The 278,665-nt window shown below is 44.2% G+C and overlaps 2 protein-coding genes across 7 annotated transcripts; both read right to left on the bottom strand.

The window, feature by feature from the left end:
• Window positions 1-34,774: 34,774 nt before the first annotated feature.
• On the bottom strand, window positions 34,775-72,151 carry LOC140211822 (fatty acid-binding protein, intestinal-like). Its single transcript, XM_072281986.1, has 5 exons — window positions 72,040-72,151; window positions 56,891-56,996; window positions 38,496-38,668; window positions 37,166-37,276; window positions 34,775-35,652 (listed from the first exon to the last, which is right to left on the bottom strand). Exons 2-5 carry the CDS (start codon window positions 56,955-56,957, stop codon window positions 35,602-35,604), a joined length of 402 nt encoding a protein of 133 aa, XP_072138087.1. The 5' UTR covers window positions 56,958-56,996; window positions 72,040-72,151; the 3' UTR covers window positions 34,775-35,601.
• A 22,500-nt stretch (window positions 72,152-94,651) lies between these two features.
• pik3ap1 (phosphoinositide-3-kinase adaptor protein 1) lies at window positions 94,652-243,511 on the bottom strand. 6 transcript variants are annotated; one of them, XM_072282396.1, is made up of 18 exons: window positions 243,277-243,511; window positions 240,752-240,885; window positions 234,834-235,241; window positions 175,668-175,831; window positions 171,720-171,864; window positions 170,234-170,376; window positions 158,665-158,797; window positions 156,612-156,808; window positions 151,356-151,560; window positions 148,870-148,971; window positions 148,176-148,340; window positions 129,280-129,360; window positions 128,120-128,331; window positions 124,046-124,118; window positions 108,876-109,031; window positions 106,789-106,859; window positions 105,627-105,727; window positions 94,652-98,692 (listed from the first exon to the last, which is right to left on the bottom strand). In XM_072282396.1, exons 2-18 carry the CDS (start codon window positions 240,783-240,785, stop codon window positions 98,629-98,631), a joined length of 2,454 nt encoding a protein of 817 aa, XP_072138497.1. In that variant the 5' UTR covers window positions 240,786-240,885; window positions 243,277-243,511; the 3' UTR covers window positions 94,652-98,628. The 6 variants fall into 6 exon arrangements, with proteins under 6 accessions (XP_072138497.1, XP_072138495.1, XP_072138496.1 ...); XM_072282394.1 differs by having other exon boundaries at window positions 124,016-124,118; XM_072282395.1 differs by lacking the exon at window positions 240,752-240,885 and having other exon boundaries at window positions 124,016-124,118.
• Window positions 243,512-278,665: the final 35,154 nt, after the last annotated feature.

Raw genomic sequence — 278,665 nt, forward strand, 5'->3', positions numbered from 1 at the left:
CAGCCTATTGGCTCAGGGTGTCTGACCCTCCAAGGGAGGGGTTGTAAAGTTTGATGGCCACAGGCAGGAATGACTTCTTATGACGCTCTGTGCTGTATCTCGGTGGAATGAGTCTCTGGCTGAATGTACTCCTGTGCCCACTGACTCTCACAGCTACCTGGACTATACCTCTTCCCACCCTGTCACTTGGAAAAATGCCATCCCCTTCCCTCAGTTCCTCTGTCTCCGCCGCATCTGTTTTCAGGATGAGGCTTTTCATTGCAGAACTACTGAGATGTCCTACTTCTTCAAAAAAAAGGGGCTTCCCTTCCTCCACAATCAATGCTGCCCTCACCAGCATCTCTTCCATTTCACACATGTCTGCCCGCACTCCATCCTCCCGCTGACACACCAAGGATAGGGTTCCTCTTGTTCTCACATACCACTCCACTAGCCTCCGCACCCAGCATATAATTATCCGTAACTTCCACCATCTCTAACAGGATCCTTCCACCAAGCACACCTTTCCCTCCCCCCACTTTCCTCAGGGATCGCTTCCTTGTCCACTCGACCCTTCCCACTGATCTCCCTCCTGGTTCTTATCTTTGCAAGTGGAACAAGCGCCATACCTGCCCCTACACTCCTCCCTCACTACCATTCAGGGCCCCAAACAGTCCTTTCAGCTGAGGCGACACTTGCACTGGGTTATATACCTGCAAAGTAATCAACTTTTATTATTATTACTTAATCTGTTACTTTCTTTAATGAATACAAAAAAAATCTCTGTAACATTTAGTTTTTGGGAAATGAATGCCTGAAAATCTAAAATTTGCTCTTTTCTATGACATAAAGACAAAAAAAATCTAAATCAAAATTTGCATAAAAATCTAGGGTGCCTAAGACTTTTACACAGTACTGTAGAGGACTTAGAAAACAGGTTTGATTGATGATAGTATGGGAGATAATGTCTCACAAATTTGACTGTCTTGGAGGAGTAATCCAGAAGGTCAGTGAGAGCAGGATAGTTGATGGATTCAGTCAGGCTTTCAACAAGGTTCTGCATAGTAGGCTGCTTTGGAAAATTCGATCACGTAGGATCCAGGGTGTGTAGCTGATTGGATGCACAGTTGGCTTGATTGTCGGAAGTATGGTGATGGTAGTAGATTGTATATTGGACTGGAAGCCCATGACATACCACCAGGTTCAAGGACACCTGCTGTGAAAGGAATATTGAATGGTTCCCTAATACAATAAAGATGGATTCTTGACCTCACATTTTACCTCATTATGATCTTGCATTCAATTGTTTACCTGTACAGCACATTTCTCTATAGCTGTTTCACTTCATTATTCACTTTATTCCATTATTATTTTACCTTGTCCTACCTCAATGTACTGTATAATGAATCAATCTGTATGAACAGTATGCAAGACAAACTTTCCGTCTAGATACATGTGTCAATATTAAACCATCTCCAATTCCATAATTAATGGTGTTCCCTAGGACTTGATGCTCAGTCCATTGCTATTTGTCATTATATCTATGTGAATACAGTATATACGGTTAGTAAGTTTGCAGGTAACATTACAATATGTGGTGCCAATGGCAGTGAAGATATAGCAATATAGCAAATATTAGTGGGAAGCCAGAGGTTTGGGAGGCCCTTAAAAGCCATGAGAAGACAAGTAAGCAGGAGAGAAAAGATGAAATACGAAGGTTAGCTAGGCAATAATATAAATTAGGATACCAAAAGTTTTGAGATGTATTAAGAGTAGAGCAGAGCTAAGAGTGGATATTGGACTGCTAGAAAATGGCACCGGAGAGGTAGCAATATGGGACAAAGTTGGCAGAAGAACTGTATGAGTACATCACCATACACTATGAAAAACACCAGCAGCATGACAGATATTTGACAGTGTCATGGGGCAGAAGCAAGTGCAGTCATTACTACTAAGGAGAAAGTGCTTGGAGAGCTGAAAGGTCTGAAGGTATGTGGATAAATCATCTAGACCAGATGCATTACATCTTAGGGTACTGAAAGATGTAGCTGAAGAAATTGTAGAAGAATTAATAGTGGTCTTCCAAGAATCATTAAATTCTGGAATAGTTACAGAGGAATGAAAAATCACAAATGTCTCTATACTCTTTAAGAAGGGAGAGAGGCAAAATACAAGAAAATATAGGCCAGTTAGCCTGACTTCAGTGGTTGGCAAGACATCAGGGCCTGTTGTCAGGGATGAAGTTTTGAAGACTTGGAGGTGCATGATAAAATATGTAGAAGTCAGTATGATTTCATTGAGGAAATTACAAGAAGAATCGACTAAGGAGAGTCAGTGGATGTTGTTTCCTTGAATTTTCAGAAGGCCCTTGACAAGATGCCACACGAGACTGCTGAACAAGATAAGGGTTTATGGTATTTCAGAAAGGAAACTAGCATGGACAGAAGATTGGCATGTGTCCGACAGAGTGATCAGCAGCACTGGTGCTCCACAGGGGACTGTCTTGTCCCCTTTTCCCTTCACCACTTACACCTCGGACTTCAACTATGGCACAGAGTCTTGTCATCTTCAGAAGTTTTCGGATGACTCTGCCATAGTTGGATGCATCAGCAAGGGAGATGAGGCTGAGTACAGGGCAACGGTAGGAAACTTCGTCACATGGTGTGAGCAGAATTATTTGCAGCTTAATGTGAAAAAGACTAAGGAGCTGGTGGTAGACCTGAGGAGAGCTAAGGTACCGGTGACCCCTGTTTCCATCCAGGGGGTCAGTGTGGACATGGTGGAGGATTACAGATACCTGGGGATACAAATTGACAATAAACTGGACTGGTCAAAGAACACTGAGGCTGTATACAAGAAGAGTCAGAGCCATCTCTATTTCCTGAGGAGACTGAGGTCCTTTAACATCTGCCAGACGATGCTGAGGATGTTCTACGAGTCTGTGGTGGCCAGTGCTATCATGTTTGCTGTTGTGTGCTGGGGCAGCAGGCTGAGGGTAGCAGACACCAACAGAATCAACAAACTCATTCGTAAGGCCAGTGATGTTGTGGGGATGGAACTGGACTCTCCGACGGTGGTGTCTGAAAAGAGGATGCTGTCCAAGTTGCATGCCATCTTGGACAATGTCTCCCATACACTACATAATGTACTGGTTGGGCACAGGAGTACATTCAGCCGGGGACTCATTCCACCGAGATGCAACACAGAGCAACATAGGAAGTCATTCCTGCCTGTGGCCATCAAACTTTACAACTCCTCCCTTGGAGGGTCAGATACCCTGAGCCAATAGGCTGGTCCTGGACTTACTTCCTGGCATAATTTACATATTACTATTTAACTACTTATGGTGTTATTACTATTTATTATTTATGGTGCAACTGTAACGAAAATCAATTTCCGGCAGGATCAATAAAGTATGACTATGACTATGATAGAAGGCAAAGAGTGGGAATAAAGGGGGCCTTTGTTTGGTGGCTGCCAGTGACTTAATGGTGTTAAGTCTGTTACTTTTTGTGTTATATTTGGATGATAGAACTGATGGCTTTGTTACCAACTTTGCAGATGATACAAAGATAGGTGGAGGAACAGGTTTTGTTGAGGAAGCAGGAAGACTTCAGAAGTACTTAGACAGATTAGGAGAATGGGCAAAGAAGTGAAATATGGAATACAGTTTAGGGAAATGTATGGTGACACTGGTCTCAACACCACTATTGTAGGCCGAATCAAAGGTGGTAACGAATCAGCATACGGGAGGGAGATTGAAAATCTGATTGAGTGGTGCCACAGCAATATCAGCAAGACCAAAGAGCTGATTATTGACTTCAAAAGGAGGAAACTAAAGGTTCATGAGCCAGTCCCATTGGGGGATCAGAGGTGGTGAGGATCAGCAAATTTAAATTCCTCAGTGTTATCATTTCAGAGGATCTGTCCTAGGCCTAGTATGTAATTCGGTTAAGAAGAAAGCATGACAGCACCTCTACTTCCTCTGAAGTTTATGAAGATTTAGCATGACATCTAAAACTTTTACAAACTTCTACAGACGTGTAGTGGAAAGTATATTGACTGGTTGCATCACTGCCTGATATGGACATACCAATTCCTTTGAATGGAAAATCCTGCAAAAAGTAGTGGAGATGGCCCAGTTCATCATGGGTAAATCCCTCCCCACCCCCACCGCTGAGCACAACTACATGGAGTATTGTTGCAGGCAGCATCCATCATCAGGGACCCACCACCCAGCTCATGCTCTGTTCTCACTGCTGCCATCAGAAAGAAGTTATAGGAGCCTCAGGAACACCACCGAGTTCAGGAACAGGTATTACCCCTTCAACCATCAGGGTCTTGAACCGGTTGGGTGGGGGGGGGGGAATACTGTAACTTCACTCAACTTCACTTGCCCCATCACTGAACTGTTTCCACAACCTATGGACTCATTTTCAAAGACTTCATCTCATATTTTCAATAGTTATTGCTTATTTATTTATTATTATTATTATTTATTTTTCTCTTTCTTTTTGTATTTGCAGTTTATTGTATTTTGCTTACTGATTGTTGTCCTGATGGAGTGGCTATTGGATTTATTGAGTAAACACACAAGGATATGAAAGTCAGAGAGTTTCATATATGGAGACATATATGTAGTTCAATAATAAATTTACTTTGAACTTTGCACTCTGAATATTTTCTAAATGGGAAGCAGATTCCGAAATCGGAGGTGAAAGGGGCTAGGGAGTCCTAGTGCAGGATTCCCTATAGGTTTCTTGAAGTCTGAGTCAGTAGTAAGGAAGTCAAATGCAATGTTAGTCTTCATTTCAAGAAGGCTTTATAAGGCATTGGTCAGGCTGCAACTGAATTACTGTGAGTAGTTCTGGCTTCCATATTTAAGAAAGGATGTGCTGGCGCTGGAGAGGGCGCAAGACCCTAATCTCATAAACAACCTTCCACTCCCACTTTCTGCTTCTTTCCATGAAAAAATATATTCAATTGGCTAGCTCAATTTTACATTTGGTGTCAAGTTTCTGGTTGTCAATATCTCAGAGGACCTATCCCGGGCCCACCACAGTGATTCAACCACATCAAAGGAACACCAGTGACTAGACTTCATTAAGCATTTGAGGAGATTAAATATGTCACCAAATACTCTGGCAAATTTCTATAGAGGTATTTTGAATAGCATTGTGACAGGCTGCGTCATGGTCTGGTATGGAGGAACCAGTGCACAGGATTGTAGGAAGCTCCAGAGGGCTGGTGGGCACCAGCCTCCTCACCATTGAGGACATCTTCCATAGGTGATGTCTTGAGAAGGTGGGATCCATCATTAAGGACCATCGCCATCCAGGACTTGCCCCCATCTCATGATGACCATCAGAGAAGAGGTACAGGAGCCTGAAGACCCACATTCAACATTTTAGGAACAACTTCCTCCCCTCTGCCATTAGATTTCTGAACAGTCCATAAACTCTACACTACCTTTCTGGCACTATTTAATTATATTGTAATTTATAGTAATTTGTTATGCTTGCACTGTGCTGCAGCCACAAAACAACAAATTACATGACTTATATCAGTAACAGTAAGCCTAATTATGATCCTAGGCTCACCCAGGACCCCATGTGAACCAATCTTTTGTAACAGTTTACCATGCTGCACCATTTCAAAGGTCTTGCTGAAGTCCAAGTCAGCAATCTCTGCTATACTGCTTTTGCCTGTTCTCTCAATCATCTCTTCAAAAACTCAAGCAGCTTCCTAGGATGCAATTTCCCATGCTTCAAGCGATACTGATGATCCCTAATTAGTCCTTCCCTTTCCCAACAAAGAAGCAATATCTAAGGGTAGGTCTTTCTAATGCAGCCGTCGTGAGAGCAGTGTTTGGTTTGGCCAAAATGTCAACCATACAGTCATAGAGTCACACAGCATGGAATCAGGTCCTTTGACCCAATGACACCATAAAACATGGAATGGTACAGCACTGAAACCTTCCTCTTCAGCCCACGATGTTGCGCTGAACTAATTAAACTAATCACACCTAATTCCTTCTGCCGGTACATGGACCATGTCCCTTCATTCTCTGCACGTTTATATGCTAATCTAAATTGTTTCTATCTTATCTGTCTCCACCACCATCTCAGGCAGCAAACTCCAGGCACCCACCACCAAAAATCTACCCCACACATCTCCTTTGAATTTCACCCTTCTCACTTTAAATGCACACCCTCTGGTATTAGATATTTTGACCCTGTGATACAGATACCGGCTGCCATTTCTATCTAAATCGCTCATAATTTTATATGCTCTTATAAGGTCTCCCCTCACCCTTCACCCTCAGGAAATCTTTGTGCATATCCTTGAATCTTTTCCTCTGACCACTTGATAATCTTTGCCCATGACAGAGATGGAAAGAATGCCTATTTCGGGAACTGCATGTCAGACTTGCAAACAATGTGGCCTGCTCAACATAACTTGACTGAATGTAACTATAGTTTTAGTACTGGTGCTTTTAGTCAATGGACGCTCCTCTAAGCTTCTGAGACCTCGACAACCTACATTTCAATGCAGTGGGATTCAAATCATCGATGCCATTTCTGCAATATCCTCCAAATACAGAGGGGACAAACAACCAACATCAGATTCCTCTCTCAGACAAGCATCCCAGTAGTAAACGTATAGTTACAGTCAGTTATGTTGGGCAAGCCACATTGTGTGAACGTCTGACATACAGGACCTAAAATAGGCACTCTTTCCAAATCTGTCATAGGCAAGGATTAGCAGGTAGTAAGAGGAAAAGATTCAAGTATGTGCACAAAGATTCCAACATTTGCAAAAACAGAAAATTCTGGAAGTATTCAGTAGGTCAGGTCACTGTGCGAAGCAAAATAGTCAAAGTTTCAGGTTGGAGATCATTCATCAGAACTGGGATGGAAACAAAAGTTTGTAAAGTTGCAGGGGGGTGGGGGTATGGGTGTCTGCGGGGAAAAAGACGGTGACCATGGGGATAAGATGTAAACAAGGTTATCTGGTCAGTGAGTAAATGGGAACAGCGATGATATAGACTTGAGAATGTGGGAGTTGTGAAATGTAGAACAAGGGGACATACCTGGCAGGTCGGGCTGGACATCTCATCAACTGCCAGAGAGTGAAAAAAGAAGAGGAGAAGAAGTAAGCTAAATCAATAGCACAGAGGGATGACTGCTACACATTGAGCAATCAAGTTACCTGAAGTTGTAGAATTCAGTATTGAGTCCAGAAATTGACTTGTGCCCAGATAGAAAATGAGGTGCTGTTCCTCAAATTTGCATTGGGCCTTATTGTAAGAGGCTATTGTGGGAATGGGATGGAGAATTATTTAGCAGGCAATGGGAAGATCAGTGTTTTCCCCGTGAACTGAATGCAGATGCTCCACAAAGTGATCACTTGTGGTTCTTCAGTGTGGAGGAGACCACAATGCAACTTCCAAATGGAGCACACTAGATTGGAAGAAATGCACATGATATGCTGCTTTTCAATCTTTCCAGGTTCAAATTGGCCACTGATTGATGATGCCTGACATCCCCAGTCTTATGAGAGGGTTAGATTCAGACTATGCCAACATTGAAAATATGAAAATGCTGGAGGAACTCAGCAGGCCAGACAGCATCTATGGAAAAAGTAAACTGTCAACTTTTCGGGCTGAGACCCTTCATCACGGTGGGGGGGTAAAAGGATGAGAAGTTAGCGCAAGATGTTGGAGGGGGGAGGGGAGGAAGAAATATAAGGTGATAAGGGATAGGTGAAACTGGAAGAGGGGGAGGGGTGAAGTAAAGAGCTGGGAAGCTGATACATGAAAGAGATAAAGGACTAGAGAAGGGGGAATCTGATAGGGGAGGGTAGAAGACCATGGATGAAAGGGAAGGGGGAGGAGCACCAGAGGGAGGTGATGAGCAGGTAAGGAGGTGAGGTGAGAGAGGCAAACAGGAATAGGAATGGTGAAGAGGGGGCAAGAATCAAAAGTTTGAGAAATCGAACTACCAGCTTGGAGGCTAGCCAGACAGAATATAAAATACTGCTCCTCCAACCCGAGTAAGGCCTCATTGCAGCAGTACTCTTTTCCATAGATGCTGCCTGGCCTGCTGAGCTGCTCCAGCATTTTGTGTGTGCTGCTTGGATTTCCTGCATTTTCAGGTTTGCGTCAATTTTCAGAATAGCAACCACAACTTTCTAAACAGAAGAGAAATTTGGTGTAAGAGGGCTGGAGCAGAAACAAACCATTTTCTGGTCCTGTGGAGGTTCACCTGTTGAATGTTTCATGAATAGAATTGAATATCATCATTAAAATGGATATATAACTTCTAAAGTCAGGTGAACTGAAGTGTGGTTATTCTCTTTTGTTCAAGAGCCTGATGGTTGAGGGATAGTAACTGTTGTTGAACCTGGTGGAGTGAGTCCTGAGGCTCTTGTACCTTCTACCTGATGACAGCAGTGAGAAGTGAGCATGGCCTGGGTGGTGGGGGTCCCTGATGATGGATGATGCTTTCCTAAGACAGTGTTTCATGTAGATGTGCTCAATGGTTGGGAGAGTTTTATTCATGATGTGTTGGGTCAAATCCACTACTTTGGTAGGATTTTCCATTCAGGGGCATTGGTGTTTCCATACTAGGCCGTGATGCAGCCAGTCAATATACTCTCCACTATACATCTACAGAAGTTTCTCAAGGGTTTTAAGTGTCATGCCAAATATCCACATAATTGAGGCATAGTGTGACTTCTGAGGGAATGTTGGTGTTGCAATAAGCTCAGTGACAGGGAAGAACATGCCTGAGAAGAGATGCAGTTCTATAATAAAAGCACAGAGTGGATGTTAACCTCCATAAGTAAACAGTGGAACACATCATGCCATAGTAATTACTAATAACGAGTTATTCAGTAATTGAAAGCCAGCCCTGTATTCAGCCTGAGTAAACACTCCAAAAGGAACAGGATATCACAGCAGGATGCTGGAGTCAGCATGGGTTGAGGACAGAGGTTGGAGAGTGAGATCTAATAGAATAATCTCAAAGCAAGGCACGCAGTCAGGAATAAGGCTGAATCATGGAAATCTGGGAGGGCAAGCAGGAAGACATCAGATTTCACTCATTGAACCCATGGGCTCCAGATCCTGGAAAACCTGGGTGGTGGGTGCATGGAAATGTCCCTGGATCCAAATTCCCCTATCAGCCACATATCACACAGTTGTGAAAATGTATCACCGTGCCTTCAGTTACTAGGTCCAAATCCTGGAACTCCTTCCTCTCAGCACAGCGAGGGAAGATTCATTAGACTGCAGCCATACAAGAGAGCAGCTTCTCGAAGATAATTAGAAATAGTCGGTAAAACTTGGGACTGCCACGGACAGCTGCATTTGTGGCAAGTGGTCATGGGCCCTCTGTGATGGAGTTACCCCCAAACACTGGAGGTGGGGGAATAGGAGAGTGTTGTGGGGAGTGGTCCCACATATGAGATGGTGGTACAAGAAGTATGAGAGAGAGGGGTTTCAGATATCAAGGACGATGCTGTGGTTCCAGATGCCAGGGCGAGGTGGTTACTATTAGCACTTGATGGTCCTAGCACCTGAACGCATCTCTCAGCCCACGACACTCCACCCAAGTGGAAGGAAATCTACAGTTGGTGAAAATGGTCTCGGAGCACCTCGGGAATGTTTCCACCATAGTGAGTGATAACCCAAGCCTCTCCCACCCTGGATTTCTCACCCCTAGCTTGGGGGATGTGACCCAGGCTCACACAGTGGAAGGTGGTCCCAGGTCAACCTTCAAGTGGAGGTCCGAGAATCAGTCTGTAGCTTCTGACCACCTTGAGACGGATTGTCTCAGACACACAACATAACCGTGGGTGGGTGGGTGGGGGGGGGCGGGTTTCGTAGATCTAGTCAGTGAGGGAGATCCCAAACCCCTCCAGCCAGGGCCCTAAGTTTTTGTATCTTCTGCTTGATGGGGGGGAAGGGTGGAGAGGGAATGATCATGGCAGGAGGGGTCCTTGATTATGTTGGCTGCTTTCCCGAGGCAGTGAGAAGTGTAGACAGAGTAAGTAGAGGGAAGGCTGGTTTGTGTGATGGGGTGGGAAGAGTTCACATCCCTCTGCAATTTCTTATGGACTTAGACAAAACAATTACCGTATCAAACTGTGATGCATCTAAATAGGAAGCTTTTGGTGATGTGTGTGTAAAAATTGAGCCAGGCAGCATCTATGGAAAAGAGTACAGTCGACGCTTCAGGCCAAGACCCTTCGTCAAGACTGGGGAAGAAAAGATGAGGAGTCAGAGTTAGAAGGTGGGGAGGAAGAAACACAAGGTGAAACTGGGGGGGAGGGGTGAAGTAAAGAGCTGGAAAGTTGATTGGTGAAAGAGATACAGGGTTGGAGAATCGGGAATCTGATAGGAGAGGACCAAAGGCCAAGGAAAAAAGAAAATGGGGAGGAGCACCAGAGGGAGGTGATGGGCAGGTGAGGAGTTAAGGTGAGAGAGGGAAAAAGGGATGGAGAATGGTGAAGGGGAGGGTGGTGATTACTGAAAGTTTGAGAATCGATGTTCATGCCATCAGGTTGGAGGCTACCCAGACGGAATATAAGGTGGTGTTCCTCCAACTTGAGTGTGGCCTCATCATGGCAGTAGAGAAGATCATGGACTGACATGTCAGAATGGGAATGGGAAGTGGAATTAGAATGGGTGGCCACTGGGAGATCCCGCTTTTTCTGGAGGACGGAGCATAGGAGAGGAAAGGAATGGAGGGTTATGGGCTGAGTGCAGGTGGGTGAGACTAAGTGAGAGTAAGAGTTCGGCACGGACTAGAAGGGCCGAGATGGCCTGTTTCCATGCTGTAATTGTAGTATGGTTATATGGTTATAGGTGCTCAGTGAAGTGGTTTCCCAATCTATGTCATTTCTCACTGATATACAGGGGGCCACAACAGGAGCACTGGATACAGTAGGTGACCCTAACAGACTCACAAGAACTGTTTGGGGCCCTGAATGGTAGTGAGGGAGGAGGTGTGGGGGTCAGTTAGCATTTGTTCCACTTGCAAGGCTAAGTGTCGGGAGGGAGATCAGTGGGGAAGGATGAATGGACAAGAGATTCACACAGAGAGCAGTCCCTGCAGAAAGCAGAAAGTGAGGGGGGCCGTGGGTGGAGAGGGAAAGACGTGTTTGGTGGTGGGCTCCTGTTGGAGATGGTGGAAGTTATGGAGAATTTTGTACTGGACATAGAGCCTGGTGGGGTGGTAGGTGAGGACAAGAAGAACCCTATCCCTAGTGGGGTGGCGGGAGGGTAGGGAGAGGGCAGACGTGCGCAAAATGGAAGAGATGCTGTTGAAGGCAGCATTGATGGTGGAGGAAGGGAAGCCCTTTTCTTTGAAGAAGGAGAAGTTAGGAGAAGGAGAAGAAGGCTTAGTTCTGGAGTGAAAAGCCTCATCCTGAGCTGTGGTGGAGAGGGAAAAATTGAGGGAAGGGGATGGCATTTTTATAAATAATAGGGGGGGTAATAGGTTGTTTGAAGGAGGTGGGAATAGCTGAAGGAGAAATTATTGAGAGTGCGGGCAAGTTTCGCCAGTCAGAGGAAAGTGGTGGCGGAGGGGAACTGGTTGTGTTTGGAGTCCAGAAAGAAACAGAGGGCTTTGAGGCCTTCCTCGTGGGGGAAGGAGGTGTATAGGGACTAGACATCCATAGTAAAAATAAGATGATCGGGGCCAGAGAATTTGAAATCATTGAAAAGACCAAGAGTGTGTAAGGTGTCATGGATGTAGGTAGGAAGGGACTGAACTAAGAGGATAAAGCTGAGTTGAGGTATGCAGATAAAAGTTCAGTGGGGCAGGAACAGTGGGGCCCCGATCATCTTATTTTCACTATGGCCCCGATCATCTTACTTTCACTATCTTGTCCCTGCCCTAAATAATTTGAGGAACAAATCCTCACTCTCAATAATTTCTCCTTTGGCTCCTTCCCCACTCCTTCAAACAAAAGGTGTAGCCATGGGTTCCAGCTATGCCTGCCTTCTTATCGGCTATGTGGAACAGTCTATATTACAAGCCTACACCCAACTTTTCCTTCACTACATTGACAATTGCTTCCTGCACTCATGCAGAACTTGACGACTTCATCATCTTTGCCTACAACTTCCACCCTGCCCTCAAATTTACCTGGTCCATTTCCAACACTTCCCTCCCCTGTCTTAATCTCTCTGTCTCTTTCTCTGGAGACATCTTATCTACTGATGTGTATTATAAACCCACTGACTCTCACAGTTACCAGGACTATACCTCTTGCCACGCTGTTGCTTGTAAAAACGCCATCCCCTTCTTTCAATTCCTCCAAACTCGCTGCATCTGTTCTCAGGATGAGACTTTTCATTCCAGAGCTAAGGAGATGTCCTCGTTCTTAAAAGAAAGGAGCTTCCCTTCCTCCACCATCAACGTTGCCCTCAACTGCATCTCTTCCATTTTTGCGCACGTCTGCTCTTACCCTATCCTCCCGCCACCTCACCAGGGATAGGATTCCTCTTGTCCTCACCTACCACCCCACTGGCCTCTGCATCCAACACGTAATTCTCCATAACTTCCATCATCTCCCGCGGGATCCCACCACCAAGCATATCTTTCCTTCTCCCTCTCAAATCTTTGCTTTCCACTGGAATTGCTCCCTATATGACTCCCTTGTCCATTCATCCCTCCCCACTGATCTCCCTCCTGGCATTTGTCCTTGCAAGTGGAACAAGTGCTACTCCTGCCTCTTCTACACCAACCCCCTCACTACCATTCAGAGCCCCAAACAGTCCTTCCAGGTGAGGCGACGCTTCACCCGTGAGTCTGTTGGGGTCATCTACTGTATCCGGTGCCTCCTGTATATCGATGAGACCCATTGTGGATTGGGAGATGGCTTCACTGAGCACCTATGCCCTGTCTGCCAGAAAAAGCAGGATCTCCCAGTGGCTACCCATGTTAATTCTACTTTCCATTCCCATTCTGGCATGTCAGTCCATGCCTCCTCTACTGTTGTGATGAAGCCATGCTCAGGTTGGAGGAGTAACACTTCTATTCTGTCTGGGTAGCTTCCAATCTGATAGCACGAACATTGATATCTTGAACTTACAGTAATGCCACCCCCCTTTCACCATTCCCCATTCCCATTTTTCCTCTCTCACCTTATCTCTTTACCCGCCCATCACCTCCCTCTGGTGCTCCTCCCCCTTTTTTTTCTTCCATGGCCTCTGGTCCTCTCCTCACAGATGCCACCCTTCTCCAGCCCTGTACCTCTTTCACCTATCAACTTTCCAGTTGTTTACTTTAGCCCTTCCACCTCTACCCCCCCCACCCTGGTTTCACCTATCACATTGTGTTTCTTACTCCCCTCCCCCCACCTTCTTGTTCTGACTCCTCATCCTTTGTGTGTAGGTTTTTCATTGATTTTATAGTACTTCTTTGTTCTACTGTGAATGCCTGCTAGAAAATAAACCTGACAGTGGTTTTGGGTGGCATATACATAATTCGACTGAAAATTTATTTTGAAATTTCAACTTCGATACTCACACCTGGAACAGTCAAATGCTGTCTGTCTATTTATCTAGGGAGTTTTCCTCCATAATCCTGACTGCAGTTTACATTCCACGGGTGGCCAACTCTAATCAGGCACTAGAGATACTGCATGGTGCCATCTCGAATCAAGAAGCAGTGCGTCCCGATGCATTTCAAATCATTGTTGTGAACTTCAACCAGGCTTCAACTGCCCATTACCATCAACATATAACCTGCAGCAACTGAGGTCCTAACACACTTGACCACTGTTATATTAAGATAGGAAATGCCTACAGTTCCATGTCCAGACCACATTTTGGTAAATCTGATCACTTGGCTGTCTCCTACCTGCACACAGGGAGAAGCTAAAGAGCAAAGATTAGGACAACAAAGAGATGGTGGCAGGAGGCAGAGGAGCAGCTACGGTATTGGTTTGAGTAGGTGGACTGGGCCACGCTCAAGGACTCATCTGTGGATCTGAATCATTACACCATGGTTGTTGCAGAATTTATTAAAATAGTTGTGGACAAGTGTGTACCCACAAAATTATTCAGTCTTCCCCAACACAAAATAATCTGCAGATGCTGGTGTCAAAGCAACACTCACAACACGCTGGAGGAATTCAGCAGGTCGGGCAGCATCTGTGGAAACAACCAGTCGACGTTACAGGCCGGAACCCTTCGTGAGGTCCTGATGAAGGGTTCTGGCCCGTAAGGTCGACTGGTTGTTTCCACGGATGCTGTCCGATCTGCTGAGTTCCCCCAGCATGTTGTGAGTGTTGCTTCAGTCTTCCCCAATCAGAAGCCCTGGAAGAACCATGAGATCCGCAGTCTGCTGAGAGACAGATCGGGCATTCAAGTCTGGTGTCCAAGCAAGTTACAGAGATCCAGGTACGTCCTCCAGAAAACCATCTCACAAGTGAAGTGGCAATTCCCAATGAAAGTTGTTTCAATGAAAGATGGTTGACAGTTGTGGCAGGTCTTACATGCTATGACCTCTTATAAAGTTAAATCAAGTGACATAGGCGGCAGCAGGGCTTCACTTCCAGATGAGCTCAATGCCTTCAACGTTTGCTTCGACTGTCAAAACATGGAGGATCTCCCGCAGCCCCTGATGATCCTGTGATTTCGGCAAGAGCCTTCAGGAGGGTGAACCCACAAAAAATATCCGGTCCAGACAAGGTACCTGGCCAAGTACTAAAGATCTGTGTTAAATAACTGGCTACAGTATTCATTGATATCTTTAATATCTTGCTTCAGCACTATGAGGTACCCACCTGCTTCAAGCAAGCTTCAGTTATACTGGTGCTTAAGTAGAATGCAGTAACCCGTCTCAATGACTATTATCCAGTAGCACGTACTTCCAAAGTGATGAAGAGTTTTGAGAGGTTGGTGATGAAATTTGTCAACTTCTGCCTGAGAAGCAACTTAGATCCATTCCGATTTGCCTACTGGAGCAACAGTAGGCGCTATCTCATTGGCTCTTCATTCAACCCTGGAACATATGCACAGAAAAAAATGCGTACGTCGGAATGGTCTACAACCCAGAATTCAATAGCATCATCCCCTCAAAATTAATCGATAAGCTCAAGACCTTGGCCTTAATAGCTCCTTAAGCAATTAGATTCTCGATTTCCTCACTTCCCCAGTCAGCTTGGATTGGCAAGAACATCTCCTCTGTGATCTCCATCAGCACAGGTGCACCACAAGGCTGTGTGCTTAGCCCCCTGCTTTACTCGCTTTACACTTAGACTGTATGGCTAAGCACAGCTCCCATGTCATATTAATATTTGCAGACGATACCACTATCGATGGTTGAATCAAAGGTGGTGATGAATCAGCATATAGGAGAGAGATTGAAAGTCTGGCTGAGTTTTGCCATAAAAACAACCTCTTATTCAATGTCAGCAAGACAAAGGAACTGATTATTGACTTTAGGAAAAGGAAACCAGAGGTTCATGAGCCAGTCCTCACTGGAGGATAAGAGTTGGCAAGGACCAGCAACATAAAATTCCTCGCTGTTATTATTTTGGAGGACCTGTCCAGAACTCAGCACATAAGGGCAACTACAAAGAAAGCATGACAGTGCCTGTACTTCCTCTGGCACTTGCAAAGATTTGGCATGACATCTAAAACTTCGACAAACTTCATTAGATATGTAGTGGAGAGTATATTGACTGGCTGCATTACACCCTGTTCCGGAAACACCAATGCCCTTGGACAGAAAACCCTTCAAAAAGTAGCGGATACGGCCCAGTCTATCGCAGGTAAACACCTCCCCACCATTGAGCATACCTACATGGTGTTGCTGCAGAAAAGCAGCAACCATCATCAGGGACCCCCACCACCCAAGACATGCCCTCTTCTTGCTGCTGCCACCAGGAAGAAAATACAGGAGCCTCAGGACTCACACCACCCCGTTCAGGAACAGTCATTACCCCTCAGCCGTCCGGCTCCTGAACCAGAGGGGATAACTTCACTCGCCCCATCTTCACTCAACTTTACTTTCACCATCATTGAAATATTCCCACAACCTATGGACTCATTGTCAAGGACTCTTCATCTCATGTTCTTGATGTTTATTGCTTATTTCTTTATTATTATTTCTTTCTTTTTGTATTTGCAGTTTGTCATCTTTTTCCACACTCGTTGAATGCCCAAGTTGGTGTGGTTTTTCTTTGATTCTATTATTGTTATTATTCTATTATGGATTTATTGAGTATTCCCACAAGAAAATGAATCTCAGAATTGTATGTGGTGACATATATGTACTTCGATAATAAATTTACTTTGAATTTTGAACTTGAAGATCTCCGCCATCTCCACCTCAGCACCATTGATACAGACAGGGAGGTATACTTTGCCCTGCTTTGTGAAGTCAATGTCCATCTCTTTTGTTTTGATGACATTGAGAGAAAGGTTGCTGCTAGACACAACGCTACTGAACTCTCTTTTTACTCTGTCTCATTGTTGTTTGAGATATGGCCCACTATTGTGGTGCCTTCTGTGAACATATAAATGGAGTTAGAGCAGAATTTTGCCATGGTGTTGTGAATCCATAGGGAGTACAGTAAGCTTGGTGAACTCAATGTTGCTTCTTTGTAGGGTACGAGCGTTGAGGATAATTTTAGAAGAGGTGTTGTTGCCCAGCTTTATTGGTTTTAGTCAGGAAGTCAAGGGTTCAGTTGCAGAGCCCTAGGTCTAGGTGTTTGGAGATGTGCTTGTTTGGAATTATGGTTTTGATAACAGAGTTGTAGTCAATAAAGACGTTTCGGGTGTCCAGATGTTTCATAGATGAACTTAGGGCACTTATAGTCGTAGTCATACTTTATTGATCCCGGGGGAAATTGGTTTTCGTTACAGTTGCACCATAAATAATAAATAGTAATAGTAATATTACTATTAGTAAATAGTAAATAGTAAGTCATGGAAATAATAACTAGTAATAGAATAGTAATAGAAAAATAGTACTAAATAGTTAAATAGTAATTTGTAAATTACGCCAGTAAATTATGAAATAAGTCCAGGACCAGCCTATTGGCTCAGGGTGTCTGACCCTCCAAGGGAGGCGTTGTAAAGTTTGACGGCCACAGGCAGGAATGACTTCCTATGACGCTCTGTGCTGCATCTCGGTGGAATGAGTCTCTGGCTGAATGTACTCCTGTGCCCACCCAGTACATTATGTAGTGGATGGGAGACATTGTCCAAGATGGCATGCAACTTAGACAGCATCCTCTTTTCAGACACCATCGTGAGAGAGTCCAGTTCCATCCCCACAACATCACTGGCCTTACGAATGAGTTTGTTGATTCTGTTGATGTCTGCTACCCTCAGCCTGCTGCCCCAGCACACAACAGCAAACATGATAGCACTGGTCACCACAGACTCGTAGAACATCCTCAGCATCATCCAGCAGATGTTAAAGGACCTCAGTCTCCTCAGGAAATAGAGACGGCTCTGACCCTTCTTGTAGACAGCCTCAGTGTTCTTAGACCAGTCCAGTTTATTGTCAATTCGTATCTCCAGGTATTTGTAATCCTCCACCATGTCCACACTGACCCCCTGGATGGAAACAGGGGTCACTGGTACCTTAGCTCTCCTCAGGTCTACCACCAGCTCCTTAATCTTTTTCACATTAAGCTGCAAATAATTCTGCTCACACCATGTGACGAAGTTTCCTACCGTAGCCCTGTACTCAGCCTCATTTCCCTTGCTGATGCATCCAACTATGGCAGAGTCATCCGAAAACTTCTGAAGATGACAAGACTCTGTGCAGTAGTTGAAGTCCGAGGTGTAAATGGTGCACTTACCTTGCACTTGCACATCTTGCACTTATCTGAATTGGACTTGACTTGCCAAACCTCAGCTTACCTATCTATTTGATCCCCCTGTAATCTGTCATAACCTTCTTCAGTCTGTCCCCCTAATTATTAAATCACCTCTTGTGCCGCTGACCCACTTAGGGTGTGACGTTCCTCACTCTGGAGCAATAAACAACCTGCTTGGTGAACTCAGTGGGTTGAGCAGAATCTGTGGGAGAAAAAGGATTGTCAATGGTTTGGGTCGAAACCCTGATCAGGGAAAGTGGTTATCTCTTCATTGTTTTAATTCAGAAAAAGCAGGGACTTTAGATTGTTGGATACCTAGGGACTGGTCCATGGGGAATGTAGGATTTATACAAGCAGGATGGATTACACCTGGGTAAGACTGGAACCAGTGTTCTCATGGGGACACTTACAGGTGCTGCTGGGTTGATTTGTATCGGAATGGCAGAGGTAGTGGAACCTGAGAGGGGAGTCAGAAGAGGAAGAACCAAGATTAAGACAAAAGATGCGGGGGTTATGAACCTATGGAATACATGTCCAAGCGGGCATGCACAAATTTGTTGTTGGTAAATGGCACGCACCTTAATTTAATGAACACCACCATTGTCGACTAAAAGGACGAGATAAATGAAGGGTGGTCACACTAAGAATTAGCGTGTTTGTGTTGGTGTTATTACGTGAGGCCATAAGACATAGAAGCAGAATTAGGTCATTCATCCAATTGAGTCTGCTTCACCATGCCATCACAGCTGATTTATTATCTCTCTCAACCCTATTCTCCTGGCTTCTCCCTATAGCCTTTGACATCCTTTGTAATCAAGAACCTATCAACCTCTGCTTTAAATACTGTATATCCAATGACTTGGCCTCCACAGCCGCCTGTGGAAATGAATTCCACAGATTCACCACCTTCTGCCTAATAAAAACATTCCTCCTTATCTCTGTTGTAAATGGACAATCCTCTATTCTGAGGCCGTGCCCTCTGGTCCTAGATTCCCACACTATAGGAAACATACTCTCCACATCCACCCTATCTAGACATTTCAATATTCGATAAGTTTCAAGGAGATCCTCCCTTCTCCTATGAACTCCAGTATGTAAAGGCCTAGAGCCATCAACCATAAACCACTCTTCATATGTTAATGCTTTCAATCCCAGAATCATTCTTGTAAACCTCCTCTGAACCCTCTCCAATGCCAGTACATATTTCCTCAGATAAGGTACCCAAAACTGTTCACAATATTTCAAATGTGGTCTGACCAATGCCTTAAAAGCCTCAGGATTACATTCTGGTGTTTATATTCTATTCATCTCAAAATTAATGAGAACATTGCATTTGCCTTCCTTACCATCAACTCAATCTACAAATTAACCTTTAGGGAATTCTGCACAAGGACTCCCAAGTCACTTTGAATCTCTGATTTCTGCATTTCTCCCCATTTAGAAAATAGCCTACATCTCTATTCCTTTGACCAAAGTGCATGGCCATATACTTTATATCAGCCTTTCTCTTTTTTCTTTTTTCTTTTTTCTTTATATCTTTTTGCCTTGGAGGAACCCTTAAAAGAATTTTCAGGACTCAGGGAATCCTGCATAAAAATTATTAAATATACAGCTCACGGTATGTTATCCTGATCAGTAAGATTTAGATATAATAATCCAAAAATAATTGTCAATGGTCTTTTGAGTAGAGAATAAATTTTTAGCCAACCTTTTGTGAAAAAACAGGTAGTTAATCTTAACTCACCTTTCTTGAAATTATTCTCTTTCTTTCCCTTTCATAAATTTTAAAAACTCATAAGGCAAACATAATAAATTTCTGTTAAATGGCTTAAGCCAAAATGGGATTTAATTTTCCTAAAGGTAGGCTTGGTAGATTTAAGTTAAATAAATTAATGTTATTTACAACATGAAATTTTATTGACAATGTTGAATAGTAAATTTACTATAAACCATAAGCCATAGCAATATTGATAAAACTATAGCCTATATCACAAATGACCTGACTTGGTTCAACCAAGCAGACTCCACTGCCAAGAAGGCCCACCAGTGCCTTTACTTCCTGAGAAAACTAAAGAAATTTGGCCTGTCCCCTAAAACCCTCACTAATTTTTATAGATGCACTGTAGAAAGCATTCTTCTAGGGTGCATCACAACCTGGTATGGAAGTTGTCCTGTCCAAGACCGGAAGAAGCTGCAGAAGATCGGGAACACGGTGCAGCACATCACACAAACCAATCTTCCGTCCTTGGACTCACTTTACACCGCACGCTGTCGGAGCAGTGCTACCGGGATAATCAAGGACACGACCCACCCAGCCAATACACTTTTCATCCCTCTTCCCTCCGGGAGAAGGCTTAGGAGCTTGAAGACTCGTATGGCCAGATTTGGGAACAACTTCTTTCCAACCGTGATAAGACTGCTGAATGGATCCTGACCCGGATCTGGGCCATACCCTCCAAATATCCGGAGCTGCATCTCGGTTTTTTTGTACTACCTGACTTTCCATTTTTCTAATTTTTCTATTTATGATTTATAATTTAAATTTTTAATATTTACTATCAATTTGTAATCCAGGGAGTAGGAAGCGCAGAATCAAATATCGCTGTGATGATTGTACGTTCTAGTATCAATTGTTTGGCGACAATAAAGTTTAAGTATAAGTATTTTATACAAGGCTTTGAAAAAACATTTTCTTACTAAGTGACATGATCAGGCTCAGGTGTAGGCCTAGCATGTGAAACCTGTGCTTGTTTTTTGCTGCACAAGTACCCATTTATGGGTCGAACTTGAGATAAGCACACATGGATTTCACCTTCAACTGAAATGAGATGATTTCTATCCTTGCTCTTGATGCTTGTTAAATAAGAAAAACCTTGCTCACACATGTAAGAAGTCGAAAACTGAAGCAAAATATTCATTGCTTTCCGACGAATGGCAAGATACTCTTTCACGGAAATCCAGAACTTGTCCGGGAGCAGGTCAGTAAATCTCATTTTGAGTGCTCAGTCAGACTGCAGCTCACAAAATTCTTCCTTTTCTGTCAAAGTCAAGATCTCAGGCTGAGCAGAAGGTTCAGAGAAAGGGTCCCTCATCCAGTCATACACTTGTGTTGAAAAGGAGGAAAAATATTGTTCGATTTTGTTCTGCAGTTCCTCCAGTTTTCAATAAGACTCAAGATTTTCTGATCCTTCTTCACTCTCAAACCCAAGCAGCAGTGGAAACATTTCAAGATTTCCTTTTCAACATGATTTTCCCAAAGATCCAGTTTCCTTTTAAATCCAAGAATTTTGTCACTTGAAGTCAAAACATTTTCTCTAGGGTCTTGCAGAGACTTGTTCAACTGGTTCATATAATGAAAAATGTCTGCTAAGTAGGTTAGTTTCTGCAGCCATTCTTCATCTCAAAGCACCCACCAAAACTAGCCTACTATCTTCTTGAAAGTACTCCTGCAATTCACCTTTCAGCTCAAACACCCTGTTGAGAACTCTTCCTCTGCTAAGCCACCGGATTTCTGATTGTAGCAGGCGATTGGTGTGCAGTTTGTCCAGGTTTTCACAGTTCTTTTTAAATATTCTCGAGTGAACTGGTCTTTGTTTAATAAAGTTAACCATTTTTGTAGCATCATCCAGAACTTTTCTTATTTCTTCTCCAAGAGTTTTTGACACCAGCACTTCTTTCTGTGAAGAACGCAGTGTGTTGTGTCAGGATTTTTTTTACAAGAGAATGAAACATCTTACGGAGCCACCCACTGATAGGGCACCACCAGTACAGATGCCAACACGGTCCCTCCAAGACAGACCTTTTGTTTCCAGATATGAAGACAAAACATTAAATATATCTTGGCCTTTGTTTGTTTCGGGCAGCTCTTTGCAATAGAAAAAAGTTTTCTTGAATTTCATCATTATTTACAAATCTTACAAATGCTACAGACATTTATTGGTGAAAGCTGTTTACTCTAACCTGGATAGAGAAGCTGTTGTTTTCCAGTTTATCACACAAAACCTCTTCAGCATCCTGTGACATGTCATCAATACGTTGACTTATTGGACTGCTTGAGAATGGTTGCCTTCTCATCTGAACAAAAACCATGCAAGAGCCCATTCTTGAGCTACTATATGCGAATGACTGTGCTCTTCTCACACACACACAGAGTGCACTATAGGCCACAGTCACAGTTCGCCAAGGCTGCAAGGACTTTTGAGTTTTTTAGATTAGATTATGAGTCCTCCTTTATTATCATTTGGAAATGCATGCATTAAAAAATGATACAATGTTCCTCTAGAATGATATCACAAGAAAGCACAGGACAAACCAAGATTAAAACTGACAAAACCACATAATTATAGCATATAGTTACAACAGTGCAAAGCAATACCATAATTTGATAAAGAGCAGACCATGGGCACAGTAAAAAAAAGTCTCAAAGTCCTGATAGACTCATCATCTCACACTGGCGGCAGAAGGGAGGAACTCTCCCTGCCATGAACCTCCAAGCACCGCCAACTCACTGATGCAGCACCATTGGAAGCACCCGACCGCAGCGGTTTCTGAGTCTGTCCGAAAACTTCAAGCCTCCGACCAGCCCCTCCGACACAGCCTCTCCGAGCACCATCTTCTGCCGAGCACTTCAACCCTGCCTCAGCCGCTGAGCAACAAACAAGGCCGAGGATTTGGGGCCTTCTCCTCCAGAGATTCTGGACACACAGTAGCAGCAGCAGCGAAGCAGGCATTTCAGAAGTTTCACCAGATGTTCCTCTGCACTCTCACGTCCGTCTCCATCAAATCAGGGTTGTGCACGGCACCCTACTTGACAGATAACAGACATCACCACCGGAGTGGCCGCTGCGAGCTGCATTGTGCCACCATCTTCTCCTCCCTCTAACGGTCAATCTGACAAAAACAATGATTCTCCATCACAAGCCCTCTCATGACGTATACAACCCTCCTTGGATCACCAGTGACGACTACCCTCTCACCACGGTTGAGCAGTTCACCTACATGGTCAGCGTCATCTCCAAGGACACTACGGTCGTAAGAGACATTGACAATCAACTCACCAGAGCTAGCAGTGTCTTCAGGTGCCTACAGGAATTACCAGCTGCGTGTGTCCACAAAAATCCAGGTATACAGGCCTGCCATTGTCACAACACTGCCATACGTCTCTGTAGCCTGGGTCTTGTATCACAAGAAAATCCAGTTGCTCAAGTGCTTCCATCAGCACTGCCTCCGCTCCATCATGGGTATCAGCTGGTAGGATCATGTCTCCACCAACGAGGTCCTGGAGAAGGCTCAACTTCCAAGCATTGAAGCCACTTTGCTGCTCAGGCAGATCTGCTAGCCAGGCTACCTGTCTCGCATGATCAACTCCAGGTTACCGAAAGCAGTACTCTAAGGAGAACTCTCTCAGCGCAAGAGAGATTGTGGTGCCACGCACAAGAGGTACAAAGGCCAACTGAATCAGCAGCTCTCTCAGGCAAATATCAAGGTCAATGAGTGGCAGCAGCTGGCTTGTGACAGAGACTGCTGGAGAATGCTGGTCCTCAGCACAGCCAAGAATTTTGAGGGTCCAGAAGAGCGACTGCTGAAGCGAACAGGAGATGCAGGAAGGATCCTACTGCTGAAGTGCCTGCACCCCAGCTGTTCTGTGTCCCTTCTGCTCCAGAGTCTGCACATCCAGAATTGGCCTCTACAGTCATCAACGACTGTGCCCATTCTCCTAATCTGTATCTGTCCTTCCACTGACACCTTGCTTTCTCAGAGCTACCTGTTCCTCCTCCTATCTTTGTATCATCTGCAAACTGGGCCACAAACCCATCAATTTCATCATCCAAATCATTGACACATAACATGAAAAGATGCGGTCCCAACACTGGCCCCTGTGGACCATCACTAGTCCCCAGCAGCCAAGCAGAAAAGGCCCCCTTTATTCCCACTCTTTGCCTCTGGAAAATCCAAGTTAGAAATATTCACAGAGTTCAGGTCATTGAAGAAACTACAAAATACATAAAGTTTGAAGACGGTGTCGGTTTAGATAAATTGAATTTGGAAATACTGCAGTAGATTGATTTGGGTAATTCTGAAATGCAATTGATTGACTTACAAAGCATCTCTGTTTAGAGGCAAAACTTTTGACAAAAGAACTGAACTAGAATGTATTGAATGCAATTGTTTAGTTCTGGAACAAAACATAAAATTCCAAGCAGTGAGGTTCTGAAACTATCTTAACTGTCTGAAAATTCTTGCAATGGTAATAATCAGTATTTTCATCGACATTTTCATGTGAGTCATTGTTTTCAATGATGAACTTGGTGAAGTCTAATTATAAGAGTAGCACTGATGAAACTAGTGCTTTGTGCATAGCACTCAAAATAACCAAATACAAGCTGGATATAAAATACTTGTCATAATTACTGCAGCAATAAAAGTCTCAGAGTAAAGTGTGTTTATTGTCTTCTACTCGATCTTCTATGAATATGAAACAAAGCTTATAATTTCACATTCACATTTCCTAGGTGTGTACATTATCTGTCCTGATCCAACCAGGCAAAGAATCTCACCAAAGTAAATTTATTATTAAAGTACTTATATGTTGCTATTTACAACCCTGAGATTCATTTTCCCGCAGGCATAGTAAATCAAAAATGATAGCATCACTGGAAGACCAAACCCAAAAGGGTGGACCAACGACCAATATGTAAAATACAACAAACTGTGCAAATACAAAAGAAAAAAGAAATAATAAATAAATAATCAATGAACATTGAGAACATGAGATGATGGGCCCTTGAAAGTGAGTCCATAGATTGTGGGAACAGTTCAGAGACGGGGTAAGTGAAGTTGAGTGAAATTACAGCGTTCCCTCGGTTCAAAAGCCTGATGGTTAAGGGGGTAATAACTATTCCTGGACCTGGTGGTGAGAGTCATGAATCCCCTATACCTTCTTCCTGATGGCATCAGCAAGAAGAGGGCATGACCTGGGTGGTGGGTGTCCCTGACGAAGGATGCTGCTTTGCTGCAGCAGCGCTCCATGTAGATGTGCTCAATGTCGGGGTGGGTGGGGGGGAACTTCACCAGCAATGGACTGGGCCATATCCACTACTTTTTGTAGGACATTCCATTCAAGGGCACTGGTGTTTCCATACCAGCTGTGATGCAACCACCACACGTCTGTAGAAGATTGTCAAAGTTTCAGATGTCATTGCGAATCTTTGCACACTTCTAAATAAGTAGAGGCACTGCTGTGCTTTCTTTGTGATTGCACTTATATGCTGGACTCAGGACAGATCCTCGAAAATGATAATCCCTGCTAGGGTGTAATCTGAATTTTCAGTGTACAGTATAGCAAAATATTAACTTCAGCAACCATGCCTTAGTCCTGAATGTGGACTGTAGATTAAATTTTAAAGTCAGTTCTGGATGATAGGTTCCTAGAGCTGTGAACAACAGTTAATTGCAAAACCAGACAATGCTGATTAAAACTAATTTTGGGAGTGTGGGTGAGTAGGAGGATGTGTGAAAGTTGTATGTAATTCACAGGAAGCATTGTAGATACATTGTAAATATAAAATTGTCCTTTGATCTTTAGCATATAAAATGCCATATAATATTGGATCAAACAGGCCTCTTCCTCCAAAAGGGTCTCAATATGATGCCTGCTGCTCGTTTTTGTAGAATAAACCACTCCTGTATTTACTAGCTTCAGTCTCTCTCTCTCTCTCTCTCTCTCTCTCTCTCTCTCTCTCTCTCTCCGGTGACTTTATTCACATTACAACACAATGAGGAACTTAAAGTTGCTGACTCTCTTCACTTCTGATTCCATGATGAGGACTGGCTTATGGACTTCTGGTTTTCTCCTCCTGAAGTCAATAATCTGCTCCTTTGTCTTGCTGACGTTGAGTCAGAGATTGTTGTTATGACACCGCTCAGCCAGATTTTCAGTCTCCCTCCTGTATGCTGATTCTTCACCACCTTTGATTTGGTCAAAGACAGTGATGTCATCAGCGATTTTAAAGATGGTATTAGAGCTGTGCTTATCCATAAGTGTAAAGGGAGTAGTGTAGGGGGTTAAGCACACATCCTTGTGGTGCATCTGTGCTGATGGAGATTGTAGAAGAGATGTTGTTGCCAATCTGAACTGACTGAGGTCTGCAAGTGAGGAAATTGAGAATCCAATTGTACAAGGAGGTATTGAGACTAAAGTCTTGAAGCTTAATGATTAGTTTTGAGGGGATGATAACATTGAATGCTGAGCTGTAGTTGATAAGGTGCATCCTGATGTGTGCATCTTTGCTATCCAGATGTTCCAGGGTCGAGTGAAAAGCCAATGAAATAACATTTGCTGTGCTGATAGGCAAATTGGAGTGGATCCAAGTTGCTCCTCAGGCAGGAGTTGATTTGGTTCATCACCAACCTCTCAAAGCACTTCATCAGAGCAGATATAAATGTTACTGGACGATAGTCACTTAGTCAGGTTCTCACACCTCTATGCCTCTAATTCCTCAGGAGGTTAAAGAAATTGGCACGTCCATGTCAATTCTTACCAATTTTTATTAATATAGCATTCTGTCTGTTTGCATAACAACTTGGTATGATCTGCATGCCCCAAGAACCAGTCTCCCTCGAAGGCCTTTTTCTATACTTCTTGCTGCCTCAGTAAAACAGCCAGAGTAATCAAAAACCCCAGCCACTCACCCCGGACATTCTCTCTTCTCTCCTCTCCTTTGGGCAGAAGATGCAAGAGCCTGAAAACACGTACCATCAAACTCAAGGGCAGCTTCTACCTTGCAGTTATCACACGCTTGAATGGACTTCCTGTATGATAAAATAGCCCCTTGATTTCATAATCTATCTCATTAGAATCTTGCAATTTATTGTTTACCAATACAGTACTTTTTCATTAGCTTTTACACTTCATTTTGCATTGCCATTGTTTTGCTCAATGTAGTGTGTGATGATTTATCTATATAAGCAGTATGCAAGACAAGCTTTTTACTATATCTTGGTACATAAGACAATAATAAAGCAATACCAATAAACTAACACTAATTTCAATACAACATGCTCAGTGATTCAGTATTATTGATACAATAGTTTTGCTAAAGTTTTGAACAACTTTCTGATGTCATGCATTGTAAGTTACAAAAGTAATAACAGAGGGCAAATGTAGAGAACTGAGGCCCAGTAATGACAGTGTGAGGTTCACTCTCCAGGTGGAAACAGCAAGATGGCCCAACAACTCCTTTCTAATTTTTCAGTCCAGAGGAAGTGTTTAGACCTGAAGTATCGACTGCATCTTTCCCTCCATATGTCTGACCTGCTGAGTTCTTCCAGCAGATTGTTTGTTGCTCTGGATTCCAGCATCTGCAGTCTCCTGTGTCCTCAACATCATGGAGCCAATCTGAGGGGCCTTTCTCACCAGGCATATGAGAGTTCAGGGGACAGAACAGAAGGTCAGACACCAGGCACATGAAGGGACCTGTTTAATTGGAGGCAAAAGTTCCTTTGGCAATGCCTCCGAGAGAAACCCAGTCCTTAACGTGGAGTCATACAAATGCTGGAGGAACTCAGCAAATCAGGCTGCATTTATGAAAGAAAGAAAGAAAGAAGGAAAGAAAGAGAGAGGAACACAAAGGGCTCCCAGTGTTGGAATCTGATATCTAAAGGTTGTAAGAATGGGGACTATTAATGAAGAGGTGAAGGTGAAGAATGAGATGGGTGAGGTGGGTGGGGCAAAGGAAGGACTCTTGGTGAACTAGTCTGCATGCAGTGGGTTGATGGAACCCAGAGGGAGAGGAGGAGAATGATAGGTGAAGGGTGGCTGAGGGTTCTGAAGGAAAAGGGAAAAATAGGACCAAATGGGGTTCAGAAAGAGGGGAAGGGGGAGGAATGAAAGGGGAATAAAGGGTTTAAATAAAATTGGAAGCAGTTGTAAATACCAGGTGGAATATGAGTTGTCGTTCCTCTGGTCCAGGCACCGTGGTAGCGTTGCAGTTAGCGTAACGTCATTACAGCACCCAAGTGTAAGGTAGGGATTCAGTTCCCACTGCTCTCTGGGAGGAGTTTGTAATTCCTCCCCGTGACCAGGAGGGTTTCCTCCGGGTGCTCCAGTTTCCTCCCACAGTGTTAAGATGTATGGTTTGGGTTAGTAGGTTATGGGTATCCTGGGTTGGCTTAGGAAGCATGGTGACACTTGTGGTCTGTCCTACACAATCATCGATGATTTGATTGGACGCATACAACACATTTTGCTGTACATGTACATGTGACAAATAAAGCTAATCTTAACTTAATCTTAGTTGGCATTGATCTTCCTCGCGGCAGTGGAGATGGCCAGGATGAATAGGTCAGTGTGTGAAAGGGAAGGGGAGATGGAATGATCTGTAAATGGGAGCTCTGGATGGCAGCTACATACAGTGTGTAGGTGACCTGCAAAATGGTCTCCCAGTCTGTGCTTGGTCTCACTGACATAGAGGAAGCCACATCTGGAGCATTGAATACAACAGACGGAGATTTATTGTTTTGTTATTGAAGGCTGTGCAGTCGATTCCAGCTCTTTGCTATTTTGGATGCTGGTCTAGACGGCACTTCCTTGGAGGTTCACTGTGCACGTGTGGCCCAATAATAGCAGGAGCCAAATGCTAAGGCAGGCTTTCACACTGAGCAAGAGCCCTACTTTTAGTGATTTTAAAGGGACCCTTCCTAGCCAGTTCTTGGAACTGGCTGCAGTTAAGGTGCCCTTGAAGCTAATGACTTGCTCCTCTTTGCTGGTCTTCATAGGGCCACATGTCATATTTGGCATATTTATGATTTTGACACCTCTTGTCCACAATCCACCAGAACCTCCCCACTATCCTTTCCTGACACTGAGCCTACCTCCAACGGCTTCTCATGACCCAGATCTCCAGATGATGTCTGAAACCTTCATCCCCATCATCCTCAACACGGGTGCCTCCCAGGGCTGTGTGCTGAGCCCAGTGCTGTACACTCTGCTCACACTGCATGGCCAAACACCCGCGCAATCACATTGTCAAGTTCACCGATGACGCAACGGTAAAGGGGCTGTTCGCCGACAACACTGACTCGGCCTACAGAGAGGAGGTCAAAGAGCCACAAAAATAACCTCTTCTTCAATGTCAACAGGACAAAGCAGATGGTTCTGGACTTCAGGAAAACCTGCACCACTCACAGCCCTTTTCATGCCAGAGGCACAGCAGTGGAAACTGCGAGCAGTTTCAGGTTCCTGGGAGTGCACGTCGTGCACAACCTCTTTTGGTCCCAGAACATCCTCCAAAGTCAAAAAGCTCACCAATGCCTTTAATTTCCAAGGAGGCTGAAGAGAACTAGCCTATGCTCATCAATACTCTTGAGCTTCCACAGCTGCACTGTTGAGAAAGCTTCCTTACGTACTGTGTGGTATGGGAACTGCACTGTGGCAGACAGGAGGGCTCTACATTGGGTAGTTAAAACTGCCCAACCCCTCACCAGGACCAGCCTACCCAGCATCAACAGCATATAAGGCAATAAGGCCATAAGACACAGGAGAAGAATTAGGTGATTCGGTACATCATCTCTGCCCTGCCATTTCATCATGGCTGATTTATTAACCCTCTCAACCCTTTTCTTCTGCCTTCTCCCCATAACATTTGATGCCCTGACTAATCAAGAACCTATCAACTTCTAACTTAAATATACTCCATGACTTGGTCTCCGCAGCTGTTTGTGGCAAAGAATTCCACAGATTCACCACCCTCTGGCCAAAGAAATTCCTCCTTATCTCTGTTCTAAAGGGACATCCCTCTATTCTGAGGCAGTGCCCTCTGGTCCTCGATTTCCACACTATAAAATCAGAATCAGAATCAGATTTATTATCATTGGCAGGTGACATGAAATTTGTTAACTTAGCAGCAGCAGCAGTTCAATGCAATACATAATATAGAAGAGAAAAAAAATAAAACAAAAATAATAATAATAAATTAAATAAATAAATAACAGTATATGTATATTGAATAGATTAAAAAACATGCAAAAAACATAAATACAGTATATTAAAAAAAAGTGAGGTAGTGTACAAGGATTCAATGTCCATTTAGGAATCGGGTGGCAGAGAGGAAGAAGCTGTTCCTGAATCACTGAGTGTGTGCCTTCAGGCTTCTGTACCTCCTACCTGATGGTAACAGGGAGGTCCTTAATAATGGACGCTGCCTTTCTGAGACACTGCTCCCTGAAGATGTCCTGGGTACTTCATAGGTTAGTACCCAAGATGGAGCTCACTAGATTTACAACCTTCTACAGCTTCTTTTGGTCCTGTGCAGTAGCCCCCCCTCCACCCACACCAGACAGTGATGCAGCCTGTCAGAATGCTCTCCATGGTACAGCTATAGAAGTTTTTGGGTGTATTTGTTCTCATGCCAAATCTCTTCAAACTCCTAATGAAGTAGAGCCACTGTCTTGCCTTCTTTATAACTACATCGATGTTGGAACTAGGTTAGATCATTAGAGATCTTGACACCCAGGAACTTGAAATTGCTCACTCTCTCCACTTCTGATCCCCCTATGAGAACTGGTATGTGTTCCTTCGTCTTACCCTTCCTGACGTCCACAATCTGCTCTTTCATCTTACTGACGTTGAGTGCCAGGTGGTTGTCGCGGCATCACTCCACTAGTTGGCATATCTCACTCCTGTCACCACCTGAGATTCTACCAACAATGGTTGTATTGTCAGCAAATTTATCGATGGTATTTGTATGCCTAGCCACACAGTCATGTGTATATAGAGAGTTGAGCAGTGGGCTAAGCACACACCCCTGAGGTGCGCCAGTGTTGATCGTCAGCGAGGAGGATATGTTATCACCAATCCGCACAGACTATGGTTGCAGAGGGAGGTACAGAGGCCCAGGTTCTGCAACTTCTCAATCATGATTATGGGAATGATAGTATTAAATGCTGAGCAATAGACGATGGACAGTATCCTGACATAGGTGTTTATGTTGTCCAGGTGGCCTGAAGCAGTGCGGCGAGCCATTGAGATTTCATCTGCCATTGACCTATTGTGACGATAGGCAAATTGCAATGGGTCCAGGTCCTTGCATCCTCTCCACATCTAGTCTACCTAGACCTTTCAATATTCGATAAGTTTCAATGAGATGCTCCCTCATGCTTCTAAATCCCAGTAAGTACAGTTCAGAGCCATCAAACATTCCTCATACATTAACAACAGGAATTCTGCAGATGCTGGAAATTCAAGCAACACACATCAAAGTTGCTGGTGAACGCAGCAGGCCAGGCAGCATCTGTAGGAAGAGGTGCAGTCGACGTTTCAGGCCAAGACCCTTCGTCAGGACTAACTGAAGGAAGAGTAAGTCATACGTTAACACTTTCTTTCCCAGGATCATACTCATGAACCTCCTCTGGACCCTCTCCAATGCCAGCACATTCTTTCGTAGATAAGGGGCCCAAAACTGCTCATAATACTCCGTGTGGTCTGACCAATGCCTCATAAAGCCTTAGCATTACATCTTTGCTTTTATATTCTAACATTGCATTTGCCTTCCTTACCAGTAACTCAACCTGCAAATTAACCTTTAGGAAATCCTGCATGAGGACTCCCAAGTCCCTTTGCACCTCAGATTTCTGAATTTTCTCCCCGTTTATAAAATAGTCTACACCTTTATTCTTACTATCAAAGTGCATGACCATACACTTCTCTGCACTATATTCCATCTGTCACTTCTTTGCCCAATCACCTAATCAGTACAACTTCTTCTGCAGACCCCTTACTTCCTCAACACTACCTGTTCCTCCACCTATCTTTGTATTGACTGCAAACTTGGCCATAAATCTCATTATCCTATCAGTTAGATAGAATGTGAAAAGAAGAGCTCCCAATATCAACTCCTGCAGAACACCACTAGTCACTGACAGCCAACCAGGTAAGTCCCCTTTCTTCCCACTCTTTACCTCCTCCCAGTCAGCCACTTTTTTTATCCATTCTTGTATCTTTCCTGTAACACCATTAGCTCTTGATTTCTATGGTTGTCATAGCCGGGGGTGGTAGTGGGGATAAGCTCCCACTACCTATAAAGTGCTCCAAATGGTGTGCGTCTCTAACAGTGTCTGACAACCAAGTCTAACTCTTGGCCGTCACGTATGGCTTAGCTACTAGGCCCAGTGGAACCGTTTCTTCTGACAAGTTAGGTGGCATAGGTGGACCACTGGTGCCTCAAAATCGATAGCTTAGGGAAGGTGGGACTCATCAGTCTTGGATGGCAAACCACCTAGGAGAAGGAAAACTCTGATTTTAAACATCCACTAACTTGCGGCCATACCCACCATAGGAAAGGCTTTGGGAGTAAACCCTGAGGAAGAAATCCGGAGCCGGGGTCCCTAAGGCAGTTTGATGTTGTTTACCACTTCACTCTGGCAACCTCTGTGACGACACCAGTGCCAAGCTGTATCGGCGCTTGCCCTTCCCTTGGACTATATCAGGGACGTGGAGAGGGGGATCCCACTGGATGGGCAACAGCCGGTTCTTCAAATCTTCCCAACCAGGCTTGCAGCCTGAAGAGGACACAGTCCACCAGAGGCGCAAACCCATGATCCCTGGGATCGATGGCTACTACTATCAGCTTTTATCTTTAGCAGCCTCACATGTGGCACTTTGTCAAAGGCCTTCTGAAAATCCAAGTAAACAGCATTAACTGACTTTCCTTTCTCTATCTTGCCTGCTATTGCCTCCAAAGAATTCCAACTGATATATACAGAAAGATGCTAGAAAAGGGCCAGCAATACCATGAATGATCCCATCCACACTGCCCCCCCCCACTACTGTTTGTCCCACCTATAAGGGAAGAGGCTATACAGCATCATGCCAGGATAGACTTATATTAGTAGAATAACGAAAAGTGAGTCAACATGATTTAAGAGAGAAAATGGAAAATGCTGTGAAGTTGGGGGTGGTGATGTATGGGAATTTCTTTGATGTCCAGAAGACCAGCCCGTACTCAGAAAGGAAGAGAGGGAAGGATAGTAGGAAAGGAGGTGGAGGTCCTGAAGAGAGAATTTAAGGAACTAGGTAGAAAGCTGAAAAGCAAGACCTCCAGGGTAGTAATCTTTGGATTGCTGCTTGTGCCGCACACCAGTGAGGTAAGAATAGGATGATTTGGCATATGAGTGTGTGGCTGAGAAATCGGTGCAGGAGGCAGTGTTACGGATTTCTGGATCATTGGGATCTCTTCTGGGGCAGGTATGACCTATACAAGAGGGATGGATTACTCCTGAAGGCAAGGGGAGCCATGTTTGCTGAACTGTTGGGGAGGGTTTAAATAAATTTGGCGGGGGGATGAAAGCTGAGTGATAGTGCATGGTTCCAGAAGAATGGAAAATTGCAAATGTCACTCCACTCTTCAAGAAGGGAGGGAGGCAGAAGAAAGGAAATTATAGACCAGTTAGCCTGACCTCAGTGGTTGGGAAGATACTGGAATCGATTGTTAAGGATGAGTTTTTGGAGTAATTGGAGGCACATGATAAAATAGGCCAAAGTCAGCATGATTTCCTTAAGGGAATATCTTGCCTGACAAATCTGTTGGAAATCTTTGAAGAAATAACAAGCAGGATGGACAAAGGAGAACCGATGGATGTTGTGTACTTGGATTTTCAAAAGGCATTTGACAAGGTGCCACATGAGGCTGCTTAAGGCCCATGGTATTATATGAAAAACACTAGCATGGATAGAACATTGGCTGATTGGCAGGGGCAAAGATTGGGGTAAAAAGGGAGCCTTTTCCGATTGGCTGCTGGTGACTGGTAGTGTTCAGCAGGGGTCGGTGTTGGGACCACTTCTACTTACATGTATGTCAATGACTTGGGTGACAGAATTAATGGCTTTGTGGTCAAGTTTGTGTACAATACGAAGATAGGTGGAGGGGCGGGAAGTGTTGAGAAATCAGGGAGGCTGCAGAAGGACTTCTACAGTTGAGGAGAATGGGCAAAGAAGCGGCAATTGGAGTACTGTCGGGAAGTGTATGGTTAAGCATTTTGATAGAAGGGATAAAAGTATCAACTATTTTCTGAACGGAGAGAAAATTCAAAATCCTGAGTTGAAAAGTGACTTGGGAGCCCTTGTGCAGGATTCCCTAAGGGTTAATTTGCAGTTTGAGTCAGTGGTGAGGAAGACAAATACAATGTTAGCATTCATCTTGAGAGGACTAGAATATGTAAGGATGTAACGCTGAAGCTTTATAAGGCATTGGTCAGACAGTACTTGGACTCCTGTGAGCACCCGATCTAAGAAAGGATGTGCTGGCATTGGAGAGGGTTGAAAGGAGGTTAATGAAAATGATTCTGTAATTGAAAGGCTTATCGTATGAGGAGATTTGATGGCTCTGGACCTGTAGTCACTGTAATTTAGAAGAATGAGGGAGCACTAGATAGAGTGGATATGGAGAGGTTGTTTCCACTAGTGGGGGATTCTAGGGAGTACAACCTCAGTATAGAGAGACTTCATGTTCAAGTAGAAAGGAGATGAGGAGGAAGCCAGAGGGTTGTGACTCTGTGGAATTCATTGCCATAGATACTGTGTAATGGAATGTATTTAAGGGAAATAGATCAGTCATGATGAAATGGCAGAGCAGACTCGATAAGCTAAGTGGCCTAAATCCTCCAATATCTTATGGTCCTATGGAGATGATTCCTATATAGACGTGAAGAGAGTGTATGTTATCTAACATGAGCGAATGCAATATTGTCCAAGTGACTGTAATGTGCCCAGATACAAAGAGAGGTGTTGTTCCCTGAGCTTGCTTTGGATCTCATTTTAACAGGGCAGGGGCTGCAGAGAGGTCAGACGGGAGTAGGTTGGGCAATTCAACCTGCACACAGGTACTCCAAAATAAGCCATCTGATCAGAGTTCAAGTTCAGAGTAAATTTATTATCAAAGCACACACCTGTCACCATATACAAATCTGAGTTTCATTTTCTCACAGGCATACAGAGTAAATCCATGAAACACAATACAGTAGAATCTATGAAAGACCACACCCAGCCGTATGGACTAAATTCAAAGCAGCTCACAGAAAGTCGCCGATAATCACCAGTGTCATCTTAGACAAACAACAAATGTGCAAAAGAAAACAAACTGTGCAGATACCAAAGAAATAAAAGCAATAAATTCGGAGAACATGAGATGAAGAGTCCTTGAAATGGAGTCCGTCGGTTATGGGAACAGTTCCGTGACGGGAGTGAATGAAGTTATCCCCGCTGGTCCAAGTGCCTGAATTTAGTTTCTCTAGTGTAGCAGAGACCACTGTGTGGACCGTGGATTGGAAGAATTGCATGATTCATTGCCTCATCTAGAAACATTTTCTGAGTGACTGACTGGGTTTCTGTTTTTCATTGTACGATTATGGTACAGACATGAGGTCCGGCCTTCAACCTATAACCGAGCTGTCAGCAGTCCCTCCGTACTCAGCATGCACATCCCTGAAGCAGGTTTTAAGCTAAGGCAAAGCTGCAACAATGAACTGTAGCTGACCCTTCGAGGAATTAACAAAACAACATCAGCTTTGCTTTGTCATGCTTTTTATTGGATTAGGATCTGTGCTCTTTTCTGCATAATATTATCAATTCATTGTCATTTATTGCTCATAGAGTTATACTATAAAACTAACACAGTTAACATCAGCAAACACAGTCTGATATACCAGGCATAGCGCTCATGTGGTGCAATACACAGGGACTGTTTCACATCTGGAACTTGGCCACAGCATGATTTACTGTTTCTTGAAAATTCTTTTGGCTTCCTCTCCATCAATGTTAATGACCTACATATGAAGGAAAAGATATTTAATTAGGAGGGAGTTGACTTCCTTATTATGTATCCTTCTATCGCAGTCATTTCTTGCTTTCTACAACTAGAACACTCCACGCAACCCCTTCTCTCCGTTCTGAAGGCAGAGTTTCTATAAATCTGGATGCTGAGTCCTTTCCTTCCACTTTCTCTGGGAATCCCTGGTCATATCTTTCCTTTTGTCACTGTATAGCACCTGTTCTTTTACTTCATAACATTGGGAACAGTAGCAATGGGGATGGGTCTGTTATGGGATCTCACTGAGATACAGTACCAGTGAGGATGGGTCTATTTCTGTATAACACTGGGGTATGGTACCATTGGGATTGGTCTGTCTGTCTATATCACTGGACTACAACACCAGTGGGGATGGGTCTGTCCCTGTATAACACTGGGGTACAATACCAGTGGGGTTGGGTCTATTCCTGTATAACACTGGGGTACAGTACCAGTGCGGATGAGTCTGTCCCTGTATAACACTGGGGTACAGTACCAGTGCGGATGAGTCTGTCCCTGTATAACACTGGGGTACAGTACCAGTGCGGATGAGTCTGTCCCTGTATAACACTGGGGTACAGTACCAGTGCGGATGAGTCTGTCCCTGTATAACACTGGGGTACAATACCAGTGGGGATGGGTCTGTCTGTTTGTAACACAGGAGTACAGCCCATTGGGGATGGGTCTGTCCCTGTATAACACTGTGGTATAGTACCTTTGGGGATGGATCTGTCCATGTATAACTCAAAGGAAATCTGGAGGTAGATCTGAACCTATTATTTTCTCAGTGGATGGGCACTGCTTTTAGAACGTACTCATGTGACAAGGGCATTGCTGCTTACAGAAGATGAACATTTCAGGAACGGCAAACCAGGTATTAGAACAGAAGGGAAGAAATCAGAAGAGGAGTCATTCATCCTCAGCCTTCCTGCCATTGAACAAGTTCCTGTTGATCCTTGACCTCAGCACCATTGTCTTGAACTGTCCTCATACACTTGAATCCCTTTATCTAGAAATCCATTGATCTGTGTTATGAACGAACGGTGATTTAATTTGCACTGCCTTCTATGATGGAAACTCCAAAGATTCACATCCCTCTGAGTAAAGAAATCTCTCTTCATCTGAATCCCAGAAGACTTTCCCCTTGCTTTGACACTGTGACCTTTGGTTTCCCACTCTTTGATGAGGAAAAACCTCCTCTCTGGATGCCATTTGTTGACCCATTCTAAGGTTCAATGAGATCATCTCTCATTTTGCTAAAAGGTGCTGAATAACATGCAGTTGATCCTTTCTCTCTTTCAATTATTTTGTAGCATTTTGTAAGATATCCACAATTACAGAGAAATTTGTCCCATTGAGTCTGCTGTGATCTTCAGTTCCCTTGTGGGGCTCTGTTGGCTCCTCCATGACCTTGGCTACCACAGCCCAAACCACCAATGATGCCCACACTTCCTGTTTGCTCAGTAAATTTCAATCCATCACTGACCTACCTGCACCAGCTTATCACCGTCAACCTCTCTGCTGATGGAGAAGTCTTTCCCATCCGAAAGCTTCTTAAAATGCCCAGTTAAGCAATTTGGTTTGGACAAGACAAATGTTCCCTGCAACAGAAAGAGGGAATTATGGCTTGAGCTCTCTGCCCCGGGCTAATGGCAATGTCTACAGGCTCCTGAGGTTTATTGGCTGCTGGTGTTTTGTCTCTGTTGGTAACATGGCTCGAAAAGGACATCCATGAATCGTTGGTTCCACTGCCCAGGCCTTCCCTTTCAAACAGTGATACCACTGTGAATATACGGCACGGTACTGCTGTGCTGTGCAGAAGACATGATGCGGGCCAGGTTGGCTTGATAGGTTACTTCAGTCCTCATTACCAGAATTAATCTTGGGTGCAATTTTAAACCTACCTACCTGACCAGAATCAGCCAGCGACTGCCTAACACCAAGTGGCCATTTATTCCTCTGCAGCCCTTCTTGGCTTAATCTGCTTCAATGAGAAAGCCACGAAGTCATCTCCTCAAAGCCAGCGGGGCCCTTTTCAAAAGAAGCCCGCCTAGTCACGATGAGCAACTGGAAATTTACCACAGGGCAACCTTGTGTTTGCCACCAGGCTGAACCTCATGAAAGAGGGCCAGGAGCACGGGGGAAGCAGGTCATTCCAACAGTCATCTCAACCCCTCTGACCTGTGGATGTCATTGGGTAGGAGGGGGATATAATCCCCTGCTTTCAGTGCCAGTCCACATTTATTTATTTATTTATTTCTTGAGTCAGAGCACGGAATACGCCCTTCAAGCCACCGTGCATAGCAATCCCCCCAATTTACTCATATCCTAATCATGGGACAATTTACAAGGACCAGTTAACCTATCAAACGAGATGTCTTTGGACCGTGGGAGGAAACCGGAGCATCTGGAGGAAACCCTTAGGGAGAACACCCAGGGGGAGAACTCTTACAGGCGGCGGTGGGAATGAACCTGGGTTGCTGATACTGTAAAGCGTTGTGCTAACCACCACACTACCGTGCCACCCACATGCTCCGCATGTTATCCGCCTCATTTCAGCTCCTTGCTTAAAATTTGTGGGGTGCCACACTGTAATTTAAATCGGACCATAGGGTTAAATCTCATAGCAAGGAGAGAGCTATGAAATGGCGAACCAGCCATCCTGGTTATAGTTTTCCCATGCTTCACAAGAAGAGTGGAATATTGGCTGAGAAGTGAGCAGGCTCTGACACACACTGATCCCCAGTGGGCGTCAGTTCTATTGGAGAAGGAAAATCATGGGCGGGGGGGGGCGGGGTCATCAACTCCTTCTGGAATTACCTTCACTTTACTACCATCAGCAAGAGTATTTTCAAATTCTTCATCTAAACACCACTCTGTAGTCTTAGTACCAAGGCAGCTTTTCTCAATGATTGTGAACTTCTTTCCTTCTTGATTGATCTTCATTTCCATCTTGTCATCCAGCACCATCTTCCTCTGCTTCTCAGGCACACCTAAACAATGAAAGCACAAAACCACAACACCAGTCTGAGTGTGTGGACAGAGTAGAAAACACAGAGTAACCTGTGACTGGATCTGCTGAGTCAAGAGCACCCGCCAGAGGGCTTATAAAATCTTGATCTTTTACATCCAGAGGTCTAAAATGGGGTCAGTTTACACTGAGTCAAAACCTAATTGGACAACACCAAAGGTCTTAAGTGTGAAGAATTGTTCGACCAGAATTATATCTAGACTCCAGTTTAAGTCTGTCTTCAGTAAACAGTGAATAGAAATATTCTTAAATATTCACACACATCCTGTGGCTCGAATCATTGGCTGTCCTGTTGATCTCTAAGGGGACCTTTTCTCTCCCTAGCTACCCTTTTATTCTTAATATAGCTGTAGAATCTCTTGAGATTTTTCTTAACTTTATCTGCCAGATCCACCTCTTATCCTCTCTTTGTCCCTGTTATTTTCCCCTTAGGTATATTCTTAATCTTTTTAAAGTCATCAAGGGATCTAAACATCCCCAGCCTCCTAAATCCAAGGTATGGTTTCTCCTCTTCCTTGATCAGAGCCTCAATATCTCTTGTCAGCCAGGGTTTTCTAAGCTTGCCACTAACTCTTCACTCTAACAGGAACATGCTGCCCCTGGATTCCTGATATCTCATTCCCTCTTGCAATTCATTTGTTTCCCTTCAAGCAGGCTCTCCTAATTGAGATCTGCAAGATCCTGCCTAATTCTTTCAAAATTAGCTCTGCCCCAGTTTAGGACCCTAAGCTGTAGACCTGTCCTATCATTTACCATCACTATTAAAACTTATAGAATTATGTTCATTAGAGCTAAATTTCTTCTTGATTGCCACTTCACTTACTTGGTCTACCTTGCTCTCCAAAGGGAGGTCCAGTGTTTCATCCTTTCTAATAGCTCCTGCCATATATTGACACATTTCACAAATTCCATCCCACCTACTCCCTTACTTTACTGTCACCAAACAATTGATACTAGAGTGTACAATCATCACAGCAATATTTGATTCTGCGCTTCGCGCTCCCTGGAGTACAATTCGAGAGTAAATAGTAAAAATTTAAATTATAAATCATAAATAGAAAATAGAAAAGGGAAATCAAGGTAGTGCAAAAAACTGAGAGGCAGGTCCAGATATTTGGAGGGTACGGCCCAGATCCAGGTCCGAATCCGTTCAGCAGTCTTATCACAGTTGGAAAGAAGCTGTTCCCAAATCTGGCCGTATGAGTCTTCAAGCTCCTGAGCCTTCTCCCGGAGGGAAAAGGGATGAAAAGTGTGTTGGCTGGGTGGATCATGTCCTTGATTAAGCTGTCCCTTAGCACTCTGTATGGTCCAAACAACGCCAGGGAATTTAAAATCTCCCGCTAGTACAACTCTGTTAGTCTTTCAACTAAGAGAAATTTCTCTACAAATGGCTTCTCAGATACCTACTGACTATTGGGGGTCTATAATACAGCTACACTAGAATGGCACAGAACATAAAACTATACAGTACAGAAACAGGTCCATCAGCCCACAATGTTGTGTTGAACCAATTAAATTAATAATCAATTTCCTCCATGATCTAATTGCAAAGTTTTGGTACTTTTTTTTTCTTGCTGGCAGTTTGATGTTTATCTTTAGAAGCTTTTTGTATGATGCATGGCTCCGGGGTTGAACACCTAATGGGTTTTTTTTCCCCCACTTTTTCTTGCTTAGTAGGGTTTTTTTTTAATATCACCAAAATTTTTCCAATCTTCAAAATAATGTTTTTTTCTTGAGACATTGTAAGTGTTGCTTACTTCGATGCACTCATGTTAATTTTGGATAATAATAATAAAAAGATTTGATAAGATAGAAAGAAAGAAATTAGAAACATAGAAACATAAAAAATAGGGGCAGGAGTAGGCCATTCGGCCCTTCGAGCCTGCACCACCATTCAGTACGATCATGGCTGATCATCCAACTCAGAACCCTGTTCCAGCCTTCCCTCCATACTCACTGGTCCCTTTAGCCACAAGGGCCTTATCTAACTCCCTCTTAAATATAGCCAATGAACTGGCCTCAACTGTTTCCTGTGGCAGAGAATCCCACAGATTCACCACTCTCTGTATGAAGTAGTTTTTTCCTCATCTCGGTCCTAAAAGGCTTCCCCTTTATCCTCAAACTGTGACCCCTCGTTCTGGACTTCCCCAACATCGGGAACAATCTTCCTGCATCTAGCCTGTCCAATCCCTTTAGAATTTTATACGTTTCAATCAGATCCCCCCTCTATCTTCTAAATTCCAGAGAGTATAAGTCTAGTTGATCCAGTCTTTCATCATATGAAAGTCCTGCCATCCCAGGAATCAATCTGGTGAACCTTCTTTGTATCCCCTCTAGGGCAAGAATGTCTTTCCTCAGATTAGGGGACCAAAACTACACACAATACTCTAGGTGTGGTCTCACCAAGGCCTTGTACAACTGCAGTAGTACCTCCCTGCTCCTGTACTCGAATCCTCTTGCTATGAACGCCAGCATACCATTCGCCTTTTTCACCGCCTGCTGTACCTGCATGCCCACTTTCAATGACTGGTGTACAATCACACCCAGGTCTCGTAGCACCTCCTCTTTTTCTTAATCGGCCACTATTCAGATAATAATCTTTTTTCCTGTTCTTGCCACCGAAGTGGATAACCTCACATTTACCCACATTAAATTGCATCTGCCATGAATTTGCCCACTCACCTAACCTATCCAAGTCACCCTGCATCCTCTTAGCATCCTCCTCACAGCTAACACTGCCGCCCAGCTTCGTGTCATCCGCAAACTTGGAGATGCTGCATTTAATTCCCTCATCCGAGTCATTAATATATATTGTAAACAACTGGGGTCCCAACACTGAGCCTTGCTGTACCCCACTAGTCACTGCCTGCCATTCTGAAAAGGTCCCATTTATTCCCACTCTTTGCTTCCTGTCTGCCAAACAATTCTCCATCCACATCAATACCATACCCCCAATACCGTGTGCTTTAAGTTTGCACACTAATCTCCTGCGTGGGACCTTGTCAAAAGCCTTTTGAAAATCCAAATATACCACATCCACTGGTTCTCCCCTATCCACTCTACTAGTTACATCCTCAAAAAATTCTATGAGGTTTGTCAGACATGATTTTCCTTTCACAAATACATGCTGACTTTGTCCGATGATTTCACCACTTTCCAAATGCGCTGTTATCATATCTTTGATAACTGACTCTAGCATTTTCCCCACCACCGATGTTAGGCTAACTGGTCTATAATTCCCCGGTTTCTCTCTCCCTCCTTTTTTAAAAAGCGGGGTTACATTAGCCACGCTCTAATCCTCAGCAACTAATCCAGAATCTAAAGAGCTTTGAAAAATTATCACTAATGCGTCCACTGTTTCTTGGGCTACTTCCTTAAGCACTCTGGGATGCAGACCATCTGGCCCTGGGGATTTATCTGCCTTTAATCCCTTCAATTTACCTAACACCACTTCTCTACTAACATGTATTTCCCTCAGTTCCTCCATCTCACTAGACCCTCAGTCCCCTACTATTTCCAGAAGATTATTTATGTCCTCCTTAGTGAAGACAGAACCAAAGTAGTTACTCAATTGGTCTGCCATGTCCTTGTTCCCCATGATCAATTCACCTGTTTCTGACTGTAAAGGACCTACGTTTGTCTTAATCAATCTTTTTCTTTTCACATGTCTATAAAAGCTTTTATAGTCTGTTTTTACGTTCCCTGCCAGCTTTCTCTCATAATCTTTTTTTCCTTTCCTAATTAAGCCCTTTGTCCTCCTCTGCTGGACTCCGAATTTCTCCCAGTCCTCAGGTGTGCTGCTTTTTCTGGCTAATTTGTATGTTTCTTCTTTGGAATTGATACTATCCCTAATTTCTCTTGTCAGCCACGGGTGCACTATTTTCCCTGGTTTATTCTTTTGCCAAACTGGGATGAACAATTGTTGTAGTTCATCCATGTGATCTTTAAATACTTGCCATTGCATATCCACCGTCAACCCTTTAAGTATCATTTGCCAGTCTATCTTAACTAATTCACATCTCATACCTTCAAAATTACCCTTCTTTAAGTTCAGAACCCTTGCTTCTGAATTAACTATATCACTCTCCATCTTAATGAAGAATTCCACCGTATTATGGTCACTCTTACCCAAGGGGCCTCGCATGACAAGATTGCTAACTAACCCTTCCTCATTGCTCAATACCCAGTCCAGAATGGCCTGCTCTCTAGTTGGTTCCTCGACATGTTGGTTCAGAAAACCATCCCGCATACATTCCAAGAAATCCTCTTCCTCAGCACCCTTACCAATTTGGTTCACCCAATCTATATGTAGATTGAAGTCACCCATTATAACTGCTGTTCCTTTATTGCACGTATTTCTTAATTTCCTGTTTAATGCCATCCCCAACCTCACTACTACTGTTAGGTGGCCTGTACACAACTCCCACCAGCGTTTTCTGCCCCTTAGTGTTATGCAGCTCTACCCATATCGATTCCACATCCTCCCAGCTAATGTCCTTCCTTTCTATTACATTAATCTCCACTCTAACCAGCAATGCTACCCCACCTCCTCTTCTTTCATGTCTATCCCTCCTGAATATTGAATATCCTTGAATGTTGAGCTCCCATCCTTGGTCACACTGGAGCCATGTCTCTGTGATCCCAACTATATCACATTCATTAGTAACTATCTGCACATTCAATTCATCCACCTTGTTATGAATGCTCCTTGCATTCAGGCTTGCTTTTCCAACACTCTTAACCTTTATACAATTATGTTGAAAAGTGGCCCTTTTTGATTTTTGCCCTGGATTTGCCAGCCTGCCACTTTTACTATTCACCTTACTGCTTTTTGCTTCTACCCTCATTTTACACCCCTCTGTCTCTCTGCACTTGTTCCCATCCTCCTGCCACATTAGTTTAAATCCTCCTGAACAACAGTAGCAAACGCTCCCCCTAGGACATTGGTTCGAGTCCAGCCCAGGTGCAGACCGTCCTGTTTATAACAGTCCCACGTCCTCCAGAACTGGTTCCAATGCCCCAGAAATTTGAATCCCTCCCCCTTGCACCATTTTTTAAGCCACGAATTCATCTGATATATCCTCCTATTTCTACTCTGACTAGCACGTGGCACTGGTAGTAATCCAGAGATTATTACCTTTGTGGTCCTACTTCTTAGCTTATCTCCTAACTCCCTAAATTCACCTTGTAGGACCTCATCCCGTTTTTTTACCTATATTATTGGTACCTATGCGCACCACGACCACTGGCTGTTCACCCTCCCACTCCAGAATGTCTTGTAGCCGCTCAGAGGCATCCTTGACCCTTGCACCAGGGAGGCAACATGCCCTCCTGGAGTCTCGTTTGCGGCCGCAGAAACGCCTATCTATTCCCCTTACAATCGAATCCCCTATCACTGTAGCTCTCCCACTCCTTTTCCTTCCCTCTTGTGCCGCAGAGCCACCCATGGTGCCATGAACTCAACTGCTGCTGCCTTCTCCTGCTGAGACATCTCCCCCAACAGTTTCCAAAACAGTAAATTAGTAATCCAATGGCCAGCTAAACGAATCCCCTCTGCCTATGCAATGTTCATATCCTTCCATTTTACTCACATTCATGTGCCTAAAAATGCCTCTTAAAAATCTCTAATGTGCAGTATCTGCCTCTACCACCACCCCAGGCAGTGCATTCCAGGCACCTACCACTCTCTTCGTAAGATATTTGCCTCTCACATCTCCTCTGAAATTACCTTTTTCGCCTTAAATTCATGCCCTCTGGAATTAGACATTTCAACCCTGGGAAAAAGATACCGTCTGGGGAAAAGCTATGCCTCCCATAATCTTATAAATTTCGATCAGATCTCCTCTCGGCCTCTATCGATCCAGAGAAAATGACCCAAGTTTGTCCAACCTCTTGTTATAGCACGTGCCCTCTAATCCAGGCAGTGTCCTGGTACAACTCTTCTGCACCCTCTCCAGAGCTTTGACAACCTTCCTTTACTGGGCAACCAAAACTGCCTGGTTTTGAAACAGAACTTCTTGACTTAAAACTTCCAGTTCAAGATGGCACTACTGAAGTTGGGCGATGGCTTACTGGTGGTTCAAAAGGGAAGAAATACAACTAAAGACTTTATTAATAACACTTTTTCTGTGGTAAATTGTGTTAAACTATCACCACAGACAAGAAAGAGCTGAGCAAAAGCGAGGCTGACTTGCAGGTCGAGCCGTGTGGGTGCGATGCAAAGAAGGAGCGTGGCACATTCGACAAGAAGTGAGGTCGAGCCACGTTCGAGACGGAGACAGAGTTGGAGTGAGCAAGTCAGAGAGGAGTCAGTGCAGAGGGGTTTCAGAGCCCATCCGCCCCAACTGGGAGTGAGGTTGGATTGAGTCGATTTGGAAAGGTCGAGTGCAGCTGAGGTCACGAGATGGGTTGTGCAGTCTAGGCCCAGAGCGTATCGCTGCAGTGGGGCCTGGATCATGTTGTGCTAGTCAGGACTTGTTTGAATGTCTTTTGGAAGAAAGTCCAATTGTAGAGATCTCTGTGGGGGGAGTAAAATTGCAGTGTTTTTTGGATGCAGGGTCTAATATTTCTACTGTCACCAGAAGTGTTTTAAAGGGAGCACTTATAGTCAGGATGGGGTGGGGCTTTGGCCAACCATGCATGGCTTTCTTTGAGTGGAGCCAATGGTTTAGATATCCCCTACTGCACCTTAGTTATTTTAAGTTTGATATTGCTGCAGTGGCATTGGGCCATACCATACCTAAGAGAGGGATGTTGTTTGGAAAAAACCCTACTAGCCATGCAGCAAGCAAGCTGTGCCCGGTTTCATAGGGATGAATGTTATTAAGAAGTGTTGTGAGATCTTGAATCCCAGTGACATTCCAGCTTTACAGGTTTGCTCCACGAGCAGATTGTCTCAGTGGATAGTACGATTTTTCCACTACCATTGCCACTTTTTCTGTTCCTGCTGAATCACTTTGCTTTGTCCCAGTCTCCGCACTTTACCATCAATCCCTTCGTCAGTCGTCTGTGTTAGTTGAACCCTTAGGGGTGAATGATGGCACTTTGCCTGGGGGTCCAGTGGTTTCCTGTGCATGTATAGGGGTAAGGAATGGGCATCCAGCTCTTCCAGTAATTAACAAACAAGAAATTCTGCAGATGCTGGAAATCCAAGCAACACACACAAAATGCTGGAGGAACTCAGCAGGTCAAGCAGCAGCTATGGAAAAGAGTAAACAGTCAACGTTTCGGGCTGAGACCCTTCGTCAGGACTCATGAAGTTCTGAGACCTGATGAAAGGTCTTGGCTCACGACATTCAACTGTACTCTTTTCCTTAGATGCTGTCTGGCCTGCTGAGTTTCTCCAGCATTTTATGTGTGTTGCTTCCAGTGATTAATGTGAGTTTCTCCGATGGTAAGCTGCAACCTCAAAAACGTCTTGCGTCACTTTCTACAGCCAAAATAGGCACAGGGGAGGCGGATTATGTCTGATTCGAGCATATATGTCCACTGGAAGAATAAGTGGCCTTTAGGGAAAAGCAGGTATTAGATTAGATTAGATTCAACTTTATTGTCATTGTACCGAGTACAGATACAAAGCCAATGAAATGCATTTAGCATCTGACCATAAATGCAAAGAATAGTGTTATTTACAAAATAACTGTGAAAAAAGTGCTACAGCACACAAATATAAAAGTACTGAGACAGTACAATACGGATGCAATAGTGCTTAGCGCTGTGATGAGAGGTTCAGCAGGGTCACAGCCTCAGGGAGGAAGCTCTTCCTGTGCCTGCTGGTGCGGGAGCGGAGGCTCCTGTAGCGCCTACCGGATGGGAGGAGAGTAAAAAGTCCATGGTTAGGGTGAGATGCATCCTTGATAATGCTTTTCGCCTTGCCCAGGCAGCATTTATGGTAGATGTTCTCAATAGTGGGCAATTGAGTGCCGAAAATCTGCTGGGCAGTTTTCACCACATGCTGGAGTGCTTTGCGGTCCGATATGGACAATTGCCATACTACACTGAGATGCAGTTGTTGAGTATGCTCTCAATGGTACAGCAGTAAAAGTCTGTCAGTATCCTGGGACAGAGGTGAGCTTTCTGCATGCTCCGCAGGAAATAAAGGTGCTGTTGCGCCTTTTTGAACAGGATGGAGGAGTTCAGGGACCAGGTGAGATCCTCAGAAATGTGGACACCAAGGAATTTGAAGCTTGATACACGTTCTACTACAGTTCCGTTGTGCAGGGGATCAGGCAGTTGCTGTGCAAATTTGCTCATACTTTTGCTAAGTCCAAAGATGATCTGGAGTGCATGAACATCATTCAACATAAAATCCCTGTAGTTGATGATGATCCTATTTGTCAGAGGTATAGGGGGAATCCCCCTAGCCAGTATGAAGAGGTTAAAAACTGTACTAAGAAACTTCTAGAGCAGGGTGATCAGAGACAGTAGTAACCTCTACTCTTCCTCTTTGGTGATAGTTAGGAAGAAGTTCAGCTCAATGCTGATGTGTGTTGACTACAGGAGTTTGAACACCATAATCAGGAACAATACCTGCCTTCTCCCCCCATATTGAAGAATTGCTAGACTCATTAAGTGGTGCAAGATGGTTTTCTACCCTTGAGCAAGAGAAAATCTGCAGATGCTGGAAATCTGAGCAACATACACAAAATGCTGGAGGAACTCAGCAGGCCAGGCTATGGAAAAAAAGTACCATTGATATTTCGGGCTGAAACCCTTCGGCAGGACTGGCCAGTGGCTAAAATCAGGTGGAAGTTGTGGAGAAGGATAGATCTAAAACTGAATTTTGTGCTCCATTTGGACTGTATGAATTCTGTTGAATGGCCTTCAGTCTGTGTAATGCTCCAAGGACGTTTCAAAGGTTAACGGAGCGCATCCTGGGTGACCAGCGTTTCTAGTCCCTGTTGCTTTGTCTTGATGACGTGGTTGTTTTCTCATCCACCTTTGAAGAGCACCTTTGTCTTGAACTGGTTTTGTCACACTCTGAGCAGCACAGCCTTAAAGTTAAGATCAGTAAGTTTTCTTTCTTCACGTCTGAAGCATCGTACCTGGGCCATGTCACCTCTTTCAAGGGGGTATCAGCTGATCCTGGAAAGGATCAGGCCATGGCTGAGTGGAGAAGGCCCGAGAACTCTTCATAGTAGCAGTCTTTCCCAGGTTTTGCCAGCTTTTACAGGAGGTTCATAAGGAGCTTTGCATTTATTGCTGCCCCTCTTCCTGCTCTTTCTGCTTTGACCTCTGCAGAGAAGAACAGACACCACTTGACAGCCCACCTGTTTTGTCAGCAGTGGAATCCAGAATGTGAGACTGCTTTCCTGACTCTGAAAGAGAAGTTTGCCACAGCTCCAGTTTTGGCATATGCAGATTTCTGAAATCCATTCATTCTGGAATTTGATGCAAGCTACCAAGATCTTGGGGCAGTGCTTTCCCAGGAGGCTGATAGGCAGAGGAAGCAGGTCGCCTGTGTCAGCGGGGGCGTTGGGCATCGGAAAAGGAACATGGGAAATTCTAATGTCATGACACTTGAGCTGTTAGGTCTTGAGTGGGCAGTCACTGATAAGTCCAGGGAGTAATTGCTCGGCAATAAGTTTCTGGCCTGACAGATGACAACCCAATGTACCGTCTACTGACCTTAAGAATCAGAATCAGCTTTATTGTCATCAGTATGTGTCGTGAAATTTGTTAACTTAGCAGCAATGCAATACATAGTATAGAAGAAGAAGAAAATAAATAAGCAAATCAATTACAGTTTTTCTATACTGAATAGAATAAAATTGTGCAAAAACAGAAATAATATATATTAAAAAAGTAAGGTATTGTTCATGAATTCAATGTCCATTTAGGAACAGATGGCAGAGGGGAAGAAGCTGTTCCTGAATCGCTGAGTGTGTGCCTTCAGGCTTCTGTACCTCATACCTGACGGTAACAGTGAGAAAAGGGCATGCCCTGGATGCTGGAGGTCCTTAATAATGGATGCTGCCTTTCTGAGGTACCGCTCCTTGAAGATGCCCTGGGTACTTTGTAGGCTAGTATCCAACCAAGATGGAGCCGATTAAATTTGCAACCCTCTGCAGCTTCTTTTGGTCCTGTGCAATAGCTCCCACATAGCAGACAGTGATGCAGCCTGTCAGAATGCTCTCCATGGTACATCTATAGAAGTTTTTGAATGTATTTGTTGACATACCAAATCTCTTCAAACTCCTAATGAAGTATTGTCACTGTCTTGCCTTCTTTATAACTGTATCAATATGTTGGGACCAGGTTAGATCCTCAGAGATCTTGACACCCAGGAACTTGAAACTGCTCACTCTCTCCACTTCTGATCCCTCTATGAGGATCGGTGTGTGTTCCTTCATCTTACCCTTCCTAAAGTCCACAATCAGCTCTTTCGTCTTACTGATGTTGAGTGCAAGGTTGTTACTGCGACACCACTCCACTAGTTGGCATATCCCGCTCCTGTATGACCTCTCGTCTCCATCTGAGATTCTACCAACAATGGTTGTATCATCAACAAATTTATAGATGGTATTTGAGCTATGCCTAGCCACACTGTCAAGGTTATAGAGAGAGTAGAGCAGTGGGCTTAGCACACAACCCTGAAGTGCGCCAGTGTTGATCGTCAGCGAGGAGGATATGTTATCACCAATCTGCACAGATTGTGATTTCCTGGTTAGGAAGTCAAGGATCCAATTGCAGAGGGAGGTACAGAGGCCCAGGTTCTGTAACTTCTCAATCAGGATCGTGGGAATGATGGTATTAAATGCTGAGATACAGTCATTGAACAGCATCCTGACATAGCTGTTTGTCTTATCCAGGTGGTCAAAGGTCACGTAGAGAGCCATTGAGATTGCATCTGCCGTTGACCTATTGTGGTGATAGGCAAATTGCAGTGGGTGCAGGTCCTTGCTGAGGCAGGAGTTCAGTCTAGTCATGACCAACCTCTCAAAGCATTTCATCACTCTAGATGTGAGTACTACTAGGAAATAGTCATTAAGGCAGCCCACATTATTTTTCTTAGGCACTGGTATAATTGTTGCCTTTTTGAAGCAAGTGGGAACTTTCTCCCATAGCAGTAAGAGGTTGAAAATGTCCTTGAATACTCCCACCAGTTGGTTGGCAAAGGTTTTCAGAGCCTTACCAGGTATTCCGTCTTGTGAGCGTCACTCTCTTTAGAGACAGCCTAACATCAGCCTCTGAGACAGAGATCTCAGGGTCATCAGGTAAAGCAGGGATCTTCACAGCTGTAGTTGTGTTCTCCCTTTCAAAGCGGGCATAGAAGGCGTTGAGTTCATCTGGTAGTGAAGCATCGCTGCCATTCATGCTATTGGGTTTCGCTTTGTAGGAAGTAATGTCTTGCAAACCCTGCCAGAGTTGTCGTACATCCGATGTTGCCTCCAACCTCATTCGAAATTGTCTCTTCACCCTTGAAATAGCCCTTCATAAATCATAACTGGTTTTCTGGTACAGACCTGGGTCGCCAGACTTGAATGCCACAGATCTAGCCTTCAGCAGATGGCGTACCTCTTAGTTCATCTACAGCTTTTGGTTTGGGAATGTACAGCAAGTCTTTGCAGGCACACACTCATCCACACGGGTTTTAATGAAGTTGATAACAACTGCAGCATACTCATCTGGATTCGAAAATGAATCCTTGAATACAGTCCAGTCCACTGATTCAAAGCAGTCCTGTAGGTGGTCCTGTGCTTCCTTTGTCCATACCTTCTTGGTCCTCATTATTGGTGCAGCAGACTTCAGTCTCTGCCTAAATTCAGGGAGTAGAAGTACAGCCAGGTGATTAGACTTACCGAAGTGAGGGTGTGGAATAGCATGGTAGGTATTCCTGATGGTGGTGTAACAGTGGTCCAGTGTGTTGTTTCCTCTTCCAGGGTGCCTCATGGTGATTTGTGTAGCAGCAGAACTCTCAATGGATACGATTCAATATTCTTGTTTCAGCTTGATACATCTAAAAAGCACAACTGCTTCCAAGGTCAGTACAGTCAACAAAAATTCCTTAATGCATTTAAGCAAACTATCGCTGCTTAAAACTGAAGGAAACTACGCTGATTGTGGATGGACTCCTCGCTGGATTCCATGCAGGAAACATGTGCGTTTAGGAAACATGTAGGTCAGGGATACAAGTGTGTTTAAGGAAATGGGGTTTTAAACTCCCAATACCAACCATCTTGCTGGCAAATGTGCAGTGTCTGGTGAATACAATCAATTACCTCAGAGCTAGGGTGCTGAATCAGGGGGACATTTGTTTCACGGAATCCTGGTTAACCCCTTCTGTACTGGATGCAGCGATTCTGATGGACGGTTTTACTATACATTGTCAGGATAAATCTATAGAGTCTCTCAAAAGCAGAGGTGGAGGAGTATGCCTCATGATCAACTTTCCTTGGTGCACAAATATATCAGTGCTATTCCAATTCTGCTCACCAGACCTGGAATATCTAGCAGTTAAGTGGCATCCTTTTTACCTACCGTGGGAGATTTCTGGGATCATTTTGGTAGTGGTATATATTCCACCTCAGGCCAATGTCAATCAGGCTTTAGATGATCTGAGCATTGGGATCAACATGTACAAAACAGCACACCCTAATACCTTCACCACTGTCTTGGGGGATTTTAACCAAGCCAGTCTGAAAAAAATCACTAAGAAATTACCATCAACAGATCACTTGCAATACCAGCGCTGGGTTGCAGAACTTGCCCGATTTGACTTTCAGATCACTTACCGCCCTGGCCATCAGAATGCAGTCACAGATGCCCTGTCAAGGCAGCACTCGAGACCTACCCTTGTGAAGGTTTGGCCACGGACCACCCTTCTGGGGATTACTACACCCCCTTGGCCCATAGTTTCATAGCAGTCAATGAAGAGCAAGTGATGACCAAGTGGTTTAGGCTTTGAGGCCACCAGTAACTTCCCTACCTACTGCAGAGAGTCCCTGGCTACTCTTCAACAGCTGATCCAGTTATCTCCTCCTTCCAAAAGTACTGCGCCAGGGGGAGCAACCATGCAGACAGGAGCAGCTGATGGAGGAGCCACAAACACTGGAACTGCTGCGGCAGTGGTGAACTGTGTGGGGGTTTTGTAGACCTGAAGAGAGGGCAGCCAGAAGCAACTCATCCACCTAACCTCCCTGTGGGAGCAAATGATCCAAATTCGGTGGGCGCAGACCTCCGGTGAAAAATGATATTGTATCCGTTAAATAGGGGCCATGGACAATTCTGATTTGATGGAGACGGATGTGAAAGCACAGAGGAACATCTGGAAAAATTTCTGAATCGCTCGTTCGCTGCTGTTGTTACTGCGTGATTAGGAATCTTTCTGAGGGTAGGCCTCAAAATCCCCGGCTTTGCCTGCTGTTGGCGACTGAGATTCAAGTCGAATTGTTCGGATAGAGATGGCGCTCAGTACTCGGTGTCGGAGAGCTGATCAGAGCTCGAAGTTTTCGGATGACTCAGAGTCGGACTGTGGTCTGGTATGGCAGGGAGAGTTTTTCCTCTTTCTCCCGTCTGCGTGAGATGTGGGACATTGGAGAGAGTTTGAACTTTTTACTGTGCTCATGGACTTCTTCATCAAGTTATGGTATTGTTGCACTGTTGTAACTATATGCTATAATCATGTGGTTTTTGTTAGTTTTTTTCAGTCTTGGTCTGTCCTGTGTTTTGTGATATCACACTGGAGGAAATATTGTATCATTTCTTAATGCATGCATTACTAAATGACAATAAAAGAGGACTGCGTGACTTCATAATCTAAAATGCATGGGGCCATGGACACCAGGGGGTGGAAAAAATGTTCAAGTTAGTGAGTGGGCGATGTTATTGGCCAGGCATGTATCATGATGTTGAGTTCTGCAAGTCCTGTGAGAGATGCATCATGTCCAAGGCCCCACAGCCCAAAATAGTAACATCAATGGGCAACTTGATTGTATCCAGGCCATTGGAAGTGGTAGCAATGGACTTCACAGTGCTTGAGCCATCGTCAGATGGGCGGGAGAATGTGCTGGTTTTGACAGATATATTCTCCAAGTTTACTGTCACAGTGCCAACACGCGATCAAGGCGCCAACTTGGATACACTCAGACCAAGGGAGGTGTTTTGACGCTGAGGTGATCCAGTTCCTGCGTAAACTCTATGGCATCTGGAAGAGCAGAACAACTCCAGATCACCCCTGGGCCAATGGGCAATGTGAATAGTTTAACCAGACACTTCACAACCGCCTTTGCATCCTTTCCCCTCAGAAGGAGAAGAAATAGGTGGAGTAGGTGCCCGAGGTTGTCTTTGCCTATGGCACTATGGAGCATCAAAGCACTGGGTGTTCTCCATATTTTCTCCTCTGGCCGGAGCCCTAGACATCGCAGTGGGGGCTGAGGATGAATTTGGGAGAGTGGATCCAGCAGCATCAGGACTGATTAAACGTGGTCTATGGCCAGGCTGCGTTACAGATGGAAAAGGCATTAGAGTCCTGGTCTCTGCACTCCGGGAACCTCACAATGGATGCAGAGTTGCGCCCAGGACAATTAGTGTTTGTACGATATACTGGCCACCACAAGATTCAGGATCTCTGGCTTTCCATTCCCCACACGGCCGAGCTCTCATAAACCAGGGAATACAGTAGTACCAGTGGATTCCTCACGGCCCCCAGAAATCTCCACTGCTCTGAATTTGACCATGTGGCCCTGGAGTTCAGGGCGAAGGGCACGCAGAGAATCTGGCACCTGAGCGGGTAGCCACTGAGCCCAAGGGTGATGAAGAGGAGGCAGACTCTGCAAGTGTGGTGAGTCTTAGGACTTCCACTGGGCCAAAAGAGCAAACCACCCTTCTTGTACAGGTCACCCCTTCCCCAGAAGAGGTTCCAATGATCCAAGAATCTGTGACACTGCCCATCTTCCATTTAAGTTCAACCCAAATGGTATTTCTGGATGATCCTCAAAAGGTGTAATCTCTTAGCACTGCTATTATATGCTCCCTTATTGATAAGGCAATAACCCCTCCTCACCTACCTATACTCTCACACCTCTAGCATTTGTATCCTGGAACATCGTGCTGACAGTTCTGCCTTTCTGTTTCTGGTTTTAAAATTCCAGTTCCCTGAGTTCATCCATTTTACTTGTTAATCCTTAGGCATTGGAAAAAAAAAATGCAATTTAACTGGATATTCCTTCCACTCCCTTTAGTGCGCCTGGGCTATCCTGATTATTAAATTTGCTCTCACTGGCTGCTGATTTATCTCATGACTTGCTCCTGCTGAGAGTTCCATCCTCCGCCAACCTAGTTTAAACCCTCCCGTTTAGCCCTAGCAAACTTCAAGCATATTACCCTAGCAAGCATATTGGCCTCTCTCTGATTCAAGTGCAACCTATCCCGCTTGTACAGGTCACCTCCACCCCAGAAGAGATCCCAATGGTTCAAGATCCTGAATTCCTGGCCCCTGCACCAGCTCCTCAGCCACTCATTAATCTGGTCCAGCCTTCTACTTCGCACCTCACTAGCATCTGTTTCTGGGAATAATCTGGAGATCTCTATTTGTGAGGTCCTGCCTGTCACTGAACTCCCCAAACTCACTCTGCAGGGCCCCATCCCTGTTGTAGCTATGCCATTGGTAGAAACATGCACAATGACCTCGAGCTGTTCATCCTCTTCCTCAAGATTGTTTTGCACCTACACAGAGACACCCTTGACCGTGGTACTAAGTAGGTAACACACTATCCTGGTATTTCTTCTGCAGCCACAGAGTCACCTGTACAATCGAGCTCTCTAATCCCTATTGCCCTGCTTGACTCCACCATTTTCCTTTGACCACCAGAGCTGGTTGCAGTGCCAGAGACCTGACTCCTGACGCTAGCTCCTGTGAGGTATTTTCCCCCTCACCACCCCCACCACCACAACAGCATCCAGTTTTAGAAATTGAAACCAGTACTTGCACCAATTGTTCTCCCACTCTTTTGATCGACAGCATTGAGTCCAATAGACTTCTAAGCCTTTAGATGTTCATTTCTGCAGCACTTTGTATAGGCAATATCTACTATCAAAGATCCTCACCTTCTGGCAACCTCCATTTTAGTGCAAAGTGATCAAAATGGTCACAGTGTGCTAATCTGTATTGATTAAAGGTTGTAGCAGATGGTTCATGAATGGTTGAAAGGAAGCAGCTGGGATTCAGGCTTTTGTGCCTCCTGCCCAGTGGTAGCTACAGGAAGATGGCATGGCCTGGAAGGGGAGAATCTTTAATGATAGATATTGTTTCTTGTAAAAAATTATGTATACTTCATTCTTAATTTTTTTCCCTCTGAATGCTATTAATATGATTCTCGGTGCCTGCGATGCTGCAAGTGAGTTTTTCACTGCAACTGTGCATACATGTACTTATGCACAAAACTTTGACTTTGATTCTGAAGTTATCAATGAATAAGTGGCTCTCTGTCCTTGGGTCCATGGCTCCCAGTTTAATCATGTACACCTTTTTTCTTCTGAATGCAGGCAGATGAAAATATTTCAAACAACAGGAATTCTGCAGATGCTGGAAGTTCAAGCAACACACATCAAAGTTGCTGGTGAATGCAGCAGGCCAGGCAGAATCTCTAGGAAGAGGTACAGTTGACGTTTCAGGGCCGAGACCCTTCGTCAGGACTAACTGAAGGAAGAGTTAGTAAGAGATTTGGACTTTCTGTCTCTCTCCTTTTTCTCCCTCTGTCCCTCTGACAATACCCCTTGCCCATCCTCTGGGTCCCCCCCCCCTTTTCCTTCTCCCTGGGCCTCCTGTCCCATGATCCTCTCATATCCCCTTTGCCAATCACCTGTCCAGCTCTTGGCTCCATCCCTCCTCCTCCTGTCTTCTCCTATCATTTTGGATCTCCCCCTCCCCCTCCCACTTTCAAATCTCTTACTCACTCTTCCTTCAGTTAGTCCTGACGAAGGGTCTCGGCTTGAAACGTCGACTGTACCTCTTCCTAGAGATGCTGCCTGGCCTGCTGCGTTCACCAGCAACTTTGATGTGTGCTGTTAGATGAAAATATTTGTTCATATTGACTGTTTCGTTCATTTCCATTATAATTTTTCCTGCCATAGTATCTGGTGGATCCTCATTTGCTCTTAATACCACATGTTTATCTTCCTTTATAGAATTCAATTTAATCTGCTTTTGCTTTATTTTTTTGCTAATTTACTGTCCTATCTGATCTCATTGTTTAACAATGTGTTGATCACCCTTCACTGACTTTTAACAGTCCTCATGCTCCTAAAATTTAATATCATTTGTTTTTACTTTAGCCTAATCTCTACATTGATATCTTTAGTTGATGATGGTCAAACAACTTTTTCTTAGGTTTTATTCCCAATCAGTATGTTTATTCATTGAGAATTATGAATTATTTTAATGTTTATCATTGATGATTTGCCTTCATATCCTTGAAAATAATTAAAATATTATATCCTTTAAAATATTATATTCTCTGTTACAATATGAACATTCCTCCTAATAGTTCACTTTATGAATAATTAACAATCTCTCAGTGACAGATACCAATTTCAAATTTACTTACTACATAATTGATTTTGGTCATGGTATTCTGGAAAATTAATTCTCCAAAATACTTCTGTCAATTCAATTGGCCAACTATATGTGAAGATTAATGGCGATATCTGTGGAGATGTCATCATATCTCAAACTGATCTATTTTATGATTTGTGCTTTGTCAAAAATTATAATTAATGTTAAAACAGTTGAAACTGCTCCAAGTAGTAGTATTGCTTAATGCCAATGATGTTGATTTTACATTCCTAGTTTCTGAGTTGAGCTTCTTTGGTTTCCTTTCTTTGTTCAACCATATACTATCAGTGAGTCCTCCATTCTTCAATTTGTCCACCTTTTCTGAGGAACTAACAGCTGAATCTCATAGAGGATCCACTTTACAACCTTGGGAACAGTCCCACATCTCCATAATGAGGACCAAGCACATTTATATCTGCTTAGATCGATAGCTCATCCATCTTGTTACACCTTTTATTAATCACTCAGACACGTAATTTTATATTTTAACTATCTGTTCAAATGTTAAGTTCCTCATTGACATGCTTGGCAATCTTTGGGGAAATGGTGACTTTGTCAGTGCCAGTAAAAATACATCCCACTGGTACACTAATTACTCTGTTTTTTGGAGGTCTGGGAGCATTGACTTACCCAATGCAATGAGAAATGCTTCAAAGTTATCATTTTCGCAGACTTTCCAATATCCACTGAAAGCCATGGCTCAGTGTTTCTTGAAACTATGTCCTCTGTTGCTAACCTGTTAAAAGAAGCCAGAGTTAAGATACTTTGTGAAGCTCAAGTCCAACTTGCTGAGATGGAATCACTTCAGTTCCCAAGATCACCCAAAGGAAAAAGCCTACTCATCTTCCCTTGATCTTTTGACAGTATTTATTCATTTTATTTTATTTTATTTATTTGTGGTCCAAGGTTCTATCCTTTTGCTTGTGACTGCTACAACATGTTCATTGAACCCAAGTACGCAAACACTACCTGTCTCTGGTGCTGCAAAGGATGAGCCTGACTCTGTGGCCACACAATGTCCCAGTCAGGTGGACCTTGTCACGTGACAAGTCCTTAGTGGAATTTTTTTTCAGGAACCACCATGGATCACATATCCACGAGGCTGTTGTCGGCGTGGAACATCCTGCAAGCCTTGTGGAAGGAGGACAGAATAGTGGGATGGTTCCCTGAGCGAGTTGTCAGAACCATTTGGCAGAATGCCCCGACAAACAGGAAGACTTCGCAAGGCTGACAGTCACAGAGGACCCTCCCTGTTAGATCCATGCTACACGCTCAGAGTCTCATCCGCAGTGCTCACAGTATTTAGAATGGCCGTGATGAGGATGAGATTGTCAGGCCTGCACAGACAGACAGGTCTCAGCTCCCACCCAGCTAACAGGAGTCACCTGCCGCTCATTTCCAACTTCTTCTGACTTTTAATGGTGATTGGCATTGGCATTCCAACTTAAATGTGCATTACCACCACCAACTGGACTGGAGTGTGGTGTACAGAATTGGAAAGTAAAACCCTTACTAGTTCTTTATCAAACGAAAGCTAAATAACCCCAAAGATGGTAAGTATTGAAAGACAATACTGTCAATTAAATTAAAACCACTTCCATAACTTAACATTTTCAAATGAAAACTATCAATCCCCAAAGATAATAGTGAAGCCTGCATTTGATTTATCTCAACCTTACATGCCTCACATTGTAAAAGAATGTGTTCAGCTCTTTCATAATGATAATAAAACCTACACAACCCAGAGTGGAGCTTTCCAACAAGATACATGGAAGTAATAAGCATAGTATACCCAATTCTAGGTTGGGTCAATATAATTCCTTCCCTTCTCGTTGTGCACCCTTCTCTCATCAACCCAACAGTTTTATGTACTGTATTCTGTAAAGGTGAATCCCCTTATGCCTATTATCCAACAAGTCTTGCCATAATCCCCTAATTCAGAACCCCACCAACCCCTTAGCTTCTGATTTGCTAAGTGGATGGTCTACATCCACAGATGAACTTTTAACAGCTTTTTTGCTAACAATCAACCCACTCATTCCCCTCAACACCTCTATGTGCAGGGTCCCATAAGAAGAAATTAAAACAATAGTTTGAATATGAAATAAAGTTTGAAGAGCTTCCAACAGTTAATCTGTCCTACTGCTAGAATGACCTGCTTTAAGTCTAGTCAAAACTGAAAATGAATCTAAACAAATTACAACTTTGCAAGGACAAATTTACTCCACCCACTGTAAGCCTAAAATGATGGCAATGAATTTTGCTGTATATACTGATAACTGGTTAGCAAGACATTTCTTTATTGTTACCTGTAATTCAGGCAAAAGAAAAATAGCCACACCAACATTCCCAGTTAAATTATCTTTAGATCCATCAGTAAAAATGGATAATTTTTATAATAATTTCTCATAATAATCTTCCTTAACATATTGATGAACCAACAGATGCTCAGTCATATCAGATCTTTAGATTTCATTAAATAATATAAACTAAATTCAACTAAAGTTGCTGGAAAAAACCAAGGTGGGGATTACCGAAAAAGCTGCAGTGGGGCATACAATGGGTATATTGCATAATCCAGTTAACCCATATTCTGTGCATGATAGGAACCCAGCCACCCAAAACTAAAAACACTCTTCTTGTGATGTTCCCAACAGTCCTCCAACACACCTTTAACAGTGTGATTTTCTTTTGCCCCCTCAACTGAAGTGAGTACGTTAACGTCAACTTCAAACTCCGCAACTGTAAGGGTAATTATCCCATTCCCACCAATAAAGCCAAAACAGGGGACGATCTTACAGCACCATGACACAATCTTAAAGCCTGTGCTTGTACCACATTCAAACATTTTAAAGTTGAAGATGAAGCTGATTCATAAGCCACACAGCCATAATCAAGCACAAATCTAATTAAACAAATATAAACAGTCAACGAAGATTTTCATGTAGTACCCTAAGAATACCCACTTGGACACCCGAGAATACTTAATGCTCCTTTATATTCATCAATTCTTTTACTGATATGGTGCTTCAATGTCAGCTTAGCATTTATCCATATGCCTAGGAATCTTACCACTTCTTCAAGAGTTTGACCATATGATTTCAAATCAAGTGCAAGTCTATTGATCCTCTTTGCAAGATGCATAACTCGTGTTTTAGCTACTGAAAGCTTAAATCTCCATCTACTTGCCCACTGTTTGACCTTATTAATCACTAATTGAATCCTATGTAAAGTTAAATTGAAATTTCTACCTCTAATCCATAAAGCTCCATCATCTGCATATGGTGATTTACCCACCCCAGTGTCTATCTCAGAGAAAATATCATTAATCACAATATTAAACAATAAAGGACCACAAATATTGTCTTGCAGGGTCTCATTTTCTATCTCATAGAAGCCCGAATATACTTTACCCACCTTTACCTGCACAGACTGTCCAAATAAAAAACTCAGAAAAAAATTATGCAATCTTCCCCCACTCCTAATTTCCATAATTTAATCAAAAGATATTCCTTCCATAAGTTACTGCTTTTACAACTTATATACCTGTGCTTTCCTAATACCATCTTCCAAACATAAAACTGAATCCAATGTCATTCAATCTTTCTGAAATCCACTCTGATGAAATGCTATATCATCTCTCTTTTCCAAAATATAACTCAAACGCTCTGTTACCATGCACTCCATAAGTTTACACAGATGAGACAGTAATGATATTAGTCTGTAACTAGAAGGATCTGATGGGGGTTTCCCAGGTTTTAGAATAGGCAATACTACTGCCATTTTCCACAGGAAGGAAGATGGCCTAACCTCCAAATATGATTCAAAAATTCCAATATTATCACAAGAGAGTTGTCAGTCATATGCTTATACATACCATAACATATATCACCTTTTCCTGGAGATATCTGACTTATTAATAACCTTTTCAAATTCACACAAAGAAAATGCTATATTTTTCAAATACTATCATTGCTACAGATGGCTGACAACACATTTGGGTATTCATTTAAAACTTTATCGCTAGATTGTTTAACTTCTTCGCTTAAATTATCTTGATTATGAATTGCAGGCAATGACTGAGCCAGTAATTCAACTGTCTCTATTTCAGTAACAAACATATTACCTTTTTGAATCAATACTGGAATGCTACTATCCCTACGAATCCCATTTCCTTAATCATTCCTCAATCATTTCCATGTTTAATATCCCTTCCATTGCCATCCCAATGTGACCTCCAGTAAACCTTTTATCTCACTCTTCACTACTTTCCTCTCCACGGCCTGTGCACTTTTATACTTAATATTGTCACTTGGAGAGTGATACTTCTGAACTTAACTTTCCTTATTTCTCTCCCTAACTGTCTCTGCGTACTCCTCAGTGCAGCATTGTACAGCCTTTCTCTTGCTAATGCCCTTTTTAATAGGAATTACTTCCAGTGAAGTTTCATGAATAATGTGACATAACCTTTCACTACAAAAATCCACATCAACAATGGCCTACTCCTGCACCTATTTTCTATGTTTCTGTAACTTCAACATTCAGCCCTGTTCATCACATAAAACCTTAAACTTCTCCCAATTTGCTTTACCAAAATTCCACCTCCAAAAGTGACCTCCTGTCCCCTATATATATCCAAATACAAGGTTATAAATACAGGAAAATGATCACTCCCCAAGGTTTCATCTCCCATAACATCCCACACACACTCTGGCAGAATGTTTGAAACTAAAGTTAAATCTATAGCAGTTTCAGAACAACTATGAACATTAAATATCATTCCCCTCCCATCATTATGACACACAAGATGGGAAATACCTAAAAATTCTTCTACAATCAAACCATTACCATACTTCCATGAACAACCACACAGTGAGCTATGTGTGTTAAAATCCCTACACCATACAACCTTTAGTGAGCTAGAGCCACATGTACTTTCTAACAAATCAATCAATAGTTTTCCAAGTGGGTAGTAAAAATTAACCATTTTAGTACCCCTACCTGTTGACTCAAATATTTCTACTGTGAGTGCCTCATACACTTCATTCACACCCACAACTCTATATTCTATCCCTTTCCTTATAAAACCACCCCCTCTACCAACTAACCTATCATACCTAATTACAATATAATCCTGTAAAGAAAAACTTAAATGTGGTAACAACCAGGTTTCCTGACTACATATAACAATGGGAGGATTTGATGAGTCAGAAATAAACTTCTTAAAGCCTTGACCATTAGAAATCAGGCTTCTCGCATTCCACTGCAATATTCTTAATCCCATTATGTACTTTCACAAGTAGGCTGAAATACAGATACACCACCCATCAGAGCTTCATCTACAGCTTCCCACATAACGCTGATTATACGAAGATACTTCTCAGCAGTTTTCACAATAATTTTAATCTTCTTAGTATGACTAGATGAATGAGCAGTACAATTCACCACATCCACTAGAACAACACAAACATTATTTTATCAACTAGTAAAGTATCTGCACACCCGAAGGCTGCCTTCATCATCTCCGATGACTTTAATAGAGCATCGCTGACTAAAGTCTCTCTGAAGTTTTGCCAATACTTCCAGGTGAGCACATGGGGAGATAGCATACTTGACCACTGATACTCTCTCTTCCACAAACGCTCCTTCATCCCATTTGGAAAATCAGGTCACTCCTCCATTTTTTTGGTGCACAAGTAGAGGCAGAAGCTGAAACAAGAGGAGGTCATAATTAAAACGGTCCACTGTTGGTCTGACCAATCGGCCTCCATGCTGCAGGACTGTTTTGATGACATCGATTGGAATGTCTTCCATGATGAGATGTCTCTGAGTTCACGGATGAGGTCATGAGTTTCATCCAGAAGCGCATCAAGGATGTTGTCCCCCAGAAATCGGTCAGGGTCTATCCAAACTAGAAACACTGGATCAACATTTCCGTGCCAGCAGCACTTACCACGCAAGACAGAGCTTACATTGCCGGTAACCAACATGAACTCAAGAAATGCAGCTACAATCTGCGCAAAGTCATCTAGGCAGCTAAGCAACAATACAGAGACAAGATTCAGACTCAACTTTCCGCCAACAACATATGCAGCTTATGGCAAGCGCCATTGCAGACTTCAAAGCTCAATGCAGTGGAGTTTCCAACTCGATGACTCTGTCCCAGATGAGCTAAATTCTTTTTTTTTACATTTAATTCAATGTCACCAATACTGAGCCCCTGAGGAAACCTGCAGATGATGTGACCAGCAGCCTAGTCATCTCTGAGGCCGACGTACGTAGGTGTTTCCAACGGGTGGACAGTCGCAAGGCTGCAGGACTGGACAGCATCCCAGGGTGAGTACTCAGGATGTGTGCGGCAAAACTGGCAGGTGTGGTTATAAAAACACAAACACGAGGAATTCTGTGGTTATAGACATTTTTAACCTCTCCCTCTCCCAGTGAAGAGTGCCCTCCTGTTTCAAAAAAATCCGCCATTGTTCCTGTACCTAAAAAGACCAAGGTAAAATGTCTGAACGACTGGCGTCCTGCCTCACTCACCTCAATAAGAAGCAAATGCTTTGAGAGGCTGGTCAAGGACTACATCTGCAGCACGCTACCACCCACACTGGACCCCCTACAATTCGCCTACCAACACTACCGATCGACAGATGACGTGATAGCTACAGCTCTACACACCATCCTTACACATCTGGAAAATGCTGCTCTTGGACTACAGTTCAGCATTCAACACCATAATTCCCTCCAGGCTCAACAAGAAGCTCAGAGACCTTGGCCTTCACCCTGTCTTGTGTAGCTCAATCCTGGACTTCCTGTCAGATTGCCGTCAGGTGGTAAGAATGAGCTTCCTCACCTCTGCCCCTCTGACCCTCAACACAGGTGCCCCTCAGGGCTGTATACCAAGCCCCCTCCTTCACTCTGTGTATACCCATGACTGTGTCGCCACTGTGAGAGGGTGAACAGCTTTAAGTTCCTCAGCATAAACATCACCCGAGGATCTCATGTGGTCTGTACATACCAGCTGTGTGGTGAAAAAGGCACAACAGCGCCTCTTAACTGGCTGCATCACTGCTTGGCATGGGAACTGTACTCCCCTCAATCGCAGGACTCTGCAGAGACTGGTGTGTAAAAAGGGCCCAAAATATCATTGGAGACCCGACTCATCTATAGATGTGAACTTCCTACTATCCAGGACATTTACAAAGACAGGTGTGTAAAAAGGGCCCAAAATATCATTGGAGACCCGAGTCACCCCAAACACAAACTGTTCCAGCTGCTACCGACGGGAAGTGGTACCGCAGCATAAAAGCCAGGACCACAGGCTCCAAGACAGCTTCTTCCACCAGGCCATCAGACTGATTAATTTATGCTGATGCAACTGTATTTCTATGTTATATTGACTGTCTTGTTGTACATACTATTTATTATAAATTACTATAATTGCACATTTGAATGGAGCAGTAATGTAAAGATTTTTACTCTTCATGTACATGAAGGACATAAGTAATAAAGTCAATTCAATTCAATTCTTTAGTAAGAGAATTGCAATGCCGATATATATTCATTCACTTCAGTCTGTTCTCTGACTGGTAATACTTTATCAACATTCAGTTTAACTTTTTGCAAGGCATCTGCGTAAGACACATCTAACTGTACTTTAACCTGTTTAACTTCAGCTGCCTTCTTAAGCACTTCACATCCTCTATAGGCTGCACTATGTTCTCCTCCACAATTACAAAATTCAGATTTTATGCCTTCTCCACAATCTTTATACTCATGTTCCCCACCACACTTACTACACTTTAGTTTCCCATGACATACTGCCGCAACATGCCCAAATCTCTGACAGTTATAACATCTAAGTGGAGGCGGAATATAAGCTCATATGTTATAAATAACATACCCTAAACTAACTTTATCAGGGAGCTTTGCTACATCAAAATGTATCAATATTGATAAACTATCCGTTCCCCATTTCTAGCAACTTGCGATCTATTTACTTCCCCAACCTTGCCTCCCAATAAATGAGATTTAACCTCCTCTATTGAAACCTCCACCAGAACACCCATTATAACATCGTTAATACCTTTATTTTCATTTGGCAATGTAGATAACATCCTTTTGCTGAGCAAAGTCTTCAAACATTATGCCTTTTCACACTGTTCCTTATCCTTACAAATGATAAACACACTACCTCCTCTCAAAGTATGAGCACGATCTCTATCCCCTATAGTAGATTTCAACTCTCAAGTAAATTTAATGGGATTGATTGAAGAAAGCTGTTCTGGGTCAAATTTAAACAAAGTCTTCCTTCTTTTTTTTCAAAAATCCTGCCCTTTCTCTCCATTACTTGATATCGCTCCAATATTATGCTTCTTTTTTCCAATTTCCAGATCTACATTCAACTTCATTTCAACCTCCTCCTGCCAACCCACACTCTCCTGAATCCTTCATTTCTGGTTCCTTTTCCAGATCCTCCCCCTTACCTGAACCTACACTATTTCCCAACGCCCCCACACCATTCACAGTCTAGCATCACCAAGTGCCACTCCTCCAACTTCACTCCAAGCCGAGCCGAGCCCACTCATTTCCAACTCATCACCTGCAGCCTATCTAAACCCAACTCTCATCCACAGTCCCTGTTCAGACATCAAATCATCCAGTCTCAACTAGTTGTTTCTAGCTGTCAGCTACCTTGTTTTATTGCTTGAGTATCTGTTCTTTCTTGTTTCGTGGCCCCTCATGGCTTGTTACTTTGCAGCTTATTATTAAAGTTATTGCTCACTGCCGAACTGTCCCTGCTGCTCTTCATTTAGGTCAAGCCTCCTCTATATTTCCTGAAATGATGAGTGAACTCTCAATTAACTTAGCAGTGTATATTCACCTAAAGGAAGTTGTCCATTGACATGATCACACGATACAGAAGCAGCAGGGAACCATTGATCATCTGCTTGCCTCTCTCTTCCAACTCTCCATCTCGATACAGCAACCCTGCAGCCGTCACCCTCCTCCCTCTGAGCCTCGGATTCCGCTGACGAGCACTTCGATGGATCCCTAACCTGTTGTCATAACTTCCTGTCCAGTGTGTCTTGCACTGTGTGTTCAGCCATCTCTGTGTTCTACGGACCGAGCCAAATTTGCCTTCAGTATCTCTCTCTCTTGACTGGGCGAGTTCTGACCTGGGCCACCGCTAACTGGGAGAATAAAAGCTCCACTTGCAATAAATATGAGGAATTCATTGCTGAGATGTGTCGGGTTTTCAACCAACTGGGAAGTGGAGGGGGCGGAGCGGGGTGGGGAGCAGCAGATCGGATACTTTGCCTGGATCACAGCTTGCACTGCATTAACCCATGGAATTCAGGGCCCTCACCTCAGAGTGCGGTTGGAATGCGGAAGTACTGCTGGCCCATTACCATCATGGCCTCTCAGAGTGCTGGAAGGATGAGCTCTGGCCCTCTGAATTGACAAGCATCTTATGGAACAGCCCTCCTACTCATCAGCTTGTACCCTAATCCTGTTCCTAAGATTATTTCAGGCAGCAGGACCCTCATTATCAATAACTCCAGAATCCAGCAGTTAGGGAGAGCTCTCTTACCCACCCAAGAGTGTGAGCATCAGTGGAGAAACAAACTTGCGTGCTTGCTATAGAGCCGCCGATCACGCATGCATCAAATGCCACTACGGTCAGTAGAACAGTACCACCAGGTAGAGCCTAGGGGCCTCTATCTGGTAAGCTCCTCCCACCTTTCATTCCAGTGCCATTATGAATAATTGGTGATGAGGTTTGGACTTTCCAACAGTCTCGTCATTCTCCAAGCCTTCAGTAATGAGATCCTCTGAGGCATGCTAGACAGGTATATGTTCGTCTACCTTGACAACATCCTTATCTTCTCCAAGGACACCTAAGGCCATGCCTGTCATTTCTGATCAGTCTTTCAGTGTCTTCGTGAAAACTAGCTGCATTGCAAGTTAGAGAAAATCCAGTTCCACACTCCAGTCTTTTCCTTCCTCAGTTACGTCTTTTCACCTCAAGGCATAACCATGAACCTAGAGAAGATGCATGTTGTCATTGAATGGCCCTGACTTGTGGTCTCTCAAACAACTAAAGCACTGCTTGAGTTTCTCTAACTTCTACTGCCGTTCCACCTGGTTGGCTGTCGTGGATCATGCTTTTGAAGAGCTTAAAAGGTGCTTCACCACTGTTCACATTCTCCACCATCCAAACCCTCTTAAATTTTTGTGGTAGAGGTGTACACATACGATGTTGGCGTTGGGACTATCTTCTCCCAGCGAGGATCAGACAGGAAGACACATCCTTTCGCCGCCTTCTGGCGCAAGTTCAAGTCTACACAGTGCCGTTATGGAGTAGGAGATAGGAAGCTACTCACCATTGAATGGGCCTTGGAGGAATGGAGATATTGGCTAATGGGAAATACTGAGCGTTTCCTGATCTGGAATGACCACCAGAACCTCATATCCATTCAACAGACCCACCAACTCAACCCATGTCAGGCTTGATGGGGCCTCTTGTTTCAGCAATTCAACTTCACCATCTCTTATGATCCAGCTCCAAGAACACCAAGGCAGACACCCTGTCACAACAGTTTGATCCAGCTGAAATGGAGATTGACCCTCTGTCCAAAATTCCATCCTCCCAGATCCTCCATCTGATCATCTAGGACCTTGAGTACCAGAACCATCTGGCCTGCAGCACCCACTCCAGCCAACACATCTGACATCCACATGTACCTGCTGGAAGCCATGTGCTCCGGGGCACTCCAATAGGGCCATTCCTCACCCCTGTCTATTATAATTATGTGGTTCTATCAGTGTTAGTCTTTGGTCTGTCTTGTTTTCTGTGATATCACTACGGAGAAACATTGTATCATTTCTTAATGCATGTATGCATTTCTAAATGACAATAAAGGAGGACTGAGTGTTCTCATATTCTAATCCAGGCACACAACAGACCCTGGAATCTCTACAACATCAATTCTAGTGCCCCTCCATGATCATGGATGTGCAGTATGTCAGTTCATCACTCCCTGTTTTCAATGTGCCCAGTCCAATTCCTTGATCTTTCCCCTTACTGGTTTTTCACCTGGCAAACGCCCTCTCCCCCAGCTGCCTATCACCTCCCTCATGGTTCTGCCTCCTTCCACTACCAATTGTGTTTCCCCCACCCCTTTATCTTCACCTTTCCTGCCTATCCCCTCCCTTTTTCCCCTCCCCCATCCCTTTATCTTTCCCCTTACTGGTTTTTCACCTGGCACCTACCAGCCTTCTCCTTCCCACCCTCCCCCCACCTTCTTTATAGAGCCTTTGCCCCTTCCCCCTACAGTCCTGACGAAGGGTTCCGGCCTGAAACGTTGACTGATCGTTTGCACGGATGAGCCCGACCTGCTGAGTTCCTCCAGCGTGTTGTGAGTGTTGCTTTGACCCCAGCATCTGCAGAGTATTTTGTCTTTACAATTCCTTAGAGAAGCCGCTTCTCTAAGGCATACAAGGGCCGAGCTTACCATCAGCCTAAAGAAAACAAATGTCCTTACCCAGAATGTATTGGAGACACCAGTCATTAGCATTGACAATTACGATCTAGAAGTGGTCCACAAGTTCACATACTTGGGGTCGACCATAAGCGACACTCTCTCCCTTGATGCTGAATTTAATAGGTGTATCGACGAAGCAACATCGATCCTTGCTCGACTCCCCTCACGGGTCTGGGAGAATCTGAAACTCGCTACAAAGACCAACACTCTGTGTACAATGCATGCGTTATCAGCACTCTCCTGTATGGTAGCGAGACTGGGACCCTCTACTCCAAGCAGGAGAGGAAACTCAATAGTTTTCACCTGCGCAGCCTTCACCGCATCCTCGGCATCACCTGGACAGACAAAGTCCCAAACTCTGAGGTCTTCTCCTGAGCTGGACTTTCCACAATGTTCACGCATTTAAGACAACGCAGACTGCGCTGGCTGGGCCATGTCCGTCGTATGAAGGACGGTAGACTGCCAAAGGACATCCTCTGTGGAGAACTAGCAACAGGCAAGAGGAACGTTGGTAGACCCCAGCTTCGCTTCAAGGACCTCTGCAAGTGTGACATGAGAGCCTTAAAAATCAGCACAGAGTGCAGGGAGGATACAGCAGATGACCGCAACAAATGGCGAGGTACTCTTCAGCAACACCTAGAGCAAGATGAAAGGGTGATCCTGAGTCAGTTTGAGGAGCGGAGAGCTAAACGGAGAGCCCAGCGGACAGCGGACAACAATTCCACAATGCCCTACACATGCAGCGACTGTGGCAGAGCCTGCCGTTCCAGGATCAGCCTCAATAGCCACAGTCGACGCTGCTCGACAAACCAGTGACTACCAGAGCCCTGGCATCAGAGAACTGTCTGATTAGAGACTCAGAAAGCAGGCAGTGGGTGCTGACTCCTCGCTTGCCTTTGCATTCACCTTGATGTTCCAAACCCCCCACTTCACCTTCACAAAAAAAAAGTGCGGAACACGGAAAAAATGGGTGAAAACACAGAATATAAAAGCATAGAACTGAAAGAGTCAACAGTCCATAGTCCAATACATCAATGCAGAACCTTGGGAACATCCTCCAACATGATTGAGAGGGGGAGAGGGGGAGGAAGGGGGGAGATATGGAGAGAGAGAGGGAGAGATATGGAGAGAGGGGGAGAGATATGGAGAGAGGGGGAGGGAGGGGGAGGGAGAGAGAGGGAGGAGACGGGGAAGAGAGAGGGAGGAGAAAGAGAGAGAGGGAGAGGAGAAAGAAGGAGGGGAGAGAGGGAGAAAGAGGGAGGGGAGAGAGGGAGAAAGAGGGAGGGGAGAGAAAGAGAGAGGGAGGGGGAGGGAGAGAGAGGGAGGAGACGGGGATGAGAGAGGGAGGAGGGAGAGAGAGGGAGAAAGTGGGAGGAGAGATAGAGGGACAGAGAGGGAGGAGAGAGAAAGAGACAGAGGGAGGAGAGACCGTGTCTGACTGTCTATCCAAGATCTGCCCGTGTACTGAGTCCTACAAGCTCTCGTCCCGCTTCATCAGTCCCTTCAAGATCAGCCATCACATCAATCCAGTGATTTAGTATCTCCAGTTGCCACCATCACTCAGGATCATGCCTAACTTTCTTGTGTCCTGCCTTAAGCCTGTTACCCGTGGACCACTCAACCCTCCGAAAGGCTGATTTATACTTCTGCGTCAAATGGACGCCATAACCTACGCAAGTGGCCTATGCGCATTGTGAGCATTTATACTTGTGCATTGGTGTGTCTGCGCTGCTCTGCAATTCGGGCATGTCGCGCATGCGCACACACCTGCCCGTGCAAGGCTTCATAGTCATGGTAGTCTTTCTCGGGGTAAAGTTTAAAGTGAGTGTCTTTTTTCGTAAAAGTGAAACGTGTCCGCCATAATTTCGGAGGTCTGTAAAGCTTTATGGAAAGCATTGCAGCAGAGTTCCTTCCCTGCCCTTCAGTCGTCCAATGGGAAGCTATTGCAGCGTAGGAGGAAATGCGATGCTACCAAACGGACCAATCACAATTGTTGCGGTCTGCGTTGCCGTGACGCGTAGTTACATTTTGGGAGAGGTGCGCATCAGGCTACGGCGTAGGGATCTGTGTAGGCTCTGCATAGGGTTCGCGGCTACACCGTACCTATGGCGTTGATTTGATGCAGAAGTATAAATCAGCCTTAAGCCAGCAGCTCCAGAACCTAGGATGGTGGAAGGAGGTCCAGTATATACAGTCCACCAGTTGATTGATTCACATCATTGTGGGTGCGGTGTATAGTACCTGGTCAACTGGGAAGGGCACGGCCCAGAGGAGAGGAACAGTTTTATCTTGGTTCCGTTGCTCATTGAGTAGTTCCAAGGGACCCATCCAGATCATCCTTGGCCATCAAGTGCCGGCTGTCAGGGATTGGGATTCCTGTCAGGTCTGCACAGGCAGGTGCCTCCCAGACTCCACTCCCAGGAGTCATGTGTCACTCATTTCCAACTCATCACCTGCAGCCTATTTAAACCCGACTCTCATCCACAGTCCCTGTTCAGTCATTGAACAAGCCAGCCTCCAGCAGTTGTTCCTGAGTAAATATTTCACTACACTCCTCAATGCCCTCCCGAAGTGCAACACCTGACACTTAGCTGCATTAAATTCCATCTGATATTTTTCAGCCCATTTTCCAACTGGTCCAGATCCCACTGCAAGCTTTGATAGTCTTCATTACTGTCCACTACACTCCCAATCTTGGTGTCATCTACAAATTTGATGATCCAGTTTACCACAATGTCATTCAGATCATTGATTTAGATGAGAAACAACAATAGGCCCAGCACCGTCGTTGTTTGTCATCTATACCCAAAACACCACGAGTCATAGGCCTCCAGTCAGAGAGGCAATCATCTACAACCACTCTCTGGCTTCTTCTGCGAAACCACTGTCTAATCCACCTTACTACCTCATCTTGAACGCCAATCTTTCCTGATCATATTCTCATACAGAACCCCGTCAAAAACCTTGCTAAAGTCCATGTGGACAAGATCCAGTGCCGTGTCTTCATTAACTTTCCTGGTAAATTCCTTGAAAAACTCTAAGGTTGCTTAGACTTGATTTAAAACACACAAAGCCACATTAACTAGCCCTAATCAGTTCCTATCTATTCAAATACATACATATCCAGTCCCTTACAATATGTTCAAATAACTTTCCCACTACTGATGTTGTGCTCACTGGCCGATAATTTCCTGGCTATTCTTATAACCTTTCTTAAACAACAGAACTACATTAGCTATCCTCCTATCCTACAGTACCCCACCAGTGGTTAAGGATGGTTTAAATATCTCTGCTAGGGCTCCCGCAATTTTAGTTTAGATTAGATTAGATTATGAGAACACTCAGTCCTCGTTTATTGTCATTTAGAAATGCATGCATGCATTAAGAAATGATACAATGTTCCTCCAGTATGATATCACAAGAAAAACAGGACAAACCAAGACTAAAACTGACAAAACCACATAATTATAACATATAGTTACAACAGTGCAAAGCAATACCATAATTTGATAAAGAGCAGACCATGGGCATGGTAAAAAAAAGTCTCAAAGTCCCGATCGACTTATCTAACCCACAACTAAAACTTAAAACTAACTTTCTTATATTGGACTTTGCCAAGTGCCTAATTATGTATAATCTAATGTCTCCTCAGGAAATAGAGCATGCAAAATGTGCTGACTCCCCTCGTCCACTTCTTTTAAACTCTCTCTCCCTCTATGCAAACCACTGACTCCTGGGGATTGTGGTGCAGAACTAGCTGAAGTCCCATTACAACGAGATGTCAATGAAGGAGCAGCCCAGGCTAATTGCCACACCGAAGCTTGGTGCAGCCAGTGAAGAAGGACCCCAGTCTGAGGTCCTCTGTCACTGGAGCTGAAGGGCTGAACCCAGGGTCAGGAGGCTCCATGAGTGATGATAGTGCTCCGGACATTGAATGCCCTCTCACTACCAGTGCACTGAACTATAACATAGTCGATGCACAGAATAAGCAGCATTCTAAAACAAAGAACTTACTTTTTTGCATTTATTCTTAAGAATGAAAGGCTCTGAGAATGCTGCCTGCCTGTTGCTGCATTGTGGTGTTCTACTTGGCTTATCAGTTCCGTCAGCCACCATTCTTCGTTCCTGGAATCACCTGCACCCTGCCTTCCCCCATTCTCCCCACCCTGCCATCTCCTCCCAGGTTCTATGCAGCCACAGCTCAAGACCACTGTAGAAAGGAGCACTCACCTTGGCTGCGGTCGTTCACCCTTCAGCGCCACGGGAACTGCGAGGTTTATGAGTTTCACATCTGGAGGTGTTGTCGCAATTCCTGATTCGCTCTCCCCACTTGTTCTCAGGCTGCCTGAAGACACAATGGCCAGTCCTGGCTTGCCCAGACCTTGAAGCAACAAGAGAAATATCAAAGGTGTTGGGTTGTGTTGTCGGGACTTGAATCAACCAATGAATCAGCCATTTCATTAACAACTGCTCAACACTCAAAAAAAAAGGAATGGAAAGCAGAACTCAACAGGTTTTATTAACCCACACTGTACCGGTGCATGGAGAGTGTTCACAAACCAGTTAGTACTGTTGTCAGTCAAATGAATTCTAGTATGACAGGGCACAGGAATGACAGTCTGTGTGGCTAAGTACAGCTCCAATGCTATATTTAAATTTGCTGATGACACCACTGTTCTTGGCCAAATCAAAGGTGGAGATGAATCGAGACACAGGAGGTGGCTTGAAAATCTGGTTGAATGGTGCCACAACAATAATCTCTCATTCAAGGTCAGTAAACCAAAGAACTGATTAATGACTACAGGAGAAAGAAACTGGAGGTCCATGAGCCAACTCTCATTAGGGAATTGGAGGTGAAGAGGGTCAGTAACTTTAAATTCCCTGGCGTTATCATATCAGAGATCTGCCCTGGACCCAGGACATGTGCCATCACAAAGAAGGCACAAAAGTACCTCAACTTTCTTAGAAGTCTGCGCAGATTCAGCATGTGGCAGATGGAGTTCAACCTGGAGAAGTGTGAGGTGGTACACTTTGGAAGGACAAACTCCAAGGCAGAGTACAAAGTAAATAGCAGGATACTTGATAGTGTGGAGGAGCAGAGGGATCTCGGGGTACATGTCCACAGATCCCTGAAAGTTGCCTCACAGGTGGATAGGGTAGTTAAGAAAGCTTATGGGGTGTTAGCTTTCATAAGTCGAGGGATAGAGTTTAAGAGTCGCGATGTAATGATGCAGCTCTATAAAACTCTGGTTAGGCCACACTTGGAGTACTGTGTCCAGTTCTGGTCACCTCACTATAGGAAGGATGTGGAAGCATTGGAAAGGGTACAGAGGAGATTTACCAGGATGCTGCCTGGTTTAGAGAGTATGCATTATGATCAGAGATTAAGGGAGCTGGGGCTTTACTCTTTGGAGAGAAGGAGGATGAGAGGAGACATGATAGAGGTGTACAAGATAATAAGAGGAATAGATAGAGTGGATAGCCAGCACCTCTTCCCCAGGGCACCATTGCTCAATACAAGGGGACATGGCTTTAAGGTAAGGGGTGGGAAGTTCAAGGGGGATATTAGAGGAAGGTTTTTTACTCAGAGAGTGGTTGGTGCGTGGAATGCACTGCCTGAGTCAGTGGTGGAGGCAGATACACTAGTGAAGTTTAAGAGACTACTAGATAGGTATATGGAGAAATTTAAGGTTGGGGCTTATATGGGAGGCAGGGTTTGAAGGTTGGCACAACATTGTGGACTGAAGGGCCAGTACTGTGCTGTACTGTTCTATGTTCTTTGTTATGTCATCTAAAACCTTGAAAAACTTCTATAGATGCACAGTGATGAGTATCCTGAGAGGTTGTATCACGGCTTGGTATGGAAACACCATTGCTCAAGGACAGAAAAGCTTACAAAAATGGTGGACTAGCCCAGATCATCACAGGCAAAGCCCTCCCCACCATTAAGCATATCTACAAGGAGCACTGCCACAAGAAAGGAGCATCCATCATCAAGGACCCCCACCAGCTAGGCCATGCTCTCCATTGGGAGGAGATACAGGAGCCTTTGGTTCCACACCACCAGCTTCAGGAACTGTTATTACCCTTCAACCATCAGGCACCTGAGCCAGCATGGAAAACTTCACTAACCTCAACAGTGGACTGATTTCACAACCTACGGACAAGCTTTCAAGGATTCTACAACTCATATTCTCAGTATAATTTATTTTTAAATTTATTTATTGTTTGCATGGTTTGTTTTCTTTCGGAAATTGGTAATTTGCCAGTCTTCGTGTGTAATTAGTAATTCGCCAGTCATTGGCTCTTTTGCATATCTTTGTTCTACTCCAAATGCCTGCAGGAAAATGAAAATGAATATGGTACCATATGGTGACATAGCATATGTTATTTGATAATAAATTTATTTTGAACTTTGAACTGAGTGGTGAACTCAGCCACTTCTGTCACAAATACAACTGTCACCATCACTGAAGACATCTACAAGAAGTGACATCCATCATTAAGGATGTCCCCATCATCCCAGCTATGCCCTCTCCATGATACTGGTATCAAGGAGCAGGCGCAGAAACCTGAAGACCCAACCTTAAAGTTGAACGACAGTTATTCCCCATTGCCATCAGGTTCTTGAACTGATCTGAAAAACCCAGTAACTTGGACTACTATATATATTTCCACAGAACCGCAGAAAACTACAGCACAGGGAACAGGCCATTCGGCTCTTCTAGTCCGTGCCGAAATTTTATTCCGCTAGTCCCATTGACCTGCTCCCAGTCCATAACCCTCCAGACCTCTCCCATCCATGTATCTATCCAATTTATTCTTAAAACTTAAGAGTGAGCCTGCATTTACCATGTCAGATGGCAGCTCGTTCCACACTCCCACCACTCTCTGAGTGAAGAAGTTCCCCCTAATGTTCCCCCTAAACCTTTCCACTTTCACCCTAAAGTCACGCCCTCTCGTATTTATCTCTCCTAATCTAAGTGGAAAGAGCCTACTCGCATTTACTCTGTCTATACCCCTCATAATTTTGTAAACCTCTAACAAATCCCCCCTCATTCTTCCACGCTCCAAGGGATAAAGTCCTAACCTGTTCAATCTTTCCCTGTAACTCAACTCCTGAAGACCCGGCAACATCCTAGTAAACCTTCTCTGCACTCTTTCAATCTTACTGATATCCTTCCTATAGTTAGGTGACCAGAACTGCACACAATACTCCAAATTTGGCCTCACCAATGTCCTATACAACCTCACCATAACATCCCAGCTCCTATACTCAATACTTTGATTCATGAATGCCAGGATGCCAAAAGCCTTCTTTACAACCCTGTCTACCTGTGACACCACTTTCAGGGAATTACATGTCTGAACTCCCAGATCCCTTTGTTCCTCCACACTCCTCAGTGCCCTACCATTTACTGTGTATGTCCTGCCTTAATTTGTCCTTCCAAAATGCAACACCTCACACTTTTCTGCATTAAATTCCATCTGCCATTTTCTGGCTCATTTTTCCAGTTGGTCCAGCTCCCATTGCAAGCTTTGAAAGCCTTCCTCGCTGTCCACAGTGCCTCCAATTTTAGTGTCATCAGTAAACTTGCTGATCTAATTTACCACATTATCATCTAGATCATTGATATAGACAACAAACAACAATGGTCCCAGCACAGATCCCTGAAGCACACCACCAGTGACAGGCCTCCAGTCTGAGAAGCAATCATCCACTACCACTCTCTGCCTTCTCCCACACAGCCAAATTCGAATCCAGTTTACAACCTCTCCATGGATACCTAGTGTCTGAACCTTCCGAACTAACCTCCCATGTGGGACCTTGTCAAAGACCTTACTAAAGTCCATGTAGACAACATCCACAGCCTCCTTCAACTACTTTCTTGGTAACCTCCTCGAAAAATCCTACAAGATTCGTTAAACATGATCTACCACTCACAAAGCCACGCTGACTATCCTTAATCAGCCCTTGGCTGTCCATATACTTGTACATCCAATCTCTCAGAACACCTTCAAATAATTTACCTACTTCTGATGTCAGGCTCACCGGCCTGTAATTAGCTGGTTTACTTTTGGAACCTTTTTTAAACAACAGAACAACATGAGCTACCCTCCAATCCTCCGGCACCACACCCGTGGCTAAGGACATTTTAAATATTTCTGCCAGGGCACCTGCAATTTCTACACTAGTCTCTCTCAAGATCTGAGGAAATATCATATCAGGCCCAGGGGATTTATCTGCCTTTTTTCATGGCAGCAAGCACTTCATCCTCTTTAATCTCTATATGTTCCATGACACTGCTGCTTGTTTCCCTTCCTTCCATATACGCTATGCCAATTTCCTGAGTAAATACTGATGCAAAAAAACTGTTTAAGATCTCCCCCATCTCGTGAGGCTCCACACATGGACAGCCACTCTGATCTTCTAGGGGACCAATTTTGTCCCTTATTATCCTTTTACTCTTAACATACTTGTAGAAACCCTTTGGGTTTACCTTCACATTATCTGCCAAAGCAACCTCATGTCTTGTTTTTGCCTTCCTGATTTCCTTTTTTAGTATTTTCTTACATTTTCTATACTCTTCAAGTACCTCCTTTTTTCTTTGTTGCCTATACCTGCTATACACCTCTCTCTTTTTCTTAACCAGATCACCAATATCCCTTGAAAACCTTGGTTTGCCTGTTAACTTTGCCTTTAATCCTGGCAGGAACATGCAGACTCTGCACTCTCAAAATTTCACCTTTAAAGGCCTTCCACTTACTGAACACATCCTTGCCAGAAAACAACTTATCCCAATCCACTCTTCCTAGGTCCTTTCTCGTTTCCATAAAATTGGCCATTCTCCAATTTAGAACCTCAACTCGAGGACTAGACCTATCCTTATCCATAATTAACTTGAAACTAATGACATTATGGTCACTGGACCCAAAATGTTCGCCTACACATACTTCTGTCACCTGACCTGTCTGATTCCCTAATAGGAGATCAAGTATTGCATCCTCTCTCATAGGTACCTCTATATATTGATTTAGAAAATTTTCCTGAACACATTTGACAAATCCAAGCCACCTAGCCCTTTCACAGCGTGGGAGTCCCAGTCAATATGTGGAAAGTTAAAATCCCCTACTATTACAACTTTCTGTTTCTTACATCGGTCTGCTATCTCTCTACAGATCCGCTCCTCCAATTCTCTCTGACTATTGGGCGGTCTATAATACAACCCTATTAATGTGATCACAACTTTCCCGTTCCTCAGCTCCGCCCACATGGCCTCTGTAGACGAGCCCTCTGGGCTGTCTTGTCTACGCACAGCTGTGATATTCTCCCTGACTAGTAATGCCACTCCTCCCCCTTTCATCCCTCCCACTCTATCACGTACAAAACAATGGAACCCCAGAACATTAAGCTGCCAGTTCTGCCCCTCCTGCAACCAAGTCTCACTAATAGCAATAATGTCGTAATCCCACGTGCCAATCCACGCCCTAAACTCATCTGCCTTACCTACAATACTCCTTGCATTGAAATAGATGCACCCGAGAACATTTCTATCATGTACAAACCTTTGATTTCTGTCTATACATGCAGTCCTCGCATAACCTTTATCCTCCTCCACCTCACTATCTGTTCTAACACTCTGGTTCCCCTCCCCCTGCAAATCTAGTTTAAACCCCCCTGAGCAGAACTAGCAAACCTACCCACAAGGATGTTTGTTCCCCTCCAGTTCAGGTGCAAACCATCCCATCGGAACAGGTCCCAACTTCCCTGGAACAAAGCCCAATTGTCCAGAAACATGAAGCCCTCCCTCCTGCACCATCTCCTTAGCCACGTATTTAACTGCATTATCTTCCTATTTCTAGCCTCACTAGCATGTGGCATGGGTAGCAATCCTGAGACTGCAACCCTGAAGGTCCTGTCCTTCAACTTTGCACCTAACTCCCTAAACTCTCTTTGCAGGACCTCCTCCTCCTCCTTCCTATCCACATCATTGGTCCCTACATGAACCACGACATCTGGCTGCTCACCCTCCCTCCTGAGAATACCGAGAACTCGATCCGAGATATCGTGGACCCTGGAACCAGGGAGGCAACAGACCATCCCACAGAACCTCTTATCTGTCCCCCTAATTATTGAATCCCCTATTACTACTGCTCTCCTCCTTCCCCTCCTTCCCTTCTGAGCTGAGGGTCCTGTCTCGGTGCCAGAGACGCAACCACTGCAACTTGTCCCCAGTAGGTCGTCCCCACCAACAGTATCCAAAATGGTATACATTGTTGATGGGAACGGCCACAGGGGTGCTCTGCTCTTTCTGTCTATTCCCTTTCCCTCTGCTGACAGTCACCCAGCTACCTGTCTCCTGACTTTTAGGGCTGACTATCTCCCTGTAACTCCTCTCTATTTCTGCCTCTGCCTCACGAATGATCCGAAGTTCATCCAGCTCCAGTTCCAGTTCCCTGACTCGGTTTGTCAGGAGCGGCAGCTGGATGCACCCTTCGCAGGTGTAGTCATCAGGGATGATTTTGCTGTCCCTGACTTCCAGCATACTGCAATGGAGCACTCGACTGCCCTAACTGCTGCCTCTATTTCCTACTCCTAAGGTAATTAAATTAATTAAAGGAACTTACCCAGCCTTACTTCACTGGGAGCAGGCTCGTCCTCAGCCTCAGCTTGCCGAAGCCTCTCGAGCCAAAGCCTCAAAGCTACCTTGAGCCACGCACATACTGGCCGCTCCTCTTCAGTTACCCCTCTTTTTATTTGTCCCTGCCAATTATCTCAAGTACTCACTCCCTCTAATCAAGTAATCAACACTTTGTTTAACCCTTCAGTTGCCCTCCACGCCCCTTTTAAAGCTTCCCAGCACTCAGCGCTCCGTCCAAATCTTGCAATAATGTTTATTTTGCATATGTATAGGTTATACGTATCTTATTTATGTTACCTTAAATCAAAGTTAACTTTATATTTGTTCTCTGCTTGTAACATCCTCTGCTGCTGCTGCAGAAAGGCTCATTTTCATGGCATTTGCCCTGTGTGTGCGTCTGTGACAATAAACTTGAACTTGAAGTGGGAAGCATGACACCCAGAAATGTTCAATTCATGTCGCAGTTTAGCAAAAACAGAGCAAAGACCGGAATTTCTAATGCAATCCCAGCACACAGGACCACCTGGACAACAGCTGTGCCTTGGACCACCCTGATAACGGTGCCAGAGAGGGTAGGAATAGGATGATTTGGCAGATAAATGTGTGGCTGAGGGACTGGCGCGGAGGGCAGAGGTTCAGATTTACAGATCATTGGGATCTCTTCTGGGGAAGGTACGACCTGTACAAAAGTGATAGGCTGCACCTGAACCTGAGGGGGACCAATATCCTTGTGGGCAGGTTTGCTAGAGGCTGCTTAAACTAACTTGTTGGGGGGATGGGAACTGGTATGATAGTGCTGAGGATGAGGTTTACAGAGGCAGTGTATTGTGAATCTACTAGCAAGGAGAGGCTGTTGATCGGGCAAAACTGCAGTCAACAGAAACAGTTAAAATATAAAAGGTGGACAAAAATCAAAAAGGGTGAACACAAGGCCGAAGGTATTATATTTGAATGCGTGCAGTACACGGAATAAAGTAGATGAACTTGTAGCATAGTTACAGATTGGCAGGTACGACATTGTTGGCATCTCTCTATCATGGCTGAAAGAAGATCATAGCTGAAAACAGCGTCCAAGGATACCCATTGTATTGAAAGGACAGGCAGGAAGGCAGAGGTGGTGTAGTGGCTCTGTTGGAAAAAAATGAAATCAAATCATTAGAAAGAGGTGCATAGGGTCGGAAGGTGTTGAATCATTGTGGATAGAGCTAAGGAACTACAAGGGTAAAAAGACCCTGATGGGAGTTGTATACAGATCCTCCAAACAGTGGTAAGGATGTGGTCTACAAATTAGAACAGGAGATAGAAAAAGCATGTCAAAAGGGCAATGTTAACAATAGTCATTGAGGAATTCAATATGCAGGCAGATTGGAAAAATCAGGTTGGTGCTGGATCCCAAGAAGGGGAATTTGTAGAATGTCTACGAGATTGGTAGGTCAAATAGGATGGCAGAATATAGTATTAATGGTAAGACCCTTGGCAGTGTGGAGGATCAGAGGGATCTTGGGGTCCGAGTTCATAGGACACTCAAAGCTGCTGTGCAGGTTGACTCTGTGGTTAAGAAGACATACGGTACATTGGCCTTCATCAATCGTGGAATTGAATTTAAGAGCTGAGAGGTAATGTTGCAGCTATAAAGGACCCTGGTCAGACCCCACTTGGAGTACTGTGCTCAATTCTGGTTGCCTCACTATAGGAAGGATGTGGAAAGGGTGCAGAGGAGACTTACAAGGATGTTGCCTGGATTGGGGAGCATGCCTTATGAGAATAGGTTGAGTGAACTCAGCCTTTTCTCCTTGGAGTGACAGAGGATGAGAGGTGACCTGATAGAGGTGTATTAGATGATGAGAGGCATTGATCGTGTGGACAGTCAGAGGCTTTTCTCCAGGGCTGAAATGGCTAGCATGAGAGGGCATAGTCTTAAGGTGCTTGGAAGTAGATAGAGAGGAGATGTCAGGGGTAAGTTTTTTTACGCAGAGACTAGTGAGTGCGTGGAATGGGCTGCCAGTGGCTGTGGTGGAAGTGGAAATGATAGGGTCTTTTAAGAAACTCCTAGATGGCTACATAGAGCTTAGAAAATAGAGGGCTATGAGTAAACCTAGGTAGTTCTAAGATAGGGACATGTTTGGCATAGCTTTGTGGGCCGAAGGTCCTGTATTGTGCTGTAGGTTTTCTATGTTTCTATGCCATTTTAGAGCAGCTCATGCTTGGAACTGATTAAAAAGCTTAAGGTAAAGGAACCTTTCGGGAGAAGTGATTATAATATAATAAAATTCACCCTGCAATTTTAGGAGAAGCTTAAGTCAGGTCTATCAGTATTACGTGGAGCAAAAGGAACTACAGAGGCATGAGAGAGGAGCTGGCCAAAATTGATTGGGAGGAAACACTAGCAAGGATGGCGGCAGAGCAGCAATTCTGAAATTTCTGGAAGCAATTCAGAAGGTGCAGGGTATATACATCTTAATGAGGAAGAAGTATTTTAAAACAAGATGACACAACCATGGTTAACAAGGGAAGTCAAAGCCAACATAAAAGCCAAAGAGAGGGCATATAACAGAACAAAAAATAATGGGAGGTTAGAGGATTGGGAAGGTTTTGAAAACCGACAGAAGGCAACTAAAGAGTCATTAAGAAGGAAAAGATGAGATATGAAACTAGCCAATAATATTAAAGAGGATGCCAAAATTTACTGCAGTGGATTCAATTGCAGAGGGAGGGACAGAGGCCCAGGTTCTGTAGCTTGTTGATCAGAACTGTGGGAATGATGGCCTTAAATGCTGAGCTATAGTCAGCGAACAGCATCCTGATATAGGTGTTTGTATTCTGCAGGTGAGCTAAGGCTGTGTGAAGAGCGGTTGAGATTGTATCTGCCATAGACCTATTATGACGATAGGCAAATTGCAGTGGGTCCAGGTTTTGCTGAGGCAGGAACTGATTCTAGCTACGAGTTCTACCAGGTGATAGTCATTAAGGCAGCTCACATTACTCTTCTTGGGTACTGGTATAATTGTTGCCCTTTGGAAGCAGGTGGGAACTTCTGACCGTAGCAGTGAGAGGTTGAAAATGTCCTTGGATACACCTGCCAGTTGGTTGGTGCAAGTTTTCAGAGCCTTACCAGGTAACCCATCAGGGCCTGCTGCCTTGCAAGGTTTCACCCTCCTGAAATAGAGATCACAGGGTCACCGGGTGCAGCAGGGATCTTCACAGCTGTAGTTATATTCTCCCTTTTAAAGCAGAAATAGAATGCATTGAGCTCACCTGGCAGTGAAGCATCACTGCTATTCATGCTATTGGGTTTTGCTTGTAAGAAGTAATGTCCTGCAAATCCTGCCATGGTTGTCGTGCATCCGCTATCGCCTCCAGCCTCACTTGGAATTGTTTCTTTGCTCTTGAAATTGCCCTCCACAAGTCATACCTAGTTTTCTTGCACAAACCTGGGTCACCAGACCTAAATGCCACAGATCTAGCCCTCAGCAGATGATGGACATCCTAGTTCATGAATGGCTTTTGGTTTGGGAATGTACAGCAAGTTTTCGTGGGCACACACTCATCCACAGAAGTTTTAATGAGGTCTGTAAGAACTGCGGCATACTCATCCAGATTTGAAGATGAATCCAGTCCACCTGTTCAAAGCAGTCCTGTAGGCGCTCCTGTGCTTCCCTTGTCCATACCTTCTTGGTCCTCACTGCTGATGCTGCAGTGCTCAGTCTCAGCATTACTCAGGGAGTAGAAATACAGCCAGGTGATCAGACTTTCCAAAGTGTGGGCATGGAATAGTATAGTAGGCATTCTTGATGGTGGTGTAACAGTGGCCCAGTGTACTGTTTCCTCCGGTACCACAGATTTCTGCAGATGTACGATAGAGAGCATTTTAACAGGTTGTAGCACTGCCTGGCATGGAGGGGCCACTGCACTGGATCCAAGAAAGCTGCAGGGGGTTGCAAACTCAGACAGTTCCATCATGGCCACTAGTCTACTCACCATGGAGGACATCTTCAAAAGGCAATGCCTCAGAAAGACGGCATCCATCACTAAGGACCCCACAACCCAGGACATGTCCTTTTCTCATTACTACCATCAGAGAGGAGGTACAGGAGCATGAAGAGATGCATTCAACATTTTAGCAACAGCTTCTTTCTTTTCACCATCAGATTTCTGAATGAACATGAACCCATGAACACTACCTCACTATTTTTGCTCTTTTCTTGCATGACATAATTATCTTTTTTCAATATTTCTTATTATAATTTACAGTATATTTTATGTATTGCACTGAGCTCCTGTTACAAAATAACAAATTTCATGACATACATCAGTGATAATAAATTCTGAAACACAAACTGCATCTCTGTGGAATCTTCCATCGGCTACAGGACATTAGATGTCCCCTAATTGTGATCAAAGTGTACACACCATTTTGATACAGCAAACATGAGTTAATAACATATCAGGAGTGCCCGATGGCTCTGGGCCTGTACTTGCTGCAGTTTAGAAGAGTGGGGGGGTGGGGTGGGGGGGAGGAAATCTCATTGAAACCTATTGAATATTGAAAGGCCAAGAGAGTGTGGATGTGAAGGTGGGGGAGTACAAAACCAGAGGAAACACCCTCAAAATAGAGGGACATTAGATTAGATTAGATTATGAGGACACTCAGTCCTTGTTTATTGTCATTTAGAAATGCATACATTAAAAGTGATACAATGTTCCTCCGGTATGATATCACAGAAACACAAGACAGACCAAGACTAAAACTGACAAAATGATAACATTATGATAACCACATAATGATAACATATAGTTACAGTAGTGCAAAGCAATACCGTAATTTGATAAAAGCAGACCATGGGCACAGTAAAAAAAAAGTCTCAAACTCCCGATAGCCCCAACATCTCACGCAGACGATAGAAGAAAGAAACTCTCCCTGCCATGAGCTTCCAGCACTGCAAACTTGCCGATGCAGCATCCTGGAAGCACCTGACCACAGTCCGATTCTGAGTCAGTCTGAAAACTTCGAGCCTCTGACCAGCCCTCCGACACCGAGCACCATCTCTGCTGAGCGCTTTGACCCCGGCCCCGGCCACCAAACAACAGGCAAAGCCGAGGATTCGGGGCCTTCCCCTCCGGAGATTTTGGATCACACAGTAGCAGCGGCAGCGAAGCAGGTGTTTCAGAAGTTTCACCAGATGTTCCTTCGTGCTCTCACGTCTGCCTCCATCAAATCAGAATTGTGCACAGCCTCCTACTTGACAGATTACAGATATTCATCACCGGAGAGGCTGCGCGCGCTGCGTCGCACCACCATCTTCTCCATTCAGAACAGAGATGAGGAGGAATTTCTTTAGCCAGAGGGTGGTGAATCTGTGGAATTCATTGCCACAAAAGTCTGTGGAGGCCAAGTCTTTAGATATATTTAAAGTGGAGATTGGTAGGTTCTTGATTGTTCAGAGCATCAAAGGTTACGGTGAGAAGGCAAGAGAGTGGAATTGAGAAGGATAATAAATCAGCCATGATAGAATGGCGGAGCAGACTTGATGGGCTGAATGGCCTAATTCAGGAAGATCCCACACAGATGATGGGAATGTTTTGAACAAAATAAAAAAAACTATTAGAATAAGTTGTTATCTCTCTGATGGACTCAAGAATAAAGTTCTTCCTATTTCTAAGTTGATTAGCTGGGTGGCTGAGGCATGCAGTAGGCTTGGGCTGACTGTCTGTTTTTCCAGGAGAGAAGTCTGGACAGGATTACAGACTGCCTGCAATGCCCCAGGGATCGGTTCAGTCCTACTTCCTGGCTCTCAGATCACTGCCTTATTATTTATTGTGGGCAAGGTGGGGGGGGCCCTTTCTGTACAGTCCTTTTCACTGTGTCATGGCCTCCCAGCTGCTGAGAGCCTGAGTCATCTCGTCACTGTAGAAATTGTGAGTCCAGGCAGCAACATCCTGAGCAAGCACTGGCTTAGATGCCTGACTCACGATGATTTGGTTTCCAAGTTCAGAAAAGGCTGGGGGATGTCAATCCCATTCAGAACACACACAAGGAAATAGATAGAGCCAATCAACTCTCCCACTTGCTACCATCTAACATCTCTGTGATTGTGAATAGGAAGTTCGGGGAGACTGTGCTTTGTTAACCTTTATGTCATGCAAAGTGGCACTGATCTACTGATCCTCAATAAGACAACATCGATGAAGCCCATGAGTGCAAGTTAACCAAGTATGCAGAATTAAGATCAGAGTGCAGAGACAGGGTGGAAGGTCTTATGCTATCCATTCGAAGTAGGCTGCTGTGGGTTTATTGCATTCACTCTCCAGAAGTGGCTGCGTGACCTTGGCTTCACTAGAAGAGAGATCAAGTCAACCAGCAGGGCTGTAGCTGAGGCAGCAGAGAAAGGATCAGCATGGGTGTGGACCAAGTATGTCCAGAGGGGCAAATAGTCAGACAGTGTATACATATCTTGCAAACCCTTCAGTAGTTGCATAGACAACTGAAGAGCAGACTATCTGTTGGATGGAAGTGACCAACAACTCTGATGGAGGCAGATGCCAGGTTTTTAAGCTCACCAGTGGGAGGTGGTGCTTTAGCTCTGCTGGCCCACCACCTCGAGGGAGTCTTGATCATAAACGGGCCGAAACTCCTGAAGACAGGTGGCAGATCAACTGATGATCCCACTGGTGATAGCACAGGACAGTTAACATCTTAGTCCACGTGTATTTTTAACTCTGTCTGCCTGTGAGGATGTTATGGAGCTCAAACACGAGGAATTCTACAGATGCTGGAAATTCAAGCAACACACATCAAAGTTGTTGGTGAACGCAGCAGGCCAGGCAGCATCTTTAGGAAGAGGTACAGTCGATGTTTCAGGCCGAGACCCTTCGTCAGGACTAACTGAAAGAAGAGCTAGTAAGAAATTTGAAAGTGGGAGGGGGAGGGGGAGAAATCAGGATCTCCCAGTGGCCACACACTTTAATTCCACGTCCCATTCCCATTCTGATATGTCTATCCACGGCCTCCTCTACTGTCAAGATGAAGCCACACTCAGGTTGGAGGAACAACACCTTATATTCTGTCTGGGTAGCCTCCAACCTGATGGCATGAACATTGACTTCTCTAACTTCCGCTAATGACCCACCTCCCCCTCGTACCCCATCCATTATTTATTTATATACACACATTCTTTCTCTCTCTCTCCTTTTTATCCCTCTGTCCCTCTCACTACACCCCTTGCCCATCCTCTGGTGTTTCCCCCCCTCCCCCTTTTCCTTCTCCCTGGGCCTCCTGTCCCATGATCCCCTCATATCCCTGTTGCCAATCAACTGTCCAGCTCTTGGCTCCATCCCTCCCCCTCCTGTCTTCTCCTATCATTTTGGATCTCCCCCTCCCCCTCCCATTTTCAAATCCCTTACTAGCTCTTCCTTCAGTTAGTCCTGACGAAGGGTCTCGGCCCGAAACGTTGACTGTACCTCTTCCTAGAGATGCTGCCTGGCCTGCTGCGTTCACCAGCAACTTCGATATGTGATGTTATGGAGCTGTTGTCTTCCTTAAGACTGTGGATTACGGAGCTTCCCCAGTGATCCTTTTGGTAGCAGAAACAAGAGCAGATGACTAATCCTGCTCTTCAGAGTGAACCCTGGATCAGAAGCTGATCTTGGAAGATGCCGAGGCAAAGAGTGCAGTTTGCTGGCTCGTCACCTCTCGACTTCCTCCCTCATTCCCGCCCATCCACCCTTGACTGCAGGAGGAGAAGTTGTTGCAAGTCTGTCTGGAGTTGGCACAATTCCCTCTGACCCTATCCTGCTTTCTGAACACCTCTGAGGATGAAGAATCTCTTGATACTCTTTGGTTGCTTCCCATCAGTTAGTCAGAGAATCAAAAGAGGGACTTCATGGTCAACATACCTATGCAATCTTTCTTTAGTTCCTTGATGTTCTCTGGAGTCAGTAACTTGACATTCAACTTCCATATCCCCCTGCCTGCCTTTTGGTCTACAGTAGGCGACATGAAGCTTGAAGGAGGTCATGGAAGAAAACTGGCATGACGTTGATGGGTCTGACCATGACTGCCTTCGGTATGAAGAGGAAGTCTATCTGGGACCATAATGAACTATCCGTTCCAGTCCAATTGTGTATGGCTGTGCTACACCTGCAGGGGTGCTGAAGATGTCACACACCTTTGCATCTCTGACCACTTCTATCAGGAGTGTGGAGCTGCTGTCCAGTGTCCTGTCAGCACTGGTAGGGATGTCACCAGCAGTGGTGAGGGGTGCTGGAATACAGCCAGCTTCTCACTCAGCAAGAGCAGAATCCCCAGACGGGATGCATAACTATTGTTCACCCCCTAATCATATAAACAATCCCCGGGACCACCAAATGACTAACTCCGATGTACCCACCACAACAAAGAGAGAATTGACCTGATGCAGGTATCCCTCACAGCTTGTTCCTCCCACCACAAGGTCAGTGACAAGCAGGCCCTGCAGTGGTTGAGTAGGTTGCCAAACTCTACCTTCAGTTACTCAGATAAGACCATAAGATATAGGAACAGAATTGGGTCATTAGGCCTATCGAGTCTGCTCCACCATTTCATCATGGCTGATCTATTTTCCTCTCAGTCCAATCTCCTGCCTTCTCCCTGTATTCCTTCATGTCCTGACTAATCAAGATTCTTTCAACCTCTGCCTTAAATATACCCAATGACTTGGCCTCCTTGTGACAACAGATCCACAGATTCTCCATTCTCTGGCTGAAGTTGTTCCTCCTCATCTCTGTTCTAAATGGCCACTCCTCTATTCTGAGGATGGGTTTTCTGGTCTTAGATTCCTATACCATGGGAAACATTCTCTCCACATCCACTCTATCGAGGCCTTTCAGTATTTGACAGGTTTCAATGAGATCCCCCCTCATTCTTCTGAATTCCAGTGAGTACAGGCCCAGAGCCATCAAACACTCCTCATAAGCTACTTTTCAATACCGGAATCATATTTGAGAACCTCCTTTGAATCCTCTCCCATGTCAGCACCTCCTTTCTTTGATAAGAGGCCCAAAAGAGGCCTCACCAGACCATTATAAAACATGACATCCTTGCTAACATTGCATTTGCCTTCCTCACCACTGATTCAACCTGAAAATTAACCTTTAAGGAATCCTGCACAATGATTCCCAAGTCTCTTTGCACCTCAGATTTTTGAACTTTCTCTCCATTTAAAAAAGTCTACGCTTTTATTTCTTCTACCAAAGTGTATGACCATACACTTCTCTACACTATATTCTATCTACCACTTCTTTTCCCATTCTCCTAATCTCTCTATGACCTTCTGTAGCCTCTCTGCTTCCTCAAAGCTACCTACCCCTCCACCTATCTTTAATTCATCTGCAAACTTGGTCACAAAGTCATCAATTCTGTCATTCAAATCATTGACAAATAACATAAATAGAATTGGTCCCAACACAGACACCTGTGGAAAAACAGCAATCAATCAGAAAAGGCTCCCTCTATTCCCAGTCTCTGCCTTCTGCCAACGAGCCACTGTGTTATCCATGTTAGATTCATTACTATAATACCATGGGTTTTTAACTTGTTAAGCAGCCTCATGTGTTGCACCTTGTCAAGGGTCTTCTGAAAATCCAAGTACACAACATCCACCGATTCTCTTTTGTCCATCCTGCTTGTTATTTCCTCAAAAAATTCCAACAGATTTGTCAGGCAAGATTTTCCCAATGAGACAGGAAAGTTATAGTAGGGTACAGGAACTGTGGTGTACAAAGGCTGTAGTAAATCTAGTCAAGAAGAAAAGAAAAGCTTACAAACGCTTCAGAGAGCTAGTTAGTGTTAGAGATCTAGAAGATTATAAGGCTAACAGGAAGGAGCTTAAGAAGGAAATTAGGAGAGCCAGAAGGGGCCATGAGAAGGCCTTGGTGGGCAGGATTAAGGAAGACCCCAAGGCATTCTACAAGTATGTGAAGAGCAAGAGGATAAGATGTGAAAGAATAGGACCTATCAAGTGTGACAGTGGGAAAGTGTGTATGGAACCAAAGGAAACAGCAGAGGTACTAAATGAGCACTTTGCTTCATTATTCATTATGGAAAAGGATCTTGGTGATTGTAGTGATGACTTACAGAGGACTGAAAAGCTTGAGCATGTAGATATTAAGAAAAAGGATGTGCTGGAGCTTTTGGAAAGCATCAAGTTGGATAAGTCGCCGGGACTGGATGAGATGTACCCCAGGCTACTGTGGGACGCAAGGGAGGAAATTGCTGAGCCTCTGGTGATGATCTTTGCATCATCAATGGCGATGGGAGAGGTTCCAGAGGATTGAAGGGTTGCGGATGTTGTTCCCTTATTCAAGAAAGGGAATAGAGATAGCCCAGGAAATTACAGACCAGTAAGTCTTACTTCAGTAGTTGGTAAGTTGATGGAGAAGATCCTAAGGGGCAGGATTTATGAACATTTGGAGAGGTATAATATGATTAGGAGTAGTCAGCATAGCTTTGTCAAGGGCAGGTCGTGCCTTATGAGCCTAATTGAATTTTTTGAGGATGTGACTAAACACATTGATGAAGGAAGAGCAGTAGATGTAGTGTATATGGATTTCAGCAAGGCATTTGATAAGGTACCCCATGCCAGGCTTACTGAGAAAGTAAGGAGGCATGGGATCCAAGGGGACATTGCTTTGTGGATCCAGAACTGGCTTGCACACAGAAGGCAAAGAGTGGTTTTAGATGGGTCACATTCTGCATGGAGGTCGGTGACCAGTGGTGTGCCTCAGGGATCTGTTCTGGGACCCCTTGCTCTTTGTGATTTTTATAAATGACCTGGATGAGGAAGTGGAGGGGTGGGTTAGTAAGTTTGTAGAGAACCCAAAGGTTGGCGGTGTTGTGGATAGTGTGGAGGGCTGTCAGAGGTTACAGCGGGACATTGATAGGATGCAAAACTGGGCTGAGAAGTGGCAGATGGAGTTCAACCCAGATAAGTGTGAAGTGGTTCATTTTGTTAGTTCAAATATGATGGCAGAATGTAGCATTAATGGTAAGACTCTTGGCAGTGTGGAGGATCAGAGGGATCTTGGGGTCCGAGTCCATAGGACACTCAAAGCTGCTGTGAAGGTTGACTCTGTGGTTAAGAAGGCATATGGAGCATTGGCCTTCATCAGCCGTGGGATTGAGTTTAAGAGCCAAGAGGTAGTGTTGCAACTATATAGGACCCTGGTTGGACCCCACTTGGAGTACTGTGCTCAGTTCTGGTCGCCTCACTACAGGAAGGATGTGGAAGCCATAGAAAGGGTGCAGAGGAGATTTACAAGGATGTTGCCTGGATTGGGGAGCATGCCTTATGAAAACAGGTTGAGTAAACTCAGCCTTTTCTTGGAGCGACGGAGGATTAGAGGTGACCTGACAGACGTGTATAAGATGATGAGAGGCATTAATTGTGTGGATAGTCGGAGGCTTTTTTCCAGGGCTGAAATGGCTGCCACAAGAGGGCACAGGTTGAGGGTGCTTGGGAGTAGATACAGAGGAGATGTCAGGGGTAAGTTATTTATGCAGAGAGTGGTGGGTGTGTGGAATGGGCTGCCGGCAACAGTGGTGGAGGCGGATATGATAGGGTCTTTTAAGAGACTGGATAGGTACATGGTGCTTAGAAAAATAGAGGGCTATGGGTAACCCTAGTAATTTCTAAGGTAGGGACATGTTTGGCACAACTTTGTGGGCTGAAGGGCCTGTATTGTGCTGCAGGTTTTCTATGTTTCCATGAAACCATGCTGACTCTGGCCTATTTTATCATGTGCCTCTAGGTACCCCTAGACCTCACCCTTAATAATTGTCTCCAACATCTTACCCAACACTGGGGTCAGACTAACTGGTCTATAGTTTCTTCTTGAAGAATAAAGTGACATTTGCAATTTGGCAGTGAAAAGACATTTTAGAGAGCTAGGTAGAGAGCTGAAGCAGGGACTTGGAGAAGAACTCACCATATTGAACCTTGGCCACGTTCATCTGGACTGTGTGATGACTAAATACGATCAGTGGAATTTGGAAGTTTATTGAGTCCAATTTGACACTGCATTGTAAATCTTCGAGTTGTTTGAACTAATTGTGATTAATCAAGTATACTTGTTCAGTAAAGTCACCATCCAGTGTGCTTGATCAGGCGTTGCATTAAAATTGGCAACACCAGAGGCGTGAAGTTTCTTCACAACTCTCCAAAACTGTGAAGTTGTGGTGTTGAAGGTTGGGTTAACATCAAGCAGAGCAGTGTTGCATGCTGAGCAAGTCTTATTATCTATCAGGAAACTCGTCTCCTCAGTAATCATACTGTGACCTCCTACATCTTCAACATGGCTTCACACGCAGTCATGGAAACAGGCCATTCAGCCACCATGTCCATACTGACCCATTCGTATTAATACCAAATTCTAGCACTTAGCTGCTAGCTTTGTATTCCTAGGTGGTTCTAGTTCTCATCTAGATATCTCTTAAATCTGTCAGTGACTGTTTTTTGCACTGCTCTCTCAGGCAGTGTGTTCCAGACACTCACCACTCTCTGGGTGAGAAAGGTCCCCCTCAAATTCCCTCTAAATTTCCTACCCTTATCCTAAATTCATATGAGACTTGAGCATGGGGCAAGGATTGAAAAGTGCCGAGGCACATGAGCAAATGAGAAGAAGGGACTGTACAGTGGAGCAACCATTTTGGAATGGCTGCTGTGAGAGTGGCCAGTGTTTGGGTGGGAAGTCCTGGTGGTTTGGCTTGTGAAGTTTCAGCAAGGAGGCTGCAGAGGTGCAGGTGAGGACTGGTCTGGATTCTTTAATTCTGTTTTTCCTAACCTATTCAATCATTTCTTATAAATCAGGTCCTCCAGTCCTGGTAACATCCTTGCAAGTTTTCTCTGTACTCATTCAACATTATTTACATCTTTCCTCTAGGTAGGTAAGTGACCAAAACTGCACGCAATACTCTGAAAGGAAGTTCAGCATGTCTGAATGCGGACTTCTCAGTGTCTATCCGACTGTCCACATTTTTGTTTTCTTCTAGAGGGTCACCATTTCACAGCATTCATTGACACAAACTTCTCATCCACATGTGGCCAAAGTATCAGACCCATGGTCTGCATGGCAGCAATGCCACCTGGCCTTCATATCAGAATTCCCAGCTTATATACAGCATACCAAGGGAAAAAAAATAATGCCATGGCTGATTTTCTCTCATGGCCAGCCATTAAGGCCACACACACATAGGGGATGACTATGCCAGCATAGCAGCTTACCAAGCTACTGACCCAGAGGTCCAGGCTTACTGAACAGCATCACGGGCCTGTGGTTAACTGCCATTAAGTTCAGGGAAGCTGGGGTTTCTCTCCTGTGTGATGTTTCAACTGGTTGCCCTCACCCCACAGTGGCCACAAACTGGAGATGGACTGTTTTTATTTCCATTCAGGGTTTCCTGCAACGGGCCGGAAGGCTTCACTGAAACTGGCTGAACTGAAGTTTGCTTGGCATGGCCTAAGGAAGGATGTGCATGATTGGACTACAGCCTGTGTTGAGTGCTAGTGGGTAAAAATTAGCTGTCATGTGCGGGCGCCATTGGCACCTTTTGAGATCCGAGCAATGTGTTGACCATGTCAATATGGACTTGGCTGGTCCTCTCCCTCCCTCCCACGGTTTCATGCATCTCCTTACGTGGTGGACCATAGCACCAGGTAGCCAGAGGTCATCCCTCTATCGTCGAGTGCTTGGGTTGCTCAGTTTGGCACCTATTTGATATTTCCTCCGACCTTAGTCCCGATCCACATCAAACCTATGAGCTTTGACGGCCCGGAACCTTGGTGTTAAGTTACATCACGCCATGCTGTATCACTCACAGTCCAATGGTCTATGCAAGTGGTTTCACTGCTTCTTAAAGGCCAATCTAAGGGCTTCCCTGATGGATGAGTGTTGGCATGATCGTCTCCCGTGGGTCCTGCTGGGGCTCAGAACAGCTCCAAAAGAGACCCATAGTCAACCACGGCTGAGATGGAACACGGGCAGCTGTTACAAGGGCCAGGTGATTTTATTCCTGACGCCTCACCCACCTGGTTGGCCGTTCCACCCTCCTCAGTAAATTCAATTCCCTTTCACCTATTCCTACCTCCCATTTTTGCGTACAGCGCTCTTGGGTTTCTGTTGACCTACATTCTGCCCTGTTTGGTTTTGTTTGCCATAAGGCTCACATCATCCCCTTAGGCGCCCTTACAATAGCCCGTCCTGCGCTTTGGAAGGAAGAGAAAAGGCATTTATCATACACAGAAGGGATAAGCCAGAATGTATTCCGGTAGATCGTCTTAAACTGTCCCGCCACGATTTGGAGCATGCCGCTACCCTGCCATCACTTCATGACCATGAGCGTGTCAACACACCTCTGGACAAGCCAGAGGTACCTGCTGTTCCTCCAGCCAAGGAACACAGGACCCGAGCCGGGTGGCTCGTCCGAGTTCTGGGCAGGCTCACAATGCCGGTCTTGGTGAATCCTGGGGGGTGGGGCCTGTGTAGGGTAATGTAACGGGTGGAAACACACATAATTCACAACCACCGACATTGAGTTGGGATTCACTTTAAGAGGCTGCTCTGACGTGACGACGCAATTACGTGAAGTTTTTTTTAAACTGCACTTTATGTTCTGTGTTTGGAGGTCAATAAAGGAGTTGTTACAGTTTCCCTTATAATTAAAGCTCCTCTGCTGATTTATTTACAAGGTGACCGATAGGACTGAAGAAGGAAAGGTGGTAGATACTATCTACAAGAACTTTAGCCAAGCCTTTGACAAAGTCTGACAAGGTAAGCTGGTCTGGAAAGTGGAATCATCTGAACTCCAGGGTGAATCAGGTGTATACAAAGTTAGCTTGGTGGTAGGAGACAGAGGGGGTTAGTGGAGGACTGTTTTTCAGTCTGGAGGCTTGTGACTAATGCTGTGTCACAGGGACTGGTAGTGGGTCCTCTGTTTTCGGTCATCCGTATAAATGATTCGGATAAGATTGCAGTTAGCACGGTTAGTAAGTTTGCAGATGACACCAAAATTAGTTATGCATTGGAGAATGAAGAAGGTTATATGAAACTAGAGCAAGATCTAAATCAAAGGGGAAGGTGGACTAAGGAAGAGTGGATGGAAATTAATTTGACATGTGCTGAGTGTTGCAGTTTAAAAGAAATTTAAACAGATACGTGGACAGGATATGTTTAGAGGGATGTGGACCGACTGCAGACATACGGGACTTGCTCTGGTAGACACTTTGGTCCACGCGGTCGAGATGCAACAAGGGGTCTATTTCCATGCTGAATGTCTACAAATCTAATAGTCCTGGCTAGTAAAGGCAGCTGACAGCAGCACCTATGAAGAGAACATCTTTTTTTTAACAAAAAGAACCACTGCTGGTATTAACTTCATTTAGCACAATGAGACGAGAGCCTGACCAGGCAAATACTGGCACAAGAGTCAAACATGACGGGGCAGATACCCAAAAGTGCAAAGGATTAGATATTAAGCAGAGTGTGAGGGGTGAGGGGACCGGAAGGACAAGGGCAAGGGAAGACAGCAGAGAGCTACTGGATGTATGGACACACAGACATCTTTAAGGTCTTTGGTTCTGAGGTCAGATAGCCATGTTGAAATACAGCTCTGCTGTAAGGAGCAGGTGCTCCTCTGTCCCAGGCACACAAGTTTCTGCAGTTGCTGGAAATCTTGAGCAACAAACACAAAATGCTAGAGGAACTCAACAGGTCAGGCAGTGTCTACGGAGGAAATAAGGACTGAAGGGTCTTGGCCTGAAATATTGACTGCGTAATTCCCTCCATAGGTGCTGCCTGACCCCTGCTAAGGTGTGTGTGTGTGTGTGTGTCTGTCTGTCTGTCTGAATGTCTGTCTCTGTCTGTGCGTGTCTGTCACACGTCTGTCCCAGTTGGATCCACGACGGAGCACACTGTGGACAGGTTCTCTTGAAATCTCAAAGCTCTTGCCCATCCAAAATGTGTATCCTGATTTATGTCAACTCCAGACCAGCAATCACCAGTCCTGGACTCTCAGTGTTTTCTTACAACAACGCCCAACAGAAGTGTGAAGAGATCCCTGTTACCATGGATCACATGGACTGTTCAGCTTTGGAAAGTGTGCAGAGACAGACAGTCTATAGTTGGCATGTTCTGAATGTGTGAAAAACTGCAAGTAAAGGTCACGTTGCTCTGTTCAGATAAATGATTTTAATTTCTAAGGCTGCAACATTGTGATTAAAATCTATATTTCTAGATAGATAAGATAATATTTGTGTATTTTAAGTTGTTTAACACTGGTGCACAAAATTTCAAAACATAAAAGTTGTACTTAATGATCTCAATCTTTCTGACCACACAAGAAGATAAAGTGCACAAAGTCTAACCATATTCTATGCAATTACTTTCATCAAATGCCCCACTATCAACAGCAGGGGTCACCAAAGGCCAGAAATCTAAAAGAACTTGGCACAAAAACAGCATGTCTACAGGAACAGGCCAGAGGCTGTGTATCCAAGTAACCCATCTCCTGACACCCAAAGTTTTCCCAGCTGCTGCAGGACAGGAGTATGAGAAAATACTTGGATGAGCAGAGCTCCAGCAAGCAACAGAGAGGCTGAAGTAATTCGGGGAAGGCTTAAATAGCACCCACTCTGCCACCCCACCCAGTGAGAAGACCTGTCTGTTCTTTTGACAAGAAGTAAATTCCCAGCTCGTGACCTCCTCCAGCCTTGGAAAATGAGATCAACAAACACGTGCAAGCCATGTTGCTCAGCCAGCTGCCCTATATATCTCAAATTTTATGTCCAAAAAGGATCCTTTTGGCCCACCGAGTCTATGCCAGCACTCATCTTTTTCCCATCAGTCTCACTACCCCACATTTCCCTACCGCTTCCTCTCTCCCACAGATTTATTTGATGAAGCAGATGGTCACACACCAGTTTAATCTTCAATAGTCCTTCACTGAATTTGGAAACACTCTCCATTTATCCATTCCCACTCTCCTCGTTTCCCTGTATCCCTTCAATTTGCTTTGCCACACACACAACCCCTTTAACCTATATTAAGGGGTAATTTACAGCAGTCCATTAATGTGGCAAATGTCTTTGGTACTTGTGAGGAAACTAGAATACCCAAGAGAGCCCCACACAGTCACAGGGAGAACGTGCGAGCCCCACACAGACAGCACCTGAAGTTAAGATCAGATTCGGGTCCTCGGAGCTGAGAGGCAGCAGCACTAACACTCTGCCCCCATGCCCCTTGCCAGACAAACGTCAGCTCACTGCTCTCAAAGATAAATGAGCAGACTTTACATTGCAAATGGTGACCACATCCTATGAGTTCATGAAAAAGACAGCAACGTGCATCAGGTTGAATCTCAATTTGATCATTGGAGCATACAATTTGTTCAGACATACGTAAACACAATCTCACATTAGGAAAATAATGGCATTATTTTCAAAAAATATAGAACCAGATCCCACCAAATCTCTTACAAAATGTCTCTGAATCCATCCACTGTTTGAAATATCTGTTGATGCTTCCTTTCCTCTCTTGCGAACGCATTTCATTCTTCACTGTTGTAGATGAACAATGGGGCTGGTGACATCAGCCGGACAAACTCACAAGACACAAATGGGGGGGGGGGGTCACTTTCCACTGTCCCATTCGGGATAATCCTGCAAAACTAGGCCACAAGCACTTTGTGGGGCAGGGGAGAGGGAGTTTACTTTCTAACTAACATCTTTCTCTAAAATAAGCACCAAATCAACAGATAAGACATCTAAGGAAGATTCAGGGAGGCAGCATCTGTCACTGGGACCTTCATCATCCGGAACATGCCCTCTTCTCATTACTACCACGAAGGAGGAAGGCCCACGGTGGACGTTTCAGGAAGAACTGCTTCCCTTCAGCCATTAGAACGATCTATGAACCCATGAATACTACCTCACTGTTAACTTTTTTTTTGCATCATTTGCTTATTTTTGTACCTTATTAATCATTGTCTCTGCACTGTACTGCTGCCACAAAATAACAAACTTCACATTATATGTCAATAATAATAAATCTGCTTCTGATTCTGCTGAAGACTCAAAACGGAGTATGTCATACAAATATTTTACAAAGATGATTGCATTCATAGTGAAAAAATTATTCAGATTATAGAAAAAAATTTCAGTTGTCAGGCATGTGTTAAGGCAGCAAATCAGACTATGAACTGAAAAATACAGTAGATCTTCCTCGCACTACAAAAAACTGAATTATCAATCCAGGACATTATGCATAGATTTCAAAGTGATGTATACCAGGGAGGTGCATTGTTACCAGTGGAACAGAAAGCACTGAAACCAGCCAGATTCACCTGGGGTGAGGCAGGAATTAACAGCTGGGTATAGAACAGGTGAGGGGCTTTTCAGAGAACAAAGAAGAGGATCAGAACAAGGACTACTCTTTCTTGCAGAAAGGAACGTTTACAACAAAGCAACAGACTGTCCTGCTGGCCTGTCTTAGTAATGATCAGTGTTTCATCAGCTACTTAGGAAAACATCAACATGCAGTCGCTATGCCTTTGAACCCGACTATGGGGGTATCAGTCCTCATTCCTGTAAGGTGGCAGCATACTTGGACACAGCGGCCTCCCTGCGGCCAATAGAGATGCCTTTGTCTTTTTAAAACTTTCTCTTTACAATTGCAAGACATTGCTGAACTTTAAGAACTTCGGGTACTGCAGATCCACCCCAACAGCAAGTTGCTCGATAGCAAGGGAGCTGGAGTGGCTGGGCTTGGTGCGGACTGTGTTGCTACAGAGAGGCGTCAGAGTCAGTGCATGAAGCTAGTGTGCAGTCTGACAGCGAGTGATTATCTTGAGCACTTTCCTTGTGATGGCTAGACCCTGTTGGACATTGGCACGGTAGTACACTAAGAGTCCAGTTTACTGATTTATTGGTGTGACTGACAGCTGGGAAGCTGTGTGACCTTGGTTGTAGCTCGGATTGGGCCTGATGCAGCTGGATCGTCAGTTGTAGCCGCCCTGGAGAGGAGATGCCGGATGTGGTGTGGTGCAGTGCCCATGCTGGATTGGAGCAGGCCACTCCCATCAGTGCTGCCATCCAGTGTTTGCTCGGTGGAAGACAAGGTGGATTACGTTCATCTGCAGTCTGCTGAGCACTTGTCCTTGCCAACAATCATCCGCGCACCATCAATCTGCAGGACATGTTGCTCAGGGACTTGGGCTATATTATGTTTTTTTTTTGTGCGACTGCATGTTTACTGTTATCTTATACTGTGCTATATGTGTCTTTTGCTGTGTATGACTGTTGGTACTGTGTTTTGCTGTTTCATTTGATGGTATTCATGGGTATTCATATATGGTCGATCGATAATTAAACGTGAACTTGCTACGCTAGTCTTCGGCTATCCTTTATCCAAAGACATTTCTGAGAGACATTTATATATTAAGGGTGAACTTGCCTAAATCTCTCAGACAGACGAGGGAGTTCCTGAATTGTCCTGCCATAGATTTGTATTTAGAATAAACTGGTTTGAGGAACCATCTAGACTTCTGTCATGAAACAGCAGTAGAGGAAAAATCTTGATTGTAGCGTACAAAATTATTCAGCTAAATATGATAAGTACATAGAAATAGGAACATGAGAAGGCCACTCGGCCCCTTGAGCCAGCTCCTCTATTTACTAATGTGTCTAATCAGACTTTGTTCTCAGCTCCAGCTTCCTGCCTGTTCCCCACAATCCTCAACTGTCCAATAGTTCACCATTTGTTATTTAAAATTTTATATGCTCATTGGATTTTTCTTGAATGCAGAATTGAAGTGTTCTAAATCTGTTCGACATTCCTACAAATGAGGCCTTTGCAACACACACAGGATCGAGTAGGAGATTGGTTGCTCATCTGAGATTCGGACAAGCTCGGTATCATTTGCATTTGACATAGCTGTTCTTAGCTTCACGTCCATGGTTTTGCCGAGCAATTTGGTAGTTCTGCACACCTAGGTAATAAAATGCTGACATTCTTCAGAGATGTCCTACGTGTTGTGTCAACAACGATGCAACAAATTGCAAAGGTGTAAATCTTGGAATGAACCACACTTCTTGTTCCAGGTGGTGAAGGTGGATGATTCATCAAGATCTTGGTTGTTCGTGAGATGTGACTATCGGCCTCTAGGTGGCACTGGAGGAGCAGGAGTCGACTTGACTGGTGGCTGGTTTGGACTCCTGCAAAACAAGTGGAGGGTTAGAGGATAGGAGGATTAGTGATGGAATCCCACAGCTGGAAGGTACCGACGACGGCCTAGTCCCATGTGGATGGAAAACGAGTACAAATTCAATCTATTTACCTCTCTACCCCCTTCACCTGCTGAATACCATGAAAACTTCAAAAGTCCTGGTATCTGGCTTAGTCAGACTCTAAAATAAGCAGCGTTGCAGGTAATGAATGTTATTAAAATGCACAGTGATTTCTTGATCAGCTGTGTAAGAGGGTTGAAGAATGTCAAATGGCGTTTAATTTGGATTTGGAAAGTCAAATCCAGATTGGGCTTTTCCACAGTGAATGACAGGGCTCTGGGAAGTGTTGTAGAACGGAGGGACCTTGGAGCTCAGGCACATGGTTCCCTGAATGTGGACTAACGGGTCGACGGAGTGGTGAGAAAGGCTTTTCACATAAAGGCCTGTAGTCAGGGCAATGAGAAACGTAGGGATGGGTAGATTATGTTAATACATTTGGGAGGCTGCACTTGGAGTATTGTGTTTAGCTTTGGTCACACCGTTATAGGAAAAATATGATTTTATGTGCCACAGTTCCTGAGGATACTTTGGATTGCGTTAGGGAGAGAGAGTTTAAAAGAAGTGAGTGGGAAGAGTTGGCACATTTTGTGCGCCACAGTTCTTGATGAGATATTGGATTGTGCATAATTAGCCACTTGGCAAGATCCAATAAAAATAAGTTAGGCTTTATTGGAGTGGCCATTATGTGAGTGGGCCAGTGCTTAAGTGGAGAATTGAGGCTTTGGCTCATCAAGGCTTCGGTGAGGGGAGGCTTAGGCTGTAGGCAGATTTTTTTTCCCGTTAGTTATTCTTTTTCCTTTCTTGCACATTGAGAGCAGTAAGAATGCCAGGCAGTTTGTGGAATGCTCCTGTTGCAGGATGTGGGACCTCCGGTGTCCCAGATGACTACACTTACAAGAAGTGCATCTAGCTACAGCTTCTAACAGGCTGAATTAAGGAGTTGGAGCTGGAACTGGAGGAGCTCCGGATCAGTCGGGAGGTTGTGGGATTGATAGACAAGACATACAGGGAGATAGTTACACTCAAGGTGCAGGATAAAGGTAACTGGGTGACCATCAGTGGGGGAAGGGGATAGGCAGCTACTGTAGGGTACACTTGTGGTTGTTCCCTCAGCAACAGGTATACCGCTTTGGATACTGTTGGTGAGGAATGATCTTGCAGAGGAAGGTCTCTGGCACTGAGTCTGGCTCGGTGGCTGAGAAGGAAAGGAGGGAGAAGTGGTGAACTGTAGGGATAGGAGATACCTTGGTTAGGGACAAAGAAAGGGGGTTCAGTGGACGAGAACGAGATTCCCAGACAGTATGTTGCGTCCTGTGTTCCAGGGTCAGGACTTCTCAGAGTGAGTCCACAGCATTCTCAAGTGGGAGGGTGAGCAGCCAGAGATTGTGGGTTGTGGCCCACATCAGAACCATGACATGGGTAGAAGGGGTTACGTGTTCCTGCAAAGTGAGCTCAGGGAATGAGGTGCCAAGTTAAAGGACAGGACCTCCAGGGCAATGCTTTCAGGATTGCTCCTCATGCCACATGCTAGTGAGGCCAGAAACAGGAAGGGGCAGGACTGGCAGCTCAATGTTCTGGGGTTCCGATGTTTCAGATGTGAGGAGCGGGAGGGATTGGTGGGGGGGTGGCATTACTTGTTAGGGAATATATCACGGCAGTGCTCAGACAGGACAGACTGCAGGGTTCATCGAGTGAAGAATAAGAAAGATATGACCTTGTTAATGATATTAAACTATAGACTACTCAGCAGGATTGATGAGAACATTTGTAGAGAGATCACAGACTGGTACAAGAAACATAAGGATGTGATGCTAGGTGATTTTAATTTTCCACATATTAACTGGGACTCCCACACTGTAAACTGGTTGGATGGGAAAGTGTTTGTCAAATGTGTTCAGGAAAGTTTCTTAAATCGCAACGTAGAATCAAGTGTGATATTAGATCTACTAGGGAATGAAACAGGGCAGGTGTCAGAAGGTGATAGAAATTTGTGTAGCGGAACACATTGCATCTAGTGATCATAATAGCATTAGTTTTAAGGTAATTATGGATAAGGACAGGACTGGTCCTCAAGATGAGATTCTTAATTGGACGAAGGCCAGTTTTGATGGTATCAGAAAGAATCTGGCAATGTGGATGTGGACAGGCTGTTTTCTGGCAAGGGTGTACTTGGTAAGCGAGAGGCTTTCAAAAGTGCAATTTTGAAAGCGCAGAGTCTGTATGTTCCTGTCAGAATAAAAGGCAAGGATAACAACTTCAGTGAACCTTGATTTTCAAGAGAGATTGAGGACCTGGTTAGGAAAAAGAAGGAGGTGCATAGCAAGTAGGAACAAATGAAAAATGGCAAATGGAATTTAATGCAGATAAGTGTGAGGTGTTGTACTTTGGGAGGACTAGCCAGGGTATGTCTTACACAGTAAGTGATAGGGCACTGAGGAGTGCAATAGAACAGGGGGATCTGGGAATACAGATTCATAAACCCTTCAAAGTGGTGTCACGGTTAGAAAGGGTTGAAAAGAAAGCTTTTGGCACATGGGCCTTCATAAATCAATGTACTGAGTACAGGAATTAGAGCGGTATGTTGAAATTGTTTAAGGCATTCTTGAGACTCAGTTTGGAGTATTGTGTACAGTTTTGGTCTACCTACAGGAAAGATGACAATAAGATTGTAAGAGTGCAGAGAAAATTTACAAGGATGCTGCCAGGACTGGAGAACATGAGTTATAGGAAAAGGTTGAAAAGGTTAGTACTTCATTCCCTAGAACGTAGAAGATTGAGGGGAGATTTGATAGGGGTATATAAAATTATGAGGGTTATAGATAGAGGAAGTGCAACCAGGCTTTTTCCACTGAGGCTGGGGTGAGGCTACAACTAGAGATCATGGGTTAAGAGTGAAAGGTGGAATGTTTAAGGGAAACAGGAGAGGAATTTCTTCATTCAGTTGGTGGTGAGAATGTGAAATGAGCTGTCAGTGCAAGTGGTGGATGTGGGTTTGAATTCACCACTTAAGAGAAATTTGGATAGGTACAGGGATGGGAGAGGAATGGAGGGCTATGGTCCAGGTGCAGGTCGATGGGACTAAGATTAATAGTTCAGTATAGACTTGATGGACCGAGGTGCCTGTTTCTGTGTTGTATGACTCTATAAACGATGTTACTAATCTGGACAGAGTGCAGTAAAGATTTACAAAGATGTTGCCAGGACTTGAGAGATTGAGCTAGAGGGAGAGGTGTTACAGGCTGGGACTTCTTCCCCTTGGAGCATAGGAGACTGAGAGGTGATCTTATAGAGATGTATACAATCACAAGGGGCATTAGCAGGATGAATTTTTCCCAGGGTTGGGGAATCAAGAAGTAGAGGGCACAGGTTTAAAGTGAGAGGAGAAAAATTTAACTTGTATCCAAGGGACAAATTTTTCACCCAGTGAAACAAGTTGCTTGAGGAAGTGGTTGAGACAGGCACGAGAATGAAATTTAAATGATATTTGGTCAGATACTGAACATGGAGAGTAAAGGTTTAGTGGGACATGGGCCAAACACAGGCAAATATAGGATTGGTTTGGATGGGCATCTGGGTCAGCACGGACTGGCTGGGCCGAGGGGCCTGTTGCTGTGTTGTTTAGCTCTATGAACTATTAGTTTGGAATTAGCTGCCATTCTGGAGAGTAGGCTGGGTGCACGACCAAAGCCGAAATCGGAGTCCAGAACACGAGCAGTCGGGAAGGTGGGCTAGGCTTGCGTACAGAGCTGGGGTCGGCAGTGCTACTATACTTCCCGCTCCCCTTCAACTCACTAGCTAACACTTATTATTCAACAATATAACGTGCAAAAATCAGTAAAATAAAAGTATGTTGGGCGACTAGAGTAACAGTTCAGAATAGCTGGTGTTTCAGCCCGGTGAAATTCTCAAGGGTTAAAGGAATATTGTAGTTTTACTAAATACCTGATTCAGGCCATGGGAAATGGTGACAGACATCTGTTATAGACTTCCATATCTACCTCAATGTAGCATTTGGAGTATTGTGTTCACATTCGGTTAGCCTGCCAAAGAAAAGATGCCAGCAAGCCAACGATTCAGAGATTTATGGGGACTTGAGGGACTGAGTAATAGTGAAATGACGAGCAGTTTGGGACTTTTTCACTGGAGAGTGGAGAATTTAGGAGTGATCTTAGAGAGAGGTAAAAAATCATGAGGGGTAGTGATAGCATTAATGCATGAAGTCTTTTCCCTAGAGTTAAGGTATTATGAACTAGAGGATGTAGGTTTAAGGTGAGAGGGGAAAGATCTAATAGCAACTTGGGGGCGGTGGGGATGTTTTGAGTGGTGTGTTTCTGGAATGAGCTGCCAGAGGATGTGTTTGAAGCATATAGGTTAACAATATTTAAAAGTGACTTGGACAGTTACATGGATAGGAAAGATTTCGAGGGATATGGGCCAAATGCAGGCAAGTGGGACTAGCTCAAATGGAAATTTTGGTCGGCATGGACTCCCTGAGGCAAAGGGCTTGCTTCTATGCTGTACGACTCTAAATCTTGGCTCGCTAAGCCCCCTGTACAATCTCCATCACATTCGCCAGCTTCTCTCTCTATTATATCTGCTCTGAAGACAAGACTTTTCACTGCAGCCACTTCACCACCATAGCAGACAGATCCAAACTTCTCGGTCTGTGGTCTCCTGTACTGACTCAGCAAAGGTTTGTTTAATTGGTATTGATTTATTATTATCACATGTTCTGAGATACAATGCTTGCCTTGCATACTGTTCATACAGATCAGATCAGATCAGAGGTAGAACAGTATCTCTAAGCTAGGGATTCCTAACCTGGGGTCCACGGAGCCCTTGGTTAATGGTACTGGCCCATGGCATAAAGAAGGTTGGGAACCCCTGCTGTAAGACAATACCAGTGCAGAATAAATATAACTGCAATAGAGCAAGTACAATAAAACTAAGGTGCAAGGTCATAATGAGGTAGATTATGAGGTCAAGAGTCCATCTTATCATATCAGGAAACCATTCAACAGCAGGGTAGAAGCTTCCCCTGAAGCTGGTGGTATATGCTTTCAGGTTTTTTAAAAAATCTACTGCCTGATTGAAGGGGGCAGAAGAGAGAATGTCTAGAGTTTCTGGGGTCTTTGATTATACTAACCGCTTTACTGAGAGAATTGAAGGGGAGGGGAAGCTGGTTCATGTGTCTGTGTCCACACCTCTTTGAGGTTTCTTGCGGTCATGTGCAGAGTAGTTGCCATACCAAGCAGGTGTGCATCGAAATAGGATGCGTTCTATGCCGTATTGATAAAAAAATAGTAACGGTTACTCCCCGGGGCCCTAACATTGACTGTGAGCTTGTGGGACGGTACACCACGTTCTGACTGGGCATAGTTACCCTTCAGGACCTGATATCGAATTCTAGGACTTCTGGTAATAGCCCTTCTCTGTCAATAAGATAATTGGCCATTGCTGCAATGTCAATTCTCTGCAAAACTGCCTCACCTACAGTGTATGTGCTGTGGCTCTGCAATTTATACTTTTTACATTCCTTTGTTCGTGTCACCTTCCTCTGTGTATCTGCCACCATTTGCCCAATGACCAGCTGATCTAATTTACAGCTCAACCCCACAGCAACACCTGGATTCACCCTATCAAGAATATTTCCTTTCTCCTATCCACCCCGTCCAGCACCGCCCCCCGCCCCCCCACACCTTCTCTCCGTCTCAAAACCAGTCCGCTTCCTCCCTTTCTTGGTTCTGATAAAGGAATACTGACCTGACATATTAACGTGGCTTCTCCACCCGCAGATGCTACTTGACCTATTGAGTGCTTTCTCAGCATTTTCTGCTCATGCAATAGAGAGGTGACACCTCGTGTGTCAGCAGAAGATGAAGGCATGAAGAAAGGTACCACCCAGTAGAACGTCTGCTCGTACCATGAGACATCAGACAGGATGCTCATGCTCAGGTCCCTGGACTGGGTATCTCCATATTCCCTGCAGAACATCTGTACATTCTACACTTCAAACTAAGCAACAATAGTTGAGGTCCATAAGATATAGGAAGATCAAGTCTGCAGATTCGATGTGGCTGATTTATCATCCCTCTCAACCCCATTCTTCTGCCTTCTCATGACCTTTGACACCCTTACTAATTAAGAACCTTTCAACCTCTGCTTTGAATATACCCAATGACTTGGCATCATCAGCTGTCTGTGGCAATGAACTCCAAAGAATCACCACCCTCTGGCTCGGGAAATTCCACCTCATCTCTATTCTAAAGGGAGACTCGTATTCTGAGGCTGTGCCCTCTGGTCCTAGACTCACACATTATAGGACACACCCAATCCAGATATACTCTATCTAGGCCTTTCAACATTCGATAAGTTTCAATGAGACCTCCATTCTTTTAAACTCCAGTGAGTACAAATCTAGAGCCATCAAATGCTCCTCATATGTTAACCCTTTCATTCCTGATATCACTCTTGTGAACTGACGCTCTCCAATCTTTTCTTAGATAGGGCCCAAAACTAGTCACAATACTCCAAGTGCACTCTGACCAATGGCTTATAAAACCTCAATATTATATACTTCGTGGAAGTCATGGAAATTTCTGTATAAAGGCAAATACTCTTCTCCCCTCATTGTCTCTGGACATTCTGTAATTAATTAACTCAGCCACCTACATTTAAACAAGGTTATCACTAGCCATTGAAGGGTAAACCAGTCACAGAATGGAGGACAATTATGGGAGGGTCCCAGACACAAGGATATGAACAGAACTGAACAATGATGAGTCTTCAGCTGAATTTGAAAGAGTTCAGATATCAGTGCAGTAACTGGTTTACAGAGCTGTGGCTGGTCATGAGCAGATACCTGGATGGTCCACGGGGAGGAATTCGAGGAGGTGGCAAACTCGGTGGACACTGTCGACCCAGACGAGAACCTGCAGGCCCACAGCTCATTGGTTCGTTATCCTTGTGTCAACGAAAGCAAGAAAAGAAAAACATTAGTATCTGCAGGTAAACCAGGGAGAAGTGATGTGGCATTTCAGTAGCCTGTCATGTTAAAAAGGCACCAGATATTCTCCTGGTCACCCATTTTAATCTTCAACACTGTAAAGAGCAAGGAGCCTTGTGCTTGGACCATGCAGCATCCATGAAAGTTGTATTCAGGCTAGTGGGTCCTCACAACTCTCTTGCCCTCTGAATTTATTGCTGCAGAGATGTAGGGAGTTGGGGGAGTACAAGTCCACACCAGTGCTCCTGACTGATTATCAAGCATCCCTTCAGCTGTCTCTCCCCTTCTCCCCAAAACCAACCTTCACCCAGCCTCTCCCCTCATCATCTTTCTCCCACATCATTTTCTCACAACTCATTCCAACCACAAAGCCTGTCTTTAAATCTCTGCACCATTTCCACTCCACGGATTTTGCTTTATTAATATCAAAAAGCATTCCCTCTCCTCAGGTTTAGTGGTCCTCGATTTGAAAATTACTGCCATCAACCACTTCTTGGAAAGCCCATCCTTACCTCCCACTTCATCATCAATCTCAGAATGTGTTCTCAGGGTTGAAAGTGACCTCCTTAGTGATGATAGGTTACCCCTCATAACCCTCGTTTCCTAGTGGCCTTGTTGACTACTCCACCCTCTTCTGCTGTTTGCTTAGTTTCCTCAATTAATGTATTTCTGCTTGCAAGGCTACCTCAAGAGTTCTACTGGGACACACCACCTTTCCTCCTTTCACTCAGTTAAAGGTGTCCCCTGGAGTGCCCTTCCAGTGTCATGGGTCACATATAACCAGTGGTCGTGATGCTCCTCTCAACCTTGCCATCAGCTACTTAGATCCTCAGTTTTGTGTCAGCCTTCTGGCAGCCACTAGAACTCCGAGCATTACCATAAGCCTCCTCTCCAACTCTTCCATATTCCTCCTTCCCGCCTCCACCTCTGGCAGAACAATACTGACTGTGCGTAGCACTTTAGATCAAGTGCTTCCCTAACCCTAAACCAAGGCATCTGTGATTCAAGTGAGTGTTACCTCATTGTCGGCCTCTGCTCCACTGCTTAGACTCAAGACACTCCGCGTACTGGATCGGCTGCTGAGGCTACCTGCACAGACAGAAGAGGAGACGTGATTTAAGAAAAGGAGCCACTTCACAGGTGGAACTTTAGACAAAGAATACAAAAAAAAATCCCACTCTGCCAAATCAACTCAAGGAGGGAGAGCTGGATTATCCTGTTTTGATTTAATATAAAACTAAGTGAAGGTTAAACAAAAAGTCTTGCAGAATTTGAATCGTGTTTGTTCTACATCACACACTGCTTTGACCACGGACTGTGTATTTGCTAACCATGTTCAGCAGAAGGCATTCAAACTGAAGTTAACACTTGAATGTCACTTTTAAAGTTTCACAGAACAACCAGGATCCCAGAAGGTGACTGGATGAAGCTTGGGTCTTCTTCACTCAGCAAGTTAATTTTTTTTATCAAGTTGGAGCAAAGTTTTCCTGATGCTCCTTGGCTGAGGTTGAAAATACTGGTGGTTGCATTTGGTTAGTTTGCATCCCTATTTTTAAGTTATTTCTGACACCTTCTACTCTGCCTAATTTCAAAGCCTTCCAAATAATCTAGTCCCTCGTCGTCATCTCATCTCCAACTTTCAAAACCCAAGAGATAAAACAAAATCTCCACAAACAGGAGGAATATATAAATATACTGGAAATGTATTTAAGTGGGAGAGAGCTAAAAGAAATAGGACAGAGGATGATGCATTTGCAAGGGTGGGGTAGGCACTGTTCTCTGCATCATTAAGCCCAGGTCCCAAGGGCTGTGTCCTCAGAACTGGAAGGGGAAAGATCCTGGTGTCACAGTCCATTTAGGAACCAATGATTTAGGTGTGACAGATGAGATGCTGCTGCAAGGTCCATGATATAGTAAAGCAAATGTGATAATCTCTAGGTTACTAACTAGTCACCTACAAATTGGCAAAGAATCACTAAGATCAGAAAGTTCAAAGAGTGGTGTAGAAGAAATGGATTTCAGTTCAATGGCCTAGGTAGCAGTGCTGGGGAAAGAGGAAGCAGTTCCAATGGGGCAGGGTTCACAAAGAGTCAGGACTTGTGCAGAACTGGAACTGCAGATAAAGCTTTAAAATCAATAAGGTGGTGGCACTGAACTCTTGTAAGGGGAGACAGAGTTTAATGAAAGGACAAAGTGATAGTGAAGGGCAGCAAATGTGGAATATGAGAGTGTCAGGAGGGGGTAAAAGGCAGAAACAGGAGCGTAACTCCAACAGCAATCAGAACAGGGAACAAGGTACAAGGTACAAAGTACAAACTCTATCTGAATAAACACAGTATTAGCATTAAAGTAGAAAAAAATAATGGCTCAACTGGAAATTGATGATTGTGATCTAATAATTATCAAAGGGCATTGTTGTTAAGTAACCAAGATTGTGAATTACATACTCCAGTCATGTTAAATATTACTTTTATAAGAGAAGCAAAATGTAAAAGGAAGCGGGGTACCTTTGATTTCAAATAACAGAACAAATCTAATTGGGTAACAAACCAAAGGAGGCAGAAAATATTGTTGGGAGTTATCTAGAGGTTCCCAAAACAGTGACAGTAATGGACAGTATAGTGTAAGTTCAGCAAATGGAATCAAACACAACAAGGGTAAGACATCATATAGACGACTGATCACTGGAGTTAACACATTCATGGAAGGTAGACGAAATGTTTCGAAGTGTTAAGAATCAGCAGTGGGAGTAGTAGATGTTTCAATGATGATCTAATATGGGACCAGAAAGAAAGGGGGATGATGGTGAGACAGACCTGATAATGATCAAAAGTGATTTAGTTCAATCTGAAACTGAGGTTTTAAATCTACATCGAGCAAATGATGACTGTGTGAGATGTGAGTTGGCTATGGTATTCTGGAAGCTACGTTAAAAAGTATGACAGAGGAAGAATCAAATTATAATTTCCACCAAATCATCGTCTCTCGAACGTTAGCGGAGGATTGTGGATTGTCCTCCTCTCTGTTAGTGTATTTCATTCCCATCATACAAAGAAAGATTAAGGGTGTTAGAATGCGCCAAGTTTGCCAACAATATGCTCATACTTGCTGTGCTGGATGTGCTTCCTGTATTCCACTGTCCCCGTTGTATCCCCTCTCGGATTGGACAAGATGAGATGAATCTGGGGTTAGCTTCATACACTCCACATTCTGCACTGTCTAAAATGTCCTGTGATCGAGCAGGAAGGGTGATCTCCATCTCTAAGTAGCCATCACAACAGTTATGTTTTAATATACTTGAAATAAAATGGTGATCATATCTGACATGGCCTCTGGATAAAAGACATTGCAAATAAATAACTTTGTAACCAGGGCTCCAAAAATGGCCCAGGGGAATATTCCACAACTACGAACATGTACACAATGCACAATGAGTACCAACATTAAAATTTAATCATTCAGATTTGGAGAGAACAATAATAAGACCATAAGATATAGGAGAATTAGGCCATCTGGCCCTTCAAGTCTGCTCCACCATCTGATCCATTTTTTCTCTCAGCCCCAATCCCCAGCCTTCTCCCTATATCCCTTCATGCCCTGACCAATCAAGGATCTATCAACCTCTGCCTTAAATATACTAAAGACTTGGCCTCCACAGCTGCCTATGGCAAAGGATTCCACAGATACACCACTATTTGACTAAAGCTATTCCTCACCAACTCCATTCTAGAAGGACGCTCCTATATTCTGAGGCTGTCTCCTTTTGTCTTAGACTGTCCCACCATAGGAAACATCCTCTCCATGTCCATTCTATCAAGGCCTTTCAGCATTCAATAGGTTTAAATGAGGTCACCCCACATTCTTCTGAATTCTGGTGACTACAGGCCCAGAGCCATCAAAAGCTCTTCATATGACAAGCCATTCAATCCTGGAATTATTTTTGTGAAACTTCTTTGAACCCTCTCCAGTTTAAGTACATCCTTTCTAAGGTGCCCAAAGCTGCTCACAATTCTCCAAATGATGCCTCAACAGTACTTTATAACGTCTCAACATTACATCCTTGCTTTTATATTCTAGTCCTCTTGAAATGAATGCTAACATTGCATTTGCCTTCCTCACCACAGACCCAACCTGCAAATTAACCTTTAGGGAATGCTGCACAAGGACTCCCGAGTCCCTTTGCATCTCAGTTTTTTGTATTTTCTCTCCACTTAGAGATTACTCAACCCTGCATTTCATCTACCAAAGTGCATGACCATACATTCCCCAGCACTGTAATCCTTCTGACATTCCTTGGCGCATACTCCTAATCTGTCTAAGTCCTTCTGTAGTCTCTCTACTTTCTCAAAGCTACCTTCTCCTCCACCTATTTTCATATTGTTTGCAAACTTTGTAAAAAAGCCATCAATTCCATCATCCAAATCATTGGCATATAACGTAAAAAGAATCGGTCCCAACACAGACCCCTGTAAAACACCACTAGTCACCGGCAGCCAACCTGAAAAGGCTCCATTATTCCCACTCTTTGCCTCCTGCCAATTAGCCACTGCCTTATCCATGCTAAAATCCCTCCTGTAATACCATGGGCTCATAGCTTGTTAAGCAGCCTCATGTATGGCACTTTGTCAAAGGCCCTCTAAAAATCCAAGTCACAACATCAATCAATTCTCCTTTGTCTATCCTGCTTGTTATTTCTTCAAAGAATTCCAACAGATCTGTCAGGTGAGATTTTCCCTTAAGGAAACCATGCTGACTAGAGCCTATTTTATCATGTGCCTCTAAGTACCCTGAAACCACATCCTTAACAATCGACTCCAACATCTTCCCAACCATTGAGGTCAGACTAACTGGCCTATAGTTCCCTTTCTTCTGCCTCTCTCCCTTCTTGAAGAGTGGAGTGACATTTGCAATTTTCCAGTCTTCCAGGCCCATTCCAGAATCTAGTGTTCTTGAAAGATCATTACTGATAGAACATAGAATAGAGAATAGTACAGCACAGTATAGGCCCTTCGGCCCACAATGTTGTGCCGACCCTCAAACCCTGCCTCCCATATAAGCCCCCACCTTAGATTCCTCCATATACCTGTCTAGTAGTCTCTTAAACTTCACTAGTGTATCTGCCTCCACCACTGACTCAGGCAGTGCATTCCACGCACCAACCACTCTCTGAGTAAAAAACCTTCCTCTAATATCCCCCTTGAACTTCCCACCCCTTACCTTAAAGCCATGTCCTCTTGTATTGAGCAGTGGTGCCCTGGGGAAGAGGCACTGGCTATCCACTCTATCTATTCCTCTTATTATCTTGTACACCTCTATCATGTCTCCTCTCATCCTCCTTCTCTCCAAAGAGTAAAGCCTTAGCTCCCTTAATCTCTGATCATAATGCATACTTTCTAAACCAGGCAGCATCCTGGTAAATCTTCTCTGTACCCTTTCCAGTGCTTCCACATCCTTCCTATAGTGAGGTGACCAGAACTGGACACAATACTCCAAGTGTGGCCTAACCAGAGTTTTATAGAGCTGCATCATTACATCGCGACTCTTAAACTCTATCCCTCGACTTATGAAAGCTAACACCCCAAAAGCTTTCTTAACTACCCTATCCACCTGTGAGGCAACTTTCAGGGATCTGTGGACATGTACCCCAAGATCCCTCTGTTCCTCCACACTACCAAGTATCCTGCCATTTACTTTGTACTCTGCCTTGGAGTTTGTCCTTCCAAAGTGTACCACCTCACACTTCTCTGGGTTGAACTCCATCTGCCACTTCTCAGCCCACTTCTGCATTCTATTAATGTCTCTCTGCAATCTTTGACAATCCTCAACACTATCTACAACACCACCAACCTTTGTGTCGTCTGCAAACTTGCCAACCCACCCTTCTACCTCCACATCCAGGTTGTTAATAAAAATCACGAAAAGTAGAGGTCCCAGAACAGATCCTTGTGGGACACCACTAGTCACAATCCTCCAATCTGAATGTACTCCCTCCACCACCACCCTCTGCCTTCTGCAGGCAAGCCAATTCTGAATCCACCTGGCCAAACTTCCCTGGATCCCATGCCTTCTAACTTTCTGAATAAGCCTACTTTCTGAATAAGAACCTTGTCAAATGCCTTACTAAAATCCATATAGATCACATCCACTGCACTACCCTCATCTATATGCCCAGTCACCTCCTCAAAGAACTCTATCAGGCTTGTTAGACATGATCTGCCCTTCAGAAAGCCATGCTGACTGAACCTGATCAGACCGTGATTCTCTAAATGCCTATAGATCCTATCTCTAAGAATCTTTTCCAACAGCTTTCCCACCACAGACGTAAGGCTCACTGGTCTATAATTACCCGGACTATCCCTACTACCTTTTTTGAACAAGGGAACAACATTCGCCTCCCTCCAATCCTCCGGTACCATTCCCGTGGACAACGAGGACATAAAGATCCTAGCCAGAGGCTCAGCAATCTCTTCTCTCGCCTCGTGGAGCAGCCTGGGGAATATTCCGTCAGGCCCCGGGGTCTTATCTGTCCTAATGTATTTTAACAACTCCAACACCTTCTCTCCCTTAATATCAGCATGCTCCAGAACATCAACCTCACTCATATTGTCCTCACCATCATCAAGTTCCCCCTCATTGGTGAATACCAAAGAGAAGTATTCATTGAGGACCTCGCTCACTTCCACAGCCTCCAGGCACATCTTCCCACCTTTATCTCTAATCGGTCCTACCTTCACTCCTGTCATCCTTTTTTTCTTCACATAATTGAAGAATGCCTTGGGGTTTCCCTCTACCCTACTCGCCAAGGCCTTCTCATGCCCCCTTCTTGCTCTTCTCAGCCCCTTCTTAAGCTTCTTTCTTGCTTCCCTATATTCCTCAATAGACCCATCTGATCTTTGCTTCCTAAACCTCATGTATGCTGCCTTCTTCCTCCTGACTAGATTTTCCACCTCACTTGTCACCCATGGTTCCTTCACGCTACCATTCTTTATCTTCCTCACCAGGAAAAATTTATCCCTTACATCCCACAAGAGATCTCTAAACATTGACCACATGTCCATAGTACATTTCCCTGCAAAAACATCATCCCAATTCACATCCGCAAGTTCAAGCCTTATAGCCTCATAATTTGCCTTTCCCCAATTAAAAATTTTCCTGTCCTCTTTGATGCTATCCTTTTCCATGATAATTATAAAGGCCAGGGAGCAGTGGTCACTGTCCCCCAGATGCTCACCCACTGAGAGATCTGTGACCTGACCTGGTTCATTACCTAGTACTAGATCTAGTATGGCATTCCCCTGGTTGACCTGTCCACATACTGTGACAGGAATCCATCCTGGACACACTTAACAAATTCTGCCCCATCTAAACCCTTGGAACTAATCAGGTGCCAATCAATATTAGGGAAGTTAAAGTCACCCATGATAACAACCCTGTTATTTTTGCACCTTTCCAAAATCTGCCTCCCAATCTGCTCCTCTGTATCTCTGCTGCTACCAGGGGGCCTATAGAATACCCCCAGTAGAGTAACTGCTCCCTTCCTGTTCCTGACTTCCACCCATATTGACTCAAAAGAGGATCCTGCTACATTACCCACCCTTTCTGTAGCTGTAATAGTATCCCTGATCAGTAATGCCACCCCTCCTCCCCTTTTTCCGCCCTCCCTATCCCTTTTAAAGCACTGAAATCCAGGAATATTGAGAATCCATTCCTGCCCTGGTGCCAGCCAAGTCTCTGTAATGGCCACTACATCATAATTCCATGTATGTATCCAAGCTCTCAGTTCATCACCTTTGTTCCTGATGCTTCTTGCATTGAGGTACACTGATGCCTCCACAATCTCTTCAGCCACCTCTTGCAGAACCCTGGGGTGTACACCATCTGGTCCAGGTGAGTTATCTACCTTCAAATCTTTCAGTTTCCCAAGAACCTTATCTCTAGTTATGGTAACATCACACACTTCATGACCCGACACCTGGAACTTCCAGCGTACTGCTAATGTCTTCTACAGTGAAGGCTGACGCAAAATCCTTATTCCGTTCATCCTCCATTTCCTTGTCCTCCATTACTAGCTCTCCAGCATCGTTTTCCAGTGGTCAGATATCCACTATCACCTCTCTGTTACACTTTATGTATCTGAAGAAATTTTTGTATCCTTTTTAATATTATTGGCTAACTTAATTTCATATTCCATCTTTACCTTAATAACTTTTTAGTTGCCTTCTGTCGGTTATTAATCTCCCCAATCCTCTAACTTCCCACTAATTTTGGCTCTATTATATGCCCTCTCTTTGGCTTTTACTTCTTTGACTTCTCTTTTTAGCCATAGTTGTGTCATATTTCCTTTAGAATACTGCTTCCTCTTTGAGATATATATATCCCATGCCTTCCGAATTGCTTCTAGAAGTCCCAGCCATTGGTGTCTGTCTTCATCCCTGCCAGTGTTCCTTTCCAATCAATTCTGGCAAACTCCTCTCTCATGCCTCTGCAATTCCCTTTACTCCACTGTAATACTGCTACATCAGACTTTAGCTTCTCCTTCTCAAAATTCAGGGTGAATTCATTCAAATTATGATGACTATCCCCTAAGGGTTCCTTATTTTAAGCTCTCCAATCAATTCTGGTTCATTGCACAACATCCAATCCAGAATAGCTGATCCCCTAGTGGGCTCAAACATGAGAAGCTCTGAAAAGCTATCTCATAGGCACTCTAGAAATTCCTCCTCCTGGAGTCCAGCACCAATCTGATTTTCCCAATTTATCTAAATATTGAAGTGCCCCATGACTATTGTAATATTGCTCTTTTGGCATGCATTTTCTATCTCCTGTTGTAATTTGTACGCTGCATCTTTACTTCTGTTTGAGGGTCTGTATACAACTCTCAACAGGGACTTTTTACCCTTGTAGCTCCTTAGCTCTATCTACAATGAACACCTTACAACCCTAATAAGCTTGCCTGGTGTATACAAGATTTGTTTGCAAGATTCACATTGGAAAATGCAAGCAGCCTTTCCCATCTCTGCTGCATCTAGGGTGCAGAAAAGAAAGCTAGCTTCAATAACCCAAAGTGTCTGAGAAGCATTAGCGGAACCATTAAAAAAATTATGCTTCACATTGTACTAAAATTTTAAAAAAGTCGTGTTAAAAGAGAGAACAGTTCTATATTTTAGATTTTGTTTGGTCCACCTTACAATGCCTCATTGGTATAGATTTTAATATGTAGCTGATATGCAATTGTTAATGCTGAAGCAACAAGACGACTTAAACTAACAGGATAATAGTGTAGCTCATCAAACAATGAGGAATAACCAGAGGGAGGATGGTAAGTAGAATGATTTAAGGTAGATATAGAGTAATACAGCACGGATACAGCCCTTCGACTAATGATAACCACGCATCCTTACTGCTATCCCAGTTGCCGTATTCACTCATAACCCTCTAAACTCTTCTATTCCATGTAACGGATCTGAATACCTCCTAAAATGTTGCAATTGTACCTGCTTTGACCAGTTCCTCTGGCAGCTCTTTCCAGTACTCTCTCCCCTCTGTGTAAATAAGCTACCTGTCAGGCTTCTTTTGAAATCTTTCCCCTTTTACCCTGTATCTGTGCCCCCCTTGTTTTGAACTCCTCAACCACGGAGAAAAGGCGATGACCATCCACCTTCTCAGAGCTCAAAGTAAATTTATTATCATTGAATATATATATATCACCACATATAACCCTGAGGTTCTTTTTCTCCTGGGCATTCACAGTCAATACAAGAAAAACAACAGAATCAATGAAAGACCACCTCCAACCATTGTGCAAAAGACAACAAACTGCGCAAATACAAAAAGAAAAGAAATAATAATAATAATAATAATAAATAAATCAATAAACAATAAATATCAAGAACATAAGAAGAGTCCTTACAAGTTAGTATATAGGTTGTGGGAACAGTTCTGTGATGGGCTGAGTAAAGTTGAGTGAAGTTGTTCCCTCTGATTCAGAAGCCTGATGGTTGAGGGGCAATAACTGTTCCTGAACCTGTTAGTGTGGGTTTGAGGCTCCTGTACCTTCTTCCTTGATGGCAGTCGCAAGAAGAGAACATGGCCTGGATGATGGGGATCCTTGATGATGGATGCTGCTTTCTTGCGACAGCACTCCCTATAGATATGCTCAATGGTGGGGAGGGCTTTCCCTGTGATGGACTGGGCCATATCCACTACTTTTTTGGAGTCTCTTCCAGTCAAATGCATTTGTGTTTCTATACCAGGCAATATACTCTCCACCACTCATCTGTAGAAGTTTGTCTAAGTGTTAGATGATAATGCTGAATCTTTGCAAGCTTCTAAGTAGAGTTGCTGTTGTACTTTCCACGTAATGGTACTTGCATGCTGGACCCAGAACAGTCCTTGAAATGATAATATCGAGGAACTTAATGCTGCTGATTGTCTCCACCTCTGATCCCTGGATGAGGACTGGCTCATGGTCCTCCAGTTTCCTCCGCCAAAAGTCAATATACAGTACCTCTCATGATTTTACAAACTTCTGTTATGTCACTTCTCATCCAGCCCATCTCTCTTACTGATCAAGATCTCTTTGCAATCCATTGCAGTCTGCTTCACTATCAACAAAATCGCCTAATTTAGTGTATAATTAACAACTTGTTAATTGTGCTATGTGCAATCATATCCCAAGCATACACAATTACACAATTAATAACAGAAGTCCCAGCATTAATCGCTGGGGCACCCCATTAGCCACAGATTTTCAGAAGGAAAATCAACCTTCAACTATCTTCCTCTCCTTCCTGTAAATGAGACAGTTCTGACTACACCTTGTTAGCTCCCATTGAATCCCATGCATCCCAACCTTCCGGATCAGCTTGTCACGTGGGACCTAGTTGAAAGGTTTACGTCCATGTAGACATTACATTCCACTTAGACACATCCACTGCCTTACCTTCATCTATTCCCTTAGTTACCTCTTCAAAAAACTACAAAAGATTCCCCAGACATGACTCCCACGCATAAAACCACAGAGACTATTCCTGATCGGGCCTTGGTCATCCAAGTGACAGTACATATTGTCCTTCAGAATTCTCTCCAGTAATTTCCATGTAACTGAAGTCAGGTTCGGCAGCTGACTGAGGTGCCCTCCTGGGCTAATCCTATTTGCCTGCATTTGGATCACATCCCTCAAAATCTTTCCTATCCATCAGGTACTGTACACAATCAGAATTAGAGAGGACACAAAGGACTGTGAAGGTAAAAAAAAAACAAAGGAAAGGCAAGGAATTGTGGGTTCTTTTTTAACATTTTTTAACATTTAAGAATAAATTGGACAGATACATGTATGGAGGTGTATGGAGGTGTATGGAGGGATATGGTCCGTGTGCAGGTCAGTGGGACTAGGCAGGAAATGGTTCGGCACAGCCAAGAAGGGCCAAAAGGCCTGTTTCTGTGCTGTAGTTTCTATGGTTTCTATGAACAATTTCCGAATTAAAAGTTGATTGTCACTCAGATTCTCCAAGGAATAGAAGGATATGGAGGAAAGGTATAAGAAGAGTTGAGGCCAGCATAGATCTGTAATGATGTTATCAAATGGCAGGATGTGGATTTAAGACCAGGGCCTACTCCTGTTCCTATGTTGCGTGTTGCATCCCCTGCCCACTCTAACCCTTGCCTCCTACACTCTCCATGGAAGCGCAGCGTAAACTTGAAAGCAGATCCTCACCTTCCATTGAAGCTTGACACAGCCCTCAGGACCCAGGGCCGAATTCAACAATTCAATACAAACTATCTCTCCTGGCCAATTCTGGCCAAGGTAATCTAGAACGTTAACTCAGTTTTCCACGTTCCACAGAAACTATCTGACCTGTCGTGTTTCTCCATCAGTATTTTTATCCGGAAACAGCTGTGTCCTACACCTCAGTGTCTGTGTTCTTCTGTTTCGCCTTCCGGTCCCTTCTTGTGCTTCTGGACAGATCAGTTCTGGTTAGCTAGCATCCGCCACCCTCCCTTAGACATTGCTAACAGTATGTGTGTCACCTAGACAACTTTGGCCTCCTGCTTAAACACATACCCTGTAAAAACGGCAATGCTGGATACCCTCAGCAGCAACTCTAGAAAGCAAAATATTTTGCCTAGAACCTTACCTCTGCTTCCCTCTCTATGGACGCTGCCTGTTGTGCAGAGTATTGCCAATACTTTCTGGTTTTATTTCAAATTTTAAGTATCACCAGTTTTGAGCTCTTCACTTAAAAAACATTGGTGTGTTCAAAATCCCAAACAATAATTCACAATATGAAGTTAGTGTAACTAGTCACACTTTGAGCAAGCATTAACATTGGTTACATTACGTACAGAATGCTGGACTTCGAAGAGTGTTTTTTTTATTCACGATTAATAAATGACCCAAAAAACACAGGAAGGGAAAGGATGAGGTTCACACAACAAACAAGCTGCTAGAGGAACTCAAGAGATCAACCCGCCTCTGCAGCAAGAAAGTAATTATCGGGGCTTTAGGTCAAAACCCTGCATCAGGACTGAGAGCGGAGAGGCAAGATGGTTAGTATGACGAGGGGAAGGGGAATGGTGAGGTACAAACCGTGGATATTACTGGCAACTTATTGTCCAACCCTCCTCTGCAGCAGGAGGCAACTAAACACAGTGGTGGGACTGGAATTTCTTCCCTGAAGGACATTAATGATGCAGATGGACTCTTACAAGAGTCTGGTAGTTTATGTTTACTGAGGTTAAGCCAATGAGATGCAAAGGAAATGAGTGAATGGGATCAAAATTTGATGAGTGGAATGAAGCGTAGGCAAATATTGTTGTAACAGATCCGTTGGCCTTGGTTCTTGGTCTTTGTCATTTGTAGTTTATCTTAAGAATTGATATTTCTACCTGGGGGGAAAAAATCTGCCGTATAACTGAAAGTGAGGAGGAAAGCTTCAGGAATCAGAAGAAGATCAATGGGTCCAGTCAGCTGCGAATAGGAAAAATGGAACTTAATTCCGAAAAGTGTTTGGTAAGGCAACAAGTTAGGGAAATATGCAACAAATGGTGGGAGGGGGTTGGGAAATACACTGCGTATGTCAGCGGACAGAAGAATTTCTGACCACACACCTCAGGTAGCAGCACAGCCAACAAGGTGGTTATAAAGATACATAAGCAGGTTTCCTTCATTAGCTTGAGTCAGTGCAGAGATGTACAATAAATGCCAAGGTTACTTGCTAGAATTGGGCACAGCCCTGGCTAGTACACCTTTATTGGTCTGTATCAGAACTGGCCATTTCTTCCTGTCACCTTTACAGTATGTCTCAGTTTTTCCTCTATCTGTTGTTCTTAGTATTGTTTGGTCTATTGGTTACACCCATAGCCCTGCTGTCAGTAACACATTACACCAACAAAGCCGCAATGGCCTCCTTACATCATCTGACCTCATCCTAACACAACCATTCCCTTTGTTCTATCTATCCCTCCCCCACTTTCTTCACTGCTGAAAACTCTTTCCTAGATCTGTCAAAGAGTCTGGGACCTAGAATATTAACCTTTACACTCCATAGTACACCATAGAACTTAATTCCCCAGACCGTAGGAGAATGAGGGGAGTTTTGATAAAGGTATATAAAATTATGAGTGTAAATTAGACAGGCTAAATGCAAGCCAGCTTTTTCCACTGAAGTTGGGTGAGACCAAAATTAAAGGTCATGGGTTAAGGGTGAAGGTTGAAATGTTTAAGGGGAACATGAGGCGGAACTTCTTCACTCAGAGGGTGGTGAGAGTGTAAAGTGAGCTGTCAGTGGAAGCAGTGGATATGGGTTTGATTTCAACACTGAAGAGAAATTTGAATAGGTATATGGGGATATGAAGGGCAATGGTCCAGGTGCAGGTTGATGGAGAAGGGAGAATAATAGATTGTCATGGACTATATGAGCCGAAGGGCTGCTTTTTGTTCGGTAGTGCTCTATGACTTTCCATAGGTGCAGCATGAACTGTTGAGTGTTTCTTGCAATATTGGCTTCTATGTTGGATTTTCAGCATCTGCAGGATTTTGTTATTTTCACTACCTGGGTCACAGCTTGAGCACTGTACACAATTCTGGTTATCATGTTACAGGAAACATGTGACTGCAAGGGGGTACAGTAGAGATGTATACAGCTGCTTCAGGGTGGAAAGTTGTAGCTATGAGGAAAGATTACACAGACAGGGGATATTTTATTTGGATTGAGACGTCAAGAAGCAACTTACTGTGGCATGTAAAATAACATGTGACAGAGCAAACCAAAAAGATGTTCCCCTTAGCAGAAGAGTCCAACACTACATTTAGAGTGATTGGCAGAAGGATTAGAGGAGAGACGATGAAATGTTTTTACCAGGAGGGTTGGGGTGGGAGGGGTGGGGGTGATAGATTGGAACTCACTGCCCAAGATTGAGGAAAGCAGAGACCATTGCCACATTTAAACTGTACCTTAAAGCAGTGACCAGCACAAATGTGGTGGGTTGAAATTGGTGGATTTCAAGTTGAAGTTCAAGTTTATTGTCAATCAACCGTACACATGTGTACAGTTTTTCAAAACCAAGCTACAAACAGTACATCTAACTCACGTACATAATACATGAAGTAATATTACCACAAATAAATTAGATATAAGAGCAGAATTAGGCCATTTGGCCCATTGAGTTGGCTTCGCCTTTTCATCATGGCTGATCCAATTTTCCTCTCAGCCCCAATCTCCTCTGCCTTCTCCCCATATCCCTTCATGCCCTTACCAATCAAGAATCTATCAATCTCTGACTAAATATACATAAAGACTTGGCCTTCACAGATGCCTGTGGAAATGAATTCCACAGATACACCACTATCTGGCTACAGAAATTTCTCCTCACCCCCTCCTTAAGTGCATGTCTCTCTATTCTGAGGCTGTGTCCACTCTCCCACCACAGGAAACATCCTCTCCATATACACTCTATCAAGGCCTTTCACCATTGGATACATTTCAATAAGGTTATCCCTCATTCTTCTGAATTCTAGTGAATACAGGCCCAGAGCCATCAAATGCTCTTCATATGACAAGCGATTCAATCCTGGAATCATTTTTGTGAACCTCCTTTGAATCCTCTCCACTTTCAGCACATCATTTTGAAAATAAGGGGCACAAAACTGCTCATAATACTGCAACTGAGGCCTCACACATGCTTTATAAAGTCTCAACATTACATCCTTGCTTTTATATTCTAGTCCTCTTGAAATGAATGCTAACATTACACTTGTCTTCCTCACCACAAACTCAACCTGCAAATTAACATTTAGGGAATCCTGCATAAGGACTCCCAGGTCCCTTTGCATCTCAGTTTTTTGTATTTTCTCTCCATTTAGAAAATAGTCAACCCTTTCATTTCTGCTACCAAAGTTCAAGACCATACACTTCCCAACACTGTATTCCATCTGTCATTTCTTTGCGCATTTCCCTAGTCTGACAAAGTCCTTCTGTAACCTGTCTACTTCCTCAAAACTCCCCTCCCCTCCACCTATCTTCATATCATCTGCAAACTTTGCAACAAAGCCATCAATTCCATCATCAAAATCATTGACATATAATGTAAAAAGAATTGGTCCCAACCCAGACCCCTGTAGAACACCACTAGTCACGGGCAGCCAACTGAAAGGGCTCTCTTTATTCCCACTCTTAGCCTCCTGCCAATCAGCCACTGCATTATCTGTGCTAGGATATTTCCTGTAACACTATTGTTACGTACCCAGTAACTGGGTTGCCAAACCAGCAGAAATGGACCACTTAGTTGGAGTCTGGATTACTGGAACTAAGAAAGTTTTATTAAAGAAATAAGTAACACAGTACTCTAATTGTAAGGATATAAATGCAACAGGTTAGCAATGATAAAACACACAGAACTAGGATAATAGGAATCAATCAAGCTCTATCGCAGTCTAGGGGTAAAATGATCAGTCTCAAGTGATGCAGAGTTCAGTTCAGCTGAGTACAGTTCTCAGCAATCGCTGTTGTGCCGTTGGAGAGAGAGAGGGAGAGAAGGATGATAAGCAAATCGAATTCAGACAGACCTTGATGTTCTCCGCAGTTAGCTTTTGGGCGAGCCCTTTTTTTTAATGTCTTCTGAGGTCACTGACTGTGACCCCTCCGTTCCAGATACGATCGTCCTTCCGCGGTGAACCTGGCGCCCAGGCAAGGGCGGACACACACACCAGGTTCCCGCCGATCGTACCTTTTAACCCTGTGTGTCTATGGTTGGTCCGGCGACCTGACCTCCAAAACTCCCACCAACTTGTGGGGACACACCGCACTTCCAGGGTCTCGTTATCTCGTGATCTCGTGGTGTCTGTCTTGCCTTAGCGAACCTGTTCCTTTTATCCCCCTGCTGGGGTATCGCCTGTCCATCAAACTTCAAACAGTTCAGGTTCAAAGCAACCAGTCTGACAATACTCAGAACTGTGTCTCTTTTCGTTAATCTCTCTCGTCTCTCATTAACATTTCTGAATGCTGCTCCATTGTCTCACTTATCTCTCTTATTAGCATCAATCTTCTGATAACTTGGTCTTTCGCCACACTATGGTCTCATAGCTTATTAAGTAGCCTCATGTGTGACACCTTGTCAAAGGCCTTCTGAAAATCCAGGTACACAACATCAACAAATTCTCCTTTGTCTATCCTGCTTGCTATTTCTTCAAAGAATTCCATAAGATTCTTCAGGTAAGATTTTCCCTTGAGAAACCATGCTGATTGAAGCCTACAGTATTTTATCAAGTCCCTCTAAGTACCCTGAGACATCATACTTAATAATCAACTCCAACATTTTTCAACCACTGAGGTCAGACTAACTGGCCTATAGTTTCCTTTCTTCTGTCTGTCTCTGTCTCTCTCTCTCTCCCTCCTTGAAAAGTGGAGTGATATTTGCAAGTTTCCAGTCTTCCAGGCCTATTCCAGAATCTTGAAAGATTCTTGAAAGATCATTACTAATGCCTCCACAATCTCTTCAGCCACGTCTTTCAGAACTCTGGAGTGTACAACATCTGGTCCAGGTGACTTATCTACCTTCAGACCTTTCAGTTTCCCAAGAACTTTCTCTCTAGTTATGGCAACGTCATGACCCCTGAAACCTAGAGCTTCCACCATGCTGCTAGTGTCTTCCACAGTGTTGACTGATGCAAAATACTTATTCAGTTCATCCACCATTTTTTTGTCCCCCACTCCTACCTCTCCAGCATCCTTTTCCACAGGTCCAATATCCACTCTCGCTCTCTTTTACACTTTATGTATCTGAAGAAATTTTTGGTATCCTCTTAAACATTATTGGCCAAATTTCTTTCATATTCTATCTTTACCTTCTTAATTCTTAAATTAACAAATAATAAGGCGCATTTACGAACAAGTTAAAAAGTAAACAGTATAACGTATCTGGCACTTCATACGTGAGGAGACCTGCGTGGTGGCAGGAAGTTCCGTTGTGTTTCAGCCTGGGGGAAGAAGCTGCTTCCCATCTTAACATCTGTGTTGTGAATTTTCAATAACTTTGTGCAGCTCCAAAAGTATTGAACCCTTCAAACTTTTTTCTCTTAATGTATTAAATTTTGACTAATCAACTTGCAATTCTATGCGAATAAAACAGAGTTCTAAGTTACAGTCAACCTTGCAATTTCACTACTTGATATTTTCTAAACTGTGCCAATTTTCTGTCTTCCTAATTTTAACTCCATGTTTTTGTCTTAGAGATTAATCTTTCAACTATTTACCCATTACACTGGAAATGAAGCTTCTGCCTTGCAGTCCATTGCATTTCGTACTTGAACAACCAATATCTCAGTATTTCTCCTCACCTCCCACCTGTCTGACCATTATCTTCAGCTTATAGGTAGAACTTATCAGAGAGTTGGTAAGTAAATGCGTATTCACTTTGTTCTTCCTGATTGTAAAATAATTTATTAGAATTAACATGTTCAAAGCCTAGCATTCTTTCACAGCCACAGCCCCTCTTTTGGTAAGAGCCAAGTTTCGTCCTTCCTTGCTTCCTGCACTTTCTCTGCAGCCTTGATCACTTTCTCAAGATGTGATCCAAGGCAGTGACAATACTGAGCTCCTTCACTCTACCATGGAAAGACATTCCAACCATTGTCCTGTGCTTCTGGTGGTTGAATGGGTTTCCTTGTCAGGGGGAGACATACTGCTCATGACGTACATTCACCCTTCATGAGCTGGAGAGAGAAGTAGTTATGACTGTGTGTTCACCTGCGATGGAGAAGTGTGAACGGAGCTCACCTCGATGTTTGCCATGTCGCCCTTTAAGGTTCTGTCTGCGTGTGATGCTATCCCGCAGCTTCTTCAGGTTTTCCTGGTGGGTACAAAGACGTGGTTAGATCTCACTGTGAGACACCGCTGCTCCCCTGTGTAACCTGCCAGGATAAACTAGGTGAAGGACGTTTGTGGACCACAGGAGACTTTAGGACAATCCAATCGGCTTTGAGCAGTCAGAGGACAAATTAACATGCCATGTACACTCCAATCTGACAGCAAATGTGGAGGGTTAACACTGGGTCAAGGACGGTGTGCACAGCTGGAAAGGATGAGGAAAAGAAGCTCAAATTTGCAGATAAAGTGAGCAAGGCCAGCAAAAACAGAAGTGTAGAGAAAGGCAGGATACATTACAAGACAAATGCTATGCTATAAAAGCAGGGTGTTCCACCGGTCTAATCACCACCACCTCCATCTGGCTGAATCCATTCCCACAATGAACAGCTTCCCCTTTAACTCCGCTCACTTCCTCCAGATAAAAAAATTGCTGTAATGTGAACCTGCGTGCGTGAAATAGTGCCTTCCTTGTTTCAGTCCTGCTCATATCCTCTCTTTTATCTTCTTCTCCACTATTTTGATATTCATATCCATGCTGCACCTTGCTCTGACCACTAAATAGCACACTCTGGAGGCAATTTCCACCACACAAGTATCTTCACATCAATTTTTACCTCGGCACTTTCCACTTCTGGAGATGGGTCAGCAGACAGTTCAACACCAAGCTTCTTCCTTCCTTGCTTTCTGTAAGGCTCATTCTGTTGCATTTGTTCTGACATCACCTTTCAGATCAGCTTTCCTCAGCTCTGGGTTTCCCGTAAAATGACTGGAACCAAACCCTTTCCACTTCTGGTCTCACTCCCTCCTCGCCCCCAGTTTCTCATCAGCTTCCCCTTCAAACCCACCCGTCTCCCGATCCACGTCTCCCTCCGTACAATATGGTCTACCCCTCAATCATCGCCAATATTCCCTGTCTTTCTGATGGCACTTTCCTGGGCAACAGCAAGTTATCCAACACAAAAATACTCTGCAGATGCTGCCATGTCAAAGCAACACTCACAACACACTGGAGGAACTCAGCAGGTTGGGCAGCATCCGTGGAAACGATCAGTCAATGTTTCGGGCCGGAACCCGTCGTCCTGACATAGGGTTCCAGCCTGAAGCGTTGACTGATTGTTTCCACGGATGCTGCCTGACCTGCTGAGTTCCTCCAGCATGTTGTGAGTGTAGCAAGTTATCCAAACTCCAGGGAAAATGAGGATTATACTTCATTTAGTTTATAGCACTCACTGCTCACAATGCGGCCTCCTGAACACAGGGGTGGGGGTGGAGATCACTTACAGGGCGAGGGTGAGGAACTGCTTTGTGGAATCCTGCCATGCAGCCCTCAAACATGGCTTCAAGCCTACCCAAGGCCAGTTGATACAAAAGGCCAGTTACCCATGGCTGGCGCGCACACACACACACGCGCACACACACACACACACACACACACACACACACACACACACACCCTTTAGCCCTTTTGAAATCTACCTGTATTAACGGGTAATTAACCTCCCAGCTGGAATATGAAAGGAATGAGATCACATGGTGGACACTAGCACTGGGAGAAGGTGCAAACTCCACAAAGACTACAGCCGAGGTCAGGACTGAACCCAGGTCTCTACAGCTGTGACACAACGGGACTAACTACTGTGCTGTGCCTTCAATAACATGCGACTAATTCTGCAGTCCTCTCCCACTCTAACACCTCTTCATGACCTCCTGCACTGTTCCAGTGAAACTCCAATGAATGGTTTCTTATCTTCCAACAAGACACAGAGCAGCTTTCCTGACTGAACAATGAATAAACTTCCGAGGCAGGTTGTGACATCTATACCAACCACGGTCATCCAAAGGTATTAATGCTACCTGCCAGCACTTGGCCCAGAGCCTTCTCTGCCTGGATGATTCGAACTCTCATCCAGCCACTTCTCAAAAGTTATCAGTGGCTCTGCTTGTAGCATTTGGTCAGTCAATGTATTCCAGGTACTCACCGGTCTCTGGGTGAAAAAGATCCTCCTCATGGAATCTCAAAAGCGCATACCTCTTATCCTAAAACTATAAGACCATGAGACACAGGAGCAGAGTTAAGCCATTCACCTCACCAATTCTGTTCCACCATGCCATCATAGCTGAATTATTATCCCTCTCTGGCTTTCTCCCTGTAACCTTTGGCACTCTTACCAACCAAGAACCTATCGACCTCCATTTTAAATATACCCAATGACTTGGCCCTCACAGCCATCAGTGACAATGAATTTCACAGATTCACCACCAGCTGGCTAAAGAAGTTCCTCCTTGTTTCTGATCTAAATGGATGCCCCTCTATTCTGTGGCTGTGCCCTCTGGTCCCAGACTCCCCCACTATAGGAAACATTCTCTCAATGTCCGCTCTATTTAGGCCTTCCTATATTAGATAACAATCAATGAGATCCCCCGGTTTTCTTCTAAACTCCAGTGAGTACAGGCCCAGAGACATCAAACGCTCCTCACTCATGAATCCATTCATTCTCGGAATCGTTCTCATAAACGTCCACCGGACCCTCTGCAATGCCAGCGTGCTCTTTCTTAGATAAGGGGTCCAAAATTGCTCATGACACTCCAAGGGTGGTCTGACCAATGCTTTATAAAGCCTCAGCATTACATCCTTGCTCTTATAATCTAGCCTTCTTAAAACGAATGCTAACATTGCATTTGCCTTCCTTACCACTGACTTAACCTGCAAGTTGACCTTTTGGGAACCTTATATGAGGAATCCCAAGTCCCATTGCACTTTCGATTTCTGAATTTGCTTTCCATTTAGAAAATAGCACATGCCTTTATTCCTTCTGCTGAAGTGCATGACCATACACTTTTCTACTCTGTATTCCATCTGACACTTCGCTGCCCATTCTCCTAATCTGTCCAAGTCCTTCTGCAGATTCCCTGCTTCCTCAACATTCCCTGCCCCTCTGCCTATCTTTGTATTATTTGCAAACTTGGCCTCAAAGCCCTGTCTTCATAAAACTATGTCTTCTAGCTTGATACACTTCAGTAAAATCCCCTATAAAGCTGCCCTGCTCCAAGGAAAACCTCAGAACTGAAACATTCCATCCAAGGAGCATTTTCTCCAGTGCTAACACACAGTGTGGGACTAGAACTGCAAAACATTACTCCGGCTGAGGTTTTATAAATTTGCAGCACAGCCTCCTTGCTCTTGTATTCAATCCTAGCATCCCATAAGTTTTCTTAACCATGTTTTCTGCCTGTGTTATCACTTTGAGGGACTTTCAGATCTGTCCCTCTGTTCCTCAGTTCTCCCTAGGACCACACCATTCATGGTGTGCTGTATATCCTAGCATCATTCATACTCCCAAAAACATTCTGAAAGGAATTAACTTTTTAGAGTCTCCTGAATGGGAGAGTCTAGAACTAATGAGTAAAGAAAGAGGATAAAGGTTCAGGCACTTTGGGCAGAGCTGAGTAGACTTTTCTCCAGAGCACTGTAGACATGCATTAACCAGAGGCAAAAAGTTGTTCAGTCACAGAATGCATTCAGTGCCTTATTAGAGATTACGGGAATCAAGGGATCGGGTAGGGATTGGGAATGGTTTATGAAAATAGGCAAATAAACAAATTCATGGGGAGATACGGCACATTAACAGGCCCACTGAGCACATACCAGCCAATTACACTAATCCTGCACATCCCCGTGTTACCATCAACCCCGATCTTATTTCAGTTAATGAAGGTGAGACTGGAGGGCCACAGGGCCAACTTCTGTTTGTGAACTTACTTTATGATCATAAGTGGAAGCAAAAGAACCATTGAACCCATCACTCGTGATCCTAACACAAACAGAATATTTGCAGGAATGTTCTCCTCATATTGGCCATTAACGCCAGCAAACAATCTGTTTGATGTGTCAGTGGGTTGGGCAGTGTCTGTGGGAGGAAAGGAACTCTCGATGTTTCAGGTTGAAGCGCGCCCTCTGACAATTTGGCCAGGCTTTTGTTGTACCTGTTGGAAGCGAAAGGAGTCTGATCTGCGTTTCTGGTTGAGTTGCCATTCTTTAAACTGCAGGAGGGCTTCGTCTACATTGATCATTCCCAGCTTCACCTGCTCCTGCAGGGTGATGAGCTGCCGCTGCCCAGGAGTCTTCATCCCCGCAAATGGGTCGTAGTCGCTGGAGGGCGCCCTCGACAGTGGCTGCTTTGAGCGTGGTGGAAGTGCTGAAAGAAAACATCGAAGCTCTTGGAAAATTGGCATGACTTCTGCATTATTTGCTTCCCCCTCCAACCTGGATTTCACCCTTATTGGTGTTTATAACCTCATGTGTTTTACTAGCGACGGTGCTGATCACTGCTTTACTCCTGCTCTACCTGCTGCCTCGGCAGTTTCCTGTCACATTGAGGAGTTGGATGGTCTGTTACAGACACGGGCATGCAACAGTTGTCATCTCTACATCCTTTCACTCTCCTCATCCAGCAGCCAAAGAGCAGGCCAGCAATTAAAATGAAACATTTCCACCTGGCTGCCATTATTGGGCTTGGCTGTCAATGAAGCTCCTGTCAGTATCTTCTGGGGTCCTGTTTAGTACAAGGCAGGCACACAATGTATACAGAGCTCAGGGGCACTTCAGCCCCATGGGTAAAAATGTCACAGATCCTGTGAGAACCAGCAGAAGGTTCATTAAAACAGCGACTGAGAGAGGGGAGGACTGGTTTTTCGACTGATTCCCCCAAGATGTGTTGGTCTGCCCTGGCCCAAAATCTGGCCCTACCCCATTCCCCCTTCTCCCCATATTTAGGTTGCTCTCAACTGTCCCTGTGGTACAGTACAAGATTGAGGACCCCGTTCTTCCTCCAGACACCCCTTTACTCCCTCCTCCTCTGGACACCCCCTCAACTCCCTTCTCCTCCAAATGCTCCATCCCTCCCCTCTTCCTCCAGATGCCCTTTCTCACCCCTCCTCCTCCTTCCTTCAACCTAATAATTTATTATTCTTGTTTTCTTTTGACTTGTTCTTCCTTCCAATTTGCTCAAAGTTCTAAACCAAGGGTTCCCAACCTGGAGTCCATGGACCCCCTGCTTAATCGCGTTGGCCAATGGCGTATGAAAGGCTGGGAAGCCCTGTCAAGGAGACGCTTCACAAGTTGGGAAGAATTGTTCGCTAAATACCTGGGCCGGGGTGTCCACCTGCTGAGGTACGCAAGGCTGTGATGTAAAGGTTCTCTGCTCTCTTCCCTTCACTGCAAAACACTGGAGCAGAAGAGAGATTTTTCTAATTAAATCTTTTGTTTTCAGCCCATCAGTCAACTGTCAGAACGGCACATCATTCCTGTTCCCTCACTCATTCTCTCTCACACATGCCCATGAACTCCCAATTGATTCCCTGACCACACAAGGAAACTGGGAGCAATTTATAGCAGCCACTTAAACAACTTGAACGTTTTTGGGATGTGGGAGGAAGCCCATCTAGTCACTTGGAGAATATTCAAAATCCACACATATCACACCCAGGCTTGGGAATGAATCTGGGCCAGTACGACAGTGTTATAATCCTCTGTCAATGTGCCACCAATCAGCAGTATTTTTGTCAGCAATGTCTTCAGTATTGTCAGTGACAGGTCCTGACAGCTATCCATCCTCAGTACAGGCAGCTCATATCAACCCATCACATGCCTCACCAACTAATGATGCGAAGATACAAGAGTTTGCAGATGCTGGATGCTGGAATCTGGAGCAACAAACTGCATCTGTTGGGGGAAATGGACAACATCTCGGAAGGGTGTTGGGTCTTGACCTAAAATGGAAACTACCTATTTCCCTTCGCAAATGCTGTCTGATCCTGCTGAGTTCCTCCGGCAGCAACTAATAACAGCCTTTGTGGTCAAGTATGTTTCAGTCTATTTTCAGATAATTAAATCTTCCTGAATCTGAAAGTTTACCAGGCAAAGGGTTGTAACTGATTCAATCAAGATAAGGCAATACAGCTTTTAAAATGATTAATCCAAAAGTATGGTATTATGCAAAACAATATCCAGCTGGTAAATTTTATGTAACATTGAATTTCACATGTTTTAGATTATGTCAAGCATTTTAAAATTAAATAAGATGTTGGTTTGTGTGTGTGGGGGGGGGGTAACATGAAGTGCTTTTCAGCACATTAAGGCAGCAGCTTCAATGTAGTGTTACCTTATAAAGCAACTGTGCAGAATGTAACCTTGTCCTTCAGTGATGTTAGAACAATTTTTGGGTTTAGCACTTTTACATTTAGCAAATGACTTTGGCTACCAGTCTTCACATCTGAATATGTGTTAAGGATTTAATTTGGGGTGCAGCTCTGAATAATGGGTGCTTAAAAGCTGCAAATCCCAGACCAGACAATGCAGATTAAAATTCATTTGGATATTTGTGGTGTGCGTGCAAATCAGGAAGTGTGAAGTTTGTGTGCAGTTTCAAAGAAAGCATTGTGGATATATTGTAAATATGGAATTGTCCTTTGATGTTTAGCACATAAAATATTGAGCCCAACATTTGGCCAGCAGACTTTTTGACTGAAGGTGTCTCTGTATGTTGTCTGCTGTGCTTTGTTTTGTCAAATAAAGAAGCTGCTTCGTATCTACCGATACTTTTCTCCAGTGACTTCATTCACACAACAACAGGTGATTAGGACATTACAGTGAGTAGTTGAAGAGCCTCAAAGCTGAGCCACATCTCTTGGATCAACTGGCTTGCTTCTATTTCACCACATTCCACACAACACCAATATTTCATGGCAGTTCAGAAAGCAGGGGTGGGGATAGACGTTTGTAGTTCCAGTGAAAATGTCAGCATCACTGTACCCTGGTCCTGCCAGTATAGTCTGTAAGGGGACCTGGATCCAAGCTTTATGGCAGAGGAGGCTACTGGAGCTCTTTCCAACATTCATTTCCTTAAGTATGCAATTTTTAAAAATTATTCATGCAGAGGAGGCTTATTTTAACAGCATGGCTGATACATATACACATCCATTATCACCTTTGAGGCAGCAAGCTAGTTCTTTGACTGCTTTTGGCCCATGGAAAAGACATCATTGTCTCAGGTAGTGGTCAGGTAGTAAGCCCAAGATCCCCTACCTCGGCCTTAGTGAAAGAGAAGATCAACCTACTAAAGGTGACATGAGGAAACTTCTCCCTGCCGATAAGCCTCCAAAAGTCACCATCCCTTAATCTTGCTTTAAGTTCGATGTCATTTTGCAAATCAATTATTTCCATTTCAATATCATTTGGCACACCAAATACTTGCTGGAATTTGGCTGCTATCTGTTCTATATCGATCGGCAGAAATGGGTTTGAAATAAATGCAGCAATATCTTTCATGACGTTAAACTCCCCAAAATGCCGATCGAACTCTATTGCCAGTTTGTCTAGGTAAGCACAGTATTGCACAGGGCGTAAAACATTTTTTTCCTTGATGGCCTGTAACATTTTCTCCAAGTTGGGAAAGTGTGTCAGCTTCCCATTCTTTAAATTTGAAATCCAAATACCGAGCTTGGCCTTAAACGCATTCACTGCACTTATCATGTGGGGCAGGAATTGGTCTTTTCCTATGAGCTCATTGTTAAGTGCGTTTAATTTAGCCGTTAGGTCCGTCAGAAACCCTAAATCTAGTAGCTATGCATCATCTGACAGTTCCTTGCGCTCCTCGTTTCTTGTCGACAGAAAAGTCTTTATCTCAGGCAGCAAGTCAACAAATTGTTGCAGTGCTTTGCTGCGACTCACCACCGAGCATCGGGACCTACTGGGAAAGTCTTAAAGATCAACCGGTTGATTGCGATCGACTGGTTGGCCACCACTAATCTAAGGGGTGCCAGAACTTGGACCTGGTGAAAGATGATAGATTAATGTTGTGTTTCCAAGTTGTCATCTTGATGGGAGAGATTGAAAGTTTAAGAGGCATGTCATAGAGTTATACTGAGACCATAACTAACTATCAAACATCTCTTAATGCCAATTCCATTTTTATTCTCTCCAAGCATTCATCAACAAGCACTCTCCACTCAGATTCTACCACTCACACAAACATGAGGGGTAATTTAAAGTGCCCAAGTAATTTACCAACCACTCTGTCTAATAGATGGGAGAGGAAACTGGAACATCTGGAGGAGAAGTGGAAAAAATGTACAAGTTCTGCATAGGCAGTAGAAGAGATTGCCTCTCAAAGTGCAACCTTAAAGGCTGATTTATAGTTCTGTGTCAAATCGACGCCGTAACCTATGCGCGTTGTGAGCATTTATACTTATGCGTTGGTGTGTCTGCGTTGCTCTGCAATTCAGGCACCTCGTGCATGCGCACACACCTGCCCTTGCAAGGCTTCATGGTCATGGTAGTCTTTCTTGGGGTAAACAAGTTTAAAGTGAGCGTCTTTTTTCGTAAAAGCGAATTGCATCCTCCATAATTTCAGAGGTCTGTCAAGCTTTCTGGAAAGCATTGCAGCCAGAGTTCCTTCCCTGCCCTTCAGTCGCCCAATGGGAAGCTATTGCAGCGTAGGAGGAAATGTGATGCTACCAAGCGGACCAATCACAGTTGTTGCAGTCTGCGTTGCCCCGACGCATAGTTACATTTTGGGAGAGGTGCGCGTTAGGCTACGGCATAGGGATCCGCGTAGGCTCTGCGTAGGGTTCGCGGCTATGCCGTACCTACAGCATCGATTTGACGCGGATGTATAAATCAGCCTTAAGTCCTCGTCGTCAGAAGTGGATACGAGTAAGGCTGGCCAAGAGGGCTCTAGTGAAGTTGTATAGGCCAATTTACTGTATGGTGGATACAATGGATTAAAGAAACATTGATGAACTCCAACCATACCGTTGACTTTGGCTGACGGAGACAGGCGGACATTAGTGGCCTATGTCTGGGAGCCAAGGGCCCAGGAAGAAGAAAATTATGATTGAACTGGTTGGTGTACAGAAAGATGCCACTGCTTGCCATTTCTGAATAGGCTAATAGAAATAAAGACAGCCGCCTCGTCCTGGTGATGGTCTTGCAGTTGTAACAATGCACCACACTCCTGACTAATTCCTTTGCAGGTGATGGAAAAGCTTTGAAGAGTCAGGTGGTGAAATATTCCATGCAAAATGTCCAACACCTGACCTGCTCTCGTACCCACTGCACACACATATAGTGGACAGTTACATCTCTGGACAGCACTGGTGGTGAAGGACTCAACTTCAGCAATGCCACTGTCAAGTGCAGGTATTTGCAGTCCAGATGGAGGTGGCTAATGCCTGGCAATTGTGTGGGACCCATTTTTCCTACCACTGATCTGAATGTCTTAATGCTGTCTAAATGTTGCTGCACACAAGCATGGGCCATTCCATTTGCTGAGAACTTGTAATAGGCGTGAATGTGCCATTATTGGTGATCTCTCCGCTTCTTGTCTTACACAAGTGACAAAGTAGCTCAGGATAGTTGGGCTGAAGTCAGTGCCCTGAACAACTCCTGCAGTGATGGCCAGGGTTGGTAATCTCAACCATCCTCCTTTGTACAGGAACAGGCTCCGGATATTGGAACATTTTCTTCTCAATGCAGATTTATCATTCTATGATCTCTCCCTCAGCCAAATGCTGGCACACTAAGATGAGCGCAATTATGTTCATCTCAGTATTGTGATGAAATCTGGAGCAAAGTAGTCTTTGGTAAAACCGAAACCATACATCATTTTTTGTAACAATGATTGATAAACTCAGTCACTTCCACCCATCAAAACATCTTTGTTGTGACAAATATCGACAGCAAAGATTCCTAACTTGGACATGGCTTTATATAAAGGCAAACGGAATGAAGATAATTGCATCAATAAAATTTCACAGATAAAGTTTTTAGATCGTAAGTTAAGAAGGGCTTAGGAACATACTGTACATACCTGCACCCCTGCAGTTGAAACTAAACAGAACTAAGTGATTGTCAGCATGAATGTGCCCTAAACCATCTAAAGTTAAAATGTGTTTAATATTTAAATATAATTTATTGATTCTGGCATCTTCCCCCTTCCTTTCCAGTCCCGAAGAAGGGTCTTGTCCTGAAAACATTAACCGTTTATTCATTTCCATAGATGCTGCCTGATCTGCTGAGTTCCTCCAGCATTTTGTATATGTTGCCTTAATATATAAAGATAAAGAATAGTTTGCAAATGAACTGTTAAGCGTTGTAGGAGGGGGCTAGAGTATGTGCTGCATTATAGTGAAAGGCTGGAGCTGTGTAAGGTGCAGAATATAAAGTTCACGTCAAAGTTCAATTGTGGTAATTTACTGAAAAACAAAGAGGTGAATGAGGATAACAGTGGACTATTCACACCCTTCCCCAACCTACTCCACCATTTCATTCCCATTATCAAGATCAGAGACATTGCTGATGGTAGCCTGTACTCAACACTCCATCTGCCTGTGACATTCTTTCACCCTCTTTTTTTAAAATTAAGGATCTATCTAATTCCGTCGATCATTGAGAACGAGTGTTCCAAAGATACACAAGCCTGTGAGAGAAATGTCCACTTCTCGTGGCAGTGGAGAGAGTGCAGGCTGTGCCTGGAGTGGAGGGGCTGTTGCTGGACATTGGATAGGCTTGGTCTTATCTCACTCAGGCAGAGGAGCTGAAGGGCGACCTTACGGAGGTTTGTAAAATTATGGGAGGTTGGGCATAGATAGCATAGACAGAGTGTTTTTTTTTCAGGGCAGGAGAGTAAAGAAGGCACAGGGATAAAGTGAGCAGGGAGAAATTTAAAGGAGATGTGAAGGGTAAACTTTTCCACTCAGGGGGTGATGGTTATCTGCAAAAGGCAGCCAGGGGAAGTAGTAGAGAAAGATACAATCACAATAATTAAAAGGCACTTGGTTAGGAAAGGTGTAGGCAGAAATGGGCCTAATGCAGGCAAAGCTGGCTATCATACTCCTGTGCCCTATGTTTCTATAATTAATCTGTCTTAAATGCATCACCTCTAACTCCCTAGTTCGATTTCTCCTCATACAACACAGCAAGGCTCCTCACAGTCACATATGTTTCAATCAAATCACCTCTTTCACTTCTAAATTCCAATGGAGAAAAACGGAAGTTTCCTTTCTCCCTTCTGGCTTAAGGCTAAGGGAATTAATCTAATCTGAAGACAACATGGAGTGCTCCCAGAGCCAGTCAGACCCATTTGTGTCATACTGTGCTGACCAGTCAAAATGGCAATGCCCTTGCTCTTCTTCTAACGTACTGCCTTGTGTTTGGTGCTCATTATATGCCCTCTACATTGGGAAAATAAAAACAATTGCAGAACGTTTCAGTCAATGAGGGTGACCTTGAGCCTTGTGTTGCCTGTCTTTGCAATTCTCCATCCTAGACCCCCTTCTCTGTCTCTGTCCTCCTATGTTCTAACAAAATGTAGGAGATCAGGGACAGCCTAGTAGTGTAGCGATTGGCACAGCTCTATTACAGAGGCAATGACCCTGGGTTTAATTCTGCCCTGTGTTTGTCAGCAGTTGAGCAGCACAGGCTCAGTGGGTCAAAAGTGCTTGTTACTGTGCTGTACTGCTAAATTAATAAAATAAAACTTGCAAACTTAAGGAACTGTGTGCCACCTTGTGCCTGGGTTAGCATACCCTCAGGACTCTACACTGAATACATTTCCAGTTTGTATCAATACTGTCTGGTTCTGATGCAAGGTTCTCATCCATATTAAATCAGTTTTTCTGTCTTCACACATGCTGGCTATTTTCAAAACTCTCTCTTATTTGGTATTTCCAGCAACTGGAACAATTTCTCAGTTATCCTTTAACTATCACCCTATTCAGCACCGTGCTCTCTTCTCCAAACCAATCAAAATGCCATCATCAGCCTCTCCTATGTGGCACCAATAGCAGGTGTGACAATGGACAAAGTTGACTTCTTGAAACACACAATAGAGCTGGAGCAACTCGATGGGTCAGGTGGCACCAATGGTGGGATATGGATAGATGGCACTAATCGACTTTTTGTTGAGCAATATCGGTAGTTTCTGTTTTTATTTCAGATTTCCATCATCTGCAGTTGTTTGCCTTCCGGTGAAGCATGTAGAAAGAGGAGGGGGAAGTGAAAGGCCAATAAGTAGAGAAAATATAAGAGAAGAGCAATTAATGCAAAATATCTCAAGAATTAGTAATAGACACATAGCAATTGTGATAAAGTGCATTTGTAGGTGATCAATGCCCATAATGCAGTTTTAAAGTTAGATTGTTTAACAAGTTATCTGCTCACTATGGAGGGAGAGAGGAGTCTCAAAGTCTCAAAGTGTCCATAGAAGCGGAACCATCAGATAGAAAATCAGAAGTGTGAAAGTTAATGAGTGAGTAGGAGGAAATAGAAAAGGCTGGTTTCGCTTAAATACGTCACCTGGTTTGGATGGAACATGTCCCAAACTGCTGAGGGAGATTAGGCCAAGGCTGTGGAAGGATCCTCCATGAGCTTCCAACCCTCTGAGATATTGGAGGACAGCTAGGGTACTGGAAAATGGCAAAAGTATGAGCCTTTGCAGAGAGGGAAAAAGGGGCATGTTGCAGGGGTGAGGAAACTTACAAAAATAATGACCAAGGAAAGAAGTTTGGAGAAATAAGGGAGAGGTGGATTTGGTGAAGCAAACTATGTTTAGCTGAGGGAACTTGAGAGGAAGTGGAGAAGTTGTTGAAAGAAACACAGGAGAAGCCCGACTTGGCTCCTTCTTTCAGGCTCATGGACTACAGAACTGATGCAGAGGAAAAGAGTTTAAGGGCAACAAACAGGTAATCATAGACAATAGACAATAGGTGCAGGAGTAGGCCATTCGGCCCTTCGAGCCAGCACCGCCATTCACTGTGATCATGGCTGACCATCCACAATCAGTATTCAGTTCCTGCCTTTTCCCCATAACCTTTGATTCTGCTATCTTTAAGAGCTCTATCCATCTCTTTCTTGAAAGCATCCAGAGACTTCGCCTCCACAGCCTTCTGGGGCAGAGCATTCCATATATCCACCACTCTCTGGGTGAAAAAGTTTTTCCTCAACTCCATTCTAAATGGCCTACCCCTAATTCTTAAACTGTGGCCTCTGGTTCTGGACTCACCCATCAGTGGGAACATGCTTCCTGCCTGCAGCGTGTCCAATCCCTTAATAATCTTATATGTTTCAATAAGATCCCCTCTCAGCCTTCTAAATTCCAGAGTATACAAGCCCAGTCGCTCCAATCTTTCGACATATGACAGTCCCGCCATCACGGGAATTAATCTTGTGAACCTACGCTGCACTCCCTCAATAGCAAGTATGTCCTTCCTCAAATTTGGAGACCAAAACTGCACACAGTACTCCAGGTGTGGTCTCACCAGGGCCCTGTACAGCTGCAGAAGGACCTCTTTGCTCTTATACTCAATTCCCCTTGTTATGAAGGCCAGCATGTCATTAGCTTTCTTCACTGCCTGCTGTACTTGCATGCTTGCTTTCAGTGACTGATGTACAAGAACACCTAGATCTCATTGTGCTTCCCCTTTTCCTAACTTGACTCCATTTAGATAATAATCTGCCTTCCCGTTCTTACCACCAAAGTAGATAACCTCACATTTATCCACATTAAACTGCATCTGCCATGCATCTGCCCACTCACCCAGCCTGTCCAAGTCACCCTGCATTCTCATAACATCCTCCTCGCATTTCACACTGCCACCTAGCTTTGTGTCATTGGCAGTAAATGGTTATTTTTCAAAACTGAGAAATACCAGACAATGGTGTTCTTACAGTCACTGTGGGCACTACAGCTTTTCCACAATATATCTCAATGATTTGCATATGGGTGTGCAAGTTCTAAAGTACAAACATATCCCTAAATTTGGTAGACCATGAAGATAGTTAAAGAACATCATTAGCCTGAAAGAATGGGAAGGTGAGAGGCAGATGGAATCTGATATGTTGTTGAAAGTGTGAAACAATACACTCTGGCAGAAGGAATGAAAAGCAACACAATGAAAAAGTGCTGTTCCAGAGGACGTTGGTGAACACTGGGGCTTCAGCAGGGAAATGAGACTGACAGCATTGTTCCACAAGGATGGACTTGATGGGTCAAATGGATTCTTCTGGACAAAACTTCAAAACTGGCAGCATAGGGTTTCATAAACAGAGTCAGAGAGTACTAGTGAACTGTATAAAAAACTGGTTAGGTCACAAATGGAATTAGCATCAAATTTTGGTCGCCTGATCAGAAAGGTTATGCAGGTCATTCAGAAGGTGCAAAGGGAGATTTACTTGAATTATCCAGATTTGAGGAATTAATGAGCCTTCACAACTCTCACCTACCACACCAGTCTGTGCCACCTATTTTCTCTTAATCTCTATTCCATAAGACCGTAAGACCATAAGACCATAAGACAAAGGAGCAGAAGTCGGCCATTCGGCCCATTGAGTCTGCTCCACCATTTTATCATGAGCTGATCCATTCTCCCATTTAGTCCCACTCCCCCGCCTTCTCAGCATAACCTTTGATGCTCTGGCTACTCAGATACCTATCAATCTCTATTCCATCACTGACGTTCTCTTCCTCCTTTACTGAAAGTTGCAACTGGGCTACTTTCCTTCTTAATTACATTCCCAGCTCTGCAAAATGTTTCAGTTACTTTAGACATGAGCTGAACTTTAAGCATTATTTGAATGCTAAACAAATAACTTGTTGAAGGGTCTTGGCCCGAAATGTCGACTGTACTATTTTCCATAGATGTTACCAGGCCTGCTGAGTCCCTCCAGTATTTTGTGAGTATTATTTGAAATCCACTAGAAATGCCATGAATCTGGCATCAATTGGCCTGATCTAACTTCTCAGACACGTATAATATTCTGCATTGCTACTGGGAAATATTGTTGAGCCCAGTTCATATTAGGAGCCATAGGGAGAGCTAGGATACTGCCTCAGATTGTTGGAACTTTGCTCAGAGCTCAATGACATAACAACCTCGATTCACATTTCACAACCTTTGCTGAAGATCACAAACCAGATATATTGGTCAATTTCATATTTGAAATGAGCCAACAGTTTTTAGAGACCTGTTAACAAAGCAGTCTTCAGAAATTTGTAAACTTTTGACTAACTCTTGACTAATACCAAAAACTGCCTGTTTATTTCTTCCTGTTATTCAATCCCACCCTTACGATCTATGAAAAGCCAAAAACATGAAGTAGTCTCTCTCTCCTCCCCCACCACAACCCTCCTTCCTTCCCGACTCCCATTTGGCTGACTGGCTGACTTTCTCGAGAAAGTTCTATCCTTATTTGAGGTTTACAGCATCTGCGTTATTTTTGCTACTTCTTTCATCAAGATAAATGATAATTCTCTTGGTATTAAGTAATGAAACCTTTATGTCAAAAATAGTCACTGCTAAAATAAGCTTGTCTACCATGTCTCTGCACCATTAGACAAGGATCACTGGGCTTCAGAGCACCTACTGCACCACTGAGGCTCAAAGGAAGCAGAACTGTTTTGCAAACAGGAAATTGAGAGAATGTGTGACAATTCACTGAAATAAAAGCATCATTCATAAAGAGCAGTATCTCAACTGAGAAGGGGAAGTGGCTGATTGTCAGGTGACCATGTTGCAAGCAGAAGTCACAGATAATTTTCCATTTAGTTTTAAAAGGAAGAACTACCAAGAAGCAAATAAGGACCAACAGGCATCGCAGGTCAACCTCAGAAGAACCCATTTATTCCTCCTCTTCCTACCCCCCACGCCATAGTGGTATTCTATCCAGACTCCATGCCGATATTCTACACCTGACACACTGTGTCCATACTCCACACTGTGCTGGTGCACCACCTCCAATTCCTTAACTTTAGTTGGCAATTTCCAGATTAGGACACCACTGAAAGCCTTCTGAAAATCCAATTACACCATGTTCACTGATTCCTACTCAACTAATGTGCTGGATACTTCCTCAGAAAACTCCAATAGATTGATCAAATACGGTTTTACTTTAGTAAATCCATGTTGACTACCAAATATCTAGTACGTTTCCAACTACAGAGGTTAGACCGAAGTTCCCTGCTTTCTCTTTCTATTCTTTCTAAAAGGGAAGTAGGTTTTTCCTCGTTACTCTATCTGGGGTCTGCCTACTTTTATGCACCCTCAATCCTGGCCCATTCAAATTTCTTTCATACCTGCATTTTTCTACTGCTTGGCAATATTTGGTTAACTTTCTCTGCACCCTTTCCTTGCTGCGTTGCTTGTTGCAGTCTTCACAATTACATGCGGAGCTCCAGCTGCGGTCTACCAGTATCATATACAGTTGTAACCAAACCACTCCAATGTTTGTCCAATAAAGGAAATTATCTCTCCTTTTCAGCTACATTATTGACTTGTCCTGCTACCTTTAAGGATGAACAGACAATGCTCCCTCTGCTCCCCCCGCCTGACAGTCTCCTCCCATTTATTGCACACTCCCTGGTCTCTCTGCTCTATTCCATATGTATTACCTCCAGATCAAACTCCACTTCTCACTTTCCTGTCCAGAAGGCTTTGCTCTTCTCTGTCAACCAACAGGCTACTCTTTGGCTGGGTGATGCGCCCTGTCTTCCATTCCACCTGAGATCTCTACCATCACAGTGGCCGGGTATCTGTCAAAGTGATTCATTCCATGCGAAATAAAGGATTGGCCAAGCACTCAATGCAGAAAAGGCTACAGGATTAACCAACGAACTAGCTACTGCACTGATAATCAGCATTTTAGAACTAGCTGTGCCTTGAGTTAATTAGTTACCCACAATACGGAAAACTGCCCAAGGTACATCCCACTCAACAAAATCAGGATAAATTCAATTGGGTTAACTTTTTCAAAAGGGATAGGGAAGGACTAATAGAGGTAGAGGTGTGATATGTTAATCAGGGATAGTATCACAGCTGCAGAAATGGAAGGATCATCTGCTGGGCCTTTGTGGGTGGAATTCAGAAACAGAAAAGGAGCAATTCACTCTGTTGAGGGTATTCAATAGGCCTCCAATAGCAACAATGATGCTGAGGAGCTGATAAGCAGGCAGATTTTGGAAAGGTGCAAAAATAAAAGGGTTGTTACCATGGGTGGCTTCAACTTCCCTAACATTGATTGGCACTCCTTACTGCAAAAGGTTTAGATGGAGAACAACTTATTAAGTATGCCTTGGAAGGATTCATGACAAAAATGTTGACAGGCCAACTGGTGGAGAGGCCACGCTGGATCTAGTACTCTATAATGAAGATGGCCAGGTGGCAGAGCCCTTGGTGGGAGAGCATTTCCGGTGGAGTGGTCAGAACTCCTTCATATTTAGCATAGCAATATACAAGGATAGGAGCAGAAAATATTGGGAAATGCACAGCAGAAATATGGGGTTACTTAGGAACTACTTGCATATCTTAACCTTAAGATGAAGCAGAGGAAGAGAATTCTGGTGAGGTGAAGATGATCTTTGTGTGTTCCCTGGCCATAGGTGTAGTACTAAAAGATTGGAGGACAGTCTTCAAACTCCAAGATGGCCTCCTGGCCTCCAGTCTTCAGGTTTCAGCCATCAGGCTTTGGCCTCCAGTCTTTTGATCGACCTTTGGGCTTCAGTCTTCATCAGGCTAGCTGATGACACTACCCCTTGAATACTGGGATCACTGACTCACTGGCTCTTGTATCTCCTCGTGCCTCCTGCTTGCATGCACACCAAATCATCCACCAGCCTGGGACAGCTGACATCCATGGATGTCCTTCATCCCATGTCAACATCGCTGGCCTTTGAGTGTGGAGTGGGGGCCTGGACTCCGGATTTCATTCATTACCTGTCCACATTTCTGGCCTTCAAACGTGAAGCGAAGGCCTAGACTCCAGCTGACTTCTAACTTCTCTATATCCTTGTCTTTAAACCTGAACCAAACCCCTAATTTCTCTCCCTGTCCCAAAACTATCCCTACGATCTTAAAAAACAACCAAATCTGAGCCAAAATCTCAACGGAGACCACAGCTCAGTACCATCTTGAAGTTTGCAGAGGACGCGAAAGTCAGAGGTGTCATGGGTAGTGTGGAAGGTTGCCATAGGTTACAATGGGATATAGACAGGATGCAGAGCTAGACAGAGAAATAGCAGATGTGAGTTCAATTCAGAAAAGTGTGAGGTGATTGTCTTTGGAAGGTTGAACTTGAAGGTGGAGTACAAGGTTAATGTTAGGATATTTAGCTGTGTGGAGAGACAGCGGGATCTAGAGGTCCAAGTCCATAAAAATTCAAAGTTGCCACACAAGCTGATAGGGTGGTTAAGAAGGCATATGGTGTGTTAGCTATTATTAGTTTGGCGATTGAGTTCAAAAGCTGTGATGTTATGTTGCAACTCTACAAAATTCTGGTTAAACCACACATGGGTTATTGTGTTCAGTTCTGATTGCCTCATTTGGTGACGGATATTCACTGTCCAGGGCCCAAAAAGCTTATGCTGAACTCGGCTTTCTAGCACAGCAGCATGACCTTTCCAAAGGGTCAGAGTTGGTGGCAATAAAGTTAAACTGTTAAATAATATTCTTTGCTCAGTTTTTTGTTATAAAGAAAGAACCAGCCTCCAGTTCTTAATGTAAATTGTAAGCAGCAATTAGCTTGAAGTTGAATGCACAGCATTGCAAACACAGATACAGAATACAGGCTGCTAACACACAGCAGGGAGCTGCCTGTGAAGAGGTCTGTTTCACAACGTGAAGTAACCAAGAGCTCTTGTCTGCATTAGCCAAGTGCAAAACAATGGGATTATATTACTTAGCATGTCAAACATGGTTACACGTTGGAATGTTTGTATACTCAGAGGCTCAGCCCTCACAGCATTAACTGTGAATGTTTGGGATCTCTGTCACCAGAAGCTTTTAAGACCATCTGTGTCCCAGCAATGGCATCTGGAAAACATCATATACAGATGATGTCATCTAGCAGAAAACAGTATAAATACCATCACAGTTTGGGGATTGTTATGAATGACAAGAAGAACAACAGAAAGATGAAGTTACAGAAGGAAGTAGAATTCATTCCTCAACTTTCAGTTTCTGCGACAGAAGACTTGCTCATCTACAATTCATCAGTATGTTCTTCTAGTTTGTAAAAATTGTACCTGTGTTTGGAAATGCTTTGAAGTTTATAAATCTTTTTATAAACTAGAAATCTCTGTGAATGTTAAATGTATGTTAAGAACTATTTGTCTAGATTTAAATATTTAAACCACTTCATCAGCTGGAAGTATCTGCTCCTTGGTAGGGAAGGGAGACCCACCACTCAAGCACTGAGTATTGGCAGCTAAATCTTGCTGCACAGGCTAAACAAGCAAATAAGTTAGTGTTTGAAAAGTAGGTGGATACAATATAACTTACATCCCCTCCGACCTTCAACTGTCAGAGGCAGAACGCTCTGTCCTCAGTAAGGGCCTCACCTTTGTCCCCCTTCGCCCACACCTCAGCGAGTTCTGTGTTCGCCATGATGCGGAACTCTTCTTCCGCCGTCTCTGTCTCCGAGCCTACTTCTTCGGCAAGGACTCTTCCACCCCCACCGATGACCCCTTCTCCCGTCTTCAACCCTCCTCTTCTTCATGGACACCCTGCTCTGGTCTTCTTCCTGCTCTGGATCTCTTTATTGCTAACTGCCGACGGGACATCAACCGTCTCGACTTCACCGCGCCTTGTTCCCATTCCAGCCTCACTCCTTCAGAACGCTCTGCTCTCCACTCCCTCCGCACTAATCCTAACCTTATTATTAAACCTGCCGATAAGGGGGGTGCTGTTGTAGTCTGGCGTACTGACCTCTACCTTGCCGAGGCACAGCGACAACTCGCGGATACCTCCTCTTATTTACCCCTCAATCGTGACCCCACTAAGGAGCACCAGGCCATTGTCTCCCACTCCATTACCAACCTTATCAGCTCAGGGGATCTTCCATCCACTGCTACCAACCTTATAGTTCCCACACCCCGCACTTCCCGTTTCTACCTCCTACCCAAGATCCACAAACCTGCCTGTCCTGGCAGACCTATTGTCTCAGCTTGCTCCTGCCCCACCGAACTCGTTTCTGCATACCTTGACACGATTTTATCCCCCCTTGTTCAATCCCTTCCTACCTATGTTCGTGACACTTCTCACGCTCTTAAACTTTTCGATGATTTTAAGTTCCCTGGCCCCCACCGCATTATTTTCACCATGGATGTCCAGTCCTTATATACTTCCATCCCCTATCAAAAAGGTCTCAAAGCTCTCCGCTTCTTTTTGGATTCCAGACCTAATCAGTTCCCCTCTACCACCACTCTGCTCCGTCTAGCGGAATTAGTCCTTACTCTTAATAATTTCTCCTTTGGCTCCTCCCACTTCCTCCAAACTAAAGGTGTAGCTATGGGCACCCGTATGGGTTCTAGCTATGACTGCCTTTTTGTTGGCTTTGTGGAACAATCTATGCTCCGTACCTATTCTGGTATCTGTCCCCCACTTTTCCTTCGCTACATCGACGACTGCATTGGCGCTGCTTCCTGCACGCATGCTGAGCTCGTTGACCTTATTAACTTTGCCTCCAACTTTCACCCTGCCCTCAAGTTTACCTGGTCCATTTCCAAACACCTCCCTCCCCTTTCTAGAGCTTTCTGTCTCTATCTCTGGAGACAGCTTATCCACTGATGTCTACTATAAGCCTACTGACTCTCACAGCTATCTGGACTATTCCTCTTCTCACCCTGTCTCTTGCAAAAATGCCATCCCCTTCTCGCAATTCCTCCATCTCCGCCGCATCTGCTCTCAGGATGAGGCTTTTCATTCCAAAATGAGGGAGATGTCCTCTTTTTTTAAAGAAAGGGGCTTCCCTTCCTCCACCATCAACTCTGCTCTCAAATGCATCTCCCCCATTTCACGTACATCTGCTCTCACTCCATCCTCCCGCCATGGCACGAGGAATAGGGTTCCCCTGGTCCTCACCTACCACCCCACCAGCCTCCGGGTCCAACATATAATTCTCCGTAACTTCCGCCACCTCCAACGGGATCCAACCACTAAGCACATCTTTCCCTCCCCACCCTCTGCTTTCAGCAGGGATCGCTCCCTACGCGACTCCCTTGTCCATTCGTCCCCCCCATCCCTCCCCACTGATCTCCCTCTTGGCACTTATCCTTGTAAGCGGAACAAGCACTACACATGCCCTTACACTTCCTCCCTTACCACCATTCAGGGCCCCAAACAGTCCTTCCAGGTGAGGCGACACTTCACCTGTGAGTCGGCTGGGGTGATATACTGCGTCTGGCGCTCCCGATGTGGCCTTCTATATATTGGCGAGACCCGACACAGACTGGGAGACCACTTTGCTGAACATCTATGCTCTGTTCGCCGGAGAAAGCAGGATCTCCCAGTGGCCACACATTTTAATTCCACATCCCATTCCCATTCTGACATGTCTATCCACGGCCTCCTCTACTGTAAAGATGAAGCCACACTCAGTTTGGAGGAACAACACCTTATATTCCGTCTGGGTAGCCTCCAACCTGATGGCATGAACATTGACTTCTCTAACTTCCGCTAATGCCCCACCTCCCCCTCGTACCCCATCCGTTATTTATTTTTATACACACATTCTTTTTCTCTCTCCTTTCTCTCTCTGTCCCTCTCACTACACCCCTTGCCCATCCTCTGGGTTCCCCCCCCCCCTTGTCTTTCTCCCTGGGCCTCCTGTCCTATGATCCTCTCATATCCCCTTTGCCAATCACCTGTCCAGCTCCTGGCTCCATCCCTCCCCCTCTGTCTTCTCCTATCATTTTGGATCTCCCCCTCCCCCTCCCATTTTCAAATCTCTTACTAACTTTTCCTTCCGTTAGTCCTGACGAAGGGTCTCGGCCTGAAAAGTTGACTGTACCTCTTCCTAGAGATGCTGCCTGGCCTGCTGCGTTCACCAGCAACTTTGATGTGTGTAACTTACATCAGATAGGGCTTAAAATCTTCTTTCGAGTTTTGGGCTTTGTGGGCAGAGAATTTAATACCATGGCAATTATAGGAACAATGTGGAAGCTTTAAAGAGGGTGAAAAGGAGATTTACCAGGATGCTGCCTGGAATAGAGAACATGTCTTAATGAAGAAAGATTAAACAAGCTGGGCTTTTCTCTTTGGAGGAAAGGAGGATGACAGACAACTTGATAGAGGTGTATAAATTATAAGAGGCATAGATAGAGTGGATAGAGTTTTCCAGGCCTGCAGTTTCCAGTAGCAAAGGACATCAGTTTAAGTCGAATGGAGGAAAATTTAGTGGAGATAACAGAGGTAGTGTTTTTTTGCGCATAGAGTGGTGGTTGCCTGGAACACACAGCCAGGGGTGGTGGAGACTGAATCAGAAGGGACATTTAAGAGAACTCTTAGCCACATGGATATTAGAAAAATGGAGAGTTATGAGCTATATAGGTAGGAAGGATTAGATTGATCATGGAGTATGTTTATGTAGGTCAGCATAATATTGTGGGCCGAAAGGAACCGTTCTATGTTCTGTTGCCCAAACAAAGGACAGTTAACTACCAACACATTGATGGAAGGATTTACAGATGGTGCTGTCAAGTGACACGTAGTCAGCAACATTCTGCTAATCATTGCTCAGTTTGGGTTTACGACAATTACTTGTAGAGCTTAATTCCAGAGGTAAAGCAAAAGTAACTGCTCTTGACATCAAGGCAGCGCTTGGCCAAGACTGGGATTGAGAAACTCTGGTAAAACCGAAGTCAGTTGGCAAAGGGGAAATGATTCAATGGTTTGAGTCATCCATCATACAAAGGAAGAAGTCAAAAGTCAATCATTGCTGCCACAGGACACCACTGCAGATCTTTAGAGTAGTGTGCTGATGAAGAGTCTCAGCCCGAACCATTGACTGTACTCGTCTCCACAGATGCTGCCTGGTCTGCTGAGTTCCTCCAGCATTGTGTATGTGTTGGTTGGATTTCCAGCATCTGCAGGTTTTCCTCTTGTTCTATGGTCTTCTGCAGCTTCATCAAAGAGAATCCTCCCAGTGTACGGGTGGATGTAGGAAAGTTTGCAGATTACACAGTGTTCAACAAATGTATACAGACACGGGCAGCTACATCAAAATATTCAGGCATGAGCTAATAAATGGAAAGTAACCTTTGTGCCACCATGCCAACTGATGACCACATCCAACAAAAGAGAGTCTAACTACCCATCATTAATATTCATTGACGTTACCACTGCTGAATCCCTCAGCATCAATATTTGAGGGATACCACTGACCAGAAACTCAACTGAACCAGTCAGATAAATATTGTGGCTACAAGAATTGGTCAAATGCTGGGTATTCTAGAAGAGTAATCCGTCTGTCACCCTGCAACTCTTCTACCATCTACAAGACCACAAGAACACATATCAGCTTTTTAAAAGATATTTTTCTCTCTTTGCACTACTTACTTAATTTAACATATATATATATATATATATATATATACACACACACATTGTATTGTACCATACTGCTGCAGCAAATCAACACATTTCACGACATATGCCAGTGATACTAGATCTGATTCTGATTCTTGAATTGGTATCACATTCAGCAGCTGTCCTCCACCAGTGCAAAGCAGTTTCAGCACACACCTTGTGCATTGCAGTTTCTCTAATGGGTCAAACAGGGGAAGCAGGAATAAGGGACACTATCCTTGCTTGTAACATACGATTACTTGTTCCTCGAAATGAGCTGAGTTCATGCCATGGGACTCCCCTCCCAAACCTACTGTTTCAAGCCTTGGCTTGAATGATTGCAATAGGCCAGAGGATAGCCAACCACCACCTTCTCAATGAAAACTAGACAAATATAATAAATTCTGACCTTGCTGGCAACAAATCTTAAAAATCAACAAACAATAGCATCATTGTGAATAAAGAATTTGGGGTGGAGTGAATGGGCCGCTTCTTCGAGTGTGAACTCCCTTTACATAGTCGTAGTCATAGTCATAAAACACTGAAACAAACCCCTCACCCCACCGGCCCCGCACCAACCATCGACCACACATTTACACCCTACCCACACAAATTACTCATCAGTTTTAAAAATTTGCCTCTGCACCTTTGGAAATATAGGGCTGCATGTCCTCCACATTGGAAACGATAGGACCTCTTGGGTTAGGAGCTGGAGGTCTGTTTGTAATGTCCTTCTGTTGTATATCTTCTATCCTCGTATTGCATGCGTCCTCTTCCATCTCACTCAAAGGAGCATGGGACTTCATTGACCCTGCAAAGGTGATTGACCCAAACACATTAAATAATGCTGGGGAAACTTGCAGAAACTTCTTCAGCCACTTAGCAAGATGTTGAAAAATACCATTTCCAATTCTGACCCTCTGACTTTAGGGAAGGTACAGCAATAATCAGCACAATTATACACACAGCTGGACCAGTAGGTTGGCTTTGGTGCTGTTGGGCCAGGAGAGAAATCAGCCAATGAGCTCAGTCCTCCTCACCACGCCAAGCCGTGCCTAGGGATTGACAAACACGAGAAAATCCACAGATGCTGGAGTTCGAAGCAACATGCACAAAATACATTTTGGGATGCATTTTAGGGATTAATCTTGCCTCAGGCACTGTCTGGGGGTGGTGAGCAGCATTAATCAGGAAGCGCAGCTTTGCAAGGGAAAGCAGCAGTTTACTGGAGGAACACACATTGGATGAAGGCCCCCATTGTCAAATCAAACAGACTCATAGTGTGTCTTCAGGAGAATAGTGGAGAGAAGGCGGAGAATCAGGGCAAAAAGAAAACTCACCCTGAAGGAAGCTTCTCAGTATGGAATCTTTTGTGGGACCATAGAGTTCAGGGACACATTGAGATGACTGGGCCGCTTCTGATATATTGGACATGGACTCATCTGTAAGAAATTTTACTTGAATGTCATCATACAAAAGATATTAAATGATCAATTATAAAAAAAAACTTCTGTGTCAAAAAACACACAAAATGCTGGTGAACGCAGCAGGCCAGGCAGCATCTATAGGAAGAGGTACAGTCGACATTTCAGGCCGAGACCCTTTGTCAGGACTAACTGAAAGAAGAAATAGTAAGAGATTTGAAAGTGGGAGGAGGAGGGGGAGATCTGAAATGATAGGAGAAGACAGGAGGGGAAGGGATGAAGCTAAGAGATGGGAAGTTGATTGGCAAAAGGGATACAAAGCTGGAGACACGGGAGAAAGAAAGGGGGAGGGGAATACCAGAGGAAGATGGAGAGCAGGCAAGGCGTGATTGCGAGAGGGAAAGAGAGAGAGAGAAAAAGGGGAGGGGGGAATAATAAATGAATAAACAAATAAAATAGGGGATGGTTATTTATTCATTTATTATTCCCCCCCTTTTTTTCTCTCTCTCTTTCCCTCTCACAATCACTCTGCCTGCTCTCCATCTTCCTCTGGTGCTCCCCTCCCCATTTCTTTCTCCCGTGTCTCCAGCTTTGTTTCCCTTTTGCCAATCAACTTCCCAGCTCTTAGCTTCATCCCTCCCCCTCCTGTCTTCTCCTATCATTTCAGATCTCCCCCTCCTCCTCCCACTTTCAAATCTCTTACTATTTCTTCTTTCAGTTAGTCCTGACGAAGGGTCTCGGTCCGAAACGTCGACTGTACCTCTTACTAGGGATGCTGCCTGGCCTGCTGTGTTCTACCAGCATTTTGTGTGTGTTGCTTGAATTTCCAGCATCTGCAGATTTTCTCATGGTTTCTGTGTAAAAACCTGCTTGTACATTAAACATGGATTTTCCTACAGAAAATCACAGTTTCAATTGATCTGTTCAAGCTAGACATGCTTGCCTGCATCCCATGTGATGAAGTAGTTTACCCATTCAAGTTCCTGGGTGTTCACATCACAGATGAGATCACCTGGTCCTTAATATCACCTCCCTGAACAAGGAGATTCAGGCAAGCGAGGCTCTCTCCCCCCGTTCCCCATCTTAACTGAGTTGCATCCTAACAAGTTGCATCTGCATCTGGTATGGGAGCAGTTGAGCATCAGACCAGAAGTCCCTACAAAGGACTGTGAGAACAGCTCAGAGGATCATAGGGGGTCTCCCTACCATCCATCAGGGATGTTTATCAGGAGGGCTGCATACGCAGGGCTCTTAGCATTTTTAAGAATCCCACCCATCCATCCAGCACCCTCTTTGACTTTCTACCATCAGACAGGAGACTCCGATGCATAAAAACAAGAATGATCAGGATGAGAAACAGTTTCTTCCCTCAGGCCATTAGGTTTCTGAACACCCAGCCACACCTTATTCACCGTGTCACTGGTTAATCTGCTCCGTACCTTAGAGTATTGAATTTTTGCATTTTAGTTTGTGCTTATGCACGATTCATCTGTAGATTTTATCTTTACTTTCATAAGTTATTCTGTGTTCCATGCTTTATAACCTGGTTCAGAGAAACATGGTCTCGTTTCTATGTACATTATATGGTTATATACATTATATACATCTATATAGTTAAATGACAATAAACTTGACATGACTTGGCCCTTTCACAATTCCAAATTCTGTCTGTTTGCTGCTCTTGTTCAGACCATCTCAGCTAGAAGCATCGACTGTTTACTCGTTTCCATAGATGCTGACTGGCCTGCTGAGTTCCTCCTGCATTGTGTCACTAGTTTTAATTTTGTTAGCTTTTTTATCATTACAAGATTTGCTGGTTTCTTAATAAAGGTTCAATCCGGCCGGCTGGTGGTGCAATGACATCGGCGCCGGACCCGGGAGCGGAGGTTCCTGGGTTCAAAACCAGTCGGATCCGCTCCCGAGTACGCTTTCCATCCGTGCCGGGTTGAGTGTTGAGATCGCAACTCGACCTTGTAAAATAAAGGGAAAAATACTACGAAAATGTCTGTGTGAGGAGTGGCGCACCACACAGTCTCTCTCTCTTGCTCAGCGCCTTGTAAAAGCCATGAAAAAGAAATCATCACGGACGCACACATGGACATGCAGATGCACACGCACAGACTCGCATGCACGCAGGCACACGCCAAAAAAAAAGGATCAATCATACTCTTTTGAACTTTAGAACTTTGTTATTTTGAAGCACGTGGAACCAGTGCTCAGTCTCCGAGTGGTTTTGGTTTGTTTGCTAGGAAACACTACAGTTTATTCATTCCACACCAAGGCCCATTTAGCGGTGACCAGTGGCCCAACGCCGGGAGCTCTGGTCCATCCGGATGAGTTCCACACTGGACCAAGCCCACCCCACAACATGGCTGGAGCCACCAAACTCTGCTCAGACTCACAGGTGCTGTCCATTACGTTGGAGGAAGGAAGCATTTCAATCATCGACTCATAGATGTCCTCATCGCAGCCAGGATTTAAGCTGCATTTCATCAAGATGTCTTTGGTTACTGTTGCCATGGACTCGTACAAGTCTTCGTTCTCTTCCCCCTCCATGTTGCCACACAGCTCCTCCTTAAGGTGAGTCTTCAACATGTCCGCTGTTTCCTGTAAACAGTAATGGAAATGTTTAGTGTCATTTCTGTACCCACTCCCACCCCACTGCCCACCACCATTTACCACAAAACACACAACCGGAGAAAAGACTTCTAGATCTTGCTGTTCAAAAGCTCTCATCATTTATACCCCTGCACACATCTTGCTTTAGTGAACTACCTCCATGAAGTGACCAGTGCCCTGAAAAGGATCTCTCAGAAATTACATCCCTAACTCTATGTCCAGCTGACATAGAACATAGAACAATAACAAATCTTTCAGCCCATGTTGTCTGTGTTAATTATGATGCCAGTTTAAACTAATCCCATCTGCCTGCACATGGTCTATATCTCTCCATTCCCTGCCTGTTCATCTGAAAGTCTAAATACCTCTCAAATATCACTACCAAATTCGCTTTCACAACTTCCCCTGCAGCCCATTCCAGGTGCGGAAAAAACCTTTCATGCAAATCCCCTTTCAACTCCCCGCTTTCTGCTTTAAGCTATTCACCAATAGTCTGCGCTTCCATCCTTGCAAAAAGACTCTGGCCATCTACCCAGTGAACTGTATCAGATAGATTGGGAGAATACAGCAAGTGCGAATCTGGCCGACTGATCGCACGGCAAATTGATCGGACCTTCTACACATGGGAGGCACTCTCTTTTGGACGCAGCCTTTTGAGTATAGAGGCTTCTCATCTCCATGGGCCCTGTATGTGCCCCAATCTGAACCTTTACAAGCATGACTGAGTAAAAACACTTAATCACACGACTCTTGTCATTCTTGCTCCAAGCATATGTAACATTCAGTTGAAGTCTCATACTTTTGTATACTTCTATCAACCTCCAACACTTCAGTGAAAACAATTCAACTTTGTCCATCCTTCCCTTCTAACACATATTCTAGGTGTGAGTAATCCTATCCTTTCATTATCTCTGGTACGAATACCTGAAGATTCGGTACTGGTCTGTCAGTCGACAACTGTGGAAATAGAATTTGATGGGTTCCCTTCTCACTTTGAGACGAGGGCACAAAATGTGGACGGACATCCCAGCATGGCACTTGGAGCAGAGGGCCAATACTGAGGGAGCGGTGTATTGTGCCATGTTGTTAATCCAAGGCCAAGGCTGGTTGGCTGCAGACAGGCTTAAGGCACGGAGCACTCCACACATTCCTCAAACATTACTTGGTCACTTAACTGTTTGCTTTTGTATGAACTTGCCATGCGAAGATCTTCAGTTTTAACTCCGATATTGCAGCAGTAACTGCTGTCTCGAAGAATTGTAATGGCTGCAACGTGATTTGAGAACTGCCACCCTCCACCCCGACTATGGCTCCAGGTGAGGAAACACTTCTTTTGATTAGTAGTTAACCTCTGACATGTGGTATGTAGCTAAGGAGAGGGGAATATGGAGGGGGTAGTGAAGGAGGGGAAGAATACAGCAGAAAGAATGCATTGAAGGTCAAAGCTTATGAGAAAGAGACAATGGAGGCAGAAGGGGAAAGGGGCACGGCAGGAAGGGAAAGTGGGTGGACGCGTGAATGGGGAGTGTTGGAAGATAGAGAGAACAGGTTCAGTGGAAGAGATTATTAATATTACTAATAATATTTGTACAAATATTACTGGCACAACAGGTCCACGGCAGGTGCCATCTCATGGGCTCTTCACTCAACATCAGGGCAGCAAAGATGCATACATCAGGATTATTGTTTACAACTCGGCATTCAATATCATCCCCTCAAAAATAATCAATAAGCTTCAAGACCTTGGCCACAATACCTCCTTATGGAATTGGATCCTCGACTTCCACACTTGCAGACCCCAGTCATTTTGGATTGGCAACAACATCTCCTCCACAATCTCTATCAGCACAGGTGCACCACAAAACTGAGTGGTTAGTCCCTTCTCTACTCGCTTTACACTTACGATGGTGTCGCGAAGCACAGCTCCAGTGTCATATTTAAGTTTGCTGATGACACCACGATTGTTGGCTGAATCAGTGACAGTGACAAATCAGCATATAGGAGGGAGACCGAAAATCTGGCTGAGTGGTGCCACAACAACAATCTCTCACTCAATGTCGGCAAGACCAGGGAGCTGATTATTGACCTCAGAAGGAGGAAACTGGAGGACCATGAGCCAGTCCTCATCGGGGGAATCAGAGGTGCAGAGGGGCAGCAACTTTAAATTCCTTTGTGTTATCACATCAGAGAACCTATCCTGGATCCAGCACGTAAGTGCAATTATGATTAAGGCAAAGCAGTGCCTCTACTTCTGTACACAAACAAAAGAAAATCTGCAGATGCTGGAACTCCGAGCAACACACGCAAAATGCTTTGTGAAACTTCAACATGACACCTAAACCTTGACAAACTTCTATATATGTGTTGTGGAGAGTACATTGAGTGGCTGCATTACAGCCTGGTACAGAAACACCCATACCCTTGAACTGAAAATCCTACAAAGAGCAGTGGATACGGCCCAGTCCATCACAGGTAAAGCGCTCCCCATCATCGAGCATATCTACACAGAGCGTTGTTGCAGGAAAGCAGCACCTATCATCTGGGACCCAAAGACGTACGGGTTCGTAGGTTAATTGGTCACATGGGTGTAATTGAACATCGTGACTCCTTGGGCTGGAAGGGCCTGTACTGAGCTGTATCTCTAAAAATAATAAAGTACTGGTAGCTGCGATTACTATTGATTGGAATTTGGTGGTCAGCATGGACATGACAGGCTGAAGGGCCTGTTCTGTGCTGTATGACATGACCTTACTTGTTCTTTCCATCAGGATCCTGGCATCAGTTTGGTTCAGTGGAGCAATTATACATTATCTCAAGTATCGTAATGTTAACTAAGAATCTCATGCAAAGATTCCATATCTGTGACCAAGTGTTCTTCTATTTGCTCATAGCCCAGATAAAATTTCCAGAGATTATAATCATTTGTGGCTCTGTAACTTCAATTAATGGTAACATATCTCTAAAGCAACTTTAACAGCTTCTAAATGCACCATAGTACAAACAAGAATCACTCAGGCCAAGGTTCACAAGGAAATGCTGGGCAGACAGCAAAGAACTTGGTTTAAGGAGGGGCACAGTGGGAGAGGCAGAGGAGATTAAGGAGAGAATTTCTGTGCTTGGCAGCTGAAGGCATGGCTGCCAGGGAGGGAAGGGTGAGGTCTGAGGATGAACAAGATGGCCGAGTTAGAAAAATGCAGGTAATGCTCAGCCTTTGTGATGCTTTTAGAGGCAACACGAGGAATGTGAGGAGCACATACTAGGAGATCTGGAGCACTGGAAAAGAGTACTGGGATAATGTGTAACTTATGATGCTCAGGAACAACATTAGTTCTACCAGTATTTACATTTAGAATTAAAGGGTTGAATATCAAACATCAATTAAGAGGAAGTCTAATTGCTGCCCTCAGTAGCTGATCATGGTGATTAAATCCAGCAATGGCACAACTGTTACTGATTTAGATGCAGAGATGAGTGGAAAAGCAAATTGAGCAGAGAGGATGCATAAAGACATAGATTGGTCAAGTGAGTGGATACCTGGCAGATGGAGTACCGCTTTGGTAGATGTGAGGTCATCCACTTTGGAAGGAAAAACAGAAGGTCAGATTGTTATTTAAATGGTGAAAGACTGCAACATGCAGGTCCACAGAGGGACTTGTAAGAGGGATTAACTTCAGGAGCACGGAGATTGTGCTGCAACTCCACAGGGTACTGGGCAAGCCACATCTCGAAAACTGCAGCTGTTCTGGGGTCCTTACTTGAGGGAAGATATACTAGCTTTGGAGACTGTGCAGAGGAGGTTCACCAGATTGATTCCACTGGTGAGGTGGTTACTCTGAGCGGAGAGAGCTTAGCACTATACTCACTGTAACTCAGAAAAATGAGAGGGGATCTTATAGAAACATATAAGATTATGAAAGGAATAGCTAAGAATGAGTCAGGGGGGAATTTAGTGTAATGGGAAAAAGACAGGTAGGTGTAGTTGAGTCGGCCAAATTTTTAGGCGGGTTAACCATCTGCAGTGACGAGTCCCTCTTTCATTTTGAATTCGGTGGAATTTTTTAATGAATGAACAAGTGCACAGAAGCCAGTCACATGACTTCCCAGCAACTGAGCTGCTGACGAATTTAGCAATTGTGAAAGTGGTGAAGCTCTTCTCCTCACGTCAGCTGGCAGTACCAAGTACTGGCCAGAAAAGGGCATGTGGTAAGTCGCACATTCTGAACAAATCTTCACACCTCACAGTCTTCTATAACATTTAGTAATGAACACTTGGTGTTAAGGTGATCTTTATCAGCACATTAATCACTCTCTTGTGGAGGAAACAGCCTGGTGTTAGCTCTCCACCCCAACTCCACCAGCCTCCCTCAGAAAACAAGCTGGTGTGCCTGCTTCCCTTTTATTGTTAAGTCCTCTTAATTTCAGCATATAGATTCAGGCAAGCTACACTTCCATGACTATGTTCAATGTTTGGAGATGTTCTGAGTCCCATCTCACATTTCACCCCCTAACCTTTGATAGTATCCTACTAAAAAACCTCAGAAAATGCCAGCAGCATTCAGCATCTGTGTGAAGGAAAATCAGAGTTTGTTTCAGCATGACAACCTTTCTTGGTAATTGGGAAAGTGAGAAATTATGGACACTTTACTTTGGATTCGTCAATAATTTTAAGAGGAACTAGATATGAATCAGATAATGAAAAAATCTTTGGATAATGGACAAATATCAGGGTGTGGAATTACAAATGTTTGCTCCTTCGATGTACCGGAATGGAATCAGCAGCAAAAGTGATGTCCTCAGTGATATTTCAGAGCCTCCATGGTTCAGTGTCAAGACACCAGGGTTATGCAAAGGTCCTGTTGGAAAGTTCAGGGCCGAGTTTTTAATGAAAGGACATTGAACCTGAACTGTTAGGGAATAAGTCCCAGTCCCCACCTCCACCCACAGACCTCCCCAGCAATACTTCATACTCAAAATACATGAAGTCTAGGAGAGGACACACTGGTTAAGGAGTCTCTAATTCTCAGCTCAGGCGTCCTCACCACGTATTCATCCATGAATTGCCGGAGATCCCTGTACCCGTTCCTCTCTGCCATGTTGTTTGGGTAATCTCCATCCTTGTTGGCCACACTGTAGGCTTGTAGAGCACCAGGGCACTGCAGCAACAGGGCAGTCAGGTTCTTTAAACCATACATGGCTGAGAAGTGAAGTAGGGTTGGGAGCTCCTTGTCTCGTTGAGCTGTGTGAACATTAAATATGAAATTAACTCATTAGCAGAGAGCCAAAAAAAGTTCAAAGGGATTCTTCCTGATCGATGTACCAGCAGGTAATACATCTGACTCTCCACAGCCCCGCGCCACCAATTTCCTCCTGATCTCATACCCACCTTAGCCTCCACCACCTCGCAAATTTAAGGGTCGTGGAATGCAAGACAATGTCGTTCATCGGATCCAAATTTAGCTTCATAATAGGAGGTAGAAGGTAACTGCGGAAGGTTGCATTTCTGATTGGAAAACTGATCAGCGGGGTTCAGTGGGGGATTGGAGCTGGGTCCTTGTTTGGATGAGGATGCAGAGGGTGTGATTCATAAACTGGAAAATTACACAAAGCTTGGTGACATTGTGGATAGTGATGAAAGTTGCCAAAGGCCAAAGCAGGATATGGATCAGATGGAAAGTTGGACAGAGAACTGGCATATAGAATTTTGGGAGTCAGATAAACGTAGGCTATTTACAGTAAATGGTAGGGACCTAAGAAACAGTGATGAAGAGAGGGACCTTGGAGCTCACGTCTATAGGTCCATCAAAGTCACCAGTATAATTGTGAAGAAAGTATATGGCATGTTTTTCATCATAGGTTGGGATACAGAACATTAAAATTGAGGTGATACTTTGCAACTTGCTAGAGGTTAGACACACTCAGGGTCATAAACAAAAGGGCATAAGATCAAGGTGAGAGGAACGAGTTTTAAAGGGGATCGGGGGGGTGGGAAGTTTTATTTACAAGTAAATGGTTGAGATTTGGAGGTGATGGAATCAGATACAATCACAACAAAGAGATGCTAGGCAGTCACTTGAATGGAGGTAATGCTGTCAAATACCATTAGTGCAGACGTCAGTGTGGACATGGTGGACTGAATGGCTGTACCACTCTGTAGTTTCCCAGTATACCAGCAGTAAATAGCTGTGCTCCTCAGTAAAAAGGCCCAGGTTCATTACATTATACAGTAGGAAAGTGGACCATTCATCCCAACTAGTGAGATTCAGTATTTATCTCACCTTGCAGCAGTTGACCTGTAACCTTCTATGCCGAGGCCATTCAAACAGGTCCCACCTGATCCAGCATCTCCAATGGACGCCACATTCAGCCTCAGCTGTCCTGGCAGACAGCAAGGTATAAACCAGCTCATAAATCCCACTCCTACTCTTTCCTGAAAACCCGATAACCTCCCTAGTGACGTGAGGGCACGGAGCTTGACAGACTCGAGGGGACATACAGCTCCTTGGATCCATCAACCTTCATATGGTTGACCATGTCCAATCCTCAAGTGAACCTTTGCTGCATTAGCTTTAAATAAGTTGCCAAGAATGTGATTAATTAATCTCATTTAGTGAAACATTTAATTGACCCAATGGTTTTTTGGAGAATGTATTTGGAGAACATATCCAAATATCTCTTCCTCTGTAAATAGTTGCTCTCCAGCATCATCCAAGGGGTCCTTCCCATAAATGTTAACACGATATCCCCTTGTCTCTGGAGTCTCTCCCTGACCTTTTTTTGTTTATTAATAAACATCTCTAACAGGTAACCTTTCATTTTCCATAGGCCTGGATCACTCCTCCTCCGTACTCAGTCTGGATCTGAAGAGCAAGAGGTGGGCTTCAACTACTGGAATGGTGAAATTTGCACAATTACCATGATTTCATATGCAGACCGCATGGCCTCAGGGAGCCCACTGTTGGCATGTCAAGTTAAAGGAATGGGCCAATTAGTGCCAGCTTCACTTTATTCATGTAGATTAGAGCTCATGACTTGCTGATACTCTTTGAAGTCAATGCCTACATCACTCTTGGAGCCCAAAGCATCAATACATACTTGTAGACATATCGTCCTCTTCTAACTGATTAATTCCAAATATATGAAGACCATTAGCAGGCATGTTTCTTCTCAGTGATTCTGTCAGTAGTTTGTCCAGTGTTTCTCTGTTATATGGTATGATGCGGAATGCCTGCACACAGAGGAGAAAATAATAACAATAAAAATACTTTATTTATCCCGAGTGGGTAATTCTTTTGTTACCCCAGCAACATTTAAAAAGACACTTAGTAGTGTGCAGACTTAGCTAATAACAAGGTACAGAATTATAATATGCACAATGATAATTTACCAATGTGCAGTAATAATGTACAAAATAATGAAACAGAGTCTATTGTACCATGTGTGTTATCCTGTCGCACAGGGATGAACTGTTGCATATACTTATTGCATTTGGTAGGAAAGATTATCTGTAATGATCTTTGTGACAGAGGAGCTGAATGAGCCGGTTTGAAAGGGTGCTCCGCTGCGTATTCAGTAGGTCCTGGATAGGGTGTGCCAGATTGTCCGTAATGGACAACAGTTTGTTTAGTGACCTTCTCTCCACCATTAACTCAAAAGAGTCCAGGTTCTATGTAACTGAGACAGACTCGCAGGTAAGAATTGTTTTAAAGAAGCTCAGTAATTAGGACCCTGATGCAGAAGCAAGCATGTAAAGTCAAACACTTGCAGATGTTGGAAATCTGAATCAAAAACATAAAAATACTGTAAAGAGAAACAGCATTTCAGGTCGAAGGTCCTTGCACAAAATGGGAAAACACATCCTATTCGCATTGTGAATCTAAATTCAATATTGATATCCCCAACTTCCAGTTATTTACTGTCTGACTGTATCAGAACTGGCCTCTTCTGCTGCAAGTCACCCCTTAGAGCTACTGGCTCAGTTTTTCTCTCTCCAATACCAACTGTTATTTGCAGCACATCACAATTGAAACACATAAATTTAGCACAAAAGTACAACAGGTAACACGGAAAGGTAATGGAATGTTGCCCTGCATTTCCAGGGGCTGGAACGCAAATGTACAAAAGTCTTTCTCGTGAGTCCACATCAGAGTATTGAGAACAATTTTATTCCCCTTATTTAAGGAAATATATTATGTTACTGCATTTAGTTCAGATTCTCTGGGATGATATGGGAATGAAGGGATTGACCTATGAGGAAATGTTGAACAGGCTGGAGAATGAGAGGTGATATTATTGAAACAACAAAATTCCAGAGAGTCTAGAGAGGGGCTAAGGCAAGAGGATGCCTCCTCTCATGGAAGAATGTAGAACAAAAGGGTGCACACTTAGGACTGAGATGAAGACAATTTTTTCCCCTCAGACCTCAGAGTTTCTGGAGTAACTTAGAACTGAGGACTGGGTATATTTAAGGTTAAGGTGGATAGATCTGTAATTCAGCAGTGATTCAAGGGTTAAGGGGAAGGTCTGGAAATGACCTCTGTGAAAAGTGTTGCCATATTGAGGAAAGTGGAAATGGAGAGAAGTTTTTACCAGCTCCAGAGTATCACACTGCCTCCATCTCTGCACAGCATTCTCATCCCATAAGACCCTGTGTATATTTGCCCTGGCACTGGGAAAATCACCACAATCCCAGTCCAGTAGAGGTCCAAGCCAGTTAGCTGTTCTAAGGCACCTCCTCATACCTGTCTCAGGACCTCGACCCCACCAATTTGCACCATGCTGTCTCTCACACTGCCACAGATCTCATCATATCTGGAGAACCCCCCTCCAGACTCCAAACTGATAGTTTCCCTCTCCTGCACTTTCTGCTTCTATCTCTTACCCAAGATCCACAAACAGGACTGACCCAGTAGGCCCATTGTTTCTGTCTGCTCCTGCCCCACTGAGCCGATCTTCTCAGAGCACAAAACAAACTGCTGGAGGAACTCAGTGGGTCAGGCAGCATCTGTGGTGGGAAATGGACAGCTGATGTTCCAAGATGAGACCCTTCACTTGGACTGATGCTGCCTGAGCCGCTGACTTCCTCTAGCTGTGTGTTTATTGCTCCAGGCTCCACCATCTGCAGTCTCTTGTATTTTTATTTATATTCTCATACTTTGAATCTATCCTGTGCTCCTTTGTCCCATCCCTGGCTCCTGCATGCCAGATACCTTGTATACCCTCCACTATTATGATAAATTCAGATTCCTCAGCCCCTATTGCCTCTTCTCCAGTGTCCAGTCCCATCCAGATCCCACCACCACGCACCTCCACCTTGCCCATCAGGAAGGTCTCAAAGCCCTCCTGATTTTTCCTGCAACAAAGATCCAACCAGTTCTCCTCCACCAACACTCTCACCCGGTGGCTGAATTTGTTCTTAACCTGAACAGCTTCTCTTTTAACACCTCTCATTTTCATTTGTAGAAAATGAAAGGTGTAGCCGTGGACACATGCATGGGGCCTTAGCTATGATTGTCTTTTCATTACAAACTGTGCCTGTTCCAACAACACACATAAAAAAATGCTGGTGAACGCAGCAGGCCAGGCAACATCTATAGGAAGAGATACAGTCGACGTTTTGGGCCGAGACCCTTCGTCAGGACTAACTGAAAGAAGAGATAGTAAGAGGCCTGTTCCAAACCTATTCTCCAACTGACATCCTTGACATCAATGGATCTGGGGTTGAGAGGGTGAACAACTTTAAGTTCCTCGGCATAAACATCACCGAGGACCTCACGTGGTCTGTACACACCGACTGTGGTGAAATAGGCACAACAGCGCCTCTTTCACCTCAAACGGTTGAAGAAGTTTGGTATGGGCCCCCAAATCCTGTCTACAGGGGCACAATTGAGAGCATCCTGACTGGCTGCATCACTGCCTGGTATGGGCACTGTACTTCCCTCAATCATAGGACTCTGCAGAGAGTGGTGTGGACAGTCCAGCACATCTATAGGTGTGAACTTCCCACTATTCAGCACATCTACAAAGACAGGTGTGTAAAAAGGGCCCGAAGGATCATTGGAGACCCGAGCCACCCCAACCACAAACTGTTCCAGCTGATACCATCCAGGAAACGGTACCACAGCATAAAAGCCAGGACCAACAGGCTCTGGGCCAACTTCTTCCACCAGGGCATCAGACTGATTAGTTCATGCTGACACATCTGTATTTCTGTTATATCGACTATCCTGTTGTACATAATATTTACTATAAATTACTATAAATTGCACATTTAGACGGAGACGTAACAAAGATTTTTACTCCTCATGTATATGAAGAATGTAAGTAATAAAGTCAATTCAATTCAGTTCTTTCGCCATTACATCCATGATGGCACTGGTGCTGCTTCCTGCATCAATTTGTCAATGTTAGCACATTTGCTACTAACTTCCACCCTGCTCTCAAATTCACTTTGACTGTTAGACACTTCTCTCCCTGTTTTAAGATCTGTCTCCATCTCAGAGATAATTTATACACTGATATTCATAGACTCCCACAGTAAACTGGACTACATCTCTTCCCACTCTCTTTTGTAAGACACCCACACCCTCTCGGTCTTTGTCTTTAGCTGTCAACACTGTCTTTCTCCCAGTTTCTCCTCTCTACCACATCTGCTCTCAAGATGAGGCCTGCTGTTCCCGGATATACAATATGTCTTCTTTTTTTCTGGAAACTTGGCTTCTGTGTTGATGGAGCCTGATCTCCGTCTCCTCTGTTTCTGAGGTTTCTGCTCTCACCCACCTACCTCCAGTCAAAATAGAGATAGAGTCCCCTAGTCCTCACCTTTCACTTTCGAAGCCTCTGCATCTTGCTCATCATCCTTCATAAACTTCATCGGATGTTTTTCGAGATCCTACCACCTTCTCTCAATCTCTTTCTGTCTTCTGCAATGATTACTTCGTCCCTGACTCACTAGTCCATCCATCCCTCCTTGACCCCCGTTACTTTCCTCAGAAGCTGTAGTACTTGTTCTTACACCTCTTCTCTCATCACGATCCAGAGATCTCAACGGCACCTCCACGTGAGGAAAAGATTCAAGGGCACCTTCCGTATACTCGACTACTGCATGTGGTGCTTGATGTAGCCTCCCCTATATCAGCGGGACCAAGTACAGTCTGGACAACCAATTCACAGAGAACCTGCAGCCTGTCTGCTGTGCCCATGCTTCCAGTTGCATGATACGTGATTTCCCCTTCCCATTCTGGCCATCCTCAGCCTTCTCCACTGCCAAGGAGAGACATAATCTAACCTGGAAGAACCAAACCTTACATTGCACCTGGGTCATCTACAACCCACTGGAATGACCTGCCTGTGTTCCACCAGCATTTTGTGTGTGTTGCTTGAATTTCCAGCATCTGCAGATTTCGTGTTTGCGTTTTTAAATTAACTACTGCGAAGCCTCTTCCAGTGATGCTTACACTGAAGAAGTTTAAATCTTCTCTTCGAAGGAAGTGAAACCCTCTCTCACCGCTCCCCATCTATAATTTCTTCAGCCCTTCAACTTTTCGACCCTCCCTTCTCCAGCCTTGTATCCCTTTTGCCAATCAACTTTCCAGCTTCTAGCTCTATCCCTCCCCCTCCTGTCTTCTCCTATCATTTCAGATCTCCCCCTCCCCCTCTCAAATCTCTTACTATCTCTTCTTTCAGTTAGTCCTGACAAAAGGTCTCGGCCTGAAACGTCGACTGTGCTTCTTCCTATGGATGCTGCCTGGCCTGCTGCATTGCATGCACATTTTGTGTGTGTTGCTTGAATTTCCAGCATCTGCAGATTTCCTTGTGTGAACACCAAATTTTTCAGTTTTGGGTAATCCTCACCTCTGGTGTGTTACCTTTACACCCTCATTCCAACCCCTCCTAGTTCCACTCACCTACAGCCCACACAGTTCACCCACTCTCTCTGATTTCACTTGCCCTTCTCCTCTGTCCTAATGACCCCCATTATCAGATTCCAGCTCTGGTAGCCTTCGTGTCCCTGCTCATGGCCCTCCAGTCTCAATCTCCACCTTCCCCTTCCTTTCCACACTTGGCTCCAAATGCTCTTTTATCATCTACTTGCTTGTGTCCCCCACTCCATCCCATCCCCTCCCTCTCGCCGGCTCCATCTGCCGTCATCCTTTACCTCAATCCACCAGTCACCGTGGGCTCCTGTATCACCCAGCACTCCCCCTCCCCTCTTTATACTAGCCACCTCCCCTCCCCACTTTCAATCCTGATGAAGGGTTTCAAGGCGAAACATTATTCCTGAAGCTGCTCAACCCACTGGGTCCTTCCAGCAGCTTGTTTCTTGCTCCAGGAAAACACGTGGTGTTGAGGCTGCGGGGAGAGAGGCCAGGTCGCGATCCCAGTCAACAATCACGTAAGCAAATTGTGTGACAAGACAGCTCAGCTGCAGCCCATCCCGAGTTGAACAGTCATTGGATCAGCCTCATCCACGAAGACAGTTGAGTCTTGAAAGTTAGGTCGCATGGGAGCTAGGGAAAGTTAGGAAGTGGAAGATGATGGTAGAAGGCTGTTTATCATACCGGAGGCTCATGATCAAGGGTGTGTCACCAGTGGATCCATCGTTTCTCACTTAGATGGGAATATTCAATATATGATATTTAAGCCTGCAGATGGCCCTAAAGCAAGTGGAATTGTAGACGGGAAAGAGGCTATCAAAAATTAGAGGACCCATGATCAGCTAAGTCAGTGGACCAAGGATTGGCGGATGGCTTTCAATTCAGATAAGTGTGAGGTGTTGCATTTTGGGAAGACAAATGAGTTTAGGACTTCCACAGTGAATGGTAGGGCCCTGGAATGCGAGGAATACAAGTATGGGATGCCCTTACTGTGTGATGAAGCAGGGGTTTAACATGCTGGCCCTTATCAGTCATGGGACATGATGGTGCAGTTGTGCATGATATTGGTGAGGCTGCACCCAGAGCAATGTGAACAGCTTTGCTTACTCTGTTACAGGAAAGATGCCATTAAGCAGTGCGGAGAAGATTTATGAAGATGTAGCCAGGGCTTGAGGACTTCATTCCTTGTACATACTTGGATTCTGAAGGGTGACACCAGATGATGTAAACACTCCCAGGGAAAGGGAATCAAAAATCTAGAAGGCATAGGTTTAAGGTGAGAGGAGAAAGACTTGAAGGGCACCCGAGGGAGACCTTCTTCACTCAAAGGGTTGTAGTTATATGAAACAAGCTGCCAGAGAAAGTGTTTGAGGCAGGTACAATAACAACATTTCAAAGGTGCTTCTCCAAGTACATGAATAGGAAAGGTCTAGAGCAGGGGTTCCCAATCTGGAGTCCATGGACTCTTTCTTTAATGATATTGGTCTATGACATAAAAAAGGTTGGGAGCCCCTGATTTAAAGAGATATAGGACAAACGTTGATAAATGGGGCTAGCTTAGATGAGCTTCATGGGCAGCAAGGACTAGTTAGGCTGAAGGACTCACTTCTGTGCTGTATGACTCTATGAACCACTAGCATTCAACATTTATGTCCTGCTGAAGGGTCTCGGCCCAAAACGTCGACTGTACTTTTTATTTCTATAGATGCTACCTGGCCTGCTGAGTTCCTCCAGCATTTTGTGTGTGTTTCTCGGATTTCCAGCATCTGCAGATCTTGACTTGCTCGATATTTATGTCTGATTGAAACTCGGAGTTGGTACATTAAGCGCACCACACAGTGAAACATCAAAGAAACCACAATCCACTTGAACAATTCAATCAAAGCACCAGATCAGGAAGGTGTAAGTTTCATTTGTTCACATCAACCCACCATCTTACTCACAAGCATAACAACATATATTATTATGCCTACCTTAGCTGAGTTAATCTGAAACCCAAGAATCTACGTGGATCCAAGCCAGAGAAAGTGATCATTGACACAAGCATATTGGATGGTGATGTAACCTAGGTAGGTTGTTCCTCATGAAGAAACGACGTGTGAGAGACCGTCATGGTTAATAGTACAGGAACTCATCCTTCTGCTTAATGCATCAATGGTGACCATCAAGGACATCAATTCCATCTTCTGGCTCCTACTCACTGTCTTCTGGATATCAACCATCTCCTAGGTGAGAATATTCCTCCTCTAATCCCCTCTAACATCTTATGTTAACCTGCTGCACACATAACCAAAATACTCCATCCCAGGACACATCCTGACAAATCTCCTCTGCACCCTTTCCAGTGCAACCACATCCTTCCTATAGTGACCAAAACAGCACACAGTACTCCTGTAGGGATAATTAATTATTTATATAGTTAATGGTTAATGTTTTTTGTAGTTAATACATAGTAATAATGTACGTAGTCAATGTTTTTTCATAAACTTTCCTGCTCTTAGATTCAATGCTTTGGCCAATAAAATAAAGTATCCAATTCCACTGCCTTCAGGAATCTTAGGACATTATAATCTTGGTCCCTCTGTACCTCAGTACTTCCTGGGGTCTTGCCATTCACTGTATAAATCTTAGCCTTTTTAGTCCTGGTGCATTACTCCAATTCTTCAGAGCTAATTTCCATCAGCTACAGTGAGCAAACCTATATGAAGAGTGTACGCTGCTAGGAGCTGGACAGAAAAACAGAACTGAATTTCCAAGGTGTCTTTCACAGCCTCAGAATTTCCTGAAGAACTTAACTGTAAGCAGACTTTTGAAGCCGTGTCACTGTTATTCTGAATTCAATCATACAGAATATTCAATTAGTGTTCAATTTCAACATACAGTAGCAAGCTCCCACAATGTGTTAATCATCAGATAACCTGCAGTTAGTTAAATTGTTATATGGATAATCATCATCTGTGACTGGGTTAACTCCAGCACATTTCTGAGGAACAGTAGCCCAAATCATTGACATTCACCCAAGAATATTCAGGGTGAGCGTTGCTATCATAACAAATGCAGCTTGGTGCAGCTCCCTGTGACCTGATGTCCGACTTGTAGCACAGTACGACCTCCTAAAACACAACCTTCTAGACTGCAGCTTAAAGCATTCTGACGCAGACTTAAGAACGTGACTGAGTCATAGCAAAAGAACAAAAAGGTCTTGGTAAACAATAAATTATTTTCTGAGCTGCGGTCAATGACATGGGAAAAAAGGCAACTCAATTCATTTAGCAAACTCCCACAATCTAAAGCGCAGTCTGTGTCCTGTATTGAAGAACGACTACAGTCAGAGACAACAGGGTGCAGTAGGATTTTTTAGGTCCGACTGTAAAGATAAAACATGATCCACATTGTAGGCTTCTTGAAGCATGTCTTCTCAGGCAGTACAGCACTGAGGTCCTGTCTTGAGTTGTCAGACGAACTTCTGTTCAAAGCTTGCCTATGTTTTAATGAAGACACAATCTAACCGGAAAGTTCATAATTTGCCTTTGTCGAGGACAGTAGTGGGCAGACGGGATCTAGTTGATTACTCCGCTGAAGGGAATTAGCACTTAATCCCGATCTTGGTCATCTTGGTCAATTTCAACTCAAGAGCAGTCAGATAAAATACTTATAATCCATTTACCTAACAAGAAGCATGACTTTAACACCCATACAATACATCCAGCCATCGTTCTTATCCTAAAGATGTAGATGCATTATAAAGTATCATCATACAGAGATTCAGCCTCCCTGCTTGATGGTTTTTCTCAACAAGGCTCACAGCAGACCCTGTCCTCTCCCAACACTTTCCCCACTCCAATGCAGTTTTCACTTATTCGGTAGTCAGCTCTGCCAACCTCAAGCACCGACTCATCATCCAGGCTCAGCCACAGACACAACCACAAATTTATTCTTTCACATCTTTGTGACTACCAGGTCGATGCAAGCAAACTTTCATTCTCCGACACCCACTCTTAGTGTTAGTTCAGCTTAAAGTAAAACAGGGGCAGGGAGTGAGAGGGGCAGAAAAGTTCTAGATGGAGGAATTGGGCGGCAGTTGGCTTGTACGGGGCGAAAGAGGAGGGATGTGACTATTCAGGTTTGAGCTGAAGCTTGGTACCTGTTCAGGAAGACCTGTACTAATTGCACAGTTATAAAGAAAGCAGACTCATTAAAAGTTTGTTCAGATCATGTTGCTCCACCACAGAGGCACTTCAAGACCACAGTGACGATTTTTTTTTTGCCAAGATTTCAAAAGAATAATGTCACCTGATGCAGAAAACAATAGAATTTCCAGTGATTTATAGAAACTGAAAACTATCACAATTGAATTTTTGATCATGTTAAGTAGTGTAAAGCAGCCTAATTTCTAAGCAAGAGCAATTATCTCAATATACAGTACTGTTCAGAGTTCTTAGGTACATACAGTATATAGAGCTAGGGTGCCTAACATTTTTGCACAGTATTTGTCAATGTGGAGCGGAGAGCGAGTTTGCAAATCTGGCAGGAGCAAAGTATGTTGGGAAAGGTGAGGGTGGAACAAAGGTGAGGGTAGAACACAGCGGGAGGGGTGTGGATCAGGTGACAGAGGAGGAGTGCCAGGGGTGTTGGGGCCATGGGTGCAGATACACCCAGCCTTGAGACACCAGACAAGGTCATTTGAAGGTCATTTAGTTAATTAATCATTACAGTGTGTCCCTCCACTCTCCCTTCCCCCTTTCCCAACTATATATATATATATATATATATGTGCCTGAGACTTCTGCACAATACTGTATGAGTGATGAAGCACTCCCATGGTAGTGACAGCACAGCTTAGGTGATGAATCATAGAATCATAAATTAATGTAGTATGGAAGGAATCCCTTCGGCCCATCGTATCCATGCCACCCACCAAGCTGCTCCCACATGCCCATGTTTGGCCCATAACCCCCTAAGCTTCGAGCAAAGTTAGAGGTGGAGGGGTATGCTTCTTAAACAACATCTAATGACTCCCAGGTACGATGATCCTGGCCTGCTCTTGCTCACCTGGCTTGGAATATCTAACAGTGAAATGCCACTTGTACTACCTGCTATGGGAGATCACTTCAGCTACCCTGACGGTAGCCGACATGTCACCTCAGGCAGGTGTCAAGCCTGTACTCAATGAACCCCTACTCCATGGGCAACGGCCTTGGAACGGGATACCCTGAGGTCTTTTTATCATTTCTGATGACATCAAACAGGCCAACTTCAAGAGTGTCACCAAAATACTACCAGCACCTCTCCTGTCCCACCAATGGTTCTGGACCATTGCTATACAAATTACTTAGCTACAGCCACCATCCCGCCATGCACTTTGTTACATCAGACGACAGGCTGTGCTCCTTCCCCCTGCATACAAACAGAAGGGGAAACACGAGCATCCAGTACAGAGAGCCGTACAGTGCTGGTCTGAGGAGATAAAGAAACTTGGAGTTGGTCCATATTCAAAGACACTGCAGCCAGCTTTCATGAGTTTGTCACCACTATCAGCAATTATGTCAAGGACTGTGTACCAAAGAGGACAAGCCAGGTGTTCCCAAACTAGAAACCATGGATGAACTAGGACATCCACTCCCTACTACATCTGCAACATTCAAGTCAAGTAACCTTGACCTTCACAAGAAATTGAATTACAACCTTCGTAAAACTATCAGTCAACACACATCAAAGTTTCTGGTGAACGCAGCAGGCCAGGCAGCATCTGTAGTCCAAAATCAAGTGTCAAACCAGTTATCCGTTGTGGCAGGGCTTAGTGCTATAACACGTTACAAAGCAAGTCAGGCAGCATTGCTGACAACAGCACATCCTTACCCAACAAGCTTAACATCTTTGTGCATACTTAAATCAGAAGGGAGTTGAACGTCACCACCCACTACTCCCTTTGTAACTGGATCGTTGACTTTCTGCCCGGCTCTGGACGTCAGAGCGAACTTTGACAACCTGATGTTATATTTTTGTCTGTGCCAGCTGCCTTGACCTCAGTGAGGTTGTCTGTGTCAGACATGACAAGGCCAAGTGTTCATACACACTGCAAACTGTGCACTGCACCAGCCACCTTATACTGAGCATCTACACAAGCGACACAACAGAAGCTCGGACAACTAGGATCAAAAGCACTAGCGTTTGGGGATCAATGACTGAGAAGACAAGGAACCAATAGCAATCCAAGAACATGTACCCTGAAGTTACAGGCACTGCTTTCAATTTTCAGAAATATCACTCTGCAAACTGATACCAAATTCATTAATGGGACAGATGTCACTGAGGGTGAGCTTGTAATGTCACAGGGAAGTACCAGAATACTCCCTACCATGGTCAGAGTAATGGCTAAGTCACGGTCTGAGAAATAGCCAGGTCACTCCCAGTCCTGGTCCAGGGAATGGCCGGGCCACTTCCGTTCATGGTCTAGGGAACAGACTTCGCTCTCAGTCGCAGTCCAGGGAATGGCCGGGTCCCTCCTGGTCATGACACAGGGGGCGGCCAGGTCCCTCCCAGATAGAGTGGGAAACAGCTGTGTCACTCCTCGTAATAGTCTGGTTACCCCTAGTCATAGTTCAGAGAACATCCTCCCCCTTTATGGCTTCGAACCTCTCTCTCAAATCTTCCCTTAACCTTCTACTCTAACTGTCTCTTATTTCAGCATTTAACTTTACCCATCAGCTAACAAATATTGTTCTCACTCATATGTTTGTGGCCATATTTGGCTAGTTTAAATCCACTGCAAACACTGAACTACTTACCTGGCACATGAATTCCACCGGGTTAATGGCATTTTTCAAGAGATTTTCAATTTCTTCCATGTCAGTGTAGTAGATTAAAGATGCTGAACATATTTTCAAATCTCCAGAGTAGACAGTGAGTGAAACCATGCCAGGTGACATATCTGCCCAACATGAAGAGAAGTTACATTTCTATAAAGAAAGATCCAATCATCTTTCCCAGTGCATGGGAATGGTACTCATTTTAACAAATCATTTTATGGTGGAATAGCTATTTTAGAGTTTGTTGTTGAAATGTTGCTTGATGTAACAAATATTTTGTTCTTTTCTACCCTTGTGTGCAGGAAATTATATTAAACAATCTCAAACCTTGAAGGTATAATTCCACCTTATATATTTGGAAATCATTTTGGGGATGAGGGGTTTATATGTTGTGATAAGTGACTAAGTCTTTAAAAATGTTACCTCAGGAACAACATGTCAAAGTATCTTCAGGCACAAGACCAAGGTCATGGGTGAATGAAGCAAAGACTTCAATAACTATTTATCTAATTACCTCTGATAACTAAGGCAACAATAATGGTAGCGCAGAATCAAGTGACAGATGTAAATCGTAATGTATCACACAAAGTACAGTCACAACTCTAGATGTCACTGGGGCCCAAAATCCAAATAAGATCCAGGTGGTGTATAATCTGAGGGAGTGAACAAACAGGGTACTGGACCCACATGGATGAATCTTTTGGCTCCTGTGAGATGTTGGGAAGCCAATGGGCTGGAGAACAAACTCAAGGCCTCTTTGTTTAACATCCGTAACTTATGAGAGTCAGTTAGTGGACGAGCAAGGAAAAGCCAGCTACACAATTTCCTCACAGCAAACAATCTTCTGTTGTGTGAGATGGTGGCTGTGAGAAGTTGAAGTTCATGAATTTGTAACAATTTACTCGAGACTAAATTTCAGAAATGTTTTTTTTCTAACATGGTGCTCGTGCATAGGCTGGTACAGTGATCAGCTGGGAAGTGGTGGGCTGCAATGCTTGTTTCTGTTCTGCAGTGCTCTACAGCTCTGTAACAATCTCCTCCATCATGAATAATTCACTGAAAACAGTCCCACAATTTGCTTTGGCAGGACTTGAGCCCACTTCTGCTGGGTATTTAATGTCACAGTCAGGGCCCACATAAACCATGGGTTACTTCATTTATTTTCAGGCTTACATTCCTGAATGTTAAATAACAGAAAACAAGATTCAGAAAAGAGATGTTAACAATAGCCAGCGCAAGTTCAAGATTTATTGAAAATGCGTTGCAGACATCTCTGCTGCTGTAGTGGTGATACACTTGTGTATTAAGGTTTTAGCATTATTCCTGTCAGTAATAATGCATCAAGAGGTGAAGGAGGAATTGTGCAAATTATTGGCTTCAAGATGAGAAATAAAACCGAATGCGAACATAAGCTCAGACCGCACTTGGCCATTTTTGGGCTTTTGCTCCCAAACCTGATCCGTACCTGGTGCCTCCGCCGTCAGGGTGTACTCGTTAACAAATAACGCAGGGACCCGGACTGACATCTTCTTACTCATCGCAAAGTCCATTTCAGTTTTTACTTTGCTGTCCAGTTTAACCTTTAGAATAACAAAAACCGGCTGTGGAACCTGAAAATTAAACATAACATTATGGGCATCGTGACCATGCCAATGAATTTCCAAAATGTTGCTCTCTTTGCTGAGGATAACTAGAATGTGTGGCCCCAGTTATTTCACGAGGCAGAATACCCAGTAACACTTTACAAGGGGTGATTGATAAGCTCGTGGCCTAAGGTAGAAAGAGTCAATTTTAGAAAACCGTCAACCGTCTCGACTTCACCGTACCTTGTCCCCATTCCAACCTTACTCTTTCCGAACGCTCTGCTCTCCACTCCCTCCGCACTAATCCGAACCTTACTATTAAACCCGCTGATAAGGGGGGTGCTGTTGTAGTCTGGCGTACTGACCTCTACCTTGCTGAGGTACAGCGAGAACTCGCGGATACCTCCTCTTATTTACCCCTCGATCGTGACCCCACTAAGGAGCACCAGGCCATTGTCTCCCACACCATCACCAACTTTATCCACTCAGGGGATCTCCCATCCACTGCTACCAACCTTATAGTTCCCACACCCCGCACTTCCCATTTCTACCTCCTACCCAAGATCCACAAATCTGCCTGTCCTGGCAGACCTATTGTCTCAGCTTGCTCCTGCCCCACCGAACTCATTTCTGCATACCTCAACACGATTTTATCCCCCCCTTGTTCAATCGCTTCCTACCTATGTTCGTGACACTTCTCATGCTCTTAAACTTTTCGATGATTTTAAGTTCCCTGGCCCCCACCGCTTTATTTTCACCATGGATGTCCAGTCCTTATATACTTCCATCCCCCTTCAGGAAGGTCTCAAAGCTCTCCGCTTCTTTTTAGATTCCAGACCTAATCAGTTCCCCTCTACCACCACTCTTCTCCGTCTAGCGGAATTAGTCCTTACTCTTAATAATTTCTCCTTTGGCTCCTCCCACTTCCTCCAAACTAAAGGTGTAGCTATGGGCACCCATATGGGTCCTAGCTATGCCTGCCTTTTTGTTGGCTTTGTGGAACAATCTATATTCCAAACCTATTCTGGTATCTGTCCCCCACTTTTCCTTCACTACATCGACGACTGCATTGGCGCTGCTTCCTGCACGCATGCTGAGCTCGTTGACTTTATTAACTTTGCCTCCAACTTTCACCCTGCCCTTAAGTTTACCTGGTCCATATCCGACACCTCCCTCCCCTTTCTAGATCTTTCTGTCTCTATCTCTGGAGACAGCTTATCCACTGATGTCTACTATAAGCCCACTGACTCTCACAGCTATCTGGACTATTCCTCTTCTCACCCTGTCCTTTGCAAAAATGCCATCCCCTTCTCGCAATTCCTCCGTCTCCGCCGCATCTGCTCTCAGGATGAGGCTTTTCATTCCAGGACGAGGGAGATGTCCTCCTTTTTTAAAGAAAGGGGCTTCCCTTCCTCCACCATCAACTCTGCTCTCAAAACGCACCTCCCCCATTTCACGCACATCTGCTCTCACTCCATCCACCTACCACCCCACTAGGAATAGGGTTCCCCTGGTCCTCACCTACCACCCCACCAGCCTCCGGGTCCAACATATTATTCTCCGTAACTTCCGCCACCTCCAACGGGATCCCACCACTAAGCACATCTTTCCCTCCCCCCACCCCCTGCTTTCCGCAGGGATCGCTCCCTACGCGACTCCCTTGTCCATTCGTCCCCCCATCCCTCCCCACTGATCTCCCTCCTGGCACTTATCCTTGTAAGCGGAACAAGTGCTACACATGCCCTTCCACTTCCTCCCTTACCACCATTGAGGGCCACAGACAGTCCTTCCAGGTGAGGCGACACTTCACCTGTGAGTCGGCTGGGGTGATATACTGTGTCCGGTGCTCCCGACGTGGCCTTCTATATATTGGCGAGACCCGACGCAGACTGGGAGACCGTTTTGCTGAACACCTACGTTCTGTCTGCCAGAGAAAGCAGGATCTCCCAGTGGTCACACATTTTAATTCCACATCCCACTCCCATTCTGACATGTCTATCCACAGCCTCCTCTACCGTAAAGATGAAGCCACACTCAGGTTGGAGGAACAACACCTTATATTCCGTCTGGGTAGCCTCCAACCTGATGCCATGAACATTGACTTCGCTAACTTCCGCTAATGTCCCACCTCCCCCTCGTACCCCATCCGTTATTTATTTTTATACACACATTCTTTCTCTCACTCTCCTTTTTCTCCCTCTGTCCCTCTGACTATACCCCTTGCCCATCCTCTGGCTCCCCCCCCTTTCCTTCTCCCTGGGCCTCCTGTCCCATGATCCCCTCATATCCCCTTTGCCAATCACCTGTCCACCTCTTGGCTCCATCCCTCCCCCTCCTGTCTTCTCCTATCATTTTGGATCTCCCCCTCCCCCTCCCACTTTCAAATCTCTTACTAACTGTTCCTTCAGTTAGTCCTGATGAAGGGTCTCGGCCTGAAATGTTGACTGTACCTCTTCCTAGAGATGCTGCCTGGCCTGCTGCGTTCACCAGCAACTTTGATGTGTGTTGTTTAGAAAACCTAGCACATTTATATTTCAACATAGTCCCCTCCAGCATTTACACACTTAGTCCAGCGGTCGTGGAGTATACGGATCTTGGACCGCCAGAAAGTGTCCACAGCACGGGTGATTGATAAGTTCGTGGCCTAAGGTAGGAGGAGATGAGATATACAGCTCTCGTTACATGCAGATGCAGTTCAACTTTTGAGTGATTTTGCAGAAAGTTTGAAGTTAATAACTCATCGGGGTGATTGATATGTTCGCGGCCTGAGGTAGAAGGAGATGAGTTATTAACTTCAAACTTTCTGCATAATCACTCAAAGAGTTGAGCTGCATGTGCATGTAATGAGAGCTGTATAACTCATCTCCTTCTACCTTAGGCCACAAACTTATCAATTACCCATCTCTGGACACTTTCTGGAGGTCCAAGATCTGTATGCTCCACGACCGCTGGACTAAGTGTGTCAATGTAGAGGGGACTATGTTTAAAAATAAATATGCTAGGTTTTCTAAAATTGACTCCTTCTACCTTAGGTCACGAACTTATCAATCACCCCCCGTACAAATGGCCCTGAGTCAGTTCAGCAGTCAGTGAAACCATTGCTCATCCTTTATCTTACTCTTCCTCTCTCTCACATTCTAAACTCCTCAATTCTTTTTACATCTAAAAATCTATCACCGATTTGAACAGAATCACTGACTGGACTTCCACACCATTCCAGATTCATTACCGTCTGACTGACCCCTCCCTCCAGCCAGGGGTAATATTATTCCTGCCAACACCCATAAGGTAACTTCAAGGTTCAATGACATCACCTCTTTTCAGCTCAGGATATAGTCTTAGATAAACCCGTTTCACCCAAACAAACCCACCAAGTTGTACACCACCCCTGCTCCACTTCCCAATTCCCTTCTTCACCCTCCATCACCCACAGCACCCCAATGTAACTCCTGCTCACTCACTTCCCCACCACCTCTGTACCCTGGTTACTCACTCCTTAACGTCACTTCTCCTCAGCCACACTCCTCATCACCCTCAACATTCAGTTCCTCTTCCCCACCTATTCCCTCACTCTTTCCTTCCCCCCCACCACTCTGTTCATCCGCCACCAACATTCTTTTCTCAATCTCTTCTTCCTGTCATGAACTCTCTGAAATCTCACTCCTCCTCCTCATCCGACCTCTGCTATCACACCCCTCCTCCTTCCGTGAGTTTCTGCTCTCTGGTTCGTGGTGTGTGCAGATTCCTACTGTGCCCAGTTGCCCCAGGTGAGCAGTCGGTCGCGTTTTCCCTCGGCTGAGACTGTCAACACGTGCGCCTCAGTGACCTACCCCACACTGGATCCTCTCTGGTAAAACCTTCACCATGTTTTCAAGATGTTCTGCAGTAGTTGACAAATGTGGAGCCTCTGTTGATCTTGCCAAATTCCCCTGCACTTTGAATTTATAATCTCCTTCTGATTCAGTTGTATCAAGGCCAGAGTCTCTGCTGTTGCCTGGGAAGATAGAAAATCCATGTGTTAACTTGCTTTCGAAATCGGCACAATCATTGTAACAAATGATGAAGACATTGTCCACATCAAAACTGTAAACCGGCACACACAATCAACCCACATGCAAATAAGATTCATGCTTTGACCTCCCACACGATTCCAGTGAAGCCCAAAGTCTGCCCGAAAAACAGCACGCCACCTTCCTCTGGCCATTTTACTGCTTTAGGACTCAATGTTGAGTTCGACTATTTCATCAAATAAGCAGCCTTCGTTGTTTGTGTCAGAACAGTCTAGTCCTGATGGAAGGTGATCCAAAGTATTCACACTGCTTGTTTCTCCACCGATGTTACCCCACTTGCTGAGTACTTCGAACATTCCAACTCTCCCTTATTTCATATGTTTCAGTTTTTGATATCAATATTGGAATATTGAGATCTGAATAATCAGTTCAAGTTATTCAAGTAACTGTAGCATTCTACATCACAGAGTTCTATTGTGATTCTGGAACTCCACAGATGCTGCCCGACCTTCCTTCCACCATCCTGTTTTCTCTTTCCAGATTACAGCGTTTACACGTCTCTGGTATTGGTTGCTTTAGTATACTCTGTTTACACACCTGCCGACAGATCAGCTCCGACGAACAAGCATTCGTCACCCTCTCTCGGATGACACCAACAGTACTTATAATGCCCAGACATTCCTATCAGAGAAGTTCCTGTTTCCCTCTTCTTTCCTCCCTCCCCTTCTCTGAAAGTTAAAGTACATCCAATTTCCCACTTTCTCATTTCTGATTTAAAAGTCATCTACCTGAAATGATATCTCTGTTTCTCCCACACAGACACTGCCTGACCTGAATGTTTCCAGTATTGCCAGCTCTTAATTCAGACATCCAGCAGTTTTCTTGATTTTCAATAACAAACAGGAAGAGTGTTCTTCCATCTGAATATCAGGGCCGTCTTTATAAATAGAGTTAACAGTATAGTCGATTCAGCATAACATGCATCAGGAGATCGTAAATGGTCTTTGCTCGCGTGTCGTTAAAGTTAAATAAACCCGAAAACACTTTCAGAATCTGTTTGCAGTGGCAGTTCCCCATTTTCGCAATAAGCGAATCTACAAGACAGAAGTTTTCCACTTTTCATTTTCCCATCATTACAAATAGTTCCAGAATTACATGCATTTTTTTTAAACAGCTTTGCACGTGCCTGAAACTAGAGACAAGAGATTGGATGGCATCTTATTGGTGGGGGGGGGGGAACAGCCGGAGGAACAGGGTGGTGAGGGTCTTTCTGAGTTAGGGCTCAATACCAAGACCAAGGAAATGGTTATCAACTTCAAGAGAACTCGCAGCACTCACATTCCTCTTTACGTCGGCGGCACAGCAGTGGAAACTGCGAGCTGTTTCAAACCTTTGGGAGTGCGCATCTCGCACAAACCCTCAAGGTCTCAGAACACATTCTACACAGTCAGGAAAGCTCACCAATGCCTCTGCTTTCTGAGGAGGCAGAACAGACCTCGACAACGCACATTCAAACTCATGTCATTTGGCAGATTGCAGCAGACAGCATCACTGCATGGTATGCAAACTGCACTATGGCAGACAGTGAGGCTGTACAATGGGAGGTTAAAACTGCCCAGTGCCTAACCAGCACGAGCCTACCCACCATCAAGGACATATAGACATAAAGTTGCCGGAAAAGGGCTAGTAACATCATAAAGGATTCCACCCACCCTGCCTAGGGCTGCTTGTCCCACTGCCATCAGGAAGAAGGCTACGCAGTATCCATGTCAAGACCACCGGACTCAACAGCAGTAAGTCTAATCAACACCCCCACCACCATCAATACCTCTACGGACTCTCCTGTGCCTAGTGCCACATACATTCAATTGATGTATATAAACTATCTTATGCATTTATATTTATTATGTTTTTATTATTGTGTTTTTTATCTCATTCTGTTTGCTTTTGTGCTGCATCAGATCTGGAGAAACAATTGTTTCATTCACCTTTACTCTTGTGTACATCAAATAATCTTGTACATGTTACATGTTAAAGAGATCGTTTTTTGTTGAGTAGATCACATGAAGCGATGTGAACAATAAAGTTCACAGGGACGTAAAGTCGTGCAAGACCCGAAAACGCTTGTTCTCCAGCCGCTGACCTGTCTTACCTTGTCCAATGGACTTTAAGTATTTCTGTTCTGAAAATACCTTAAAGCAGATTTACAATGAGGCATTTGGGAAGGGAGACTACAGCGATGTGTTTAATCCCAAACGGCTGATTAAAAACCAAACTACCGAGCCGTACGCCGCTCTGTGTTACTCATTTCCGGGACTAGAGCTGCAGCTATTTTACAGAAGCTGGACACGATCTGTTATGTCCCCTAGTGTGGTACACAACAGCGTTCCAGGTATATTAAAGCTGGGGATCAAAATAGTAACTAAACAGGAACGAACGATGGCTTATATTTCTCATTAATTTCTTTGAGGAGACTACTGATTCTTCCACCTGCCTGAGTTTAGTGGATACCTTCTCTGGTTCCTTCCTCCCACCCATAACTGACTGAGCAGCAAAGGACTCCTTCAATGGTTCAATATGGGCACCTTTGGAATATGCTTCAGTGCCAGAGGGTTAACAGCAACAGATGTACTGTCAACGTTCTCCGTGTTCACTTGGTCAAGAGATCCAAGTCACAGAGTCAGACAGCACAGAAACAGGCCCTTTGGTGCACAAAATTCACTCTAGGAATCAAGCACTCAATTCCCGCACTCAGTTTCCTTTTCCTGTATTTCCAGCATTTACACCACTTTCCTATGCACCAGGAGTGATTAAGTAGTCAATTAACTGACCAACCTGCATGTCTTTGGAATGTGGGAGGAAACCAGAGCACCCTGAGGAAATTCACACGGTCACAGGGAGAACAAGTCTGTGTGAGACAGCACTGGAGGTCAAGATTAAAATATCATCTAGAAATGCAGTAATTAACCAGAAAGTGTCATGGAATACAGATAATTACACTGGGAGGAATGGAGTACAAAACACTGATAGCTTGCTAAAACTATCCAAAACCAAGGTTAGACCTGGCCTGGAGCTCTATGTGTGGAACTGGTCACTGTAAATTAGTGGGTTCATTGCACCAATTGGCCTGGAGCAAGTGAGGCAAAATGAGGGTTCTCCACATAATACCAAGCCTTCAAAGGTTTAATTATAAGGAGAAATTGCAGGAACACAGAGTGAGGAGGTACAGATGAGTTGAATGATGTTTTCAAGATATTGAAAGGTATTCAGAAGTAGATAGGATCTATTTCTGCTGTTTGGGCCATCTGAGTTGAGAAAACAATCTTAACACACCTACAGAGAGGCTGAAAGATAATAACACTTTCAAACTGATGCTAAATTAGATACAAATTTTAAAGCTGAAATTAAATTAAATTATTTTGGTCATGAACTGCTTGAGAAATAGGAAGAAAAAACATAGTTCAATGAAGATTTATACTTGAAGACTATATGACATTCTGCTTATGTCCTGCATTGCTATCTGCATTTTCAGCTCATTCACATGTTGCTATATTCACCCTCATTTCTGAGTAACTAACAAGAAACAAACTTTCAATAATATTATCCAATATTAACGTCATGAAGTTTCCCAAAAAGAGGAAGTAAAATTCATGACTGCACCAGAAAATAATCTGTACGCTCACCTGCATACACCACACACTCACAGAATTCCCTAAAGAGCTTCAGACTAACTATAAGACCAAAGTTGTCACTGCTTTTAACTTGAAGAAATTTGCAAATAACCTGCTTACACAAGAATTTCACCACCATGAGCTACATCTGCTGAAACCCCTTCAGTTTATTGTCGTAGAGCTATCTCCGAAAGATCAGAGATTTAATATGTCAGTTCCAATTGAATTTGAGTTAGTGCATGGTGTTCTACTGGAGTGACATTTACTTCATTGTCCAAGATAGATAATCAGCATGGCCCAGCCCAGCACAGTGCGTTTCAGCACCGACAGCCCTACAATTATTGTGATATATGAACAAAGTCATGGAGAGGCACTGAAACTTGTGATACAGTAGTATTTATTCATCACAATCATTCTGGAGGTACTTTAGTAGAGTCTCCCAAATCCAAAAGTACATCACATTTTTATATTCTTAAGATCAAAGGTGACAGAAGCTAATACAATACAATTCAATAGTTACAATAACATTGTTTACTTCAATACTTTGGTTTGACAAATGGTTCCTTTGAGATACATACAGGAAACACATTGCAATTGAGAAGACACCTCTGAAGGTCCTAACACCTTTAGGAGAAACAAATTAATACAAATATTCTAAAAAAAAACTTTTGACAACTGTGACAGGATCCTGAATTACCCCTATGAACTGTGCTTTTGAAAAGAGAGACAGTGAGTTGTGGAACACAGACACCTTGTTAAAAAGAGAGAGAAAGAAAGAGAGAGGCGAAGACTGCTCACAGTTTGTTTACACTTTTGCAAGGATACTGGCAGTTTCCAAGTTCTTACAGAGAGAAAAGGGAGGAGCTGCTTGATGGACAGCTAGTGTTCAGCACAGTGAGATAAATAGGTCAGCTGTTAGACCTACAGACACATGGTTTTGGACACTGAATGAGTTTTGTTGTACCCACAGAAAAGGTGGATTTTGGAGGATCGATCAGGCGGATCAATCAGTGGCTCTCGCTGTGTGAAAACGGTGTGACCGGTGGGGAGTTATGCATGTCCGAACCTCGCCTGGGTTGATAATTCCACCACGGAAGAACTGTCCCCTTTGTTGTGGTCACAGTCGGTGACTTCTAAAGTATCTTGGAGGACAACGGGAAGATCGGCGGCGTTAGCTCACCTGAAGGCTCAAATCTCTCCCTCTCTCTCTCCATCACTACTCAACTCAATATCACGAACTGAACTGAACTTTACTCATCATCGTAAGACTATCTATTTACCCTAGACTTGAAGGAGCTTGCTTTTCATATATTTCCACATAAATATATATAATCATTGCTAACCTGTTTGATATATCTGTACTTATTACTGTATTGCGTAGTTACTAACAAATACCATTAGTTAATAGCAATACTGGACTCCAAAGTATTTTCCATTTCTGCTGGTTCTTTAACCTGTCACGGGGTACATGACACAACAAAGAGTGAGACACCCAAAATTAATGTTGTCAGGGCTGTCTCTGAGGAGACAAATATGATAAGCTCACAAAAACTATTGATGGCCTATATCTGTGACCACGTTTGATATACTAAATGACAACATCTGTCTGGCCTGCCAGCTTGAACTTAGTCACAATGGTGCAAATAAATTAGCCATGTTGCCTGCTTTGATGCAAGCCAATTAACACAACCCTGTTGTCTTAACATTTGACTATAACATAGAAACATAGAAAATAGGTGCAGGAGTAGGCCATTCGGCCCTTCGAGCCTGCACCGCCATTCAGTATGATCATGGCTGATCATCCAACTCAGAACCCTGTACCTACCTTCTCTCCATACCCTCTGATCCCTTTAGCCACAAGGGCCATATCTAACTCCCTCTTAAATATAGCCAATGAACTGGCCTCGACTGTTTCATGTCGCAGAGAATTCCACAGATTCATTACTCTCTGTGTGAAGAAGTTTTTCCTAATCTCAGTCCTAAAAGGCTTCCCTTTTATCCTCAAACTGTGACCCCTCATTCTGGACTTCCCCAAAATCGGGAACAATCTTCCTACGTCTAGCCTGTCCAATCCCTTTAGAATTTTATATATTTCAATAAGATCCCCCCTCAATCTTCTAAATTCCAGAGAGTATAAGCCTAGTCGATACAGTCTTTCATCACATGAAAGTACTGCTATCCCAGGAATCAATCTGGTGAACCTTCTTTGTACTCCCTCTATGTCAAGAATGTCTTTCCTCAGATTAGGGGGCCAAAACTGCACCCAATACTCCAGATGTGGTCTCACCAAGGCCTTGTACAACTGCAGTAGTACCTCCCTGCTCCTGTACTCAAATCCTCTTGCTATGAATGCCAGCATACCATTCACCTTTTTCACCGCCTGCTGTACCCACTTTCAATGACTGGTGTATAATGACACCCAGGTCTCGTTGCACCTCCCCTTTTCCTAATCGGCCACCATTCAGATAATAATCTGTTTTCCTGTTCTTGCCACCAAAGTGGATAACCTCACATTTATCCACATTAAATTGCATCTGCCATGAATTTGCCCACTCACCTAACCTATCCAAGTCACCCTGAATCCTCTTAGCATCCTCCTCACAGTTAACACTGCTGCCCAGCTTCGTGTCATCCGCAAACTTGGAGATGCTGCGTTTAATTCCCTCGTCTAAGTCATTAATATATATTGTAAACAACTGGGGTCCCAGCACTGAGCCTTGCGGTACCCCACTAGTCACTGCCTGCCATTCTGAAAAGGCCCCGTTTATTCCCACTCTTTGCTTCCTGTCTGCCAACCAATTCTCTATCCACATCAATACCCTACCCCCAACATTGTGTGCTTTAAGTTTGCACACTAATCTCCTGTGTGGGACCTTGTCAAAAGCCTTTTGAAAGTCCAAATATACCACATCCACTGGTTCTCCCCTATCCACTCTACTAGTTACATCCTCAAAAAATTCTATGAGATTCGTCAGACACGATTTTCCTTTCACAAATCTACACTGACTTTGTCCGATGATTTCACCACTTTCCAAATGTGCTGTTATCACATCTTTGATAACTGACTCTAGCATTTTCTCCACCACTGATGTCAGGCTTACTGGTCTATAATTCCCCGCTTCTCTCTCCCTCCTTTTTTAAAAAGTGGGGTTACATTAGCCACCCTCCAATCCTCAGGAACTAATCCAGAATCTAAAGAGTTTTGAAAAATTATCACTAATGCATCCACTATTTCTTGGGCTATTTCCTCAAGCACTCTGGGATGCAGACCATCTGGCCCTGGGGATTTATCTGCCTTTAATCCCTTCAATTTACCTAACACCACTTCCCTACTAACATACATTTCCCTCAGTTCCTCCATCTCACTAGACCCTCGGTCCCCTACTATTTCCGGAAGATTATTTATGTCCTCCTTAGTGAAGACAGAACCAAAGTAGTTATTCAATTGGTCTGCCATGTCCTTGTTCCTGTTTCTGACTGTAAGGGACCTACATCTGTCTGTCGCATATGCTATCTTAGTCTGTAGGCCGGTTTAACTTCAATTTACTGCTCACAATTTACAATAAAAACTGAAGGCTAATTGCAAACGTCCTGAACTTATTTGCATTTACAGTAAGAACTGAAGATTAGTTCTTGTTTGAATCAATATCTGCTATATCCACCTAATGCCAAAATACTACCCAACCCACTCACAATGGTCTTGACAGCCAGTGAGGCCCTGACTGCAGGCTCAGCACCCACATCAACTGCTACAACGACTGAACATCTTTGACCTTAAAAACAATCCTTGCTCATTGAAAATAAAATATTAAAAGCATTAGAGCCAACAAAAATACTTTTAAAATGATCAGAATAAAATATAACATGCATTCAAAATTAAAATTATTGAAATTATTTTGAAAGAAAAAAAGCACTTTATTTGCAATCCTCCCAGAAGCTTACTCCCCCATTCACTTTGCTGGGATCATTGTACAGGTGCCAGATATAATCTGCTGAATCGTCTTCCAGCCTTAAAGCAGAGACAGGCACTGACACATGAGGCACAGCCGGGTGAGAAGTGGGCAGATGGAATAAAATGTGGGATTATGTGAAGTCACCCACTTTGATTCAGAGAACAGAGAAGGAGAGCAGATAATAGCTGGTGAGAGGATGGTTAACATTAATGTCAGTAGCAATGTGAAAGTGCCTGTACACAAAACACTGGTGTACCAAGTGACTAGGAGGACAAATGGTGTGGTAACCTTTACACAGAGGAGTTTGGTTACAGGAGAAAGGAAGTCTTAACAATTGCAATGGGCCTTGGGAAGATTGAAGGTAGAGTACACTGCAGAGCTTTGGTCTCCTTAGTTAAGAAAGGATTAGCTTGCCAGTAAGGAACTGCAAAGAAGATTCAGTAGATTGGTTGACGGTATGGTGAGATCACTGCATCAAGAAAGAACGAATAGACTAGATCTGAGTTCCCTAGAGCTGAGAAGAATGAGGGATTTCAATAATATTTAGAGAAGTGTTGAATAGCTGGACAGTCCAGAGGCATTGAGAATGTTTGCCCTGAGTGAAGGGTCCAGGAATGGGACAAAATTTATGAGTAAGGGTTTGGCCACTTAGGACTAAGGGGAGAAAAGATTTCGTCACTTGGAATGTGGTGAACCTTTATGATGGAGGACTGGGAATGCTCAGTTATCACATTCACTGCCACCTGAAGTGCATCGGTCTCTACATATTAAGGGAACCTGAAGATACGGGGATAGTACAGGAAAATGGGTCTGAGAGAACAGATAATCTTGATGAATGGCTTAATAAAATCAAAGGGCTCTTGTTTCTTGTCTTATATATTTATCGTAAAGATAGAAACAGAATAAAAGAACAGGAACAGGCCTTCAAGCTTGCTCCACTATTCAACAGGAGCATGGTTAGTCTTCAATCTCAATACCACAGTCCTGCTCTCTTTTGATGCCCAGGGATGCCACTTGTGGCTAGAAACCTGCCCACCTCATTCTGAAATATATTTAGCCACTTGGCCTCTGTAATTGTCTGAAGTAGAGAACTTAACAAGCTTACCACCATCTGAGTAAAGATATTTCTCCTCTCCTCAGTCTCAAATGTCTAACCGTTGGCCTAAGACTTTGACATTGGTTCAAGATTCTCCAGCAAAGTGAAACACCTCGCCTGTGTCTAGCCTGCTGAAAGCTGTAGGAGTTTTGTACGTTTCACCGAGATTTACTCTTCAGTGAACACAGGTCCCATCAACCCACCATCCTAGCAATTAGTCTGGGAAATCTTTATTGCATCCCTCTTTGCCAGTACATCAGAATCAGGTTTAATATCACTGGCATATGTCATGAAATTTGTTGACTCTGCTGCAGCAGTACTATGCTATACATAAGAACAGAGAGAAAAAAAACTGTGAATTACAGTATTTATAAAATAGTTAAATTAAACAAGTAGTGCAAAAATAGAAATAAAGAAATGGTGAGGTAGTGTTCATGGGTTCAATGCCCATTCAGAAAACAGATGGCAGAGGGGAAGAAGCTGTACTTGAATCATTCAGTGTGTGCCTTCAGGCTTCTGTACCTCCTTCCTGATGATAGCAATGAGAACAAGGCATGACTTAGGTGAAAGGGGTCCTTAACGATGGATGCCGCCTTCTTGAGGTAAGGCTTGATGAAGATATTCTGGATAATATGGAGTCTAGTGCTCATCATGGAGCTGACTAAGTTTACAACTCTCTGCTGTGGAGATTAACACTACCACAATATTCCAGGTGTGGTTTCAGCTGAGTCATTAACATACATTGTGAAGAGCTTGTGCCCATCCACCGATCCTGGTAACCCCCATTAACACCCCTAAAAGATTCCTATATCCCGACTGTTTCCTTATCAACCAGGTTACAACCCATGCTAGAATATCACCACTAATCCCAAGTGCCTGAAATTTTCATCACACATTTTTAGTGGGACCTTATCAAGAGAGAAAACTGCAGATCGCACTGGCCCCTACCCTACTGGTTATACAGTCACTACTATGCAGTTAGATTCTGCTCTATCTCCATCTACAAGTTTGCAGATGATAATACTGTAGTGGGCCAAATCTCAGATAATGATGAGTCAGTGCACAGCAAGGAAATTGAGAGCTCAGTGACATGATGTCAGGACAACAACCTTTCCCTCAATGCCAGCAAAACAAAAGAGCTGGTCATTGCCTTCAGAAAGTGGATGCTGCACATACTCCTGTCTACATCAATGTTGTTGAGGACAAGAGGATTGAGCTTCAAGCTACTAGGAGTGAACATCACCAAATAGCCGGTCCTGATCCAACTACATGGACCCTGTGGCCAAGAAAGCTCACCAATGCCTCTACTTCCTCAGGAGACTTAAGGAATTTGGCATGCCTTCGTCAACCCATACCAATTTTTAATCATGTACCACAGAAATCATATCCTATCTGGGTGCATTTCGGCTATTCACAGTAATTGTTCTGTAACTGACCACAAGAAATTGCAGAGAGTTGTGGACACAGCTCAGCACACCACGGAACACCAGCCTCACCTCCATGAATTCTGTCGATACCTCTCACTATTGAGTACAGCAGCCAGCATATTCACAGACCCCCCACCCATCCAGGACATCCACTTTTTCCCCCCCTTCGATCAGGCCAAGTTAAAGGATCTTGGCCTGAAATGCTAGTTATTTATTCCCCTTCATAGATCCTGCCTGATCTGCGGAGTTTCTCCAGCTTTTTGTGCACTGCAGAAGATAGAAAAGACTGAAAGTGCGAACCCCACTAAGACTATATAATGGTTAAACAAGTCACAAACAAGAGAAAATCTGCAGATGCTGGAAATCTGGGCAACATGCACAAAATGCTGGAGGAACTCAGCAGGCCAGGCAGCATCTATGGAAAAAAGTCCACTCGACGTTTCGGGCCAAAACCCTTTGGCAGGACCTTCGAAGGGTTTCAGCCCAAAACATTGACTATGCTTTTTTCCATAGATGTTGCCTGGCCTGCTGAGTTCCTCCAGCATTTTGTGTGTGTTACTATATAATGGTTGCCTAGTATGTTAATATGATCCTGGATCTCACAATCTGCCTTCATATAATCTTGCACTTTATTTACCTGCATGACACTTTCTCTGTATCTGTTACACCTTATTCTGCATTTGGTTATTAGTTTACTTTGTTCTACCTTACGGCACTGTGTAATGATTTGATCTGTATGAACAGTATGCAAGACAGTCTTTTTACTGTATCTAAGCAGATGTGACAATAAAATATACCAATTCTTTCTGAAAATTCAAATACACCACATCCATTGGATTTGTGTTACTAGTTACAGCCCTAAGATCTCCAGTAGGCTTGTCTAACATGACTTTCCTTTCATAAATCCACACAGACTTTGTCTAATCCTGTTGATACTTCTCAAGTGCCCTGTTATCATGCTGTTTCCCACAGACTCCAATATTGTCCCTCGTGCTGATGTTCAGCTAACCTGTCAGGAACTTCCAGCATTCTTTCTCCTTCTTCTTTAAAATGCTAGATTTACATTTACCCTCCACCATTGAATAGTTTAAAAGTTGTTTATTGCTGACTTACTGCTTCCCAGTCTACCATTGCCGGCTCACAGTTGAAGGTTTCCCACTTTCTTTCATTCACATTTGAGACCATGAACTACACCATTTTCTCCAAACAAGCCATCAATGAAGCACACCATAAATGCATTTGCCCAGTCAATATATAGACTAAAATATTCAGGTTACTGCCAATAACATCATCTTGTAATGTCCCGATCTAGAGCTCGACCACAATTCCTGTCTTCGAGCCAACATCTATCCTTTTCATTTTAGCTCCAGCCAAACCATGTAGATTTTCATATACAAAGTCATTCCTTTTTGCGACCTTCAGTGCACGACTTAAAACCAGGGCTACTGTTTCTTCTTTTCCATTGCCCCTGTCTCTTCTAAATGTTAGGGATACTGGAATATTTAATTCATATCAGTTTGCAACCACATCTAGGAAATGGCTGGAACATCACAGGCATTTGTTTTTTGCCTTCCGGTAAGATGGCGTTGTGTTCGCACACAGCAACCTCTCGGGGGCCAACCAAAGGTGGCATTTTCTTTTTTAAACAAGCTTTTTTAAGATTGCAAGACAATTCTACTTCAAGAACTTCTGGGACTGTCGGGCTACTCCATTAGTGAGCTGCTTGTTGATCGGAGTAGTTGGACTGGTGTTGGCAGTGGAGCTGGCCTAGGTGTCGAAGTGGCCGGCCAGAACATTGGTGAAGGAGCTGGCTGGAATGCCAAGAAAGAAGCCAGTCGGGATGTTGGAGGAGCTGGTTTGGGTTCAAAGGAACTGATCTGGCTGCAGACCGTGTTGCTGCCTGCTACTTGGAAGCATCGGAGACGGCACGTTAAGGTGACCCACAGCATAACTGTGGGAGGTTGTCACCGTTTCACCTGCAATCGCAAGACTCTGTTGGACAGTGACAATGTAAGTTAGCGCAGGCTTGCTACCCTTGTCTGGTGGTGCGACGGACGACATGGAAGCTGTGTAGCCTCAGTTGTAGTGAGGACTAGGCCTCGAGCTGCAGGTTTGCCTACTGCTGCATACCAGGTGAGGAAACACCGGAGGTGGTGCAGCGTGGCATCCATGCTCAAATGGAGGGCTGTGCTGCCCTCCCCGTACGAGCAGTGGAACAACAGCATGAAGTGCGTGCGTTTGCGCACTGTCGGGAGACTGCACCATCAATTGTGGGATATGTTGCTGAGCGTCAAAAAGGAAAGACCTCGCATATGAAAATCTACATGGTTTGGCTGGAGCTAAAATGTTTTCTTTTTGTGTGATTATGCTTCACTGCATGCTATTTTGAATGTGTTGTTTTGTTTGTTTGTGCCCTTTGGCCCAGGAGGGATGCTGTTTCATTCACTGCATCTTTTATGGTTCAATGATAATTAAACTTGATTTGATTTGATTTTGATTTCTAACTTATTATGAAGTTCATCATCCTTATTATGAATGCTTTATGCATTCTGAGACAGAATCTTCATTTTTTTCTTTATTCCAATTGCTCCCTGCTCTGACTCCAAATAGAGGTGTACTCTAATGTCCTGATGAGGGGTCTCAGTCCAAAATGTTGACTATTTATTGCTCTTCATAGATGTTCCCTGACCTGCTGAGTTCCTTCAGAATTTTGTGTGTGTTGCTCAAGATTTCCAGCCTCTTTAAAACCTCTAGTATACTTTAATGTATACTCAGTAGCCACTTTATTAGGTACCTGATAAAGTGGCCATTGAGTGTATGCTTGTGGTCTTCAGCTGCTGAACGTGTGGTTATTTGGGCCACTGTTGCTTTCCTGTCGACTTGAACCAGTCTGGCCATTCTCCTCTGACTTTGCTCATTAACAATTTCTTTTTGGCCATAGAAGTGCCACTCACTGGATGTTTTTTTTGGGGTTTTTTTTTTTGCACCATTCTCTGTAAACTCTAGAGACTGCTGTTTCTGAGAACCTCAAACCACCTTGCCTGGAAGCAACTATCATTCCATGGTCAAAGTCACATAGATCACATTTCTTCCCCATTCTGATGTTTGGTCTGAACAGCAAATGACCATGTCTGCACTGAGTTGCTGCCACATGATTGGCTGATTAGATACTTGCATTAACAAGCAAGTGTACAGATGTACCTAATAATTAGGTGCCACTGAGTATATGTGTGCTATGTCCTTCCAGCTTCCCACTGACCCACTGGCTTTGCTGGACAAACACCTGTCCTCCTACATGAACTTCACTCAGTCCTCCTCACTAGATCCACTCCAAGTCCCACAAAAAGAGCAAAGCTACTGGAACAATCAAATGGGTTCTAGGAGCAAATTACCACAGAAGCATTTTGTAGCAACTTCTGCAACAGTGTAATTGAAACGTGTGAGTCCCACGATGACAGAGTCAGACCAGGCAGGGACAAGAGATCTCCTTCCCTGATCAAAACCAATGATATTTTTTAACCACAATCCAGCTTTGTTTCCTGGTCACCGTTACCATGGCGACCTGTTGTTGTTTTCCAAACTCTGAAATCAAACCAAATTGAAATTGCAGCTGAGGTGAAGTCACGTGACATCAGAATGGGAACTATGACAACAGTGAGATGAGTGCTGGTTAGCAGTTGGTGAGATCCCGCAGAAGAGGAAGGAACAAGTTTGGTTCAAACACAGCAAAGGCTTCAGAACGCAAGCACGAGGAAATCTGCAGATGCTGGAAATTTCGGGCCGAGACGTCGACTGTATACCTCTTCCTATAGATGCTGCCTGGCCTGCTGCATCCACCAGCATTTTTTTGTGTGAAAGGTTTCAGAATTATGGAACAGACACATTCACCTGTGAATATACCCAGAGGTTACAGTTGCTAGGACCTGTGGGTCACCCTCTCTTCAGACTTCAGCGGACAGACTGATGACTCAGTTGGTTTATAGAATTCGCTTTGTAAATACATCCCAGGAGTGATTCCGTAAGTGGCCAGAGATACAAAGGCAATGAGAGAGTGAAAGGAATGAGAGGAGAAAACAGCAAGGAGATGAGAGAGAGAGAATGGGAGAGAGAATGGGAGAGAGAGAGGGGGAGAGAGAGAGGGGGAGAGAGAGAGGGGGAGAGAGAGAGGGGGAGAGAGAGAGGGGGAGAGAGAGAGGGGGAGAGAGAGAGGGGGAGAGAGAGAGAGGGGGAGAGAGAGAGGGGGAGAGAGAGAGGGGGAGAGAGAGGGGGAGAGAGAGGGGGAGAGAGAGGGGGAGAGAGAGGGGGAGAGAGGGAGAGAGAGGGAGAGAGAGGGAGAGGAGAGAAAGAACAAGGGGAGAGGAGAGGGCAGCAAAAAATAAACCCAGGATGGAACAAGAGACCAACCCGAGTGACAGGAGCAAGTGAATGAGAGCTCAGACTTGCAGAAGCAGTGAGGGAATAAGAGAACAGATTGAGTGAGATCAGTGAGGAAATGAGAGAGCATCCCAGGAGTTGAAGCTGTCGCTTGGCATCATAAATTTAATCAGCTCAGGGACTGAATGCAGTGTGGGACAGTTTGTAGATTCCTCAGCAGGGAGAGATGCATAGTTTCAGCAAGAAACTACCAGGTTAGATCTACAGTACTGTAATTTCAAATGAGATGAAATACATGATCTCATTTGCTTGTTTTGAAAAATGAAGACTTCGCAAAACTTCCAAAGTTCCCAGTTAAATGAGGCAACTCACACATCTGTGTGGGTTCCGAGCAGATGGTCTATACTGGACAAGTGAATGATGTCATCAGTGTAGCAGCAAATAGGGACGATGATGGGAAAATGCTAATGTTAAAGCTCATGGATCTTTACCTGAATGCACAAACAATTTGTGAAGTGTAGATGAGTTACTGGCATGTGGTTGGAGTATACGGGCTGGGTTTTGTCTACATAATGGGGGCAAGGTTTAGGACTGAGGGAACGGCTTTGGTTAGTTCAGCAGTGGAGGGAAGAGCTGATATTACAGGGTCAGATTAATTGATTTTATTTTTAATTTGAGATTCACCAGCCTGCCGAGCCTGAGCCATCCAATTACACCTACGGGCCCAAATAACCTACCAACCCCTGTGCATCTTTGGAATGTGGGAAGAAACCAGAGCACTCAGAGGAAACCTACAGGGAGAACGTACAAACTCCTTACTGACATCGATGGGAGGGGAACCTGGGTTGTCATCACTGTAACAGTGCTACGCTAGCTGGCAACACTGCCATGCAGCCCCCTTAATTAAGGCAGGAGTACAAGGGAACTGGGACTCAGCAGATCACCAAGTAGGGTGACGTTAGGGCACAGAAACACTGTTGGCTCCCTGAGTTTTGGACAGAGGATCACGCAAAAAAAAAATTAAGGGCTTGAAACCAGACATCCCACCTCTCCTGGAAGTTCCGGGAGTCTCCTGCATTTGATAGTGGCTCCCTGACGTCCGGAAATTATATACAATATCCTGGAAATCAATTTTTTTTAAGAAAGAGAGGGAGGAAGAGAGTGAGCATCCTGATTGGTCTCTCTTCATGCTAAGAGCGGTCCCCAACCGAGGAAACGATATGATTTGGCAATATGAAATGATATGAGTCAGTTGCACCTTTCCTCATTCCCTGAACGCCCACTGTTGAACTTGAACGCACGCATCATCCATGTCAGTGCGGGAAGAAGATCAACTCCTCGAGCTTGCAAATGATGGCGGGCTGAAAAGTATGTTTGACATAACATCTCTGCCGGCATTCTGAATCAAAGTCAAGGCTGAATATCCTGAGATAGCCACAGAAGCACTGAAAACGTTGCTTCCATTTCCAATATATCTCTGCAAAGCAGGATCTTCTGCAATGAATGCAACAAAAACTAAATTGCAGAATAGACTGCACATAAGGAATCCCCTTCCAGTATCGTTGTCTCCCATCACCCCTCGATGGCACCATCTTGTTGCAGGAAAACAAGCCCAGGGCTCCCACTGATTCAGCGATATTGGTGTGTTGCAATGATTTTATATGTTCATACGAGGAAAATATGTGGTGTGTTTAATATTAAATTCGTTAGATAAACCCTTTTAGAAACAAAATTGAGTGTATTAGCCACTTATAAGTGACTTATAGTTGACTTATCACCTATATTCCGGTCATGATTAACACACCCTCCACCCCCCACCCCCCATGGGTCAGCTGGTCCGCAAGAATATTGTCAATATTAAACCGGTCCGCGGTGCAAAAAAGGTTGGGGACCCCTGCTAAGTAGACATATCAGTTTTCTCTGTGGGCGGGCTTTACAGACGACCTCAAAAATAATGACCGTGTTGCTCGCTGCACTGTTTTCTACAGTGACTTTTCTTTTGCCCACGGTGAGTTAAAATGTAAAAGACATGTTGAGGTGAGTTTAACAGGTGTCATTCGTTCATTAGCATAGCTAACGTTATTTAAACTAGCTGGCTGGCTGTTAAGGAGCTACTCTATTGATGTCCTACATGATGAGGCCAAACTCCCTGTAGACTTGCTTAAAGTTGTAATAGAATAAACATGATAATATAATAAGTACATATTTTAATGTCACATGTTCTGCATATACCCAACTTGATTTACAGATTAGACAAAATCACTAAAAGTATTACATACACCCTTGGAGGTCGACGGGGGGGGCGGGGGTGATACCTCCCTGAAATGGTGGTGATACCTCCCTGAAATGAGTTTTTGCAGGGTGGGATGTCTGTGAAACAGAGGCAGAGCGATGAGCACAGTTGGCATTTATCTTCATATAAACTAGGCAAGGTGAGGCCAGCTGTAAATGAGCTAAACCAGTCAATGTGTTAAAGGAGCGCAATTAGAGAGAGGGGCTGAACAATGGAACGTAAATATTGTGGTGTGATGTGACAGCCAATGGCGTGTGAACAGGAACAACACAGAATTTCAGCCCTGTCAAAGAGTTTTGGCCCGAAAAGTTGACTGTACTTTTTTCCATAGGTGCTGCCTGGGCTGCTGAGTTCCTCCAGCATTTTGTGTGTGTTGATAGAATTTCAAAGTACATTTATTATCAAATTATGTATGCATCATACAACCTTGAGATTCTTTACAGATAGCCACAAAAAAAACCTCAAAAGAATCCATTAAAAAAAAAGACCGTCAAACACCCAACGGGCAAAGACAGAGGAAAAAAAATCGTACGAAGAATAGAAGTAAGCATTTTTTATGAAAGACACAAAGCCAAGCATCGCTGCAGCGGGAGCAGGCCACCAGCCCCAGTCCAGTGCAGAGTTGAGTAAACATTGCAGAGCTGCAAGCAGAGCCGGGCAGAACCGGCCCTTGCCTTGCCTTGCCTCCGGTCCTGACACCCTGTCCTTTTCAAATAACATAGAATTCTCCAACTTCCAGTAATTCCCTCCCCCTCCCTTCCTCTATCCCTATTTCACTCTACCCCCTGCCCTAGCATGGTTCCGCCTCCTTCTTCTACTACCCATTGTTTTCAAGGGCTATGATGTCAATGCTTCCCCTCCCCCACCCCTTTGTCTTTCAAATTACTGGTCTTTCAACTGAAGCTACAAGCATTCTTCAAATCCTTCCCCATCTTTCATTCTTCAGTCCTGACGAAGGGTTCCGGCCCGAAATGTCGACTCATCGTTTCTAACTGATGCTGCCTGACCTGCTGAATTCATCCAGCGTACTGAAAGTGTTGCTTTGATCACAGCATCTGCAGATTATTTTGTGTTTACCCTGTCCTTTTCCATCTTAGATCATCCCAACATTGAGTCGTTCCTCGGTCTCGGACTGCACAGGGGCCTGGACAATTTGGCCTATACCATAAGACAAGACAAGACAAGACAAGACAAAGGAGCAGAAATCGGCCATTCCGCCCATCGAGTCTGCTCCGCCATTTTATCATGAGCTGATCCATTCTCCCATTTAGTCCCACTCCCCTGCCTTCTCACCATAACCTTTGATGCCCTGGCTACTCAGATACCTATCAATCTCTGCCTTAAATACACCCAATGACTTGGCCTCCACTGTCGCCCGTAGCAACAAATTCCATATATTCACCACCCTCTGACTAAAAAAATTTCTTTGCATCTCTGTTCTGAATGGGCGCCCTTCAATCCTTAAGTCATGCCCTCTCGTACTAGACTCCCCCATCATGGGAAATAACTTTGCCACATCCACTCTGTCCATGCCTTTCAACACACCCGACCTTTTCAATTCAACCCGGCACTTAAATTGATCAGGCGTCGGGATTTTTCTCGCTCTTGGGGATGTCATGACTCTGCCTTGACCCTGCTTTCACCCCCCCTGGCCATCCACCTTTGACCTGACCACCCCCCCCCCCCCCACCGCTGCCACCACTACTTTCCCCCCGGTGTCTCGCCTGTGCCTCCACCACTGCTCACCAGATGCAACTGCAAAGTATCTGCCCAGCAGACGGTGGCACTCCTTCAAGAGGACCACCACCTCATTGTGGTTCGGTGGCTTGTGTGCCTCAATGACTTGGAGAGCTGTCTGTGGGGGCTGGAGACAGGGATTTGTGCCCCGGATAGGATCGGCCAAGCCAAACAGCTCAAAGGGTAGAGGCCAGACTAAGGGTGATCCACTGGTCCTCCAGGTTTGGGGGTTCAGCTCAGGAATAACAAGCCTGACTGGTAAAACAAAACTGTTACGGAAACAGCAATGAAGAATCCTTCGACAGCTGAGTGCAGCAGTATTCCTGAGTCTCCACCCAGGACATGCATGACTGACAGTGGTGAAAACAGAGTGGAAGCTACTGGCACGATGAAGGAAGTGCTGAACACCGCACAGATGGAGAACCTTCACTGCTGCCCTCAGCACCAGCAGCATAATGGGCAGTAAGTAAGGTGGCAGCACTGATGGGGAGTGATGAACTGAACTGATATCACACATGGAGCAGCCAGTTCTGATACAAGCAGAGAACGTGAATCAGAATCAGGTTTATTATCACCGGCATGTGATGTGAAATTTGTTAACTTAGCAGCAGTAGTTCAATGCAATACATAATCTGAAGGAACTTTGTATCATTTCTTAATGCATGCATTACTAAATGACAATAAAAGAGGACTGTGTGTCCTCATAATCTAATCTCGAAGAAAAAAAATCTTATTCAATATACTTTATACAATATATGTATATTGAATAGATTAAAAATCGTGTTAAAAACAGAAATACTGTATATTTTAAAAAAGTGAGGTAGTGTCCAAGGGTTCAATGTCCATTTAGGAATCGGATGGCAGAGGGGAAGAAGCTGTTCCTGAATCGCTGAGTGTGTGCCTTCAGGCTTCTGTACCTCCTGCCTGATGGTGACAGTGAGAAAAGGGCAGGCCCTGGGTGCTAGAGGTCCTTAATAATGGACGCTGACTTTCTGAGACACTGCTCCTTGAAGATGTCTTAGATCATTTGTAGGCTAGCACCCAAGATGGAACTGACTAGATTTACAACCTTCTGCAGCCTTTTTCGGTCCTGTGCAGTAGCCCCTCCATACCAGACAGTGATGCAGCCTGTCAGAATGCTCTCCACAGTACACCTTCAGAAGTGAGTGAGCTCAACTTGTAGAATGCCACGTGGACACTGGATGGCCACGTGTAAGGTGAGATGCAGTTGCTCACCCTCCATTTGGATCCTGTTATAACGGCACAGCGGTCCACGTGGGAGTAGGATGGAGATTCAGATTCATTTTGCATAAAAACATACAGTGATATATGGGGTGATATGCTGCGTCTGGTGCTCCCGATGTGGCCTTCTATATATTGGTGAGACCCGACGCAGACTGGGAGGCCACTTTGCTAAACACCTACGGTCTGTCCGCCAGAGAAAGCAGGATCTCCCAGTGGCCACACATTTTAATTCCACATCCCATTCCCATTCTGACATGTCTATCCATGGCCTCCTCTACTGTAAAGATGAAGCCACACTCAGGTTGGAGGAACAACACCTTATATTCTGTCTGGGTAGCCTCCAACCTGATGGCATGAACATCGACTGCTCTAACTTCTGCTAATGCCCCACCTCCCCCTCGTACCCCATCCGTTATTTATTTTTATACACACATTCTTTCTCTCACTCTCCTTTTTCTCCCTCTGTCCCTCTGACTATACCCCTTGCCCATCCTCTGGTTCCCCCCCCCCCCTTGTCTTTCTCCCCAGTCCTCCTGTCCCATGATCCTCTCATATCCCTTTTGCCAATCACCTGTCCAGCTCTTGGCTCCATCCCTCCCCCTCCTGTCTTCTTCTATCATTTTGTATCTCCCCCTCCCCCTCCCACTTTCAAATCTCTTACTAACTCTTCCTCCAGTTAGTCCTGACGAAGGGTCTCGGCCTGAAACGTCGACTGTACCTCTTCCTAGAAATGCTGCCTGGCCTGCTGCGTTCGCCAGCAACTTTGATGTGTGTTGCTTGAATTTCCAGCATCTGCAGAATTCCTGTTGTTTACAGTGAAATGTGTTGTTTGCATGAACATCCAACACGACCTAAAGATATGCTAGGGGCAGTCTGCGAGTTTCACCACACATTCTGCAGCCAACATAGCATGTCCACAACAGCAACAAACAACCCAAAATAAGCTCCTTTCTTCCCTCCCATCACCCCCACCTGCACACACACATGCACCTGGGACAGACACAAGCTCCAGCCCCAGGACAGGCCAGGTGTCCAGCCTCCACTCATGCACAGACATCAGCCTCTGACTTCCCCAGCTGGCTCACGGATTCAGGGCTTTGGCCATCAGGCCTCGAATTCCGATTGACCTTTTGATGCCGATCTTCAATATCAACACCGAACTCCAGGCTCACCTACTTGCGTACCTAGCGAGCCCTCATACCTCCTGCCCACATAGACCTCTGATCTTAGGGAGGGGGAGGAGAGGGGCAACACCCCTGTCCTTACTGATCTCCGTTTTTTGTACTTGCCAGCCGATATCCATCCACAGACGTCCTTCCTATGTCAAAGCTGGCCTTTGAATGCGGAATGTGGCATGCAGAGCGGAGGCCTAGACTTCGGTCTGATTCTTACTCCCCATGTGCTTGTCTCTAAACCATAACTTCCCACTATGTCTCTAAACCCATTACTACGAACCTAAAAAACAACTAAGTCTGACCCATGACCTTGATGGACACCATAGCTTGGTGCCATCTTGACCAGTGACCACTAGCATCAAGATTTAGGAAGGTTAATGCTATGTTTAAATTCTACTTCCCATTGAAGTTCTCTGTAACTTTGATCATCTTCAATGGGATCCTACCACTCAATATATCTTTCTCTCCCAACCCCCTCACCCCCTTATTCACAGCTTTCTGCAGGGATCACTCTCTTCATAACTCCTTTGTCCACTCTAGCCTCTGCACTAATCTCCGCCCTGGTACTTAACCTGCAAGCAGGACAAAAGCTACACCTGCCACCACATCTCCTCCCTCACCACCGTCAGGCGAGTCAACACTTCACCTGTGGGGCTGTCAGGCTCATCTGCCCTGTGCAGTGCTCCAGGTGTGGCCTCCTTTAAACTGGGGGGACTTGATGCACATTGAGGCCTGCGTCATCGAGCTCATTCACCCTGTCCACCAAAAGAGGTCAGATTTCCCGGTGGCCACCCATTTTAATTCTACTTCCCATTCCCATTACTTCATCTACAGGTACAATGAAGTCCCTCTCAGGTTGGAGGAACATCTCATATTCTGTCTGGGTAGCCTCCTACCTGATGGCATGAACATAGATGTCTCCAACCTCTATGAATTTCTCTCCCCCTCCTCCTCCTCTGTTTCCATTCCCCATTTCCTCTTACCCCTTACCACTTCTCTTCTTCTATTTCCACTCTCCTTTAACCCCTACTCTTTACCTCACATGCCAATCATCTCCCTCTGGTGCTCCTCCTTCCCTTTCTCCCATTGTCCACCATCCTTTCCTATCAGGTTCTTCCTTCAGCCTTTTGTCTTTCACCCATCAGCTCACAGCTTCCAACTTCATTCCGCCCCCCCCCCCCCCGCCCATCCACGAACCTACCTTTCCCCTCACCTGGTTTCACCTTTCCCCTCATTATTCTGGCTTCTTCCCCTTCCTTTCCAGTCCTGATGAAGGTTAGATATAACAACAGGAACTGAGTCAGTATTAGAAATTACATTAGTGTCTGATACCTTGGCTGGCATTAGTAACTGGGGAGTTTGGACTGCTTCAGCAGTAGGCAGTGATCACTACCCAGTTTTATGTTCAGTGGGTGAAAGAGTTGAAGTAAGACCAGGTGCTGGAATCTCAGGATGGGTATTTGGAAAAGCAGATTAGGGTAAGTTCCAGAAGTTGAGTGATGAAGCATTGACAAAGATTGACATTTCTAGAAATATAGATGTATTAAACAGTCGGGTGACTTCAGCAATTATTATGGCAGCAGAAGGATCAATACCCAGGAGTAAAAATAGAATGAATAGAAAACTGGTACCATGGTGGACAGAGGAATGTTGTCAGGCTGTAAAAAACAGAAATAGAACATTCAGGCTAGTTAAAAGAACCCATAATATGCAGCATTTGATTCAATATAAGGTACAGGCAGTGGTGAGAAGAACTATATGTCAAGCTAAAAGGGCAAGTTGGAGGAGTTTTTGCAACAAAATGGGAAGAACAACACCTGTGGGAGAGGTATGGGGAATGATTAAGAGGATGGAGGGAGATAGAAGGGAATGGGAATATCCAGTAATGATATCTGAGGAGGAAACAGCAGTCTCCAGTAGGGATAAGGCTGAGATCATGGCCAAGTCATTTGTACAGATACACAGTTCAGAAAATTTGTCTGAAGAAGGGAGAAGGAGAAGGGTAAGAACAATGAATTAACACCTAGGTGTGTTAAACAGGAGGGAAGAAACAGATGATATAATTGATGATCCATTACATTGGGAGAAATGGTGAGAGCAATAAAGAGGTCGAGACCAACCTCCCCAGCAAAAGATCTGATATACCATGTTATGCTAAAAAATCTAGGAGAAGTCTTGAAGTTGCTGCATTTTTATAACAGTGTGTGGGAGGAGGGCAGATTACCAAGTGCATGGAAAGAGGCAGTAGTAATTCCAATAAGGAAACCTGGCAAGGATCCGTCAAAACCAACCATCTACAGACCAATAGCATTAACATCAAATATATGTAAGATAATGGAAAGGATGATAACAGAAAGGTTGTTGTATGAGAGAAGAGAGGAATGCTGGCAAGTTACCAGAGTGGTTTTAGGAAGGGAAGGAATTCCATGGACTCAGTGATAAGGTTAGAGACTGAAATAAGAAAGGCCCAAGCAAATAAAGAGTCAGTAGTTGCAGTGTTTTTTGACAATGAAAAAGCCTATGATATGATGTGGAAGGAAGGACTGTTAATTAAACTGCACAAGATGGGGGTTGGTAGGAGAGTTTTTAATTGGATTCAAGATTTTTTGTTTGGTAGAAAAATTCAAGTTCGGATTGGACCAGAATTATCAAAGCAGTACATAGTGGGAAATGGCACACCTAAAGGTAGTGTGATTAGCCTGTTACTTTTCATCATTATGATCAATGATATCTTCACAAAGCTACCAGTGGATATAGGTAGGTCACTGTTTGCGGATGATGGGGCCTTGTGGAAAAGAGACAGGAACATGGAGCATATGGTCAGGAAACTACAAGGAGCAATTGATGAAGTGGTGGAGTGGGGTTATGATTGGGGATGTAGATTTTCAGTAGAAAAAACTCAAACTGTATTTTTCACCAGGAAAAGAATTGAGGTAGGGAAGAGGTTACGGATGTATGGGATTGAATTAGAAAGGGTTGGATCATTTAAATTTCTGGGATTATATTTGATTCATGATTAACATGGCAGAACATACGAGGAAAGTTGAGGAGAAATGTGAAAAAGTAATAAATGTGATGAAATGTTTGACTGGTAGAGAATGGGGAGCAAGTTGTTCAGCATTGAAGAGAATGTATGTGGCTTTAGTGAGATCTGTGCTGGACTATGGAAATATAGCATATTGATCAGCAGCTAGGTCTCTTATAAGGAAACTGGAGTGATTCAGGCTCGGGCTTTGAGAGTGTGCAGTGGGGCTTTTAAAACATCACCAATATCAGCCCTACAGGTAGAAATCGGAGTAATGCCTTTGGAACTAAGAAGGATGCAATTGATGGCAAACTACTGGGCTAATTTGCAGGGACACAATGATTCTCACCCTGCAAAAGGAGTGTTGCAGAAGTGCTGGGAAAATGGGACGTTTCAGAGGGATAACTTTAGTGGGGTAGGGAATGATATTGCTAAAGTATGTGCAGTGTTTGATCTAAAGGATAAGTCCTTCAGTAGTTTATCCGATTGTAGCTCCATGGAAGCTTGTATGGCCTGACATAGACTGGCATTTGTTAGAGGTGAAAAGGAAAGAGAAATATAAAACTGGTTTGGTAAGTGCATTTAACTGTCATGTAATGGAAAAATATAGTGATTATACTCAGATTTATATGGATGGTGCTAAGAGTGACAGGGTTTGGGGTGGCTACACCAGCAAAAGGAATTGGAATCAGCAGAAGAACATCTAATAAGTTAGGGGTGTTTACAGTGGAGATGCTGGCAGTGTTGGTTGCGTTGCGATGGGTGGAGAAAGCTAGACAAGTCAAAGTGTTGATATGCTCAGATTCATCCTCAGTTCTAGCAAGTTTAAGGTCTTTTCACTCAAACAGTCAGCAAGATGTACTTTATGAAGTCCTTCAGTCAGTCACAAGAATTGCAAATCGGGGAGGTCAGGTAAAATTTTTATGGGTTCCAGCACATGTAGGGGTGAAGGGGAATGAGAGGGTGGATGAGTTGGCAAAGAGGGCGTTAAAGAAAGAAAATATAGAAATGCACATTAGTATCAGTAAAGCAGAGTTTAAGTGTATAATCTGGGAAAAAATCAACCAAACATGGCAAGAAAGATGGGACAGGGAGTGGAAAGGGAGGCATTTATATCAAATACAAAAGAGTGTTGCAGGTACTAGGGTAGGTAGTGGAAACAGAAGAGAGGAAACTGTGTGGACTAGGTTAAGGCTGGGGTATTGTGCGTTAAACAAAACATTGAAAATGATAGGGAAACACCAGACAGGATTGTGTAAGGAATGTCAGAAAGAGGAGTCAGTAGAACATGTAGTTCTGAGTTGCAGGAAGTATGGGATACAGAGAGAGATGATGATAATCAATCTAAGAGAATTGAAGGTGCAGGAATTCATATTAAAAGGGTTGCTGGGCATGGGTGAGAGAGCACAGGTCAGGGTATTTTTAGCTTTCTTAAGGGGTACAGGGTTTTTTTTTATAGGATATGATGAATAAGCAGGAATAGGGAACTAGGATGGCCAAAGATGGGAGGATAAAATGTAGGTTAGGGTATATACGTGTGTATGATTGGGTGAAGGAATTTAGAATGTAAGTCTATTGCACACTCCGGAGCAGAAGGTAGTGTTAATGCACCATTAAGCTGGGTGCCAACCGCCGTAAAACAAGAAGAAGCAGAAGGTTCTCAGCCCGAAACGTTAACTCTATTCCTTTCAACAGATGTTGCCCAATGTGCTGAGTTCCTTCTGCATATTGTGAGTGTTGCTCAAGGTCCAGGGGGTCTATGTGGTGGAGGTGAAGGAGGCAAGGCCTTTCTATGTGGAGTGAGCAGGGAGACGGGTAGCTTTACGGGTGAGTACTGGTCAGCAGGCAGTGACCTGGATGTAACGCTGCAAAAGTTCAGCAAACTAGAAACCCCTCCATCTGCAGCAGCCTCACAGTTCACTGAACCCCATCACTAACTTACTGGCTCCATCACCTTGTCCGAACAGTGAGCAAGCCTCACTGCTCTCACACACTGTCAGCTATTTTACTTCAAAAGGCAAACGGCCCTTTCAGTAATTCACAACCCTCCATCCAGCAGATGAAGGTGAGAAATCCAGAGACAGCAGGGACAACATATAAAGGAAGAGATGCAGTCTCAATGCCACAGGGCAGATGGCAATGACTGTCTTTGGAAGAACTTCTTCCTCACATCCCGCCTACTTTTTTTTAACCGAAGCTGAATACAGCACAAACGTTCACCATCCCCTCATTCTGGACCACAAAACTGATCCCGAATCTTCTCAGGTACCTGCCCTCCCAGTGCAGAATGGCCAAGAAAAAAATAATAAAGACATGCTATCAGCCAACCTGCCAGTGAGAGCTTCGGGGTCAGACAGACACCTCACATACTTCAGGAAGGCCTCAGGGAAGGAATAGCACTCTCTAGGTCATTGAGAACAAGTAGGCAAAAGCACATTGTAGACTCAGCCAGTTCCATCACTGGCACAACCCTCCCCAACATCAAGGAATCTTTAACAGGCCGTGCCTCAGGAAGGCAGTTTCCATCATTAGTGACCCTCACAGTGTGGGCTGTACCTCCTCGTTACTACCGTAACGGAGGGGGCACAGGAACTTGAGGACCCACACTTAATTATTTGGGAACAGCTTCTTCCCCTCTGTCATCAGATTTCTGAACTGTCCACGAACATCTCCAGATTTTTCATCTCTTGCATTGGTTATTTCTTTTGTAACTTACAGAAATTTTTTCATGTCTTGCACTGTACTGCTGCTGCAAAACAACAAGCTTCATGACTATGTCAGTGACAGTAAACCTGATTCGGATTCTGATCACAGGCATAAGCTCAACATCTCATTCATTAACTTCGAGAGTATTTCAGTGATGACTTGTTACAACAGGACACAAAACTAAATGCTTGTTGCAGTAGGAGGCCTCCCAAAACTCACATGGCGGGCACCATGATGCAAACAATAGACGTTCAAGACTACCATTTCCTAAAAGGTACAGAAATATAAATGGGTCTTTAGATTGTATACATATGGATATTGAATACAGTAAAGAAATAATGAAGAATCTGTTAAGAATACCAAGTTAGTGGACAGAGTCCTTGATATCCCAATATAGTCAAGACATTAAGTTAGGGGATAGGGTCACCAGGAGATGCCAAGGATGAGAAAGAAAAGTCTCAAGAATATTGAGTAGAGAGCATTAGACTAAAAGGTAAGTCCTGTCTCAATGAGTGAGTCGATTGGACTGAACGGTCTGTTTCCCCAGGCTGAGGAGGTAGTGATGCAGATTTATCAATTTAAAATACACAGCAGAAATGGGGAGGAGGTGGAAGGGCAGTGAGAACCCAGGTGTGGCGAGGCAATGACATTAGTTTCGGATTGCTCTGGCAAGTTAGCTCAACGTTTGACTTTGACAATTCATTCACCCTCAAGGGTGTAGGCACGTGAACTTAAAAGTTCAAAACACACAAAGATAAACAATTTCAGTTCTGCATTCCTATACGTCCTGGAAACATTTACTGCTACCACTGCACTGATAGGAACAGCAGAACCTCAGCCCCATTTACCAGACTACTTCAGGATGTAAAGCATAACAACCCTTGAATAAAACCTTGGAAAACAGAGCAACTAGTGAATACAACCACAGGCCTCGCTGAAATCACCGACAGCATGTGCCTGGCAAAACCTGTTTGAAATTTCTTATCTCACCATGTCACATCTGATCATTTCCTTAGTATGAAAAGCTGATGGTTAAATATCTTTTATTTCACTGCTTTATGAAATTTTACAACTCAAATGGAGGTCATCTGGAAGTAGATCAGGGATTTACAACAGGAGATCAGAGGTTTAATCAACCAATTTAACATGATCCAAAACTGATATAGACCTGGATGAACAAGTCGTCTATCTGCCAACAGGAACGGCCAAGGGAGGAACGAAATATAAAACTGAAAAAAAAATAGAAATATGCAAAACCTATCACAGGTTAATAGTGACTGGAAAGATAAGCAAAAAAAGTGACAAAATATAGCAACAAGAATTGAAAATGAAAAAAATGAAAGAAAGAGCATGGTGAGGAGTGATGTGAAACAATTTCAAGTTGACTTTGGTAGCAATATTCTAGATGAAAATAATTATTGGACATATTGAATAATTTGTATCGGGGAAATAGAAAGCATGGTGGACATCTCAATGTAATTGGCATCAAATGTGCTAGCCAAGCTCATGACGATAATTTATTTTTAAACTTAAAGCAACTGTACTAAAAAAGTTCACTGAGTCAGAAGATCTTCATTCACAGGTTTTAAAAGAACAAGGGAATGCCTCATCATAATCTTCAAGCAGCATTTATTGGTCAGGGAATTTCCGCAAATCTCTCTGATATTTACGGAAGGTGTAAAGAGAGGGGTCAGGAAATTGTTGCTGAGAAATTATTAGGGTTGTTATAGAAGTATAAAACTTAAGAAAAGGGATGAGGGGAAATGTATTTAGCAACAGGGTGGTGAATCTATGGAATTCATTGTCACAGATGGCTGTGTAGCCAAGTCATTGGGTATATTTAAAGCAGAGGCTGAAAGGTTCTTAATTAGTAAGGGTGTCAAATGGTACAGGGAAAAGACAGAAGAATGGGGCAGAGAAGGATAGGAAATCAACCACGAATGGTGGAGACTTGATGGGCAAAATAGCCTAATGCTGCTCCTATGTCATATGGTCTTATCATGGCTAATGGTAATAAAAATAACCATTTGATTTCCATCGCCAGTGCAATGCAAAATAAATCAGTGACTAAACAAATCAAAAGGTTTTCCTTGATCAGAGGCAGCTGAAGTGGTGAAAGCAGTGAACAGACACACCTTTCTGGATGGATTTTACATGGACTTCCAGGGAGGCTTTTGATAAAGACCCTGCCAACAACTGTGGACTGAGGCTGTAACTCATGGAACTGAGCTAACGAGAAAAACAGCCCATGTAATGGAATGGAGGGGGTCAACAGGTAGATATTCTCATGTAGGATGTGACTAGTTGAGTCCTACTCAGATCTGATGGCAGTGAAATTATTCACTGTATATTGAATGACCTACATGAGAGGATATCAGGGATAAATCCTCGAAGACAAAGATAAAAGACATTGTAACCAGTGAAGGTGGAAGCATTAAAATATATCCACGTCTTATACAAAGGCAAAGTGGTCTTCAAAGAAATTCTAGTTAGGCAAATATGAAGTCATCGAGGTTAGACATAAAGAGTCGAAAACCTTTGAATTTATGAAAACCTAGAAGCCCTTGAAGTCCAAAGGTAATGGAAGCACTTTACATCTCCAAACAAACTCTTTCAATTTTATTTCAGAGATATAAAGCCTTACATTCATTACCTTTAGTCTTCCAATCCCCAAAACCACTCCTGATATTTCAGCCAGCTGTGCAAAGCCATGACTCATCCATAACTGGAATGCCATGAGCGGTGCTGGGCGCCACACTTCAGGACAAATAGTTTGGTATTGGTTTATTATTGTTATGTGTACCAAGATGCAGTGCAAAGCTTGTCTTGCATACTGCTCATGTAGATCAAATCATTACACACTGCATTGAGGTCGAACAAGATAAAACAATAACAATGCAAAGTAAGATGTAAAAGCTGCAGAGAAGGTGTAGTGCAGGTAAACAATAAAGTGAGACGCCATAATGAGGTAGATTGTGAGGTCAAGAGTCCATCTTATCGTACAAGAGGCCCATTCGAGAGTCCGATAATAGCTGGAAAGGAGCTGTTCTTGAGCTCAGTGTTATGTGCTTTCAGGCTCATCTATCTTTGAATTTTGGCCTTGAGGCATTTAGAGAATTAGTTTACAAAAATGACGTTTAACTCAAGTTAAATTTAATGGGGATATTAATAAACAGGGGCTGTATTCCCTGGTGTCCTGGCTAATATTTAGACCTTAAACATCACCAAATAGTCAAATTACATGAATATTATCAGAGCTGAGTGGGAAATTGTTGGGTGCAAACCATACATCATGCTTCCTGTGTTACAGCTTTGAAGAATCCCTTTGACACTTACAGTAAACAGAGATGTCTTGAGATGTTGAACAGCATCAAATAAATGCAAGACATTTATATCTTACAGCGGCTACACTACCTTCCTTCTGCCTAACCTTGTTGTGCTGTTACTATTGATACATTAATTGTCTCATTGATCCCACTGATGCACAAATTAATGGACCAACAGTCAAGCTGTTCAATCCAAAAATAAGCAGATGCTTCCTGTTTCCACTCTGAGATAAAACAGCAACTCCTCAGCCACGCCCCAGCTTCAAAGCTGCAACCCAATGCTCGGAACTGATACATCGTGAATGCATATCAGGCACCTGAATTTACAAAGTAGTAACAGCCTACTCAGATTCAACAGCCCTGCCGGAATTTATCCTATGCGCATGCTATGGATGGAAGCCCACGTGCCCGCTACCAATGGATTCCCCCGTTCTCCCAACCTATTGCTAAGTAGGTGACAAAGCCCAAATTGAATGTGTCCCATTGATTCACTAACACACAAAAAAAGTTTATCTTTTTATCTTCCCAATAAGCTCATCCAACCTCACCTGCAGCAAGAAGAATGATGTGATCATTGATGGTTTCATTGGTAATACCAAGACCAACCTCTCGATTATTCAGCTGGGATGACTCTGGATTGGCATCATAGTTGCTACAGACACAGAGGGCACAAGAGCCTGTTCCTATGCTGTCTCATTCTACATCCCTGACATGTACATGCCAAGCTTTTCCCGACCTGAGCAGTAAAAGGAGACGTCATTTTCTCTCTCACTTCTATTTCTTTTCACGGTCAATCAATGCTCACCTCCACCAAAAGACACCACCTGCCTTCTTGACCCACTCAGCAACCAAATCGACCACTTGGACCCTCATGTAGGCTGGCATCATAAGCAACTCTTTCCCTTCACTTGGCATTCTTCTCTTCAAAAATTTTGCCATTTCTCTATCCTAAGAGACAGTTCTGCTCTGCCTCTATCCCATTTCTCCCACTACCATCAGCTCGTCTGGTACTTTTAAATCCAAGCCTACCTTTCCTTAAGCTCCATTAGCTGATCACAAACTGAAATGGTCCTGATTAAAGTTGAAAATCTGTATTTTCATTGCTTAGACAGTGAAATAAGCCTTCAACCTTTCAACCTACCAGCAGACACACACCACATTGGCTGCACCTCTTCTCAGGGACACAGCTCTTGATTCATTATCTTTTTATTGATTCAAATGCAGCCAGAGAACCTCCTGCACTGGCTTCCGTTTGTGACCCACATTGACCTCTGCCCCTGTTCCACCCTATCCAAACCATTGTTCCCCTCATATCAAGGAGCTACCTTTGCCACCCCTCCTCTTGCATGGTTCCAAGTTCCCCTCAGCGTCAGCACCCCATGACAACATTAGTTTACACGTGCAGCTTACACAATGTTTCATAATCACCCTGCTTCTCAAGTTTTCCACTACCTCAGTGTCACCAGTCTAGATATGCAGTAAATTCCTCCAGCTGAACATCATTGACACTGTGTTGCTTGTCACAGACTCCACCTCCAGCTACTGATTCCCTTTTCTGTTCTGCCTCTATCACGTGCTGAACAGAACTGTGTGCAATCTCATCATCCTGGTATTCAGACACTTCCCATGTACCAGCTATTGCTAGTGGGATGCATTAATGGTCTGTCCTGGGGGACACAAGCCTAAAGCAGTAATCAATGTTGAGAAGTCTTTCATATGACATCAAACACCCAATAATTCGTTCCTATTTGTTCAACTGTTCCCCTCAGTGCTGTGACTAATAGTTACTCCTTAACTGGATTGTGGTCATTATTGTCTGTGGGAGCTTGCTTTATGCAAGCTGTATGTGCCGTTTTGCAGAAGGTATTTCATTGGCTAAAACACACATAGGAATTTCCAGAAGCCACAAAAATAAAAGACAGTAATTAAAGGCAAGTGAAAATGTAAAAAGCTGGGAAACCTCAGTGGGTCAAACTGTACATGTGGAAAGAGAAGCAGGATTTTTGTTTCGGGTCTGAGACCTTCATCAGAACTGGGAATAATAGAAAACAGAAGTTGTGTTAAGATGCACACAGTGGTGGGGTGGGGGGAAAAGAGTTGGGCAGTATAAAGGGAATATCCGTAGTAGGGCATGGCTTGGATTGCCACAGGGATAAATTATGGAGGTCATTTGATCAAGAGTTAAAAAGGACCATTAAGCAATACAGAGATATGCAAAACGTGGCAAAATACAGAGCAGTCAGATGTGCTCCACAGAGTCAGCTATGCTAACAGAGGGAAAAACTGAGCCAACAGCACAGAACGATGACAAGTGCCAGCTCCAGTTCAGTGAGAGGGCAAGTTGAAGTAGTAGAATCTGATACCAAGTTTGGAGGACTGCAAGTTTCCTAGACAGAAGATGAGGTGCTGTTCTTCCAGAATGCAGCACCTGTCCTCTTCCCCTTCTAGGTGAAGCAGCAATTCACACATGCCTTCCGATATCACATACTGGATTCAGTGTTCACGACTTGGTCTCCTCGACACTGGAGGAACCACTGCAGATAGAGTACCTGCATTCAGTTCCTGGGTGACCCAAAATTTCCTATTGCCTGTCACGACATACTATTTATTATAAATGACTATAACTTGCACATTTAGACAGAAGCGCAAGATAAAGATTTTTACTCTTGTATATGAAGGATGGAAGAAATAAAGTCAACTCAATTCACTTTATTTCCCCATCCCATGCTGACTCTGAGCTGTCTATAACAAGGCCTAATGCATTTCCTCTTCGGTTCCCTTTCCTTTTCTCTAACTATCCTCAATTCTCAGCCTTCCTTCATTTTGTCAAACTACCTCCAGTAATCCATCAACCAAATAACTTTCCCTTATATCTATACATTGTGACAGCGAAGCACATCAATTCGACTGGTCCAATGTCACTACCCTAGGCCAAGCCTATCAATGACAAGCTCGAGGCTTTGTTCTCCACACATAATTCCAGAGCCAAGAGCCAATTCACACCCGATTACATGCGTCAGTCAATGAGGACGACGTTAATCCTACATAATGGTCGACTAACACCGCCCGGACAACAATGATCACATAATCAGATTTTAACGAACCAATCGCGGATTACATAATCGGTAGCCAATAGAAATGGCGCACGTGCACACCCGCACAGCACCCCACACACAGGACACATAAAAGAAGAATGTAGATCACCAACATTTTATTTGAAGTTGCACCGATGATGTTGCCTAGCTGGGTAACGAAATGTCTGCAAGCTAGCAAACCAGCTCAGTGAGCTACTCAACAGCAAATGCTGGTAATGTTCATGAGCACACACAAAATGCTGGAGGAACTCAGCAAGTCAGACAGTATCTATAGAGATACCGCAATGACAGTTTCTCTGCCCAATCCATTCCCGTCTCACCCTCAGTGCAATTTCAATCTCACTTTCTTTCACTCTTCCCCAGTTGTGTTTCTCTTTCCACAGTTCTTGGCTGACCTGTGCCATATTTCAGCATTTTCAGCTTGTTGTTGCGTGAATGAAGTCACCGGAGTAAAGTACTGGTAGCTACAAAGCGGCTGCTTTATTCAACCAAACAAGGTATCATACAGATACCAAATGAGCATCATACAGAGACGCTTTCGGCGGAAAGGTCTACTGGCCCAACATGGGGCCCAATATTTTATGTACAAAACATCATTGGACAACTCCATATTTACAATATATGGACAACTTTTTCTTTGAAACTACATACAATCTTCACACCATCTGATCCACATCCACACCACAGACATCCAAATGAATTTTAACTAGCATTATCTGGACTGGAATTCACCATCTTTAGGAACCCATTGTTCAGAGCTGCACTCCGAATTAAATCAACAATACATTTTCAGATGTGAAGACCGGTAGCCAAAGTCAAGTGCGAAATGTATATGTCCTAAACTCAAAAATCACCCTAACACTGCTCATTTCATATTTCTAGCATTATTTAGTATTTAAATACAAGCTCTCATTATGTTTATTTCTTCCCCATGCCCCCCCAGCACAATGTCTGACTGCATCCACCTGTGTAACATCACTCACCCACACTGCCAGTGTGGGCTCACTCGTTTCAGCACTCTGTGTTTCCTGCTCATAGCACTGATTCACACTTCAGCTGACCATTATTTCCACTACACAAAGATCATCTGCAAAACATACAACTAAGCAGTGGGAAGATATTTTGAGCTAACCGCACAGGCTCCTTTTTGCTACATTAAATTACAGACCTTTTCTACTGATGTTCATGAAAGAAGTCAGCTATGCAATTAAATACAGCATTAAAATCTGCTCATCAGTGCTCATTTTGGGTCATTCCAAGCCTCACTGCATGCTTGTTCCAAACTTAGTCAGAAGAGATGGATTTTACTGAGGACTACAGTGATTCAAGAAACATTACTAGCATGGTAAGAACAATTAATTTTGGAAATTAAATGCAACTTTTAATTGCATTTTGCATTTGAAATGGCTTTCCAGTGGTCATATCTGGATCTCTTGTGCTATGTACCCCTAGGGGTCATATTTTTTATGGACTATACCTTTAAAAAGAGAGAGAGAGTTGTTCAACACAAGCACCTTGTTATTAAGAGAGAGACAGGCGAAGACTGCTTTGAGATGGTGTAATGGTTTCTCTGCCGCGTGTTTACACTTCTGCAAGGACACTGCCAGCTTCTGTGTTCTTACAGAGAGAAAAGGGAGGAGCTGCTTGATGGACAGCTGGTGTTCAGCATGGTGAGATAAATAGAAGGTCAGCTGATAGACACACAGACACATGGTTTTGGACACTGGATGAGCTTTGTTGTGCCCACAGAAAAAGTGGGTTTTGGAGGATCGATCAGGTGAATCGATCAGTGGCTCTTGCAGTGTGGAAAAGGTGTGACCGGTGGGGAGTTATTAATGTGTCCAACCCTCGCCTGGGTTGATAACTCCAGCACAGAAGATGGTCTCTTTTTTGTGGACACATTTGGTGACTTTAAAGGAAGTGAAGAGAGGAGAGATAGGTTTGAAACAGAAGAAACCTAGTGACAAAGAGGTCACTGTTTGGACTCTCTCCTTTGTATCCTGTGAGGGCGAGATTGAGTTCCATTCCAATATGAAGGTGTGACTGTCACGCAGTTAATCCAGAACAGCGGGTTCTCTGGTGAGGGGAAAACCTTTGTGAATACCACTTGTGTGTTACCCTTGTTTGGGTGTGGTAGTTTACTGAAGAAAGGCACCCCTGTGGCAAGTCACTGTTAAAGTTATTTCGTATGTCGTGGAACTGGATAAGTGGCTATCACGTTGTGTGTTTGGGGTTGGTTCCCTTGAAGAGGGTCCCCTTAGTGATAAAACTATTGTTGGTGATAATCCATACGTGGATTCTGTTGGAGTATCCTGTGGCAACCACTTTGAGATGTCCCGTAGCTGTGGCACCACTTGTGTTTGAAAGGATATTCGTTGAAGATCACAGTCGGTGATATTTTGTGTGTGGAGTGGAACAACTTCGGAGATAAAACCTACTACTATTGCTATTTTGTATTGCTGTCGTGGAATCTGTGGAATATCGACGTAGTTGCCTTCTCTCGACATTTACCCTGGATTACAAATCTCTCTCTCTCCCCATCACTACTCGACTCAATACCACGAACTGAACTGAACTTTACTCATCACCATAAGACTGTATCTATTTACCCCTTGGCTTGAAGAAGCCTGGTTTCTATATTTCCACACTTATATACATATAATCTCTGCTAACCTGTTTAATATACCTGAACATATATGACTGTTTTGCATAGTTACTAATAAATAATATTAGTGAATAGCAATACCAGACTCCAAAGTGTTTTCTATTTCTGCTGGTTCTTTAACCCGTCACGGGGTACGTGACACTTGTACATGCCTTGGTCACCAGACTTGAACACTACCAATCTACACCTCAGCAGATTGTGGATCTCTTGGTTCATCCAGGGCTTCTAGTTGAGGAAGACTCTGATTGAGTTGTGCAACACACTCATTGACGAGTGTCTTTATAAAGTCTATAACAACCGATAAGCCCTTAAACATGGCCCAGTCCACTGACTTGAAGCAATCCCGTAGCTGCTCCTCTGCTTCCCACGAGCACCTATATGTTGTCCTTAGCACTGGTGCTTTGCTCTTCTGCCTCTGCCTCTGCCAGATAATCAGATTTCTTGAAATGCGATCTAGGGATAGAATGGTAGCCAGTCTAGCAGTGGTCAAGTGTGTTGGGACCACTGGTGCTGCAGGTGCTGATTATAAACGGGCAGATTACTTCAAGCTAGCCTGATTGAAGACGATGGCAAGGATATGAAAGGCATTAGGGTGGGCTATTTATTATTTGTTAATCATGGCACTCAGCACATTGAATTCTTGCTTAACATTTACATTTGGTATGTAAACTACAGTTAGGATCAAGGTGGAGAACTCTCAGTAAGTAGAAAGGTCGGCACTTAATCATTAAACATTCCAGGTTGGGAGAACAAGAGTATGACAAGACCGTTGTAACTGAGCACCACGATGAGTTTATCATGAAACACAGACTGCAGATTTTCCCTTGCCTGTGATTTGACTGTTACCTCTTGCGTTCTTCAAGTCTGCAATTTGGTCTGTTTGGTCGATTGACAACTCCTTTGGCTGGAGTCCCATGTCCAGAGTATCTGGGTGAGCCACGTCTCAGTGAAACAGAGAACACAACATTCCCTCATTTCCCTCTGATATAGCAATCTTGCTCTTAGGTCCTCCATCTCCGGTGAAGGTGGGGTAACTATTATACATAACTTTCCCTCGATTATAAAGTGAGAACAAGAATGTTTGCTGATTATTACAATACTCAATTCCATTTGCAGATCCTTAAATCATGAAGCAGACTGTGTCTGAATATTGGACCACAGGCATTAGCTCCTAAGTGAACCAGAAAAATTTCGGCCAAATAATTGCCAAACAATGGTCATCTCCCACAAACAGATTGTGAGTTACAAAATCTCCCACTCTTAACTATGGAGCAGAAACTTATCCAGATCACCCACGTAAACGAACAGAGCTGGAAATGCAGAGGTGAGATAGTCACCTCCTGGCTTCGCAAAGGGTTTCATCACATGGCAGAGGGTAGAAGTGTGAGTGAATGCTCTCCACTTGTCTAAGGACTGAGGCTCCACATCATACAGAAAGCTTGATAATGGGTAGACAGCACAGTCCCCCAATGAACATCAGCCTCCCCAACACCAGTGCAGCATGTACCAACTGAAACAGGCCCTGAAACGTTGCTAGGACCTTCAGCAGCACATGAAAATTCAAAGCAAAACTGCGGATGCTGGAAACACCAATGAAAACACACAATGCAGGAAACACTCAGCAGGTCAGACACTGCGGAATTGAGAAAGTGGCTCTGATCTGAAACATTAACTCAGACTGATCTGCTGAGTGCTTCCAGCATCTTCCATCTATAAATGCGTGTTTGATCAAAGTATGTAACATCTTCTATTCAGAAGGGAGTGGGCGCATACCTGCAAGTGAGGAACCATCCTGAGTGAGAAGTGTTCAATAGGTGCATTTAATGTCAGAGAAATGTACACAATATACATCCTGAAATTCTTTTTCTTCATAAACATCCATGAAAACAGAGGAGTGCCTCAAAGAATGAATGACAGTTAAATGGTAGAACCACAAAACCTCCCCCCCACACACACAAGCATCAGCAAGGCAATGACCCCCCCCCCCCCAACCAGCAAAAACAGCATCAGCACCCTCCACCGAGCACTCAGGCATGCAGCAAAGCATCAATAAATGTACACCTTATTGTTAATTGGTGAAATGAAAGAACCCCCAGACGGAGGACTGTACACAAGGAGCTATTTCACATGGATTGTGGCATCCCAAGATGATGACTTTAAGGTCTTGCCAAAGAAGTAAGCAAAGATGTTTAAGGGAGGAACTCCAGAGAAGAAAACAGGGGCTGTACAAGGGGAACACTGCAAATGTAATGAATAGCTGGAAGAGATTACAGAGATCAGGAGTATCAAAGGAATATTAGGAGTATCACAGGGCAGATAACTATACAGGATGGAGTACTAGTTATATTGAGCAAAAGGGAGCTTAGCATGGATGTTGACTTTAAATTCATAGTGAACTACAACAGAGAAACAGGCCCCTTGGCCCATCTAGTCCATGTTGAAATGTTACTCTGCCTAGTCACATCAACCTGCACCTGAAACACAGCCCTCCAATCCATGTGCTTATGCACATTTGTCTTAAAATTTGCAAGCAAACCCATATCTACCACTTCCACTGGCAGCTCATTCCACACTCGCATCACCCTCTGAGTGAAAAAGTCCTTCTTCAGGTTCCCTTTAAACATTTCACCTTTCTTCCTTAACCTATGCTCTCTAGTACCAGCATCATCCAAACTCAGTGGAAAAAGCCTGCTTTCATTTACCCTATCTATACCCCTGGTAATTTTGTACATCTCTGTCAAATTTCCCCTTTTTCTCTTTCATGCCAGGGAATAAAGTACTAATCTATTCAGCCTTTCCACATTCAGGTCTTCAAGGTCTGTAACATGCTTGTAAACTTCACCTGTGTTGTTTCAACCAATCAGTCTTTCCTGTAGGTAGGTGACTAGAGCTGTACACAATACTCCAAATTTAGCCTCACCAACAGCTTATAGAACCCCAACACGATGCTCCAACTCCTGCACTCAATACTCTGATTTATGAACATCAATATGCCAAAACCTCTTTTTATGACCCTATCTACCTGTGATGCCACTTTCAAGGAATTATGGATCTGTATTCCCAGATCCCTCTGTTCTACTGTACTCAATATCCTACCGTTCACTTTGTAGTTCCTACACTGGTTTGTGTAAAGTGTAACACCTCGCATTTATCTATCTGCCATTTTCAGCCCATTTTTCCGGTTGGTCTTGATCCCACTGCAAGCTTTGATAGTTTACTTCACAGTCCACTACAGCCCAACCTTGGTGTCATCCATAAATCTGCTGATTTGGTTTACCACATTATCATCAAAATCATTGATATAGATGAGAAACTACAATGGACACAGCACCAATTCCTGTGGCACACACTAGCCACGACTTCCTGTTAGAGAGGTCACCAGCTACTACCACTCTCTCGCTTCTCTCACAAAGCCAATGTTGAATCCATAATCCTACCTCATCCTGAATGATAAATGACTGAATCTTCTGGACCCAACTCACATGCGGGAATTTGTCAAGGGCCTTGCTAAAGTCCATGTAGACAAGGTTCATTGACTTTCCTTCAATTTTCCTGGTAACCTCTTCAAAGAACTCTTTAAGATTGGTTAGATACAAACAACCACATTCAAAGCCGTGTTGACTATCCCGAATCAAGCTGTGTCTATCCAAATCCTTATATATCTTGACCCTTAGGATAGTTCCAATAATTTACTCACTACTGACATCTGACTGACTGGTCTATAATTTCTTTGAGTCTTTCTTGAACAACGGAACAATACTAGCTATCATCCAGTCTTCCAGCACCTCATCCATGGCTGAGGATGTTGTAAATACTTCTGTCAGGGCCTCTGCAATTTCTGCAGTGGCCTCCCACAGGGTCAGAGGGCCACCTTGTCAGGTCCTGGGGATTTATCCACCCTAATTTGCTTCAAGACATCAAGCACCTCCTCTTCTGTAATCCGGATATGGTTCTCCACCTCACTACTGTACTGCCTCAGTTCTATAGACTCTGTGTCCATCTCCTAAGTAAATATGGATGCATAAAAATCTCCCCCATCCCTTTCTGTTCTATCCATAGATGACACACTGATCTTCAAGTGGATCTATTTTGTTCTTTGCTATTCTTTTGCTCTCAATATATTTGTAGGAACTCTTATGAGTCTCCTTCACCTTGTCTGTTAGAGCAATTTCATGCCTTCTTTTAAAACTCCTGATGTTCTTCTTAAGAGTTCTCTTCCATTTCTTATACTCAAGTAACTCATTTTGTTCCTACTGCCTATACCTGCTATGTACCTCCTACTTCCTAACGAGAGCCTCAAGCTCCTTTGAAGACCAAAGTTATTTCAACCTGTTAGCATTGCCTTTTATTCTGACAAGAACATACAAATTCTGTACTCTCAATATTTCACTTTTGAAGGCCTCCCACTTACCAAGCATACCTTTGCCAGAAAACAACTTATCCCAGTCTATGCCTGCCAGATTCTTTCTGAGGCTATCAAAATTAGCCTTTCTCCAATTTAGAATCTGCAGCTGAGGACCAGTCCTATCCATCTCCATAATTGTCTTGAATCTAATGGAATTATAATCACTAGATCACCACAGATATTACTGTCACCTGTCCTGTCTTGTTCTCTAATAGGAGATACAGTATCATGTTCTCTCTAGTTGGGACCACTCTATATTGATTAAGGAGCACATTTGGCAAGTTCTGTCCTATCCAGTCCTTTCACAGTATGTGTGTCCCCATCAACACATTGATAGACAGATGTTAAAAAGATGGAAATAGATGTTGAGAGCAGTGAGAACAAATAAAAGGTCGAAATCACCTAAATCAGTCCCAGGCCGTTGATGGGGGGTATGGAAATGGGATGTTGAAGGGGTCCTATAAGCAGGCAGTGCACATTGGACTAGGAGGAGGAAACAGTTGTGAAGCTGATTGGAAGTAACTGAGCTAGGAATCCCCTTCACTGACCCAATGACCAATAAAAAAATACAACAATATTCTTGTAAACATACACCCATTCAGCAAATATTCCAATTAATCAGATGTAAAAGGTATAATTAAAATGCTAGTTTTAAAAGTTGGCAACAGATCAAACTTGTGGTAGAAGCTTGTTCCCAAGGGAACATCAAATAAAGGCATCCGTTAGTCTTGCGAGACCATGGATCTGCGCCTGGAAAGTCTTCACTCTCCAGGGCGCAGGCCTGGGCAAGGTCGTATGGAAGACTGGCAGTTGCCCATGCAGCAAGTCTCCCCTCTCCACGACACCGATGTTGTCCAAGGGAGGGGCATTAGGACCCATACAGCTTGGCACTAGTGTCGTTGCAGAGCAATGTGTGATTAAGCGCCTTGCTCAAGGACACAACGCGCTACCTCGGCTGGGGCTCAAACTCACGACCTTCAGATCGCTAGTTGAACTCCTTAACCACTTGGCCACGTGCCCACACGGGAAAATTAATAAACAAAGAATTCTCATGTGCCTTGCCATCTTTTCAATAATATTAAGCACAGAAAACAAATCCTGCCAAACAGTGGGACAGAAACTAAAACATAAAAACATTGGACACAGCATCCTAACAATGAGGGCTAATACAACAGGGCCCAGGTGATCCTTATGGCCTCGAGCAGCACTCTACAGAGAGATCTGTTGCTTTCTGAGGAACGTAGTCACAAGAGGTACAAAGATAAGTTGCACCCTGATGTAGCTGGTAGAGATTCAGTTTCGAACTTCTCCTTTGCTGACTTGGGCATGGTCAGTGTGAAAGCTGTATGTACTCCCAGTTCCCACATGGGTTTCCTTCCACTTCTCAAAGGCATCCAGGCCACTGTAAAATGTGAGGGGTGGCAGTCATTCTGTCTGGATAAGTTATGGCTTTCTGTGGAAACTATCCGCACATGACCACAGGAACCTGCAGAGAGTTGTGGACACAGCTCAGCATATCATAGAAACCAGCCTCTCCTGGACAGACTCTGTCCATGCTTCTCACTGCCTCGGTAAAGTAGCCAGTGTAATCGAAAGACTGCACTCACTCCGGATATTCTCCTTTCTCCACTCTTCCACTAGGCAGATGATACAAACGCGTGAATGCACATTACAACCAGATTCATGCACAGCTTGTTATCAGAACAAGCCTCTTGTATGATAAAAATGGCCTCACAATCTACCTTGTTATGATCTTGCACTTTACCAGTAACTTTTACACTTTATTCTGCATTATTTTTTACCTTATTCAACCTCAATGCACTGTGTCATGATATGATCTGTATAAACAGAATGCAAGGCAAGTTTTTCCCACTGAATCTTGGTATATATGACAATAAGAAACCAATACCAATATGAGGAACTTTGACAGAAAAGTGGCATTGTAAAGGATTATTACTAATGTACGATATGTTTGATGGTCAGTACAGACTCGGTGGGCCGAGGGGCCTGTTATGGCTGTGTGGCTCCATGACAAGTGTGGATTCCTGTAGCACCTTTCACAAATTGAGAATATTCCAAAGGACTTTACAGATAATGAAGTACTTGAAGTGTACTCATTACAGTAACATAGAAAACACAACAGCCAAACTGGGCTGAAAGTCACACAGTCAACAGTGTGATCAACAGTTATAGATCTTGGCCAAGTGCTGGGCTATGAATCACCTCTTCAAGTCATGGCATTGATCTTATACACCTACTGTGCGGGCAGACAGGACTGTAACTTCATGTCTCAGGAGTCAGAGAAGATTGTGAGCTCGTGGAAACAGAGTGGTGCAGCCAGTAGAAGCACAGTCTCACGGCTCCAGCGACCTTTTAATTCTGGCCAAAAGGCCTGCTTCTATGCTGTATCTCGGTAGCTCCAGTTACGTTTCTGGGGTGCAACTCATAGCTTTCTACCTCAAAGGCAAGACGAAAGCCGCAAAACCAAGGTTAAATATGGACATGGAGATGCAAGTTGCAAAGGTACTCCTGAAGCAGCTCAGCTGGCCACTTCGAAATGCTGAAGTGTTACTGCACACTGCGCTATCTCCCCACTTCATCTCAGCCTTCTTTGCTTATTCTACACTTTCACAACTGGTCCGATGCATCGTTTGTCAAAACTAAACATTTCCAAAGGAGATTCATCGCTGACATCGGTAGGAAGGGGAAGGGAGAGAGGAAGAGCCGTGTAGATTACACTAACAATGCTGAATCAACCGCCTGATCTTCCTTCCCTTGGGTTTATTCATCAGCATGGGTAACTCCCGCACTTGATCAAACCTTCTGCTTTATTCCAGGCAAATTGTACCAGTGATAATGGAGAGAGTCTGTGGGTGTCCCACAGGAGGGGAGATAGAGTGATGTGAGGCCGGGCAAAGCACTCAGTCACCGTGAACTGCTGGGGGCCCAACTGCTTCTTCATTTCCAAAACTGATTCCATCAGCTCATCCTTCTTCTCTGCTACAATTGTACAAACAGGTTTTAATGCACTGTTTCTAAATGATATAATTTTATGACACAGTTAGATGCATTTTTGTATAACAAGGGAATTACGGGCTTATGGGGGGGCGGGGGAAGGCAGGTAGGTGAAGACGAGTCCACAGCTAGATAAGCCATGATTATGAATGGCAGAGCAGTTTCATTGGGCCAGATAGACTACTTGTGCTCCTATTTCTTATACGTTTGATTTTATAGGGAAAGGATAAGCAAAGAAGAAAGTGGAGCAGGAGTAGATCATTCAGCCCTTCAACCTTCTGCTGTTACTCTTAAGTTGATCTTTTATCTCACCACCACTTTTAGCAAAAACCTCACATCAGTCAATTCTGTTAATAGCAAAAGATCTATTGTTGATCTTCTGAGTAACTGAATGTTCACAGCTCTCTTAGGTAGAGAATTCTAAAGATCCAACACCTGTGGACATTTGTTCTCATCGCAGTCCTGAATGACTAGTCCCTTATCCCAAGCATGTCACTCCTGGTTCTTGACTCCATGTCCAGAGAAATGTCATCTCTTATCAATCCTCTCAGCCATTCCAAGAGCTTTGCATGTTTCAGTGAAATCAGCTCTCGTTCTGCTAAACTCTAGGGAGTATAGGGCCAGTATGCACAATCACTTCTCAAGGATAATCCTCCTGTCCACTTCTTTCGGTTGGGAGACCATGGCTATGCACAACGTTCCAAAGTTCCATATAACACACACAAAACACTGGAGTAACTCATCAGGCCAGACAGCATCTATGGAGAAAAGTACAGTCGACGTTTCAGGCCGAGACCCTTTAGCAGGACTGGAGAAAAAAAGATGAAGGTAGATTTAAAAGATTGGTGGGGCGGGGGGGGGGAGAGAAACAAAAGGTGATAGGTGAAACCAAGAGGGGGAGGGATAAAGTGAAGAGCTGCGAAATTGATTGGTGAAAGAGAAACAGGGATGGAGAAGGGGGAGTCTGATAGTAGAGGAGAGAAGGCTATGGAAAAAAGAAAAGGGGGAAGGAGGAAATGGGCAGAAGATAAGAGGAGAGAAGGAAAAGGAAAAGGAGGTTGGGGAATGGTGAAAGGTGGGGGCATTACTGGAAGTCTAAGGAATCGATATTCATGTTATCAGGTTGGAGGCTATCCAGACGGAATATAAGGCGTTGTTCCTCCAACCTGAGTGTGGCCTCATTGCAACAGTAGAGAAGGCCATGGATTGATATATTGGAATGGGAATGAAAAGTGGAATTAAGATGAATTAAAGTGGAATTAAAAGCTTCATGTTATTTCATTTAGACATTTTCATGATTGCACTTCAATTGCCTTGCAACAAAAACTAGTATGCCACTTGTCTCCCTCATTCAAACTATATGAGAGAAGTGACAGAGAGAACAAATGAGACAACCCAAGCAGACACCAGAATTAGATACGGTTTGAATGATGATAAATCACTGTGTGAGAGTGCTGTCCAGACCACCATCAGCAATCACACTGTGGGAAGGTGTAGAAAGGAAGAAATAACTAAAACTAGTCATAAATGTATGTAGGTAATCATATAGAGGATTTTATTCCAGACTATAAAAATCAGGTGGACAAAAGGTTTCAAAATGAGGACTTCATGAGTTGTTTTTAAGATAGTTTCCCAGAACAGCACATTCTGGAACCAGCTAGAGAATGTGCAATTGCCAGAGAGATTGGATTAAATACTGACATCATGTGGATGGCCCTGAGGCAGCACAATATGAGAAAGTGATAGGTTAGACGACTGGGCAAAAAGATGGCAAATAGAGTCTCACTTGAGAAAGTAAGTTATTTATTTGCTGGTCTTCATGCAGGGTTTTGACCCAAAATATCAACAATTCCACAGATGCTGCTGGGCCCACTGAGTCCCTCCAATAGATTGTTTGCTGCAGCACAAATGGACTTGTGACCCCTTGTGCCGAAAACACATTAAGTTAGCACACAGGTACAGCCGGTAAAAGAGAAAATCCTGTAGAAGTTTGGGCTAAAATTGGTAAACTCGTTTATTACTGTCACATGTATTGAAATGCATGAAAAACTTTGCTTTCCAATAAGATCATTTTATCGCGTCGGTACATTGAGGTGGCACAAGTGCTAAAGCAAGAGCAGGATGCAGAATGAAGAGTTACAAGTGTAAAATTTCATTTCAAAGGGGTAGTAGTGCTAAAATAGGCTAGACTTCCAGCAACTCTACAAAGTACTAGTGAGATTATATCTACAGTACTATGAACAATTTTAGTCACACTATTCAAAGAAGGCATCGCTCGGAGGCAGGGGCGGTTCAGAAATGGACCGACAAGATGATTCAGGGTGTGAAGGAGTTCTAGGAGGAAAGCTTAGACATGTTGGAAGTCTAGTCATTTGAGTTAAGAATGAAAGGCCATCTTACTAAAAAATATAAGATTTTTAGACAGAATAAATGCCTAAAGGATGTTTCCTCCCACAGGAGAGATCAGAACTGGAAAGAGTGGACTCAGAATAAAGGCTGATTTATAATTCTGTGTCAAATCGACGCCGTAGATATGGCGTAGCCGCGAACCCTACACAGTGCCTACACGGAACCCTACACCATAGCCTGTCGCGCACCTCTCCCAAAATGTAACTACGCGTCGCGGCAACGCAGACCACAACAACTGTGATTGGTCCGCTTGGTAGCATCGCATTTCCTCCTACGCTGCAATAGCTTCCCATTGGGTGACTGAAGGGCAGGGAAGGAACTCTGGCTGCAATGCTTTCCATAAAGCTTTACAGACCTCCGAAATTATGAAGGACACATTTCGCTTTTACGAAAAAAGACGCTCGCTTTAAACTTGTTTACCCCAAGAAAGACTACCATGACCATGAAGCCTTGCACGGGCAGGTGTGTACGCATGTGTGACGTGCCCGAATTGCAGAGCGATGCAGACACACCAACGCGCAAGTATCAATGCTCACAACGCGCGTAGGCCACTTGCGTAAGTTACGGTGTCTATTTAACGCAGAAGTATAAATCAGCCTTAAGGGAGAATCCATCTATGACTGAGATGCGGAAGAATTTCTTCTAGACTCACAGAAATGAGCTTTTCAGCCCACTTCGTCCATTCCGACTGTAATGTCTTTGCTAATCAGAGGGTTGATTTCTATGTTCCTTTGGAAGTCCTTGCCACACAGAACCGCAGGCTAGAGTCCTTGGTTATATCTAAATCAGAGGTAGATTCAAGATTTATGGGGAGAGGACAAGATACTGGGGTTGGGGAATGTGGAATCCATCAATCCTACTGAATGTTGGAGTAGGATTAAGGGGAAGAATGGCCTTCTCCTGCTGCTGTTTCCTATTGCTTTATGATTGAATGTCACATGTAATTTGAGGGCAAGTACTATTTGTTAAAGTTAAACATGTGGAATGATGAAGATATGGAAGTCAAGTTAGCTAAAGTCAACTGGCAGATCATACAATGGGTTTAGTCAGTTGAAATCCAATGGCAAGCAATTGAGATGTCTCTTTCCCAGGGTAGGTTTAAGGTGAGGGGGGAAAGATTTAAAAAGGATTGAGGGGAACCTTTTTTCACAAAGAGGGTGATTAGTATATAGAACAAGCTGCCAGAAGAAGTGGTTGAGGCAGTTACAATTGTAGAATTTAAGCATCACTAGGGTAGGTACCTGAAGGAGCAAAGCTTGTTGGAATGTGGACCAAATGCAGAAAACCGGGACTAGCTGGGTGGGCTGTGTGGAGGTTGCACTGTTCTGTGACATCTTTCAGAACACGCAGACCAGACATATTCAAATGAGAAAGCAAAATTCCAAGAGCTAATGCACCACCCACGGTTAATGCAAACACATTTGATTGCATCAGGCTTAAAAGAATGAAATTGCATAAAAATTAGTGGCAGATCAGAAGACTGGCAACAAATCAAAAGATAACAAAAATGGCTAAAGTTAAACAAGGAAGTAACAGAATAGAATTCAAAGCCAGAAAAGCATTAACAAGAGTTGCTGTAGATATTTTAAAGCATTAGTAGGATTAGGCCTCAAATGTGAATCTTGGGAGGGTGATTAATAAAGGAAATCAAGGTGCTGGTGGATGAACTGCACAAGTATTTTATATTCACTGTTCCCAGGATAGCTGTAAATCAGGAATAGGAAGTGAGAGAAATTTAAGGGATATATGTAGGATAAGGCTTTTCTGGACTGAGCATGGTAGGTATCTGTAACGTGCTGCCAAAGTTGTTGGTGGTGGAAGCAAATCATGGGGCATTTAGGCAGGCACATGAACATGCGAGGAATGGAGGGATATGGATCACATGTAGGCAGATAAGCTTATCCTGGGCCGGTGCCGTGGTCGACAGGGACATTGTGGGCTCAGGCCCTGCTCCTGTGCAGTACTGTTCTACAAGGGATTGACAAACCTCCAAGTTGTCAATGATACCAAAGGCATTAGAGGGGAAGTTGGAATTAGTTGCTTAGGGAACTTGATGCAAAGCTTTAACATAGTCCTTTCCTCGAATCAATTAATGGCAAATCCACCTGTGGATGCTGCAGCACTAGCAGCTACTACTGTGTTGTGAAGTATTAATTCAGTTCCACACCCAGGACTGCTCAACACCAACAATAAGTGTCTTGCACGGACCTTTCCACTTATGAACAATGCACTGCAGCATTCATAAAAAGTTTAAAATCACTCTTGGGTGAAGTTACACTTCCTGTAATAAAAACTGCACCGTTTTCTTTTTGAAGCTGGAACTTTGAATGAGGCAAATCTGTTTCTCCATATGCTTGTGACTTTAATGAGGAAACTCGTCAGCAGCTCGGCACCTCACGCAGTCTGGCCTGTGTGTCAATGTCCAGGCCAAAATAACTCAGCAGGAATTCCCCAGTTTTTCCCCCCTCCTTATCAAGCTGTAATCTCAAACCCTGGTCAGCTCCACACACTGCCAGCCAGGTGTCCTTGACCACATATGTTCCTAATAATCTCAAAAATATTTGCATTTCCGCAACCTCAGAGTGTATGAAATCACTCACACAGCACTGTACCTCCATGCAAGAGGACCGCCTGAATCTCATTTTAAGCTCTCACTTCCCTGAACCAAAATAACATACACACTAACGCAAAAAGGGAAACTGGTGGAGAGCACAGTCGTACAGAGCTTAGCTCTTGCTGTCACATAGCTCCACCGAACCAGGCCATAAGGCAAGTGGAATCTGCCTGTTCTCCCTGCGAATATGCGGCTTTCCCTCAGATATTCCCGTTTGCTCCCACTTCCCCAAAGACGTGTGGGTGTGTCGATTAATTGCAAGTTACAGGCGAATCAGGGGCATGCGAGAGGGAACCAGTCACTGGCATATGTGGAAGGATTGAGACAGATGGGAGTACTCCGAAGCTGGCATGGACACAACGGGCCAAAGGATCTCATCCTGGATCAGAAGGAAGTGTGAAATATGAGAAAGATGAAAATGCTCAGCAGGGCCGTTGCTGGAAATAGAGCTGCTTTGTGTTGCTGCTCAGGAAGGAATGTGAGTCCACCTCTTCCCGACTCATCCACCATACAGCCCAGTCCGAAGTCCATGGCAGCAACTCCGTATCTCCTCCCGTGCTTTCTCCCTCCATCGTCTGGGAAGTGTCCATGCCAGTGTACATACTTGAATTTACCTCATTACAGGAACAAGGTGGAGGGATTGGAAAGGGCACTTACAAGGATCACTGGGATATTGCCCTGATTAGAAGGTATGAGGTACATGCAGAGGTTGGAGCATCAGAGATTGAGGAGTGATCTGATAGAAGTTTATAAGATTACAAGAGGCATAGACAGGGTGGACAGCCAGAATCATATTACCAGGGTAGAAATATCAAGTACTAGAGGACATGCACTTATAGTGAAGAGGAAAAGATTAAAGATGCATGTGGAAAGATTTTTTTTTTAGTACACAGAGAATGGTGGGTGCTGGAATGCGCTGTCAGAGGTGGAAAGAGAACTGATAGAAGCACTTACGAGGCTTTTAGATAGACACGTGAATATGGAGAGTAAGGAAGGATATGGATCACATGCAGGCAAAAATTAGTTTCGTTTCATTTCACATCCTGCGGAGGCATTGTAGGCCAAAGAGCCTGTTCCCGTTCTACACTGCTCTATGTTCATGCAAGGGCAAGACTTGACTTGCTCCCATTCCCGGTGGCCCAGGGGCATCCCAACCACTACCTGTGCTGGGATCAGCTAGTCTAGCACAGACAGAAATAAACCCAGCACTGGCCATTGCCTGGTCTTCATACTCAGAATCAGGCTTAGTATCACTGGCATGTGTTGTGAAATTTGTTAACTTAGCAGCAGCAGTTCAATAAAATCCATAAAATAGATGAAATAAAACAAAATAAAAATAATAATTAATAACTTCATCAATTACAGTATACGTATGATGAATAGATTAAGAATCGTGCAAAAACACAAATAATATATATTAAAAAAGGGAGGTAGTGTTCACGGGATCAACGTCCATTTAGGAATTGGATGGCAGAGGGGAAGAAGTTGTTCCTGAATCGCTGAGTGTGTGCCTTCAGGCTTCTGTACCTCCTACCTGTTGGTAACAGTGAGAAAAGGGCATGCCCTGGATGCTAAGGGTCCTTAATAATGGATGCTGCCTTTCTGAGACACCGCTCCTTGAAGAAGTCCTGGGTGCTTTGTAGGCTAGTACCCAAGGTGGAACTGACGAAATTTACAACCCTCTGCAGCTTCTTTCGGTCCTGTGCAGTAGCCCCTCCCCTCGACAGTGATGCAGCCTGTCAGGATGCTCTCCACAGTACATATATAGAAGTTTTTGAGTGTTCTTGTTGACATACCAATCCTCTTCAAACTCCTAATGAAGTATAGACGCCGTCTTGCCTTCTTTATAGCTGCATTGATATGTTGGGACCAGGTTAGATCCTCAGAGACCTTTACCTACTGGACCATGTAGAAAGGATGTTAACTAATGTTACCTATAGTTTTAAAAAAGGTAGAGAAAGAGTAGGTTTTGATAGACTGCCAACATGATGTTCAAAAGATTTAACAACAGAGCATTTGTAGAACAGTGACAGGATCACAACATGAACTTACAAAAGGAAAATCACGCCTGACAAATCCTGTGACATTTTTTTGAGGGCCTAATTACTAGAGTAGATGGGGATAAGTGAATAGCGGAGGTGAATTTTGTCTTTCAAAAGGTTATAGTAATGTTTCACAGAAGAGCATACAAATCTGATGCAAGGTTTCGAACAAAGAATGTCAGCCAGTCTTTTCCTCCGAGAGACGCTGTCTGACTTGCTGAGTTGCTCCAGCACATTGTTTGTTACTCCAAAACAGCATCGAGGAGTCGGGAGGGAAAGGTGTTAGCAGACAGGGAACAAACTGGAGGAATAAACAAGAGAAAACCTGCAGATGCTGGAAATCCGAGCAACACATACAAAATGCTGGACGAACGCAGCAGGCCAGGCCAAAGGGTTTTAGCCCAAAACATCAAATGTACTCTTTTCCCAGGTGCTGCCTGGCCTGCTGCGTTCCGTTCCTCCAGTATTTTGTGTGTGGTGCTTGGAAGGTAATAAACAGGTGTTTTTCTGATTGGCAGACAGACTGATGAGGTAGCACAGGGAATCAGTGGTGGGGACCAAGCAATTAACAGTACTCAGTAATGATTTAGATAACAGAATCACGTGTATTATCTCCGAGGTTGCAGGCAATATAAAACTGGTGCAATCGTTAGATGTGAGACGCTCCAGTGTGACTTGCACGGGGTGAGGGAGCAGACAGTTAAAGTACCCACTTTGGATACAAAAGGAAGAAGGTCAGATTGTTACTTGAGTGGTGAAAGACTGGGAAAGAAGAAGAGGTAAAACATCCTTACGCACTTGTCAATGAAAGTAAGCATGCAGATGTAGCAGATGATCAAAGAGTCAAATGGTACATTGATTGCGAGGCAATTGGGCAGAGGGGTAAGGATGTCTGGCTGTAGCTGTACAGAACCTTCATCGAATCGCATCTGGAGTTGTGAGTATAGCTTTGGTCTCCTTGTCTGAGGTTCTAGCTACAGAGAGGGAACAACAAATTTCACTAGACTGGTTCCTGGAATTATTGCTCTGAGAGATGGGGCCAATTAGGCTCATAGTCACCAGACTCTGGAAGAATGAGAGGGAATATTCTAGAAACTTACAAAATTTCAACAGAACCAGATACAAGGAGGACGTTTTTAATGATAGCAAGGTCCAGGACCAGGAATATCTGAGGATAAGGGGTAAGCCACATAGATCGGATGTGAAAAATGCTCTTCATAGAGTCATTGAGTCGTAGAAAAGTACAGCATAGAAGCAGGCCCTTTGGCCCATCTAGTCTGTGCAAACCATTTAAACCACCTACTCCCATCAACCTGCACTGGGTCCATAGCCCATCATACCCCTACCATCGACGTAACTATCCAAACTTCTCTTAAACGTTGAAACCGAGCTCGCATGCACCACTTGTGCTGGCAACTCATTCCACTCAGAGGACAGTGAACCTGTGGAACTCTCTGTCACAGAAAGCAGCTAAAGTTAGATCATTAAATAAAGGAGTTTGATATCGTTCTTGGTGCTTGAGGTGCTTAAGGCATGTAGAGAGAAATCAACAACAGGGTACTAAGCTTGGCAGATCAACTTTGATTACACTGAACAGTGGAGCTTGCTTGAGAGGTCCCAGATCTCTATGTTCTTATACCTAGTAAAGTGCAGGATCTACTGGGTGAGAAGCAAAGCTAAGTGAGTTCCCCCCCACCCCTTGTCGCCCCATATCTGAACTTGTACAGTAAGAGATGCTACAGACTCCAGAGCTTTACATGTCCCAGTTCCAGGGAAGGATCCCTGACCAGTACCATTGCCTCTTTTCTCTTTCCACAGCTGCTGTTTCACTGCTTGAGATTTTTCTAGCATTGCTATTTTGGTATTACACATCCCCACTCCATATATACTCCTCACCACCTCCTCCTCCTCCTCTTCAACCTTTACACTTCCTAGTAATCCGTCTTTTCAACAAAGCTTACAGTCACATTAATCTCTCTGCTTTCAGTGCAACATCGGTTTTCTCTTTCTGCTGCTGTGAAGCAATAGGAAGATTTTCTGACTATGAGATGGTATTTCAATTCAAGTTCCTTTGTTAACATTCTTACCCAGAAGCCTTGCAACCACATTTCCCCTTGAGCTTTGTGCAGATTTTTCACTGTATGGTAGTCCTGAGCCCAAGTAAGAAAGGTACTGGAGTTTCATCACAGAAGCTTCTGTCTCCAGTCGTTCTAACCACTCTCACCAGCGACCACACAACATCAACACTCCATTGTCAGTTGGAAAGCAAAGAAACCCTTTGTTGACCAATTAGAGAAGTTTCTGGCAGTCAAGGAAAATGCCTAGTAGGGCCGAGTAGTTTCTCTTCTAGATTACTGGTTGCTGCACAAGGTAGATTCATGTGCAATACCTAGGTTCACATCTTTACTGTTATGCTGTAGCCATTTTGTTTCGCAGTTCCGCAAGAGCAGTCTGTTCTGCTTCCAGCCTGTTTGGGTTATTGTTAAAGATAAGGGATGATGAGGAATGTGTGCCATCCAATTAGAAGAGTGGAACTGGAGGGAGGTTTTTGGTGAGGGGCACTAAGGTTGGTCTTGGGGCTTTTGCTCGGCGGGAGATGAAGAGAGAAGACGCGGGAGAAAACTGGTCGTAGGATTCGACCCGGTGCGGGACCGTGATTCAATGTAGCAAGGTGCCGAGATCGACTGGGGATCGGTGAAGTGTTGAGCTCCAACTTGTGCACATTTGACTGTTTAATTAAATTGGGCCCTTTTCTTTACTAACCTTTTAGTTAAGATAAGATGCATAAACATAATTCCTTTAATCGTATGTAGTGCACTGTCTGTTATTTCCTGGCACTAAATTGTAACAGGGTAGCAAATCACACAGCAGTCACACAAACCAGGGTTTGGGGTGGGACGAGCCGTTTCAATCTCATGGGTTTGGTGAGACCGGAGAGTGTCTTCTCAAGACTTATGCAGCCAAGGAAACCAGGGGGTTTCACGTGTTCACTTCTTGGAGACTTCAGGACAATCCTGCTGGATTAGTGAGCCCAGGGTCACTTCAGTCTTTGGTGTTACTTGTACATAAAGAGTTACAGCACTGCCTTAGTAACAGTAGTAAAACAAACTTCCTCAAATACGTTTGCCGCAAACCTTGAGCCTGTTAACATAGAATCACGTGTTGCATCTCATTTCTATAAGACTCTTTTGATATTTTGTATTAATGTATGTTTACATTTGAGACCAATAACTATTTGTCAAAGTTCTGGGGTATTTTTCTCACCTCACATGAACCCCTCTGAGTGTTACTTTGGTACAAGCCTGTAACATCAGTTAAGAATCAGCAGTTCAACATATCCTGTGTTTTACAGGCTTCCTCTTTCAGAAACTACCCAATTTATATCAGACGAACTGAAACAGGCTGCGTTCTGCACCTACAGCTGTCTCTCAGACCTGGAGGGCCTTCCAGTCCGTAACTTCAATATGACACAATTTTCAGCACTTTAAGTTTTACCTTTCCCACCTCCCCCATTTTCCAATTCTCCCAACTCTTCCTGGAAAGATACTACCTTAGCCAAGTGGCCACTCTTGACCTCAAAAACTAGACATCAAATATCAGTAAACATTTTGTTTTCAGAGGCATCACAACTGACCTTGAGAACAACAAACTATCTGCTAGAGGAGTGCAGCAGGTCGAACAACATTGGTGGGGCAAAAGGAATTGTCAACCAATGCAGGGTTTTGACCCCATAGGTCAACAGTTCCTTCCCTGCCCCCCCCCCCAAAATGCTGCTCGACCAGTTGAGTTTCTCCAGCAGATTGTTTGTTGCTTCAAAGAGCAGAATCTGCAGTTCTTGCCTCTTCAGTACTGGACTCTATGCTGTCATTGCACCTTTAGCCAGAGTCAGCATTTCAACAGGAACTCTGAAATCAGCAGCTTCAATGGTGCAATATGCCCAATTACTCACATTGCGATGGCTCACAGGATCATAGTGAGGTACAGTATGGAAAAAGGACCTGCAACCCACCAAATCTGTATCAAATTGTTTACACAAATCCTACCCTAACCCATTCTATTCTCCCTACATTCCCATCAATTCTCTTTGGATCCTACCACTCATCCACATACTCGGGGTAACTCACAGTGGCCAATTAACTTACGGACTAGATATTTTTCAGGATGCAAGAGGAAACCGCAAAGTCACAGAGAGACAGTGTCCAAGGTCAGGATTGAATCCAGGCTACCAGATCTGTGTGGCAGTAGCTCTACCAGCAGAGCCATTGTTTTGTCCTTCAAACAAGTCCGATTACAACCCAAGCCTCGGGCGGTTCAAAAGTTCAAAGTAAAATTTATTAGCAGAGTACATACATGTCATCACAACAACCCTGAGATCCTTTTTCCTGCAGGCAGACTTAGCAAATCTATAGAACAGTGACTGTAAATAGGATCAATGAACAACAAACTGAAAATGCAAATATATGTAAATAGCAATAAATAACAAGAGCATGAAATAACAAGATAAAGAGTCCTTAAAGTGAGACCATCATTTGTGGGAACACCAGAGATAAAAATCAAGAGCCTGGTGGTTGAGGGATAGTAACTGTTCTTGAAACTGGTGGCATGAATCCTGAGGCACTTATACCTCCTACCTGATGGCAGCAGTGGGATAAGAGCATGGCCTGGGTCTACAAGGGATATTTACAATTTGAAACACTTCTTATCTCCCCGGATCTTCGTTTCTCTCTTTCCCCCTCACAACCTTCATGCCTTGTATTTTACTGATCACATCATTAGAGGATAGTCATTCGGGCGTAAACAGCCAGAGGCACAGGTTCAAGTCTGTTAAATTTAACATTAAATTTAAGTAATTTGACATATCTGCAGGTTAAAAGAAGAGATGGTCTCAGTAAAAGTAACCAAGAAACCACTGTACTAGATTGTGAAGAAAAGCTGTCTACTTAATTGTTGCCCTCCAGAAAAGGAAATCCACCAACCCTATCTCATCTGCTCCTTCTATAACTCCAAACCCACCAAGGTGTTTGAATCTGAACTTCTGAACTAACTCCTGAGATGAGGCCAGTTATTAATGGACAATGTACCCTGGATTTGCCAATGCCATCTACATCCCTCCGGTTCTGATAGGGCTCTGGTGAGACTGCAGCCAGAATTCAATGTACCGGTCTGGTCTCCCTACCCAACGGGTAAACCAGCAACAGAGGGAGGGAAATGAAAGTTCACTGGATTGATTCCTGGGATGCGAGATTGCCCTATTAGGAGAAATTAATGGGCTGCATCCTTTTGATACAGAGATAATGAAATGCAGTTGCAGTGAAGTATACAATGCTTGTAGTTTTGATAAAGCCGATTTTTTCTGTAGCTGGGGTGTACAGACCTGGGGTTCAAAACACAGAATCTATGAGCAACAGGAGTAGAAATTTCCTCACACACTGATGTTTTAGCTGCCATGTCCTGGTAGGCAATCTATTTGTTTTTGTGCGAGGGAGAAGTTGGGGGCGGGGAGTGTTGAGGTTTGTGAACTTTGTTCCTTTTTCTTTTTTGTGTGGGAGGTGGGCCTCAATGACTTCCATGGTTTTTCTGTATTTTACAGTTATCTGGAGGAGACGAATCTCAGAGTTGTATTCTATGCACATACTTTGATAATAAAATGGACCTTTGAACCTTTGAATTGCAATTTTCTCTGCAAGTTGCACAGAAAGCTCAATTGGCTATGTATATTCAAGACAGTGATTGATATATTTTTGGCAATTTACTTGGAAACATCCAATCCAGTCTGGCTAACTATCACCCAACGAATCCATGCTCAATTACCAGTAGTGTGATCCAGTGGCACTTTCTCACTGGTGACCTCCTCACTGAAGACCAGCACAGTCCCACTCCTCAAAGCAACCTTAGTCCAAACATACACCAAAGAGGTGAAATCCAGAGATGAGATGAGAGTGACTGCCTTTGATATCAAGGCAGCATTTGTCCAAATGTAGTATCAAGGAGCACTGGTAATACTGAAGTTAGTGGTCATCAAATTGAAAATAATTACAGTACTGTGCAAAAGTCTTAGGGGCACATGTAAATAAATTCAGTAAAACGAAGATGTTTTCAAAATAATGAAGAGAAAAGTTTCTAAGAATCAAAAAAACCATACAGAGCAGTAAGCAGTAATAAAAAAGTAATATCAAATGAATATTTGGCATGACTACCCTTTGCCTTTAAAACTGCATCAATTCTCTGTTGAAAAGTTTTATAAGAAAATTGCCTGGCAGATTGTTCTAAGCACCTTGGAGACCTTACCACCGTTTTTCTGCAGACTTTGGCTGTCTTGCTTGCTTCTGTCTCTTCAGGTAATTCCAGACAGCCTCAATGATGCTGAGATCAGGGCTCTGTGGAGGCCATACCATCTGAAACCATATAAAAAGCCTAGGATGCCCAAGACTTTTGCACAGTACTGTATATTTCTCACAGAAGAGGATGGTTTTGTTTGTTGGCTGTCAACCATCCCTGGCCCAGAACATTAATATGTCCCAATGTCTGACTGAACACTCTCCAATTTCTTGGATCAGTACAGCTCCAACAACATTCAAGCATCTCTACGCCATCCAGGGATAAATAACTGACACAGAGTCCTCCATCCTGAACATTCATTCTCTCTGCCTCTGAGATACAGTGGCATACCATCTCCCAAATGCACTGCATTTACTCACGGAGGTAACACCGACAGCACCTCTCACACCTGTAGTCCCAAACTGAAGGATAAGTGTGAAGGTGCATACACATAGGTGCATTTATGTGGTTTCCCACCTTCCCACCCTGTACATACCTTCCTGAATTGGAAATTTATCAATGGCCATTCATTGTTGCTGCATCCAAATCCTGGAATTTCATTCCCAACAGCACTATGGGAGCACTTTCACCATATGGACTGCTGCCACTCAAGAAAGCACTGACCATCACCTTCTCAAAGGCAATTAAGGATGAGCAATAAATGTTGGCCTTAGCTGCAACTCCCAAACCCTGAATAATGAATAAATATAGGTACAAACATCCCCTATCAACAAAATACAAGTGACTACATGTTACCATTTAAAATTACTTCCAAAATAATTCTAGTAAATCTCCCCAGACCTTCTGAGGTCTAAATTATACATGAATCAAGTGTTTCATTATTTCCACCCCACCCTTGAAAAAGACAAACATTTCATTTCAATCATTTTCCCCTCAGTTCACATATTATTCTTCCTTCCATTGATAGACTCCTCAACCTCTTCACTCCCATAATTTCTGAGTTATCATAATATTGAGACTACTTTGATCTTTTGTTCCCTCAAAAATATAAATTAAATTCCTCACTGTTTCTAAAACTGGAACAGTTTTGTGTACCCATTTAATTTATCAAAGTCCCTTTCTACTTCCCTAGGCTTCAGCCAACTTAGCACAAGTGTATTTGTATTTCCCAGTCATGGATAAACATAGTGGAAAACTAAAACCCAAAAACTGATCCATTAAGACACCATTTGTTACATACTGACAATTGACAAAACACCTACCAGTTACTCCATCTGCTACATCCTAACCATCCTCTTACCGAGCTTATGGTTGGTTTCAAGTTCATGCACTACTTTACAACAGCATCACTCAGATACCTTTCAGAATCATTGGTTAATCTACTCATTCTTATCTAACCTTCCCCTTATTTTCCAATGGTAATCCCCAGCTTATGCTCTTAGCATTATTTAATTGATCAGTCTAAGTAATTTTTCACTGGTTAATCTATTAAAACTGATAGATTTACAGTCTTTTTGGGTTACCTTACCTACATATTTGGTTTCTCCTAAACTAGTCAAGCCTTTCTTTGTAAATCCCAATCTTTGTATATAATAATAAATCAACACTCTAAGTCAATAACTCTCATTTATTCCAAAATAGGATTCCCACAAACATATTCAGTGATTGAAATGTGGTCTAATAGTATGTTGTAAAGATAGAACGTGTCCTTAAGCCTTGGTAGAGTAAGCTTATCAATGGATCAGTGGACTAGAACCTGTAGGGCAGCTTCATTGTAAATATTATTCCGGTGCTGTATAGACTGATGCCTACTCACATCATCAGCTTATCCGTCAATGAGTAAGAGGGTGATCAAAGTTACCAAGTATCGGACTGACCTGGGACTACCTGGTCCACCTGATACCAGGTGGCACGGTAGCGAAACGGTTTGTGTAACACAATTACAATGCCAGCGAATACCACTGCTGTCTGTGAGGAGTTTGTAGGTTCTCCCTGTAACCGCGTGGGGTGTCCCCAGCTGCCCCGGTTTCGTCCCACATTCCAAAGATGTATGGGTTAATATGTCACATGGGCTCAGGATAGCATACAATAGGTGGGTTGCTAGGCGATGTAAGCTTGTTAGGCTGGAAGGACCTGATTCTACGCTGTATTTCGAAATAAATATCAAAACAGCATCACCCATTACACAGCTACAACTACAAAATGTGTAGCTATTGATCCTGAAAGTTCAGGTCTCAAAAAGGAAGCTCTGAACCTTATCCAGGGAGCAAATAACTGGGACTCCCAGATTTCATCCCAAATCTTCTCACAGTTACATGGTCTCCAACAGGGTGGGAAAAGGAAAATTTACTATCCTCAACTTTCTTGGTTCAGGGAAGGGAAATATTTTTTGGGGGTCCCTACGAGACTGGTCAATTTCAAGCTCTAAACTTACTCTCAGAAATGGTTTCTTCCACAGCTTCTGTAAAGGAGTCCGGCTCATCTTCGCATGAGAGTTGCCTCCACTGACTCCAGTCTGCAAACAAGGCCTGCAGTTCTGGAGTTTCCACTGCACCACAAAACAGCACAATCACTTTATGCACTGGTCTCAGTATCTTGTGCAGTCCACGCTCCTGCCCATAGAGAACAATCCAGTCCAAGAACTGAGGTGATAGGACAACCAAGAGGCATTTACACTTATTAAAATGATTGTGATCCCGGCTTGTAAACAAGGTGTCCTCACTTATTGAAAAGGGCAGAACCTCCAAGTGATGGCTTGATGTGAGCAAGTTGGCAAGGTAGTCAGTCCACTGGCTTGCATCTTCTGTGTTAAGAATCACCACATCAGGTTTGATCATTTGGCCTGAAAGAGAAATTAATTGGTTAGAATTATTTTTACATTTTTAAACCATTCCCATTCATTGATGCCAACAGACACCCGCCTGTTTCAACCAACCTTCCAATAACACATCCTAATACCACCCCACCCATCACACTACCCTCATCCTCCACCGCCCCACCATCCTCTCTCACATGATCTTGCACCCAGACAGTGTCAATGAGCAAAAAGGAGGAAGAGAAACATTATGAGGATGAGGAGAAAAGTGGCTGTGATGCTGGGCAAGGAGGGGAATGGTTCACTATCCTGTGACAGAACATTGGGCCATCCTGATTTTCTCCACTCTCACATCCCAGGGGCACTGCTGCACGTACCACACTCTCAAGTGAAGACATGACTACCTCCCACGTACTGTACCCAAGGATCAGCTCAATGTTTTAGACTGGAAGAATGAAAATCAATCCACAGAACATTAAATTTTTGATCATGCTTTGAAATCGTCACTTTTATTTTTCTTGCAAACTTCCAGGAGTAACGGGGTAAATCTGTAAATTTCTTCAGATGCTGAGTTAGGATATTCATTAATAGTTGAGTTTAATCCAGTATATTCTCGATTACTATTGCACATGCTAACATTAAAGAGATTGCTTTTTGCAATAAAAGTGCACGATACAAGTCTCTTGTTCTGAATTCTCCCTCTATCGTGCCTTTCTCCTCAGTGAATACAGTTGGGATACTTGAGCAACACAGAAAAAAGTATCTGGCTTTTGCCATTTCCTTTCCAGTTCTGATAAAGGGCTGGCACATCAGCCTGAAATGTCGACTGTTTGGTCGCCTCCATAGATGTCGCCTGACTTGCTGAGTTCCTCCAGTGTTTTTGTGTGTCCTACACGTGTGATGTTCTGATTTCAGTCCATGTGCATCCCAACAGTTGTGCCATGTGCTATGACATTTGATTCACTGCTGTACCAGACACTTGTGTTAATTGGGAGTTTGTATTCTTGGCCCGTCACCCCTACTGGGACCTAGGCCACTGACAGCAGCTCATCAGAGTGCTCTGTCCTAGGCCAGTCTTTCAAGCTGTCCCCAGGTATGTCCTATCTTACACCCTCTAGGTGAAGGTCCTTCCTCTCCCAGGAATGAGGTCTTTGAAGCTTCTGTAGCTCTGGGTTTTGATGGGATGGGATTGCTAGCTCCATGCTCAACTCTCCTCCTTTCGCAGCCGGGTTTGGACTGTCCATGGTGGCATTTAATTGGGAGTTACCACTCTTATAAAAAGTCAGAGCTGTGCAACACAGAAACAAGTCCTTTGGCCCGTGCCTTCTGTTCTACCCTTCTAAACTAATCCCACTTACCTACATTCGGACCAAGATTCCAGACACCCCATTTTAGACACCCTAATCTTGGAAACATTAAGCACTCCCCCACTTAGAACCATAGAACATTACAGCACAGAAACAGGTCTTTTGGCCCTTCTTGGCTGGGCCGAACCATTTTTCTGCCTCATCCCACTGACCTGCACCTGAACCATATCCCTCCATACACCTCTCATCCATGTACCTGTCCAAGTTTTTCTTAAATGTTAAAAGTGAGCCCGCATTTACCACTTCATCTGACAGCTCATTCCACACTCCCACCACTCTATTTGTAAAGAAGCCGCCTCTAATGTTCCCTTTAAACTTTTCCCCCTTCAACCTTAACCCATGTCCTCTGGTTTTTTCTCCCCCAGCCTCAGTGGAAAAAGCCTGCTTGCATTCACTCTATCTATACCCACCATAATTTTATATACCTCTATCAAATCTCCCCTCATTCTTCTGCACTCCAGGGAATAAAGTCCTAACCTATTCAACCTTTCCTGAAGCTCAGGTGCTCCAAAACATGACTGACCCTTGTTCTGAATTCTCCCTCTATCATGCCTTTCTCCTCAGTGAATACAGTTGAGATACTTGAGCAACACAGAAAAAAGTATCTGGCTTTTGCCATTTCCTTTCCAGTTCTGATAAAGGGCTGGCACATCAGCCTGAATTGTCGACTGTTTGGTCGCCTCCATAGATGTCGCCTGACTTGCTGAGTTCCTCCAGTGTTTTTGTGTGTCCTACACGCGTGATGTTCTGATTTCAGTTCCTGATGCCTGTCATACATTTCCTTTTTGCCTCTACATCAACCTCTCAACAACCCTTGTCATCCAGGATTCCATAAATCTTGCTGACTTTGCTTTTCATGTTGACCCTGGTCTCTCAGTATCTCTCTCTCCCCACTTCAGGTTACTGTAGACAAATGTCCAAAACTCCAAAAACATCATTCACAGCCTAAACATGTGTCCCAACCCAAACCATCACTCAGCAGTGATTCCAACAGATTAGCCTGTGAAATCAAATTGGAATCAACCTCAACTCAAACTAACGTGGATGTGGATCACTCGGGACAATGTGAACACAGTTTTCTTCTGGCTGCAAGTTCAGAAATATGCGTGCAAAACAAATCTCACTCCAAATTGAGCTGACAGTAGAAATGTTGACAGTCTCAAACTATGCAAAAGACTTCCTGATTTTCTGCCCTCACCAGTCTATGTCATTTTTTTTGAGAAAACAAAATTAATTAGAATAAAAACGCCATGTACATCTTACACATCTCTCTTGTTCTTTCTGACTATGTCTCCAAAGATTTAAATATTTCAGCTGTGAAGTTGCAGTAAGTTGTAAACTCAGCCAGTTCCAGCATGGGAAACAGCCTCCCCAGCATCCGGGACACCATCCAAAGGCAATGTCTCAACAACGTGGCATCAATCATTAAGGACACCCATCACCCAGGCCATGCTCTTGTCTCATTGCTACCAACAAGAAGGTGCAGGAGCCAGAAGACACACACTTAATGATCCAGGAACAGTTTATTCCTCTCTGCCATCAGATATCTGAATGGACAATGAAACCTTCATTGGTATTTTCCATCTCTCTATTCGCACTACTTATATAATTCACTTTTTAAATATATACTTATTGTAATTTATAGTTTTTATTAGTCTGTATTGCAATGTACAGCTGCTGCAAAACAACAAATTTCACAACATTTGCCAGTGATATTTAAACCTGACTCTGAAGGCCTCCTGAGATAGACCTGAGGTTAAACAGCAGTGTGGACCCACTGGTCAATTCAATTAAGGGATTGGTTTGGGAAAACGAAAAAGCCCTGGTGCTACGTGAGGCAATCTTATGTGCAACTGATGCTTCTGGGGACACATAGAGGCAACTTTACTCTTCTGTGAAATGCCTGACTCAAACATTTCTGCTGCATTTCATTGCTTCACCTTGGACAGCACAAAAGTAACTTGTATCTTGGTTATGAAATGCAGTCATTACCACAAATTCTTCTGCAGGGATGAGTCTGTGACTACTGATCAGAATTTCAGATAATGCCTTCTGAGGTGACAGTAACATGTAAGCATACTATTTTGGATGAAAGTAACGTGACCCAGTGTTCTGACATCACAGTATACAAGAGCAGACACACACACACAAATAGAGATAAAGCTGAGTAAACCACAGCTTTTTTGAGAGATGAGAATAAAATGGCAAGCTGACTCCTTCGAGGGGAACGTCTGCAGGTGTTGGAGCCTAGCTTCTTGACCAGATCAGAGGAAATTTTATGCTGGTGATAATCTAACGTCTTTATATGGCCTGATTAGAAATGTGAATATCCATTCACACAATCCAGCCCATCTAAAGACTGCCAACATGCACATGCTGCCCAGCACTGTAAATGATTATTAGAATCAGGTTTATTATCACCGGCGTGTGACGTAAAATTGTTAATTTAGCAGCAGCAGTTCAATGGAATAAATAATCTAGCAGAGAAAAAAATATATATAAACAAGTAAATCAATTACGTATATTGAATAGAATTTTAAAAAACGTACAAAAACAGAAATACTGTATATTTAAAAAAAAGTGAGGCAGTGTCCAAAGATTCAATGTCCATTTAGGAATTGGATGGCAGAGGGGAAGAAGCTGTTCCTGAATCACTGACTGTGTGCCTCCTACCTCATGGTAACAGTGAGAAAAGGGCATGCCCTGGATACTGGAGGTCCTTAATAATGGGCACTGCCTTTCTGATACACTGCTCCCTGAAGATGTCCTGGGTACTTCGTAGGCTAGTGCCCAAGATGGAGCTGACTAGATTTACAACCTTCTGCAGCTTCATTCGGTCCTCTGCAGTAGCCCCTCCATACCAGACAGTGATGCAGCCTGTCTGAATGCTCTCCATGGTACAACTATAGAAGTTTTTGACTGTATTTGTTGACATACCAAATCTCTTCAAACTCCTAATAAAGTATAGTTGCTGTCTTGCCTTCTTTATAACTACATCGATATGTTGGGACCAGATTAGATCCTCAGAGATCTTGACACCCAAGAATTTGAAGCTGCTAACTCTCTCCACTTCTGATCCCTCCTTGAGGATTGGTATGTGTTCCTTCGACTTACCCTTCCTGAAGTCCACAATCAGCTCTTCCGTCTTACTGACATTGGGTGCCAGGTTGTTGCTGCAGTTGGCATATCTCACTCCTCTACGCCCTCTCGTCACCACCTGAGATTCTACCAACAGTGGTTGTATTGTCAGCAAATTTATAGATGGTATTTGAGCTATGCCTAGCCACACAGTCATTTGTATATAGAGATTAGAGCAGTGGGCTAAGCACACACCCTGAGGTGCACCAGTGTTGATTGTCAGCGAGGAGGAGATGTTATCATCAATTGGGGTCTTCTGGTTAGGAAGTAGAGGATCCAATTGCAGAGGGAGGTACAGAGGCCCAAGTTCTGCAACTTCTCAATCAGGATTGTGGGAACGATGGTATTAAATGCTGAGCTATAGTCGATGAACAGCATCCTGACGTAGGTGTTTGTGTTGTTCAGGTGGTCTAAAGTCGTGTGGGGAACCACTGAGATTGTGTCTGCCGTTGACCTATTGTGGCAATAGGCAAATTGCAGTGGGTCCGGGTCCTTGCTGAGGAAGCATTTCATCACTGTTGATATGATTGCTACCGGGTGATAGTCATTAAGGCAGCCCATATTATTCTTCTTAGGCACTGGTATAATTGTTGCCTTTTTGAAGCAAGTGGGGACTTCTGCCCGTAGCAGTGAGTGGCTTTAATGTTAAAATCCATCATTGTCATACTGGTGTGCATTAATTTTGCATTAGTAAATAAAACTTACTGCCTTTATTGACATTGTAACATGTTGAATCATTAAAAACAGTAAAAGAGAGCATTGTTTTTATATCGCAGTTCCTGAATGTGATTTGTGACGTTTACAAAACATATTTGTGACCAACACAAAACACAGTGAGACCTAAAACACAAAGACCCTTTCAGGAGAAATAACAGCTACCAAATGGACCATTAAAAAAATTCTGGCTCACGTCTTCAATCTCAAGTTAAAATTATAGATTTTAAAATAGAACAGCACAGTACCAGAACTGGTCCTTCAGTGCAGAATGTGTGTGCCAAAAACAGTGCCAAATTAAACAAAAATTTCATCTACCTGTGTATGATGTACAGCTCTCCATTCCCTGCATGATAATGTTCCCGTCTAAAAGCCTCAATGCAAGATTGTTTATTGCGAATCCTCAGTACACAAGTGCAAAGGAGAACAGAATGATTGTTACTCTGGATCCACTGCAGCATGAAGGACAGAATAGAAAAGGATAATATATACAAATATAAAAGCATTCCTAGAAAACACAAGTAACATTTAGTGTGACTGTATATACATAAGATTAGCTTATGTACATAGACTGATTGTATGGACATAAAATGACACTAGGTGCAGGAGCATCTAGATAGATATACTTTATTGATCCCGAGGGAAATTGGGTTTCATTACAGCTGCACCAACAAAGAATAGGGCATAAATATAGCAATACAAAAACCACAAACAATCAAACAACAAAATGCAAACTATGCCAGATGGAAATAAGTCCAGGACCAGCCTATTGGCTCAGGGTGTCTGACCCTCCACGAGAGGAGCTGCAAAGTTCAATGGCCACCGGAAGGCACAACCTCCCATTACGCCCAGCATTGTATCTCGGTGGAATATGGCCGGAGTCCAACAGCAAAAAGTTCAATATCCGGTCTACAAACACGTTCCTCGATCGTAATATGACCCGGATTGCACCATCTGTTGTTAACCAGAACAGTAAGCAACCAACTCCTTCACACTTACCGCTCTCAGTGCACTTCCGGTCAGCCCGAACGGTCTGGAAGCCGTCCATGGAAAAGTTTTAGTCGGGTATGTCCTCGTGCAGCCCCGTTCCAGTAAAACACCTAACACTGTCCGGAAATGTTCTCTGATGCCTGGCTAGCGCCGTCAACTCATCCATTTTATTACCCACTAAACTCCTCTTCTCCATACGTCTCTGTTGTCTCGTGCCGGTCCTCCTTCCTCGCCTTTGTGATCCCCCTCTGCGTGTTTTCCTCCAGATTTCAGCCGGGGTGTCCGCCGCTCTGTTCGCTAAACCGGCCAGCAAAAGCGCAATCAGCTGGTCCCCCCCCCCCCCCTTGTCTCTCTCCCTGGGCCTCCTGTCCCATGATCCTCTCATATCCCTTTTGCCTGTCACCTGTCCAGCTCTTGGCTCCATCCTTCCCCCTCCTGTCTTCTCTTATCATTTGGATCTCCCCCTCCCCCTCCAACTTTCAAATCCCTTACTCACTCTTCCTTCAGTTAGTCCTGACGAAGGGTCTCGGCCTGAAACGTCGACTGTACCTCTTCCTAGAGATGCTGCCTGGCCTGCTGCGTTCACCAGCAACTTTGATGTGTCCCGCTGAATGCAGACTGCCATTCAGTGTTAAGTGCGTATCATTTCACTAATCTTCAAAGGGCAGGGAAATCCTACCTGCTATGTACCTATCCCTACCTCAGTCAATATCCTGATATTGACTAGTGACCTGAAATAAAGTATCAAATAAACACAATTTCTATCTTTCTCTAAAAAACTTGCTTTGAAAGCTTCATTAGTCCGGTTTTATCGGGACCAGTTTCCAATCTGCCTGTCCCACTGCCAGCGATAATCTGAGGGTAAAGCTGAAAAGGGTTTGCCAAAACTGTTTTTCGATATTCTACTAATAGAGTGGGAGATCTTTTCTTTTACCTAAATAAGTTGCTGTTTGCTCACAGGCAAACTTTATACTGTAAACCTCGCCACCAACATATTCTAGTAAAATAACATACTAGCGATATTCTGATTTTAATCTTTAAATTAGACAAATAAAATGGTTCTAAACCAAATTAAAACATGACTTAAAACCATTAACAAAAGCAATTTTTACTTCCTTATTTTAAAATAACCACTGCACTGTTTGCATATCAGGATCATTGATTTTTCCCCGTTTCAATTTACTGCTGACGGTTTAAGAGAAAAATTAATCGGGGAACATTTCCTTGACTCTCCAGTTTAAAACTATAATGTTCTCAAACTGGATTTCAGGGAAACCACTAATCGACATTTGCGCGAACACAACAACGGCCCCGAGCCACTCTTGGACAGAGGTCTATCGTTTTAATCGCACAATTTCCGCAATAGATCCAATCGACAGTGTACGTTGAAGTGTTAGAAATGTAAACGTTGTCCGCAAATACTTTAAAAGAACTTGTCAAGGTTGAAAATTATGACCAGAAAGTGCCAAAATATACGCCTAGATGTGCCACGATCCCAGGGTGTTTCACTTGCCCCATTAACTCAGCCGACGTGAGGTGACTCTCTGTGCACTTTCCGGGCAAACAGCTTACCCAACCGCGGCAGGGAGAGGGGTCAAGTTTGCTGAGCGCACTGAGTTAACACAGCGTTTAATTCAATAGACTATGGTATGATCGTCCCGACACCGACGGTCTTGGTCGGGGCTAACTTGGACTGAGGTGTCCTGGGAATTCTGCCGGACTCATGGCTCCGGGACTGAGAGGGAGACAGACAGACACACACACACACACACACACACACACACACACACACACACACACAAGCTCCGCGAGTCCACTAGGGCGGGGGTGAGACTGGAGGTGAAGCGGGTTACCTGAGGCTGACATCGTCCCGGCAGCGGCCGCTCTCACCCACCCAGCCCGACAGATGGGGCATCACACCGGGCCGACTCGGCAGCGCGGCCTGCAGTGTCCGGGGACTCGGTGGGGTACGGGACAGAGCTGCACCGCTTCTCTCCTCTCCGCCGCTTCTAAATCTAATTTCCTTCTCTGTTTCGCCGGAGCCGTCACTTCCTCAGTGTTGGCGGCGCTGTTCCCACGACCGCGTTCCTTCCCCGCCCCTCCATTTACCTCCTCCCACGCTCCGGCTCCTCCCCCTCCGCGTCCCTCTACTCACCCTTCGTCCCTTCCTTCACCTCTAAACTCGCACATTCTTCTCCTCCTCCCCCCCCAATCCCCCTCTCATCCCCCTCCTATCCCATCTATTCACCCTCAACCCCACCCCCACAGAAGAAACTATATTCCACACTTTACTAACTTGTGACTGGCCTGTCAGGGTTCATTGCACTTTCTAACAGTTCAACTAAAGCATGTTTTTATTAACTTGCCAGGTGTCACTGGCATGGTCAATATGCACTGCCTATGCCTTCAAAAACACAGCAGTGAGCTCCTTCCTCGAGCAAATGAGATCCTTATGGTGAAGGTGTCCACTCTCCCTCAACCCAGCAAAGAAGGACTGGTGAATGGGGAACACGAGATGGTGGTGTTCACGTGCACTCTATGGTGGTAGAGGCAGTGAATATCCCCACTTTCGACTCTCTATCAGAATTAGGTTTATTATCACTGACATATGTCATGAAATTTGTTGTTTTGTAGCAACAATACAGAGCAAGACATAAAAACTGCAATGAGTTACAAAAAAATTAATAAATAGAAAGTATTGACATGGTGCTCGTGGGTCCAGAAATTTGATGACTAGAGGAAGCAGCCATTCCTAAAACATTCAGTGTGCATCTTCAGGCTTCTGTGCCTCCTCGCTGATGAGAAGAGGACATGTCCCGGGTGGAGATGGTCCATAGTGATGGATGCACCTTCTTGTAGCACTAACTTTTGAAGTGGTGGGGAGGGGGGCTTGTGCACATGATGGAGCCTCCAATCATCTGTAGCCACTTTCGATCCTGTACATTGGACTTTTCATACAAGGCAGCGATGCAGACAGTCATAATGTTTTCCACTGTGCATTCGTAGAAATTTGCTAGAGTTTAAAATGACGTACCAAATCTCCTCAAGCTCCTAATGAACTATACAGTAGCTACTGGCATGCCTTTGTGATTGCATTAATTTTCTGGGCCCAGGGCAAATCCTCTGAGACGGAAGTGACGAGGACCTTTTCACTTCTGACCCCTCAATGATGACTGGTGTGTATTCTCTCGACTTTTCCTTCTTGAAGTCCACAATCAGTTCCTTGGTCTTGCTGATGTTGAGTGAAAGTTTGTTGTTTCAACACCACTCAACCAGCCGATCTGTCTCCGTCCTGTGCAGGTTGTCAACACTAATCAACTGAAGGTCATTGTTAAACCAGCTGGCAAATTGGGATAGCACACACAAAATGCTGAAGGGGGGGCTAAGCAGATACACACCTTGCCCAAGGGTGATGTGCAGATTAATGGAGGGAAGGAGTGCTTCATGCCTCTTTTGGTAAAGACCATAAGATATAGGAGCAGAACTAGGCCATTTGGTGTCAAAGTTCAGGCAGAGATCAAACATCCAGAGAAATCCAAAAATCAGAATCAGGCAGAGTCAATATTCAGATGGATAGAGTACAGATATGAATGCTGGAAAGGCACAGGAAAACTCACTAGCACAATCCAGCAACAAACAGCTGAAAACACAGGACTGAAATACACTGAACAATAAACAGAGAGGCAGGTGATAGGCGGAGAACAATAAGACACAGGTGGCAGCAATACAGGTAATAATGAGAAACAGATGAGAGACAGAGTACTCAGTAATACAGGGGCTGGAGTAGAGCAGGAGCGGGGACAGGAGCACATGGCAATACAAAACCACAGACTGACAGCTTGGAGGAAACACACAAAAAGACTGAGTTCAACTGGAGGTACTGACACTACACTAATTTTGGTTTTCTACAGCTGCAGTATAACAATATTCCGAACAATGAAGACAAATATGTCATATACAGTAACTTCTTTATCACTCGGTTCACTCGGTCTACTTGTATTGCCACTCTCTGGGAGCTACTGCATCTCAAGATCTCTCTGTACATTTAAGATAGAAAACATACCTGGCACTTACTGAGGAAACTCTCACATTTTAATTTTTCGAGATACACCATGGTAACAGACCCCTCAGGTCCAATGAGTCCACATGCCCAATTACACCCATGTGACCAGCTAACCTACTAACCTGTACATCTTTGGTATGTGGGAGAAAACCAGATCACCCGGAGGAAATCCACACAGTCACAGGGACATCCCAAAATGCATCATCTCACACTTATCCAGCTTAGACACCATTCTGCAATTTCCCTCCCAAATTTCCAATTGATCTTCATCTACTGCACCCTTTGTCAACCTTCCACTCTATCCACAGATCCACCAATTTAGATAATGAGAACACTCAGTCCTCTTTTATTGTCATTTAGAAATGCATACATGCATTAAGAAATGATACAATGTTTCTTCAGAGTGATATCACAGAAAACAGGAGAAACCAAAGACTAACACTGACAGAACCACATAATTATAACATATAGTTACAGCAGTGAAAATCAATACCATAATTTGATGAAGAACAAACCATGGGCACGGTAAAAATAGTTTCAAAGTCCCCGAGTCCCCGACAGCGGCGGCAAAAGGGAGAAACTCCCTGCCATAAACCTCCAGGCACCGTCAACTTGCTGATGCCTTGGAAGCAGCCGACCACAGCCGACACCAAGTCCGTCCGTCCGAAAACCTCAAGCCTCCGACCAGCCCCTCCGATACAGCCTCCCGAGCGCCATCCTCTACCGAGCGCCTTCGACCTCGCCCCGGCCGCTGAAACACGCAAAACCGAGGATTCGGGGCCTTCAGCTCTGGAGATTCTGGTTACCATGCAGTAGCAGTGGCAGTGAAGCGGGCATTTCAGAAGTTACCAGATGTTCCTCCGTACTCTCATATCCGTCTCCATCAAATCAGGATTGTGCACAGTCCCATACTTGACAGATTACAGGTATCAATCACCGGAGAGGCCGCGCGCGTTGCCATCGCACCACCATCTTCTCCTTTTCCTTATCTTCTGAAAAATAACTAGTCAGCCCAATAGCAATTTAATCCAGATTATTAATTAATATGTAGAGTATAAAAACAACAGTGGTCCTAGCAATTTCCTTGTGGAATACAACTAGTCACGGGCCTCCAGTTAGAAAAATACCTCTCCACCACTACACTCAGTATTCTTTGACAAAGCCAATTTTTGAGGTCTCCCATTAGGTCCTGCTTCTTAAACATTCTCTTAAAGTCTTAAAATCCATCACCAAGATCTTTTTTATTTCATGGACCTTGGTCATGACCTTCAGCTCATCAGCCTCGCTCTCTAGAATATCCTGTGGCTGCTCAATGATATCCTTGACTCTGGTGCGTACAATCTCGGAATCACTTCTGCAACTCACAGACAAGCCTGCCTGTGCCCCTAACTACAGAATCCCAGTAACCATTGCCCTCTTAACCTTTCTCCCCTCTCACTCTGGTTCCATCTGTGATCTGCCCCATCACTATTGACAATACAATATGCTTGGAGAGCAGACTCCCTCAGGAGTCTCCTAAATAACCAGCCTGCCTCTTTTGCTTGTCAGGAGGTCATGTTTTCCTCCTCCAATTACACTCGTTTCAGCTGAATTTCAAATTAATTTCTTTTCAAGTGGATTGGGCCACTGGGCTCCTCGAGTCTGCGCTGCCAGTCAATCAGATCATGACTGTAACCTCAATTTTACACTTCTGCCAACCACTGATAACCTTTCACCGCTTTGCTTATCAAATATCTGTTTCCTTCTCCCTTAAAAATATTGAAGTCTTTATTTAAGTATTTTTAGTCTATTAATCTTTATGGCCACGTAGCACCCCAGTGTGACCAGGCTGCTAATACTTCTCAAATTCTTTTGAAGAACTCACACAATTACAATGTGATGCATCATAGGCTGTAAAGACCTTGTGAACTATAACACCCTATGTGCAAACCTATAAAGGGTATAATTGTAAATGAGAGATACTCGACTGTAGCAAGAAAAGTAGCAGCAACTGTACGAATTGTCAGAGACATGATCCCGAAAGGCACTGTTGGTATCTCCCCTGGAGGTCATTTGTGCTTCTCCAAATGGACTTTATGCAGTTACCTAAATGTATGCATTGTGATTATGCACTTGTTATCTCCATGGGTAGAAGCTTATCAAACTCAGAGAAATGACATAATGCTAAATTTATTATTATGAGAATTTATTCCTAGCTTTGAGATCCCTGAGAAAACCTCAGGTGTTAAAGGCCCTCACTCTGCAGGTAAAGTTGTATAGGAGTTGACAAAAGCCTTGCAGTATAAACATCATTTTACCTGCCCTTACATCTAAAATCTAATGGGGCAGATGAAAAGAAGAACGGGGCCTTGCCTTGAAATTTATAGTTAGCTAAATGTTGCAATGGGACTGAGCTAAGGAGACTAGAGGCATATCCACTGATCCTCATAACAACACACTGAGCTCCAAACTGCATAACAGACCTATCTCCACACGAAATGGTATTGGGATATCCCATGCGTTTGCCGGTGCTCCTCCTGTTGCATTATTCAGAAGGACATCTATATTTTGAGTGAGACCATGTTGTAGTATTGTATAGCACTAACACAATCTCTTAAAGGTTTCCATCAGCAGGTCCTTCAAGGCCAGAAGATCATGTTGGCTTCAGAGTGTCAGATCTACTAACTGGGAGATTGGGTACAGGTGAGATCCTATCAATGAAAGAAATGCCTTGAGCCCTGCTGGTCAGGTGCTTTTCAAGTACTGCTGACTACATATACTGCTCTGAAGGTCCAAGGGAAGCTGATGTGGATCCATGCATCGCATGTTAAGACAGCGTGCCACCAAACCAGAGAACTGGTGACCAGAAGAACCTTGACGATAAGGACTAATTAACTGAATTGATCATCTTTACCTGTGACTTTAATGAATCACTATACATTGTAAGTTTTGGGTAATCTGGGCATCTGGTTCCTGTTTAAGTGCAGAACTCCCCATTAACATTGACACTCTTAACATTTCATCCTAGATATGAACTTGTACCGTGTACTAACCAATCAGGTTGTTGGGTGTGTTTTAGAGGGTCTATACATTTTGAGAGGTATGAATCATAATGTTGATTCTGTGTTTTATTTTAATAATGGAGGGAGCACAGGACTGCACTGCCCAGAGAAACAACTCTTGCCAGAGCAACTGTTCTGAAGGATGTTGTAACAGCAAAGCCAAAATCAAAACAATTGCCACTGTTGGCGACCCTATGGATTTGTTATATTTGCATGACGTGCCCCAGCTCCATGATTGCTCCAAAAGTCAATTCCTTTACTTGATCTCTTTTATTAGCAATTATCAAACATACAGTTTTGAAGCAAAAAAACTGAAGCATACCTAAGTGTAAGCTAAGTGTAATTGAATGTTATTGAGCAGTCAGCAAAAGATACGGCATCCACTAGTCTCAAGGTACAAACTGCAATGAAATAAGTATACGTAACTTATTTCCTTCACTTTTACCACACCCCCACTCTTATGACTAGTTACCATCATAAACATAATAAAAGTACAATACAGAATACAATGCAGATAGATATTAGATACATGTCTCCTATATTCCAGCTCCCTAATTATTATACTAGAGTAATTACAGCTACATGCTACCAAGAAACAGGAGACACAAAATCTCAACGTTTACACGAATGTCCTCTTCTGGTAAGCAGTCTATCCTGGACTGTGATCTGCTCCTGACAAACCAGGTTGTTATTCTTGAATGTATCAGGATAATCTGTTTTGAAACACTGTTGCCAAAGCTGATTTAAATTCAACACTGAAGTCCCACTAACTGTCAGCTCCGGCCAAGCGTAGCCCCTTCCACCGCCACCGTCTCCTTTTAATGACACATTAACACTCCAACACAGTATTGTTCTGATGAAGCTGTTCTATCTTGGTGAAGGACCTCAGCCCAAAATGTTGACTCTATACTCTTTTCCATAGATGCTGCCTTGCCTGCAGATTCTCTTGTGTCTATTGTTCTGATTGCATGGGGTCCATTATTGACATTGCAAATCACTTACAACTGCTCCAATGCCTTAGGCACATTCACCCATTATCAGCTCAATTCCCAACAAATGAATGTGCTTCAGGTGAGACCATTCCTGAAGATCTTTCTGACAAGGAATGTTCTCTTTGTAGACAGGCATACGTTTCTGTGTTGAGATGTTAGGAAGATCACAACAGTTTTTATTACCTAAACCAAACACTTCCAATTCTGAAATGACGTGACTACCCACAACCTTCTCATAACCCATTGTGCGTAAAAGAATACGTGTTCCTTTTCCTGTCAGGTTGAGCTTGTTCATAAAGCTCACTGTACAGAACACAAGACACTGGTTACTTACACTTTCCTAGATCAAGGAAGTTCAGTGCTGTACTTCCTTGATTTAGAAAAGCAAAAGTAACCACTGTCTTATTACCCTTCTTAGACTTCACCTGAACTGGAATTATAGGAAGTTTACAATCATGATCACCAGACCTCATAAGGTACTCGCTGCTGTGTTTGCTTCACAAATGGCTCGTTTCGACTCTGCATCCTTTTCATCAGTTCCAGGCTCAGTTGCAGCTTCACTTTCCACAGTGGTAGCAAAGCTGCTTCCTTTAGCTTGAGAACAAGTTTGTGATCCAGTTTTGTTCACACCCTTGCCTACTGACGGCAATGTAACATTTTATTTTTTTTTACAAACTCTGGGTGTGTAGCAATCTTTACTTGACTTTCAATAACCTCATCAATGTCAATGAAAGTAACTTTTCTTGCAGTTTATAAACTGCTGATCTCTGTTCTTCCCAAAGTTTATCGGGTACTTTATTCATGACATCTCTCATATCAGCAGGCATGCGCAACTCATGCATGTTCTGCACATCCTCCATGGCATCACAACAGCCACTAATAAAAAGATTGTAATGTTGAAGAGCTTTCACGTCATCTGATTTAATATGTGGTCAAGGAAGAGCCTTTTTGCATGTATGCCACAGCAAATTTGCGCTCATCACCAAAATGTTCCTGTAGTAAAGCCTTTAGACATCCTTGCTCCAGGCCAGCCTGCTGGAAACTTTTGACAAGCTCTCTCGGGTAACCTTCAGTGAACTGTTTGAGGAAATAGAGACGGTCAGCGTAATTATCAGTCTTGCCTTCAATGCTGCTCTGGAAAGCTCCCATACAAGAATGGATCACCAATCTCTCTTTGAGGCAGAGATGCAATGCATTGTTGTTACATGACTGTGCTTGGTATTTCCTTTTGCATCTTTATGGCCTCCAGCATGGCACTTAGGCCTTTATCAGCTGAAACACAAGTACATCAATGTCCTCAGAAGCACCCTGTGCTTATGGATATGGCATAAGAGTAGAGTGCCTCCTTGGTGCAGGCTGAGTGTATACACCCAGAACTACGCCCTGGGGCTCAAACACACGGCTCATAGACATTTGTTCCTCAAATGTATCCACATTAATATCGAGAATGCTGGATTTTCCCTGCTGCATGTCAACATAGAGCCCCTCCCCAGAGAGCTGTCCTGCTGGAGTACGGCACTTGAAGCCCTTAGCATTTTAACTCTGGCCATCTTGGCTTCAATTTCTTCCTGCAACTTAAGCTGTTCCATCTTTCTCCAAAGTTGCTCTTCTATCTGTTCCTGGTTTATTCGAAATTGTTCTGCCCATTCTTCCTGGTTTCTTTGAAACTGTTCTTCGTCTCTTCGAAGCTGTTCCATTTTTTCCTTCCAGTGCATGTTTATCCTTCAATATTTGCTGTTTTGTGTACAACAAAGCTAAATCAGTTTCCATTCTAATGTGTGCCAATGAGGTATCAGATGCACGGGTCACTTTGCTAGCAACAGAATGTGCTGCATGCATGTTAGACATTTTCAGCTTTGTACATAGTCACAGCCTATTCTGTGGCCTTGTAAATATTTTCATTTCCTCTATCAATCTGACCTTAAATATCGCATGATCGTTTCACTTCTCTCTCAGTCTTGATTTCAAGGTCTCTGCTTCCAGCTTGACTCATGTTGTTTCTGAATGTGCAAATCAGGCAAAGCAATGGCAAATTCAAATTAACTGTTGACAGTGGAAGTATTTCAATTAATCATTTCAGCAGAACCAAATGCTGAACTACTCAGGCAAACACCACTATACAGCTTTCAGTCTCCAATTGGACAGGCAGTACTAACCATTCAAAACTGTTTCAAACTCAAACGCACAGCATGAACCAACGGATGGCTGTTACTTGCCACAAGTTGCTCCTGGCTGCAGAGCTTCTGATTTCATGGACACATCTGAATGCTGATGTTCATTTGATATAACTGCTGAAAAATATTTGCCTACAGAAAGTAGCTACAAAACCAAATCCAAAACAATTGCTGCTGCCCGGCAACCCTGTGGATTTGTTATACTTGCATGATGCACCTCCAACTCCAATGATTGCTCCAAAAGTTGAATCCTTTATCCGATCCTCTATTAGCAACTAGCAAACATGCAATCTTGAAGCAATGAAACTTGAGCGTACCCAAGTGTAAGCTAAGTGTAATTGAATATTATTGAGTGGTCTGCAAAAGATATGACATCCGCCGGTCCCAAACTACAAATTGCAATGAAATAAGCAAAAATACCTAATCTATTCCCTTCGCTTTTACCACACCCTCACTCATGTGAGTAGTTACCATCATAAACAATAAATGCATAACACCGAGTACAATACAGATAGAGAACAGATGCGTGGCTCCTACCGTTATCAACCTTCCTACAAAGGACTACATAATTCCCCTGCTCTGAAGCTGCATCATGAGGATAAGGGTGAGGTTTGTTATTGTAATCACCAAGGGATGGGACTAGACTTAGGTAACAGTACGTGTAATGTCTATACTACTAGTGTCCCTCCAATTCCCATTTACTGGGTATGTGGTCATCAGATCAAACTCTGGCTGCCCTTTTAAGGTGGGATTGTTGGCTTGAAACAAATCCATGGAGGATTTGTTGTTGTGCCTACGTAGTACTATATATGTACCAACTACTACACTCTCTCTGCATCCTACTGTGTGGGACTGCCATCAAGGAACTATTATGGAAACTGTGCGTTTCTAGGTTGTAGTGTTCCTTTCATGGTAACCTGCCAGATTGGCTTGTCAAAACATTAACATGGCCTCAGTGCTGCTGGAGAGATTGGCTACTGACACAGCTTTAGCACTACATGACACAAGCCAGGTCATCAACTACATCACTACAATCCACACTGTGGCCCTTCAAAATTGACTAGCACTAGAATTCCTGTTGGCCAAGAAGGGTGCTACTTGTGCTATTATTGGCCAGAGATGTTGCGCGTACGGCGCATTCCTGATACACCAGAGAACATCACCAGTTTAGCTGTGCATGCCCATCTAGAAGCTGATAATGGCACGAGTAGCACCCTTCTCGGCCAACAGGAATTCTAGTGCTAGTCAATTCTGAAGGGCCACAGTGTGGATTGGGCAGAGTTAAATACGATACCATCATCACTACAGGGACTCTTTAGCTGGTGTAACGCTCTGGTTAAGATTTTTACTGCCATGTTGTAGGTGTTTCATTTTAGCAGTTCTCTAAGAGCAGTCTATTCTGCTTTCAGCTTGTTTGGGTTTGAGCTGGGAGGCTAAGAGGCTTTGTTGTTCACCTCAGGAATGTGGTATCAGTCAATCAGAATGGTAGAATTGGGAGAAGGTTCTAGAGAATGCTGGGGTGAGAGGTCTTTGTTGGTGGGAGCTGGGAGAAAACAGGAGGGAAGATGGTGGTGGATGCTGTCCCCATTGCACAAGGTGCTTCGTGCAGATGAATGGCTTTGAGGAGGAAGGACCAATACTCCCATGGAAGAGCCTGTTTGTTCGAGATGGATCTTAAGAGACATTTGGAAGGTGGTGCGTGATTCACGCAAGCCGACAGTCCAGCGTGTGAGTTACAGACAAGTCCAAGATTTGAGCTCCACCATGCACAAGTGACTGTTTAAGCATAATTGGCCCTTCTTGTTTTTTCTTTCTTTCCTTTAATAACTGGTTGCTTAAGTTAACCTTCTTAAATATGCTTCTTATGTCATGGTCCGGTCCGTAAAGTCCGTATTCCGGTTCATGGTCCGGTCCGTAAAGTCCGTATTCTGGTTCACGGTCCGGTCCATCGACCCTTGATCCAGGTTTTCCTGCCTACCCTGTTTCTGTTCCTGTTAAGCACTAATTAAGGCAGCTGATGCTTATTGGGGCTGGCTGCATAAATACCTCCAGAGACCAGGGTGTGGCTGCTGGATTGTTCTTGTCCTTACTCCTTGTATCTTATTCTGCCTTCTGTTTCCTTGCCTGAAGCCCTGCCTTGCCTTGCTGGTAACTCTCGCCTCGCCTGAAGTTCTCATCTCACCTTGCATTGCCTGAAGCCTTGCCTTGTCTTGCTGGTAACTCTTGCCTCGTCTTGCCTGCAGTCTTGTCCTGGAGCCAGCCTGTACCTAGCTCCCTTCCTGTCCCTTGCCTCCATTGGGAAAGCCAGGCCGTCTCGCTGTTACCTGTGGTTGGTTCTGTCCCTTCCTGTCCTTTGCCTCCATCGGGTAAGCCAGGCCATCTCGCTGTTACCTGCGGTTGATTCTGTCCCTTCCTGGTGATCTGCGCCCTGCCTAGGAGTACCACGCCCTGCCCAGGAGGATCCTGCCTACCCTCAAGCCTGAAGACTCCGGCCTCCCGCCAAGCCTCGCCTCAAGTCTCTAAGACTCCAGCCTCGTCCTGCCTGCCAGCCAAGCCTCGTCCTTGCCTAGTTCTGGGGTCCGAGCCAGAGGCAAGACCCAGGTACTGGGTCCTTGTCCAGTCTCTGGCTCGGAGTCCAAGCCCGGGCACCTAGCTCTTTTGTCCAGTCCTGTTTTGGGTTCCTGGTTTTTGTGTCCATGTCCTTGCCCTCAGCCTGTATCCTAGTCCTGTCCCTAGTACTTCAGTGTCTGTGTCTTGCACTTGGGTCCATTCCCAGACACTGCCTTATGCCATCTTATTAATGGTATGCAGTGAACGACCTGTTATTTCCTGCTGATAGGCAGTTGCCAGGGGCAATAAACCACACAGCATTCACACAAACCAGGGTTTGGCTGGGTGAGATATCCCAACTTCACGGATTTGGCGGGACCAAAGTCAGATACACCCGAGACAAGTGAATCCTGAGGAAGGTGGGTTTCTTGCTGCAGAATCCAGTGGTGGTTAGTGAGGAGATAATGACCGCATTTCCAGAGAAGACCAGTAAAAAGGGGTTTACCAATAGTGGTAATATTCCCTGCTGTTGGTAATATTTGTTTTAATCTCTTGCCTAATATCATCCTGTGGAGTGATGGTCCACAGAGCAGCTGCCTCCATCATGACGTAACAGCCAATTTCTCCTAATGAAACTATCAGAGGGTTTCAGAGACTCTACATTATTGTTAGTAAGATGTGTTGTCCTCTACAGGGGAAAAAAGGAAGGAGTGTGGAAGTTGTGATACATCAAGGATTAATATAATGCCAGGCCAGGTTAGGTTGCAGACAGCCCAGGCAAGAAAGGTCTTTGGCGAGCATGGCTTCTCTTTGCAGAGCAGATTACTGGAGCTATTTTCACCTACTGGAGATGAGATAAGAATATAACAGAGTGATGAGAAACACAGGCACCAACTAAGGGACAATTACTTTAACTTCAAAGGTTCATCTTATTGTCAAAGTATGCATGTACAATACAACTCTGACATTCACCTTCTCCAGATAGCTATTAAATGCAGAAAGACCATGAGTGTTGATGAAAGAAAAGACATCAACTTCCCCCTCCCCAATCATGATAAAAAAGAAAAGAAACAAAACTTTCAGACCCCAAAATCCACCCCCGCAGCAAAAGCAGCCACAATAACAATCAACAATCCTCTACATATAACAATCCCCACACCCTCGCTGGTAGAAAAGTACAGCGACAGCAGCACCAAATCTCCAAAACCCCCCTTACAAACAAAAGTTAACAGATCACCCATCCACCAATCAACCACAAGGAAGAAAACACCAAAAAAACCTGAAGGGTGCCAATATAAGAAAATAAGGAAACCAAAGTATCATTGATTGTCAACATGTAGTTTTGATTGACATTTAACACCTGTATTATGAACGGTGATTGATTTTGCAAGTAAGAATTCAAACTACACAGTTTACCAAATGGTCAATAGCTGTAACTGTGAGTCAGTTCTACATAAAACCGGAATTTTTCTGTTCAAACTTCAGAACAGTGTGGTAACATTTACCATGTTATTCTCCTTGTGTACAAATGCAATAAAGTATGATTGAGGAATGGAATGTGAGTTTCACGGTCCAGTTAAGCAACAATGATAGCTCCCTCAGATGACAACACTTCCTGTACTTGTGGTTGTCTAGAACACAGAAACCAATGTGAAATTCCCAAAACTCTCGATCTGCATTCCATGGGTCTGAGTCTTTTTGCAGTGCCACCATTCATTGGACACGACCTTTGGCACTCACAAGCTAGGTTCTGTTTTTATTGATGACAGGAATATTTTTATCAGAGCTTCCTTGTGTTAGTTGTCTGACGCTGGCTAATTGATTGATTGAACATTATGTGCAAATTGTACAGTTGAACACATACAGGTTGTGCTTTTGCTGGGTTTTCACCGCATTCTTAGGAATGCAGCTTGCTGTTTGCAGGCCTTGAACAAGATTGGTCCTCTGGCTTGAGGGCAGCAGTAGATTGAGGATATTCCTGTCCTAATGTTACCGAGGGTCCTGGAATACAACTTACAACAGCTGATGGACCTAGTTGCCCAATTTTTCGATGCCATATTTAACACAATGCTAATGTCACAACACAACATAATGAAGGATGACCTCGTAGTTAAGATGAGATAGTATCCATGAAGACCATATACCAATACTCATTTTGGGCAGATACATTTGCAATAGGAAGAGCAATGAGGATATGGGCAAGCAGTGTGATCCCTTGTATTGATCCATTCAGCCCCTGCCAATGAGCCTGTCTGGCAGCTGCAACCTCGAGAGTGGCCACTTTTGTGTACTTAATATTTCAGTAATATCTGAGTAATATTGTAAATATATTGTTTGATTAAGCACTTTTGTTGTTCACATAATTTATTACAAGTTATATGTAATAGTATGTGAATGGCATACGTCATCACGTGACCACGTCATACATGCGCACCTCACTTAAACTGAAAACAAAACTAAGATATGTTCTTCTGGGCTCCTGTCAATGTATTTTTAAAATGAACCCAAGATGACTACCTACCTGTTGAAGTGCAGCAAGGCATGTTAGCTTAAAAAAAAGCGCAGTGAGACAGTTGTGATAAAAAAAATTGTAGCATGTGACTCTTTAGAAGGGAGAAAGAGAAGACAGTCAAGTTTTTAAAAAGGCAGAAAATGGACAAACTCACAGGTTCATAATCAATGAGTACTGGGTTATAATAATCATAAATAAAATGTTGGCTACATTGGAAAGATAGGCACGTTCAATTGTACAGGAGACCACTCACAACACGCTGAAGGAACTCAGCAGGTCGGGCAGCATCCGTGGAAACAAACAGTCAATGTTTCGGGCCAGAACCCTTCGTTAGGACTGAAGAAGGAAGGGGTAGGGGCTCTGCCCTTCCCTCTTCAGTCCTGATGAAAGGTTCCGGCCAGAAACATTGACTGATCGTTTCCATGGATGCTGCCCGACCTGCTGAGTTCCTCCAGCATGTTGTGAGTGTTGCTTTGACCCCAGCATCTGCAGATTATTTTGTATTGTACAAGAGATAACTGGATATTGTATACTGAGCAAATTGAGCAGTATTTTGAAACAAATGAAATAGCCAAAGAGAAGCAAGTGCCAATTTTGCTGAGTGCATTGTGTGGAAGAGCATACATTTTACTTAGAAGTTTGGTTGCTCCAATCAAACCAGCCAAAATTAAATTTGCGGATACTGTGAAAATAATGCAGGAACATTTAGAACCAAAACTGTTGTTGATTGCAGAATGCTTTAGATTTCATATGTGGAATTAAAAGGAAAGGGAGTCCATTTCAGTATATTGGCTGAATTGAAGAGATTGTCTGAACATTGTCAGTATAGTGATAGGCTTACTGATGCACCGAGAGATCCTTTAGTTTGTGGAATCTTACAAGAAGCATTCAAAAACAGCTTTTGAAGCACAACTCATGTTTAAAAGAGCAGTTGAAATTGCTGTATCAATGGAAACAGCAGGCAGAGTCACAGTTCAGTTGCATTCAGGAAGGAAAGTGATCGTGAGCAAAATTGCAATTTCTGAACAGACACCTGCATGGCCATACAAATTGTGGCAGGAGTTCACAAACAACAGACCAATGCAAATGTAAAGGTGAAACTTGCAGAAAATGCAACAACATAGGACACATACAAAGAGCATGTCAGACAGACAAAAATAAATGGACTGCACAGGGAAGAGATAAAGACAGAAAGTCAAGTTGCAGTTTCAGAAAGAGCACTAATCTGCATGCTGTTGATGAAAAATCTGATAATGATGAGAGTGACAGGACTGAGTAGCCTTAATGTGAAAACTAACAGCAGACACGAATATAGCTTACACTGTGGCGACCCACTTTCTAGCACCCACGAACCGGCTCACGAAACAGCGCACAGGCAGAGGGCTGGCCCCAGAAAGGGCGCCAGGCCATCTTCACCAGCAGAGGGAAAATCCCGCGCGTGGAAAGGGTCTGGGAATATGCATTCCCCACAGCAGTCCCGCCCCAGGGAAGGCGGGAATGGGAAAGCTTTAAAGCAGGCCGTGAAGTTTGAATAAATCTTTTTGTCGCAACTCCAACTCACCGACTCCGTGTGGTTATTCTCGCGGTGTGTAGCACACCGTTACATTTGGTGACCCTGACGGCCCAAACAATATCTGGACCAGAGATGACCGACGCCGCATCTGTCACGCAGTTTCGTTAAAACTGCCAAGCTTTTTGCTGCTGAGACCCCGTCTGTGGTTTGAACAGGCAGAAGCACAATTCCATGTTCGGCAGATAACCTCGGAGTCCACTCATTACTACTATGTGCTGAGCTCACTCGACCAGGAGACAGCTGCACAAGTTGAGGAGTTTATACAGTCACCCCCGGAGAACAGCAAATACACAGCATTCAAAGCCCTGCTCATAAGGACTTTCGGACTCTCATGGCGCGAACGAGCACGCCGCTTACTGCACCTGGATGGTTTGGGAGACAGCCCGCCGTCAGCATTAATGAACGAAATGCTGGCCCTGGTTGAAGGACACAAACCCTGCCTCATGTTTGAGCAGGTGTTCCTAGAGCAACTGCCCGAGGACATATGCCTGCTGCTGTCCGACACAGATTTCAGCGACCCCCGGGAGGTGGCAGCCCGAGCAGATGTGCTGTGGAATGCCAAGAAGGAGGGAGGGGCATCCGTCGCACAGATCACCAAGCCGCGTGCCCAACAAAAGACCAGACCAGGCCCAGCAGCAGAGCCCAACGAACAATGGTGCTTCTATCACCAGTGGTGGGGCACAGAGGCCTGCCGCTGCAGACCACCCTGCAAATTCCCGGGAAACGCCAGGGCCAGCCGCCGCTGATGGCTACGGTGGCTGGCCATCAGGGCAGCCTCCTGTACCTCTGGGACAAGCAGTCAGGACGCCGATTTTTGGTCGACACTGGAGGGGAGATCAGCGTTTTACCTCCAACGAGTTACGACACCCGCAACAGAGAACCGGGACCCACCCTGAGGGCCGCAAATGGCAGCACAATACGAATGTACGGCACCCTCACGGTGCGGCTACAGTTCTGCTCCAGCCGGTTCACGTGGGACTTCACACTGGCCGCCGTGGCCCAACCACTGCTGGGGGCAGATTTTCTACGAGCCCACAGCCTGCTGGTCGACCTGCAAGGGAAGCGATTAGTCCACGCCAAAACTTTTCAAACGTTCTCCCTGGGTGAAGCAAAGTTGCCAGCCCCACACCTGGACTCCATCACGCTGTCCAACGAAGAATTCACCAGGGTCCTGGCGGATTTCCCATCAGTACTGACACCACAGTTCATGGCAGCCATGCCCAGACACGGAGTACTGCACCACATCCCGACCCAGGGACCACCCCTCCACGCCCGTGCTCGAAGGCTTCCCCCAGACAAGCTCTGACTGGCGAAGGAGGAGTTCAAGAAGATGGAGGAATTGGGGATCATACGACGGTCCGACAGCCCATGGGCCTCCCCCCTGCACATGGTGCCCATGGCAATGGGGGGCTGGAGACAATGCGGTGACTACCGCAGACTGAACGAGGCTACAACGCCAGACCACTACCCTGTGCCGCACATTCAAGACTTCGCAGCAAACCTACACGGCACAAGGATCTTTTCCAAGGTAGACCTCGTCCGGGGATACCATCAAATCCCAGTACATCCGGACGACATCCCCAAAACAGCACTTATCACCCCGTTCGGACTTTTCGAATTCCTCCGAATGCCGTTTGGTCTAAAGAATGCCGCACAGACTTTCCAGCGGCTAATGGACGTGGTGGGACGCGACCTGGACTTTGCATTCATCTATTTGGACGACATCCTCATAGCCAGCAGTAGTCAGCAGGAACATCTGTCCCACCTCCGCCAGCTCTACTCCCGCCTGAGCGAATTCGGTCTTACAATCAACCCGGCCAAATGCCAGTTCGGACTCGACACCATCGACTTCCTGGGTCACAGGATTACTAAAGACGGGGCAACCCCTCTGCCCGCCAAGGTAGACGCGGTCCGCCACTTCCCCCAACCCAACACAATCAAAGGCTTGCAGGAATTCGTGGGTATGGTGAATTTCTACCACCGTTTCCTCCCCTCAACAGCCAGAACCATGCGCCCCCCTGTTCACTCTGATGTTGGGTAAGGGCAAGGACATTACCTGGGACGAAGAGGCCGCAGCCGCTTTCGTTAAAACCAAAGAAGCCTTGGCAAACTCCGTGATGCTAGTGCACCCCAGAGCGGACGTTCCTATTGCCCTCACGGTGGACGCATCCAACACAGCAGTCGGTGGAGTGCTGGAACAACTCATCGAGGGTCGCTGGCAACCCCTGGTGTTCTTCAGCAAACACCTACGACCACCTGAACTCAAATACAGTGCTTTCGACCAGGAGCTATTGGCACTATACCTGGCAATCCGGCATTTCAGGTACTTCTTAGAAGGTAGGCCCTTCACCACTTTAACAGACCACAAACCGCTTACCTTTGCGTTCACGAAGGTGTCCGACCCCTGGTCGTCCCGCCAGCAGCGATATCTGTCCTACATCTCCGAGTACACGACGGACATCCGGCATGTCTCTGGAAAGAACAACGTCATGGCGGACGCACTTTCCAGACCTACCATACAGGCCCATACAGACTATGCAGCGCTGGCAGAGGCACAGCAGGCAGACGCTGAGATCCCCAGTTACAGGACTGCAGTCTCCGGTTTTCAGCTCCAAGACCTCCCCGTAGGCCCAGGTGAGAGGACCCTACTATGTGATGTAGCTACCGGCCAACCCCGCCCCATCGTCCCAGCAGCCTGGCGCCGGCGGGTTTTCGATTCCATTCACAACTTAGCGCACCCCTCCATCAGGACAACCGTCTGGCTAGTCGCCAACAGGTTCATGTGGCATGGACTTCGTAAACAGGTCAGTGAATGGGCCAAAATGTGCATGCAGTGCCAAACGGCCAAGGTGCAGCGGCACACCAAGGCTCCACTGCAGCGGTTCGAACCCACCCGCCGGAGGTTTGACCACATCCATGTGGATATCGTGGGGCTCCTGCCAGTGTCACGAGGAGTGCGGTACCTCCTAACTATCGTAGACCGGTTCACCAGATGGCCAGAGGCAGTCCCGCTCAGCAACACCACCTCCGAATCCTGTGCCCCAGCATTGATCGCAACCTGGGTAGCCCGCTTCAGGGTACCGGCCCACATTACCTCCGACAGGGGCGCCCAGTTCACCTCCAGCCTGTGGTCGGCTATGGCCAGCCTTTTAGGATCGCAGCTGCACCACACAACTGCCTACCACCCACAGTCGAACGGAATAGTGGAGCGTTTCCACCGTTACCTGAAGTCGGCTCTCATGGCCCGCCTGGAGGGGCCTAACTGGGTGGACGAGCTTCCCTGGGTCCTGCTCGGAATTCGCACGGCGCCCAAAGAGGATCTGCACACCTCGTCAGCCGAGTTGGTGTATGGTGCACCCCTGGTCGTCCCAGGAAAGTTCATACCAGCCCCAAGGGGGCAAGAGGAAGAACCCACAGCAGTCCTGGATAGACTACGGGAGAGGCTCGGTAACCTGGCCCAAATACCCACTTCACAGCACGGACAGAGCCCGACCTGCATACCCAAAGACCTGCAGAACTGTAAGTTTCTTTTTGTACGACGGGGCGGACACCGGGCACCGTTACAGCGGCCCTACGAGGGGCCGTTTAAGGTGATCAGGAACAACGGGTCCATGTTCGTGCTGAACATTGGGGGGAGAGAGGAGGCTTTCACAGTGGACCGGCTCAAACCGGCCCATGTGGACTTGGCACAGCCGGTCCAGGCTCAGGCACCGCGGCACAGGGGCAGACCCCCCAAACAGAGGCCGATCCAGACTGTGGACATTGGGGGAGGTATTGCCGGTTCTGGGGGGCAGGTTATGTGGCGACCCACTTTCTAGCACCCATGAACCGGCTTACGAAACAGCGCGCACAGGCAGAGGGCCGGCCCCAGAAGGGGCGCCAGGTCATTTTCACCAGCAGAGGGAAAATCTGGCGCGCAGAAAGGGTCTGGGAATATGCATTCCCCACAGCAGTCCCGCCCCAGGGAGGGCGGGAACGGGAAGGCTTTAAAGCAGGCCGCGAAGTTTGAATAAATCTCTTTCATCGCAACTCTAACTCACCGACACCGTGTGATTATTCTAGCGCTGTGTGTAGCACACCGCTACAACACCATCAGTGAACAGTAAATTAAAACTGAATTGGACACTGGCTTGGCTGTTTCAGTCATTCCACAAAATTAGTTCGAACAGCGTTTCAAAGATACTAAGCTGAAGCCTACAGATATCCAATGAAGAACTTGTATGTATGCAGGATAAAACTCTGAGATTTGCCTTCTCCAGATAGCCACAGAAAACCATAGAAGTAGTTGAAAGAAAAACATCAATTCCCACAAAAAGAAAAAGAAACAAAAACTTGCAAACCCTAACCCCCCGCCAACCTCTCCCTGGCACAAAAACTACCAGATCATCCAAACCCCCAGCTCACCAATTGCAACAAGAAAGAATGTGTGCGAACACAAAAAAAAGAACTAAAAAAGGCCAGTATGAACTACAGTCCAATCCGTAAATCATAGAATATTGATAACATCTCCGAGAGCAGCAGGACCCAGAGGCCCCTCAGAGGGAAGTGACTTGAACCAGCTGCTCCTCCGAGGTAAGTGATACAAACCACTTGCCCTTCTGAGGGAAGCAACATGAAGCAGAGGCCCCCTGAGGGAAGTGACGTGAACCACCAACCCCTCTAAGAACCATTCACTCTCCTCTGTATTTGCCTCGATGTTTGAATCCTCCTTGATGCTTTAATCAGCGAAAAATGTAGTCGATCATGGCTCCTCGTCTCATCTCTGAGCTTCGCTTCATGGTAGCTCATGCTGGCATTTCTCTCCTGGAGATTTCTCAGGGACAGCAGAGCACTAGCTCACTCGATCGAACTACAGGTTGTAAGTCACAGGCTCCAACAGTTTCAAAAACAGAATTAGGATAAAAAGAATAAGTAGAAGATGTAGAAAAACTGAAATGATTGACTATCTGGAAGATGTCACCTGAGGAATCGATGTTCACTGGCACATGACCAGAACTACGAAATACAACAACCAACAAGCCACACTGGGCTTGTACGTGGTAAGAAAAAACAAGAGGGCCAGCATTGTGGGGGTGTAATTGGCTGGGAGAACTGCAACTTGATTGGAGATCCATCCACCATTTGCATGCCACGTCCTCTGCAAGAGAGTCAACTGAAAGTGAATTAAGAAAGCTACTGGATAACACCACAGAAGTGATCAAGGATGGCTTTGGAAAACTCAAACCTATCAAAGGTAAAATAGTGTTAAATGAAAATGCCAAACCCAAGTTTTATGAATCTCATCTGTTTCCTTCTACCATCTGTGATAAAGTAGCCAGTGAGCTAGATCACATGGAGGCTGAAGGAGTTTTTTCCAAGACTGAGTGGAGTCCATGGGCAACACTTCTGGTCCCAGTAACCAAGAAGAATCATCTGTCAGGACCTGTGGTGATGTTAAGGTCACCATCAACCCTGTACTGAAAGTAGATCAATCACCTCTGCCCAGGATAGAGGATATCTTTACAAACTTTTCTGGAGGAAAACACTTCACCAAAGTGGACTTAGCTGATGCCAACCTACAGATAGAGATGGAAGAAGAGTCCAAAGTGTTTCTCACCATAAACACTTCATCACTATAATAGGCTTATTTTTGGAGTAGCATCTGCATCTGCAGTCTGGCAGAAAGCTATAGGCTGGGGTCTGCAAGGCTGCCCAGGCACTCAGTGTAACCTGGATGACATCATTGTTACCTCATGCATGAAAGGTCTCGGCCTGAAATGTCAACTGTTTACTCTTTTCCATAGATGCTGCCTGGCCTGCTGAGTTTCTCCAGCATTTTGTGTGTGTACTTTGGATTTCCAGCATCTGCAGATTTCCTTATGCTTGTGATTTCCATACCAATTCCATTATCAAATCAAGTCATTGTTATCCTGTCGTTCCAATCAGCCAACATAAAACAAGAAACAACACTGAAGAATGGGAGTAGCAATCCACATGGATTTGTGATCAGGGTTCTACAAGGTTGATTGGACTTCGAGTGCCTTTGCCTAAACTAGTACCAAGCTCCACTCTATTGCATTTAGTGCAGTAGCTGGGTATGGCTAGAGTGATTTTTTAGATTAGATTATTGGATTATGAGGACACGCAGTCCTCTTTTATTGTCATTTAATAATGCATGCATTAAGAAATGATACAATGTTCCTCCAGAATGATATCACAGAAATACAATACAAATCAAGTCTGAAAAACTGACAGAAACCACATAATTGTAACATATAGTTACAACAGTGCAAAGCAATAGCGTAATTTGATAAAGAACAGACCATGGGCACAGTAAAAAAAAGTCTCAAAGTCTCTCAAAAGTCCCATCATCTCACGCAGACGGTAGAAGGAAGAAAAAAACCTCTTCCTGCCATGAACCTCCAGTGCCGCAAACTTGCCGATGCAGCACCCTGGAAGCACCTGACCACAGCCAACTCTTGAGTCCATCCGAAAACTTCGAGCCTCCGATCAGCCCTCCGACACCGAGCACTGAGCACCATCTCTGCTGAGCACTTCGACCCTGGCCCCGGCAACAGACAATAGGCAAAGCCAAGGATTTGGGGTTTTCCCCTCCGGAGATTCTTGATCGCACAGTAGCAGCGGCAGCGAAGCAGGCATTTCAGAAGTTTCTCCAGATGTTCCTCCGTGCTTCTCATATCTGTGCACGGCCCCTACTTAACAAATACGATATCATTTCGGAGTGGCCACGCGCGCTGCATCGCGTCGCCATCTTCTCCTCCCTTAGGAATTTTAGATGGAATTTGAAGCCAACCATCTATCTGTACGCTGAGGGTCACATATAGAACAGGATAGGCAAGGCGAGTAGATTTCTTTCCCTGAAATCTGCTGTCCTTACCCATCATGAAGGATCCCATCCACTCTATTCATGGATTGCTTGTCCTACTTCCATCAGGGTGGAAGCTATGTGGCATTCATGCCAGGACCATCAGATTCAAAAAACAGTTACTTCCCCCAAGCAATAAGTCTAAACAACATCTCCACCCACTAGCCTAACCCTCTACAACACCCACCACCACTACTTTATCATTTCCTGTCAGTATCTTGTGTTACAGACACACCCGTGACTAGCATCATTTTATGGACATACAATCAATCTATGTATATAAGCTATCTTAGGTACTTATATTTAATGTGATTTATTAATATGTTCTTTATCTTATTGTGAGTTATTTGTGCTGCATCCAACGTTCCCTCTATTTTTTTATATAGCTGCATGGGCCAACCATTGCCCTGAGCAGGAAATTTTGACATGCCCTGAAAAGTGCACGGCACTGTGAATGTTTTTTATTTGTAATATGCATGCTATGAATATTTAGAATGAAAACTGAAATATCACATACTTTAGATTTTACCTATTAATTGAAGGACAAAATAAAATGCAGTACAACAAAGAAAACCCTTCACATTTCATAAACTTTTTCTAGCTGCGTCCAGTTCCAGCTGTGAAGGTACGAAGGCTATGTGCCAGGGAGCATTTCAGTTACTGCACAGTCATGTATGCACAGCTTAAAGGGAACAGTGGCTGCAGTGGATCCAGAGTAACAGTTATTTGTTCTCCCTTAGACTTGCATACTAGAAATGACATTGAACAATCTTGAATCCTGAAAGACATTTGTGAACCAGGTGGGACTTTATGACAATCCATTGATCGCATCTCTGGATCAGTAATCCAGTTTCCCTATGAGTGGTTCCATGCATGATGATGCTTCCAGTTGTAATTAAGTATGCCCACTCTTCATTCCCAGCAGAATCCAGCTTCCCCATTGAAACTGATCGTTATTCCTTTAAATTTCCGGAGCCAGAGAGCTGCATTTCCAAATCATGATCAGCAGAACCTATTCTCTTGAACAAGCAACATCTAATTCCAGAATTCCACTATTGACAGTATGAATTGATTCCTGAGATTTTTCCTGAATATCCTAACTTTACTTTCACTTATTCTGAGCTCCCTGGAGCATTTGTTCCATTTCTTTCTGTCCCCTTTACTGGAAGAATATGATGTTTGGAGCCGCCTGGTGGGTGTTCAGAGCTGTGGAGATGGGCACTAGGCACCAGTGCGCCATCTGGTGGCGGCACCATGCAAAGTCAGTGTCATTTACAATGAACACCTTAAATCAAGCAGTTTTCCACTCGTTGACAAAAAACCATGGACTTGAAGCCTTGCCCTTATTTCTTTCTCGCTCTCTCCAAACGCTGCATGACTTTCTGAGTTTCCTCAGCATTTTCAGTTTTAATTCAAGTTTCTAGCGTCTTCAGGGTCTTGCTTTTAAATGTCGCCCATTAGACCAAAAGACCATAAGACATAGAAGCAGAATTAGGCCATTCAGCCCATCGAGTCTGCTCCGCCATTCCATCATGGCTGATCCTGGATCCCACTCAAGTGCATACACCTGCCTTCTCACCATATCCTTTGATGCCCTGATCGATAGGAAATGATCAGCTTCCGCCTTAAATATACACACGGACTTGGCCTCCACCGCAGTCTGTGGCAGAGCATTCAACAGATTTACTACTCTCGGGCTAAAAATATTCCTCCTTACCTCTGCTCTAAAGGGTCACCCCTCAATTTTGAAGCTGTGCCCTCTACTTCTGGATACCCCCACCATAGGAAACATCCTCTTCATATCCATCTTATCTAGTTCTTTCAACATTCAGTAGGTTTCAATGAGATACTCCCGCATTCTTCTAAATTCCAGTGAGTACAGGCCCAAAGCTGCCAAATGCTCCTCATATGTTAACCCCTTCATTCCTGGAATCATCCTTGTGAACCTCCTCTGGACTCTCTCCAATGATAACACATGCTTTCTGAGATACGGAACCCAAAACTGTTGAAAATACTCTGTGCAGCCTGACTAGTGTCTTACAAAGGCTCAGCATTATCTTCTTGCTTTTATATTCTATCCCCCTTGAAATAAATGTCAACATTGCATTTGCCTTCTTTAGCGCAGACTCAACCTGTAAATTAACCTTCTGGGAGTTTTGCACGAGGACTCCTAAGTCCCTCTGCACCTATAATGTTTGAACCTTCTCCCATATTGATAATAGTTCCACATTATTGTTCCTTTTACCAAAATGCATTATTGGACATTTCCCAACACTGTATTCCGTCTGCCACTTTTTTGCCCATTCTTCCAACTTGTCTAAGTCCTGCAGCAATTGTATTGCTTCCTCAGCACTGCCAACCCCTCCACCTATCTTCATATCATCCGCAAACTTTGCCAAAAAGACATCAATTCCATTATCTAAATCATTGTCAAACAATTTGAAAAGCAGCAGTCCCAAAACTGACCCCTGAGGAACAATGGCAGCCAACCAGAAAAGATCCCTTATATTCCCTCCTGCCTGCCAGCCATTCCGCTATCCATGCCAGTATCTTTCCTGTAAAACCATAGGATTTTATCTTGTTGAGCATCCTCATGTGTGGCACCTTATCAAATACTTTCTGAAAATCCAAGTAAATGACATCCACTGTCTCTCCTTTGTCCACCCTGCTTGTTACTTCCTCGAAGAGCTCTAACAGATTTGTCAGGCAAGATTTCCCTTGACAGAAACCATGCTGACTTTGATTATTTTATCATTAATCTCCAAGCACTTTGAAACCTCATCCTTAATAATAGACTCTAACACTTTCCCAACTGGCCTATAATTTCCTTTCTTTGCCTTCCTCCCTTCTTAAAGAGTAGCGTGACATTTGCAATCTTCCCGTCCTCTGGGACCATGCCAGAATCAAGTGATTCTTAAAAGATCATAACCAATGCATCCGTTATCTCTTCAGCAACCTCTCTCAGGACTCTGAGATGCGGCCATCTGGCCCAGGCGACTTATCCACCGTAAGACCTTTGAGTTTGCTTAGCAATTTTTCTTTGGTAATAGCAATGGCACTCACTCCTATTCCCTGACACTCACAGACCTCTGGCACACTGCTAGTGTCTTCCACAGTGAAGACAGATGCGAAGTACTCATCAAGTTCATCTGCCATTTCTTTGTCCACATTACTACCTCACTAGCATCATTTTCTAGTGGTACAATATCAACTCTCACCTCCCTTTTATTCTTTTATAAAACTGAAAAGACTTTTGGTATCCTGCTTTATATTATTGGCTAGTTTGCCTTCATATTTCATCTTTTCCCTTCTTATAGCTTTCTTAGTTTCCTTTTGCTGGATTTTAAAGGCTTCCCAATCATCTAACTTCCCACTCACTTTTGCTACCGTATGTGCCCTTTCCTTGGCTTTTATGCAGTCCTTAACTTCCTTTGTTAGGCACAGTTACCTACCCCTGCCATTTTAGAACAACTTCTGTCTGTGGGACATATCTATCCTGCACCTTGTGAACTATTCCCAAAAACTTTAGACATCCCTGCTCTGCTGTCTTCAGTACCAGTATCCTCCTCTAATCCACCTGGACAAGCTTCTCTTTCATGACTCTGCAATTCCCTTTATTCCATCGTGATACTGATACGTGTGAGTTATGCTTCTCCCTCTCAAATTGCAATATGAATTCAATCATTTTATGATCACTGTCTCCTAAAGGTTCCTTTATGTTAAGCTCTCTAATAAGATCTGGGTTATTACACAACACCCAATCTAAGGTAGCCTTTCCCCGAGTAGGCTCAAGCACAACCTGCTCTCAAAAGCCAATTTGTATGCATTCAACAAATTCCCTCTCTTGCAATCCAACACCAGCCTGATTTTACCGATCCCCTTGCATGTTGAAGTCCCCTATTCCATTTGTGTCTTTAACCTTATTACATGCCTTTTCCAGCTCCCTTTGCAATCTCAACCCCACAGCTTGGTTACTAGTTGGAGGCTATATATGATTCCCATAATGACTTTTTCACCCTTGCAGTTTCTTAACTCCACCCACAAAGATTCAACATTCTCTGACCCTATGAATTTTGCCTCTGTGGTACAATTTAACTCTTTGCTCTGTCTGCATTTGTACCCAATAATTCCCTTGTCTTTCCTTATATTCATGTTACACCCATCATCAACTTGTAAACCTGCTGGCTCAATTTCAGCTCTATCATCCTGATTCCCATCCCCCTGCCATATTAGTTTAAACCAATTCCAACAGCTCTAGTAAATCTGTCCGCAAGAATATTGGTCCCCCTCGGATTCAAGTGCAACCCATCCCTTTTGTATGGGTCCCATCTGGCCCAAAAGAGGTCCCAATTATCCAGAAATCTGAATCCCTGCCCTCTGCTCCAATTCTTCAGCTTCGCATTTATCTGCCATCCCATTCTATTCCTATCCTTACTGTTGCATGGCACAGGCAGCAATCCCAAGATTACTGCCCTTGAGGTCCTGCTTCTCAGCTTCCTTAACTCTCTATATTGTTTTTTTGGGACCTCCTCCCTTTTTCTTCCGATGTCATTGGTACCAGTATGTACCACGACTTCTGGCTGCTCACCCTCCCTTTTCGGGATTTTGTGAACGCGTCCAGAAACATCTCAGAACCTAGCACCTAGGAGGCAAGCTACCATTTGTGTTTCCTTTTCGCATCCACAAGATCGCCTATCTGCCCCCCTGACTGTAGAGTCCCCTATTACTGCTGCCATCTTCTTCCATTCCCTACTCTTCTGAGCTACAGGGCCAGACTCAGTGCCAGAGGCACGGCCGCTGTTGCTTCCCCCAGGTAAGTTATTTCCCCGCAACAGTACTCAAAATGGAGGACATTGTTGAGGGAGATGGCCACAGGGATGCTCTCCACTATCTGACGCCCTCCCTTCCCTCTCCAGACAGTCACCCATTTATCTGTCTCCTGTAGCCTCGGGGTGACTACCTCCCTATAGCTCCTGTCTCACTCTCCCTGACCAGACGAAGGTCATCAAGCTGCAGATCCAGTTCCCTAACACAGTCTCTAAGGAGCTGCACTTTGATGCACCTGGTGCAGATCTGGCTATCAAGGAAGCTGGTAGTCTCCTGGAAATCCCACATCTGACACCTAGAACAGAACACAGGCTCTGTGAATATACCTACTATTCTCTCTAGAGTTAAATAAGAGGGAGGAATGTTGACTCAGACCATGAGAGGCCAGCGTCAGGCATTTTCATGCCTTACAAGGCACAGATTGGAAGTCTGTGTGGGGCGCCACTCCTCGCACAGACACTAGAGCAATGTGTGGTTAAGTGCCTTGCTCAAGGACTCAAACACAGCTGAGACTCAAACTAGCGACCTTCAAATCACTAGACGAACGTCTTAACCACTTGGCCACATGCCCAACACACGGAATTTGTGTTGCGAATTTCTTTATTCCTAAGAAATAAGGAACAAACTTACCTTGCCTCCACCTGTTCTTGCCGAAGCCTTGTTGAGCCAATGCCTTACTACTCTGATTCAGACTACTCCGACGACGACCAGTCCCATGATGACCGATCCGTTAGGCGGTACCTCTCTTTTATAGAGACTGGGTTTCCCATCAAAAATCTTTGTTGGACCTGCGTGGGAATGCTCCTGTTGTGTCTGAGCAGTACTCCAAACAACGACAGAACAAGTTCATTTGGTCACTTCATCTCTCCCACTTCAATCAATTGCCTCCAATTCCAATAGTTCATTCTACTCCCACCTTCCATTCAGGCAGCATACTCCTGATCATAGAAACCCTTGAGGTAAGCTAATTCTCCTCAGGCTTCTGATTTTCAATAGGTACATTTAATGTCAGAGAAATGTATACAATATACATCCTGAAATTATTTTTCGTCCCAAACTTCCATGAAAACAGAGGAGTGCCCCAAAGAATGAATGACAGTTAAACGTTAGAACCCCAAAGCCCCCCAACTCCCCCCTCCCACACATAAGCAGCAGCAAAACAACAACCCCCCCTCCCCCAACAGCAAAAAAAAGCATCGCCGCCCTCCACCGAGCACTCAAGCATGCAGCAAAGCATCAATAAAGACACAGACTTGCAATACGCCAAGGACTACTCGTTCACCCGGTAATTTGACATACCACAGTCTCTCTCTCTCTCTCTCCCTAATAAGAGAAAAAGGGGTGTCCCCATTTTACAGTGAGAGGGGAGACATAACAAACAACTTGCTGATTTATGGTGTTAAAAGTCTGTTGCGTCACTTTTTCCGAGCTCAGTGCCCAAAGAACTCAGGTCTCTGGGCACACAGCCAGCAGCCAGCTCGCTGCTTTTGATCTTCCGTCTCCCACGGCGCACCAGGCAGTGGCACCGACCTTGAGTCCACCTGCCTCCAGAGCCACGAAAATCCAGTATTCTGAAGGTACGTTAGTCTTCTAGGCCATGTCCTTGGCATATCGAAAAGCGGCCGGTTGTGAGACCCCGAGAATGGTTCCCATTTTTGCAAAGAACCAAAGTCAGCATATACTCCAGGTCAGGGTCTTCAAAAGAACCTTGAAAAGGAAAAAAAGAGATAATTAAAGATAGAAATAGAGCTGCTTCCGAAGATGCAAGCGAAGGAGTTGCCCTTAGGTGCCATCGTCTTCCTAATCTCCGCCCGATGGGATTTTGTTGCTGATTACTTCCAATATGCCTCCTCTGATAACCTCTCTCCTCCACATCTGGTCATCCAGTCAAATTTACTTCAACACAAGAAATTTTGCAGATGCTGGAAATCCAAGGCAACACACACAAAATGCTGAAGGAACTCAACAGGTCAAGCAGCATCTATGGAAATGAATAAACAGTCAATGTGTCCTGAAGAAGGGCCTCGGCCCAACTCGTCGACTGTTTATTCATTTCAATACATGCCGTCTGCCCTGCTGAGTTCCTCCAGCATTTTGTGTACATTTTCCTCAGACCCCTTTCAGCATTTGCAGTACCTCTGTTAAACTGCCCATGGCCTGCCTTGTTCTTGGGAGATCAACACCAGATTCTCCAGTCTCCAGATAACTAGAAATTCTAATCCCTGGAACATGCACAAAATGCTGGAGGAACTCGGCAGGCCAGGCAGCATCTAGAGAAAAGAGTAAACAGTCGATGTTTTAGACCCAAACCCTTCAACAGGACTGGAGAAAAAAATGGTGCAACTGTTCAACTCAGTGGAGAAAAGGTCAAAGTTAGAGTTAATAGATGTGCTCAAAATTATATGAGTTTTGATGCAATAATAAATAGAAATGAATTTCATTGCCAGTAGGCTAGTAACCAGAGTGCACAGATAATGGGTAAAAGACAAAAGAGGAAGCGATCAATCATTTTACATAATAAGTTGATCTGACCCGAGGTGGCACGGCTGACCAGGCCTCTGCTTCACAGATCTAGGTTCAACCTCACACCTCTTTTCTCCAGTCCTGCTGAAGGGTCTCGGCCTGAAATGTTGACTGTACTCTTTTCCATAGGCCCTCTGAGACCCTCCAGCATTCTGTGTGTGTTGCTCTGGATTTCCGGCACCTGCAGATTTTCTCTTGTTTGTGATTCTAATCCCCGGTACCATTCTGGTAATTTGTTCTGTGTCAACCTCAGAGTCTTTCAAAGTTTGTCTCTTCTTCTTCATTGTGTAAAACTTCCTTTTCTAGTATTTCTTCTGTTTTTTTCACAACTTACAACTCAATAGAATCTAATACTTTTCAAGTAGCTTGCCACTTATAACAATACAGAAAGATGCAACCATTCCAACTCCCAATAGAACAATCCTATTAGTTCTGTACCCCTTTCCTTATTCCCTGTACCATTGCCACGTATTCTTTCTCACACACGCCCATCAACTCTCACTTTGATTCCTTTTGCCTGTTCTTACACTAGAGGTGATTTACAGTAACTACTTCACCTACCAGCACATCATTGGAATTTGGGAGGAAACCTGAACATGTAGAGGAAATCTGCACAATTACAGTGGAAAATCCAAACTCCATATCTACAGCATGCCAACTTCTCACAACCACCTTCAGGCAGATGGCACAGAAACATCAAGTCCCACACCAGGAAGTTCAAAAACAGGTACTTCCTTCTAGCCATTCAGTTCTTGAATCAACTTGCACAATACAAATCACTATAGCAATACAATGGCCACTTCAAACTACGATGGTTTTTTTCCCCATTTTAGATTAGATTAGATTCAACTTTATTGTCATTGTGCTGAGTACAGATACAAAGCCAATGAAATGCAGTTAGCATCTGACCAGAAATGCAAAGAATAGTGTTATTTACAAAATAACTGCAAATAAAAAAGTAAGTGCTACAGCACACAAACATAAAAGTACTGCGACAGTACAATATGGGTGCAATACTGCTTAGCGCTGTGATGTGAGGTTCAGCAGGGTCACAGCCTCAGGGAAGAAGCTCTTCCTGTGCCTGCTGGCATGGGAGCAAAGGCTCCTGTAGCGCCTACCAGATGGGAGGAGAGTAAAAAGTCCATGGTTAGGGTGAGATGCATCTTTGATAATGCCTTTCGCCCTGCCCAGGCGGCGTTTATGGTAGATGTTCTCAATGGTGGGCAATTGGGTGCCGATAATCCGCTGGGCAGTTTTCACCAGAAGCTGGAGTGCTTTGCAGACTGATATGGGACAATTGCCATACCACGCTGAGAATTTTGTGTCCTTTCTTGTAAAAACCGTGTACCGTTTATGTTTAATTTATACCTTACTTATGGATGCTGCTGATACAGTATGCTGCCATGTCCCTGTGATGTTGCTGCAAGTAAGTTTTTCATTCCACTTGTGCATACACACGCTTGTGCAAATGATAACTAAGTCGACTTCAAATTTGAGTTTGATTTTGACCCAGTGTGAGGAGGAACCTAGATCTGTGAAGCAGAGGCGTGGCCAACCGTGCCACCTCAGGTCAGATCAATGTACAGAGTAAAATGATTCATCACTTCCTCTTTTGACTTTTGCCCATTATCTGTGTACTCCGGTTACTGGCCCTCCGACAATGGAACTCATTTCTATTTATCACTGCATCAAAACTCATATAATTTTGAGCACATCTGCCTTTGATCTTTACTGCACTGAGATGAACAGTTCCACCACTTTCCATTCACATGTGATTGCTCACACAATTTCCATACTCCCTCCAAGCCTGGGAATCCTAAATGGAGGTGCTCAGATTGAGTGCAAGATTCAGATATTTAAAAAAAAATATTCAGAATGAAATTTGGCCCTCTCTCCTGAAAGTCCTGGCGAAAGGTCATCAACTTAAACATTAAATGAGTCTCAAACACAAGAGGTTCTGCAGATGCTGGAAATCCAAAGCAACACACACAAAATGCCGCCTGGCCTGCTGAGTTCCTCCAGCACTTTACGTGTGTTGCATTAACTGAGTTCTCTCCTCTACAGCTGCTGTCTGACCTGTTGGGTGTTGGTAGAATTTTCTGATTTTAGTTTTTGGACAGCACATCTGAAAGTCCTGGCCACTCCTGCTCAGATGATGTTATTATTATTGTGTGTTATGGCTCTGCTCATGAAATCAGTGATCTGTACACAAGGAACCAGAATCCCCAGGTATGGATAACGATGCAACAATATGAGTGTAGGGGTGTTGAACTGATCAATGATAGGGGTGAGGTAGCTGGCTTGGTTCAAGGCCACAATTTAAATGGAGATGGGGTGCTGGGGGGAGGAGACACAGGAAAGTTCACACCAATTGTCTCTCTGCATCTTGTTTTCAACTCCCATCCTCCCCCAGCTCCGCCACACCCTGCCACTTTGCGTTCCCGCCCTCGCTCCTCCTTTGTCCCAGGCTGTGGATAATACAAAAACAGCTGATGTCCTAGGTATCGTAGAAGGCTATGAAAAATTGCAGAGGATCTTTTTCAGGTAGGTATGTGCACTTGATTGGCAAATAGCTTTCAGTTCAGATAAATATGAGGTATTTTGTTTTGAGAGATCAAAACAGGGAGGTCATACAATGCAACACAAACACAAAATGCTAGAGGAGCTCAGCAGGTGAGGCAGCACCTTCGGAAATAGAATAAACAGTCTTCACAACTGAGAAGGAAGGGGGAAGATGCCAGAATAAAAAGATGGGGGGAGTGGAAGGAGGTTAGCTGGAAAGTGATAGGTGAAGCCAGGTGGGTGGGAAAGATCAAGGGCTGGAGAAAAAGGAAACTGATAGGAGTGGACAGTGGACCATAGGAGAAGGGGAAGGTGGAGGTGAATAGAAGAGTGGGGAATAGAGAAGGACATACAATGAATTGTCAGGCCCTGGGGAGTGTAAAAGAGGGACCTAACAGTACAAGTACATAGTTCACCGAAAGCAGTGTCACATTAGACAGGGTAGTGAAGAAGGTGTTTGACATGCCAGTCAGGGCACTGAGTGTAAGAGCTGGGAAGTTATGCTGCAGTTATATAAGACTTTGCTGAGGCTGCACTTGGGGTATTGTGTAGAGTTTTAGTCACCCTGTTACAGGAAAGATGTTATTAAACTAGAAAGAGAGCAGGATAGATTTACCAGGATGTTGCCCGGACGGTGGGGCCTGAATGACAAGGAGAGGTTGCACAGACTAGGAGACTGAGGATTGACCTGATCAGAAGGGACATCGACAGGGTGAAATCACACAGTCTTTTTCTCAGGAAAGGGGGTGCTGAAAACAAGAGTGCATTGGTTTAAGATCAGAGTCGAGAGATCTAAAAGAAACATCAACGGCAGCTCTTCACGCAAATGGTGGTGCGTATTTGGAATGAGCTGCTGGAAATCATGGTGGAGGCAGGAACTTTGGCCACATTTAAAAGCCATCTAGAGAAGTATATAGATAGGAGACATAACATCCCATCTCCTGTATTTAATACTTGATTTATGATTTATGAGCTATGGGTCAAACACAGGCAGATGCTGGCATGGGCAAAATGGTTTATTATTGTCATGTGTATCAAGGTACAGTGAAAAACTTGTCTTGGATACTGCTCATACGCAGTTGTTCATTGCAACGATGCATTGAGGTAGCAGAAGGTAAAGCAGTAACATATTGCAGAACAAAGTAATACAGAATAAGATGGGCTGAAGGGCCTGTTTCCATGATTCTATTCTTCTCTTCTGGACATTTGCTCTCCCCTTCAATACATCCACCCATCCAGTTTCTATGCTGTGTGATTCCATAATTCTATCACTCTTCCAAGCCTTCCTTTTCTCCCCAGTCCTCTCAGCCACCAACATGAGTAAGATCTTTGGGTCGGCTGGCAAGCTACACCTTGTACACCCTCATAAAACTCCAGTGTTTGCCAAAAAGTATTTCCCTTTCAGAAATTCACATTGACTGTGTCTGCTCCTGCTAATACTTTCACCATTTCCTCTTTTTACATCATTTCTACAGTTTTAAGGTCACACCATGTTTGCTCTGAACTATAGAGGTTTGAAAGGTGGCAACTAGTTCTGGCTGGGTTCCACATGAGTGCTAAAAGCAAGCCTGAAAATTGATGACTGTGATTGGCTGGAAGTGCTAAATGGACGATCTACCTGGCCTTCCTTCAGTTCATATGGAAGACCTCCTCGTCAGAGTTAGCAGCAAGAGAAAGCAAGTTAGATTTAACTTGCAGAGAAATGGAGAGGAGAAAGGGTACCATTCTGATCTGATGTGTAGTGCAGGCAAATAATGAGGTGCAAGGCTATAAAGAGGTCAAGGGTCTTTCCTAACCTACTAGGGAACCATTCAATAACAGTAGGGCAGAGGTTCTCCTTGAGCCTGGTCGTACATGCTTTCAGGCCTTTGTATCTTCTACCTAATGGGCGGGAAGGGGTGGATGAAGAACTGAGAATGCCCGGAGTGTGTTGGATCTTTAATTATGCTGGCAGTAAGAAGTATAGACGCAGTCTATTTGGGGTGAGGTTTCTGTGATGTGCTTAGCCGGGTCCACAACTCTCTGCGGTTTCCTGCAGTCATGTGCAGAACAGTTGACATACCAAGACATTGTGCACCCAGATAGGATGCTTTCTATGGTGCATTGATAAAAAATGGTAAGGGAACATTGAGGACATGCCAAATTTATTTAACCTCCTGAGGAAGTAGAGGTGATGCTGAGCTTTCTTTGTCATTGTAGACTGGCTATTGGCACTGTTTACTCCTAGGAACTTGAAGCTCTTCCACTTTATTTTTTACCTTGTACTACTTCAGTGCATAATGTAATGATCTGGTCTGTAGGAACAGTATTCAAGACAAGCTTTTCACTACATCTCGGTACATGTGACAATAATAAACCAATTCTAATCTCAAACAGCTGGTGGCACAGTGACATCAGCGCCGGACTCTGGAGCGAAGGTTCCTGAGTTCGAACCCAGTTGGGCCGCTCCTGGGCACGCTTTCCATCCGTGCCGGTTTGAGTGTCGAGCTCGCAACTTGGCCTCGTTAAAAAAAAATGTGCTGTGAGGAGGACATGGGGGACCACTCACAGAATCTTTTCCTCCAAGACAACCACTTGAAAAGTGGTCGCCGAGGCTCTGGCAGAATATGGCACACAAAAAAAATCTCAAACATTGCAAAAGGCCACAGACCAATAGATCGAAATGAGAGTGAGACAAGGATGGAGCTGTTGGAGGACATTGTGTCAAGGCCTCAGCTCCATTACTCCAAACCAATTAAAGCAGAGCAGAAAATGAACCGGTGTTCTTCTCGGTGCCAGCAAAGAACTCCCACCAGAGCTCACCCAGTCTGCCAGTGTTTGATCCGTCTCCCTCCCTTCTCGCTGGGAGGTGCAGGCGTTGTGGGTCCCGTGCCGCCAGGTTCGAGAGTAGTTGTTGCCATGAGCCATCTGGCTCCTGGACCAGCAACATTGACTCCGCAGCCTGTAGGCTCACTGTCGTGGCTCTGCAGCTCATGTTCGAATTATTGTTGGTTTACTTTTTTTCACTGTTTGCACGATTTGTCCTCTTGCACATTGAATGTGTATCTGGTTTTTTTGTGGATTTTATTGCATTTCTCTGTTTTGTGGATGCCTGCAAGAAGATGAATCTTTACTTTACTTCACTTTACTTTATTGTCACCAAACAATTGATACTAGAGCGTACAATCATCACAGCGATATTTTTCATTCTGCACTTCACGCTCCCTGGAGTACAAATCAATAGTAAATATTAAAAATTTAAATTATAAATCATAAATAGAAAAGGGAAAGTAAGGTATTACAAAAAAACCAAGAGGCAGGTCCGGATATTTGAATCCCAAGATTGTATCTGGCACACACACGTTGATAATAAATTTGAACCTTGAACTTCAAGTTAAAGTAGTAGGAAATAGAGAGCTCTTTCACCTTGCAGACTGAGCACCAGTCACCGAATCTGTTTCCAGTTTCTCCAGTGTAAAGGAGTCCACCTTGTGTAGATCGGATACAGGATCCTAGATTGCTAGATTGAGGAGGTGCAAGGAGATCACTGCTTCACTCAGAGGAACGTTTGGAACTGAGAT

The sequence above is a fragment of the Mobula birostris genome, chromosome 18, assembly GCF_030028105.1.
Source record: "Mobula birostris isolate sMobBir1 chromosome 18, sMobBir1.hap1, whole genome shotgun sequence".
In the NCBI taxonomy this organism is placed as follows: domain Eukaryota; kingdom Metazoa; phylum Chordata; class Chondrichthyes; order Myliobatiformes; family Myliobatidae; genus Mobula; species Mobula birostris.

Excerpts from the sequence above, each read along its gene's own strand:
- LOC140211822 (XM_072281986.1), bottom strand. The coding sequence starts at position 56,957 with ATGGCTTTCAGTGGATATTGGAAAGTCTGCGAAAATGATAACTTTGAA. Across the intron at positions 37,277-38,495 it reads CTGATGGTAGTAAAGTGAAG|GGAACATTTGTCTTGTCCAA; the intron begins GTAATTCCAGAA and ends TTTCTGTTGCAG. Across the intron at positions 35,653-37,165 it reads ACGGTGATAAGCTGGTGCAG|GTCATTAACATTGATGGAGA; the intron begins GTAGGTCAGTGA and ends CTTCATATGTAG.
- pik3ap1 (XM_072282394.1), bottom strand. The coding sequence starts at position 240,785 with ATGCAGGGAATGGAGAGCTGTACATCATACACAG. Across the intron at positions 156,809-158,664 it reads AGAGGACGATATGTCTACAA|CTCAACGAGACAAGGAGCTC; the intron begins GTATGTATTGAT and ends ATGTTCACACAG. Across the intron at positions 151,561-156,611 it reads AATTCATGGATGAATACGTG|GAAACAGCGGACATGTTGAA; the intron begins GTGAGGACGCCT and ends TACTGTTTACAG.